The 288,358-nt window shown below is 41.0% G+C and overlaps 2 long non-coding RNA genes across 2 annotated transcripts; one reads left to right on the forward strand and one right to left on the reverse strand.

The window, feature by feature from the left end:
• Nucleotides 1-2,751: 2,751 nt before the first annotated feature.
• Nucleotides 2,752-131,659, forward strand: LOC122446670. The gene is made up of 5 exons (XR_006270969.1): nt 2,752-2,903; nt 73,061-73,120; nt 120,063-120,134; nt 121,934-122,235; nt 131,247-131,659. It is a non-coding gene; the product is annotated as an uncharacterized LOC122446670 (long non-coding RNA).
• Nucleotides 98,071-191,399, reverse strand: LOC122446671. The gene is made up of 3 exons (XR_006270970.1): nt 191,284-191,399; nt 189,408-189,545; nt 98,071-98,246 (listed from the first exon to the last, which is right to left on the reverse strand). It is a non-coding gene; the product is annotated as an uncharacterized LOC122446671 (long non-coding RNA).
• Nucleotides 191,400-288,358: the final 96,959 nt, after the last annotated feature.

Genomic DNA, 288,358 nt, shown 5'->3' on the forward strand with positions numbered 1-288,358 from the left:
GTGTCATGTTCAGGTTTGAATTTCAGAGCAAATGAACAACCATTCATTCCTTCCATCATTCATTCCTCTCTTCCTGCCATCATCTTCACACCCACTGCAAGTGCTTTTTATTCCTCCCACTCCGTTAAAAAGTTTCAAGATCAAGGTCAACCATTTTCTATATGTTGACAAAATTAACAGGCAAGTGTTTGACTTTATCTTACTTGACCTCTAGGCAGCATTACACATGGCTAATCCTGTCCATCTACTTGAAACATGTTCTTTTCTAGACTTCAAGATACCGTTCTTACCTGTGTTTTCCCGTATTTTCACTGTCATCTCTCAGTCTACTTGCTTGGCTACACAGTCTTTGCTGGTTACCAGACGTTTGAATAGCAGTACCCAAGGACTCGCTCTGGCTGTCTTCTCTCTCTGTTTACACCCACTCCCTAGATGATCTCAACTTCTTTTGCAGCTTAAATACCATCTGCTACTGACTCAAAATTCTGCCCAATCCAGTCCTCTCCCTGTGAGCTTGAGCCTTATGGATGCACAAACCTACTTAATTCCTCTGTTTAATACTACAAATAGAATTTTGTTGTCTCTCCATCAAATTTACTACCCTGTTCTGTCTTATAAGCCTTAAGAACTCATTAAGTGCTATTACCATTCATATTATTCCTTATACCAAACAAACAGAAATTCAGCCTTGGATAATCTCCTTCCCTATAATAACATAACATGATTATTGACTTACTTAATTTTAAATCTACCATCTCACTATTCACTTATATTTTTCCCTATCCATTCATTGTACTTGCTCCATCTTTTCTCATTTTATACCTTATTTTGGATCAACTGAATATTTTTTTGTGATTCAGTTTTACCTCTTTTATTGGCTTATTAGTATTAAGTCTAGCCTCTTATATTGCTGGCTGCATTTACAGCATACATCTTTAATTGACTTCCCCAATGGCTCAGTGGGTAAAAAATCTACCTGAAATGCAGGAGACATAAGAGATGCAGGTTTGATCCTTGGTTTAGGAAGATCCCCTGGAGGAGGAAATGGTGACAACCCTCTCCAGTATTCTTGCCTGAAATATCCTATGAACAAAGCAGGCTGGCAGGCTATAGTCCAAAGGGTCTCAAAGAATTGGACAGAACTGAATGACTAAGCACCACCTCTCTTTAACTTATCCTTCTACTCAAGTAATATTGGACCACTTAACCTTTAAGAATTTTATATTAGTCTACTTCCATTTCCCCCTTTCTTGCTTTTATGCTGTTGTTGCCACACATTTTATTCTAACATGTTCTGAACTCCATGATATATTAATATTTCAAGTAAACTATTATTTTTATTTTTAAATAAGAAAAACTGCTATATTTACCCATGTAGTTGCCATTTCTAATGCTTTTTAATCCTTGGGTTTTGTCCAGATTTCCTCTGATACCATTTTCCTTCTGGCTCAAGGACTTTTAAAAATCATTCTTATATACACACCTGCTGGTATTAAATATTTTTATTTTTATGTATGAAAAAAAGCCTTTATTTTGACTTTGATTTTGAAAGAATTTTTGCTGGATGTAGAATTCTAAGTTGGGAGGGGGGTTCAGGATGGGGAACACATGTATACCTATGGCGGATTCAAGTCAATATGGCAAAACCAATACAATGTTGTAAAGTAAAATAAATAAATAATTTTTTTAAAAAAGAATTCTAGATTGACAGAGTGCCCCCTTCCCCATACTTTAAAGATGTCTTTCCACTGTCATTCTAATTATTGCCAAAGGGAAATCTGTCATCATTATCTTCATTCCTCTGCAGGTAACACACATTTTTTTCTTTCTTTTTTTTTTTTTTAAGATTTTCTATTCATTAATAGTTTTGAGCAATGTAATTATGATGTGCCTAAGTGTAATTTTCTTTTGTATTTCTAATCCTTAGGGTTTGTTGCACTTCTTGGATCTGTGAGTTTATTGTTTTCATCAAAATTAGAAAGTTTTCAGCAAATATTCCTTTAAATATTGGACTTTTTTCTTTTGGGGGCATCCAATTGCATGTGCATTTTAGGTTGCCTGAAATTGCCCCACTGCTCACTAATTCTCTTGTTCATTTTTTTTTCCAGCATTTTCCCCTTCTGTGTTTCATTATAAATGATCTTTGTTACTAAGTCTTTAAATTCACTCATCTTTTTTCCCCAACATCTGTGTGTCATTAATTCTATCCAGTGTATTTTTCCCTCAATGTAATATTTATTGTTAGAAATTTATTCCAAGTCTTATATCGTCCATATTTCCACTTAATATATTAAATCTTTTCTGTTGGCTTTTCCAAACATATGAAATGTTTGTGATGTATTGATTTTCCTTCTTATTACGGGTCATATTTTCTGGCTTCTTTGCCTGTTTGGTGTGCTAATGAGTATGAATTTTAAGTTATTTGATGCTGAATATTTTTGTGTTACTCTCAATATTTTTGTACTTGTTTTGGGGTGTACTTAATTTACATAGAAAGTTTAGTCCTTTTGAGTTTCGCTTTACAATTTGCTGTCCATGAAATTCTCCAGGCAAGAATACTGTAGTGGGTAGCCCATTCCCTTCTCCTAAGATTTGCTAGCAGGACAGAAATGAAAGTTGTTTCTATGGCTAATTCATCCTGAACCCTGAGGCAAAATCTTTTTGAGTACTCCACCCTATGATTTCTGGGGTTTTCCAGTTTGGCTGCTGAGAACAAGAGCTATTCCCAGCTCTACGGCAGCATCAGTTACTATTCCTGTTCCCTTATGACGGCTCATTTAATTTAGCACTCGTGATGCTGCCTTTTGGAGTAACAACCCCGTAATAGTTTGATCTACTAGCTCCTAATCCCAGCCCTGAGGACTTCATTTCAACTCTTGTTACCCAGTTTTATTTTATTTGAAGTAAGTTTCTTGTAGCTAGCACATAGATGGGTTGTATTTAATACATTCTGCTTACCTCTGTGTTTTAATCAGTATATTTACATCATTGATTTTTATAATTAAACTTATTTATTTTTAATTGAAGGATAATTGCTCTACAATATTGTGTTTGTTTCTGCCAAACATCATCATACATCATTTATTTTAAGTTATTAATTAATATGCTGGAGCTTAGGCCTGCTATCTTATTATGTGCTTGCTTTATTTGTCATTCCTGTTTATCTTCTCTCATCTTCCTTTGGTTGTTTAAACATCTTCTAGTATTTCATTTTAATTTATGTATAATGTCATAGAGTATATTGTTTCATATCTTTTTAAAATTTATTGCATACATATATATGTAAATATGAATTATCACTGCCTCCTAGTAGCCATGTTATTCTACTTCATACAAACTACAGAAACCTCATTTATACATGTTTCTTTACCTACTTTTTAAGTAAAATTTACTTGAGTATTTTCTCCATGTTTATAATACATCCTGTCAGATGATGTTCTAATTTTTGCTTCAACTATCAGACATTTTAAAATCTCATAGTAAGAAAACTGTTTACCTTTATTTTACTTATTGCGTTATTTTCCCTTCATTTCTAGAGTTCAGAGCCATCTTCTTTTAGCCATTCTTTAAAGATAAGTCTGCTGACACAAGTTCTATCTTCTTTTTCCCTTTCTTTCAGGTTATCTCTCCTGGAGTAGGAAATGGCAACCCACTCCAGTATTCTTGCCTGGAAAATCCAATGGACAAAGGAGCCACGTGGGCTACAGTCCATGCGGTCACAAATTCTATCTTCTTTTTCCCTTTATTTCAGGTTACCTTTATTGCCTTTAATTCATGAAGAATATTTTATTAGCTATAGGGTTCAAGGTTGAAAGTTCTCTTTCAGTCCATTTGGCCTCCTTGATTTTAGATGAGAAATCTGTTGTCATTTGAATTGGTTTTCCAGTGTACAGAAGGTGTCTTTTCTCTCTGACTGTTTTCAGTATTTTTTCTTTACCTAGATTTCAGCAGTTTAATTACAATGTGTACAAGCTTGGGATTTCTTTGGGTTTATTCTGTTTGGTGTTCACTTGGCTTACTGAACCTATAGGTTTATGCCTCATCCTAAATTTGGGAGATTTTTACCTTTTAGTATTTCAAGTGTTTTTCAGCCTCAATTTTGTTATACCCTCTGATGTTCCAATGACATGAAAGTTGGATTTGTATTATTGTTTCACAGATCCATGGAGCAGTGTTTATATTTTTTACAATTTCTTTTCTCTTTGCTGTTCAGGTGAGTGATTTCTATTGTCCTGTTGTATTAGTTTGTTTGGGCTGCCTAACAGCAGACAATGGGTGACTTAAAGAAAAGAAACGTACTGTTTCACATATCTGGTGGCTAGAATTCTGGAAATGAAAGTGTTGATAGGGTTTGTTCCATTTGAGGACTGTGAGTGTTTTCTAGTGCTTTTTTTTTTTTTTTTTTTTTTTGCATGTTAGAGTTGCTGGAGAACAAATGGTTGTAGATTTGCATGATGTTTTAATGAATGGGCTTCCCTCATAGCTCAGATGGTAAAGAATCTGCCTGCAGTGCAGGAGACCCAAGTTTGATCCCTGGGTCAGGAAGATCCCCTGGAGAAGGAAATGATAAAGGAGCCTGGCAGGCTATAGTCCGTGAGGTTGAGAGTTGGACACAACTGAGTGACTAACACTCTCACTCTTTAAGGGATAGTTGTTACTGTTGTAGAGTATAGTGTGTCTTTCCCTTCTTCATGCATGAAATACATTAATCATTTTATTAAAATGTAGAAATTTTTCTTGATTAGACAGTGCTGGTGACAAGGCTATTTCTTTAGTTCAGAGATGTTTAATTTCTTCTAAACCAAATGGAATTATCAACAAGTTCCTGTTCACACTAATCAATGTGAAAAAATTTTTTAAATAAGTCCTAAGGCACTAATTAGGTATAAAATCTCTCCCCTGACAACCCCCAACACAAATGGCTCTTGTTTTTAATTTAAACATCATGGAATTGCCTAATCTGCCACTGTTTGGAATCTGATCAGGGAGAATGGAATTTGTTCCAAAGGTTATTATGAAAATCACGAGTTTGTAAGATAATAGTTACATGGGTTTTATTTGAAAAAGCAACATGCCAATTTCAAGTGGTATACTTTAATTAGCAAAAACAAAATTTTGTATAAAACAATGAACAGACACGTGAGTTCTCTTTCTGTGCCTGCATTCTGGTGATCTGTGTGAAATGTGCATAATGTAAGGTATGTTCCATTGCTCACACCCTGAATTTGGAGATAAAGAACACACACATGAAATGATTAAGAATTCAGGACACTGATCAGCAGTAAAGGATAGTCCAGCTGTGACTACCCTGGCAGTCCAGTGGTTAAGAATCCACTTTCCAATGCAGGAACGTGAGTTCGATCTCTGTTTGCAGAACTAAGATACCACATGCCTCAGGGCGACTAAGCTCATATGCCACCACGAAGACCCCATGTGCCACAACTAAGACCTGGCCCAGCAAAAATCAATCAATCAATCTATATATATATATATATATATATATATTTTTAAGTCCAGAGAAGAAATTGCCAAGCCGGTTGCCTGGAGTGGTTGAGAAAGATTTTTTCTATTACATTTTTATCATTATTGTTTTATATTGGCTGCACTGTGTCTTCTCTGCAGCCCCTGGACTGTCTAGTTGCTGCCCACAGGCTTAGCTGCCCTGTATCATGTGGGATCCTAGTTCCCAGACCAGGCATCAAACTCCTGTCCCTTGCATTAGAAGGTGGACTCCAAACCACTAGACCACCATGGAAGTCCCAAGAAAGACTTTTAAGAGTAAAAGAAATATGAGCTGGAATTTGCTAGAAAATGGAATTTGGAATAGTATGAGGAAGAGAAGAACGCCCAAAGGGAGAGATGACAGGCCAGACCCAGAAGCAAGAAGGAACTTGGTCAGTGTTTACTAAATGGAGAAGACCAACATGCTAGGGAGGGATGGGGGTTTAGGAAAGAAAGGTAGAGCTAGATGACCAGGATAGCACAGGTGGGAAACCTCCTGATGTCCTAAAAGAGACTAATAATCATGCTTGTCAATGGGTATGTGAGTTCTTTCAGGACAAGAATTGACTTTTGGATTCAGTATTCCCACATCTGGCCCTCAAAACTTGTGCTGAATGAAGGGATAAATTTAAAGAACAATGGAAAATTTAAGTTTAGGCATTTCCTCATGATCATCATTGTCCTCTACCACCTCCTCCTTTATCTTTTCTACATGTTCTATTTCTAACTACACGAAGCCAACCTTCCCCACGCTTACATTGTACTGTGTGTGCAAAGTTACTATTAAGTGAGCCAAGCTCATTCATGTGAGGATTTTGAGTCAAAAGTTTTCTTGTACAATTCTAAAATGAGTTAATATTTTTCTTCCCTATGACTCATTTCCATGGTAATTTTCATTTTGTCTCACTGTTTTATGGAAAATCTTTTCTCTGAAAACCCTGTTCTGAAATAGATTTTTTTTTTAAATTATAAGGTTATTACTTAGAGTTTTAGGTTCACAGAAAAGCTGAGTGGAAAGTACAAAGTGTTCACATATCCCCTCCCACACACACTCAAAACTTCCCCCACCATCAGTATCCCATATCTGAGTGGGATATATCTGTCACAACTGATGAATATACATTGACATATCATAAACACCCAGAGTCTACTTTGGGTTCAGTCTTGGTGTTGTATGTTCTCTGTGTTATGAGAAATGAATAATGACATGTAATCTTTATTTTGAAATCATATCAAACAATTTCACTGCCCTAAAACCCCCCTGTGCACCACCAATTCATTCTTCTCTCCCCTCAAGCACCTGGCAACCATTGATCTTTTTACTGCCTCTGTAATTTTGCCTTTTCCAGAATGTCATATAGTTGGAAGCATACAGGATGTAGCCATTTCACTTAGTAATATGCATTTAAGCTTCTTTCATGTCTTTCTGTGGCTTTCTAGCTCATATCTTCTTAACACTAAATAATATTTTGTTATCAGGCTATGCTAAAGTGTATTTATCCATTCACCTTTGAAAAACATTTATTTCCAAGTTTTGATCATTATGAATAAAGCTACTAAAACATAGGTGTAAAGACTTTTGTGTGGACAAGTTTTCAACTCCTCTGGGTAAATAGAGTGTGATTGCTAGATTGCATAGTAAGAGCATGTTCAGTTTTATGAGAAAATGCCAAACTATCTTCCAAAGTAGATGTGCCATATTGCATTCCCACCACCAATAAATGAGAATCCTTTTCATAAAAATATTCTAGTATTAAAAAAAACTGAGGAAGGACAGGGAACCCCTTCTTAAAAAAAAAGTAACTTATAAAAGCTAAAAGTTACTTGAAGTTAAAGACAAGGCATAATTTATCTTCCTGATCTTACAGCCTGCCAAGCACTTGGTGGTTGATTCATGAAGTTTACCTATTTGAATTCTTTTATTTCCTTTGTAGTATTTTTTTTTCCTTAGGCAATATTGCCATATCAGTTGATTGGCTCAGTGGTCAGTGCTGCTAAGTCATAAATGCCTGTTTGTTTTTCCTTGAGCTATGTTACCTCCTTGCTGATTCTACCTATCTGAAATAAGTAGTTGATTCAGTCAGTGTAGTCAACTCCCATTCAAATTAATTAATTGGAATTTGCATCAATAAAACATGTGTTAGGCAGCAATATCCAGAACCAGCCTTTGACAGGAACCTGAGATGAAAGGAATAATGATATTTCTCTTAGTTCAGTGTAGAACTAGCATAATGCTGTGGAAGATGAAAGCCATTATCACACCATTATTGATATCAATCATTGTTTTGGAAGTAAATCTAATATTCACTTTTAATTCAAAATAATTGCTTTTGGCAAGTATATTTTCTACCTAACCACTTAGGCTCAGCTTGTTTCATCTTCTGCCGCCATAGGAGCAAATAGATTAATACAGTTGTCTGGGCATGGTGGAAATAATTTCTTTGATGTATTGTTTTTCACTTGAGAATGGAAAATTTGTCAAATTAAAGGATGAGAATTCTCCCACCAACTTTAAATATTATAATTTTGACACTACACAATCCATCTATCATTATTTTTAGAGATATTTGGAAATTTTAACCTTGATTCATGGACAAGCAGCCAGAGCTGTGCATAAAGCACTTATATTTTATTTTCTTTCCCATGAATCTCATGGTAATCAGATGACTTCTCTAGATAAGATTCATTTTAAGCACTACATATAAGTACAAAAAAAGTAGGAGTTTCTCAGCAAAATCTCAGGGAATCTCCAACATACTGGTAAAGCTTTTCCAATTAACTTAATAGGGTAAATGAATACTTCTCTAAAGTTCAAGTAAAAATTCAAGCCAAAGGACTTGAAAGAACTACTTCTACACATGCGTATGGATTGAGGAGAGTGCCACAATCTGGTCCCTGCTTTGTGAATCTTGTAATTAAGTTGAGTAGCCCAGGGTTGAAAGCAAGATCAATCACCCAAGGGCATGAAAACCCTCATGAACTCTTGACCTGTCTTCAAAGAAATTAACTTGGAGGTAGTGGGGAAGAGCAATGTTAGGGCTATTTTTAGATTATTTAAAAAATCAAATGGACCTACTTATAAAACATCTGCAAGACCAGAAACTATATGTGGAGTGATTAAAAGTACAGAATCAGAGGTTACTCTACCTGAATCTGCAACCCAGATTCACCCTTTGTTACCTGTGAGAATTTGGACAACTTACATAGCCTCTCCAAATCTCAGTTGCCTCTTAAAAAGCGGGATGTTTCCTAGAGTGAGGAGGATTAAGTGAAAGTGAAATGAAATGCACAGAATGTGCTTAGCATGGTGTCTGACTTACAGCAAGTATTCAACCAAGTTAGTGATGACTAGTACTATTTAAACACTGTCACATTTATGTGTTGTTCACTATAATTCCATCAGCTTTGTGTGATAACACTGATAATCCTTTTCTGATCAGCTGTGACTAGCAATTAAAGATGACTTCAATTAAAATGGGAAAATTAACTCATGTCTTAATAAGTGCTGTGTAGTTGATGAGATATGCCAAAATTCAATATTCAAAAATAAAAATGACAGAGGCAAAAAGAAAAAAAGGTGGGGGAGATTCTTGGTGATGAGAAGGTTGAAGATGTCCAAGGCAGAACCTGAGTGCAGGAGGGGTGTGAAAAAAGGACAAGGAGCAAGACAATCATGGTCATGGCCTCACTGCTTGCCATAATCCTTCTCATTCTCTGCCTTCTAGCCACACTGGCCTTGTTTCAGTTCTTCACATCCTCATTCCCCAGTTAGGGCCTTTGCACTTTCTTCCCTCCCCTCCCTGGAACAGTCTCCCTATCACTCTTCATCTAACTAATATTCTATCCTCAGGTATCAATTAAAACATCACTTTCTTCTAGAAACCTTCCTGATGCCCTAAACTAGGTCAGGTCTCATTGCTAAGTTCTGCCAGTTCTGGGCACTGGCTCTGTCATCCCGTGACATTGTGTCCACTTGCTCAGTTGTTAATATCTGCCTTCTCTGCTCTATAAGCTCCCTGAGAATGGAGACGGCGCTGGTGCCTCTGGCAGAGGGCCCAACACATAAGGTGTGCTGTGCTTAGTCGCTTAGTCATGTCTGACTCTTGCAACCCCATGGACTGCAGCCTGCCAGGCTCCTCTGTCCATGGGGACTCTCCAGGCAAGGATACTGGAAGAGTTGCCTTGCCCTCCTCCAAGGGATCTTCCCAACCCAGAGACTGAACCCGGGTCTCCCACATTGCAGGCGGATTCTTTACCACCTGAGTGGTGCTCAACAATTACAGGTTGGCTTATTGGTGAGGACAGAGGAACTCCAGATCTTTCCTCATTCTTCTCTATCCCCCTCTTCCCATCTCCTGTGGTGACAACAGTGCTCAGAACAATCCTTCTGTCTTGTAGGATGGAGAACAAAGGTCAGTGCCCACACAGCAGAGAATGGATGAGATTTTCCCTTTTCATGTTCTCTATGCTGTTCTTGCCTACTCAATTCAGAAGCCTATCAGTGGCTTCCAGATTTCCCATTTGTGGTTCTGAGGCTTTCTCCATTGGGTTCCAGCAGCCCTGGAGGCTGTGGTAAGAGAAGCTCTTGAGAGCTCTATGGTTAAGGCAGGAAACCAGGGACTTGGGAAATCAATCTCTAAGGACGTTCATGCAACAATAATTTAATAATAGTAAAAATAACTGACATCTATTGAGTGCTTGAGTCATATCACTTTATTTTCACTATGAGCTAATGAAGTAGTTACTATTAATACGCTCTCATACAGTTGAGAAAATCGAGGCAGAGTGCAGTGAAGCAACTCTGCCAACGTCATGTATATAGAAAGCTGTGAAGCCGTGGTTTGAACATGAACTCTTAACCAGGCTGATGTTTTGCATCTCATGGGTCTTTGTATAGGCAACCTTGTACCAGACATGAGATGAGATGCTGAGGATTCCAAAACAACCAAGTCTCAAACTCTGGTCTTTCAGAGCCTCTCCTTAGCTCAGCTGGTAAAGAATCTGCCTGCAATGCAGGAGACCTGGGTTCGATCCCTGGGTTGGGAAGATCCCCTCAAGAAGGGAACAGCTACCCACTCCAGTATTATGGCCTGGAGAATTACATGGACTGTATAGACCATGGGGTTGCAAAGAGTCAGACACCACTGAGCAACTTTCACAATTGGGTGGGCAGTTCAGGCAAAAATCTTATCAGGCCCTAAACTGAAGACTGGGATGGGATTTATTGCCTGATAAGATGTACAACAGGCCAGCAGGAGGGTGTATGTCCTGCTATGGGAGAATGTCACCTGGCAGACATTTTAATCCAGTTTGCACCTGTACAGGCATCCAGGTAAGGGCTTGTGGTACTTGGGCAATTTTGTGTTCTTGAGACACCAGGAGGAAAATTAATCCTCAGAACTCCAGGAGTCTGTTTTCCTTTGGCCAGTGGCCAGCTTCTTCTTGGATAAGAGTATATTTCTTGACTTAAAAGGGGGGAAAAAAAATGAACTTCAGCTTTGGAAGCATATGGTGCAATTTTATGTTATTAGACCATTATTAATGTTCACAGGAACAGATCCAAAATGTTTCTCTAGGCCTTTGATTCAAAGAAAAACTATTGTAGTAACCTGTTTTGCATTTTCTACTTAAAATTGAATAATTTGTGCAACTTACAGTTTAACACTTTCAAACACTCAAGAAAAGGAGATATTATTACCCACATTTTGCTAAATACATTAATGCTGTCCTTCTCTGTTCCTTTCGTGAGATTCCAGAAATGTTTTCTACATAACCCTATGGCATATCATGTGATAACAGCAGAATGACTGTGATTCCTTTGCCTCCTCTCAGGGTTCACTAAATACATATGGGTTTATGGATGTCCATGATAACCATAGATTTCATAATTTAGAAATTAAAGTTTTTAGTTAGATATTGATTGACCAATATAGAATAATGAATAGAGCATGAAAAGATACAGGTTTGAGCTCTTGACTGTCACTTACTAGCTACTGAACAAGTATTTATGGAGTATCTGCTATGTACCAAACACTACGCTAAGCTCTACCAACACAAAAGGATAAGGACATGGTCCCTGTCTTTTATGGAACTTGCATTCCGTACTATGGGAAAAAGCTTAATATTTTAGAGGACTAAAAAAATTAAACTGGTTGGAATGGAGTGAAAAGGTTGGGAAATAACACAAGATGACGTTGTAGTAGAAATCCGGAGTGAAATGTGCTTTGGGCATTTGTGTTGTTATTTTTTAATTAAAATAGAGTTGAAAAAATATTATATTAGTTTCAGGTATATATCATAATGATTTGATATTAACATGTTATGAGATGATCCACCAAGATAATTCTTGTTACAGTGTATCACCATTTAAAATGATTACACTATTGATTCTGTCCTAGGGGACAGAATATACAGATTAGGATCTGTATATTATATCCCCATGACTTATTTATTTGATATTGTTAACTGGAAATTTGTGACTGTTAATCCCCTTCATCTATTTTGCCCACCTCAATTCCCCTCTTCTCTTGCAACGACAGTGCCCTCTGAATTTATGAATAGGTTTTGTTTTGTATTTTAATTTCCACATATGAGATCATGCAGTGTTTGTCTCTTTGTCTGACTTATTTCACTTGGTATGACCTCTGGGTTTATCCATGTGGTCACAAATGACAAGATTTCATTCTTTTATATTGGCTCAGTAATATCCCATCATGTGTGTGTATGTATCATATCTTCTCTATTCACTTGACTATTGGAATCTTTGGTTGCTTTCATATCTTGGCTATTGTAAATAAGGCTGTAATGAACATAGGAGTGCATATATCTTTTTCAAATTAGTGCTTTTGATTTTTCTGTGTTATTGCCCAGAAGTACCATTGCTAGATTACATAGCATTTATATTTTCTAATTTTTGAGGAATCTCTATGCTGTTTCCATACTGGCTGCACCAGTTTACATTTCCAATACATCACATAAGATTTCCTTTTTCTCCACATCACTAATGCTTGTTATTTGTTGTTATTTTGATAATAGCCTTGCTGACAGGTATAAGATAGTGTCTCATTCTGGTTTTGATTTGTATTTCCCTTATGACTAGTGATGTTGAACATTTTTTCATGTACTTGTTGGCCATCTGTATGTCATTTGGAAAATGTCTATTGAGATCCTCTGCCTATTTGTTTTTGCTTTTGTTGTACTTGCCTGGGGAGACAGATCCCCAAAATATCTCTAAGACCAACTTTAAAGAGCTAATGTGCTATACTTTCTTCCGGGATTTTTATGGTTTCAGGTTTTATTTCAAGTCTTCAATCTATTTTTGAGTTTATTTTTGTATGTGATATAAGATCATGTTTCAGATTCACTCTTTTGCATGTAGTTATCTAGTTTTCCCAACACTATTTATTAAAGAGACTGTCTTCTGCCCGTTATACATTCTTGTTTCCTTTGCTATGGATTAATTGACCATATAGTCCTGAGTTTGTTTCTGGGCTCTCTGTTCTTTTCCTTTAATCTGTGTGTCTGTTTTTGTGTTGGTGCCACACTGTTTTCCCTCCATAACTTTGTAATATAATTTGAAGTCAGGCAGTATGATATCTCCAGTTTTGTTTTCCTTTCTCAAGATGGCATTGGCTACTTAAGGACTTCTGTGGTTCCATACAAATTTTCAAATTGTTGTTTCAAGGTCTGTGAAAACTGCTATTGGTATGTAATTGGGATTACATTGAATCTGCATATTGCTTTAGAGAGTACAGACATTTTAACAATATTAATTCTTCCAATATGTGAGCATGGTATGTCTTTCCATTTGTTTCTGTCAACTTTAATTTTTTCATCAATGTCTTATAGTTTTCAGAGTACAGATCTATTACTTTCTTGATTAAATTTATTCCTAGATATTTTATTATTTTTGATGCAGCAGTAAATGGGATTTTCTTTACTTTCTCTTTCAGATAATTTATTATTAGTAAACAGAAATGAACAGATTTCTGTATATTAATTTTGCACCCTGCAATTTTATTGAGTCATTTATTAGTTCAAAGTCTTTTGGTGGCATTTTTAGGGTTTCCTATATACAATATCATGCCACTTGCAAATAGTGACAGTTTTAATTCTTCCTTTTCAATTTGGATGCCTTTTACTTCCTGCCTGATTGCTGTGGCTAGGACTTTTAATAGTGTGATAAATAAAGGTGGCAAGAGTGGCTTCCTTATCTTATTCTTAACCTTAGAGGTAACATTTAAAGTTCTCATCATTGAGTATGATGTTGATTATGGATTTGTTATTAATAGCTTTTATTATGTTGAGATATATTTCCTCTATACTCACTTTGTTGCCATTTTTTATCATAAATGTATGTTGAATTTTGTCAAATGCTTTTTCTGCATCTATTGAGATGATCATATGATTTTTGTCCTTCATTTCATTATGTTATCAGGGGTCTCCAGCTTTGAGAATCTAATGCCTGATGATCTGAAGTGGAACTGATATAATAGTAATAGAAATAAAGTACACAATGCATGCAATATGCTTGAATCATTCTCAAACCAACCCTCCAACCCTGGAAAACTGTCTTCCATGAAACTGGTCATTGGTGCCTAAAAGGTTGGGGACCACCGTGGTACATCACAGTGACTGATTTGTGTATGTTGAACCATTCTTATGTCCCTGGAATAAATCCCACTTGATCATTTTGTATGATCCTTTTAATGTACTGTTGAATTTGGTATGATAATATTTTGTTGAGGGTTTTTGCATCTATATTCATCAGGGATATTGACCTGCAACTTTGTTTTTAGTGTCTTTACCTCATTTTTGTATCAGTGTTGTGTGGGCCTTGTAGAATGAGATTAAAAGCTTTCTTCTAGTTTTTTAAAATAGTTTGAGAAAGATAGGTATGAAGTCTCCTTTAAATGTTTGGTAAAATTCACCTGGGAAGCTATGGGGTCATGTACTTCTGTTTGCTGGGAGTTTTTTGATGATTGATTCAATATCATTACTAGCAACTGATTTATTCAAATTTTCTATTTTTTTAATCTGATTCAGTCTGGAAGCTGGTATGTTTCCATGAATTCTGTTTCTTCTAAGTTATACAATTCTTTGACGTATAATTATTTGTAATAGTATCATAAGATCTTTTGTATTTCTGTAGTATTGCATGTAATTTCTCCTCATATCTATGATTTTATTTGGGCCCTTTCTCTCTTTTTATTGATGAGTTTGTGTCAGTTTTGCTTGCTTTTTCAAAGAACCAGTTCTTAGTTTTGCTGATCTTTTCTGTTAATTTATTAGTCTCAATTTCATTTATCTCTACTATTGTCTTTATTATTTGTTTCCTACTGCTAACTTGGATTTATTTGTTCTTTTTCTAGCTCCTTTAGGTGTAATATTAGATTGTTTATTTAATTTTTTTTCTTGATATAGGCCCATATTGCTATAAACTTTCTTCTTATAACAGCTTTTGCTGTGTCTCATCTGTTTTGGAATGTGGTATTTCCATTTTCATTTGTCTCGGGGTATTTTTTATTTCTTCTCTGATTTCTTTGATGCATTGGTTCTTTAGTAGCATGCCATTTAGTCTTCATGTGTTTGTGCTTTTCAGTTTTTTTCTGTGATTTCTAGTTTCACAACAACGTGGCTGAAAAAAGATACTTGATATGATTTCAGTCTTTTTACATTTATTGAGACTTGTTTTGTGACCTATCCTGAAGAATGTCCCATATGCACTTGAAAAGAATGTATGTTCTATTTGGTGATTAAATGCTCTGTATATATCTAAGTCACTCTCACCTAATGTATCACTTAAGTCCAGTGTTTTCTTATTTATTTTCTGTCTAGATAATTATCCATTGCTGCAAGTATAACTAGCCCCAGATGCAACAGTTTGGGGTGTGCTGGTGGGTAAGGTTGGTTCCTTGGGGTAGGAACCACTTGGGGTGGGGTGTGGACAGCAGTTCAGGCCAAGGTCACCCACCTAGTGTAGCAGGACAGGAGACCACTTTGGAGGGGCACCACCACGGGTGGGCAAGTTGGGTTGGGCAGGTCTACAGATAAATGCCTGCCAGGAGGAGCAGCGCTAGCAAGTAGATGGTGAATATCAGAAATGGTGCTCACCAGTGCCAGGCCAGTTGGATAGAGGGAGAGTAAAAATAATGGTACCTGCCAGTGCTTGAGTCTCCAGAGATAGTTCCAATCCCTGCCCCTTCAGTATTCATCCTAAATCTAATCAATGCATCTCTTTGTATGACCAGACACTTTCCAAATTGCTGCCTCTGCCCTGGTACTCCGAGTGAGTCAGTTTGTGTGTAAGCCCTTTAAGAGCAGAGTCCTAGTTTCCCACAGTCCTCTGGCTCTCCTGCATGTAAGCCCCACTGGGATCCAAAGCCAGATGTTATAGGGATTTTTCTTTCTAGTGCAGGTCCGCAGGGCTGAGGTGTCCCCTGTGGGGCTCGAACCATTCACTCCTTAGGAAGGACCTCAACACTTGTGATATCTCTTCTTGCTTAGGGGTCACTATACCAAAGAGTGTGGATCCTGACTGCACCTCTGCACCGCCTACCTGCTATGATGCATTTTCTTCCCCTATATATCCTTAGTTGTGGAAGAGCTATTCTGCTAGTATCGTTGTTCTCAGATAGAGTTGTTCAACGTGTAGTTGTAATTTTGGTGTGTCTGTGGGAGGAGATAAGACCAGGATCTTCCTATCCCCGTCATCTTGATCCTTCTCCAAGATTCTATCGAGAGGTGCTTCAACTATGATAAAAACTTTGGCCTCTGTTCTATGTGCAGTTAGGAAGAAGCTGTCAGTAATATGGATTGTTCCCATTCAGATTCTGCTGGTTTCAAGTAATAGTAATTCATAGGAACTAGATCAAGGAAAGATGAGGCAAAAGAGGTGTCTTTTGCAACTCTGTTAATGATCTTGAATACAACTGGTTAAAGTGATCTTGAATAATTTAATTTCCAAACTCTAGTTATAACTAATTATTTAGATAAACATGTTCCTTTCAAAATCCTGTAACACCATTTGGGACAATACAATAAGAGGAGGAATATCTAAAATCTGATTTAGTAACTAGAATATGCCTTTTCAAAAATGAGGACGAGAAGTCCATGTTAAAAGAATACAGGAACTTTTTCTTTTGTTGGTGAAAGATATCACTCCCAACAAGTGAATGGCAGTAGCCATTATTCTTTTTCGGCAAGTGGTTCTAGGGATTGAACTATCTGTTCAGTGATTCATCACACTCTTTATAAGAACATTTCAGAGATTTGTTTTTTAATGCTCTCATCAAGGCAGAGAAATTGGGAACACAGTTTGTGTAACACAGAACCACTTGGATGTTAAGGGTTCTTGGAAAACTGAGGTAAGTGTAATCCCTGAGGTAATCAACATAGGTATTGCTTACTTTGATTGTTTGCTTGTTTGTTTGAGTCACCCCTTAAGATTCCAGCATAGTCTAATGGAAGAAATATTGTATAGTAATATATATTACATTGTATATATTGCATATATACAATATATGTATATGTAAATAAATATTGTATAGTAAAACTAGGTTCAAATTTCCACAGCCTCTTATCTATGGGACCTTGATGTGATGACTATTAATCTCTTCACTGTAACTCCTGGGAAGTTAAACATAACTTTCCTATTGTCATGACATTTTGACTGAGGTCCAATAGCTGGGACACAAAAAATTTGAAATGCTTATGCATATTAAAAAATAAAGCCCAGACTATATATTTAGAATTTGCTAAGGAATGATTTTTAAAAATTAGTAGTTCATCTGCATTTTCCAAGTCTCCTGTAAATGTGTTATCATACTTTCATAATTAAAAAAAATTAAATTAAAAAAATTAGTAGCTCATCATCTGCTTTAAATGTATATAACAGAATATGCAGGATAAATAGAATTTCTTTGAAAAAAGGGGAGCGGAAGAGTAGTTTTCTCCCCACCTCAAGCCCACCGCTTGTAGAAAAAAATATGTTTCCAAGAGAGAGATTAACCCCTCACCCCACCTAGACATTGTGGAGGCGGGGCCCCAACGTCACTAGGAAACAACGTCACTAGGAAACGGGTGTTTGATGTGGGCAGAGTCTTCGTCCAATATGCCTGTCTCCTTCAGGTGCTCTTGGTGACGCTTCCCTGACTGTCGGACGTTGCAGTGCTCTTTCAGTGATCCCCATTTCCCTCCCCTGCTTCATTTTTCTCCATAGCACCCATCATTGTCTCATATATTCCAAAATTTATTAGTTCTTTAGTTAACTGTCTGTCTCACTATTCAAGAATGCAAATTCCCTGCAGACAGGGGCCCTTATTTCTTTCACTGCTCTGATCTGAGTACTTTGAATAGTGCCTGGAAGAAGGAGGGTCTCCATACATTCTTGAAGTGAATTAAATTGTGAGGACCTCTGAGAATCCCTCTGATTTTGGATGATGAAAGGAGCCTCTCTCAAGGGGACAAGCCAGCGTGAGAGGCTCTGAGGATGGGCAGTGCAGAGGGCAGTCAGGACAGGCATGTAGGCTGTGTGTGTGCAGAAGGCAGTAACTGACTTGGGTGGTCACAGGTGTCCCACCAGGAGGACAGCCTCTGGACTGAGAGTGCAGTCAGAGGGGCCTAGAAGGAGTGGTCAGTGACCAGGAGAAGGGACATCATAGTGCCAGGCTGAGTTACAACTACATTGTCCTGTGAGACCTCCTTCTCCTCCTCTGGCTCCAACCTTGGAGGAAAGGGAGCTGGTTAGTGACCATGAAAGAGGGTGGAAGAGAAGGTGAGGACACAGTGAGGACACTGACCTTCCCACTACCTTCCCACTGTGGGTTCCAAGCTTGAGTCCAATGCAAGGTCAGAGCAGGGAATTTAAATCTATTGAGGGAACTATATTCCATATCCTGTGATAAACCACAACGGGAAAGAATATGAAAAAGAATATATATATATATATATGTATGTATGTATTTGTGTGTGTATATATATATATATATATATATATCACTTTGCTATACAGAAGAAATTAACACAACATTGCAAATCAGCTATCCTCTAATAAAATTATTTGAAAAGAATATCATAACTCTATTGAGAGAACAATAGTTTGATTTTAGAAGACACAGGATTTGTTGAAAGCCTCCTTTACATGAGACTCATTCTATGTGAGGGTAACAAGAGAAGATAAGGAATCCACTTGAGATTTTGCTGAAGCTTAATTCTAATCGGCAGGTTTAAAGGACAATGATGAGGGGACATTTTTTTTTTTTTCTATTTGTACCCTGTTGAGTCAGCCCTCCCATTGAGCCTGGCATGTGTAAAATCACTGAGGTAGGTGTACCTGGCCCAGCACACTGCCAGGCACATAGGAGACCCTCAATACATGTTTGGAGTTAGTTTAATGCCCTTCCATGCAAGAGACATCCTCACTTCAGCTTCCAGCTTCAGCCTCATTTCCCTAACAGTGTATCTATTTTTCTATACTTACTTGTCTTTTCCATGGAAATTTCTCTGGATCTCCATTAATTCACCCCAGGTAGAAACTATAGATTTATCTTCATCTGTAGTCTCACGATTCCTAGTGATGATAATGATGATTTTTAAGATAGCCACAACTACTGAGAACTTATTAAAATACCAGGCACCCTTCCAAACACTTTGCATTCATTATTTTGTGTAATCCTCCCCACAACCCTAAGAGGTCATTAGAGACTGCGAAAATGAGGCTTTTCAGAGTCTCTGAAATCATTCAGCTGGTGTCAGACATGGTATTTGAACACAGCACTAAACAAGCAACGGAATTTAGCCAGGGCTGCCCCGCATCCTGCCAGGTGACCCTAAACCCTGTTGGAACAGGTGTTCATCCCCTACTGCACACCTCATCCAGAGAGTCTTTCTCTATTGTGAGACCAGGAGGGCTAATTCAGTCCCCAGCACTGTGTTCCTTGCACGGAAAGTCTGTTTTGTAATCACATCACATGTCTGCAGGATGAAAAGCAGCTTTCCTGGTTCAGCAGGTAAAATCAATGCTTCCAATAAAAATCTTGAGCCTCAATTATTGAATGCAATGGTCCAAACACAAACGCTGGTTGTCCAGGCAAAGATATTACCAAGAGTCCCTTTGTCTGTTTCTAATTAAGCGTATTTCCAGACGCTCTGCCCTATTTATCCCACTTGGATATGTGTTTATATAATGAATCAGCAGGTACCATCCAGTTGCTTCTGCTTAGTCTTTAACTTCTCCACTATCGTATGCTCCCAGAGGCAGACCAGAACCCTGAGACTGATGGCCACCAGGTTGGTAACTCCTAGAAGTGCAGATTATGTGATTTAGCTGTTGGTAAATGCAGGGCTTGCTGGAACTCTTAACACACCTTAGATATGGTATTGTCATATCGCTCTATCGAAACTGTCACTGAGGTGTCTTCCCAGTTAGTGCCTTTAATGAGGGGCTAGTCAAGAGTGTAATCTCACCCAGAGAATGAGAAAGTACTGCTGGAGAAATATTTTCATGGCTTTACTGGAGTGGTAACACTTTCCTGATTAGAGTGCTGCATTCTACCCAGCTGAAAAAAAGATTCTGTTTTGATTTTCCAGTTGTGGGTATGTGGAATTTTATTTGCTCTTCATTTGCAAGTGATTCCCTGGAACACAGGTGCAGTAATACACGCAATACGCATATCCTCGGGGAGAATATGAATAACAATTCAGATTTTTATCTGCTTATTGTTTGTGGATCTGCTCACATTATTAGGAAGATTCTGGACCAGAGTCTGATTTGGATCTGCCAGTATATGGGACCATATTTTTCAAATTCTTCCTCTGGCCGGGAGCATGGAGATTAGACTGGGTTTCGTGAATTACTGCTACTTATCCCTCCCTGCGTGAAACCAGAATACTCATCAGGTAGCAGAAGAGGCCTGGCGATAGATATCCATAGTTTGGCTGCAAAATGGGGATGGGATGAGTAGCCTTTGCTTTGCTTTGGCTTTTGCGTAGACTGCCATGGTGATTAGGAAGAGAAAACTGCTAATCCTCTGGAAATGACCCATGCTATGTTTTCCTATTAACACCCAAGTGATCATGTTCTGAACACGAGTACATTTTAGGGAAAATACAGGGAATTATTCTCTGGCTTTTGACAAACATCCCATCTTAATCCCTTTGAAAATTCCTTTTGGATCTACTCTTCTGAATATTTCATGGTTGTATATATTTCATTAATTTACACTGCCTTTCTGGCATCATTTGTAATGCATTTGTGATATTTATTCTGCTAGGTAACTTGGTTAATGATATAAGGGGCAGACTCAAGGCCTGCTGGAAGGCTGTATTCGATTTGGCTAATGATGAGAGCTACTCTGTGCTGAGACTCCAATCCCGTGAGACACAGGGCTAGGTAACATCGTGTGTTACATCTGTTCCTTATCACAATCAAACCAAATGTGTATGATCACCCACACTTGTGGAGGAAGAAACTGTGACTCAGATTATGCAAATTATTTAGCAGTCATCCACCGGCAAACTGGCAAAGCTAGAATTCCAGTCCATGTGTGTCCTTCTAAGTCTTACCATGGAGTTGTGTGTGTGTGTATGCTCAGTCATGTCCAACTCTTTGCAACCCCATGGACTAGCCCACCAGACTCCTCTGTCCATGAAATTTTCCAGGCAAGAATTCTAGAGCAGGTTGCCATTTTCTACTCCAGGAGAACCATGGAGTTGCCACCTGTCAAACTCCAGAAAGATTTCTTAATCTCTGAGCCTCAATTTTTCCATCTGTACAAATGGGGAAAGAAGGCTTGTGCTGTTTATGTGTTTTCCTGGGTAAACACAGAAAGCAATTGAAATGAGGAATCACTTTGTAACTCGATGGTACTATAGACTGGGAGGTATTACTAGAATGGAAGTATCAAAGGCGTACATAATCTCCAGGCAGGATAGATTCCAGAATCTTTATAACCACCCAAAGCAGATACCACCAATGGGGTAACTAACCATTGTATCTCCTTCCGCACAGAGTCTTGCTTATACCCTGGTTGAAATGAAATGTTTTTCTTGCATAGCATAGGAATTAAACATTTTAGAGTTAATGTTGCTGACTCTATTGGTGACCTTCTAACTGATTTTCTCCAGGCGTCTTCCTTTCTCCGTATAAAGACAGAGGTCTTTCAGTATTCTACTTGTGCAAATAAACCAATTTCTCCTTTAATTTTTGTAACAAAAGGTAAGATTAATTGAAAATATTATCCATATCTGCAACACAGGTTAGGGACACTTTAACATACCCCCAAGCCAAAAAAAAAATAATAATGTCAAAGCAGCTGGTGATTTGCAGACTATTATCATTCAGAAGAGCACTGTTTCTGCCCATCCCCCACTCCATCAGCATTCATAAAACATGAGCGGGCTGCATAATTCTCTCCTTGACTCCCTCACTTCTCTAATCACATTTCCCTTTAACACATTCATCAGGACACTCCGCAGAGCTCTGGGTATTTCTGTGGCCTTTGATTTGCACATTAAACTTTCCAGCCTTTGCATTTTTGAAATAAGTGGTAATGCTAGAGGGGAGGATGAAGGAGGAAGAGCAGGTATGGCTTCAGCATACACCCCTCACTGGATTTCCATGGCTGTGTGCTGCTGTCTGAAGCCCCTTCAAACTGATAACAGTAAACAACCTCAATGAGAACCGACCACAGGCGTGAGAGATGGCGTGTTTGAGAACAGCTTACTGCCTGGGCCTCCCTGGTGGTTCAGATGGTGAAGAGTCTGCCTGCAGTACAGGAGACTCAGCTTCCATCCCTGGGTCTGGAAGATCCCCTGGAGAAGGGAATGGCAACCCACTCTGATATTCTTGCCTGGAGAATTCCACGGACAGAGGAGCTGGCAGACTACAGTCCACGGGATCAACCTAATGACTAACACGACTGCCTGGGAGAGAATAGGTACCTCCCTGGACCCACTTTCTCCCTCCACTCGTCTTGTTACTTTCAGTCTGTGTTGGCCTTGGGGTGTTGCCCTCACATGGATTATCAAGAAACGACGAATGCAGCAAAGAAAATGGATCGTGAAAAAGGAAGATGTAGTTTTAATGAAGGAGATATTTTAGAATAATATATTTTTTAAATTATACTATTAATTTTAAAAATTAAGATGAAGTGGACAATTTCCTAAAAAAAATGAACTACCAACTAAGTCAGAAAAAAATTAGACAACTTGGTAGACTGATAAATATTAGGAAAATTTATGTGGAGGGTGACTCCAAAGCTCATCTCAAACATTTCTAGTGTTAGTTCCTCAGTCGTGTCTGACTCTTTGCAACCCCGTGAATTGTAGCCCACCAGGCACCGCTGTCTATGGAATTCTCCAGGCAAGAATACTGGAGTGGGTAGCCGTGTCCTTCTCCAGGGGCTCTTCCCAACCCAGTGATCAAACCTGGGTCTCCTGCATTGCAGGGAGTTACATTGCATTACTATCTGAGGCAGTGCCCTATTCAAAGACATCAGGCACAATAAGACATCCATAGTGTGGTCCTTGTACCACAGGGAACTGACATCACAGGAGACAGTAGATGGTATACATGTCCTGACGTGAAAGGTGCAACATTGCCTGAAACCATCTCCATGTAAACCTGGGAGTATCAGCATTGATAATAACAGTAAAATGTTACTGCTAAAACATCATAGCAGTAAAATGACTGTTATGATCATAGTATCAATTATCAGCATCAGTTATTGAGCACTTGGCCATGATTTGGGCACTTTGCATACATTATCTTGTTTCATTTATTACACATACTAAGCCTATGAAAAAGACAGTTTTATAGATGGAGAACTGGTGCTCAAAGAGATGAAGGGATTTGCCTCAGATCTTCATGCTCATGGTTAGAAGATCTGCATCTGGGCCCAGACTTGACCTCAACTTGGAGTTTGGGACTGGATGATCAGATTTAGGAGCTGTGTTCATTCTCTCCAAGACCCAAGAAGGCAGAGTAGAGTACACCACAAAAGCTTTGATTTGGGACAGCTGACAGAAAGTACATTTAATCAGTTTTTGTGACTGAGAAATTTTTCTCTTGATTCCACTGAGGATTGTGATGAATCATATTGCTCTTATACCTGGAATATAATTTCATTTAAATGTGATTACAATGACATTTTGCACAGGGCACTGGGTAAAATTGTGCTTTTCTTCTCCCTCCAGTGTCAGTTAATATAGACTTTATTGCTTTCCTCCAGGTTTCTGTTACTAGACTCTTACAATGCCTCATCACCTGGAGTATGCAAACTTAAAAGCTTGAGAGAGCACCTGATAGTTTTGACTGAATGATACTGTTTCATTATTTCATTACTACTGTGTGTCCCAGAAATATAGGGGCTGTATTTCAGTGCCTGCCACCAAGCCCAGCATACAGTAGGTTCACAATAAATGTGCAATGAGGCATACAGTAGGTGTACAGCGAATGTGGAATGAAAGCATGCAGTGCCTCATATGATGCTGAGCTCAATGAATACAATTGACATGTTTTCTCATGAGTCAGACTGAAGTCCTAAACACAAAAGGGCTGTCTCGGTCCCCGTCACCTCATTTGATTTCTCCAAAGACAGAGTCACCTAAGAGAGTGTAGGTAAGTCCCAGCATTGTGGTTGAAGGTATGGGGAAATTGACTGGGGAGGAATCCTGATAAGAAATGAAGTTCAGTGTTGCCTGTGAAGACTAAAGAGAGCAAGGAGAGAGTGTTGATTGTTTTTTAATATTGTGTAGCTTTTTTTTTTTAATGGGTTAGCCTCCATGGGATTGTGAACTCCTTAAAGATAGGTATCATGCAGCAAGTGCAATGCATTGCCTTAAGGGTGTACTAAGTAAATGTTTGTTCAAATGACATGGGAATATCCACCCAATATTTTCTGAGCACTCACTCTGGACTGGCCTGGTCTTTGCTGTGGTCACTGCCACCAGGGAAGTCATTGCCTACAAGGGAGCTAATTGGTCCTATGTATTAGAATTGATTGCAAATATTGATGGAATAATTTTTAGATGGAGCAGAGATTTGGACCAAATGTTTTTAAATTAAATATGGTTAGGAAGTTTTGGAAAATAAGTCAAATAAAGATGCAAAGACACTTCCTGTGATTTGGAATGAAAAGTCTATCATGGCCTTGAGTCTTTGCCTTCCTCCCCTTGTCCTGTCTGCTTGTCTCCCTTTTTTCCCTCCAGGACATCATGGAGCCTAATGGGTTGTTAAACATTTGAACTTCTTGGAAAAAGAATCTCAGCATTTTTAAATGTCTTTTTTTTTTTTTTTCCGTTCAAAGAACTTGACAGAATTGCAAATGAGCCTATAGAAGCAACAAAATGAGATGCAAGAATGAAATAGGAGAAAAGAATGGAAGGCTCAAGACACAAAGAGCTAGAGACCTTGCCTTCAGCAGACGCACTAGCAAAACTTAAAGGAAACAAGTGTGAAAGACCATTGTTCTGTGGTCCTGAATCCTATATAAAGTTTTTCCTCTTTTCCACTCTGTAGAGTACTCTTCCTCTATAGACTCTCTTTCCATATACACACAGGCACATCACTTTAACCCGGGCCACATGAAGACCTCTAAAGACCCTGAGTACAACAAAGATGGCTGTGCATAGCCATGTGATATAGAAATTAAAAATAGTACTAAGATGACAAAACAGGTTTTAAATGTAATTTTTCAGAATTTCACTAAATGTCTATGTAAGTCAATATTAAAATATCTTTCTATTCTTTCGTTTTCTATTTTTGGTACTCCCGCCTTTCTGAGACCCTAAGCACGTATTTAGTTTGCCTGTTGAGTATTCCTTTTGTTTTCTCTTCTCTGTTCTCCACCCTACTTTCCTACTTTGCTTAATACAAGGCATCCAGGCAAATCACCCCCATCCTCTCTTTACTGATGGGTTCATCTCATTTCTCTATCCCACATTTTATTTCCCTCTATTGCAGAAGACAGATGAATCTGGTGCCCTGTGAGTTAGGTTATGGCTTTGTTTGAAAGCTATGTTTTATGCCTTCTATCTATAAGCCTTCTCAATTACAAAGATAAATCTCTTTCAGAGTTTTTTGTTTATTTTTATTTCTTGGAGACTCCTTGGAGCACACATAGAATCAATTTCCTTTTCTTGAGTTCATGTGCATGCATGTGATTGAAACAGATGTAATTTTAGATAAACACCATCTAATAAAGTTCTATGCTGTTAGGATATTCATGTGAAAGGAAGTTGATAGGGAGCTGGAGAAGATCAAAGAGCCTTCAGACTGCTATAGGAGTATGACCCTTAGGGAAGGAGAGAAGAAGAGGAGGTGGGATACAAGTGTCTTAGACTGCTCTGTAGTCTAAGGAAAGTGTGACAAAGCCGTGGGGGTGTCTTTGAGCCAGCGCTGGCCAACAAAGACATCTCCCTGTCCTGTAAGATGGAGCCTGCCTTAGTATCATCCCCACCTTCGGTCTTTTATAAATGCCACAGTGAGTTTCTTTTTTCTATTTTAATTAATTTATTTATTTTAATTGGAGGCTAACTACCTCATAATACTGTGGTGGTTTTTGCCGTACATTGACAATGAGTTTCAAAGTGAAGCATCCAGAGTGCTCAGAGACTGCACTTCCTGGGTATTAGATATACTTGCTTGATCTCCACAATCTTCCCTTGTCCCTCAAAGCTGTGCTTCTCCATACAGGCTCAGGGAGCAACTCCTCCATGATTTCATGGGCCTTTCTTCCCAAGGGAATCCCAGGAGGTGGTTGGCAGGATGAACTATAGATGCCATGGCTGCTGTGTACCTTGGGGCTGCAGTTGGCACTCATCCTCTCCCTTACCTACTTACTACTCATTCTAAACTCCCATCATCCTGATCTATCGTCCCAGTGGTTGATTGTGGTTTATCTGGTGGTATGATCCAAACCTGAACCACTTGAAAACTTGATAGTCACATCCTTCTTGTCTGGGAACATTGCATATGTTGGTCCACAGTTACCAGGCAACACCAGGAGACACCCACATTGATTACTTGGCTTTCTCATGTATCCTCCCAGCATCCTTTCTATAAAAGCAATGTTCCTTCCTCCTGCTGATCAGTATCTATTACTCCTGTCAGTATGGTGACTCTTCTTTATGTCCTCGTTCCTGAGCACAAAAGTACCCAGGCGACAGCCAGAATTTGTAGTTCACTGAACCCTTCACCCCTTTCTAGAGTGCCCGCCTTATAGGACTTCTCCTCCAATCCTGAGAACCCCTAGTGGCCATTGTGGTGACTTATGTGGGGCCGCTTTTGCTTTCATCTTTTGGTTCCTGAACCTCTGTGTCCTCCCTGTTTTTTGTTTTTTAATAAATGGTCTGTATCCTGAGGGCTTCCCAGGTGGTGCTAGTGGTAAAGAATCTGCCTGCCAATGCAGGAGACAAGAGATATTTGGGTTCGATCCCTGGATCAGGAAGATCCTCTGGAGGAGGGCATCACAACCTACTCCAGTATTCTTGCCTGGAAAATCCCATGAACAGAGGAGCCTGGTGGGCTACAGTTCATAGGGTTACAAAGAGTCATGACTGAAGTGCCTTAGCATGCACACACATACTGTATCCTGGACATTCACCATCCTTTCAGAATATTTCCTCTGAGCTGGCATTTCAGTTGTACCTCCTAAAAATCTGCCCCACTGATTTTTGGTGGTATATGTTCAGTGGATATGATGTGTTGGTGGTATATGATTTGTTCAGTGGATCTGAGGGTCATGAATCCATTCCTGCATCTCCTTCCATGTAAAATGTGTGCTCTGGTCAGATGCTATGCTATTGAGGATTTTACTTCCTAAGCCCTGGATAGCGACTCTACCTGAGGCTGTGTGAGCAGGAAAGGCAAACCCATACCTGGGAAAGATCTCTGTCCCTGTGATGATGAATCAGTGAACCTTCCATCTTCCATACAGGTGATGAGGGACTCTCTAGTACCATAGAAGCTATCTGGTTTCTCACTTCAGCTATTAATGGCTTATCAACAGCTCTCCATCTCTCATTATCTTTTTTCAGGTTACTGATACAATTTAGTAGCAATCAGCCAACTTCTCTATCTTTGAGAGCATTTTTCTCTCCATATTTCAAATGCCTGTGCCATCATACCTGCCGCAGCACTTCCCTCCACTGGGAAATGTTCTCAGCTCATCACAGGTGAAATATTTAGCAGTTGTACCATCCTTGTCCCAAGATATATCCATGCCCCACCTACCAGCCAGGACAGCACCCTCTTGACCTGCTGGGTGGAGGGCGAGCCAGGACCAAATCCCATTTTAACTCTTGGTGCTGTGTGTGTTAGTGTGGGCCCTCTGAGAACCAGATGCCAAGATGGGATTAAACATGCAAGAATGTTCTTAAGGGAAAGAGAGAGAAAAATGAAGGGAGGAGTCAGAGAAGACTGGGAGAGCCCTCAGAACCCTATTCAAAATGTATCTGGATGTAGGTAAGAAGAGACTTCATTCAACAGGAAGAGGTGCCAATCACCAGATCTTTAAGGACTTGTCTTTTGCAGGGAAAAAAACAAGGCTAGAAAGATGGAGTGTAGAGAGTGGGATGAATGAGGGCTTGATGGAATATTGACAGGGGATGTTCCTTCCTGAGGTCAGCAGATTCTTAGGAGGGACAGTTAAGGAGAAGTTGTTCTGTTTCCCAGTGCTCAGTTAGTTAATGTTGGTAGCTCAGTCATGTTCAACTCTTTGTGACCCCCATGGACTGTAGTCCACCAGGCTCCTCTGTCCATGGGATTTCCCAAACAAGAATACTGGAGTGAGTAGCCATTCCATTCTCCAGGGACTCTTCCTGACCCAAGAACTGAACCCAGGTCTTCTGCATTGCAGGCAGATTCTTTACCATCTGAGCCACCAGCATTTGTCCAGGTGGGCCAAATTTCAGGATCCTATGGGAAGGAAAAATGCTTCATAAAAGTTGGGTCAAATTAAGGTAGCAGGCATGACATTCAGATTGGTTAGTAAGGATAAACTGTTCAGCTAACTGTATATGAAACAGGATCCAAGGAGTCTGTGTCTGGTCTTGTCATCACTCGTGAGTCTTGTCTAAGTTATGCTGTTGTTCAGTCACTCAGTTCTGTCCGACTCTTTGTGACCCCATGACACATGCAAGGCTTCCCTGTCTTTCACCATTTCCTGGAGTTTGCTCAAACTCATGTCTATTGAGTTGATGATGCCATCTAACCATCTCATCCTCTGTCGTTCCGTTCTCCTCCTTCCTTCTATAGGGGAAGGGTGAGTCTTTGCAGTAAGTTGTTTCACAGAACACCTAAGGGTAGGGAGTAGATTTCTTAACTATTGCTGGTTTCTAGGAGCACAGGGCTCAGGTGAGGTTCAGCATTGTCACTGTGATGCAAGTCTGACCCTGAGAGAGGGAGAAAGAGTGGGGGGGAAGTATCCTAGATTGCAGGCAGACTAAGGAAGCTTCAGCAAAGCATTCAGGGAGTCCTTGAGTCAAAACTAGCCCACAGTGGAGTTTCTCTGCATGTTTCAGGAATGGATCTGCCCTTGTATTCCACCCACAAACTCTGATATTGGCAGGGAGGAGCCTGTGGGAGGTGTGACACATGGAGATGGATTTCAGAACACAGCAGCTGGGGTCCTTGATCGATTACACTTCCTGTAGAAGAAGGTCTGCCAGGTGAACACTCATGGTTGTAGAGCTGGGATTCTGGATGCTGTTTTATAGGCAGAGATTTACAAGCCTGGCTTTCCTAAGACTTCATTAGTGATGCCTCTTCCTCAAACTGGTCAAATATCTCTGGAAATTGGAAACTGTGAGCTCCTGGACAACAAACACAGACTTCCTTAACACTCATAAAGCTCCTCATCACTAGGAATGATTTGCCATGTGTTCCTGCTTTATCCAAAACAATTGGAGTCACTTAGACAATGTTGGAGAATAATGAATCACTATCAACATAAATACATTACAAATAAATAATGCTTTGCAGCAAAGGTCATTCAACCACTGCTCATAGAAGAACACTTTAAATACCTTACAATTTTATTTGTCAATTATACCTCAATAAAGCTGGAAAAAAAAAATTCCAGGAAGTCCAGTGGGACATCTTGTCCACTGTTCTACTGAAAAATAAACAAAACACACCTACTACTAAATCTGGCTCTTCACCTGCACCTGAAATCTGACTCTTCATCTACATCTGAAAATAATGTTTTTTGGAACACATCGTCATCCATTCACCTTTAGTTGCTTTTGTATTACAGTGGCAGGACTGAGTAAGTGGCATAACTACTGTAAGGCCTGCAGAGCCTAAAATACTTACTGTCTGTCTCTTCATTGGAAATATCTGCCTATCCTTGCTTTAGAGCAAGATCACAAAGAAATAGACCATCTAATATCCCAACCATGCTTTCTTCTTTTTGAAGTATGTTTACGTGTATTATTTGATTCTCGTAATAATTATGGACCACTTAGCATAACTTGACACTTTTGCATGAATTTTTAATGTCGTTGTTTGATCAGTCCCACTTTTCCCTCCAGCTCATCCAGAGCTCTGCCTAAGTCTCAAAGGTTCTTCAGGGAACGGGTGTAAGACTAATGTTTAGGGAGCTTCATCGTGTAAAGTGCTAGCTGCTAGGTTCTGGTTACAGTTCACTATTTTTTCACTATAATTTTTATCTTCATGTTGAGTCCTTCAAAAGTATATCCTAAGACAAGATTTGGGTTTAGACAGCTGAACTGAGAAGTAATCCCAGGAAGCACTGGGAGAGAGTGGGAAAGTGAGTCAGAGACAGTGATCAAGCTTTTGTGACGATGAGCAGTTATCACTTGGTAATAGGGACTCAGTCCAGTTCCTTTGAACACTGTCCCAGTACCTCCCTGACATTCCAGTGGTTATGCACTCCAAATGTAGAGGGCATGGGTTTGATCCCTGGTTGGGGAACTAAGATCCTGCATGCCACAAAATGTGGCCTAAAAACATTTAAAACTTAAAAAATTGAAAAGACTGTCATACTGAGAGTAAAGAGCCTGAGATATTATTTATCCTCTACATTCTGGCCCTTGTCATTTGTGAATGGTCCCTGAGACTTTAATTCCCTTTCTGACTTTTTACAGGTGAAGAAAGCCTTCAGACAGAGTAACACTGGTGCTTGGGTAGGAAGCCGTCAGTCTATACAGGAATGGTCCGTTAAGCTACAGCTGACATTCAGGGTGAACCAACAGGAAAGACACTGCACTGGCTTTTGGCATTACTGCTCAGTTTCTTGAGAATCTGATAAGTTCCAAGCATCTCCCTATAAAAAGAGAAACATTCATGATGTAGCTTCATATTGCTTGCCTTTTAAAATTGATTTTTATTTTTTCAATTGGCATTCTCCTTATAGTCAGTTTCTACTTCTAGATCTCTCTCTCTCATTAGAGCCTTAGAATTGTAGCACCATAGAATTTCAAAGCTAAAATGGACTCCCCCAGTTTTGTTTTTTCATTAGCAGATGCAGCTATCCTTAAGTTTTACAGCTTCTTTTTTTGTCACAGAAACCCCACTTAGAAAGGGAAATTGATTTAAAATTTGAAGTACGTGAAAGTAGAATAGAGTCCACTCTCGAAACAGTGGCTGCATTATGTGGTTACAGATCCTGTCGTCTGCCTTGCGCTGGGTATCGAGCTGTAAGTTATTCAACGCATTTTGCTGATCAGAGGAAAGAGAAGGGGAGAGAGTAGGTATGAAAATATACCTTCCCAGTGATTTTAATATCAGGATCTGGACATTTCTTGACCAATACATACAGAGAGTCCTGGAAACTTCCTCCCACTGAAAGAAGGAATTGGATGTCCAGTGATGTGTAATGATGTATTGGGCATGGCTGGCAGAGCTCATTATTAATCTACATTCTGTCCTGCAAGGCTGCCCAGCTGGTCCCTTTAGCCAGCCCGCACCAACCAGAGTCAGTAGATGGAGGAAAGCACACATCCTTGCAAAGGCAGGGACTCCATTGGCTTGATTTATCTCCCGAAGGAGAAAATGGGTAATTTAAATGGTGGATTTTCTTGTCTTACATGTGTTTCTATAACATCAGTGAATTTAGGTCCCAAGAGGGTTCCTACAGGGTGTAGACTCTGAAGATCTGAGGTTCAATTTTGTCTTATTTAAGAAGCCCAGGATCCACTTAGTAGATGAAATCAATAAAAAGGGAGGTGCTTTCCGCTCTCAGATTGAAAAGTACTGGGGGACGAGATTCATAGTTCCATTTTCAGGAGATTTTTCTTTTTATGTATGTTGAAAAACAGAGCACATATTTTTTCCTGGCTGCAGAAATTGGATCCATGTTCTTTTAGGTAAAAGGAAAATTGTTTCTGTCTTTTTTCCTGCCTGAATTATCAAGTATTGCTCCATAAGCATAGCTTCTGGGTCACCCAGTAACTGAATCACCATTTATAATGGGAAGTTAAATTACTCAAAAGTCACCAGATTCCCTTTTTAAAATTGAATCTGCTTATTTATGTTTTATAAATTATATGCAGTATATGGATAGATTACACTTATGTTACTAAGTAATGGTAGATACATGATAAATAGATAGAACCTATGGACACTATTCTGTTCCCAAGTTATTGATGAAGTGAATAACTGAGACATGGAACAATTCAGTAGTTTGTGTGAGGTCACGTGACAAACTGGTTGAGCAGCTGGGAGGGAAATCAGAGTCTGTACTTCTAACCACTATACCACATGCCCTTTGTTAGAAACTATAAGGCAACACACAAGGCTATACTCCATACCATCAACATTTATAATCTACCTGTCACCCAATCAGAAAAGAAATGATCTACCTTTATAAATCACCAAAGTCAGACTCAAAATGGCTTCAGTTGGCTTCCTAATCCCCTTTGAGCGGTGGTGGCTGCCTGGCAGGCTGCTGGAGAACCGCTTCCAGCTGTTACAGGAAAGGCCGCATTGGCTAATCCTGCCAATTCCTCACCATAGCCCCTCAGCTCTCAACAGCTTGGTGCTTGTAGATGTCAAATGCAGTTGGTTTTCTGTGGCCTCTAGTGCTTGGTCGTTGGTGTGGGCCTGGCAAGAAGGGAAGGCAGAGAGTGCTTGGCCCTTATTACCCCTAGAAACAGAGGAGAATTGGTGGGGAGTTGGTGCAAGTACCCTCATAGAGGAAAACTCTGAAGCCTTCTCCACGTGCCCTCCCAGAGGGTTCAAGCCTGACCTGGCCACTGAGCTAACTTGCTTATGAATGCTCCGTGCCTTGGCTGCCTTTGGGCTTCCCAGGTGGTACAGTGGTATAGAACCTGCTTGCCAATGCGGGAGTTATAGGTTTGATCCCTGGGACAGGATGATCCCCTGGAGTAGGAAATGGCAACCCCCTTCAGTATTCTTGCCTGGAAAATTCCATAGACAGGAGCCTAGTGAGTTACAGTCCATGGGGTCACAAAGAGTTGGACACAACTGAACACTGACTACCTTCACTTCTCTGCCTGGACTGTGGATTTCCTTTCCTACAATGGGATCAATTCTAAATCAATTTCTTGTACTCTTGTCTTCCTCTCAAAGTTTGTTTTTGGGGGAGAAGATATTGTTCTAACCAAAGACAAATATCATTACTGGTGCTTGACATGAACACAAAGCAGAGAAGTAGCTATAGGCCACCAGGTGCCTGCAGTCTTGGTGAATTATCACCAAGAAGAGAAGTCTTAGGTGCATGGCTGTGCATCATGACGCTATTATTCGTAAAATCAGGTGATAATAGCTATGTCACAGGTTTGCTGAAAGATTTACATGACTCTGATACACGGGCTTTCTTGTCAGCAACATCAGATTGTGTTTATAAGTAAAGTTTATAAGTCCAGTCGATCCCTCTGTCCAATGACTGACCTGCAGGAAATTTGTTATTGTTCAGTCACTAAATGGTGTCCAGCTCTTTGCAATTTCATGGTCTGCAACACTGCCAGGCCTTCCTGTCCTTCACTATCTCCCGGAATTTGCTCAAACTCATGTCCATTGAGTCAGCGATGCCATCCAACTATCTCATCCTCTGTTGCCCCCTTCTCCTCCTGCAGGAAGTTGTTCATTCTCAAAAAATGGTCAACAGGTCCAGTCAATCTTGGCGGCTCTAAGTCCTCAGGCCTCCAAGGAAAATTATTGCCATCATGAGATGGTTAGAACAAATGAAGATGGATTAAGTTATAGTGTGTGTTCCAAGTCATCCTAGATGAGAAAATATTAATGATTTTCCAAACTTGAAGGATATAGGAAACTTATTATTGGCAAAGTATCAATATTGAAGTCTCCTGATCAGTCCAGTGACAGAGGGGCAGCAACATACAAAAAGTGCTAAGGGATCCTAGGAGGTGGGGAGACTGCAAAAAGAAGAGAGACAGAGATTAAGATCTGGCCATCTAGGCTCACTGAGCCTCAGTTTGACCATCTGTAAAACTGAGATAGCGTGTGACTCCCAAAGTTGTAGCAAGGAATAAATGCAGTTCCAGACACATGGTATTCACTCCATGTATGCAAGCTGTATTATTAATATTATTACTATTTGGGTTTTTTTTCATATTTTTCATGAGGTTCTCAAGGCAAGAATACTGAAGTGATTGCCTTTCCCTTCTCCAGTGGACCAAGTTTTGTGAGAACACATTGGAAAAGATGCTGATGCTGAGAAAGATAGAGGGTATGAGGAGAAAGATGACAGAGGATGAGGTGGTTGGATGACATCATCAACTCAATGGACATGAATTTGAGCAAATTTCAGGAGATACTGAAGGACAGGGAAGCCTGGCATGCTGCAGTCCATGAGATCACAAAGAGTCGGGCATGACTGAGCGACTGAACACAACTATTTGACTAAACCTACGTAAACTAGCCTTCTATCATCCACAGATTGTACTGTAGTTTGCATAAATACATCAGTTTATTTGCATGGACAACTGGAGTCTCTTATGGTCAGGAGGGCTGGAGCTCACCACCTGCATCTCACTGCTCTGAAGTTTCCTTAGTTACGGCTCCAAGATTTACTCCCTAGTGATCCAGTGTGTTTTCTCCAACAAAGGACTCTTGTGAGAAGTCTATTCATTCCTTACTGCTGCAGGATGACATTGTTTGGAGAGGAGGATGTTTTCAAGGGAATTGGCAGTACCAATTCATCCTCCAGGCCACTGGAAGTCAATTAAATTGGTCTTTGCAGAATCTGAGGAGCACCTGTGGTTAATAGGGCTGCTGTGGGCAGAGTAAAGAGGTGAATGTTTGTACCCCTGCTTCCTAGAATTCATTGACTTAAAATGGTTTTCTTGAAGCAAAGAAGATGAAAGAACCTGAGGAGGAGGCTGGAGCTTTTGATGGTCTGCAGAGGCCAGTCCAGTTCTCTGCTTTTCAGGATGAGGACGGCATAGCTTGTCAGTTGAGCCAGGGAAAGCTTTGCTGCAAAACCATCTGTCACTATGCAGAAGTTACTGCCTCCTGAGAGCTTGCTGTGTGTATCACGGAGGTGTAATATCTCTCACAGCACTGCAATTCACAGGGATTTCTTGCAGGATGGCTCTCAGTGGTTTCATTTTTAAATAACACTTCTATAAATATACTCATTTTTATACATATTTTAAATTACAGTATAACTATTTTCTTTCTGTTCTCTCCCTGTCTCTACACAACCAGACACACGCACACACACACACCTTTTTATAAAATAGAAATATTTGGAAAATAAGAGGAAGAAATGCTCCAAATCCCATGACTCTCATGCTCTAATGCAGTATTTATTTTTCAGGGTTCACCCTGACTCTGTGTGACCCCATGGACTATAGCCTGCCAGGCTCCTCTGCCCATGGGATTTCCCAGGCAAGAATATTGGAGTGGGTTTCCATTTCCTCTTCCAGAGGATCTTCCTGACCCAGGGATTAAACCCACGTATCTTATGTCTCCTGCATTGGCAGGTGGGTTATTTGCTGCTAGTGCCACCTCGGAAGTCCCAATGTTCACCAGATCTTTTTTAAAATAAATTTTTACAGTTATAAGCATGATTTCATGCACCCTAACTTTCAGAGAACATTCCATTGTAAAAAGTTGTCATGCTTCCAGACAGGTGGTGTAGGTCTTATTTTGTTAGCAACATAATAGTCAACGAAGTGGATGTCATCCCAGTTTTCTGCACTGTTCACTAGTATTGGCCATTGAACTTGCTTCCAAATTGCTTGTTATTGTAACTACTGTGGCGATGGGCATCTTTCTCAATGTCATTTTTCTACCCTTTAGGCTCTTTCTTTGGGAGAGATTTCATCAATTGGATGATAAGACAGAATATAGGACTATTTAGAGGATGGAAACCAACATGGAACCAGTGAAGGAGGCTGAAACACAGCAGCTGAAAGCGGGGAGTCGGGGTTAGCCTAAGAGTATGCAAGCCCAGACGTGGAGTTACACAGGGTTCATGTACAGAGTGGTCACTTGTGTCAAATGCTGCTGAGAGGAAAGGGAGCAGGACAGAACTGACCACTGGGAATTTCAGATCCTGCAGTAGGCACCGAGGTGGGCACCAGGGAGCTCAGAGCCACGTTCCTACTTTTCTGGAATAGACTCTCTGGTGGGAGACACAGGAGCCCAAAACTACCCAGTGAGCATTTAATGATGATATGAGACAAATGCCTTGATGGAAAGGCATAGAGTTCTATGAGAGTATATGACAAAAAGAACTGAACCTAGACTTGAAATGCAAAGAACATCCTATGCAAAAGAGACAGCATATGCAAAGGCCCTGAGGATGGAGACAGTGTGACACATTGGAGAACAGAAGGTCAGTGAATCTGGAGCCAGGCAGAGGGGAGAACTGCCCTAGGCAGGACTGGAGGGGCAGGTGGGGGCCAGACTGCGCACAGGCTCACCGACCCTATTAAGGAGTTTGACCTTTACCCTGGAGAGAGCCAGGGTCAGACGTGTACTTTGAAAAGATATTGATTATAGTGTGGTAGGTGACAGGAAGGTGGTCTCAGGACACTGTAGTATTCCGATAGCAATCATGGAAGAACCTGTATAAAGTTAATGCCATGTATACGTCCCAAAGACTAAAGCTAAGGCCACTGGTTGTTCAGTACTATAAGGATCATACAACTGTAGTTACCAGGCAGCATGGGAGAACTGTGTGTAGAGTGGCGTATTGAGAAAGTGCTACATATGCTCACAGTGTTCTTCATTTCATTTCAAACTCTGAAGCAAGCCTTGCAGCTTTTTACCAACAATTTGCAGCATGTTGATTTGAAGACAGTATTTTTTTTTTCTGTCTTTAAGTTTCCATTTAAGTTCAAGAAATTTGGAAACACAAGCCTTATGTAAATTTTTTTCAATTAGGAACTGCTGACTGCAAGGACGTGGTCAGGCTGAAATAATGAAGACTAATGTTAGGGATACCCTGGAGGAGACTGATAGAGATGCTTGACCACGTTGACTTCTCAAATTTCTTTTTACTTAATATTTCACTTTATATTCAGCAAGAGAAAACCCAACTGAAATATAAGTACTTGGGGTGGAATAATAGACAGAACTTCATCTGTTGCAAATAACTTAAGTCAACAGCACAGTCCATAAGCCAAGTAGTTTGACTTTTAGGTGAATTCAGGAACTCAAAAGAGATAGTTGGGTAGCATCCCCACTCAATGGACATGAACTTGGACAAACTCTGGGAAATAGTGAGGGATAGGGAGGCCTGCTGCACTGCAGTCCTTGGGTCAGAAAGAGTCAGGCATTACTTAGCAACAGAACAACAAAAAGGAACATAAAGAATGTTGCATTGAGATATGTGTGTTATTTTTCTCAAAAATGTTGATTTCACATGAGCTGGCAAATGGAACACATAATGACTACTGCGTTCCCATTAAAATCTTCTGTCCAAAGTGTGTCCCCTTTGTTTTTCCATCTTGCTGTTGGTTCTTAGGCTCTCAGACTCATGATTCTGCTTCATTGCTCCTCCTGAGGAATCAGAACTGGGCCCAAGACAGAGAAGGGAGTGGCCTCTGATTTAGGGAAGACCTAAGGTGGTGATGGACAGGGAGGCCTGGCGTGCTGCGATTCACGGGGTCACAAAGAGTTGGACATGACTGAGCGACTGAACTGAACTGAACTGACTAAACCTGTGTGCTTTTTGCTCTGTTGATCTGTGGATGGAGTATTTGTTTAGAGTCACCAACTGGATGGTGCATTTACTAGCAGCATTTCTAGCAGCCTCTTTAGAAAAATCCTCCAAGTCCCTCAAAAGAAACTTATTCCTTCACTGATCACATTAGCTGAAACAGCATTTCCCTGTTCACCACTCACAGATCAAGCCTAACAGAAAGTGATAGATGTCAATTAAGTGGGAGCACCATTACACTGTGGTTTGCTCTTCTTATCTTATCCTTTTTGTGCGCCTGTGTGACCAACTCAGTCATTCTGACCCAAGATAGTTCTGCTGCCAAAACCATTCTTGTTCTGGCTAGTTTGCTGCTACCAAGCAAACTAGAGATTAAATTGAAGGTAATGGAAGAGATGAGAAATAATCATACCCTTGACGTTCCAGCTTTTGTCTGACTTTTCTTAGTAATTTACTTGGCTGAGCTTTTCATCGCTGGTCAAGAGTAAAATTATATTCCAGCTTCTTCTTATCCATTTTCAGGAACATCTGAAGGAAAGCTTTAGTCTTTGCTTTGCTCAAGAAGTGACTTTGTCATCCTGGTGTTTTGCAGACTTGCAAGGCAGTTACTTTAGATGAAGTAAGGTCTGCTCAAAGTTTGAATAGAAAAGGAAAGGGGAATTGATTAATTGGTCCAGGAGTATCTCTGTAGCCAAATAAATGGGATGGACATTTAAAATCAACCGGCTTGCACCCAGTTTCTCATTCCTTGTGGATCCTCGCCCAGAAAACTGTTTTAATTAATGACTGATCTCCCTTTTTCAGATCTTTTCATGTCTTTAGAATACCCTAAGTCCAACTGCTGAATGCTATGGTTCACTATAGAGGCAAGAAAAAAACTTATCCTTTAAAACCATTCTTTACCCAGAATCACAGGAGAGCATGTGTATAGCTTATACATTTCTTCTTATAAACACGCATCGAGAAGAATGGTGGAGACTTTGTTTTGTGGAATGTAGGGTGATATGGTCCTAAACCCACATGAATTTTGGCCAGATCAATCTAGGTTCAAATTCCCATTCTACAGTTAATGTTTGACAAGGGACAAGCTAGTTTCACAGCTATCTACAACACATTTTTTGCTATTGTTTTTTTTTGTTAATAAATAAATAAATCTATAAAATCTAGAATATGATAGCTGCTCAACAAGTGTAGTTATTATACCAGTATCATTTCATTTATAAAGTGTATTTGACTAAAGACACACATAAAAATTCCCAAGTGGCATTACATTATACCCATTATTTTAATGAGGAGGAGTTTCTCTAGTTATCCCATAGACCTCCACTTCCTTAGTGGCTCAGATGGTAAAGAATCTGCCTGCAATGCAGGAGACCTGGCTTTGATCCCTGGATCACGAAGAACCCCTGGAAAAGGAAATGGCAACCCAATCCAGTATTTTTGCCTGGAAAATCCCATGGACAGAGGAACCTGGTGGGTATAGTCCATGGGATAACAAAGAGTCAGACATGACTGACAAACAGTTTCATTTTTCACTTCCATGTCTGGAGTGTAGAATCCCTGGAATTGATTACTTGCTTCCGAGTACCCTCTAAGACTGGGCATAGAAATGAAAATCTCTTCTGCTTATTTACCTAGTGCTGTCCTTTCTTTCCAGCTCCCTAGAAATTTCTTGACCAATTTAAGACCTTAGCATGAAATCATACATGCAGGAAAACTATGAGTAGTCACTAGATTGCCCTGAAATTCCTTGATCATTAGACGCAACCCTTCTCCAGATTACAGCATTCTTCAGTCCGCCTGGTGATTCCCCTGGGAGATGAATGGTAGTTGAGATACTGTTTTCCGTTGGTTTTATTTTAAGCTAGAAGACAAGAGGTTGAATCCTCAGCCCCACAGTCCTTCAGAGTGTCTGTGTTACCAGAACCTAACAATGAATACTGGCCAGCACCATGAATAATCTATCGTAAAATTATGTCTGTCTGCATTTTTGTCATTTGTGTGATCTGTCCAACCAAGGAGCTTTGGGGTGGGAGGGAGGACATGAATCGGTAGCTGTGTTTTCTGAGGGGGGTCACATGACCTTGGGTGGACCTTTGCTCTTGTGAAGACTGTTTTTGTGCCTCAAAGATGGAGGTGATAGTAACTTCCTGTTCTGACCTGTCACCATGACCCTGAAATAATCATAGGTGCTTTAATCTTCTCAAAAACTGCTTGCATGATTCTAGCCATTAGTGTATTTCATGGTAGTTTTTCAGATTCCAATGGACTGCCTATTTTATGGATGAGTTTTTCAAAGGTCTCTATGATGACCAATGGAGAAGACAATAGCAACCCACTCCAGTTCTCTTGCTGGGAGAATCCCATGGACGGATGAGCCTGGTAGGCTGCGGTCCATGGGGTCACTAAGAGTTGGACATGACTGACCATCTTCACTTTCACTTTTCACTTTCATGCATTGGAGAAGGAAATGGCAACTCACTCCAGTGTTCTTGCCTGGAGAATCCCAGGGACGGGGGAGCCTGGTGGGTTGCCGTCTATGGGGTCTCACAGAGTCGGACACGATTGAAGCGACTTAGCAGTAGCAGTAGCAGCATGATGACCAATGAATGCATGTCAAGGGAATTTTCTGGTGATCCAGTGGTTAGGACTCAGTACTTTCATTGCTGTGGGCCCAGGTTGATCACTGGTTAGGGAACTAAGATCTCGCAAGCAGCATGTTGTAGTCAGAAAAAGGCATGTTGAGTTGAAATGAAATCATACAATTTATTGAGACTCATCTTTCCCTAACACATTGTCTTTGATCTCTTGATACTTCAATCATTTCTGTTTCTTTTTTTGAAAGGAAATTTTGCTTTATTTTGGATGCCAGCAAAGATGGGGGAGGACAGTTGTTGTTTTGTCACTCAGTCGTGTCCAACTCTTGTGGCCCCATGGACTGTAGCATTCCAGTCTCCTCTGTCCATGGAATTTCCCAGGCAAGAATACAAGAGTGAGTTGCAATTTCATTTTCCAGGGGATCTTCCCAACCCAGGGATCAAACTTGCATCTCCTGCATTACAGGCAGATTCTTTACCACTGAGCCACCAGGGAAGCCCTGTTCAATCATTTCCTGAAAGTCATTTTTAACCCACATGCATTTCTTCCTTCTTCTGGCATCCTTTTTCCATAAGTGCTTAAAAGTGTACTTTTGTGCCACTTTTAGTAAAAGATAGTACTTATTGCTATGTTAATTTCTATTCATTTACTTAATTTTGCCAATTAGTTGTTAGCTCTCAGAGAGTATTTTACAGATACCACTAGGTGGTCCTGGCTAGGTATGCTGAAGGCTAAAAACTTTCATGATATAAAAAAGGCTTTGAAGGCTTGATTTAATGGTACTTTCTCTTTTTTTCTCTTTTATTTTTTCTTCTCAGTCCAAGATAAAATAGTGAAAGTTTATGTTTTCATGCTATTTATCTTTTATCTCTTACCTTGCTCCAGCTCAAAGACACTCCATGATAATTCTACTGAAAGCTGACAGTCTTTAGAGTCAGGCAGACTTGGTGTGAAATCTCAGCTCTGATATTTTCTTCCTTTGAAATATTGAGCAAGTTGCTCAGCCTCTCAAGAACTAATCATTTCTTCATCTAAGAGCTGTTTTCAAAAAATAAATCAGGCACCAGACATAAAATACATGCATCTTGTAAATGGTCAAGTTATATTGGTTTCTTGTGAAACTTTTCTTGGGGAAAGTTGAAGGTATTTGACTGAATTGATATTCATGGCTTTTGAGGGGTTGCTTAAGACATGAAGATTAAATGACAGAATTTTTTAGTGAGAATTTCTTCAACCTCTAGTTTTACTTAGGATTTATTTTACTTTTTAAAGAGAAGTCTCTTTAGAAAGCTCAAGTATCTTTAGCAGTGATTCTGAAAACTCTGAATTGAATTTTCCTTAAAACATTCATGTGTTTAAAATTTGAAAAGAAGGGGAGGCTCTTTGGCAATAATGTGTTTAGAGATTTGATCAAAACCTCAAATATTTTGGAACCTAATGCAACCCATACCTAGATTATTTTTAGCTCTCCAGAGTCCAGTTATTTAATCTCTTAATCAAACTGCTTGAAGTTTCCATTTCTAAATAAATGAAATGATAATAAATAATGAGCCAAAAAATAAAATGCACCCATTTAAGGGAAAAAATGGAAATTTGATGGAAAATGAATGTGCATTTGAATAACATGAAAATATCGTCTCCTTTGATTTTTCAGCTCCAAGTAAGTGAAGGATTGAAGTAGGAGCCAGCAAAAGTGCCTTTTGTCAGATTCTTTAGTGTAGAGTTCTTCATTTATGTCAAGTAGATTACATTTGTTCAGGGATTAAGGGAGACCTGGAAAATTTAAGTGAGTGAAGTCGCTCAGTCGTGTCCAACTTTAAGGTCTGTTAACCTGACCATGACTGCCTAGATTGGCATAAACTCTACTCCCAAGAGTCATCCCTTTTTATTCCATGCCGCCATTGTTTCTTCCTTACATGGCCTGATAAAATAGAATCTGGATAGAGTGTTGAGTAATTGTGGTTAATTGAATCAGCTAGAGGGTGACTATGGAAAAGCCTAGTGTGAGTGTCAGGCCTGAGTCAGGTTAAGGTGTAATCTTTGATCTGGAGAAGACTGTGGCAGAGTGAAAAATAAAGTTTTAATAGGAGAGAACAGCAAATAGTGGAAATTAACAACAGTTACAAGATCATGGAGAAACCCAGTGCAGTGAAGAGGGCACACACTAGCAGTCACAAGAACTGGGTTTTAGTCTGAGTTACTGTCGTTAATTAGCTCTATGGATTTGATGCATTATCTTCCTTTTTTGCTTCTTCCTTTTGCTTTTGCTCCTCTTTCACCCTATCTCAAAAAATGGATAGCCAGAGAAATGAAACGAAAGACCAGGCAATTGCTAAGAGTTTTCCAAGTGTGTTCTGTCTATTTATCCTCTATATAACTCTTTTATTGATATAAAGAGTCCTGTAGTAGCCTGGAAGAGTGGGTAAAAATGATATTGAAACTTCTCAAAGGATGGAGTAACAAGAAGGGAAAATTGTATAGGTGTGTCCTGCTAAGATACAAACAAGCCTTCTCAAGTGGTCAGTTTTGATCCTAGCCAAGGCAAACAATCACGGCCCTCATAGACATGGTACAAATGAACTGAAACCCATGAAGTAATGCTCCACTAAAGGGAAACACGGTATACTGCCTTCCCTTTCGATCCAGGTACTTAATCCAGTGAACTCACTCACTAATCTTAATACTTAGCAGAATACAAGACTGTAGATGGAGATATAATCTGCCCCTCAAGAGTCTTAATTTGTCTGAGGTAAATGAAAATTTATCCATAGGGTCCTAATACTTTGTGTTTATACCTTTTTATTGAAGTATAATAAACATATTGAAAAGCACACAAATCATAAGTACATACTTCAATGAACTTTCATAAAGTGTGCACATCCACACAACCAGCACATAGATAAAACACAGGATATTGCCAGCACCCCCAGAGTTTTCTCAGGTACCTCCCAATCTCTGGCCTCCACCCAATATCCTGACTTAACATTGGTCTGTTTGGAAAGTTTCATATAAATAGAATCATACAGTATATATTCTCTGTGTCTGTCATCTTCTTATTATTGTGTTCCTGAAATTCATTCACGTTGTTGCCTATGGCAGTAGTTTGTTGCGAGTATATATACAGGTTTCTGTTGGTGTATACCTTGAAATGGAATTGATGGGCCATAAAGTTTAGCCTTAGTAGCTGCTGAACCCCAACCAGTCTCCCAAAGATAGGTATTAGTATATATAGGGAACAATTAGAAATTCTTCATGCCACTGATAGGAGGTAAACTAGTTGCTCCATGTTAACAACTGTCTTTTTCATTTTAGCTATTCAAGTGGGTACGTCATGGTATTGAGTTGTGATGTTAATTTGTATTTCCCTGATGACTAAACAAGATACGTGTATTGGCCTTCAGGAATCCTCCTTATTGAAATATCTTGAGGTATCTTTTATTCATCCCTCCCCCATTGGGTTAACTGTATTCTCCTACTTGATTTGGTGGAGTTTTGTATATACTTTCCTTGGTTGGAAAAATAAATTGCAAATATCTTCTTTCACTTTCTCCTTTGCCTATTTACACTTTTAATGGTATCTTTTGAAGAACAGATTTCTTAATTTTAATGTAATCAGATTAATCTTTCTTTCCTTTATTATTTGTGCTATTTTATCCAACTTAAAAATTGTCTACAAAGTACTATAACCTATCTCTCTTGGCTTCTTGCCCTTCAAGTTTGTGAAGAAAAGAGAAAAAATGTTTTTTCATCTGACTTCTAACTCCTTAGACTTCAGTGAATTCTTGTCTCATTGTGGCCCTATTTCCTTCAGTACAGAACTGAGACTTTTGGCTTTTAATTTCCACTATATTTAAATGACAGATACAAGAATCCCCACCAAGAGAGGAGCCTGCAGGTCCCCTAGGGCTCAATTCTCTAGTACCTATTTACTCCTAGCATCAAATGTCTTCATTCTTCAACTTTACTCACCTGAACAGTGTAAAAATATAAAAGTAAATCATATCTAGAGTGTAGCACATCAGAGTTAAATTGTTTCTTAACTGTTACCAATTTAAGTTTATCACAGGTTCTGATCTGTGCGTGTGCTATGGGGGGGGGGCAACAATATATGTAGTATTCAGTTCAGTCTAGTCATTCAGTTGTGACCGACTCTTTGCAACCCCATGGACTGCAGCACCCAGGCTTCCCTGTCCATCACCAACCCCCAGAGCTTGCTCAAACTCATGTCCATTAGTCAGTGATGTCATCCAACCATCTCATCCTCTGTTGTGCCCTTCTCCTCCTGCCCCCAATCCCTCCCAGCATCAGGGTCTTTTCCAATGAGTCAGTTCTCCAAAACAGGTGGGCAAAGTATTGGAGTTTCAGCTTCAGCATCAGTCCTTCCAATGAGTATTCAGGATTGAGTTCCTTTAGGATTGACTGGTTTGATCTCCCTGCTGTTCAAAGGACTCTCAAGAGTCTTCTCCAACACCACAGTTCAAAAACATCAATTATTTGGTGCTCAGCTTTCTTTATAGTCCAACTCTCACATCCATACGTTTACTACTGGAAAAACCATAGCTTTAACTAGACAGACCTTGGTCAGTAAAGCAATGTCTCTGCTTTTTAATATGCTGTCTAGGTTTGTTATAGCTTTTCTTCCAAGGAGCAAGCATCTTTTAATTTCATGGCTGCAGTCACTATCTGCAGTGATTTTGAGGCCAAGAAAATAAGGTTTCTCACTATTTCCATTGTTTCCCCATCTATTTGCCATGAAGTGATGGGACCGGATGCCATGATCTTCCTTTTTTAAATGTTGAGTTTGAAGCCAGTTTTTTCACTCTCTTCTTTGACTTTCATCAAGAGGCTCTTCAGTTCCCCTTAGCTTTCTGCCATAAGGGTGGTATCATCTGCGTATCTGAGGCTACTGATATTTCTCCCAGCAGTCTTGATTCCAGCTTGTGGTTTATCCAGCCTGGCATTTTGCATGATATGCTCTGCATATAAGTTAAATAGGCAGGGTGATAGTATACAACCTTGATGTACTCTTTTCCAAATTTGGAACTAGTCTATTGTTCCATGTCCAGTTTTAACTGTTGCTTCTTGACCTTTATACAGATTTCTCAGAGGTCAATTAAGGTGCTCTGTTATTCCCATCTCTTTAAGAATTTCCCACAGTTTGTTGTGATCCACATAGTCAAAGGCTTTAGCATCATCAGTGAAGCAGAGATAGATGTTTTTTCTGGAACTCTATGCTTTTTCTGTGATCCAACAGATTTTGGCAATTTGATTTCTGGTTCCTCTGCCTTTTCTAAATCCAGATTGAACATTGGAAGTTCCTGGTTTACATACTATTAAAGCCTGGCTTAGAGGATATTGAGCATTACTTTGCAAGTGTGTGAGATGAACACAATTGTGTCGTAGTTTGAACATTCCTTGGTATTGCCTTTCTTTGGGACTGGAATGAAACTGACCTTTTCCAGTCCTGTGGCCGCTGCTGAGTTTTCCAAATTTGCTGGCATATTGAGTGAAGCACTTTCACAGCATCATCTTTTAGGATTTGAAATAGCTCAGCTGGAATTTCATCACCTCCTCTGGCTTTGTTCATAGTGATGCTGCCTAAGGCCCACTTGACTTCACACTACAGGATGTCTGGCTCTCAGTGAGTGATCACACCATGGTTATCTGGATCATTAAGGTCTTTCTTGTGTAGTTCTTCTGTGTATTCTTGCCACCTTTTGTTAATATCTTCTGTTTCTGTTAGGTCTATATCATTTCTGTCCTTCGTTGTGCCCATCTTGTGTGAAATGTTCCCTTGGTATCTCTAATTTTCTTGAAGAGATCTCCAGTCTTTCCCATTCTGTTATTTTCCTCTGTTTCTTTGCACTGATCACTTAGGAAGGCTTTCTTATCTCTCCTTACTATCCAATGGAACTCTGCATTCAGATGGGTATATCTTTACTTTTCTCTTTGCCTTTAGCTTCTCTTCTTTTCTCAACTATTTGTAAGATCTCCTCAGACAACCATATTGCCTCTTTGCTTTTCTTTTTCTTAGGGATGACTTTGATCACGGCCTCCTGTACAATGTTATGAACCTCCATCCATAGTAGACAGGTACTCTGTCTAGCAGATCTAATCCTTTGAATCTGTTTGTCACTTGCACTGTATAATCATAAGGGACTTGATTTAGGTCATATCTGAATGGTCTAGTGGTTTTCCCTATTTTCTTCAATTATATCTGAACTCTGCAATAAGGAGTTCATGATCTGAGCCATAGTCAGCTCCTGGTCTTGTTTTTGCTGACTGTATAGAGTGTCTCCATTTTAAGTTGCAAAGAATATAATCATCTGATTTGGTATTGACCATCTGGTGATGTCCATGTTTCTTGTGTTGTTGGAAGAGGGTGTTTGCTATGACCAGTGCATTCTTTTGGCAAAACACTGTTAGCCTTTGACCTGCTTCATTTTGTACTCCAAAGCCAAACTTGCCTGTTACTCCAGGTATCTCTTGACTTCCTACTTTTGCATTCCAGTACCCTGTGACGAAAAGGACATCTTTTTATTTTTTGGTGTTAGTTTTAGAAGGTCTTGTAGATCATCATAGAACCATTCAACCTCAGCTTCTTTGGCATTAGTGATTGGGGCATAGACTTGGATTATTGTGATATTGAATGGTTTGTCTTAGAAATGAACAGAGATCATTCTGTCATTTTTGAGATTGCTCCCAAGTACTCCATTTTGGACTCCTTTGTTGCTTATGAGGGCTACTACATTTCTTCTAAGGGATTCTTGCCCACAGTGGTAGATATAATGGTCATCTGAAATAAATTCACCCTTTCTGGTCCATTTTAGTTCACTGATTCCTGAAATTTCAATGTTCACTCTTGCCATCTCCTGTTTGACGACTCCCAATTTACCTTGATTCATGGACCTAACATTTCAGTTTCTTATGCAATATTGTTCTCTACAGTCTCAGACTTTACTTACATCACCAGTCAAATCCACAACTTGGTGTTGTTTTTGCTTTGGCTCAGACTCTTCATTCTTTACAGAGTTATTTCTCCACTCTTCTCCAGTAGCATATTGGGCACCTACTGACCTGGAGAGTTCATCTTTCAGTGTCATATGTTTTCGCCTTTTCATACTGTTTGTGGGGTTCTCAAGGCAAGAATACTGAAGTGGTTTGCCATTCCCTTCCCCAGTGGACCACATTTTGTCAGAACTCTCTTCCATGACTTGTCCATCTTGGGTGGCCCCACACAGCATGGCTCACAGGTTCATTGAGTTAGACAAGGCTGTGATCCAACAGATAAGTTTGGTTTGTTTGTGCTTAGTCACTCTGTCTGACTCTTTGTGACCCCGTGGACTATAGCCCACCAGGCTCCTCTGTCCGTGAGAATTCTCCAGATAAGAATACTAGAGTGGGTTGCCATGCCCTCCTCCAGGGGATCTTCCCAACCCAGAGATTAAACCCAGGTCTCCTACATTGCAGGCAGTTTCTTTACTATCTAAGCTACCAAGGAAGCCTAAGAATACTGGAGTGGGTAGCTTTTCTCTTCTCTAGGGGTTCTTCCTGACCCAGAAATCAAACTGGGATCTCCTTCATTGCAAGTGGATTCTTAACCAGCTGGTTAGTTTTCTGTAAATGTTGGATCCCACCAAAAAGAGATACCCCACATTCAAGGGCAAAGGAGAAGCCCTACAAGACGGTAGCAGGGGCGAAATTGCATTTTGAATCAAACCTCATACCCACAGGAGATGCTTGGAAGGCTCAAATAAAACCTTGTGCACACGAGTACCCAGGGACCCCGCAAGAGCCTGAACCAGACCTGCCAGACATGCCTTTAAGTATTTGAGTGCTTCCTATGATTTCATCCAAATTTGATGCCTACATTCTATACACATGTAAAAATGAATTATACAGACTGTAGAAAATGCCTTAGTGAAAAGAAAAATGGTAACTGAAGTTGAATTTCCTGTCAGAGACCACTTTCTTTGAATAGCAAACATGGGGCTTGTTTTAACCCGTCATAACCTTGACTCATTTTTGCCTGAGTTGTAAGTGAACTTGACCAACTGTCAAGGGCTTTAGATACAATACAACGTTAATGCAGAGTAACTAAGATTTTGCCTTACAATCCAGGTAAGGTAAGAGGTTGCAAATTAACCCTGCTAATGACTAGCACAGGCTAGTCAAATATCACCCCCAATCTAGACAATGACAAATCTGACTATGGATTTCTCAATTCTAGACTTTCCTTTCAACCGAAACACATAATATATGGACTCTTGTGACTGGTTTCTTTCATTTAGCATGTTTTGAAGGTTCATTCCAGTTTAGCATATATCAGTACTTCATTCCTTTCTATTACTTAATAATGTTGCATTATATAGATACTCCATGTTTTGTTTGTCCAAATATCTATCTGGACACAGATAGATATTTGCATTGTTTCCACCTTTGGCTGTTTGAGGAATGCTGTGCTAAACTTTCGAGTACAAGTTTCTGTGTGGACATACGTTTTCATTTCTCTTGGACACATAACTAGGAGTTGGATCAGTGGGTCGTGTGGTGGTGGTGGTGGTTTTTGTTCAGTGGTGTCTGACTCTTTGCAACCCAACAGCAGCCCTCCAGGCTCCTCTGTCCTCCACTATCTCCTGGAGTTTACTCAAACTCATGTCCACAGAGTCAGTGATGCTATCTAACCATCTCTTCCTCTGCCATCCCCTTCTCCCTTTGCCTTCAGTCTTTCCCAGTATCAGGATCTTCTCCAATTGAGTGGGCTCTTCACATCATGTTACTCTGCATTTAATCATTTATGGGATTGATTGCTGGACTGTTTTTCAAAGTCACTACACTATCTTACAATGCCAGAGGTTTACTATTCAAAAGATCTCAGAAAGCAATTTTCTTTCAAAACCTATAAAAAAATAATAAAACCTACAATGTAGCTGAAATATGCTCTGAAGCTTAGAATCAGGCAATCACCATTTAAATATTATACCTATGAGGAAAGATAAACTGAGAGCCAAGGGGCTGACCCCCTGACTTCTGGAATACAGCCTGTCTTTTACTGGGGACTCCCTGTCTAAGAGTGATATACTTTCCCAAAAACACCATCTGAGGAAAGCACTCATGGCTGAAATTAGTTCAGAATGTTCCTGAACAAATGAATTTTAAAACATGAACTCCCCATTTCATATGGGCCTTGGCAGGGGGGAAGCTAACATCTTTTTCAGAGAAATAAACTTTTGAGATGAATTGGGGAAACTCTGGGTAAAATGTTGGCCCCATGCGAAGGGTCCACATCTGCACAGCATTTTTTGAAGTGTGCTTTGGAAGCATTATTTCCTTTGTGTGTAAAGGAAGTAATTAAATGTAAAAAGTGTGCAGTGGAAAGAAGGTCCAATACAGAATATTTCCAGCAGGAGGGACCATTACAGCCCAAATTGAGGCTACAACCCTTTCAAGAATCTATGCTCTTTCTGTCTGACTGAGAGGAGAATAGTGCCTTACTTTTTCAAGACACAAGCAAAGGAAGGTTTTGAGATCAAAGGTATTTATATTGTGCTTATATCTCTTTTTATGCTTTTTTTTTAAGACACAATAATTTGTTCTAGGACATTTTCATGTCCTACAAGAAGATAAATGAATTATTCCTTTTTCTTCTATAAATCACCATCTCCCAAGATAAGAAAATTGGTTTCCCTCCTATTTCTTGTTTGGGTTAGAGATGTAAATGTGGTAAATTATTTGAGTCTTTTTTTTTTTCCTTTTGTGTGAAGAGCAAATTATGCTCCCAATAAACATCTTTTCACTATTACTTCAGACTGATTAGAAGTGAAATGCTGCAAGGGAGAGATATACTTTCATTGCTATATTAAGTATAATTTCACTGTTCTCTAAAGCAATTGTTTCTGTCATATTTCTTAAAGAAGCAAGTTGAAAATTGACTCTGTAAAAAAATATGGAAGCCTTTGCAGATGTCAAGAATTGGATTTCTTCTACCTATTCTAAAAAGATACAATTTAAAGGATATATCGCCTCATTGTCTAAAACCTTCAAGTCATTTAGTGCAGAAATCCGCATTTTCAGACAATGTTGTACTAAGACTAAACTTTTTCTCTTTTTTAACTAAGATATTCAAACACTTTGGTGCTTTGACCAGGATCCCTGGAGGGGAAAAGGAGTTTAAGCTGAACTGTACTTAATGCTGCTCAGAGTCAGCAGGGTGATTTTAATGCCTAGCATATGGAAACAGGCTGGCCTCCTGACAGATTTCCCAGGTGCTTCTAAAGGGCTCATGTGTCAAACTCACTAACCTGAGGTCAGTTTCTGGGTGGTGAGGAGAAAACCAGAATACTGTCTTTCTTTCTTTTTTTCCTACTAATACGTAGCTTATCAAAGAAACCCTGCTCAGGGAAGACCTCTTCTTTCATTCTCTTGTGATAATTCCTTAAAGTTTCTTTTTAAAAAGTCATCCACATATCCAGTAAAATTGCTTAAGCAGTGAAAAACTAACAGAATTTGAAGACAACCATCCTCCCTCCCCACCTTCCTCCTACACTCATCTTAGGCTCTGTATTAAGTAGTGCCCGAAGCATGTTAAACAACAGGCTGCTGCTGCTAAGTCGCTTCAGTTGTGTCTAACTCTCAGTGACCTTATGGACTGCAGCCGACCAGGCTCCTCCGTCCATGGGATTTTCCAGGCAAGAGTACTGGAGTGGGTTTCCAGTGCCTTCTCCATTCAACAACAGGGCTCTTGGCTGTAAGAGTGTGTGTGTGTGTGTGTGCGTGCTCAGTCACATTCGACTCTGAGACCCCATGGACTGTAGCCTGCCAGTCTCCTTTGTCCATGGAATTTTCCAGGCAAGAATAATTGATAGAAATAGAATCAGTCATAACCCCTGATTCTCACACTGGAATCCACTGCTGTGTTACTTTAAACGAGAGCTCTACTACTCTCATCATCTGTTTCATAATCTAGAAGTTGGGGGAAATAAAGAGCTGATATTTTCGATCTATTGTAGGAATTCAATAAGATTATAAACATAGAGCTTAATCACATCACAAATGAAACAAACAATTGCTACTATCACTGACATATTTTTATAAAGGTCCCTAAAGACATAAGGAGGAATTAACTTTTTTAGTGGGCTTCACAGGTGGCACAGTGATAAAGAATCCACCTGTCAATGCAGGAGACACAAGAGACATGGGTTCAATCCCTGGGTCAGAAAGATCCCCTGGAGTAGGAAATGGCAACCCACTCCAGTATTCCTGCCTGGAGAATCCCATGAACAGAGAAACTGGTAGGCTATAGTCCATGGAGTTGCAAAGAGTCAGATACCACTGAGTGATAACACTTTCACCTTCACCTTCAAGGATAGGGCTCATTACAGGGCATGGCTTGCAAGTTTATGTCTTTCTGCCTTTTTTCCTTTATCTTTCACTGTGTTAACTGCATTTTCAGATGAATTCTTCCCTTTCAACACTAGGGTGATGGTAGCAGCTCAAGTTGAAAAACAATGGGAGAAAGAAGTGTGCTTCCCCCAGAAGCACAAATAAAATTCTGGAACTGAGTCTCATGTGCTTATAATCTAAATCAAGTCTTACCTTCTGGAAAACCAGTGGTGAAACACAGAGAGGAAATAGAGCATTTACTAGAAGGCAACCAGGGTTTTTGACTAGAGTTACTTGATAGGATCTGGTCCCATCACTTCATGGGAAATAGATGGGGAAACAGTGGAAACAGTGTCAGATTTTATTTTGGGGGGCTCCAAAATCACTGCAGATGGTGATAGCAGCCACGAAATTAAAAGACCCTTACTCCTTGGAAGGAAAGTTATGACCAACCTAGATAGCATATTAAAAAGCAGAGACATTACTTTGTCAACAAAGGTCCGTCTAGTCAAGGCTATAGTTTTTCCAGTGGTCATGTATGGATGTGAGAGTTGGACTGTGAAGAAAGCTGAGCACTGAAAAATTGATGCTTTTGAACTATGGTGTTGGAGAAGACTCTTGAGAGTCCCTTGGACTGCAAGGAGATCCAACCAGTCCATCCTAAAGGAGATCAGTCCTGGGTGTTCATTGGAAGGACTGATGCTGAAGCTGAAACTCCGATACTTTGGCCACCTCATGTGAAGAGTTGACTCATTTGAAAAGACCCTGATGCTGGGAGGGGTTGGGGGCAGGAAGAGAAGGGGATGACAGAGGATGAGATGGCTGGATGGCATCACCGACTCAATGGACATAAGTTTGTGTAAACTCCGGGAGTTTGTGATGGACAGGGAGGCCTGGCGTGCTGCGATTCATGGAGTCGCAGAGTTGGACACGACTGAGTGACTGAACTGAACTGAAATGAACTTGATAGGAGTAGAGCCAATTAACAGTGCTATGATAGGTGCACAGCGGAATGACTCGGCCACTCATACCCACGTGTCCATGCTCTCCAAACGCCCCTTCCCGTCCAGGCTGCCACATAACATCGAGCACAGTTCCCTGTGCTATGCAGTAGGTCCTTGTTGGTTATCTGTTTTAAACACAGCAGTGTGTACATGTTGATCCCAAACTTCCTAACTATCCCTTCCCTCCTCCTTTCCTTCTGGTAATCGTAAATTCATTCTTTAAGTCTGTGAGTCTGTTTCTGTTTTGTAAGTAAGTTTGTGTGTATCATTTCTTTTTGGATTTCCCATGTAAGCAACATCATATGATATTTCTCTTTCTCTGTCTTACTTCACTCAGTATAATAATCTCTTAGTTCATCTGTGTTGCTGCAAATGGCATTATTTCATTCTTTCTATGGCTGAGTAATATTCCATTATATATATATGTACCACATCTTCTTTATTCATTCCTCTGTTGATGGACATTTAGGTTGCTTCCATGTCTTGGCTAAATAGTGTTGCAATGAATATTGGGGTGCATGCATCCTTTTGAACCATGTTTTTCTCTGGATATATGCCCAGGAGTGGAATTGCAAAATAATTTAAGAAGGGCAAAAGTTAGGCAGAAGTTACAGGTTTTATCATGGGACCATCGGGCCCAAAAGAGGGAAGGGAAGGGCAGCTTGACCCAAAAGGACTTGAAACTAGGGAAAGTTATCAGACCAAATTAGAGACTTTGGACAGAAGTTTGATAAATAAATCCTGGACAGCTTAAAAATAGTAAAAATTCACTAAAAAAAAAAAAACAAAAAAACAAAAAAAACCAGAGGTCAGTATGTACTAGTGACCATGATTAAAACCGACATTGCACTATTATACACTGTCATAAAGGAATTGGGGTTATAAAACACTAGGACTTCATAGTTAGCATAAAGTTTTGTTAACTGAACAGTGATTTTTCATCAAGGATTAACTCATACCCCACCTCTTCTTTTCACCTTTTAACTGAATAGTGTTCTGCATTTTGTCACTACAGGCACTGCCTTTACTATGTAATTTAGTCCTTCACAACATAAAGTCTTTCTCTTCTCTGAGAAGGTGTATTATGTATACCTGTTGGTACAGTCATTCTTGACTTGACCACAGAGCATCATCACCTCTACAGATTATGCCTTCATTTTAAAAACAGTCTCTTCTCTTAACCACCTTGTTCTCCTTATTGTCCTTTATGTTTCTGGATATTTTCTCCCATTCCTTTTCTATACTCCTCTTCATCTGCTTCTCCTTTAAATGTTGCTGTTCCCCGATTACTGTCCTAGCCCCTCTTCCCACCTCGGTTCTCACACTCTCCCTATATAACTACACTGACTCCTCTGTTTTTAATTATCATTCATTTTCTGGGGGGTCCTAAAACTACATTTCTGATCCTACTTAAATCTTTTCCCCAAAGATTAGATTTTTTTTTTTTTTTTTTACCAGATTTCTCTACTTGGATCTTTGGTCACCAGTTCAAACTCCAAATAGCCAAAATTAAATGGACAAATTCTCACCATCTCTGCAAACCCACACCAACCCGTTTCTCTTCATCCTGGTTTTGCTGTTTAAGTAAAGGTCATCACCATCCTGTTGCCCAAGTGAAAACCTAGAAGTCATTCTTACTGCTTCTTTTTCTATAACATCCAATCAGTCACCAAGTTATGTGAATTCTACTTTCTATATTTCACTTCAAGTTATGCAAGTCTGCATTCTACTACCAATACATTAATCCAAGGCCACCATCTTCTCTCTCCTGTTGGCTCTTCAGGAACCTACCACTGTTACTACTTCTTAGGGTTATCATTCCTTCCTGTCCCCAATTCCAACTATACTCTTTGCTGCTTCCAGAAAAAGCTTTCACAAATGCAAGAAGGAAAGTAGACTCCTTCTTGCCCCTGCTTAAAAGTGATTGGTGATATCCCATTTCTTACGAAAAAATAATTATTTATTTATGGCTGTGCTGGTTCTTCACTGTTGTTCAGGGTTTTCTCTGTAGAGAGTGGGGGCTACTCTCTAGCTTTGGTGTGCCTGCTTCTCACTGGAGTGGCTCCTCTCATTGCAGGGCACGGGCTCTAGGTGTGAGGACTCAGTAAAGTTGGGATTCTCAGGTTTTAAAGCTTAGGTTCAGTAGTTGTGATGCTTGGACTTAGTTAATCTGCAGCACGTGGTATCTTCTTAGATCAGGGATCGAACCCGTGTCTCCTGCATTAGCAGGTGGATTCTTTACCACTGAGCCACTTGGAAAGCCCTGATAAAAGTTTATAGCACATTAAAAAACCATGTTTTAATCAAATTTTATTAAACGTTAGCATTTTGAGGACTTTGGTTTCTTAAGTCACAGTCTTATGGCAAGGTACCCTTCTAGACTTGACAATGATTGCCAAAATTTAAGGTATGAAAAAAATTAGAAAGTTTCTAAAAATAAATAAATAAATACAACCCCTAATATCCAGTCCTCTAGATTCTTATTCAATAGGTCTTAGGTAAGGCCTAAGATTCTGCATTTTATTAAGCACCTAAAGAAACTCTGATTCAGGAACTGCAAAGATCCCAGTCTGAGAGTTTAAAAGGAGCCAGTATTGTCCAGCTATTTGCAGATGGGTGCCTGCATCCTGACACTGTAGGGAGTCACTGGAAAAAAAATGTGCTTTAATATTCTCTTCATCCAACCCTTGCATGTGTGTTTTAACCAATTTTCCTGGAGAAGGAGTAAATTTCTTACAAACCTAGCTCTATTCTTGTCTCTCATTCCAGGGTGCTGTTTGATCAATATTTGCTGCCCATGTAAACCATGGCCCCTGTAAACTATGGGTTCATACCCTTCATTTGTTTTCTTTTTTAAGGATGAAGAGGTTTTTATAAAATATATTTATATATGCATATGGGTTTCCCAGGTGGTACTAGTGGTAAAGAACCCACGTGCCAATGCAGGAGACATAAGAGACCCAGGTTCAATAGCTGGGTTGGGAAGATCCTGTCGGTCACTACTGAAGTGACTTAGCACACACACACTATATATGCATATAAAATACATGCACTGTGAATGTGTGTGTGTATATATATATATACACACATATAATTTGTGATATATTAAATTTTCTAATCATATTCTCAACCATTTTTGAAATGGGCTTCTCCTCTATCTTTCCCACTATCTCTTTCCATCAGTCATTCATGTAGCAAACATTTAACCAGGGCCTGGTCTAGTGCTTCCAGCTCTATGATGAGCACAGGAAGACCTGAGAGTGAAGAAATCAAACTTCACCCCCAGTTTGCCCAGAGCTGCTAGTCCATTGGCAGAGGAAAGAAGAGCATTTAACAGCACATGCAATAATTACAGTTATGGAAGTGCTGTGAAGAGGAAAATGTGGTGTTCAATAGCAGCGAATACCAAGGGGGTCATGCACATATAAACACAACCACATGCTGGTACACCCGTCTCCTTCTCCAGTTTCTGTAGCCTTGTAGGGAGAAGAGAATCTCTTTGACCTAAACACTGAATGATGTTAGATTATATAGTTAATCAAGGAATATTGTCAGCTGCATGGGGTTGTCTTGGGTCCTGAAATATCTTCTTTCAGTGTTTAGGGAGAAGTGGAAAATGGTGCTATTATTTTTTTCATATTTGATTTAAAGGAGGTTGTTGTTCAGTTGCTAAGTTGTGTCTGACTCTTTGTACTCCCATGGACTGCATCACACCAGGTTTCCCTGTCCTTCACTATCTCCTGAAGTTTGCTCAAACCCACGTCCATTGATCTGGTGATGCTATCCAGCCATCCCACTCTCTGTTGTCCCCTTTTCCTTCCCTCAGTCTTTCCCAGCATCAGGGTATTTTCCAATTAGTTGGCTGTTTGTATCAAGTGACCAAAGTATTGAAGCTTCAGCTTTAGCATCACTCCTTCCAATGAATATTCAGGACTGATTTCCTTTAGGATCGACTGGTTTGACTTCCTTGCTGTCCAATACCCAATAAAACAAGTTGACTGTTAGAAAAATATGTAAGACAATGAAAAGAACTTAAACCTATGCTAGGTATGTGTGCCATTTGCTCAGCCTAGAAAAGAACATTTGTTATCTGCTGTGAAATCTAACTCTTTACAGTATAAAGTTAGAAAAATGACTCAAAAGGGTAGATGGAGTGAATGTGTTGCACATTTGGAGGGTGCTGTGGATGGTGTGAATCTGCCTGTGATGCAGGAGACCCGGCTTCAATCCTTGGGTTGGGAAGATCCGCTGGAGGAGGGCATGGCAACCCACTCCAGTATTCTTGCCTGGGAATCCCCATGGACAGATTCCTCCCCATGGACAGAGGAGCCTGGCGGGCTACATTGATGTGTGCGACCCCACGCAGTCCATGGGGACGCAAAGAGTCGGACACGACTGAGTGACTAAGCACAGTGGATGGTGTGATGTTTTGATTTCTTTTGGGTGTCTCAGTTTTCAGGTTTCATGATTCATGATGAGGTCTCCTAGAGTTGCCCCTTCTTCTTCTACTACCCCTGGAGGGGAGGGGGGTCTATTTTGGGGGTGGGTGACTTAATATTTGAAACTTTGCAACTGTAAAATAATAACAATGGCGACAGTGATAGGGAAAATGCTATCGCGTCTGAACACTTCTTTTCATGAACATTTTTTACTATGCCGAAGCCTTTGTGCATTCCATACACACATGCTTCCTGCTGAGCTGTGTGGTTCCAGCTGGGTCTGCAGAGAGAGGGCATACCAGCCCTTGTTCTGTGGCCTTGTCCAGAGCAACTGCTCTTTCTTGTCAGCTGGCTGGCTGCCAGACTCAACAAGAGGGCGTGCTGATTTCCCAAATACAATGCTTTGCTGGGGCTGGAATCAAAGCTGTCAGTAGTAAAGAGCTCTTTCATCTTTCTTTTCTCTCTTCTTGTACATTCAGTGGGGATTCAGCTGTGAAAACAGGACCAACAAAAGGCAGAAGCCCTATACCAGTCTTTACAGCTCAGAAAGATGGCTTTCAGGTCTTAATTGTCTGAAGATGTCATGCATTATTGATTTAAATATTAGCTTCAGGGCTGCAAGTTAGTTACAATAACATTCTTACCTATCTGTTAAGTCTGTTGGTCCCTCCCTCTGCAGACGTACAAGTTTAGAGCTGAAAGACTTGTTTCAGCTTGGAGCACAAGAAGAAACCCTGATTTTTCTGTGAAATGTGTTAGTAGTTTCTAGAAGTTATGAGTCAATTGTAAAGAGGTAGCCCTATGAGTTATAAAATGCAAACACTTGAAAACAAAAATCCAGCCAGCAGTATTTTGTTGGTCAGGAATCTGTTGATTGAAAGTGACAGAAAGTCAATAAATGTGGCCTAAACCAAAGTACACGTTTATTGGAACGTCCAGAAGTTGAAGTTTATGTCAGAAATGGCTGGATCCAGGAGTCCAAATCACATAATCGGGGCTTAGTCCTCCTTCTACCATATCTCCACTTGTCTTCGTTTGCTGTTTTTCATTCCTGGTGGCTCAGGTTTGCACATCCTTGCAGTTGATCAGTGGCAGTTGTAGCTTTTCTGGGCTCTAGGGCTCACTCTAATTAGACTAACTTAGGTTCAGCATCACTGATCTCTTAACCAATCACCATAGTCAAGCAGATGGAATATGCTCATTCTCCAGGCCTGGATCATGTGACTACCCTTGACCATGAATATGCGTATGAGTTTGGCTGATCAGCGTCTCTCAAGCCACAAAGCCAGCCTTCAGGAGGTATTGCTTCTCAGAGGAAAACGAAGCTGTCATTTTCAAAAGATAGAAAAATGGACCTGGGACAGAGCAAAACTGTCAGTGTGCATTGCTTGTAGGTAGCAGAGAGGACCCTTCCTTACAGAGTATCCATCCCCTTCTTTCCCTTGCCAGCTGGGCTTGAGCCACTTGGCCTTCTTGTAGGGGCTTCAGTGTGATGAGTTTCATCTCAGCTAAGACCCTCCTCACTTGCACTGTATGGGGCAACTCCACATTTCCTGAACAAGCCCTCGTGTTCATGTCTCCAAACGCATACTATCTGCTCTCTTCTCCTTCCTCCTTGTCCACCTTGGTTGTAGTCCTCTTCCTCTTTCAAGGCCCAGCCTAGCTGTCAGCCTCACTCCTCCCTGCCCCAAATGGGCACACCTCAGTGTTCCTTCTACTCTCTCATAGACTAACTGGAGTAATGGTCAAGTGGTATTCTAGTTAAGTGCTTATGCACTGGTTTCCCTGGCTAGTCTGCCTGTTCTTAGAGACTCTGAGCTATATCTTTTGCATCTTTATATAATTAACTGATAAAGTCATATCAAAATAGCACTTAAAGAGGTTTTCTTATGGAGACAGTTATTTTCAACATTACCTTAATAAACTCACTTGGAATTGGTAAACGGCCTATTTTACATAATTTCATTTGTGCCTCACTAAATCCTCTAAAGTAGGTACAATGTATTATTATACCACTCTACAGATGAGGAAACTTAAGGCTCATTGAAGTTAAGACACTTGCCCATAGTTACCCAGATAGCAAGTGGTAACACTGGAATTTTAACCCAGATCTGCTTGATTCCAGAGTTCGAGATGTATATCACCATACAAACTGTCTCTTAGCCTTACCCTTAAATGGTGTTTGCAAATGGGTGACTGCTCAGATATCAGTGGATGACTCAAAGATTTACCACTCTCCCCCTTACCCCCACCCCACCCCCCCATTCTGTCCCTACTGGCAATAGACTCTGCTTTGGGAAATGGAATTCTCTACAGCAATAGATTAAGTGTTGAAATATCTTCTGTGCCATTTTTTTAAAGCATCCTTATGTCACGCGAGTGTATGCTCCTCGGTTCTTTGTTTCATCACAACAAAAATTTGGAGGGACGGACATTAAAGCCCCTTGGCGGGTCACAGCTCTCAGAGGACAGACCGTGTTATAGCTCTCAGGTCTCGAACGGACCGTGTTATAGCTCTTAAATAAATCAGTGTTACAGCTCAGTGTTACAGCTCTATTTATTTAGATAATAGCAGGAAAATCTATCTTTGAGGCGTGAGGGCACGTCGATCTAAAGACGCGAAGAGAAGATCGCCCCATCGCATGGGGGAGAGAGAGGGCAAAAAGGGGAGAAGAGGGCTTTGGCTCCTCTTTTTATATGTTTCTCTGTCTTATGTAAATTGGGCTTAGGCAAGAGCGTTGTTTGTTTTACCTGAGGTTCTCACTCCAATCCTTGGACCTTCCTTTGTTCTATTTTCGCGGGCTTTCCCTTCCAGGTCTTTTAGCCACCGCCATTTTGGACTCTTTTCCCCTATTTTAACTACCTAACACTTATTTCCTACTTTGCAACTGATCCATCCATGAGAACCCTGTCCTAATGGACTAGAATATTCAGTTCAGTTCAGTCACTCAGTCGTGTCTGACTCTTTGCGACCCCATAAATTGCAGCACGCCAGGCCTCCCTGTCCATCACCAACTCCCGGAGTTTACACAAACTCATGTCCATTGAGTCGGTGATGCCATCCAACCATCTCATCCTCTGTCGGCCCCTTCTCCTCCTGCCCTCAATCCCTCCCAGCATCAGGGTCTTTTCCAATCAGTCAGTTCTTTGCATGAGATGGCCAAAGTATTGGAATTTCAGCTTCAGCATCAGTCCTTCCAATGAACACCCAGGACTGATCTCCTTTAGGATGGACTGGTTGGATCTCCTTGCAGTCCAAGGGACTCTCAAGAGTCTTCTCATATTATTGCTGTAATAAAAGTTCATACCATAATTGACGTTATTTTTCAAAATGCATGTCATTCGTGGAGATCATGTTTGCTCGCTCTTAAGTAAACTTGGCAGTCTGACTTGTATCCAGCAGGTGTCACTAGACTTTCCTCTCCAGGGTGTGGCTGAAAATGACTATGGATTTGTTCTCTTACTAAGTAAGCAGCTGCTGTTCGTTGCTTCCTGAAAGCTAAATCATCCTGGATAGAGCAGGACTCTTCCTTGACTTACGCTCACCTTTCTCCCCTGCCATAGAGTGTGGTCATACAGATGCAGTACCAGTACCTGGGTGCACAAGAGGGAGGCGCCAGCAGTTCCCACAGCCCATCCTCCAGCTGCTGGCTTGCTGGCACTGTGTGCTGTTTAAAGCTGAAGCTGGGGAGGTGAGATACAAGTGCATTTCAAGGCATTAGGAGGAAAATTACCTCAAACTCAGAAAAATCTGGATTGGAGAAGTAGACTATGCCAGGGAATGTTTTTCTCTGCATAGTGAAGGCAGCAAAAGTGCTTGATTAGAGACAGTGTCTAGCCATTCAACCAACATTTCCTGAATCTCTTCTAAGAACCCAAATGATTATAGAAGCTAAACAAGGGATAAATGTGGAAATAACATGGTTCCTGTATTTCAGGAGCTTAGCAGCACTAATACCCATTGATTCAGTTCTGACTGGGTACTTCTGAATAACTGGGAGCAGAGCTCTAGACTACACAGGTATGATTCCCGCCCTGATGGAGCCTACAGCCTAGGAGAGAATACAAACATACAAGTAATGACACAACCCTAGCAGGTACTAGTAGAGCAGAAGATTAACAAAGGTTATGGGAACACATAGCAAGGAACCCCAGTGAATAGTGTGTCGTGCAAGGTCTCCTAGGTGAGGATATTTTAAGTGGGGATCCAAAGACAAGCTGGAGTTGATAGAAAGAATGGAGAAGGGGAGAAGGAAGAGAATCACACAAGATAAGAGTCAGTTGGAAGGTCCAAAGGCAGGATGGATAAGCTGCCTTGAAAGAAAGGAAAGGAGGAAGGAATGTCTTTCAGGGGCTAGAGCTAAGAGGTCAGGGAGAAAAGTGGCAGAAGATGGAGCTGAAAAGATTGATGGTTGGGGCCAGATTGACACGGGACCTTGTGGACCACTTTAAGGAATTTAAAATGTATCCAAGAGCAATGGGAGCCACTTATGAATGTTTTAATTGGTTTATATTATAGTTGATTTACAGTGTTATGCTAGTTTTTACTATACAGCAAAGTGAAAAGGGGGCTTCCCTGGTGGCTCAGTGGTAAAGAATCTGCCTGCAATGCAGGAGACTCAGGTTCAATCCCTGGGTTGGGCAGATCCCCTGGAGAAGGAAATGGCTACACACTCCAGTATTCTTGCCTAGAGAATCCCATGGACCAGAAGAGCCTAGCCGGCTACAGTCCACAGAGTCACAAAGAACTGGACACGACTGAGCAATTGACAACTTAACTTTCAAAAAAAATTAATTAGTGACATGTGTACATATATCCCCTGTTTTCTGGATTTCCTTCCCATTCAGGTCCCCACAGAGCACTGAGTAGGGTTCCCTGTGATCTACAGGAGATCCTCATTTGTTATCTACTTTGTACATAGTAACAATAGTGTATATATGTCAATCCCAATCTCCCAGTTCACCCTGCATCTCCCTTTCCCCCGTGGTATCTATATGTTTATTCTCTATGTCTGTATCTCTATTTCTGCTTTGCATATAAGATCATCTATACCATTTTTCTAGATCCCATATATATGCATTAATATATGATATTTGTTTTTCTCTTTTTGATTTAACTTCATGCTGTATAACACTCTCGAAGTTCATCCATGTCACTGCAAAGGGCACAATTTCTTTCCTTTTTCTGGTTGGGTGATATTTCATTGTATGTATGTTCCACATCTTCTTTATTCATTCCTCTGTTGATGGACATTTAAGTTGTATCCATATCCTGGCTATTGTAAATAGTGCTGCAGTGTACATTGAGGTGCATGTATCTTCCTGAATTATGGTTTTCTCTGCCCAGGAGTGGTATTGCTGAGTCATACGTAGTTCTGTTTTTAGTTTTTTAAGGAACCTCCCTACTGTTATCCAAAGTGAATGGATCAGTTTACAGTCCCACCAATAGTGTAAGAGGGCTCCCTTGTTTCCACACGCTCTCTAGCACTTACTGTTTGTAAATTTTTTTGATGATTGCCATTTTGACTGGTGTGAGGTGATATCTCCTTGTAGCTTTGATTTGCATTTCTCTAATAATTAGTTGGTGATGGACAGGGAAGCCTGGCGTGCTGTGATTCATGGGGTCTCAACGAGTCGGACACGACTGAACTGAACTGAACTGAATAATTAGTTATACTGAGCATCTTTTCATGTGTTTGTTGGTCATCTGTATGTCTTCTTTGAATAAATGTTCCTTTAAGTCTTCCACCCATTTTTTATTGGGTTGTTTGGTTTTTGATATTGAACTGCATATTTTAGAGATTAATCCCTTGTCAGTTGCTTCATCTGCAAATATTTTCTCCCATTCTGTAGGTTGTCTATTCATCTTTTTTATGGTTTCCTTTGCTGTGCAAAAGCTTTTAAGTTTAATTAGGTCCCATTTGTTTATTTTTGTTTTTATTTTCATTAGTCTAGGAGGTGGGTCCAAAAGAGCTTACTATGATTTATGCCAGAGAGTTCTGCCTATGTTCTGCTCTAAGAGTTTTATAGTGTATGTCCTTATATTTAGGCTTTTAATTCATTTTGAGTTTATTTTTATGTATAGTGTTAGGAGTATTCTAATTTCATTCTCTTACATGTGACTGTCCAGTTTTCCATCATTGAATTCAATAAAGCAAATGATGCATTTTTAAAAGAAGAGTGCTATAGTATTATGTAGTCATTTGTTTACTCAGCAGTATTTATTGCATACCTATATGTGCCAGTATGCCAGGTGCCAGAAATTAATAGAGACGTAAATCACAATGAAAAATTAAAAAGTAATTCTGGTTCAGGAAAGAAGGAGATGGGAAAGTCATCTGAGAATTAACAAATCTATTCATGCAATAAAATTTTTTGGGCACCCTGGCCTGCCTTAGAGTCTGTTCTAAACCTTGGAGATTCAGTAGTGAATCAGACTGTCATCATCATAAGGAATATTCATAGTATGCATTGAAGATCAGGGCAGAAGATACAGCAAATCAGAGAAAAAAAACTTTTTTACAGTCAATGGAAAGACATGTTCTAGTAGACAGAGTGTGCCATGGTAGAAGCAAATGTGAACAAGGATTCAGGCACTTGCATAAAAAGTTTTAATTCATAATCCTGTTTTGTAAAAACTGACTGTACCCCATTAAAGGGAACCAGAACTCTGTGGAGGAATGGCTAATACCAAGTCTGGGGAAGGAAATGTACAAGATGAGCCTGGGCCACTTTTTTCATACCAGACAGAAAAAAGCCATCAAAGAGTAATGGAGTCAGAACAAAAGGACCCAGGAACCAGGAACCAGCCTCAATGGTCTCTTGCTGAGACAATCTTAACATCAAACAAATAAACCTCAATAAATTTATAAAAATCTAAAGGTTTTTAAAAATGTATAGCTCTCCCCACCAAAAAAATCCCCAAAGCCTCATTGGCCAACTCTGAAGTAACGCCTCATTCTGAAAATCACCAAGTAAGAGGAAATAATTAAACATTTATTCTGCATTTCTGGATAAGCAGTATTTCAAGATCATTAAGTAGCCTTCATTGAACAAGAAAGTACTTTTGTAGAAGAAAATTCCAGCTAATGAATCTGAAAAGACTGGGAAAAAATGACAGAATTAAGAAATCAACATTCAAAAAATTCTAATGAAATGATTGATTTAGGTAAAGAATATCAGTAAGCAAAACAACATTTTTAAAATATACAGAGAATTTTGCGAAAGAGGTATCAGGCTCTTAACCACTGGAACCCATGATTCATTAAAGCATTACTCCTAGCAGCAAAATAAGACATTCTTACCTCCTGAGGTAGGATGAAATACACAGTACCACCCATGAGATATTAGTTGGAAAAAATGTCAAATCTGAATATAGTTGACCCTTAGAGCTAAATTTTTGTTTACAAAAAATATGAGATTTAGAGAAACAAATGTCACCATGAAGAAACAAGCAGAAAAATTGATACTGTAATAGTTTCTGAATCATTTTCTTCAGTAAGACAGTAGAATTAAAAATTAGAATGATGGAGGGGACAGTGCTTTGGCTAAAAAGATTCTGAGAGACATAACCAAATGCATTGTGTAGATCTTATTTGGCCATTGTTTTGAACAATTCAACTATCAAAAGACATTTTTAATATAATCAGGAATTATGAATATAATGGATCATAAAAGAAATCAAAGAATTATTAATTTTGTTAGGATTGTTAATGTCATTCAAGTGACATAAAAAAATTTTTAATGCATACTGAAGTATATAAAGGGGTGAAATGACTTTGAGTTCTGAGATTTGCTTTAAAATACTTAGTCAAAATAGGAAGGGGTGCTATGTAAAGTTTGGATGGCAAAATCTAAGAAAATGTAACCTGGCTGTAGTTTATGGGTATTTGAAGAAAGCTGAGAACCAAAAAATTGATGCTTTTGAACTATGGTGTTGGAGAAGACTCTTGAGAGTCCCTTGGACTGCAGGGAGATCCAACCAGTCCATCCTAAAGGAGTTCAGTCCTGGGTGTTCATTGGAAGGACTGATGCTGAAGCTGAAACTCCAGTACTTTGGCCACCTCATGCAAAGAATTGACTCGTTGGAAAAGACCCTGATGCTGGAAGGGATTGGGGGCAGGAGGAGAAGGGGACGACAGAGGATGAGATGGGTGGATGGCATCACCAACTCGATGGACATGAGTCTGAGTAAACTCCGGGAGTTGGTGATGGACAGGGAGGCCTGGCGTGCTGTGATTCATGGGGTCGCAAAGAGTCAGACATGACTGAGTGACTGAACTGAACTGATACACTCTTATCTCTTTCATATATGCCTGAAATTATTTATGAAAAAACATGACCATGGCTTTGTGAGTATCCTCAGCACTCAGATGATAGAACTGGAACTCAAGTATTGGTTTGAGGTCATGTAGGTAATAAGGAGGGCTTCCCAGGTGGTGCTAGTTGGTAAAGAACCCACCTCCCAATGCAGAAGATGTGAGAGATGTGAATTCAATCCCTGGGTCAGGAAGAGTCCCTGGAAGAGGGCATGGCAACCCACTCCAGTATTCTTGTCTGGAGAATCCCATGGAGGGAGAAGCCTGATGGGCTATAGTCCATCGGGTTGCAAAGAGTCAGACATGACTGAAATGACTTAGCACAACACAGCTAATAAGGAACAGAGTTATAATTAGAATCCTAATTCCAAATCTAATGTTCTTTCCATAATATCTCCCCCTGTGTTTTTCTAGAATCTGTTCAAGAGCCACTGACTTTGGCTGAGGATTTTATGTTGGAAGCAAACAGCCACCATTTTGTTCATAAATCTTGCCCTTTTCCTTCAAACTGGAAAAGAAAGCTGTGGTTTAACAGTAGGTGTCTAGGGGGAGATGGTTTCCGGCCACCGAGTGAATGAATGATCAAGCATTATTAGTAATGAATTTATGCACTGGTTAAACGTATACAAGACTCTGGTTTCTGGCCTTTCTCAAGTCACAGCCAAATCTCAGGGGTCTCATCAGATGCAAACATGTTTCTACTTGTTCTCAGTTCTGCTTTGAATAACAACTACCTTGTCTCAAGTATGAAAATATTAAATTCTTTAATGTGGGTTAAAAGAAATTCACCTAGTCACATATAAGCAAGTCCATGGGGAAAAGTTCACATTCAGATAGTGTCTACAATTTTCTTTCCCTCCATAATTTGGAGAGGTCCCCTCTGGATCAGCAAAGAGTTGGGAGGACTAACACCGCTGAAACATAAGTATCTCTATTTTCAGTAAAATGACACTAACTGGCATTACTGCCTACTGCATGGGAGGCACCTTGTGAGTGACTTTCCAAAAGTTAATGCATTCAGTTCAACCTAAGTTTTAATTAAAAATAAAATAGTCTAGAGAAATGATTTTAGAAAACTCAAGGTCTAAGAGAACACTGAATGTCTATTGTTTACTTTCTCTTCTCCAGAAACTCAGGGAAAATGGTTGCAGAAACAACATGTACTTGTGATTCTATAACAATACATTAAATTTCTAGGCTGGCACCCAGAGAGTTTGAACATTGTAGAGTAGACATAAGGGCGAAATATCTGTTTGCATTGGATCAGAGGTGTCTATGCATAACTTGTGAGGAAATTTGTTAGGATGTGGTTTTACAAGCGGTACATGTCACCAAGAAAACACAGGATGCGTTAGTTGAAGATGTTGAAAAATTATCAGCGTACTGTAAGCTCAAAGACAAGCCATGTCTATCTTACTTATAATTGTATTAGTAGCACCTAACACAATTTCTGGCCTAGAGTAGATACTCAACAAGTAATGAGCAAATGAATGGGTGCTATAAATTCATTGGTCTTTCCCAAATTTTGGCAAAGGTGGCTAAAATCTATGCATCATTCCTCTCATTCATCCTCTGATTCAATTATTGTACAGGTTTGCCCTTCTTTCAAAATCATTCCATTTCTAATCCAGATGCCTACCTGCTGAGCTTGGGCTTTTGAGATCTCCTCCAGCTTTGGCCTACTCTAGACCTCTGTGTTTTTAGAGTGTCCTGTGGACTGCTCTGCATATTTTTAATCATTTTCTACCCAACCCCAAATTTCCCCAAATTTCTCATTGTCTAGAATTACTCAGAGATGCCAAGTTTGGCAGTCTCTGTCACTGGAATTCTCTCTTCCTATCCAATCAGTCTTCCCAATCTACCCCAACAGATATCTCTGCCCCAACCAAGTAATGATCAATACTTAGCCTTGCTCCTGGTAAGCCACAACGATCAGCAAACACATGCAGAAGGAATGAGGCAGCTGTACTTAGTACCTTCCTTTTCCCAAATGCTTAGGAATTCTGTTTAGCCAGAAACTCCATTTGTGATGAGTCATACTTATACATACTTCATATATAAAGTCTTGACAACTCACATTCTTTGCTAACATATCCATACTCATGTGAATGAGTATGTTCTTAAAAGGAGAATCTGACTTTACTAATCCCTTCATTTCTCCAGCTGCCCTCCTGTATTAATCACCTCAACTGCCATAAATACCATCATACTCTGGGTGGCTTCAACAATAGAGATTTATTTTCTTAAAATTCTGAAGACACTAAGTCTGAGATCAGGGTACCAGCATAGTTGGGTCTCAATGAGGACTCTCTTCCTGCCTTTTCAGACAGGCACATTCTCACTGTGTCCTTACATGGTGAGAAGAGAGCTCTGTTGGATGACAGCACTATGTTTATGACCTCACTTCATCTTAATTATTTCCTAAGTTCCCTACCTCCCAACATGGTCACATTAGGGATGTGAGCATTAAGATATGCATTTCAGGGGACAGCACCTCTCTATTACTTCTACCATCCATCATTCTAGTTATTTGAGTGTCATTTCTGAGCCAAAGCTTAAGCTACTATATGCCTTGTATATTATCATAATTGGTCTAAAATCAGAATGCTCAACATTAGAGACTTTTGATGGCTTTAATTTTTAAGTCTTTTGCATTTGCTTCACAAGGACTCAGAGAGACCTGACGTATCTTTAATTCACAGAAATGTTGTCCTACCAGAGCAGCAATTGAGTCTGGTGATTTGAGAAACCAACTATATCATTAGCATGCATGTTCAGTCATCTTCAACTCTTTGCAACCCCGTTAGACTCAGGTTCACATCATGGCTCATGACTTTGAGGACTTTATTTAGTATCTTTGAAGTCTGCTTTTCTTATCTGAAAGTGGGAATAATAATACCTAACTCACTGGACTGTCATGAGAATTGAAAATAGACATGGTATAAAGTGCTTGGCATGATGCTCAGTACATAAGAAATAATAATAACTTGGTAGATATTAAAAAGTCAGCACTTATTGAGAATTTACTGTAATTGACACTCTGCTAAACTCCTTACTTACATTACCTAATTTAATTCTTATAGTATATGCCTAGGAGGTAAGGTGAGGTATACCCTATATTCTAAAGAGTATATCCCTATTAATTCCATTTTACAGAATAGAATTGAGCCTAATATATATATATATATTTATATTTATCACTCTGTTATTCTACCTCTCAAGGCACAGGGCAATACAATCCTTGAGGACTATGATGTTTGGACTTCATTTGAGGAAATGCATAAACTGTTATTGATCAAGTATTCTTTCTGCCCCTTTCTCTCTCCTGTCTTCTGAGTCTCCCATTATGTATAAGGTGGTACACTTGATGGGTATCCCAAAGATCCCTGAGCATCTGTTAAATTTTTAAAATAATTCCCTTTTTATTTCTGAGAATAGATATTTCAAAGGACCTATCTTCAAGTGTGCCAATTTTTAATCATGCCTGCTCAAATTTGCTGTTGAATCTGTCTAGCAATTTTTAAAATTTCAGTTGTTATACTTTTCAACTTCAGAATTTCTATTTGACTTATTTTCTTCCTACAATTTGCATCACTTACTTGCTGTAAGCAGAATAATTCCTCTTCCCCTCAATGATGTTCACGTCCTATTTTATGGTACTGTATATGGCAAAAGTCAGACTTAAATTGAAGAAAGTGGGGGAAACCACTAGACCATTCAGGTATGATCTAAACCAAATCCCTTATGACTATACAGTGGAAGTAAGAAATAGATTTAAGGGACTAGATCTGATAGAGTACCTGATGAACTATGGACAGAGATTCATGATATTGTACAGGAGATAGGAATCAAGACCATCCCCAAGAAAAAGAAATGCAAAAAAGCAAAATGGTTGTCTGAGGAGGCCTTACTAATAGCTGTGAAAAGAAGAGAAGTGAAAAGGAAAGGAGAAAAGGAGAGATACACCCATTTGAATGCAGAGTTCCAAAGAATAGCAAGGAGAGATAAGAAAGCCTTGCTCAGTGATCAATGGAAAGAAATAGAGGAAAACAACAGAATGGGAAAGACTAGAGATCTCTTCAAGAAAATGAGATACCAAGGGAAAGTTTCATGCAAAGATGGGCCCAATAAAGGACAGAAATGGTATGGAGACCTAACAGAAGCAGAAGATATTAAGAAGAGGTGGCAAGAATACATAGAAGAACTGTACAAAAAAGATCTTCATGACCCAGATAATCACCATGGTGTGATCACTCACACTCACCTAGAGCCAAACATCCTGGAATGTGAAGTCAAGTGGGCCTTAGAAAGCATCACTACGAACAAAGCTAGTGGAAGTGATGGAATTCCAGTTGAGCTATTTGAAATCCTAAAAGATGATGCTGTGAAAGTGCTGCACTCAATATGTCAGCAAATTTGGAAAACTCAGCAGTGGCCACAGGACTGGAAAAGGTCAGTTTCCATTCCAATCCCAAAGAAAAGCAATGCCAAAGAATGCTCAAACTACCGCACAATTGCACTCATCTCACAAACTAGTAAAGTAATGCTCAAAATTCTCAAAGCCAGGCTTCAGCAATATGTGAACCATGAACTTCCAGATGTTCAAGCTGGTTTTAGAAAAGGCAGAGGAACCAGAGATCAAATTGCCAACTGTGCCAAAGCCTTTGACTGTGTGGATCACAATAAACTGTGGAAAATTCTGAAGGAGATGGGAATACCAGATCACCTGACCTGCCTCTTGAGAAACCTGTATGCAGGTCAGGAAGCAACAGTTAGAACTGGACATGGAACAACAGACTGGTTCCAGATAGGAAAAGGAGTACAAGGCTGTATATTGTCACCCTGTTTATTTAACTTATATGCAGAGTATATCATGAGAAATGCTGGGATGGAGAAAGCACAAGATGGAATCAAGATTGCTGGGAGAAATATCAATAACCTCAGAGATGCAGATGACACCTCCCTTAAGGCAGAAAGTGAAGAAGAACTAAAGAGCCTCTTGATGAAAGTGAAAGAGGAGAGTAAAAAAGTTGGTTTAAAGCTCAACATTCAGAAAACTAAGATCATGGCATCCGGTCCCATCACTTCATGGCAAATAGATGGGGAAACAGTGGAAACCGTGGCTGACTTTATTTTTGTGGGCTCCAAATCATTGCAGATGGTGATTGCAACCATGAATTAAAAGACACTTACTCCTTGGAAGGAAAGTTATGACCAACCTAGACAGCATAATAAAAAGCAGAGACATTACTTTGTCAACAAAGGTCCGTCTAGTCAAGCCTATGATTTTTCCAGTAGTCATATATGGATATGAGAGTTGGACTATAAAGAAAGCTGAGCACTGAAGAATTGATGCTTTTGAACTGTGGTGTTGGAGAAGACTCTTGAGAGTCCATTGGACTGCATGGAGATCCAACCAGTCCATCCTAAAGCAGATCAGTCCTGGGTGTTCACTGGAAGGACTGATGTTGAAGCTGAGACTCCAATACTTTGGCCACCTCATGCGAAGAGCTGACTCATTTGAAAAGACCTGATGCTGGGAAAGATTGAGGGCTGGAGGAGAAGGGGACCTCAGAGGATGAGATGGTTGGATGGCATCACCGACTCAACAGACATGGGTTTGGGTAGACTCCGGGAGTTTGTGATGGACAGGGAGGCGTGGCGTGCTGCGGTTCATGGGGTCGCAAACAGTCAGATATGACTGAGTGACTGAACTGAACTGCTATGGCAAAAGAGACTTTGGAAGGTATGATTAAGGATTTGTGATAGGGAGAATATCCTGGATTAATCAAGTAGATCCAATGAAGTCACAAGAGTCCTTTTCAGAAGGAGGTAGGACGTCACAGTCAGAGATGGAGGTGACTATGGAAAGAAAGCTCAGATGCTAGATACAGGGCCATGAGCCAAAGAATGTGGGCTAAAAAAGACAAAGATTCTCCCCTACCACCTTCAGAAGTTCTGTTGACCTGTTTTAGATTTCTGACTTCTAGAGTTGTAAAATGATGTTTTTCCTGTTTTAAGCCACTAAGATTTTGATTATTTGTTACAGAAGCAGTAGGAAACAAATACATTATTGATATTCTCTATTTGGTTGGACATCATCCTTATACTTTGGAGAAGGCACTGGCAACCCACTCTAGTACTCCTGCCTGGAAAATCCCATGGACGGAGGGGCCTGGTGGGCTGCCATCTATGGGGTTGCACAGAGTTGGACACGGCTGAAGCAACTTAGCAGCAGCAGCAGCATCCTTATACTTGATCATTAGAGATAATAAAAATTTGTTCTATGAACATATTTATAATAGGTGGTTTAAAGTCTATGTAAGTCCAGCATCTGACTTTTCTTCAAGGTAGTTTCTATTGACTGCTTTTGTTCCTGTGTTTAAAAATATTTTTCTGTTTCTTTGCACATTTCATAATTGTTGAAAACTTGACATTTTAAATAATGTGCAACCCTAGAAATTATATTTTCCCCCATCTCATTGTTGTTGTTCCCGCTGATGTTTGTTTTGTGTACTTATTTAGTGACATCCTTGGACTAATTCTGGGAAGTCTGTTTTCTTTACCATGTGTGGCCACTGACGTCTCTGCTTGGTTAGTTTAGTGATTGGCTAATGACTGGACAGAGATTTCCTTAAATGCCTTTAACCAATAAGTCTGCCATCTTCTATCCTCTTTTGAGTGTGTGTGTGTGTGTGTGTGTGTGATGTGTTGAGGTGTGTCTTCACCACTCTGGAAGTTTACAACTCTGCCTCAGCCTTCTTTTCTACTTACACTGGGACTGAGAGATTACATCTTTCCTGGGTCTTTCCTGGGCATGCACACAGCCCAGCTCAAGTGCGTAGCCTTCAAGATCCTAAGATTTTTCAGAGCTTTTTCAAATCCCTCCAAGGACATCTCATTCCTCCAATTTTCTTTTTAAGTTTTTTCACCACCTCTTGTTTACCCCAAGCTGATATTGCCACCTCAGGTAGATTTCAGTGTTAAACAATTGACACTGACCATTTTTGACAAACACCCTGAGATTAAAAGGCTTTCCTCACTAAATGACCTCTGATTCAAATCACATAAAAATTAGCCCAGGGCATGGGACTTTCCCGAAGAGCTGCCAGATAAGTCAAATAGTGACAGTGCTGTGAGGATGGGACTTTTTGAGGGGTCCTAAACCTGATACTAAAGAGCAGAGACATTACTTTGCCAACAAAGGTTCGTCTAATCAAGGTTATGGTTTTTCCAGTGGTTATGTATGGATGTGAGAGTTGGACTGTGAAGAAAGCTGAGCACTGAAAAATTGATGCTTTTGAACTATGGTGTTAGAGAAAACTCTTGAGAGTCCCTTGGACTGCAAGGAGATCCAACCAGTTCACCCTAAAGGAGATCAGTCCTGGGTGTTCATTGGAAGGACTGATGCTGAAGCTGAAACTCCAATGCTTTGGCCACCTCATGCGAAAAGTTGACTCATTGGAAAAGACCCTGATGCTGGGAGAGATTGGGGGCAGGAGGAGAAGGGGATGACAGTAGATGAGATGGCTAGATGGCATCACCAACTCGATGGAAGTGAGTTTGAGTAAACTCCTGGAGTTAGTGACAGACAGGGAGGCCTGGCATGCTGCGATTCATGGGGTCGCAAAGAGTCAGACACAACTGAGCGACTGAACTGAACTGAAAACCTGATTTGCCTCCTCCTATGGTTACAGGGCTCTTGGTGTTCAAGGATAACATGGAACTGGGGAGAGAGAGAGAGAGGTGGAAATAAGGTAAGGTAAAATGTCACAAAGCTCATTGTTTTTAAGGAGATCCAGTCATTTTTCTTAGATAAACATTCCTTATATGTTTGAAAGTCCTTCATTAAGTTCTAGAGTTTTGAACATTTTGATCATTTTTGTCAGTGTTCCTATTGCTTTATGGAAGAGCCAATTTCTGGAGTTCCTTACTCTGCCAGATTCCAAAAGTGCTTCTCGTGGCTTTATATTGGTAACAGATTTTCCCTCCCTACTCCTGATGAGAGTTGAATCCCAACCCTTTAATTTCATTGTAAGAAATGCCTCACTTCATATATAAAACTGCATATGATTAGAGATAATCTATTTCCTATCCAAGCTGTTTTTTTTCTTCTCTATAGAACAATGCTGTATGTATTTGATAACCAAATTTGAGACCATAGATGGTTTCACAATCACCTAAGTGAGACCATAGATGATGTTCTATCCCCAAAATAGTTTATTCCTGGGACCTAATATTCTGTTCCTATTTGTTTTGATTAAATATTGTTGAATCTTCCCCTCAATCTAATATAGAAATAAAAACCTCCCTAAAAGGCCACATTTAAAACTGAATAGATTTGGGGGAATGATCTCTGAACTATAAGAAAATACAAATTGGGACTCTAGATGAACAAAGTTGTTGGAAGAACTTAAGAGAGGCTAAGGAACAAAAAACAATGTACTTACTTCACACATTTGATTGGGTATATACTTTGCAATTTTATCTGAGACCAGGGATCTAACAGAAAACATGGTTCTTGGATCCCATTTCTTCTCTCCTGTTTTCCATTTCAATCTGAGACCTTAGTATCTCTTTTGGGGCAACTCAACTTATATTTTAATAAAAAGCAAAATGGCCTGGAGCAATACTTTAGACAATCAAGGTCTAAGAGGGCATTGAAAATTCATCATTCACTTTTCCTTATCCAGAAACCTGCCTTTTTCTCGGAAATTCAGAGAAAATGATCATAGAAATGCCATGTACTTCAGATTCTTTAAATGTAGATGAAACTATCACCTCTCATTTTCCTCCCTGCCCTCCCCACCCCTCATCCACCCGCTCCACCTCCATTTAATAACTCAGTCAACACACTGCTGTCAAGGTAGCCTTCATAAAGAGCACTGCCAACTTTGTGGTCTCCTGCTCCAAAATTTTCAATGACTGTTCATTTATTCTGTCTCGCGATATAAATTCCTCCCATTTATGTCTTTAATAATCTGGCTTCAATGCATCCTTCTCGCCATATTTTGTCTCCTTACCTTATAAACACTGACTTGCAGCCACACCTGTCTACTTCTAGAATGCTATTCTTCTCCCTCTCTACTGAATTGCTTCATAGTATTCAAGGCTCTCCTCTTTTAGGAAGCTTCCCTCAGATTGCCCAAGGTCAGAGGGATCTGAATTGCTTCCAAATTGCCTTGTACTTGTTAACAATATCTTTCTTTGCAAGTATATGTATTATATACATATAATTGGCAGTTAATTCAGGTATTGATTCATGTGGTCATTTAACTGCAGTTCTTAAATCCTTTGTATCCAATTAATGGAAGCTGAGATTTTCTTACACTTACCATACCATAACAGAATCCTGTGCATGGAAGGGGCTTAATAAGATTAACAGATAAAGTGGTTTCTGGTTGTTGATCACAATTCGTGAACAGTGGGAAGGCCCTTGTGACAACTGCCATCAGTTCACCATTCAACTCCAAGTCTAAACCAAGTCTAGCAGCACAGAAGAAGCTTCCCAGACTGTCACAACTTATGCATATCTTGAATCTGTGGACAGAATAGGTATGATGGACTCCGGTCTCTCTTCTGTTATCCCCACCCCCTCCTCACTCCCTCTGTTCCAGGCACACTCACCTCCTTAAGTTAAAAAAGTGAAAGTGTGCTCACTCCTGTCCCAACTCTTGTGACCCCATGGACTGTGGCCCACCAGGCTCCTCTGTCTATGAGATTTCCCAGGCAAGAATACTGAAGTGAGTAGCCACTTCCTTTTTCAGGTGATCTTCCAGACCCAGGGAGCAAACCCGGGTCTCCTGCGTTGCAGGCAGATTGTTTACCTTCTAAGACATTAGGGGACATTCTTAACTCTTCATGTAAAACTGCTTCTGGGTTGATGCTGTTCCTTCTGCCTGGAATGCTCTTCCTCACATATCCATATAGCTCCCTCCCTTTCTTTGTTCAAGTCTTTGATCAAATTTCACCTTCTCCCTGACTGTCCTGTTTAAAATGGTGAGCCTTTCTCCTCCCCTTACCAGCATTTCCAAGCTCTATTTTTAGTTCTCCCAACTCTGTTTTTTCCTATTACTTTTATTGCTTTCTAACATGCAATATAATTGGTATATTTTAAATGTCTTTTTTTTTTTAATATTTATTTCTTTGGCTGTACCAGGTCTTAGCTGCAGCATGCGGGATCTTCAGTGTGAAGTCTTAGTTGTGGCACATGGGATCTGGTTCCCTGAGCAGGGATCAAACCCAGAGCCCCTGCATCGGGAGCTCAGAGTCTTAGCCACTGGGCCACCAGGGAAGTCCGTAAATGTCTTTTTTCTTTCCTGCCCCACTAGAAGGTAAATACGAGCAGCACAAACATCTTTTCAGATTTTATTCACTGATATATCCTCCATAATTAAACAATGCTTGGCACATAGTAGGTACTCAGTAAATTTTTGGTGAATGGAGAAACTTTGAATGAGGGCTCTGTGACAGTTAATTTGACCCATTAACTTGGATACCCAGACATTTGGTGAAACATTCTGGCTGTGTCTATGAGGGTGTTTCTGGGTGAGGTTCACATTTGAATCAGTAGATTGAGTAAAACAGATTTCCCTCCCTAACATGAGTGAGCCCCATCCAATCGATTGAAGTAATGGACTAAGACATTAATTTCCTTTTGTCTCAAAGTCCTCATCTGTAAAATGGAGACAATGAAATCATAGCACCAACTGTTAGGATATTGTGCAGATTAAATGAGTTACTGTAGTATCAATATTAAATGATGTATTATTATACACAGAATGGTATGAATAGGGCTGAGAATAAGTGAGCCCATCATTGTAGCTTCTATTATTCCGTCTCATCACTTCAGTTTCCTGGACCAAATAAAGGGAAAGTTGGACTACATGAGCTCTGGGTGTCCCGCCCACTTTGAACACTCCAGGATTCAATGACTTTCTTGGTATATCTCCCACAGAATTGGGCAGAGCCCTGTCTCCCTAGAAAGCTGTCCATTTCCACCAAGGCAGGCAGCCTTTCTGAGCCCTCTGTTCTCATTTGTATTTCCTTCCCAGGTGCTGACTCACTGCATTGATTAAACAGGCTGCCACAGCTCAGCCCTTCCCTGGGACTGGATGTCCTAGTGGAAGATATCTTTGTTCTCTTGGGCTACAAGCCCCCCTTTCTCTCTTTTCACCAGGAGAGATTTTAATATAAAGTATAATGCATGCTGTTTATGCTTTCATTGATGCGTGCATTTATTCCAAGACGATGCTTCCTTTGGTTAACGGTCGAAAAACTGTGATTTTATAGAAGGTGATTTTTTGACTGTGCCTACTTAAAGGTACAGAAAAGCCACTCTCCATAATTACCTTCAAATTCAGAAGAGAATTCTACCTTATGAAAAACTGAAAAAAGTGAGTGCCTTTATTTATCTCTATCTGGCTTCGAACGGGCTCTATAAAAATTGTATTGGTTCATGTTCTGAACCAAAAGGAACAAAATGGTTCCTCATGGGCTTCCTACTTTTCTTTTTTTTAGAACATGCAATACAGTTCTACCTCTAGATGTACTCCCTTTGTTCAACATTATTGTCTCTGCCACCTGGCTTGAAATGGCCCTTCAAGGGTTTTGATAAATCAGTTGCAAAGGTGTCTGATTTCACTGTAACATCTATAAGTGCCTTTTCTGAAAGCCTCCTTTTATGCCACCTAGAGAAATTCACCTCTGTGAGTCCTAGGAGAACCCTAAAATCAGTTATAATATATCAGAAAGGAAGAGAAAATTATTTTTATCTATGCTTTGGAAAGACATTGAGGGCATTTCCAAGGAAGGAAAGCAAGTAATGAAAGGAAAAATGATCATTTTGAGAGAGACTTCTGCAAATGCCTTTTTCTTTTCTTTTTGATACTATGAAGCTAAGAAATTTACATGTGACCTTGAGGACCTAGCCCAGCATTCATTCTTTCAACCCTGCTGAAGTGTTTCACCTTTTCACTTAAGACAGCTAAGTGAGGAGACTTACAGACACTGACCCCCCGACCCCAGCAACTGATGCTGACATTTCTTCTTTGTCGGTCACCTCCAGGCACACAGGGCAGAGCTGCAGGACAGATGCCCCTGGCAAGGTTGGAAGGAACTAGGGGCACCATCTTACTCTCTAGGGTTCTTGGGGCATAATGGTATGCATAGGTCCACCAGATCATTTAGATCAACTTACAGATTACTGGTGTCCAGCAGAGACCCACAGAACTTTAACCAAGTGGCTTGTGGTTACTGTTCAGTCACTCAGTCACATCAGACTCTTTGTGACCCCATGGACCGCAGGACGCCATGCTTCCCTGTCCCTCACCACCTCCCGGAGCTTGCTCAAACTCATGTCCATTGAGTCAGTGATGCCATCCAACCATCTCGTTCTCTGTCATCCCATTCTCCTGCCCTCAATCTTTCCCAGCATCAGAGTCTTTTCTAATGAGTCGGCTCTTCCCATCAGGTGGCCAAAGTATTGGAGCTTCAGCTTCAGCATCAGCCCTTCCAATGAATGTTCAGGATTGATTTCCAGGATGGACTGGTTTGATCTCCTTTCAGTCCAAGGGACTCTCAAGAGTCTTCTCCAACACCACAGTTCAAAAGCATCAGTTCTTCGGTTCTCAGCCTTCTTTATGGTCCAACTCTCGCATCCATACGTGACCACTGGAAAAACCATAGCTTTGACTAGATGAATGTTGGCAAAGTCATGTCTCTGCTTTTTAATATGCTGTCTAGGTTTGTCATAGCTTTTCTTCCAAGAAACAAGTGTCTTTTTAATTTTATGGCTGCAGTCACTGTCTGTGGTGATTTTGGAGCCCTCCCCGCAAAAAGTTTGTCACTGTTTCTATTGTTTCCCCATCTATTTGCCATGAAGTGATGGGACTAGATGCCATGATCTTCCTTTTTTGAATGTTGAGTTTTAAGCCAGTTTTTTCACTCTCCTCTTTAACTTTCTGCTATAAGGGTGGTTTTATCTGCATATCTGAGGTTATTGATATTTCTCCCGGCAATCTTGATTCCAGCGTACGCTTCATCCGGCCTGGCATTTCGCATGATGTACTCTGCAAGGATTATACCAAGCTATCTAGACATTAAAAAACCAGCCAATCCTGGCTGGTCTGTGATTTTCCAATTGACGAGTCCCTGAGGGTAAGACCAGAAAAATAGGGAGAGATGGCATTTTCTCCCTGAAGGAAACAGAGATCAACTATACTAAAAAGCTAATAATTTAGGGCCAGGAAATTAGGCATTCCATGAGGCTAGAAGATGGAGAGACTATCTTCTTTCTCAGCCCAGGCTTCTGAGGTGGGGAGGAAGCTTGGCCACATAGGCGCATCATGGTCTTCTTGTACTAAAGTAAAACTAGACAGCACCTCAGCACTAAGCTTGTGTTAAGCGTCGTTCATTGATTAACCAAATAGCTAATCTATTTGTCAGGAATTAGCATAGCATTAATGAAGTAAACGTGTGAGATGGTTGTGCACATACATACATATATATATATGTATATACACACACACATATATCAGATTATAATCTGAAAAAATAAATTAATACTTAATGAATCTTAATTTTAATAGTAAAAATTCTAGTGAAAAAAGGCAATAGCCCTTGAGTTAAAGAAGCCACACAGACAAATTAGAAGACAATGGATAAGAATATATAAAAAGGCAAAACTGTAGCTCTATTATGTAGGCTTGACTTAAATAGTTGTGGTAGGAGTTGTACAATCAGGCAGATATCCCCAGGGAATGCTTCCACCACCACCAACCCCCCCCCCACCCCCGCCCCTGCTCTACCTAGCAGAAAGTCACACTCACTCACCTTTACATCTGCCAACACTCTGCATTTCTTCATGGGCCAGAGGATCAAAATTTGGACTCACCACAAAGAATATGTTCAAGTTCTTGAGAAAAATCATAGCTCTTTTCCAAGAAAAAGATACACTCTTTTTCCAGCAAGTTTGTGCTGAAATAAGATGGTCTCTGGACAAGACAACAATTCCACATCTTAACCTCCTACCCCAGAGGGCCAACCCAGCCTCTTTCATGACTGGCCATTCAGAGTACATTTTGGCTAATAGTCTCCACTCTCTGCGTTCCCTGGGATTTGTACTTTCTGAAATTGACTGCAAGTCAATGCCTACCAAAAGCTTGCTTTAAGTAGCTGTAATTTGCTAGAAAGGGTCTAATGGGTGTAAGAAATGTCTTCTTTCTTCCAAGTCCTTTAAGTGAATTCCCTATCATAAAGCAAAGTACGGGGACCACAATACCTCGGCTTCCTACAAAAATGGCATTGTGGATTTCTACAACTCTTAACTTTTGCAGATAGCAGGTCCAAGAAACATTTCTTAAACTACATTTCTGTCTTTCCTTTAACATTTTTACAAACGGCATTGTCCATAAGATAACCAATGTCTCTTATACAAAAATCTACATTATAAATTCCTCTTTCAGTGGGGTTCAAGCAAAAGGTTTGTCTCTGCAGAGTGATTCTGATATTTTTTTGTTATCAGATAATAAGTATCACATGACTCACCACTCCCCTTCTTTCCTCAGTTTCCAGGAAATTCAGGGGCAGAATTCAGTCAATGAATTTGCCTATTGTAAAGTCATTTCTTTCTGAGGGATAAAGAGATTTGTACCCTCTTTTCCCTTTATTGCTTTATTTTGTGCAGTATTTAATTTTTGAAGTGGTCTCAAATGCCTCTGTAATATGTGGGGGATAAACTTTAAACCAAAACAGATACAATTTCTGATCCTTCTTACATTAATTCAAGCTTCTGTAAAGATCCAACATCAGGGGTAATATCTCCTTGAGTGCTTATTCAAACACTATTCGGCATTGGGGAAAAGTAAACTGTGTTTCACTTTCTTGGAGATGCAGCCAATAAAACCATTTGTGCATCAATAATAATTAGATCTTAACTGTAAAGATATGTGCCAAGAAACCTTCTGCTCTCAAAGGACCAGGTTTGGGTAATTTAAGCCTCAGATTCATCTTGTCACTTTCCATGAAAGTCATGCTGAAGTGGATTCTAACAATCAAAGTGATGAGGCAAACGTATAGATCCTGAGCTTATGTCAATCCATTGAAAGCTCTTTCCATTAAGTAAAACCAGACATATAGAACAGAAATGTTATGTGCTTCCTGTTTTATTATATTCTTATTGCATGTAATTATATGTATAATTCAGAATTATGGAATAATAATTTAGTAAGATTAGTCATTTCGTGTAACTCATACAATTTTAGGCCCTTTGCTTACCTCTCTTGACACTTAGAATGAAGTCTGAATGAACTCCCTGTCATGGCTGATAAGCCCGGTGTGACCTAGCCCCTGCCTGGCTCTCCAATGTCAGTTCTCTCCACTACCTTTGACTCACTTGGCTTATTCATACTTCAATCCCTTTCTGTTTCTTTAATTTTGTAATCCCTTTCCCATCTCAGATCCTTATGTGTTTACTGTTCCCTATGTTCTCAGTTGCTTATCATGTCTGACTCTTTGTGACCCCTTGGACTGTAGCCTGCCAGGTTCCTCTGTCTGTGGGATTCTCCAGGCAAGAATACTGGAGTAGGTTGCCATGCCCTCTTCCAGGAGATCTTTCCGAAGCAGAGATCACACCTGGGTCTCCTGCACTGCAGGCAGATTGCTTACCACCTGAGCCACCAGGGAAGCCCTTACTATTCCCTAGTCTTTCCTTTATTCTCCTATCTCTCTCTTCCAATCTCAGCTAAAACAACATTGCTGGTTCTGAGAAGATGCCTGGTCATTACGTATCACAACACTGTCTTATTTCCATCCCAACTCTCACTGCATCTGTTAATTCATCATCTCTCACTCCCAGCAGACAGTAAGCTCCAGAAGACAGTGCCTTATACACATGTATATCCTTGTACCAAGCTCAGAGCCTTGTTCCTCTCCTTTGTTTATTTTGTGGAGTGATACAGTTTGATCTCTCCAACTCTCTAAGACAGAACAACCTACAAATCAGAAATTATATTAGCACTAGAACATCCCTTAGAGGTAATCAGGTCCCTCACCTCATAGGCAGAGAAATTTAGGCATCAAGAGTTAACATCACAATGGTGAAACAAGATCAGGCTCTACTTACCTTTCAATAACTTATCTATTTCCTTACTACATGTCACCTTTGGTCTTTCAATAGGTGAAACTTGGCCCATTTAGGGTGATCCATTTGTGCCAGTTGCCCAGAGCTTTCCTGGTTTTAGCTCTGAAAGCTCTATGTCTCAGGACAACTCTGAGTCCTGGGCAAATTACATGCTTGGCCACCCTAAAGAGGCCAGGATGTTTGTTGATATATCCTCCCTTCTCCCAGGTGTATGTGTTACTACAAGTAGGATAATAAAAAGCCTGGGCCATATGTGCTCAAATTGATTGAGATGGATATGTCCTTGGAAGCCATAACTAGCAACTGATCATTGACAGATAATCAACATGTCCAATGTCAGCAGACAAGCTTTGAATTCAAAAGCATCCCCTTTCTTATCAAGATTCTAGTTTCCAATAGTCCATTCTCCTTGGACAAATATGTCTTAGTCTGCTTAGACTGCTATAACAAAATATCATAGATTCTGTGATTTAAGCAACAGAAATTAGTTTCTTTACCGTTTTGGAGGCTGGAAGTCCAAGATCAACGTTCAGTGGGGTCAGGTTCTGGTGAGCACTCTATTCCTGGCTTGCAGATAGCTGCCTTCTCACTGAGTCCTTGCATACCTTTGCTCAGTGCACATGTGTAGATAGATCCATCTCTCTCTTCCTCTTCTTATAAAGCCACCAGTCCTATCAGATTAAGACCCCACCCTTATGATTTCATTTAATCTTAATTATCTCCTTAAAGATCTTATCTACAGATACAGTTACATGGGGGTGAGTGAGGCTTCAACATATAGCAAAATGCTACCATATTTCTAAGTGGTGATCACATCAAGTCTGTAACCTGTGAAGTTATGTGGCAGTGTTAGATTCTGGCTTCAGGTTCCCCAGCACTCGCAATGGTCGCCCTGCAGCAGTGGGTTGGAGACCACCTCTTACAGGCCAGAGAAGTCAGGTGAGCAGCGTTGGAAGGGAAAACAGGGGACTTCAGTGGAGCCTGCCCCAGAGTGGCATATTTCTGACAATAGCAGCAGTGGCAGCCCTGGGAACCTTTGCCACCTACAGTCCAGACACGGTGTACAACCATAATGGGTACTGTCTACTATTGCTAGTGAAGGGTGAGAGTGAGGTCTGTGACAACCCCAAACCTCGTTCTGTTCTCTGTATCCTTTCCCCTCGACTTTGTCATTCATGAGGGGAATGAAGCCCCAAGTGTAGACTCAAGTCCTGGCAGAATGTTTTCATCCTCCTTAAACATCCATCTGGCTAAGCAAAGCTTTTGTGAAGTGCATGTCGAAATTTCTTGGGCATGGAAATTAGCTGGGGGTCTTGTTAAGATGTAGCTTCTGATTCAGTGAGTCTGGATGTCTGATGAGCTCCCAGGTTTGCTGATGCTGCTGGTCTGAGACCCCACTCTGAGTGGCAGGGCTTCCAAAGATGTTAGCAAATTGCTGCACAGACTCTCCCTAGATTGGTTTCTGGAGCTGGAAGTGGCCTGATAATTGTGCACCTAGATTTCTCTTCCCTAGAACTGCAAGCCTTGCTGCTGTTCTCTCTTTTGTTTCCTCTTAAGATGATCTTCACCTGCAAACCCAACTTCTCTTCCCTAGATAGCCCCTGGCCCTTTCTCCGCCTCCCTGTCTGATTCTCCAGGGAAGAGCATATTTTTGGAATTCAATTGTGACTCATAGGATTTGGGCAGGACTCTGGGAAAAATGTGAGAACAGTTAATCCCAAGTCAATCCCAGATTGCTGCCCAGGCTCCAGGAGGACCCAAGAGCAGTGCCAATCCCAGAATATCAATTTACTTCAAATTGTTTTGCCCAAAACCAATCACACAGCAGCTCTCAGGATCCTACACTGGAATGGCATACCTGAGCACTTGGGGCTTATTTGAACTTCATTTTAACGTCTTCAATGAAACAATACACCCATAATTAAACTGACACAGAATTCTTAGGTCCTGATGAGTCAAGGACTTTAAGGAAATGTATCCCAATTAGAGAGTTTTAATAATTTCCTAAGCACAGTGGTCTGGAGAAAGAAACACATCCAAAAATTAGATTTTCCAGCTTCTATATGTGGCATTGGATATTTTCTGAAAATCAGCTTTTAAGAGGAAATAAATCTTTCACCAGGACTTCAGCCAACCAGGTCTTAAAATTTGGAAAATGTTACCTTCAGCGCCTCAGTTCCCTGCCCCCACCATACACCTCTTCAGAATCCCTTCTTTTACCAATATTCAGTTTCTCATTCTTTCTCCCATTACTTACAGCTTGCTCTCAAGAAAATCATTTACACCTGCATATGAATTTCAACTATTGCTCTTTGTTTTTCTCTTGTGGGTGTGTGTTTAAACCTCACCTCTGACTATAGAAAAGACATGATTCCCAGAGATTATCATACTGAGTGAAGTCAGACAAAGAAAGAGAAATATTGTATGGTGTCCCTTATCTGCAGAATCTAAAAAGAAATGATATAAATGAATTTATTTACAAATCAGAATCAGACTTACAGACTTAGAGAACAAACTTTTGGTTCTGGGGGGAAGAATGGGGGAAAGGGATAGTTAGGGAGTTTGAGGTGGATATTTAAAATAGATAACAAGGACCTACTGTATAGTACAGGGAACTCTTCTCAATGTTGGGGGTGGGGGGAGGTGTGGAATTTAGGGGAGAATGGATACTTGTGTATGTATGCCTGAGTCCTTTTGCTGTCTACCAGAAACTATCACAACACTATTAATAGGCTATATTCCAATACAAAATAAAAAAGGTTTGTTTTAAAAAGGACTTGGTTGCTTAGCAAATAATTTCAGGGAGTAGGTAGCTCATAGCAGGTGACCTCTTGCCCCTGTTTTTGAAAGCGGCAATGAGCATTGATTCTTGTTTGATATATTGTGTTCGTGCCTTGGAGTTGTGTTCTCAGGCTGCCATAACAAAATGCCACAAACCAGGTGGCTTACACAACAGAAGCTTATCTTCTCACAGTTCTGGAGGCTCAAAGTCCAAGACCGAGGTGTGGGCAGGTTTGTTTCTCTCAAGGCATCCCTCCTTGGCTTGCAGATGGCCCCCTTCTGTGTCCTCACATGGCCTTCTCTCTGTGTACAGGCATCCCAAGTACCTCTTCCTTCTCTTATAAAAACACCAGACATATTGGATTAGGGCTTCACACTTATGACCTCACATAGGGAGTTGGAGTTTCAGTATATAAATTCTGGAGACACAGCTCAGCCTGCAGTGTAGTTCTGTTTGTGCCCTCATCACTCATATAACTGGTTAGTGTTTCCTTTCAGAAAATGCCTGAGTCTAGGGCCTGTTGTTTCCCATACTTCTGAACTTGTTGGCTGGTGGACTCCTGGGTGAGTTGGTTGATAGATTCCACCTCAATTAAATCATCAAAAGATAAGCACCAGCTTGTTTCTATTCCTTTGACTCAGATCTCCTTTTCTCTTTAGGATAAAGAGAAGGAACAGAGAAAACGCTGGAAACAGTAATGTGGTATATCACTCCCCTCAGAGAGTCTTCCTGCCAGTTGCCTCTGTTTGTTAGGGACCTGGTGAGTTGACAGTCACAAAACCAAAGAAGTTGGTAAAGATAATTGTATAGGTCGGTGCCTGTCTGTCCTCAAATCCATTCTCTGAGCTTCATCTGCCCGGTGTTTCCAGGAATCATATTTCCCAGGCTCCCTTGCTCCCTGGATCCTAGGTCCAGTTAATGGGATGCACTGGTGGAAGGCTGGATGGTGGGAGCTGAAGAGATGTCAAGGTATCCTCCCCCTTCTGTCTCTCCACTTCCTGTCGGGTCTCTGGAAAGAGCAGTATCTCGTCCAGTATCAGTTCAGAGAGGGCCCCTTCCTCTCAGAGGACCCCACTTTTGAACTCAATGACACCACCTCCTAATGCACCTCCAGCCCTGGAGGGAGTCGAGCAGCAGCTTCCTGCTGTTAATAATCTCTTGAGTTGACTTCCTGCCCCCTTATTACTTTCTTAGCTCTCCCACTGTGATAGAACCAATTTCCCCAGTCAAATTCCTTCTGCTCAGAATCTTAAAGTGGTTCCTGTTTCTTAGCTGATATAATGTTCATTCTACCTACTTTACACTGTAAGAGTTAAATGAAATAGAGAGAGCGCTCAGCATATAAGTGCTTAAAACACAGAAAATGCTAAAAGAAACTGCAGAGCCATTAATGAATTTTGTCATTTTAGAAGAGTAATTTTAAAAATAATGAATTTCATCTATAAAATATTATTCAGAAATAGAACCATTAAATATAATTCTATGTATAATTCACCAATAATTCAAACCACCTCTGAAACGGTTTCATACTTCTGAGTTTTGTCTTTTCTAGAAAGAGAAGGATATAATAGAAAAGACCCTGGATTTTGGGTTTCAGGGTGTATGATTTTGAGTTTCTTGTTTTGTTTAATGGGCCTCAACCGTTACATCTGTAGACTGAAGTGGTTCAGTGTGATAGATTTTAAAGCTCCTAGAGCCGTAACTACTTATGATTCCGTAATTGGTGTGCGTTACTATTCATCTTTGGGGAGAGTAGGGAGTGAAATAACATTTTTCCTTTATAAATAAAATGGCAGAGACTCTGAAGATTCACATGGCTAGCCTGGTAAGAAATCCACATTTTTCCTGAGGATCTACTCATCAAATATTTCTAAGGATGACCCCCCCATTCTCTAGCAGGGTTGGCCAAACAGGTCCATGCATTAATCCAGAACAGCACAAGATGTAAATTGGCAGAGAGGTAAAGGCTGGCCGAGTTGGGGAGAGGCATTCCTGACAAGTGACTGTGCAATGAGGTGAATGAGAAATCAGTACATCTTCTGCTTCAGATGTGAGGATCTCAGCCTGTTAGTCCAACTGATGTATGTGGGGAAGGGAAGGAGTCAAGTTTGAATATGCAATAAAGAATATTAATTCAAGAGTTTAAAGACACCAAATCTAGGCTGATATCTTGACGCTGTCCTTTATCAGCAAAGTACCTTTGGGCTAGTAATTGACTTCTTCCAACCTTGGGCCACTTATCTGTAAATTCTGTCTAATGCAACAGTGTTCAACTGGATGCAATAATGAAGCCCATCCACTCTGGGGACAGTGTCTGAAAACATTTTTGATTGTCATGACTGAGGGTAGAGGGAAGTTACTGGCATCTCTGGGATGCTGCTAACCAGTCTACAAACACACAAGATAGCCCTTCAAATAAAGAACTATCTAGCCCCAAAATGTTAATAATACCAAGGCTAAGGCTAAGAAACCCTAGTCTAATGGTAGCACGTACATTTTTTTAATTGCAGTATAGTTGCCGTACAATATTATAGAGTTTCCAGTATACAACATACTGGTTTGACATTTATATATATTACAAATTGATCACCATGGTAAGTTTGATAACCATGTGTCACCATACAAAGTTATTACAATATTATTGACTCTATTCCCTATGCTACTTATTACATCCTCATGAATTATTCATTTTGTAACTAGAACTTTGCACCTCTTATTCTCCTTCAGCTATTTTTTCCAACCCCATACTCCACACCCCTCTGGCAAACACTAGTTTGTTTTCTGCATGTATGAGTCTATTTCTGTTTTGGTTTTTAGATCCCACATATAGGTGAAATCATAAGGTCTTTTCTTTCTCTGACTTATTTCAATTAGAATAATACCATTTAGGTCCATCCCTTGTTGTCATAAATGGAAAGATTTTCTTCTTTTTATGGCTGAGTAATATTCCATATATAGGGCTTCCTTGGTGCTTGGTGGCTCACTCGGTAAACAATCTGCCTGCAAGGCAAGAGATGCAGGTCCCATCCCTGGGTTGGGAAGAGTCCCTGGAGAAGGAAACAGCAACCCTCTCTAATATAAATATGCGTGTGTGTGTGTGTGCGTGTGTTGAGCTTAGCCACTCAGTCGTGTCAAATTTGCCAGCAATGCTGGAGACCTGGGTTCAATCCATGGGTTGGGAAGATCCCCTAGAGAAAGGAAAGTCTACCCACTCCAGTATTCTGGCCTGGAGAATTCCATGGACTGAGTAGTCCATGGGGTTGCAAAGAGTTAGACACGACTGAGTGACTTTCATTTCACTTCCCATACATATATATATACACATAGATACATGTATATATACATATATATATAGATAAAGAAGATGTGGTATGTGTATATATATAATATATATATATATGTGAATGGATAAAGAAGATACAGTATGGGTGTATATATAATATATACATTATCTATATTATACTATGCATTATATATTATATATACACCCATACCACAACTTCTTCATCCATTTATCTACCAATGGATACTTAAGTTGCTTCCATATCTTGGCTATTAAAAATAATCCTGCAAAGAACATAGGGTGTCCATACTTTTTAAATTAGTGTTTTCATATTATTTGGATAATTACCCAGAAGAGGAATTGCTAGATTATATGGTAGTGCTAATTTTATTTAAAATAGAACCTCCATACTGTTTTCCATAGTGACTCTATCAGTTTACATTACCACCAACATTGAACAAAGGTTCCCTTTTCTCTGTGTCCTCCCCAACACATTATTTGTGATCATTTTGATGACAGCAATTCTGACAGGTGTGAGGTGATACCTCATTGTGGTTTTGGTATGCATATCTCTGATGATTAGTGATGTTGAACATCTTTTCATGTGTCTGACCATCTGTATGTCTTTCTAGGAAAAAATGTTTATTCAAGTCCTCTGCCCATTTTTTAAATTAAATTGTTAAATTGATAATAAGTTGCATGAGTCCTTTATGTATATATTTTAGACATTAGCCTCTTTTAGATATATTATTTGCAAATGTATTCTCCCATTCAGTAGGTTGCCTTTTCATTTTGTTAATGATTTCTTTTACTAGGTAAAAGCGTTTCAGTTTAATGTCATCTAGTTTGCTTATTTTTGCTTTTCTTGCCTTTGGAGACAGATCCAAAAAATATTGTTAAGCCCAATGTCAAAGAGCTCAAAGAACCCAATATCAAAGAACTACCTACTATTTCATGTAGTTGGAGGATTAAATAAGATAATGGGTATAAGCATCAATGCACTCTTGGCAAGAAAGAAATTCATAATATGCCACTAGTAAGTCCTTACCTGACAATAATTACTCTAAATTAACATTTCCAATCAAAAGACGCAGAGTGAATGGATGGGCAAAAAATAAGAAACAACTAAATGCTGCCTATAAGAGACTCACTTCAGCTTTAAAAATACACACAGGCTCAAAATGAAGAAATGGGAAAAGGTATTCCATGCAAGTGGAAACCAAAAGAAAGCGGTAGTAGGTATACTTAAATCTGACAAAAGAGGCTTTAAGCCAAACATGGTAACAAGAAACCATTGTTGTAATAAAGCGGTCAGTTCATCAAGAAGATGTAACAATCATAAATATATACACACCCAACATCAGAGTACCTGAATATATTAAGCCAAACTAATAGATCTGAGGGAGGAGATATACACAAATAAAACAAGAGCAGAGGACTTCAACAGGCTTCCCTGGTAGCTCAGCTGGTAAAGAATTCTCCTGCAATGCAGGAGACCCTGGTCCAATTCCCATTCCTAGGTCAGGAATGCCTCTGGAGAAGGGATAGACAACCCAATCCAGTAGTCTGGGGCTTCCTTGGTGGATCAAATGGTAAAGAATCCACCTGCAATGGGGGAGACCTGGGCTAGATCCCTAGGTTGGGAAGATCTCCTGGAGGAGGGCATGGCAACCCACTCCAGTATTCTTGCATGGAGAATCCCCATGGACAGAGGAGCCTGGTGTGCTGCAGTCCATGGGGTCACAAAGAGTCAGACATGACTAAGTGACTAAGAACAAGCAGAGGACTTCAACACCCACTGTTCAACAGTATATCATTCAGATTGAAAATCTATAGGAAATGTTGGACTTGAACCAGTTTTTTGGACCTAACAGATGTGTATAGAACATTCCACTAAATAGTACCAGAATACACATTCTTCTCAAGTGCACACAGAAGATTCTCCAGGATAGATCACATGAAGGTAACAAAACAAGTCTTAGCAACTTTAAGATTGAAACCCTACCAAGTATCAAAAGGAAAATCAACAAATAAAACAAATGAAAATGAAAGCACAACTTACCAAATCTTATGGGATGCTATAGAACAGTTCTAAAAGGGAAGTTTACAGCAGTAAATGCCTGAATTAAGGGAAAAGATCTCAAATAAACAACCTAACTTTACACTTTAAAAAACTAGAAAAAGAAAAATAAACTGAACCAAAGTTAGTAGAAGGAAGGAAATAATAAAATTTAGAGCAGAAATAAATGCAATAGAAACCAGGAAAAAAATAGAAATGGCCAATGAAACTAAGAGCTGATTATCTGAAAAGATAAGTGAAATTCAGAAATCTTTAGCTAGACTAAGAAATAAAGAGAGAAGACTCAAATAAAATCAAAACTCGAAGAGGATACATTACAACCGATACCATGGAAATACAAAGGATTGTAAAAGACTGTTATAAATGATTATATACCAACAAGTTAAATAACCTAAACGAAGTAGACAAATTCCTTGAAAAAAAAAAATACAACCCACCAAGACTAAATCATTAAATAGAAAATCTGAACACACTGGCAACAAGTAAGGAGACTGAACTGATAATCAAAAACCTCACAGCAAAGAAAGCCCAGGACCAGATAGTTTTGCTGGTGAATTTTACTAAACATTTAAGGGAGAATTAATGCCAGCAGTTACTAAACCATTCCAGAATTCTGAAGATGAAGGAACACTCCTAAACTCATTTTACAAGGCCAGTGTCACACTGATACCAAAACCAAACAGGGACATCACAAGTAAATAAAATTACAAGCCAATACTTCTGATGAACATATATCCATATTTCACGTGAAACTGATTATCTTCAAAAGGATTGCAGTAGAGGTCCAGTTGTTCCCTATCCTCTCCAACACTTGGTACCATCAGTTCTTCTAAATGTAACCATTCTTAAACATATGTAGTGTGTCTCTTTGCCTTAGGAGGAGAAAACTTTTTCCAGAGACCTCCTAGCAGGCTTACTGTATAGACCATGGCTGAGTCTCATGCTTACACCTTAGTAAGTCATGATACTTTCACTTTCTAGAGTGGGAGAGGCTTCTCCAGCCAAAGAGAAAGGGAATGGAATGAGTGTTAGTTGGACAACCAGTAATACTTTCCTGTTGTACTTCGGTTCACTGGGTTAGCTTCTGAATGCAATGATAAGGACTTTATAACTAAGCTCCTTTGAAGAAAATAGGAAAAATCAGAGCAGACCTAAGTTTTGAGCTTGAGTTATTAGAGACAGGTGACATTGGTGGGAAAGGTACGGAGCCAGATTTGTTTCTGCAAACATTCTTTGCAGAACCTGACCTCTTTTGATCCACTGCCTTTTCAGTGTTTCCTAGGATTTTGAAATAGTAATACAATTCAGTCTTCCTGGGTCTTTCAAGAACTTTGCAAGTCATCTGGAGGGAACAAAATGACCCCTACCTTGGAAAAATTGGAGAAAAATGTGTGGACCAGAATTGGTAGTGAAAGTGTTAGTCGTTCAGTCCCATCTGACTCTTTGCGACTCCGTGGACTGTAGCCTGCCAAGATCCTCTGTCCATGGAATTCTCTAGGCAGTACTGGAGTGGATAGTAATTCCCTTCTCCAGGGGATCTTCCTGTCCTAGGGATCGGTCCCAGGTCTCCTGTATTGCAGGCAGATTCTTTACCATCTGAGCCACCAGGGAGTGATCACTGTGTTAATTCAAGCAAGAGAGACACCAAGATTTCATGCCCTCCCTCCCATCCCCTTTGAGTCCTGAGGAACACTATGCCTCTTCCATATAAAAACACTGACATTTGAATGAAAACCTCAGGAAAAGCTAAGGTGAAATTCTTTCAACCATTTCCTGTGTGTCCCCCAAGTTTTAAGCCAAGGATTTGCAGAGAAAGACTGCACCTACCTTGCTACTACATTTCAAGTCAATCATCTTTTCTCTTTTCAGGATGTTTCAAACGACAGTGACAATGCAATGTGAAAAGCAATCATTACAGTTCATGTCACAATAAAAATATGAACATAAGAGTAAATGATCTCTATTAACCAGAGTTTGATCTCTATTTCTATTTATGCAAGTACAAAGGGTTATTTGGATTAGTAATTATGTTTTTGGCATTTCTTGGTGTTTCAGATTACTTACTGGAAACAGCCTGCTGAACTCAGATACTGGATTCTAAATTCTTTATTCTTCTATAAGCCATTGCTCAACATGGATAATAGAAATGCTGTTACCAGTAAGTAGTGACTTGTAATAGAAAGAGGTTCATTGGAATTCAGCATGAATTTTAGGATTTTGGTAATAGCTTCTTGAGAAAACTTAAGTGGACTTCCCCTGTGACTGAGATGGACTTGGAAGTTTTAGTTTATCTGGTTTACTTTTTTCCTTCTTTTTCACTTCTGTTATTATGAAATTATTTCTGGGGAAAATCCAGCATTTTTTTTAAAGTCTTGCCAAGGATATATTTGCTTTATTTAACTTACCACAGTATGCCTCAGTTCAGTTTTCAAGTTTCCCATCATGCATAGTGCCCTGTTGGCTCTGTGTGTGTGCATGTGAGTGCAGAGAGTTTCAAAATGGCCTCGAGAAGATACTTAATATCCAGTCAGAAATAAAGGACGAAAGCCAATTTCTTGACAGGGAAATGGATAATTATGAGCATACCTATAGCACTGTGGGACTCCCTTCTCTCAAATACCCTGGAAACTTGTTCTCAGAGCCCAGAGGGAGATTTTTGTCACCCCACTCAGCATGCCCTCTACTAAGGCAGACTGTGGTATAAGGAAAAATATCCTTCCTCAAGCAGTCTTCTACCTCCTGTTTATGATAATGGAAGCTTGGACTCACTTTAATAATCTACTCTGAGAGGCATGTGTGTGTGACTAGCCTCTGCACAAAATGAAAAAGTATAATGTTACTCTTTTCCTCCCATTACAACTGGATCCAGTTTCCTGGGTGAGAGAGAGGGAGGCTTCTTAATCATTGGAGCATCAGCTCTAGGCAAAATATTAATGTCATTGCGTTTTAATTGTTGTCCTTTTTTCTGCTCCTTTCTCTTCCCTGGTGTTCTGAGCATACACATCCTCATTCTCCTTTCCCCTATTACTAGGGGTCTATTCAAGTACCCTTTCCTGTCATAGGTCCCAGTGATGACATTCCCAGATTAGACACACCCTGCTGAGGATAAGAAGGGCTATACATAATCCCCAGCCCACTAGGTAGTTATATGTCCTCCCTTTTATCTCAGAAGCATAAAAGAAAATCTAAATGAAAGTGAATAAGAGAAAACTATTGCAGGGGAAAGTTGAATCTGCTTCAATTTACAAAAGAAAGTAATTTGCAAACTGCTTTACTTTAAATGATATTAGCGACAAATTACTCCTGACTCAGTCCTCCTGCTGACCATCTCCATCTGCCTTTCCAGATCCTCTGTCCACTCTTCCCTGTCCTGTTCTGTGCCCCAGGAAGGGGCACTTTTAGACTACTTCACCCATGTAACCTTGACCTCTGGCCAATGGAGACATCAGGGTACTGGAGGGCAGGAGAAAAGAGAATGTATTTGTTGTCATTCTTTCTTTGCTGCCTGAGCTCCTCTTCCCAAAGCCACCCACCTTCTGGCAGGGAGTCCTCTTCCGTATCTGCAGCCTGAGTTGCAGCTATAACTCTCTCAGGGATCCAGGCATGGCTTCCTCCCTCCTCATTCCAAGGGAGCAAAGGGAGGACATGGAAAAGAGACCTCCCTCTTACTAAGTCCAGGGTACTTAACCAGCCCTTATCATTCCCTCTTAGCTTTGCTCACACCTTTGTTTGCTCAACTCCCAGTTGAGTGTGCCATCACACTATCACTCTCTGGTCAGGATCCTCACAAACCGTGTGGTTGAGAACTCGTTCAATAAGTTTGTTACTACTCCTAAGATTTCAGGCACTTTATAGGACACTCTTGTTGATAGCATAAAGACTGAAAACCCTTGATGGCCAAATGGAATAGCTTTCAAATGGAGGATGTCTCAGCTTTTTGCAACTAAAAGTGAGCTATTTGGGTGCAAGATACACATTCTTCACCAGTACTGCCTATATGGCACACTTCTTCATAAACTCTCAAGACACTCCAATGAACACATACAAACACATAATGATTATAATTTTCACATTCTAAAAATATAACTATCACTATTTGCCAGACTTTAGGACAGGAACAGTCATGGTCTAAATTTGTATCTTATGTAAACTAGTTTCATAACCCAAAATTTAAAAGCATGATGTGAAAGTCGCTCAGTCGTGTCCAACTCTTTGCGACCAATGGACTATACACAGTCCATGGAATTCTCCAGGCCAGAGTACTGGAGTGAGTAGCCTTTCCCTTCTCCAGGGATTAAACCCATGTCTCTCACACTGGGCACAAGAGAAGCCGAAGAATACTGAAGTGGGTAGCCTATCCCTTCTCTGGTGGATCTTCCAGACCCAGGAATCAAACTGGGGTCTCTTGCATCACAGACAGATTCTTTGCCAACTGGGTTATCAGGGAAGCCCCTGATACTGACCTTTAAGTCACATGGACTTCATTAGAGGTTTAGATCTGCTATTAGCTACTGTATATGTACACACTAGTGTAGAACTTTTCCATACCTTAGTTTCCTGAAAGGAAAATGATACAATGTTCTCATAGAACAGTTGTAAAAACTAAATGAGATATTTGTCCTGCTGTTTAAGCATAGTACCTGTTGCATGTGGTGATGGTTTAGTTGCTAAATCATGTCATAATCTTTGCACCCACAAGGACTATAGCCTGTCAGGCTCCTGCATCCATGGGATTTCCCAGACAAGCCTACTGGAGTGGGTTGCCATTTCCTTCTCCATGAGATCTTCCCAACTTAAGGACTGAACTTAGGTCTCCTGCATTGCATGTGGATTCTTTACCAACCGAGCCACTAGGGAATAGTGCCTGTTGCACAGTTAATGCTAAACACTGGGTTGACCACAAAGTTCATTTGGCTTTTTCTGTTACCTCTTATGGAAAAATCCAAATGAACATTTTGGTCACCCCAATAAGTATCAGCTAAAAGAAATCTGCAAAGACCAGCCTGTGGGGCTTCCATTAAGCTTCTTGAAGGTAACAGCCTGCCTTGACATCTTTGTATTCTCCTCAGTAGATGTCCAGTATATATTGAGATAGAGGGATGATGGATGATGGCTAGATGGATAGGGGATTGATGGATGAATGGTGGATGGATGATGGATGGGTGGATGAAACTGACCTCAAATAAAAGTTTCTTCAGGCTACTTAGACTTTACTTGGCAGGGAGACATTAAGATTTCTAATGAGTCCTTTGGATCTCCGGATGTGAGTTTTCTTTCAGCTTAATTCATTCAAATCATGGATGCACATTGCTGTGTTTGCAGGTTATTTTTTCATTTTTCTTTGAGTGAGAAGTTTAAAATCTTTCCTCCATGTTGTGCAATTCTCATTTTAGTTCTTTGGGAGCTTCCACAGGTATTTGTCCCCCTTGAGGATTATTTTGTGTTCCTTTCAGAACAAGGGGTGCAGTTTCTGCCAAAGCTAACAGCAGGAGGAGATCATTAGTTGACTAAATATTTCCACAACAAAAGTTGGGAAATTTAACCTTGAGGGTATTGGTATTTCCAACCATTCTCTATGGATCAACAATTAGGCCAAGTTCATCTATCAGTTATGAAACAGCCCAGAAAGAATTTGGACTTTTATTTTTGCCAAGCAGCAAAATAAATAGAAAAGTATCAAAAATACCACACAAAAGCCCAGATTATTTATTCCTACGTTTATTACTGTTTTCCCTCTTAACCAGTCAGAAATTACTGAATCCAATTACATTTTTTGTTACCCACAATGTGATAGGCATGCTATATACCTGTTAAAATGAGTCTTTTGCAACAAAATTTGGTTTTAATTAAAACAATTCCTATGACTCATTTGCATTATTTGACATAAGTAATTACTTTTTCCTTTTTTGGCCAGAATGATGTGACTGACAAAGGCTTATTCTCCAAAATATACAAACATCCTATACAACTCAACAATAAAAAAATCCAATCAAAACACTGGCAGAAGACCTTAATAGACATTTCCCCAAAGAAGATATACAGATGGCCAGTAGGAACATGAAAAGATAATCAACATCACTAATTATTAGAGAAATGCAATCAAAACTATGTGAGATAATCACTTCACACAAGTCAAAATGGTTATCATCAAAAAATCCACAAACAATAAATGCTGAAGAGACTATGGAGAGAAGGGAATCCTCCTACATTGTTGGTGAGAATGCAATTTGTTGCAGCCCCTGTGGAGAACAGTGTGGAGGTTCCTCAGAAAACTAAAAATATAGAGTTGCCATGTGACCCAGAAAATCCACTCCTGGGCATATATGTGGAGAAAACTATAATTAAAAAAGATTCATGCACCTCTGTGTTCATAGTGGCACTATTTACAAAAGCCAAGACATAGAAATAACCTAAATATCCATTGACAGATGAATGGATAAAGAAGATGTGGTAAATATATACAATGGAATACTCAGCCATATAATACTACAGCCATAAAGAAAAGAATGAAATAATGCCATTTTCAGCAACATGGATACAAGTAGAGATTATCATACTAAGTGAAGTAAGTCAGAAAGAAAAAGACAAATACCATATGATTTCATTTATATGTAGAATCTAAAATATGACACAAATGAACCTATTTATGAAATAGAATCACAGACATAGAGATCAGACTTGTCCTTAAGGGGAAGTGGGGAGGGAGAGGAATGGACTGTGAGTTTGGGGTTGGTAGACGCAAACTATTGCATTTAGAATGGATAAACAACATAGTCTTATTGTATATCACAAGGAACTATAGCCAATCTCCTGGGATAAACCATAATAGGATATTTTTTTAAAGAAGAATGTATATATGTTTATAACTGAGTCACTTTCACTGCTACACAGAAGAGATTGGCACTACATTGTAAATTAACTACTTCAATAAAAAATGAGATAATAAAATATGGCACAAATGAAACTGTATACAAAACAGAAACAGATTCACAGACACAGAGATCAGATATGTGATTGCAAAGTGAGAGAGGGGTGGTATGTAAGGGATAGATTAGGAGTTTGAGGTTGGAAGATGCAAACTATTGTATTTAGAATGCGTAAACAACAAGGTCTTACTGTGTAGCACAGGGAATTATATTCAATCTCCTGGGATAAATCATAATAGAAAAGAATATTTTAAAAAAGAATGTATATATGTGTATAACTGAGTCACTGCTGGACAGCTGAAATTAGCACAACATTGTAGATCAACTATATTTCCTTTAAAAAAAAAACCACTTATGCACCCATACAGTGGATTTCTATTCAAGAATAAAAAAAAAAAGAGCTATTTTACCTGCTCCAACATGGGTGGGTGAACATTAAGAACATTATTCTAAGTAAAAGAAGTCAGATACAAAATTGCATTTATATGAAATTTTTTAAATGACAAAATTACAAGGGCAGAATTGAAGAAGAGGATACAGGATTGACCACAAAGGTGCACATGGAAATATTTCAGGGTGATGGTAGTTACATAACTGATTGTCAAAGCTTATGTAACTGCACACCCCAAATTTTGAAATTTGCCTTTATAAGTTTCATTTCAATAAATTTTACTTTATGTAAATAAAGTAAAAATAGATAACATGTCCCTAAAAGTGAATAGTTACGAGGCTTAGAGATCATCTATTTAAAGCACTTGGCCACACTCCTGCTCCGCTTGGTCCTCTCTGCTCCTTCTCACTCACAGAAGGAAAGAGAGAAGTCAGGTTAGTTACTCAGGTTCAAAGCAGGAAGTTACAAGAAGCAGTCTGAGTAAAGTCAAAGGTTAGATGTCAATGGTGAAATAAAACATCAGTGTCAAGAAGATAAGGCATGAACTCAAGCAGAGAGGAGGCAGGGATGTGGTATCAGCACAATTTCTGTATTGATGCTAAAGCCATTTAGCCTTGGTGCCACCTGGGAAAGGAGAGGCTAGGAAAAGGATCAAAGGCAAGAGAAATCATTTTTACAGCACACATACTGTGCTCTAAGCTGGATGATTTACCCACATTATTATACTTAAACTATACAACCATCTCATGAGGTAGGGCCACTGTTACCCTCACTGCGTGCAGAGTGAAACTGAGGCACGGAGTGGCAGTGAGTAGATTTCTTCTGACTTCAGTTCCTTTGCTTTCTGGATTAGGTGGCAGAAAATTACTTCATCCATCAGCCCCAGAGTATATACTTCTTTCACTCAAGAAAGCAACTAAGGACTTCCCTGGTGGTCCAGTGTCTAAGACTTCTCACTCTCAATGCAGGGGGCCCGAGTTCCAACCCTAGTTGAGGAGTTAGATCCCACATGCCCCAATTAAAGATCCCACATGACTCAACTAAGACCAGTACAGCCGTATAAATAAAAACAACCAGGCTTGAACAAGAATTACTTACTTCCATTTCAGATTTTGAGTCTGGGTCAGGTGCCAACCATGGTCCAGACGACACAGATGAGGACAGGGAAGCAGAGAATGTGGTCCATCTGAATAAACATAAATGCTCTGCTGAATCCACATAGGTGGTCGAGGGGTGGGGGTGCAGCAGCAAGTTCAGGAGGCCCCATTCGTGCTTTAATTCTGTTAAGAAAAATGAACCAAAAAAAAAGAAAAATGAACCAAAATTATTAATAGATAACTTCATGTGCCCCCAGTGTCACAGTGAGGCATTGTTTCCCTGGCTGTTTAATCATCTGGGTAGGAGTTGGCAAGCTATGGACATCAGCCATATGTACGTGTACATAAAATTTTACTGGAACAACCACATCCACTTGTTTATTATCTAAGGTAGTTTGGGGGCTACAGTGTCCGAGTTAGTAGCTTCAGCAGAGGTTGTATGATCTAGAAAGCCAAAAACACTTGCTATCTAGACCTTTAAAATATTTGCTACACCTGTGACCTGGGAGAATTTGCCTGTGTTTGAATTTGCTGTTTACTAGTATTTGATTAGAACCTAGATGCTCTGAAGTTATATGTGCACTGACTGGTCAATTTCTGCAAGATAGAAAACCAGAAGGCTATAGTTTTGTTGCTCTGTAAGTCATTAACCAGTTTTATAATTTATTAACAAACTCATTTCAGTATCCCCTTGACTGAGTGACTATATAAAATTCCCTTCCTGATTCTCAGTTGAACCAGATTTGCCATCCTAGTGATCTCCTCATGAATTAATAAGCTGAATAGATTTTTGATTCGGATTCATTTTCTTTGGTGGGAGTCATGTTTTTAACTTTTGTAACATTATACTTTGACAACTTCAAGGGACACCACTGAATACAATATGAATGGTGATAATTCTCAATACAGGAATGGTAGCACCTCACAGCCAACCCTATTTGCACCCACTACAATAAGCTGAAGCTCCAATACTTTGACCACCTGATACAAAGAGCTGACTCATTGGAAAAGACTCTGATGCTGGGAAAGACTGAGGGCAAGAGGAGAAGGGGGCGACAGAGGATGAATTGGTTAAATGGCATCACCAACTCAGTGGACATGAGTTTGAGCAAGCTCCAGGAGATAGTGAAAGACAGGAAAGCTTGGTGTGCTGCAGTTCATGGGGTAGCAAAGAGGCAGATATGACTTAACAACTGAACAACAACAATACTGTAGCTCGTTTAATCCACACAACAGTCCAAAAAGTATGTTACCTTACAACATGGAGAAATTAAGGCAAATAGCAAAGAAGAAAGTAATTGGAATAAACATCTTGAGCATACAACATCAAAAGAATAGCTAAGCAACTGATCCCCAGGGCTCTCTCCTGTCCATAGGGACTGAGACTCAGACATAAAAGAGCCTACCCTGTCTAAATATACAAGCAACTTGGTTTTGGAGGACTGTAAACCCCGATCAGGTAGGGAGCTGGCCTCATTTCTTCTACCCTGTAAAGTGAAGCAGAGACTATAATGTCCTCACCTTTGTGTCCCCGTGTTTCTCAGCACAGTGCCTGCTACATAGTATAGGCTCGATTAAAGTTTATTGAGCTAAGTTACCAGCAGGTTGATGGGGATGATAAGGAGATATGACTGGCAAGAAAAAAAGGTCGAGATTGTCTACAGAAATAGTAATATATCTGATCTGGTAGGCCAGTTGGAGGCCAGGTTAGGAGGGAGAGGGCTTCAGCGGTAGCCTAAGGCTACATTTCCTCTTCACAACTATAAAATAAAATGAGGAGAACATTTGCCATAGTCTGAGCATGCAGAAGTCATTTTGTGTTCTCTTCTTTGTCAATGGAATCTTCCTCTGCTTCTGGGAGGAGCTGGGAGATAAGACCAGTTCCCCTAAGCCCCTCGGGGCACAAAGCCGGCCAGCTTTATTGAGTTACAGGAGCTGTCTACCTCCATTGCAGTGACAAGCCGTGCCAGGCCTGTGCACACATCCTGAGCCTTCTAATCCCTTTAGTTCCATCACCTGGACATTTTATTTGAAATTGATTTTTAAATGTCTGAGTAATTGAGGTTTATGTGTAGTTGCCTCTCTGCCACAGAGGTAAGCGGAGGCTGCTTATATCCTCATTAAAGGCTGATTAAAAGTGATTGCATTACTGGAGGCCCCAACTGATGCCACTCCTCAGGGCTCCCACCAGAGAACAGCTTCTGGACTTGGCAGGTAGGACAGTCGGCAGAGCAGAACTTTGCCCCACTGTGTGTCTTCAGCAGATGACCAGCTCTGACAGGTGGAGCTTCCCCAGGAGCTCAGTGGGAAAGAATCTGCCTGCCAATGCAGGAGACCCGGATTCGATCCCTGGGTGGGGAAGATCCCCTGGAGGAAGAAATGGCTGCCCACTCAAGTATTCTTGCCTATAAATTTCCTTGGACAGAGGAGCCTGATGGGCTACAATCCATGGGGTCGCAAAGAGTCGAACATGACTGAGCACGTAGAGAGAGCTCTAATAGGAGGCTATTTTCCAGACCTCCCATGGGTTCCATCTCTGTTGTTTAGTTGCTAAGACATGCCTGCCTCCCCTGCAACCCCATGGACTACAGCCCACCAGGCTCTCCTGTCCATGGGATTATCCAGGCATGAATACTGGAGTGGGTTGCCATTTCCTTCTCCGTCTCTCAGACCTCCCATGGGTTCTATCTCTGGGACACATATAAACCATCAGGTTCTGGGGCTGGCAAAATATCCACTTTTCCCCCAGAAACATGGGACTCTCGCTGAAGTCAGTCTTATAAGCAAATTTTTGAAGTAGGAAATCTAATATCCTTTGATGCTGATCTTTTAACCTTAGGCAAGTCCTGGAGCCTCTCTTTCTCTCTTTCCCTCTTTCCTCTCCCACCCACCCCCACCCCAACCAGTGTCCTACTCACCGTGTGTGTGTGACACTGGACTTGTTCTTTACCAAAAATATTGGCCTTCATTTTTGGTACAGACCAAGGAACAAAAGAGACTAATAGGAAGGGTTGTGATCTTAAAAATGTCCTCTGCCTTCCATGCTCTTGAGAGTAGCTTTGCCATTGACCATTCCACGAGAAGTAGAGTGCTAAGGTGGAAGTGATGACAAGCTCTGATGCTGAAGTCAGAAAGACCTGGATTTGGGACTTCACTGGTATTCTGTTCCAGTGGGTAAGACTCCACACTCTCAATGTAGAGGGTCCAGGTTCGATCCCTATTCAGGGAACTAGATCCCAAATGCTGCAACTACAACCTGGCACAGTCAAATCAATAAATAATATTTTTTAAAATAGAGATACTGGGTTTGAATCTTGGCTCAAACCATTAAAACATAGATTATTGTGTGCAAAATCCTGAATCTCTCTTGGTTCATTTTCTTCATCTGTGAAATGGGTATATCAAAACCTACTTCCTAGAGTAAGCATGAAGACATAATGAAATAAAGTGTACAAAGAAATGGGCATAAGAAAAGAGTTCACTCAATGTGAATTTCTTCTTCCCTGAAGGGATTGTAGAAGTAATCTAAAAAAATAATAACAACCCACCACCTGGCCTTGCAGACTTTTTAAGTCTTGCATTTTCCACTATGGATCATGACCTCTAAATTCTATGAAAGGACATTAACAAAATTCTGAAGGAAAAAGGAGACTGAAAAGGCAGGACTCTGATATCTCCAACCTTTCCTAGAACATACATACACTCTCTGGGGCAGCTCACTCTTTATCCATTTCTATACTGAGGTTCTATGTAACTCTTACTTTGAAAAATTTACACCACTTCGAAAAGAACTAACTATGATTATTCTATTAGAAAATTCATGAAGTCCACAAGATTCAAGTAAAATCCCCATTTCCTATCACACTGCAATGTCCTCTGACCATACCAGTGGGCAGAAGCTCCTCAGCATGTATGTGGGGAAATCTCACAACCTGTCCAGACTAGTGTATTACTAAAGCTTTTGCAATAGAAAAAGGAAGATGCATACAGATCCAGATAATAAGGGTTAAATCTCTAGGACTTGAAGTTCCCCCTCTACTTTTAAGCCAAAACCTAGAGCAGCAGAGTTCTCATCGTGTTTGGTCTTTTCAAAGCTGTCCCTAACACATTGTTTGTGTCTATTCCAGCACTTTGCACTGAGCTAGGCATTTGGTAGGAATTCAAAACGTGTTAGTCAAAAGACCAGTCAATCCTAAAGGAAATCAACCTTGAACATTCACTGGAAAGACTGATGCTGAAGCTCCAATACTTTGGCCACCTGATGCAAAGAGCTGACTCATTGGGAAAGATCCTGATGCTGGGAAAGACTGAGGGCAGGAGGAGAAGGGAGTGACAGAGGATGAGATGGTTGGACGTGTTCACCAACTCAATGGATATGAGTTTGAGCAAACTCCGGGAGATAGTAAAGGACAGGGAAGTCTGGTATGCTGCAGTTCATGGGGTCACAAAGAGCTGGACATGCCTGAGTGACTGAACAACAACAAAAGTCAATAGAAGAATCTCCAGTCCAAGTAGATCAGACCTCTGTCCTCATGGCCTGTGCTGCTCTGCCCTGAAGGATCCAGGAAGTGTATGGTCTGCACTCAATGTATGCCAAGAGAACAAACTAAGTCAGAGAAAGCTGCCAGGGGTAGGAAGTAGCAGGCAGGACCTCACAGAGGGGATGAGACTGAAATGGGCCCTGCCAGAGGGTTAGGTAGGACCTGGGAGGCCAGATAGAAGATAAATGATTCTTGGTTGGATGCAAGTCAGAGCAAAAGTAAGGAGCAGGACTAAGCAGAGTATGTAAGAAAAAGATGACCAGGCTATGAGTGAATGGGATTCAAGAGAAATAGAAATATGTATCTCCCTAAATGATGCTAGAAAATATTGGGTCCCTGTCCTCACTTCTGAGCAGAGAATTCATAGTTACCATTAAGAAGTGCAAATATGGATCTCCTCCTCCAGTATTTAGCCACAATCTGTGCCCCTTCCCCAGTTGAAAAGAAAGAAGTAGGTGCAGAAGTTTAGCCCAATAAATTTTTTCGACCTTTGTATGGAGACACTTAAAAGCGGGCTCATTGAGCCCAAAGAACAATCCTGTTGATCAGTTCAGTTCAGTTCAGTCACTCAGTAGGGTCTGAATCTTTGCGACCCCATGCAACGCCAGGCTGCCCTGTCCATCACCAACTCCCGGAGCCTACTCAAACTCATGTCCATTGAGTTGGTGATGCCAACCAACCATCTCATCCTCTGTCATTCCCTTCTCTCCAGGCCTTCAATCTTTCCCAGAATCAGGGTCTTCTCAAAAGAGTCAGTTCTTCGCATCAGGTGGCCAAAGTATTGGAGTTTCAGCTTCAGCATAAGTCCTTCCAATGAATACTCAGGATTGATCTCCTTTAGGATGGACAGGTTGCAGTCCATGGACTGCAGTCCATGGACTCCTTGCAGTCCAAGGGACTCTCAAGAGTTCTCCAACACCACAGTTCAAAAGCATCAATTCTTTGGTGCTCAGTTTTCTTTATAGTCCAACTCTCACATCCATACATGAATATTGGAAAAACCATAGCTTTGACTAGATGGACCTTTTCTGGAGAAGTCATGTCTCTGCTTTTTAATATGCTGTCTAGGTTTGTCATAGCTTTTCTTTCAAGGAGCAAGCATCTTTTAATTTCATGGCTGCAGTCACCATCTGCAGTGATTTTGGAGTCCAAAAAAATAAAGTCTGTCATTGTTTCCATTGTTTCCCTGTCTATTTGTCATGAAGTGATGGGACCAGATGCCATGACCTTAGTGTTCTGAATGTTGAGTTTTAAGCCAACTTTTTCACTTTCCTTTCTCATTTTCATCAAGTGGCTCTTTAGTTCTTCTTCTCTTTCTGCCATAAGGGGGTGTCATCTGCATATCTGAGATTATTCATATTTCTCCTGGCAATCTTGACTCCAGCTTGTGCTTCATCCAGTCCAGCATTTCTCATGATGTATTCTGCATACAAGTTAAATAAGCAGGGTGACAGAACACAGCCTTGACATATTCCTTTCCCGATTTGGAACCAGTCTGTTGTTCCATGTCCAGGTCTAACTGTTGCTTCTTGGCCTGAATACAGATTTCTCAGGAGGCAGGTCAGGTGGTCTGGTATTCCCATCTCTTTAAGAATTTTCCACAGTTTGTTGTGATAACCCTGTTTATACACTTATTTATTCATTCAACATAACTATAGGCAATGTTAAATTGTTCTGGGCTGTGGTGATACAACACTGCATAAAGCACTCCAAGTCAAAAAAAAAAAAAACAAAAACAGTCCAAGTCCCTGTCCTTGTGGAGCTTATATTTACAAGGGGGAGAACAATAAATAAAACCTCGTAGCACTAAGACTTGCGAGGTCAGCATGTTTCTCCTTTCCTTGGGGAGAGGAGACTGAGGCATGGAGCATTTATACAAAATGCCCAGGGACACCCACCATCCACAGCACACCCAGACATAGATATCTTTCAGTCTTGTACTTTTAAACACATGGCTTCTCGTCACTAGAAAATTTCTAGCCTTCTCCCTCGAAATACTTTCATCCATTAAACCAAAGGAACTAGCCAACATCCACCTAACACCTGTGAGAAACATGTCAGACCCATGCCTGCCCCTAGGATGGTTTTGAGTCTAGAGATTTTACTTCTTCCTGGAGTCCTGAACACGACTTCATTTTCGCACTTTAGATCAGATCACATCAATGCTTTTAACCCATCTCAGCTCAACTCCAGGTATTAATCTACAAAATTGCTGCTTCTGGCCTGCTGTGATGTCACAGTGACTTAATGACCTGATTTCATGGTTCTTCTGGTTCAGTCACTTATTTGAGCCTTTGAGTATTCTACATACACCTGACCCACTTCTTTTTTTTTTTTTTTCCACTTATTTTTATTAGTTGGAGGCTAATTACTTCACAATATTGTAGTGGTTTTTGCCATACATTGACATGAATCAGCCATGGATTTACATGTGTTCCCCATCCTGATCCCCCCTCCCACCTCCCTCCCCATCCCACCCCTCTGGGTCTTCCCAGTGCACCAGCCCTGAGCACTTGTCTCATGCATCCAACCTGGGCTGGTGATATGTTTCACACTTGATAATATACATGTTTCAATGCTATTCTCTCAGATCATCCCACTCTCACCTTCTCCCACAGACTCCAAAAGTCTGTTCTATACATCTGTGTCTCTTTTTCTGTCCTGCATATAGGGTTATTGTCACCATCTTTTTAAATTCCATATATATGCATTAGTATACTGTATTGGTGTTTATTTTTCTGGCTTACTTCACTCTGTATAATGGGCTCCAGTTTCATCCATCTCATTAGAACTGATTCAAATGTATTCTTTTTAATGACTGAGTAGTATTCCATTGTGTATATGTACCGTAGCTTCCTTATCCATTCATCTGCTGATGGGCATCTAGGTTGCTTCCATGTCCTGGCTGTTATAAACAGTGCTGCAATGAACACTGGGGTACACGTGTCTCTTTCAGTTCTGGTTTCCTCGGTGTGTATGCCCAGAAGTGGGATTGCTGGGTCATATGGCAGTTCTATTTCCAGTTTTTTAAGGAATCTCCACACTGTTCTCCATAGTGGCTGTACTAGTTTGCATTCCCACCAACAGTGTAAGAGGGTTCCCTTTTCTCCACACCCTCTCCAGCATTTATTGCTTGTAGACTTTTGGATAGCAGCCATTCTGACTGGCATGTAGTAGTACCTCATTGTGGTTTTGATTTGCATTTCTCCGATAATGAGTGATGTTGAGCATCTTTTCATGTGTTTGTTAGCCATCTGTATTTCTTCTTTGGAGAAATGTCTGTTTAGTTATTTGGCCCATTTTTTGACCCACTTCTTAAAGGAACATGCTCATAGTCCAAAACAGAAATAAACACTTTAGAGTTGTAATCTAGACAATTAGAGATCAAGGGTTCCCCTTTTGCAGGCTCTGTCCTGGGAATGAGTTTTCCAGTCAAGTATCTTTAATGAGAGTTTGATTTGACTGAACTGAACTGAACTTCCAGAAAAGAGATCTTTGAAATAAACAAGAGAGCAAATCTACCCTTCTCCTTCAGTTCAGTTGCTCAGTCATGTCTGACTCTTTGCGACCCCATGGACTGTAGCACACAAGGCTTCCCTGTCCATCACCAACTCCCGGAGCCTGCTCAAACTCATGACCATTGTGTCAGTGATGCCAGCCAACAATCTCATCCTCTATCGTTCCCTTCTCCTCCCGCCTTTAATCTTTCCCAGCATCAGAGTCTTTTCCAATGAGTCAGTTCTTCCCATCAGGTGGCCAAAGTATTGGAGTTTCAGCTTCAACATCAGTCCTTCCAATGAACACCCAAGACTGATCTCCTTTAGTATGGACTGGTTGGATCTCCTTGCAGTCCAAGGGACTCTCAAGAGTCTTCTCCAACACCACAGTTCAAAAGCATCAATTCTTCAGTGGTTAGCTTTTTGTATGGTCTAACTCTCACATCCATATATGACTACTGGAAAAACCATAGCTTTGACTAGACAGACCTTTGTTGGCAAAGTAATGCCTCTGCTTTGTAATATGCTCTCTAGGTTGGTCATAGCTTTTTTTTTTTTTTACAAGGAGCAAGTGTCTTTTAATTTCACAGCTTCAGTCACCATCTGCAGTGATTTTGGAGCCCAAGAAAATAAAGCCTCTTACTATTTCCATTGTTTCCCCATCTATTTGCCATGAAGTGATGGGACCAGATGCCATGATCTTAGTTTTCTGAATGTTGAGCTTTAAGCCAGCCTTTTCAGTCTCTTCTTTCACATTCATCAAGAAGCTCTTTAGTTCTTCTTTGCTTTCTGCCACAAGGTTGGTGTCATCTGCATATCTGAGGTTATTTATATTTCTCCCGGCAATCTTGATTCCAGCTTGTGCTTCTTCCAGGCCAGCGTTTCTCATTATGTACTCTGCATATATGTTAAATAAGCATATTTATGTGACAATATACAGCCTTGATGTACTCCTTTCCTGATTTGGAACCAGTCTGTTGTTCCATGTCCAATTCTAGCTATTGCTTCTTGACCTGCATACAGATTTTTCAGGAAGCAAGTAAGGTAGTCTGATATTCCCATCTCTTGAAGAATTTTCCACAGTTTGTTGTGATCCACACAGTCAAAGGCTTTGGCGTAGTCAGTAAAGCAGAAGTAGATGTTTTTCTGGAACTCTCTGGCTTTTTCAATGATCTGGTGGATTTTGGCAATTTGATCTCTGGTTCCTCTGCCTTTTCAAAATCCAGCTTGAACATGTGGAAGTTCACGGTTCATGTACTGTTGAAGCCTAGCTTGGAGAATTTTGAGCATTACTTTGCTAATGTGTGTGATGAGTGCAATTATGTAGTAGTTTGAACTTTCTTTGTCTTTGCCTTTCTTTGGGATTGGAATGAGAACTGACCTTTTCCAGTCCTGGGGCCACTGTTGAGTTTTCCAAATTTGCTGGCATACTGAGTGCAGCACTCTAACAGCATCATGGTTTTTAGGAGGAAAAAGTGTTTTGTTTTGTTTTTTTTTTAGTTAGGCAAAAATTCACAAATTTTCTAATATATATATATATATATATATATATATATATATATATTATACATGCCAAATATGTGTATTTAAAAGCTTTTGTATTATGCTTGAGAAAGTCTTGAGAAAGAACATAAAAAAAAAGATAAGAGAAATTGGAAAGCATAAGCTAAATGAAATGGGAAAATATCTTGATAAAAGACATTCTAAAGGGGCTTTCCTGATGGCTCAGTGGTAAAGAATCCATCTGCCAATGAAGAAGACACGGGTTCGATCCCTGATCTGGGAAGAAACCACATGTTGTGGGACAACTAAGCCCAAGTACTGTGACTAATGAGCCTGTTTTCTAGAGCCCAGGAGCCACACCTACTGAGCCCATGACTGCTGACACCTGCTCACCCTAGAGCCTATGGCCCACAACAAGAGAAGCCACAATGAGAAGCCCGAGCACTGCAACTCGAGATTAGCCCCTACCCTCCTCAGCTAGAGAAAACCCCATGCAGCAATGACAGCCCAGCACAGCCAAAAATAAAGGAATAAATTAAAAAAAAAAAAAACAAGACATGCTAAGATGTGCAGTATTTTAAGAGAAAAAAACCCTGTGTTAGACTTAATGTAGAACATTCAAAAATCATTGTCTCTGTCTGCAAAGACTGGCCACCTTGCAGACCAGCAAATTCTACAGAAAGTATCAAGGAAGAGTGTTGCATAAAAAAGCTAAAAGCAAAATGAATGAGCACAGCATCTCCCAGCTACTATACACACTTGTCTTAGCATAACTGTAAGGGGTCCTGAAGAGGATATAGTCCCATCAAGACCTACCCCTTCAAGCACCACACAGATGCATCTGGAGAGCCTCCAAAGTGGTCAATTCTGTGCCCTCCAGTCATTCTCAACTGTATATGGAATAAAAGCTCAACTCTTCCTCCCAACCTGTAAAGTTTTCAAGGATGAAATCCTACCTCCCTTCCTCCTTTATAAACTTCTCCTTCCTGAATTGCACCCTCTGTCTGTCCTGTGACTCAGGCTTTAACCACTCCACTCCCTCACCTGCCCCTAGGATATCACTGTCTTGCAGATTCTCTGTATATCTCTTGCTACCTCTGTACTCTACATTATTGCCTCTCATGAAATACTCTCTCTCTTCTACTGTCCCCTTTTGCCACCTATCAAGTTCATACACATTCACCTTGATCCATCATTCAAACTGCCCAGAACTTTAAGTAAAATCTCTCTTATTCCCCCCCTCCCCCCGATCTGACTCTACTGTGAGCTGCCTTTGCAGCATTTAGCAAATTCTGCTCTCTTAGACTCTTATCTCCAGGGTGTGAACCCCCAAAAGACAGTCATATTTCTTACACCTCTTGGCACCCCCCATAGAAACTAGCACATTTCTCACTACCTAAAAACCTAAAATAAATGGACTTCACTGAATTCTGGAGGCCAAGGACAAGCTCAAAAGGATAGCTGTATAATATTAATGATCCAAATGTCCATTATCAGAAGAACAGATGAATAAACATCCTATGAAATATAATACAGCCATGAAAAGAATGGCAATACAGAAGACTGCAGTTTGACACACTTTCTATAAACTTAAAAAACAATCAAATAAAATACATGCTTTTATGCATGCCTAATGACAGAGGATGAGATGGATGGATGGCATCACTGACTCGATGGAAAGGAGTTTGAATAAACTCCGGGAGTTTGGATGGACAGGGAGGCGTGGCGTGCTGCGATTCATGGGATCACTAAGAGTCAGACACGACTGAGCGACTGAACTGAACTGAACTGAAGGATTTAATAGACCGATACAGAAAGGAAAGCAAAAGAAAGGTGAACACAAAATTTGGACTACAGTGAGCCTGGCATGAACCAACCATGAGAGAGTGTCATTAGCCACAGATTCTGATGATTCCAATGAACCCAAGGTCTGTTTAAATAGTGACGACAAAAGAACTCCTGGCTCTTGGCCACGCACGACCATTTGGAATAGACATTTGTATCCACTTGTGGAACATCTTCATATATTCTCAGGAGAAGCAGATGTAGTCTTTCTCAGATTTTCTCCCAAAATGATCTCCACTGATCCTCATGTGGCATACACATACCATCCCTTCATCTACTTCAGATTTGTACTTGTTCTTAAAGAACAAATGGGCACAGGATTCTCAATAAGAGCAAAGAAATCAATTGAGTCACACAGGACAATATTCGTGCATTTTTCCATTCAAAAATATTTATGTATCAGTCACAGAGTTACACACTGCAAGCATATGGTGTTCAGAATGGTTATGAACCCTCTCCTCCCAGAGCTTAGAGACCAACGGAGAAGAAAGGAGATGCACATAGAAACACACAAAATGATGACATAATTACATAATTACAGACTCAAGAGTTAAGTAAAAAAAAAAAAGAGAGAGAGAGAGAGAGAACTGGGAGCCAAGAGAGAACAAGAGCATTGTCTTTTTTGTTCTTTGAAACAATGGCTTTCAGAAAGGATAAAGAGCAAGCCTGATGTTGCTGGGGTAACCTGCAGTTGACGATCTATACCCCTGCATGAATACACACATCTGTCAATTTAAAGAGTGTGTATCAGAAGGGGCTTAGCTGAAGCATCATGATGACCTTGTGAAGTTTTCTCACCACCCTTGCCAGTGCAGTTGATTTTCCTGTTCTCCAATATTCTGATTCCTGCTTAATTTGGCTGGGGATGAGAAAGATAGGATACCAGGATACAAAGGTAGGTCAGAGTAATGAACCTGGATTTATTATGGATTGGATAGAAGAGCCATTATGGGGGGAGTGAGAGGATAAGCAAGAAGATAACATTTTCTCATTTACATCCTTAAGATTTTTACTCCAGCTGTTGTTGGCAAGAGGGAGTGATTGGAGGAAGAAACAGAAGCAGGAAAGCCAATTGGGAATGCAGAAATAAATCTAGAGAAGAAGGGAGGTGCCAGTGCTGGGGTATCTGTGGAAAGAGAAAAAGGAGGGCAGGATTGGGGTATGTTTTGAAATCAATAAATCTTATTAAAGGATTGAAAGTGAGAGTTAAGGAAAAAAGAGAAACCAACAATGATTCCTAAAATTGAGTTTTAAGAAATTGGATAGTTTATGGTAGTATGTACTGTAATTTGAAAGAACTGGGCAAAAGGAGGATTCAAGAGCAGAGAATGTTGGAAAGATGTATTCTGTTTTTGAGAAGTTAAATTGTGAGATACTTGTTAAACATTTAAATGTAAGTTCAGGAAAGAGGGTAAAATTTTAACTTACTAATTTTGAAGAAATTAGGCCTGAAGACATAGATTTGAGAGCTAACTATGCATTTTCATTGTTGTTCAGTCACTGAGCCGTGTCCTACTCTTTGCGATCCAAGGGACTGCAGCATACCAGGCTCCCCTGTCCTTCACTATCTCCCTGAGTATGCATGATATTTAAAACTTGCACCTTGGAGGAAAAGTTATGACAAACCTAGACAGTGTATCAAAAGGCAGAGACATCACTTTTCTGATAAAGTTCCGTCTAGTCTATGATTTTTCCACTAGTCATGTATGGATGTGAAAGTTGGAGCATAAAGAAGGCTGAGCACTGAAGAATTGATGCTTTTGAACTATGGTGTTGGAGAGGACTTGTAAGAGTCCCTTGGACTGCAAGGAGATCCAGCCAGTCCATCCTAAAGGAAATCAGTCCTGAATATTCATTGGAAGGACTGATGCTGAAATTAAAGCTCCAATACGTTGGCCACCTGATACAAAGAGCTGACTCATTGAAAAAGACCCTGATGCTGGGAAGGATTGAAGGCAGGAGGAGAAGGGGGTAACAGAGGATGAGATAGTTGGGTGGTATCACTGACTCAATGGACATGAGTTTGAGCAAGCTCCAGGAGGTGGTGAGAACAGGGAAGCCTGGCATGCTACAGTTCATGGGGTTACAAAGAGCCAGACATGACTGAGAAACTGAACAATAACAAGAGATTAGGTAAGCACACAGGGCAGTAGAAAAGAAGAGACCCAAGCTGAAGCTCTAAATAGTGACCACTCCAATATGTAGAGGTCAGTCATAGCAAAAAAAGAGAGAGAGAGAGACTGAAGAAGAGCTATGCCTGAAGGGGAAGGAAATATAGGAGAATATGGATCCCAGAAGCCAAGAGAAGAGAGGGTTTCAAGAAGCAGGGAAGGTCAGCTGTCAAATTATGCTGAGACACCAAGAAAAGTGAGGAAAGAGACATCCCGGTTTGCGGTGGTAACATGTACATCATGGAGTTATCGTCACAGGATGTGGGAGCAGGAAACCCAACTGGGAGAGTTCAAGGGAAAAAGACAGATGAGGAAGGGGAGTTCTCTTAGGAATTACACTGCGTGGGGCTGGAGAATCCCATGGACAGGGAGGCCTGGCATGCAATAGTCCATAGGGTCACAAAGAGTCAGACCCATCTGAAGAGATTTAGCATGCATGCACGCATGGGGCATTTTACAGGACAACCAACCATGGCATAGAAAAACAATATATGTTCTAGATTGAACTTATTTAAGACTGAATTCTATTTAAACAATAAAAATCCAAGGCAATGTAGGAACCTTGTTTGGATTGTTTTTCAACTACACCAACATAAGATATTTGGGGAATAATTGAGGAAATACGAATCTAAACTGGATATTAGTTGACAGTAAGGAATTTTTGTTCATTGTATTAGGTATGATGATGTAATCATGGTTATGTAAGAAAATGCACTTAGATGCACTAAAATATTTATAAGTGAAATGTCAAAAGGTCTGATGTTTGCTTTAAAGTGTTAAAGCAAAAAATAATGAAGAAAATATGACCAAAAGTTAAAAATTTTTAAATATGTATGGAGAGTACATACAGGTTCATTTTATAGTTCTACTTTTATATATATATTTAAAAGTTTTCATAATACAAGTTACAAAACAGTTGTACTGTGAAAGAAAACAAACAGGACAGTAGCTAGCAGAGAATGTAGGTCCAGGAAGTTTGGGTTTTTTTTAAATGACTTTTTTTTTACAGAGAAATTTTTGGTTCACAATAAAATTGAGAAGAAGGTACAGAGATTTCCCAAATACACCTATCCCCTCACATGCATAGCCTCCCCCATCTTCAACACTCCACACGTCCCCGCACTGCCAGAGTAATGCATTTGTTACAATTGATAAACATACAATGACACATCATAATTGCCCAAAGTCCATAGTTTACCATAGTGTTCAGTTTTGATGTTGTACCTTCTGTAGGTGTCGACAAGTATATGACATGTCTATCACTATATCATACAGAGTTTGCCATAAAAGTCCTACGTGCTCTGCCTATTTGCCCTTCATCCCCCACCACCCCTGCCCAATTATGGAAACCTCTGATCTTTTTACTGCCTCCATAGTTTTGCTTTTCGAAAATATCATATAGTTGGAATAGTATTGTATGTAGCCTTTTAAGGTTGGCTTCTTCCACTTAGTAACAAGATCCCTCCAGGTCTATTCATGGTTTGATAAGCTCACTTCTTTCTAATGTTAAACCCATTTCATTGAATGGATATACCAGTTTTTATTTATCCATTCACCTACTGAAGGGCATCTTGGTTGCTTCCACATTTTTGCCAATTATGAATAAAGCTACTATAAATATCCATGTGTAGGTTTTTTTGTTTGGACATACATTTTCAACCCCTTTAGGTACATACAAGCAGCACAATTTGCTGGATCCTAAGGTAGATGTTTAGTTTTCTTAGAAACCCCACACTATCTTCTACAGTGGCTGTACTAGTTTGCATTTTCACCAGCAGTGAATGAGAGTTCATGCTAATTCCTACCTTGTCAGTATTTGCTGGTGTCAGTGTTTGGATTTTGGCCATTCTAATAGGTATGTAGTGATATATCATTGTTGTTTCCTTTCTTCCTTTGCTTTTTTGTCTTGTCTGATTGCATTAGCAAGGGCTTCCAATATGATTTAGGGGACAAGCTTGCTTTGTACCAGATCTTAATGAGAAATCTTCAAGATTCTCACCATTAAGTATGGTGTTAGCTGTAGATTTTTTGTAGATACTCTTTATCAGTTTGAAGAAGTTTATCCCTATTCCTAATTTATTGAAAGCCTTTTTTAATATTTTAATTTTATTCAAGTATAGTTGATCTGAAAGTCTTTATCATGAATAGGTGTTGGATTTTATTTAAATGCTTTTTCTGCATCTATTGATATGATTGTGTGATTCTTTGTCATTAGTCTGTTGATATGATTGGATACATGAACTGATTTTTCAAAAGTTGAAAGTCTTGTATCCTTGGGATAAATTCCACTTGGTTGTGGTGTAAAATTCTTTTTACACATTATTGGATAGGATTTGCTAATATTTTTTTGAGGATCTTTGCATCTATGTTCTTGAGAGATATTAGACTATAGTTTACTTTCTTTTAATGTCTTTTTCCAGTTTTAATATTAGGGTAATGCTGGCCTTTTAGAATGAGTTACGAAGTGTTCCCTGTGTTCCCTGTCCTACTATCTTCTGAAAGAGAATTAGTATAATTTCTTCCTTTAATATTTAGTAGAAGTCATCAGGAAATCCATCTGGGGCTTTGAAAGAAGTGTTTTTTAAATTGTTCATTAAAGAAGAAACACTAGACTATTTCCATGATGACAATGATCTGAGAGGGAGAAAGAGAAATTGATGATATAGGAAAGACAGGGAACTATTATGGTTCCAAGTGCCTAAGGAGATTAGAGGGGATTCAATCAGGCTGACATGCCAAATTGGCCTCTGAATCTTGAGAATAGAAAAGAGACAGTGTAAGTACAGAGGCAAGTGAAGCAGTGGATTTGGTAGTGGAAAAGAAGATACAATTCCCCCATGTTGATTCTGCTTTCTCAGTGATCCATGAAGTGAAGTCATCAGCTAAGGAATAGTCCATGATGGCAGTGGAGGGTGAGAGGAGAAAAGAGCATGTATGAAATAGATAATTTGGAAACAAGAAAGTGAAGTTAGATTGCCAAGTGGTATTATGGATTCATTAGAGACGTTGAATCATAAACTGCAACTGAATAGAGTCAGCACTCTTGGTGGTTTCCACCAGCAGTCTACCTTGTTCACGTGAAGTCGTAAAGTTGGTGTTTGGTTCTAACCAGCTTGGAGCTTTGCTACATATGTACACATATATATTAGGGATAATAGAACAAAGGGATTAAGGTGTTTGGGAAGAAATAACTATAAAGATTGACACTGCAATTTACACTATTTAAGGAGTAAACTATGGACATACAAGAGAGAGGCTATGGAGAGTGAGAAATATTAGCTACCTCCATGAACTGGAGAACTTGAGGTGGCCTCCACATTTACTGAGCAAAGGACACATGCCTGACACTGTTTGAAGCATTTTATACAAATCAACATATTGAATTATTTCAATAACCCTGAGAGGTAGTTATTATTATTGTTTACCTGGTGAAAGTGAAAGTGAAAGGCGCTCAGTCATGTCCAACACTTTGTGACCTCATGGATAAACAGCCCATGGGATTCTCCAGGCCAGAATACTGGAGTGGGTAACCTTTCCCTTCTCCAAGGGATCTTCCCAACCCAGGGATTGAACCCAGATCTCCCACACTGCAGGCGGATTTTTTACCAACTGAGCCACCAGGGAAGCCCAAGAATACTGAGTGGGTAGCCTATCCCTTCTCCAGCGGATCTTCCCAACCCAGGAATCGAACCAGGGTCTCCTGCATTGCAAGCGGATTCTTCACCAACTGAGCTATCAGGGAGTAAACTGAAGAAAGAGAGATTAAGAACTTGTATACACAACCACCACCGCTGTTCAATGCTGAAATTTGAAGCCTAACAGACCAGGTCTTAAGCCCCCATTGTACTACTAATAATACAGCCTCATTCACAATTTTTGGAGTCAAAGTTCTGAAGCGGGCAAGTTGGAAGGTTAGGAGGTGATAGTCAGAGAACCACATGCTTGAAATAGGGAATCAAAGAGTTTAGACATGAGAAAATGAGGACAAACAGAAAAAAAGATCACTAGATATTGGAGGGTTAAGAAACTAAAGAGCACAGGTGTTAGGTGAACAAGCATCAGAGAGACTGGGGCCTTCAGGAAGGGGTGACAAGAGTTAAGGAAACAGATTTCTCTACGGCAGGACTTCTGAAAGAGAGCCTTCTTGCCAACTTATTTTACGACAGGCCAAAAGAGAGAAGCACGGGTTGGCTTTCTCATATTTATTCACCCTGATAGCCTTCCTCTCAAAACACATAATAATATATTCATAGGAATCTGGTCCAAGAGACAATGTAGAGAAACAAGCTCCAGGGCAAAGCTCAGATCACATCTCCATACACCTAACCTTTATCCCCCTGAAAATTGACCAAGAAAGAGTTATGAAAATATTCATACCCCACTGAGGGATAAGCATGTGCCTTTGAAGAATTATTCATTACAAGACTGCATTTTTTCATCTTCCTTCGTCTGAGCGGCTTCTCTGTCCACGTTCAGCTTTAGTCCAAATGGTCAAATAAACTGCAATTCTGATTGCCAGAAAAATCTCAGCTGCAAGCCAGTCTTCTAAAGCAATCCTGGCCAGCTTTCTGGGCTTCAGAGTTTGAGATGAGGCAAATAATCTGCCAAGTCAACATCTGACCTTCTCCCTTACTGAAGGCAACCTGAATCTGTGCTTTCTGAGATTCACTCAGCACCAGTCATTTACAGCTACAGAACTCTGCACTGGCTTCTACTTGGAGACCTGACCACAGTTCAAATAATAAACAAAAACAACCTGCTTTTTCCTCCCCTTTCCTCTGTGAATGGAAACCTTTCAAACTGAACTTTTATTGGCTATTTGTTACTGTCATTTGCCATTGTCTGTTCCCAAGATGATGCATCTGTCACTAAATCCACATCTCCCTAAGCCTCAGTGGGAATTGAATTGACATTCAAGTGCAAACAGCCCAGCCACTGACCACAGGACAATTTCAGTCACCATGATCCCACGTCCAGATTCATTTCAATCATTTGGAAACAATAGGTGAGTGGTAAAGTTGAAGTCAGTGAACAAAGAGGATAATATTGACACTATCAGGAACTGATCATTCCCTCAAGCCACTTCCAGTCTGCTCCCCTTCCTTGCTACATATCATATCACCAACTAGAATGCATTTTGCCTCCACAGTTTCTTGTGGTATCAAATTAGCTTTGAATGGCCATATTTCATACTGCTGTGCAATAATTACAATCACAGGATAACTGTATGTTATGGCTACATTTTTATTGGAATTTCTAAAACATAATTATCTCTCTTTTATGTTTCCACCAAAGAGGAGCCATAGAAAACCTCTAATAAAAAGTATTGAACTGCATTTCATAGCACTGGGTCAACAGAAATGCCTATCAGTAATTTCTAGCAAATAAATCTTATGCCACTGGTTTCTTCACAATGTTTTTTTCTAATAGCATACTACTGTGAATCAGTCTATCTATCTTCCTATCTATCATTTTGTTAGACAGTGTGTTGGGAAAACTACACTGAACACAGAATTCAGCTCAGTGATCTCAATGAATTCTGCTGTCAATATAGGATGAACTTAGAAGTGTCAAAAAGCTTTGTGGAAAGAATAAAGTCCTCTAATATTCCTCCACAGGAAACATTCTAAATCATATTTTGAAATCAGCATTGAAAGTGTTAAGTCACTCTGTCCTGTCTAACTCTTAGCGACCCCATGGACTGTAGCCCACCAGGCTTCTCTGTCCATGGAATTCTCCAGGCAAAAATTTGGGAGTGGGTAGCCAATCCCTTCTCCTGGGGATCTTCCCAAACCTGGGGTCAAACCCAGGTCTCCTGCACTGAAGGCAGATTCTTTACCATCTGAGCCACCAATCAACACTATTGAGATGCAATTTACAAACAATAAAAAGCCTATATTTGAAATATTCAATTTAGAGAGCTTTGAAAAATATATAAATCTAAGCAACCACCAGCAAAATCAGGATAAAAAATATTTCCCATCATCTCAGAAAATCCTGATGTCCTTTTCCAATCAATTTCTACGCCCAAAGGCAACTGCTACTCTAAATTCTGTCTCCACTGAATATTTAGCCTGTTGTTTTGCCTGTCACCCATTTTATATAAATGAAATCATATAATATATGCTGTCATATATAATGACTCACCATGGTACTTGATTTTGTTGTTTAGCTTTGATTTTAAGTCCATGTTCTATTCTGAATTAATCTTTTTATATGGTGTGAGGGCATGGTTAAGGTTCATTTTCTTCCCATAGGAATAAATAACATTTTCCTTCTGTGTAGAATTATGTTAGTACCTTTGCTGAAAATCCATTAACCACATGTGTGGGTCTATTTCTGGAATATCTATTATGTTCCACTGATCTAAATGTGTATTTTTTTTTTTAGATCATTGCAATAATGGTTTTGTTGACTTTTATAATATAAACCATTCTTTTATATTTTGTTCTGCTTTTAAGGTACTAAAATCACAGTGGAACTTTTTTTCCTTCTTCCTTACCCATCAGTCACTCTTCTAACTTGTCTTTGCTTCATCCCAACCCCAAAAGAGCAATCTTTTATTCCAGTGATTTAACATGGAATGCAAACCCTACATTGTCAGAATTCACAAATTCTAATTATGTTCATGACATATTAGAGGATTTTCTAGATTTCTACTTATGTCTCATGAGTTGCTTATCTATTTTTATACTATTTTTTAAACTATACATTGACATGAATCAACCATGGATTTACATGTGCATCAGTTCTAATGAGATGGATGAAACTGGAGCCCATCATACAGAGTGAAGTAAGCCAGAAAGATAAAGACCAATACAGTATACTAACGCATATATATGGAATTTTAAAAGATGGTAACGATAACCCTATATGCAAAACAGAAAAAGAGACACAGATGTACAGAACAGACTTTTGGACTTTGTGGGAGAAGGCGAGGGTGGGATGTTCTGAGAGAATAGCATTGAAACAAGTATACTATCAAGGGTGAAACAGATCACCAGCCCATATGTATATTACAGAATATCACACTGCCTTGATTACTATAAATCTCTAATGAGTCTTAAAATCAGATAACATAGGTACTCCAACTTCCTTCTCAAGATCATTTTAGCTATTCTAGATCTTTTGCATTGCTATGTAAATTAACCTGTCAATTTTTAAAAAGCTGATAGAATCATGATTGTGATTTTGTTGAATCTACATGTCACTTTGTGGAAAACTGACAATAATATTGTATTGTCCAATCCATGAATATGATATAATCCTCCATTTATTTATTCTTCTTTAATCTCTTTCAGCAATCTATTATATTTTTTAATATAGAGTTTGAAGGAGTCTTTGGGGTCTAGAAAAGAGAACAACAGTCTCAAAGGCCCCTTGCTGAATCATCTAACTTCGGAGAAAACAAAGCATAACTTTTATTCCACCCTGATGCTCCAGGCCGGTTGCATCTATCTGGGACTTATCAACCCCTGTCCTGAAACCTTCCACCCCCTACACCCGCCCAGAAGACTTATCACCCCCTGCCCAACTACAAATGTCATCTCAACAAAAGAATACTCAAAATATCCTGCCTGATTTCCCTTATCGCTTCCACAAACCTCCCTATAAGTATGAAGCCTCTCTGACCCCTCTCGGCGCTCAGCCTGGTCGTTAGGCCGACTGTCGCCCCTCCTTGCCTGAATAAAGGTAACCTACTTCTGTTGAGGTCGTCTTTCCTTTTCTGCCTTGCCTGAACTATGCCTTACAGAGTTTTTGTACATACTGAGATATTTTTATGATATAATGTTTAAATTTAAAAAATTTTATTTTGTTTATTGTGAATATATAGAAATACAGTTGATTTTTGTATATGACTTTATGTCCTGTGGTGTCATTGAATTCCTTCATTCACATAGCTATTATTTTTTTTTAAGGTTATTTAGGAAGATACTGGAATGACAGCCTGAAGAGTACCTTTCAGGTCTGATGATGATCAATTCTCTCAGCCTTTATTTTTGTGAAAATATCTATAGTTCACCCTTGTTTATGAAGGACATTTTCTCTATATATATAATATGTGATGTCAGGTTTTTCTATTTTCACCTTTAAAAAACACGTGATTCATCTTCCTACTTCTATTTTTTCTAACATGATCAGCTTTCATTTATTCTTATCATTCTCCTGTAAGTATTTTGCTTTGTCTCCTTTCAAGATGTTTTGGTTCTTTACTTTTTAATTTCAGCTGTTTGAGTCTGAGAGCCTAAGTGTCATTTTGTCTTTCTCTTGTTGAGTCCATCAAGCATCATAGATCTGTAAGCCAGTGTTTTTCAACAAATATAGGAAATCTTTGGCCACTAATTTTCAAAGTATCTCTGCTGCTGAGATGTTAATTACATGTTTGATAAAGTGTCCAATATTATTCCAAAAGTTCCTAATGTTCTATTAATTTTGTTTTAGTCTCTCCTTTTAGATTCTGTGAAGACAGATCTAGAGTGAACCTTATTTTAAAATATGGCCCTTACTTGTAAGGTAAGACTTTTCTGATGTCTCAATCAGATGCTAGAGTGTTAACAAGACTTCTCCACTCTAACTGGGCTGAAACTCCAATGTTACCCAGCAGTGCTTGAAATCTAGAATCTCTGTTCTCTTCTGAATGCCATTAACATCCAGTTTTACATATGCCCCACCATGTAACCTCACCCTGTCTTCAAGCAAGGATTCATAAGGAATGCCTATGCAAGCAAACTTTCACCCCCACCCCACACACCCCCCAAGGTGTAGCTTTCTTCTCGATGGTGAATACCCTAGAGAATATGGCTCTTTTAGCTGCCCTGAATTCTCACCTTAGCAGTTTCATTTTTCTCAGGGATTGTGGTTTTCCATGCCTGTCATCCAGTGCTTAAAAACAATTGCCTTGTATGTGTTATTCAATTTTTTGTGTGTATCTGTGTGTGTGTGCTGGTTGTTTATGGGGACTAATTTGGTGTCAAGTAGTCCATCATAGCCAAATGTTAAGTTTCATTCTGTGTGTATGTGTGGTTTTAAATCAAACTGCCTAGACAAGAGGTCCCAAATAAAAATCTTTATTCATTTGCTATCTAGTTCTTCAAATCATCTTCATGTAAACTCAAAAGTGTAAGATAAGATGGTCAAAGTGTTCTTATCACGAGAAGAGAAAAGGAAAACCAAGAAATGTTTTTAGCTTATACCCTCAAAATGGCTATGTTTCTATATGTAGTCCCCATCCTCTGCAGCAAAAGAGTCTGTAAGTTTTCCATAAAGTGACTCATTTTTTAAATTTTTGGTTGTCAGTCTTCTCTAGAAATTCTAAGAGTCTATTGGTCGAAGCAGGACAGATTTACTGCTTTTGTAGTTTCTTTTAGATTTTTTTTAGATTCAGTAGCATTTTCACTTTTTGATAGTTCAGGGCCCTCTTCCTTGAGATGTCAGTGCTCCTTCCTAAACCTTATCCAGAATGTTGTAGGAAAAGGAATGAGTGGCTATTTCTTTTGAGCATTTTGTTTGAATTGAAAAAAAAAAATACCAATATTCTTGATGTATCTCTTCAAACTCTAAGAATAAGGACAACATTCTTGACTAATTAGAGTCCTGTCCCTTGTGGTGTTTTGTTTTGACCACGGTGTCATTGGATAGATATCAGGGCATTTCTTTTAAGCAGGTTTCAAGCAGGAGCTAATAATGCTGACAGTCACCTACTCATCAGTAGATAGTGGAGCAAAAGCCAGCAACAGACAAGACACCCTGAGTATCTTCATCAGGCCAGATGGTCAAACCAGAAGGTTGCGCCACCTAAACACACTGTGTTATTTTATTGCCCATTAAGCAAAGTGAAATTTTGCAGTAATATTTAACAACGTGTTTTTTTTTTCCTCCCTCATTTAAAACCACCCGGCCTAAAACGTGTCACATGAAATTTCAGCTCAGTGTAGTCTGTGCTCCAGGAAAGGTCACTAAGGATTTTGAAGCAGCTGTCACTGTCATTGAAGTTTTACGAGAGCAAGATTCTAGAATTCATCAAGGATTCCCTGCCTGATCAGATGAGATGCATATATGTGAAATCTCCAGTGTTGATTTTATTTTTACTTCAGCTCCAAGAAGGAGACCATGAGAGTACCCCCTCAAGTCACCCTTACTAGAAAAAGACACAAACAGAAATTCTAAGACTTTGTATCACTTGAGACTGAAACAGAATCCAAACTTCAGCCATTTCCTTTGTGCAGCTAGGGCGCTCTGCCTGCACCAGAATGACAATCATGGGATTTGTGTTATATATCCCAGACCTCCCTAAAGTCTCTGTCTTTCCCCAGAATAGAGAGTGTTTGTGTCCTTTTCAAGTTGGTGTTGTCAAAAGGATTGTTCCCAGGACGATGCTCAAATTGGCTTCAGAACTACCATGAAATGTCAAGAGAGCTGCTAGGATCTGGATATTCTGTTTCCTGCCACTCTCCAGGCCACGTGTTTTGACCTTTCTTCTTGCACTGCCACTTCTCAGCTTCCCTTCTTCCTCTCTCTGGGATGTCAGGGTCCTCACCAGCTGGTCCTCATGGTCACTTCTATCTTCAGCATGAATCCTTAGTCATCTTTAAGCAGCTTCAGATACTGACTTCAGGTAAATATCTAATGTGTATGAAAGACTGGAAAGTTTTCTGTCTTTATACTTTCAGTTTATTGAGTTGGAAATTTAAATTTCTAGCCAAAGACCAAGAGGCTCAAAGTGTCAAACAATGATATGAAAAAAATAGAAAAAAAAAACTTTTCTGAAGTTTCAGCCAATTCTCCTGCCCAGAGAATGTACCCAGGTTCTGTATTCCTGGGTTTGGATTCTGGCTAGCATCCTAGCTTGGCAGCCCATTCTCAGCGGCTATTTTCTCTCCTACCTCATCCTCATCTGTAGAATTCCAGGCTGAAGAGAGAATAAGGAAATGAATGCCTAAGTATGAATTTTATGTGCCATGTTAAAATGCAGAACCTGATTATTCATACTGATGCTATCTTCACTGACTGCATTAAAGTTTCTGGTGCAATTTCAATAAACATTTTAGCAACAGCCAGACAGTGTGATACTGGTGTTAGGGACACCAAAATGAATGGGATGGAGCCCTTGCCTGTAGAGTGACCACACATAACTCACCTATCCCCTGTTTGACAATAAGAATTCTAAAACTTTTTATTAAGTCTGTTTCAGTGTACGAGATAGGAATCCGCAGAAAGAAAAGCCCTCTGCTGGATCACATTATTTTTATACTGTCAGATGCCTTATGCCTCCCGCCTTCATCCTAAGAGCTTCTAGGTTCAAATTTGATATGCTACATTTGCCCTATCTCAGCTTTCCAGAGTGAAATTGCACTCATCTTTGTCATCAATACTCAGCCAATGTTGTGCTACGCGACCACTCTGCTCCAGAGCAGAAAATTGCTTCTGCTTTCTTAGAAAATAGAGACCAACATGGGATGTTCTGAAACCATCTTAGGATTTCCTAGGCTGTTTGAGTAAGGAAAGCAATGCAACTTAAATGGCTGTGCAATGCCTGTGCCTGGTTAGCCAGATACCAGTGCTGGGCACTAGAGTGAATGAGGGCATGAATTTCCCATGAAGCTCATGAGGTTTACACCCCAGCACCCCTCAATTGAGTAGTCTTGGGAGAAGTCCTAATAATATCTCATGGTCACTATGTAGTTTTCTCTCTAAAATAAGGCCATCCACAAACGTGCTTCTGTTCCCACAAAATCTGTGCCTGTGATTAGGTATGTGTAAAATCAAATCAATAAGAGGTAGTCTCCATTCTTAAGGAGCTTACTTTCAGCAAGTGAAAAACGAAAACATGAATGCAACAAAATAAGGGGACCCCAAGTATAAGGCAATGCTTCCATTTTCCCACTGACAATGTTTGATGAGTTTTAATCTTTAAATGCTTAGAGGGATGGTTGAAATGATCAATATTTCATTTCTAATTTTACTTACAATAGATATTTAAATTCATGTTACCTAATACAGTGATCCAGAAATAGTACTCTTTCTATGCTCAAACTTCATGGAACAATTCTATTCAAACTTTTCATATGCACCTTTGATGTGAGTGTCTTAACCATCATTAGGTCACAGAGAGTTGGACATGACTGAGTGACTGAACTAAACTGAGTACCCCTTTTGAATCACCTAATGACGTTTTCTCACACATCATAGTCACTGCTGCCTAAGATGTTCCAACTATGGCACTTTCTGATTCCATGCATAATTCTGCCACTGGAGATTTATCCTATGCCACCAAAACCATCTAGCATAATATAAGAATGTACTTTTCATTTATCCTGCAGATGTATGTTTGAGATTTGTACAACTTATAATGATATATATCTTATCAAAATGACTTTTTTAAAGGCTTTTTTTTTTTTTTAAAGAAAAAAGTAACGATAGCCACCATTTGCAATGATGGAGACCTTCCCCTCAGGAACACTCACTAAATGTGTGTTGAATCCCTGCTTCCATCACAAGCATTTATAAACATCAAGCTCCAGCACTAAGTTTATTTCAGGCTAACAGTAGTTTTCAGGATTACTGTCACGGAATCACCTGCAGAGCATTTAAAAAACACTAATACCAGTATGAGAAGCGAAAAGCAAAGGAGAAAAGGAAAGATATTCCCATTTGAATGCAGAGTTCCAAAGAATAGCAAGGAGAGATAAGAAAGCCTTCCTCAGCGATCAATGCAAAGAAATAGAGGAAAACAATAGAATGGGAAAGACGAGAGATCTCTTCAGGAAAATTAGAGATACCAAGGGAACATTTCATGCAAAAATGGGCTCAATAAAGGACAGAAATGGTATGGACCTAACAGAAGCAGAAGATATTAAGAAGAGGTGGCAAGAATACACAGAAGAACTATACAAAAAAAGATCTTCATGACCCAGATAATCACCATGGTGTGATCACTCACCTAGAGCTAGACATCCTGGAATGTGAAGTCAAGTGGGCCTTGGGAAGCATCACTACGAACAAAGCTAGTGGATGTGATGGAATTCCGGTTGAGCTATTTGAAATCCTGAAAGATGATGCTGTGAAAGTGTTGCACTCAATATGCCAGCAAATTTGGAAAACTCAGCAGTGGCCACAGGACTGGAAAAGGTCAGTTTTCATTCCAGTCCCAAAGAAAGGCAATCCTAAAGATTGCTCAAACTACTGCACAATTGCACTCATCTCACATATTAGTAAAGTAATGCTTAAAATTCTCCAAGCCAGGCTTCAGCAATACGTGAACCGAGAACTTCCAGATGTTCAAGCTGGTTTTAGAAAAGGCAGAGGAACCAGAGATCAAATTGCCAACTATGCTGAAGCCTTTGACTGTGTGGATCACAATAACCTGTGGAAAATTCTGAAGGAGATGGGAATACCAGATTACCTGACCTGCCTCTTGAGAAACCTGTATGCAGGTCAGGAAGCAACACTTAGAACTGGACATGGAACAACAGACTGATTCCAAATAGGAAAAGGTGTACGTCAAGGCTGTATATTGTCACCCTGCTTGTTTAACTAATATGCAGAGTACATCATGAGAAACACTGGGCTGGAAGAAGCACAAGCTGGAATCAAGACTGCCGGGAGAAATATCAATAACCTCAGATATGCAGATGACACCACCCTTATGGCAGAAAGTGAAGAGGAACTAAAAAACCTCTTGATGAAAGTGAAAGAGGAGAGTAAAAAAGTTGGCTTAAAGCTTAATATTCAGAAAACTAAGATCATGGCATCTGGTCCCATTACCTCATGGGAAATAGATGGGGAGACAGTGGAAACAGTGTCAGACTTTATTGTTTTGGGCTACAAAATCACTGCAGATGGTGATCGCAGCCATGAAATTAAAAGATGCTTACTCCTTGGAAGGAAAGTTATGACCAACCTAGATAGCATATTAAAAAGCAGAGACATTACTTTGCCAACAAAGGTCCATCTAGTCAAGGCTATGGTTTTTCCAGTGGTCAGGTATGGATGTGAGAGTTGGACTGTGAAGAAAGCTGAGCACTGAAGAATTGACGCTTTTGAACTGTGGTGTTGGAGAAGACTCTTGAGAGTCCCTTGAACTGCAAGGAGATCCAACCAGTTCACCCTAAAGGAGATCAGTCCTGGGTGTTCATTGGAAGGACTGATGCTGAAGCTGAAGCTCCAATACTTTGGCCACCTCATGCGAAGAGTTGACTTATTGGATAAGACCCTGATGCTGGGAGGGATTGGGGGCAGGAGGAGAAGGGGACGATAGAGGATGAGATGGCTGGATGGCATCACCGACTCGATGGACATGAGTTTGAGTAAACTCCGGGAGTTTGTGATGGACAGGGAGGCCTGGCATGCTGTGTTTCATGGAGTTGCAAAGAATCGAACACGACTGAGCGGCTGAACTGAACTGAACTGAATACCAGTACCGGGCTTCCCAGGTAGCACAGTGGTAAAGAACCCAACTGCCAATGCAGGAGACATGTGTTTGACCCCTGGGTCAAGAAGATATCCCTGGAGAAGGAAATGGCAACCCGGTCCAGTATTCTTGCCTGGGAAATCACACGGACAGAGGAGCCTGGAAGGCTATCATCCATGGCGTCACAAAAGAGCCGGACATGACTTAGCAAAAAAAAAAAACAATGCCAGAACCATACTGTCTTAATTACTGTAGCCCCAGCATTAGTGTTTTTTTTTATTTTTTTTATTTTTTTGCATTAGTGTTTTTTAAATGCTCTTCAGATGAAAAAACCCTCAAACTGGGAGAAAATATTTGCAAATGAAGCAATTGATGATGGATTAATCTCCAAAATATACAAATAGCTCATGCAGCTCTATTAAAAAGCAAAAATCCAAAAATGGGCAGAAGACCTAAATAGACATTTCTTCAAAGAAGACCTACAGATGGCAAACAAAGCAAACAGAGGAAGAGATGCTCAATATCACTAATTACTATAGAAGTCAAAATCAAAACAACAGTCTGCCTCACACCAGTCAGAATGGCCATCATCACAAAATCTACAAATGATAAATGCTAGAGAAGGTGTGGAGAAAAGGGAACCCTCTTGCACTGAGCGTGGGAGTGTAAATTGGTACAACCACTATAGCGAATAGTATGGGGGTTCCTTAAAAAACTAAAAATAGAACTACCACATGACCCAGCAATCCCACTACTGGGCATATACCCAGAGAATATAATAATAATAATTCAAAAAGACACATGCACCCCAGTGTTCATTGCAGCACTATTTCCAATAGCCTGGACGTGGAAACAACCTAAATGTCCATCAATAGAAGAATGGATAAAGAAGATGTACATATATAAATAATGGAATATTATTCAGCCATAAAAAGAGATGAAATTGGGTCATTTGTAGAGACTTGAATGGATCTAAGATTGTTATACAGAGTGAAGAATGTCAGAGCAAAAAGCAAATATCATATTAATGCATGTATGTGGAATCTGAAAAAAATTAGTGTAGACAATCTTATCTACAAAGCAAAAATAGAGATGCAGATATAAAGAACAAATGTTTGAATACCAAGAAGAGGGAGGTGGGATGAAATTGGGAGATTAGGATTGACATATATACACTATTGATACTATGTATAAAATAGATTGCTAATGACAATCTGTCATATATAGCACACAGGACTCTACTCAATGCTCTGTGGTGATCTAAATGGGAAGAGAATCCAAAACAGAGGGGACATGTGTATATGCATGGCTGATTCACTTCATGTTAGCAGAAACTAACATAACACTATACTCCTATAACAATTCAAAAACAACAACAAAAACCACTAGTGCCAGGACACACTTCCATAAATTCTGATTCAATGGTTTGTGATGCAGCCTGGACACTGGGAGTTTTAAAAGTCCTCTGGGTGATCTGAATATGCAGCCAAGGTTGAGATGCCTTGTCTTCCCCAAGCAACCCTTTCTTATTCAAAATAAAATAACTGGGAGAAGGACAAACATTCTAACATGAGACTTCATAAGGACTCAATATGAAATAGCCATCTCTTTTCTAAGTGATAATTCAAAGAAGTATGTCACATAAAGACAAATATGTACAATATATATAGACATATAAATATATTATGCATATATATGTATATATTATACCTATGCAGTATACACAATACTTCTGTATAATATATTTTTACATTTGTGTATATATATACAGACAGAAATTATTTTTAATATAACAAAATTTTAATCTTTTTTAAATTACACATTTTCTAAATAAAATTTAGAAAAAGTCAGACTGTCTCAGTTGAGGATTCAAAGATGGAGGCAAGTATGATTTCAGTTAAAAGAAACTGACATCAGTAAATTCACCTGGATAAAGCATTAGGATTCATAAAGGCAGAGATATTAAGGGGAGGCAGTTGTACCAGGCAAAGGAAATAAAAATGTAATACTCAAAGTCCCCCAAACTGCAGTAGCTTTGAGGCAGTAATGATAATTCCTTTAAAAGAATAAAGACACGTGTTTTATTGATGAACAAAGTTACGTACCAGCTTATGGAGATGACCATCACTTCCAAATGACTTATTTGGTAGCTTTGAGTGTGGACAAACTAACACAACATCTGGAAATGATCAACCAATCATCAAATGTGCTACTTACTGCTTTACCCATGACATAAATGCAGTTTCCTGCCTGGACAGGTCTGAGTTCATGGGTGATGTCATCCTTTGGTCATTGGAGTATTGGAAATTTGTCTCCTTTCCTGCCTCTTTGCTTAGGTTTGTAAGACCAGTTGACAGCAAATGATAAAAAAGCGAGAACTGATCAGCCTAAATATCTAAATTGAGAAAAGTCACATCAAGCTCAGTCACTCCTAATATGATAGAAGATGTTCCTAGTTTAAATTCACTTATAAAGAGAAAAAGGAGAAAATAATGACAGGAGAAAATAAATGTTATGGGAGATCTATATATTGATTTTCTTTGTAAAGAGTAGAGACAAGGTAAGAAATAAGGATGAAAGGGGTTACAGTTCATGATGAATCTTGGTGTCCAACTCAGTTGGCTTCATCTGCAAGAAGGAGTTAAAAGGGGGAGTTCAAGCTTTAAAAAGGTAAAAACTTGAAACAGAAATGTGTTTGTTCATCACTTTACAGTTTTCAAAGTCTTTATTCAAGCTTACATGATGTACTTATTAGTTAATGAGATGATCTGTCAAATACTGCTCTTGCCATTTCCATGAAGAAACAGAGATCAGAGAAGTTGAGTGACTTTTCCAAGTTCGCAGAGAAGGAGGAGACCCAAATCCCCCAACTCTCAGTTCTGTGCCTTTTCTACCACCCATAACAGATTTCTGCAGTTTTTCTTCTATCAGTAGGACTAATTTAATGAATACCCAGAAAAGTAACCTGTCAAAAGGATGAGAAAATGTAGGAATAATCATTTTCAATAAACTAAATGGTTTGTCTTTATTGTTAAAATTTTGTATACTTATTAAAGAAATATTAATGGACTGAGAGAAAATATCTGCAAATGATGTGATCAACAAGGGCCTAATTTCCAAAATACATGAAGAGTTCCTACAATTCAATAACCAAAAAGCAAATAACCCAATCAAACAATGGACAGAAGACCTGAATAGACATTTACTGAAAGAAAGATACGAAGACATTTCTCTATGAAAAGATGCTTATCATCACTAATTATCAAAGAAACCCAAATCAAAGTACAATAATGTACCACCTATGCCATTCAGGATGGCCATCACTAAAATATCTACAAATAATACATGCTGGACAGGGTGTGGAGAAAAGGGGATCTTCCTACACTGTTAGTGGAAATGTAAATTGGTTCAGTGACTAGGGAAAACAGTATGAAATTTCTCAAATAACTAGAGTTGCCATATGATCCAGCAATCCCACTCCTGGGCATATACCCGGACAAAATTGTAGTTCAAAAAGATACATGCACCCCTATGTTCATAGCAGTAATATTTTAAAAAAACCAAGACATGAAAGCAACTTAATCTGTCAATTTATTGGTAAAGAAGATGTGGTACATCTATACAACAGAATATTACTCAGCCATTAAAAAGAATAAAATAATGCCATTTGCAGCAACATGGATGGACCTAGAGATTATCATACTAACCAAAATAAGTCAAAGACAAATGCCATACGATACCATTTATATGTGGAATCTAAAACATGACACAAATGAGCATATCTATAAAACAAAAACGACTCACAGATACAGAGAACAGACTTGGGACTGCCAAGGGGGGGTGGGGGTGGGGGAGGGAAGAATTGGGAGTTTGGGATTAGCAGATGCAAACTTTATATATAGGATGGATAAACAATAAAGTCCTACTGTATAGGCACCAGGGAAGCCCATTGTATAGCACAGGGAACTATATTCAATATCCTGTAATAAACCATAATAGAAAAGAATAGGAAAAAGAAAAAATATATATATATCTGAGTCACTTTTTTGTACAGTAGAAATTAAACACAGCATTGTAAATCAACTATGGCTCAATAAAATTATAAAATTATTAGATAATATGAGAGACAAATACAAATCACTATAGTTCTATTAATAATACATTTTCACTTTGTACTTTTTACATATCCTTCAGTCCAATTTTCTATTTACAACTATTTTTTTTTAAGTGAAATCCTGGGCTTCCCAGGTGGCTAAGTGTGGTTAAGAATCTGTCTGCCTATGACAAAAAAATAAATAAATAAAAATTAAAAAAAAAAAAAATAAAACTGAAGTGAAAGTGAAAAAAAAAAAAAAGAAGAAGAATCTGCCTGCCAATGCAAGAGACCCAGGTTTGATCTCTGGGTCGGGAAGATCCCCTGGAGAAGGAAATGGCAACCCAAACCAGTATTCTTGCCTGGAGAATTCCATGGACAGAGGAGCCTGGAGAGTTACAGTCCGTGAGGTTGCAAAGAATCAGGCATGACTTAGCGACTAAACAACAACAAAAGTGAAATAAAATATTGTTTCACTTTTAGCATAGCATAAACACTTCTCCTTGCTTTTATACAGATTTCACAAATATTAAGGGCACCATAATAGTAGCACTAATTTTTGAAATGTCCACCATATTTCAGGCACAATGCTATAGCCACAGATAGAAACTACAATGATCTAACTAGGCAACAGTTGTACCATTAAAGAAATAAGACAGTCACCTCCCTGCAGGAGAGGGTGTTGTAGAATTCACCCTCCAGGGTTTTGCTAACCTCACTCTCCTAAATAATATAGAATCATGAGGATATTCTCTGGTCTGTTCAAACATTCCCACAGAGTTAAACATTCAGATTGTTTCTAATATTGCTTATTACAAATGATAGTGAAATAAATGTTTTAGGACTGGTGATATTTTCTCAATACTAATACTAACCAAACATTTCCATAGGATAAATCATAGAAATATAATTCAATGGAGATTAAAGAACATAAAAAATGTAATGTGATTTGCCATTTGCTTCCAAAGCATTAAAATAATACCCATTTATATTCCCAGCTAAGAGTCAGAATGCCCATTTCACAGAACGTGTGTCTACATCAAAGTTTAGGTTAATATTTCCTTTTTCCCATCTTTAAATTATTGATTGTAAAAAAGTAACTTTTTTTTTTTTTCTTTTACAGTGAAGAATTAACTTACTGGATAAGACCATAATGCTGGGAAAGATTGAAAGCAAAAGAGGAGAGCTGCAGAGGGTGAGATGGTTAAATAGCATCATTGACTCAATGGACACGAGTCTGAGCAAAGTCAGGGAGACAGTGAAGGACAGGGAAGCCTGGCATGCTGCAGTCCATGTGATCACAGAGTCAGACATGACTTAGTGACCGAACAACAACAAGAAATAACTGATATACAAAAAATGCACATATTTTATGTATGCAGTTTTATAAATTGGACATACACATAATCCCATGATACCCTCAGTAAAATCAAAGTAATAAACCTATACATCACCTCCAAAAATTTCCTTGCATACCTTTGCTTTTTGCTTCCCTTGTGGCTCAGCTGGTAAAGAATCCACCTGCAATGTGGGAGACCTGGCTTCGATCCATGGGTTGGGAAGATCCCCTGGAAAAGGGAAAGACTACCCACTCCAATATTCTGGCCTGGAGAATTATATGGACTGTACAGTCTATGGGGTCACAAAGAGTCAGACATGACTGAGCAACTTTCACTTTCAAGAATACTTACCCTAAGATCTACTCCCTTAAATTTTTAAGTGCCATACAGTTAACTAGAGGCATGATGTACAGCAAATCTCTAGAACTTTATTCATCTTGCAAAACCATAATTTTATACCCATAGAACAACAGTTCTCCATTTCCTGCTCCCTCCATCCCCTGGCAACCACCATCAGATTTTTTTATTCTATTTGTTTGACTATTTGAACTTCATATAGTGGAATCATGCAGTATTTGTCCTTCTGTGATGGATTATTTCACTTAGCGTATCTCCCAGGTCTGGTCATGTTATTGCAAATGGGAGATTCCCTTCTTTTTTTCAGGCTGAATAATATTCCATTGTGTGACTATACCATATTTTGTTTATCTATTAACTTGTCAATGGAGGAAGAGAATGTAGTATATACATACACCAGAATATTACTTGGATTATTTCTGTATCTTTGAGTATTGTGAATAATGTTATAATTAACCTTGAAGGGCAAGTATCTCTTTGAGATCCTGATTTTGACTCTTTTGATTATGTATCCAGAAGATAACCATATGCAAGACAATAAAATGAGACCCCTTTCTTAAATCACACACAAAAATCAACTGAAAATGGATTAAAGACTTACACACAAGACCCCAATATATAAAATTCCTAGAAGAGAACCTAGGGGGATATCTACATGACATGGGTCTTGGTAATAATTCCATGAAAATGACACCAAAAACACAGGCAACCAGAATGAAAATAGATAAGTAGGACCACATCAAGCTAAAAACTTTCTGCACAGCAAAGGAAACAATCAATAGAGTGAAAAACCAACCTGTGGAATGGGAGAAAATAACTGCAAATCATACTCTGATAAGCGGTTAATTTCCAAAATATATAAGGAACGTCTACAACTCAATAGCAAAAAAAAAAAAAAAAATAATAATAATAATCAAACAACCTCATCTTACAATGGGCAAAGGACTTAAATAGACTTTTCTCTAAAGACACACAAATGTCCAACAGACATATAAAAAGGTGCTCAACATCACAAATTATCAGGGAAGTACAAATCAAAACTGCAAGGAGGACTTCCCTGGTGGTCCAGTAGTTAAGAATCTGCCTGCCAAAGCAGGAGACAAGGATCAGGAAAATTCCACATGTCAGGGGGCAACTAAGCCCATGCGCCTTAATTACTGAGCCTCATGTCTAGAGCAGGTACTCCGCAGCAAGAGACAAGCCACCCCAGTGAGAAGGCCGCACACAGCAACGAAGAGTGGCCTCTGCTTGCACCAACTAGAGAAAGTCTGTGCCCAGCAAGGAAGACCCAGTGTAGCCAAAAAAAGAAAGAAGAAACTACAATGAGATACCACCTCATACTTATTAGGATGGCTATTGTAGGGGAGGAAAATATCTTTTTCCTCTACCCTTCTAAATCCTTGACTGGGACCCCTGTAACAAAAGACAGATTAACAAGAGCAAACTGTACCATTTTATAGTAAGCTTGATGTGATGTGGGAAATTTCATAAGGAAATGAAGACCTAAAGAAATGGTTAAATGTGTTTTTCTGCTTAGGTTTGGTGAAGAGCTGTGGAAACAGATGATAAAAGACAAAAGTAAGCTCAGTATAGTAAACTGGGGAAAATTTAGCAAAGACCGTTCACTCAGATTCCTCTCTGTGTCCCTTTATCTTCGAAGATAAGGATGTTGCTTCTCTGAACATAGGCGGGCAGCTGTCACATGAGGATTTTACAACCTGCTTCAGGGGAAGGTCAGAAAACCCTTCCTGTCCATGCCATTTCTCAAATTCTTTCAGCCTGAAATACTGACTCTGCCAAGATATCATATGTTGGGGTAGTGTGTCCCGAACCCCATCACTATTATAAACAAAAACAAAAGATTCCTGTGACTGATTCCTGTGACTGTTGATGTTGGGCAGAAATCAACACAATTCTGTAAAGCAATTATCCTTCAATTAAAAAATAAATAAACTTTTTAAAAAAGATAGCAAGTATTAGTGAGAATGTGAAGAGAGAACGTTTGTGCACTGTTGGTGGGAATGTAAATTGGTGCAGCCACTGAAGGGAAAAAAGTTATCGAGATTATACAAATAATTAAAAATAGAACAACCGTATCAACCAGCAACCCCACTTCTGGGTATTGCTATTTATTTAAAAAAATATATATTCTGACCTAAGTTGTCAGCATCAGCACTTGCCTTTTCCTCCCACACATACTTTTATCTCTTTTACTTAGGATTTTTTTTTCTCTACTTTTCTTATCATCGTGAACAAAAATCGTTTGCTAATCCACTATTTGCAAGGTTTTATGGATGACGCAATTTGAGGACAGTTCGATATATCATGCAGCCACCAGCTTGGAAGAACTTAATGTTTAGTTGACATAAAAGGAAGAAAGCTGGGGAAACGATTGCCCAGAGAACTCCTAATGCTCCTCACTCCTCCTCTCTCTCTCTCTCCTCTTCTGACAAGGGCAAATTTCCTCCCCTTCCCTCTTCCTTCCAAACTGCTGAGTCACATTCCTAAATAATTATGAAGCAGATGCCAAATCCCAGGATATATATATATATAATTATGTATTTTTCTAATTGGGAGAGGGTGAGTGTGAGAAGGGTGATGGGAGGTTTGCTCATCATCTAGGTGAAGGTTCTGGAAAACTCCTTAGTATAATGGATGCTATTCATAATAAGAGGTTATTAGAATAAGCTCAGAAGCTTTCCCTAGTGAAGTATAGCCCTTAAGAAGTGCAGATTATGACAAATTCAATTGCAAATTGGAAAGTGTCTATAAGGCCACAGGAGAAAAGATGTTGCTGGGGGTAGGGAAAGGTTTTCCTGACTGTCTTCATTACAGAAAGCAAGGACAGTAAGTGGGGCTATTATGATGATTTAGCATCCCAAAGCAGCCTGGGGAAGATAAGCACCCTTGCTTTTACTAGGGCAGGGATTGGCACACAAGAATCAGCCACTGAAAAAGAAATTACCTAAATATGGAGTGATGTCAGTAATTTTGCTGTCATTGGATGGTGATGGGATGTGAAAGGAGGACCAAGTCACTAAGAGTAGAAATGGGGAGACAGCAGAGTCCAGGGTCTGTTGCCGTACTGGACGAGTGAGGGAGGCTCTAGGGAACAGGCGAAGGAGTCAGGGCTGATGGTCAGAGGCCAAGGAGCGAGAGCAGGCTGACCAATTCTAGTCTGAGTGGGGAACAGATGAAGACAGGGATGCAGGCCTTTGTGAGGGCGGGTCTCCCAGGGGCTCATCACAGTGCTGGGCACAAGGTCATCCCCACCATAATCCCTTGTCTCCCTCCCCTATCTCTTGGTTTACAAACTTTTACTCATCCTTCAAGTATCTGGTTGCATGTTTTAATTCTCTCTTCCTTAAAGAAGTCTTTTCTGACCCCAGGAATAGGCTTGTTACCCACTTTAGTCCCGACTAGGATGCTGTATGTCCAGCACCATCACAGCACGTTTCATACAATATCTTCATGCTTTCATTGTCCTTCATCCTCTCTAGACTGTGAACTCATCAGAGTATGAGGGTCTTGTACATGTGTCCCCTTGGGCTTAGCACATTTCCTGACACATAAGGGCTTAAGAAATACTTGTTGACTAAGTGGAGTGGTTTGTGCAGCTCGGTCGTTTTCTCTATAACCCACTTTTGTGACCACAAGGGTGTGAGCAGCCCAAGGGGAAGGTCTCATGGGACTCATATTCACACCCGAGTTCCTGCTGTTCTTCCTGGGACCTGGCAGGTGCTCAGTGTGAACCAAACAGAACTTGTGGCAGCTCAGGTATGTGATGGGGGCAAACTCAGGCAGTTGACTACCTACTTTCCTTTTCCTTTTAAAATTCAAAAGCCAGATTTTCCAAAGATCACAAAGCAAAGTTCTCCGGACAGTTTGCGCCTGGTCTGCCAGGTCTGGTGAAGCCCACAGAAAGGGAATGAGGAGGTGCTTTAAAAGAGACAGCCGTACAAAAGTGCCCTTTCCGCAAATAAGTTTTACCATTATTGATTTTGCACAACATTTTTGTTTTGCAAAGAAAGTGCTGAGCAAAACCAGTTTTTAGGTATGGTCATTCTGGCTTATTTGTTTGATTGCATAATTAAAAGTCCAATTATTTTGGTTAAAGGCTAGATTCTATTCAGTGTGTGATCAATATTAGAGAACTCAGGATAATGTAAAAAATCTGGTGAAAAATTAGTGTGGAATAGTAAATTCAAATCTCTGAAGAGCTGAAATTTTTAGTAATTTTAGGAGACCTAAAAATCTTTTAAAAGATTTTAAAATTGTTTTTTTAATTTAAAAAAAAAAATAAGAAGAACTCTCCTATATCTTCATAAAAATGAATGTGAGTCAGACCTGAGTTAATGATCTACACATTAGCCAAGGTCTGGATGTGAGATGCAACATCTGTTATCCTTTCAAGTAATTGTCTACTCAGAAATGTGCCTAATTAACTAACGGATCAGTCTCTGGCACTGACATTTCCAAGGATAAATCCTAAAAGGGGAATAGGAAGTTTGCTGGAAAGGAGGAATGCACAATTATATAATGTTTAAAAAAATGCTTAGATCAAGCTCTTTGTAGGCATGAGCCATAATCTTGTATACTCGTGTGCTTAGATTTTTTATTTACTTCTTAAGCAATTTATTATTGCTAATCATACAAGTGGGCTTCCTTGGTGGCTCAGACAGTGAAGATTCTGCCTTCAATGTGGGAGACTGGGTCAATTTTCTTACAAAAATTCAAACAAATAATTCTACCAAAAGATCATCTTTGCTACTCCAATCTCAGTCTTCTTCAGAAATAATTTTATGCACTTTGGTATATATATATACATAGGAGAAGGAAATTGCAACCCACTCCAATATTCTTGCCTGGAAAATTCCATGGACAGAAGAGCTTGGCAGGCTACAGTCCATGGGGTCACAAGAGTCAGACACTATTTAGAGACTAAACATCACCACATATATATATATACATATATAGGAACACCTTGTTCTATACATTCATATGTATATATGCTTCTATGTATGTATATAGAATTAGGTATTTTCATTTGCTTTTTATATAAACAGCATTATATTGTGAATTGTTTTATAAATTGCTTTTTATTTCAAATGACTATATGTATTAGGAGATCTTTCAATGATGGTATACATAGATACCCCATTCTTTTTCATTACTGCACAATGCTTCATAGAATGGATGTGTTATATTTCATTTAACTGTACCTACCTGATGGGATATTTAGTCATACACAATTTGTCACTATAATAAGGAATATTGCAATGTATACCTTGCATTGTGTACATGTGGGAATATTTTTCTAAGAAAATCCTTAGATTTAAAATTGTCAAATAAGAGGAAATATATATTAAGTTTTGAAAAACATTGTGAACTTTTTCTCCAAAAGAGGCTATGTCAATCAATACCAGCACCAACAACAATGTATATGAAAATCTTCATGGTCATCTTTTCTCCCTATCTTACTTCTTTTCCTCCTTGTTTTCCAAATTGGTGGGGTAAAACTGACATTTCATTGCTGTGTAATTTGTATTTTTCTAGTGATAAGTGAAGTTTTCTATCCTTTCATGTTTCTGGTCATTTGAATTTCTTTTCCTATGTACAACCTGCTCATATTTCTTTGCCTCTTCATCATTTTTTCTTATTGACTTAATAGAAATTCTTTCTATATTTCAAGTATTTACCCACTACACTGAAAGAAAATGTTTGCAACATATACGGTATTGAATTTTATTTAGTTAATCCACATAAAGTCAAATTAATGAACTTCTGTGTTTACCTTAAAATCTTCCATGCCCCAATATTTATTTTTAACTCTTTCCTATATTTTCTTATAATGATGTTTATAAATTTTTGTTTTCAATTTATCTGGAATTAATTTTGCACACTGTTTTAGATATGGATCTAATTTTCTTTTTTCTCAGATGGCTAGCCAATTGCCCCAAAATCTTTTCTCAGCTATGTGAAGCATTATCTCTAGAATATCTTTATCCCTAGTTTTGAAGAAGGAATTCATAGGGCCTGAACTCCATCTCAGGCCTGTCCGTGCTGGCTGTGCTCGACTGCCTCTCCAGTGGACTCTGAACTCTCTGCTTAGTGCCTGTGAGGACGACAATGGAAGGATAAGACCCCCTCCAGACAGAATCTTGAAGATCACATCCAGGCTACTCATTGCCTAAGAGGAAGAATACCGTAATCACACCTGTCTCCAGACAGGTCATAAACTTTTTTCGTATCTGTCAGGATGTAATCACAGGCTTATCGATTATTAACTGGTTGGAATGTAACTGCGGGCTTATTGACTATTGACTGTTTAAGACACGTACACATGGGGTAGGTGGTGGGTTTAGACACAAACACATGGGGTAGGTGGTGGGTTTAGACACGTACACATGGGGTAGGTGGTGGGTCTGGACACGTACGCATGGGGTATAAAAGATTTTCACAAATGCTGGACGGGGTCCTTGGCTAAGAGGAGACTCTGCCTTGGGCCCGCCGGCGTAATAAACTGCACTCCACTATCTGCATTGTCCTTCTGAGTGAGTCTGTTTCCCGGAAAGCGTGGCTATAACGGTTTAATTTATCTCCGGATTCTTATGTATTCCACTGAACTTTTTATCTTATTCATTATTATACTTTGATAGCATATTTTGATGTCTAACAAGACATATCCCCATCACTGTTTTCCTTTTTCAAAAAAATTAACTCATACATTTTCTATTCCACAAAGATGTTAAAATTAATTACTTGAGTTCTATAGAAATTTGATTGGGAAGGTACTAAATGTTTAAGTTATGAAGAATTTATTTAGTCTTCCTAAGCACAAACATGGCATATTTCTCTTTCATCAAGTCTTCTTTTCCATCCTTCAATAAGATTTATAATTTTCCTCATGTTCGTATTAGAAAAGTATACTTTATAACTATTACCAATGTATAGAAATAGATATTTAGATAGATGATAGATGAATAGTATCCACTGAACTTGCTAAATTTTCCTGAGTTCTAATGGAAGATTCAAAATTACCTAACAACTACTTACTGCTGCTGCTGCTGCCAAGTCGCTTCTGTTGTGTCCGACTCTGTGCGACCCCATAGACGGCAGCCCACAAGGCTCCCCAGTCCTTGGGATTCTCCAGGCAAGAATACTGGAATGGTAGATTTTCACATAAATTCCAGATAGTATTAGTTGTATCTCTTTCTTTTTAGTAATTATTACCTATTTTCCATGTCTTATTGTATTGTCTAGAACTTCCATTATAATGTTGAATAGCAGCAATCATAATAGCCAAACTTCTCTTATTTCTGATTTTAATAAGAATGCTTCTAATATTTCAATATTAAGTGATATTTGTGCTAAAGGTACACTAGTCTTTGTGTAGTTTGTGTCCCACAAATGCTGGGGGGGGCAGAGGGAGAGGGGAAGTTTGGCTTCAGTCTCACAGGCAATATTGGAAAATAATTCATTTCGGAAAGTTTCCCAACCTTCAGCCACATCCTTTCAGCACTTTGTGAAGAGAGCCCTCATTAGCAAATTCTACCACTTCTTAATGTTCCAAATTCTTTTCCCATGAACCCATGGACAAATAAGCATCATTCCCCTTTGATTAAAATCACCAGAATCGACCTCATATGTTGTTCCGTCTATATTTCAGATCTGTTAGCACTTCAACTTAATGCTTTAAAGCACTCTGATGTCATCATTGCAGGAGCCCTCTAGGCACCATTCCCAGTCTCCAAAGAATCCCTCCTCCACCATTGTTGTGACTCTTGAATTTTTTGAAGAACTCTCCTAGTTATATCCGGAAAGACCTGATGGTTATCTCCCTGACTCTGGAGAATCTCTGGTCTTCACATCTCACCATTCTAGGCAGCTAGCTTTGATGTGTACATGACCTATTGTTTCAAGTTATCTGTCAGGGAGATTCATTCTGCATGCATATCGTATCACTCACTGTAAGCCTGATACTACACTAGAATATTTAGTGGATAACAAAGACATAAAAGACATTACCCCTTTTCTACAATTTTTTCTACAATTGCTTAAAAAATGCAACTTAGACCTGTTTCTGTGGCTAGAAAATGCTTCTTGGAGGAGGGGCATTATTGAATTAGGTCCTAAAGAGCCAAACCAACCTAGTTCAGTATAGAAGGTCTAGAAATGTGTTAATTTTTTATCTTCATTAGTGTGTCTTAGCTACAATCTCACTAGGATACACCTTACTACATGCCTGTCCATATTGAAGCCTTCTCTGTAAACCACTTCCACATAATTAGACACTTAGTCCCATACTCTTATCTCCTTCGCATTCATATTCTGACAGGTACCCACCCAGCCTGCTTAGGGCATCCCAATAGAAAGTTTATTTCTATAATAATATTTATCCTCACCTGAAATGTTGCAGTCTCCATCTAAGTGGCCTCTCCACCTCCAATTTCTCATCTCTCCAAGCCATCAAACACAGCTAGCATCTCAATGTTAGAGAGAAGCTACAAGCATCCCAATCCATTCCTCAGAACCTTAATGGTTCCTCACTGTCTTCAGTATCACACTGATTTTTAAAATCTTGGTGGTCTTTCCACCTCCTTACTAAGAGCTAGTTTTCTATGATCCAACCACATGTAACTTTTCAACTAAGTCCTATCTGTTGGAGTAGCCTCCTCTCTTATCATTCTAATGACTAATCTAATATCAAAATATTTTCTCTATTATTTCCATCTCTCAGTAATTCCACCTTTCACTGGATTTTACAGACCATTCTAACTATGTATGGCAATTAAATTATTAACTGCATCATTACTATCTTTTTAGGATGATCACAGTACCTAGAACACAAAGTAATAAATTCCTTCTGAATTGAATTAATCATGCTAAATAGTAACTGAGACGATAAGTAGTCATAAGTCTACCTTGGACTGGGTAAATTTCCATCCACAAGATTTTGTGTTTGTGCTCCAGAAGAGTATGTATAAGCCAGTTTTAGACACTGAGTAATTCAAAATCAGAATTGTCAACTTTTCCTACAATGTGCCTAGACCAATCCTTGTTTATTTCTTTTTCCTTTATTTTTCCCTAGAATATCTACAACATTGTCCTTCCTTCACCTTTAGGGAATGTCACAGCTTCTTTCATTAGCATTCTAATTTTAATTAAAAAAAAACAACTATTCATTTGGAGAATCAGTTGCATTTCTTTTCTTTTCAAATTTTAATAATACTCAGTACAATACACCAGAGAAGGCAATGGCACCCCACTCCAGTACTCTTGCCTGGAAAATCCCATGGATGGAGGAGCCTGGTAGGCTGCAGTCCATGGGGTCACTAAGAGTCGGACATAACTGAGCGACTACACTTTCACTTTTCACTTTTATGCATTGGAGAAGGAAATGGCAACCCACTCCAGTGTTCTTGCCTGGAGAATCCCAGGGATGGGGTCGCACAGGGTCGGACACGACTGAAGTGACTTAGCAGTAGCAGCAGTAGCAGTACAATACACAGTTCTCAGAACAAGACAACATCCTAAACCCACAAGGAGTCAGAAAGAACACCTTGCACCTATTTAAATGTCATTCTGGGTGTTATTCAGACTTGCTACACAGCAGACGGACACACCAGACCATGCCAATGACACTGGCTTTCACCCTCTTCCTTCTAACTGTGCCTCAATCCCAGAGAATCCCATAGCCACACATTTGTGTTGTTCAATACAAATGAGAAGGAAATGGTTAAAAGGGACTTCTGAGTTCATTGCTTTTCTTCAAGTATTTATGAACAAAAAATTGAAAAAAATTCACAGCATAAGTGTGTTTAGAGAAGACTAAGAGCAGCAGAAAACCAGATGACACATTCTGGAATGGTAGCAATCAAGGTTCTATTCAATCCTTTCCCTCCACCTCATGCATCAGAATATTTTCCTCTTTGAAACTTCTTGCACAGTTGCACAGGTGTATTGAATTCACAGTGATCCACCAAAAAAAAGCAATAAAATTTTTCGTATCTCAACAGCATCTAGAAATTTCAGCAAATTCTTTAAAATGCAAAGATTAAAAATAATCCACTAAGGATTATTTCCTACTATCATAACAATGGTGATGCTTTTTAGCTGTGAATAATCTGTTGCTCTAACGGTAAAGTATTTGTAGAGCGGAACAAAAACTATGGCTTTTTCTTCACCAGGTACTGGGAAGGTATATGACTAGGCCAGAAGTCAGCAAACTTTCTATAAAAGGCTACAAGTAAATATTATGGGCTTGGCAAGATATACAATTTCTTTTGCAGCTACCCAACTCTGTCTTGTAGCTTGAAAGCAGTCATAGACACTAGTAAATAAATAGGCATGTCTGTGTGCCAATAAAAGTTTGTTAACAAACAGCCAGACAGCCAACAGTCAAAGTTTGCCTTGGGTTAAACTGTATATTCTTTAACTATAGTGATATCTTTCTTTATGATATGTAACCATTGCATCACCAGTGCCTGGCACATAGCAGGTGCCAAATAAATACTTGTAAATACAAAAATGAATTAATTTTTAAAACATATTTCTTGTCCTCAAAGAGTTTACTATCTAGTTTTTTATGAAGAACAAAAGCAAGAAAATACAGAAGAAAAAATATGATGACTGTAAATTTAAGCTGCTTGACTTACCAATTCTGCCAACTTATAGTTGACGGTTTATATTTTAACTGATCATGTCTTCATATCTTAAGGACTCAGGTTTCCTAACTACTAAGGTTAGGTTTGGGGTTAGGTTATAAAGTGACAGACTTGATAGCTTTTCAGGTTGCTTTTGTAAAGTTCAGTCAGAAACTGAAAAGAAGCCCCATGAAATTCACAAGAGAAAAAGGAAGAGAGAGAGAGACAGAGAGACAGAGACAGAGAGAGAGAGAGAGAGAGAGACTGAGGTTGACCAGATGACCAAATCCCCCATTCTATTCACTTTACCTGTCATTTTTTTATATCATGTACTTCTCCTATAGCATGGAAGATAAATAAGACTCCATTCCAATCATCAACAAATCTCTCTAGCCAGAATCCTAAGAGGGCTAAGTAAGGGAGACACAGCAAGAAAGGAGGCATATTCAGAAAGACAGTGTTATTTTATACAGGATTTTCTTCCTAAGCAACACAGGTTACCTCTAGCTAGATCTTGGTTTGACACAAGGTGATGACCAGTTTATCAGTTAGAGTCCCAAAATTAAGTACATGGCACACTTAGGATAATTCCAAGGATAGTTCATTTACAAAGGCAGTATTTACAAAGATGTGGACAGGATCTAGGAACCCACAAAGGATGTTTTAACCCCAAGGTTAAAAAGAAAAGAGCCCAAATGGGAAAGGGGAGGAAGGGTTATATTGGCTCCACAGGACAGAGTCATCTAGAACAGGTCACCTGTGAGGACCAATGATGTTGTGTTGAGCCACATGGCTAGACGGAGGTGACCTCACATAGAGAGAAACCATTCACTATTCTCACTTTCCTTCTTTTCTCTGATTTCCCCATGGGGCTTCTTGATTGGTTGAACTAAACCATAAGCCAAAGGGCAAGGAAGCCTATTGGTGTGGTCTACACTTCAGCTTCCAGGCCAGAGAGCAGAGTGGGGATGAAAGATACCAGATCTGGAGGGACAAAGAGAAGATGTCCAGCACAAATGGAGCCCAAAGGAGTTGAAAGCTTATTACACTGAGGCTGTCCTCTACGAGGACTCACATCAGGGTGGCACCAGATTGATCACCCACACACTCCCATTTTTCTCCTGAATGACATTTTCACCACTGTCTATGAGGAAATGAATTGAGCAATTTTCTGTTCCCTGCAGTGTAAGTAGAATCTCTTGCCAACCACTCTTATTTAGCAGATGGTAGGTGATACCGTGAGGCCTGTTTGGCTCCTTGTAAGGCAAATGGCCAGGCAGAGAGCACTGGAGATGGGAGAACCAGTTCCCAGCTCTGGCTCTGCTCCTAAGTGACTAAGTGACCATAAGGGGGTTACTTTTCTTGGGGCTTAGTCCCATTTTCCTAATCTAAAACAAATAAGTCATTGGATATAATAACCTGTACTTAAGCATCTTAACCTAGAGTTTTCTTGAAATTAATTAAAACTTTTGAAAAAATTGTGCATATGAACATTTTCCATTAGAAAAACACTATCAACTAGGCACTCAGGTGTTGTGCTTAGTTTGTTCATTCTTTCTCCCACTCTCTCTTTAGAAAAATCTCATTGACCTCACAACAGCCTAGGAAGTTCAAGAGTCTTTTTCTATTGTATCATTGAGCGATTTGCCCAAGACACCTGGTTAGGAAGTGGCAGAGCAGGGATTCTCAGCATGCTAACCACCAAGATCATGCCCCACCCTCTCCCCTGAGGTCAGACGCACATGGGTAAGGATGCCAACATACTCTTTTATTATTAATTGCTCTTACAGGCGGAGAAGGCAATGGCACCCCACTCCAGTACTCTTGCCTGGAAAATCCCATGGACGGAGGAGCCTGGTAGGCTGTGGTCCATGGGGTCGCAGAGTCGGACATGACTGAAATGACTTAGCAGCAGCAGCAGCTCTTACAGGACCAGGGAATCTTGAGAGAGCTTTGTCCTAGAGTGAGAAGGCTTGGGAGTTTGGGTGCTGAGGTTCTCACCTGTGCCTCATAGCGTGGGAGAGGTTAGGGAATGGAAATTTTGGACTAAGGGAGTCAAGTCCTGCTGAGATGAGCTCTGAGGGTAAGAGAGACACCACAGACAGCAGACTCAAAGGCCAAGAAGGCCTTGAAGCTGAGCAGGAGTGTTCCCTCTCTCATGGAACGTGATCACCCCATCCTCTCTGCAGTAGCCTCAGAAGGCTCCAGAGGAGAAGCTCCTCCATCCTGAAGGGAGAACTCATCTAGACTTTCCAGAGAGCAGAGGCAACAGAAGGTTGGCATTCTTGGTGCCCGGTGATCTGGCATGCCCAATCTTCTTGAACCACCAGAGTCCCATTCCTGGAGCACTCCTGGCTTTTTTCCCACCATCTGGAGAGCCTCTCCACTGGGTCTGGCTGCCCTTTGACAGCCAAGCTGCTCCATTGTTTATTCCAAACGGGGCAAATGCTTAAAGAGTAACTGTGGGCCAAGATGTCCCATCTGTGATGTTCCCAAGACACTTTGAGACCAAGAAGGGCTCTTCTGACCTATCCTCTAAGCTCTGAAGTGGGAACAATCCCTCTGTTCAACATGCTAACATGCAGCCTTCTTGCTAGCCTGGTCAGTGAACATCACCTTCTGTGAGACACCAGGGACACAGTTCCCCTGAAGAAATCTCATTCCAGGGAGGAAAGGATTTGCTGGCCTCCCTGAAAGGGCAATGAAGACTTTAGAGTTGATCAGCCCTTCACCTCTGGAGCGGGTACTCCACTGGGCATAGGCAGCCAGCAAGCCAGGCTCATTTCCTCTGTGCTGGCACAGCCAGGACAACAGCGAACCTTGGCAGCCCTGTCTGACCTGGATCGCAGATGTGGAATGCTCTGCATGACCTGGCGAGGCCTCTAGATCCCACTTTGTTCTGCCAGAGGCCTTCTCTGCACAGCTCATCAAGCCCTGTAATCCCTCACTTGTTGCCTGGCTGCATGGATGGCTTCGGTTGCCTCTGAGCTGCCTGAAGCCTGCAATCTGCTGCCAGAACTGGTGCCAGAAGCCTCAGTCTAGTACCCAGGGGATGAGGGACTCTGAGGCTCTCCATCTGCATGCCAGGATGGGAAAGAGATTCCTGGCATTGCCCTTCTTGACCTAGAGAAAAATGAAGATCTTTTTGAATAGCCCAATGGTAAGGAATCAGTTGATATATCAATATATATACTGGCGCCTGATAGCCTGCACTGATATGGAAGCAAGAAAAAGGTTTTCTTTCAGCTCTTTGGCTGATTCCCACAGCTTCCTCCCAACAACAGTGACTTTGAGATATTTGGGGACTTAATTTCATCTTTAAACTTTAGCACCAGGCTACTCAAATTCTAGTTGACCCTTGAACAATTACAGGTTTGAACTACATGGATGCACTTATCCATGTTCTTTAAGCCAACTCTGACCATCCTCTCTGTGAGAGGCAGCAATAAGGACCCAAAGGAAGAGGCTACATCATCTAGATATTTTCAAGTAGCTGAAAAAACACCTAGAATTTCCACTCTGGTAGGAACTCTTACCTGTGGGAAGCAGGAGACAGTTTCAAGAATTGCCAGTACAGTATGAAAGTGGCTTTTAAATGAAACAGCCCAAATATACACCAATAATAGAATGTACACATTCAGGGCAAGAAAACAATACATGTAACATGACCAACAGTGACAGTTGAGTTAACTACAACCCTAGGGATCAGTGAAGATCATCTCTGAAGCCATAATGTAGAATGAAAGGAGTCACAGAAAATATACGGATAATACATCCATATTACATAGAAAATATGGTATTGAAATAAACAACTGAATTAAAATAGGATCAAGTCCAATATGTAGATGGTAAAACTGTAAGGAAAAGCAGACACATGATTAGCATACTGGCTAGGATGACTGGTCCCTCTGGGCTTGGAGGAACTGGAGCAGATATGACTGAGAAGGTACCCTGAGGTCCTTCTAGGCAAAAAACGTTCTATGTCTTCACTTGAGAGGTAGGTACCAAGTTGTCTGTCAAATTCTCTCTCTGTTCATTGAAGTATAGTTGATTTACAGTATGATGTTAGTTTCAGGTGTGCGGCAGTGATTCAGTATTTTTATAAAGTATATTCCAGTAAAAGTTATAAGGTAACAGATATAATTCCCATCACTGTATAATACATTCTTGTTACTGATCCATTTTATGCCTAGTAGTTTGTATCTCTTAATCCTAAACCCCTATCTTGCCCCTCCACACTGCCCTCCCCCTCTGATAACCACTAGTTCATTATCTTTATCTGAATCTGTTTCTATTTTGCTATATACATTAATTTGTACTATGTTTTAGATTCCGCATATAAGTGGTATTGCATTTGTATTTCTCTGTCTGACTTATTTCACTAAACATAATATTCTCTAGGTCCATCCATATTGCTGCAAAAGGCATTATTTCAGTCTTTTGCATGACTAGTAGTCCATTGTATAAACATCCCACATCTTTGTCCATTCGTCTGTTGATGGACACGTGGGTTGCTTCCATATATTGGCTATGGTAAACAGTGCAGGCATAAACAGGGGGGTGCAGGTATCTTTTCAAGTTACTGGTCTGCTTTATTCTTATTCTTTAAACTGCACATCTATTTTTGCACACATTTGTATATGTGTGTACATGCATCTATCTCATCCTCTATAGTGAGTACCATGCAGGCAGTGTTTTACCTGTTACCTGTTTTGTCTACTGCCAGACATCAGCATATATGGAAGTGTGCATATACAGCTGATATTTAAATACATATCTTTGAATAAATGAATAAATTCATTACTTAGTGAAAATTTTCATGATGCAAATTTTAATAATGTTTAAAATAATAAAGCTCATAGACAAGAGCACTTTTGCCATAAGCTCTGCACATGCTGATGAGAAACATAAAGAAAATGGAATGAAGTGAGGGGAGAGGTGTTCACTGTGACCAGGGTCATCCACGGAGGACAAGCCAGGCAAGGAGGATGGGGAGAGGGGAGGGGAGGGGGAGTTCTAAGTCAAAGGACCAACGCAATAATTATTATTATTAACTGAATTTTTACATTGGGCCAAGATCTTATTTGCTATTCATTACAAGCCATTAAGGTAAATGCCATTATTACCTTCATTTCACAGATGAGCTCATGACTGTCAAAGATCTAGGAAGTAGACTCCTGGCCTTGGCTGACTGTCTGACTCTAGGGTAGACACAAGCAGGGGCAGGACGTCACGCAGAGAACTCAGCTGGAGGGTAGGGAGTGGCTCTCCCCAGGCTGGGCTTCAGCATTCAGCTCTAACCCCACTCTAACCTCCCTCCCAGCGAGGCTCCATGCTCAGAGCCCACTGTGTGTGGGATGCCCGGCTCCTCCATAGTGAAAGTGAGTAAGTAGCGGATAATTAGTGGTGAATCACCTTCCTCTCCTCCGGTGGCACTATTATCTCAGCAGAGATCCTCTTCCTGCAAAAGGCAGATGCAGACTGAAGCACTGGGGTTTTGCAGCTCAGATTTCCAGTGATGCATGAGCACCAGCTGAGGTAAATGGAATTGCAAGCCAAGTCCATACTTAGAAATAGTCATGGAAACTTCCACTCTTCGAAGAGAAATCCTCTTATGTATCCCAGGGAAAAATAACAATAATAATAATACTGAAAATAATAATGGCAGCAGTTACCCAATACCAGGCTCTATACTCAGCACTTTATATTCTCAGAAGAATAGTGTGCAGTATTTAAAAGCTCCATTTTACTCACCCAAGCCGATACGACCTGTAATCTATGTATGCAGGACTCAAATCCTGGTTGATGGCCTACATAACCTGAGTTTTAACCACATCCCTGTACTGCCTCTTGCCATGAAAGGGTCAGTAGATCCCTGAGAAATTGTCAAATTAAGGAAGGATGGTATTGCCCATTACATTAAGGACCCTGGATAGGGATTTAGTTTGGTGTCCTTGGGTCACTTTACCGAGAACTATTTCTCCATCTTCATCCCCTCCATCTGCTCCTACCTACTTGCCAGACCTCTAGAAAATGTACCTCTCTAAGTTCACCAGATTAGCAGGGACCAGCCTTGAGGTTGTGCCTCTCCTTGCAGAATTAACAAGGATGCATGTTAAATTCCTCCCGGGGAGCTCACTGTGTTTCCCTTTTGCATTAAGTTAAAATGCAGACACATTTTCATCTTCATTTCACCTTGAGTTTTACTGGCAGTGGTTCCCACTGCCTTAGCTTTCAGTTTCTCTGTTCTTTCCTCCACATCACCCCAACTCCTCTAAGACTTGAGCAGAAAGTTAATGCTCCAAGACAGATACGCAGGGCACCCAGGAGAATTCACAACTTTAAAAGCTACTTTTAAAAATCAAGAGTAAAATGAAGACGCAAATCAACACTTCCTGATTGTATCTTATTTGTAAGTTTGGATTTTCTTAACTCGGGACTCCTTTAGAAATCAGATTACATTTGTGTTCTGAGAAAAATATAATTGGAAAAAGAGATCCTATAGGTAAAGAAAAAGGATCTTCCAGGCTTATAATGCAAAAATCCTAGTCCCGTTCCAGACTGTATCTTTTATGCCTGAAATGCTAAATTTTATTAAATTGCTTCCAATTTATATATTGGAAACAGAGTCCAGACAGACTCAATTATAGTCCTTTCCAAATTAGGATTCATCTAGTCACCCTGGGCTCGGATGAAATTAGGTCTCTTGGCCCTGCCCCGCCTCATGCTCACAGCAATCACACCAGTTCTCTGGTGGGCTTCACGGCTGTGGTCGGAGGATGCTGGACCTGGGCAGTTCTCCCAGTGCCAGCAATTATCTCCAGGCAGTTTACCCCATGCCCGGTCATTGCTAGAGTAACAAACTCCAGGTAAAAAGAAAACAGACTGAACTGGCCTCAACCTGCCTCTCCTCAATGCCAAAGAGGGCTTAAAAAAGATGTTTTTGGTGCCACATAGCAAGAAAATTGCCAAGAGGAGACCTTCAGAAGAGTCTCTGAGAGACTTAACACTGTGATCAGTGGGAAAGCTATAAAAATGGAAGAAGAAAATCAAAAGAGAAGGTCAGACAGTACAAACAGGGAGTCTCAAGGTGGTGTTAGATGAAAATTTAAAATACTTGAAGATGGCTGGTCCAAAAAAGCAGCATCATTGTAAGAATATACTGAAAATATGTAACATGAACTGCATTTCAAAGAGAAGAGAATTCTCTAACAAATAAATGCTTATAATACTTTCTGTCTCATTGACAGGTGCAGGGTTCTGTAATGAAATTTCCACCTTTCTCCACCTCCCCCAGTTCATCACTCTCCTGTATGCCTATGAAATAGAGAGAGACTTGATCTTGTCCACTAAAATTCATTCCTTCCCTTTGCTATCTCTAGAGTTTCCTTTTTATTCTCTTGATTCTCAGATACTTAATGGGTACAATTAGGAATTGGATGATGTTACTACTACTGCTTCCCGTAATAACAACAGAAGCAACTAAGAATATTGAGTGTTTACCGTGCACCAGGCACTGCTTTTTTGTTCCTCATCTTATTGAAGCCTAGTTGCTTTCCAATGCTATGTTTCTGGTGTACAACAAAGTGATTCATATATATAGGTAGATAAATTTTTTCTTCTCAGATTCTTTCCCATTATAGGTTATTACAAGATATCAAATATAGTCCCTTGTGCTATAAAGTAGAACTTTGTTGTTTATCTACTTTATATTTAGTAGTGTGTGTCTGTTAGTCCCAAACTCTCAATTTATCCCTCCCACCTTTTCCCCTTTGGTAACCATAAGGAAGAAAAGAAAAAAGCCAGATGGATTAAACATAAAGAAAGATTTTGGTATAACCAGAGAAATAGCAAGTGGGAAGGAATTAAAGAAAGAAAAGATACTTTCCAGAAACATTGTTATAGATTATGAATTGGATCAAATTTAATGTTCTTTAAGGGACACAAATAAAAATTGAGCTTTCTTTTATAATACTCAGTGCCTTGGACTGGGTTCTCAGATCACAGCTACATAGAGCATAGGACCTACAAGGACTCCACTTTTATAAGGATTACACATCTAAAGTGCTTTATGGTTTCACGTATGGGATCTAACCAGTTAAGCACAATAATCTCATGAGGATAAACTATAGTAATGTATATTTGCAGGAAGAGAAGAGGGAGGAGGAAGGTGCTTCCAATTAGCTTAGAAACAAGATGGTATCTCTGATAATTAAGCTATGACATCAACAAACAATGAATTTATTCATTGAGCAAACATTTATGGAGCACCTATTGTGTAGCAACAACTGTTCTACACAATGGGATAGAGTAGTGAACACTATAAACATTTTCTGGAGTGTACAATCTAGTAAGGAGAGAAAGAAAATAAGCAAATACATTAATAAATATTTACCATAATGTCCATTAGTAGCTGACCTAGTGGTTCTGAGCCAAGATCTGCAAGGTCATCCCATGAAGACTGGATATAAACCAGCTCCACAAACTCATATTTTCACCTATAGGATTTAATGTGTCACCCAACAGGAGGGGAGGAGGTTGGGAAGCTATAGAAGAATGGAAAGTTATAAGAGCCCAATATCAACAGAGCCCACAAAAAAAAAGAAAGAAAGAAAGAAAGAAAGAAAGAAACCTGCAAATGAAACATATTTCAAATCAAGTCCTACCCCCTTCTAGCTATGTGACTTTGGGCCGGTTATTTACCCTCTCTGTATCTCAGCTACCTCAATTATAATCATTCCACCTGTATCTTACAATTTGGGTATGCATTAAGCAAGGACTGTTGGGATTTCCTTGGTGGTCCAGTGGTTAAGAATCTACCTTCCAATGCAGGGGACACAGGTTCAAACCCTGATCAGAGACCTAAGATCCCACATACCAGGGGACAACTAAGCCCACACACCACAACTATAGAAGCCTGCATGCCTCAGCAAAGAAATGGAGACTCAGTGCAGCCAAAAAAAATTTTTTAAGGGGCAGGGTGGTTAAAAAAAAAAGAAAAAGATACTATAAAATATTTACCATGGTAAGCCAATGTTGCTTGCTGTCAGTCTTATTGTGTCCTTACTGATGAGGCTACTGCCTCTAGGAGAGTCATGGAAACTCATTAATTTGATGGCAAAGACTGGCTGACACTTATGACAAAAGTCCAGCTTGGTGACAGTGGTCCTCAGCACTGATCACAAGCCCCAAACACTTAGGTTGAGGGTTGGTATGGAGTTCAGCTTATACAGGCATTGATAGAAAATGTCCTCTAGAGATACCAGAATTGGGTTGTCTGTACGTTTCTCTATATTCAAAATGCTTCTCATTTAATTTTCTTACTAACAGAAAGCATCAGAAGTCATTACTAAACACTAACCGGGTGCCAGCACCAGCCCCATGTTCTAGAGAATGCAAGGACAACAATAACAAAAGGCTAAACTCTGCTTCCTGCTTCAAGATGCTCACTGCCTAGCTAGGAAATGAGATCTATATGAACTCTTAGGTCAGAAATCCCAAAGCAGCACAGAATCAGGGCGAGTCTTGGGTGCCCCTTTAAGCACCACTGGGGGGTTAGTTGCTAAGTCGTGTCCCACTCTTGCAATCCCATGGACTATAACCTACCAGGCTCTTCTGTCCATGGAATCCTCCAGGTGAGAATACTGGAGTGGGTTGCCATTTCCTTCTCCAGGGCATCTTCCCGACCCAGGAATCGAACCTGGGTCTCATGCATTGCAGGCAGATTCTTTACTGACTGAGCTATGAGGGAAGCCCTAAGCATCATGGAGGAGAATAAGAAAGCTGTTTCCTCAACAGAAGACTGGGCCATAGCAAGAAGAAGAGAGGATAGTTTTGCAGAGCACCTCCTAAGTGCCAGCCACCAAAATGCACTGGTCATTTACTCCTCCCAGATGCCCCATTGGGATACTTTCTTCAGTCCCTTTCAGAGATGAGAAAACTAAGTTTCAGAGAAGTTGAACGACTGGATCAAAGTCATAAGATACTCAGAGAATGCCCCAGGATACCAATTCGCATCTGACCTATAACTTTTTGTTTTTCTCCCTTTTACAGGAGGCAATATATGGTAGCATTGAGAGTGTGGAGTGGTCTGCAGACAGAGCTGGGATTTTAATTCATCTAAATGTGTGATTTGTGCAAATTATTTTATCTCCTTATGCCTGTTTTCTCAGATACAAAATATGTCTCCTGACCGAGGCCATTGGTAACATTTCCAGAGCCCTTGTAGTGAAGAAGAGGTATTGAAAATCACATTACAGTGGGTTGAAGGGTGATTTGGAAGTGTGTGGACTGGAGGTTGGCAAACTATGGCCAATTCTGGCCCACTACCTGTTTCTGTAAATAAAGTCTTATTGGAACACACAGACACTAATATGTCTCATGACAACATCTGTCTCATGATGTCTTGAGAATTAAATGACCTAATCCTTGCTTAGCACACAGGTGGCACTCATAAGTGTTGGCCATGATATCGAATACAATGATGCTAGGGTGTCCTCCTCCATGCCAGGGTACTCTCCTCTGCGCTGCCACCTTCAGACAGCTCTGCGACCTGAAGACTAGAACCCTGAGGCCAAAGCAGCACCTGAGAAGGAAGGGGTAGTGGCCTTGGGGGCAGGGGTAAAAGCTTGAATGAACACTTCCCAGGGCCAGCACATCCCACCTCCAGTTACCTAGTTTCCCTGCTCAGAATGGACTCTTAGAAACAATTGTCCTTATAGCCAAGTTCACCATATTCAGCCCCGTCATGCTCTGCCTAAGGGTTTATTCTGGCTGGAGGAGCAGGGGAGGCTCCTACACTGCGGAGCCTGAAGCAGGTAGATGTCGCCTCCAGCTTCCTTGCTTCCTGGAGCAGGGCAGGTCTGAAGCTCGGATGGCCTCTACTAAGCACCAGAGGACTGAATTCCAGATGCCCACAAGCAATCAGCTAACATATCCTTCCAACTTCCCTTTCCTGTCTCACGTCCCCACTTTCCTACTTGTGCTTCCTGAGGTCATGTGAATCCCAGTTTCCAGGTCTGCTTCAGCGGGAACCCAGCTCACTAGCTCAGCATGCAATTCCAGGTTAGGTCACCGCATTATCCCTCTCTCAGTCTTATAATGGCAGCCCTGGGACTTTTGAATTGATCATAAAGAAGGCTGAGTGGTAAACAACTGTTACTTTTGAACTGTGGTGTTGGAGAAGACTCTTGAGAGTCCCTTGGACAGCAAGGAGATCAACCCAGTCAATCCTAAAGGAAATCAACCCTGAATATTCATTGGAAGGACTGGTGCTGAAGCTCCAAAACTTTGGCCACCTAATGCGAAGAGTGGACTTGTTGGAAAAGACCCTGATGATGGGAAAGATTGAGGGCAGAGGGGGTGAATTGAGGAGAATGGGGTGCAGAGGATGAGATGGTTGGATCGCATGAGTGATTCAATGGATGTGACTTGGAGCAAATTCCAGGAGATGGTGAAGGACAGGGAAGCCTGGCGTGCTGCAGTCGATAGAGTTACAAAGGGTTGGACTTGACTTAGCAACTGAGCAGCTTGTTACTCAAACCCCCAGTCTGCTGATAACAGGGACTGGAAGTACATCAGTGTCACCAGCCAGTTTACTGGTTTTTCAGCATCACCTTGTTCTCCACTGGCCCCAGCTCCACCATCAACCTGGCCACCTGCTCAGGACGGGGTCCTCACACCCTCAGTTAGCTGGATGTTCTTCTCAGCGGAAGACTGGATGAGGCAGTCAATTTCTCTAATATCTCTGAACTAAGGAATGTTTAATCTGAGGACGTGAAAAGAAAATGGATTTCCTGAATCAGCAAAGATTTATGCTAAACAACCATTTTATGAAATGATCTACTGAGAAAGGAGTCTCACTGAAGCACTTTAAGAGATTTCTTGGGGGAGGAGAGAGGAGTCATATTCTGTCTCATTAGCTGACTCTAAATACTGAGGAAAGTGTCCCAAGCTGCCAACTGGACTCTAAGTAAAGTGCAAACTAGCTCTTTGTAAAGTCCTATCAGATATCACTGACCCATTTAGAAAATATTTATTGAGCACCTACCACAAGTCTGTCTGGGCTCTGAGCTAGGTAACAGGGAGAGGGTACTGAAAAAATGACCGTAACAACAATAAAACCACAAAGTCTCTGCCCTTATGAAGCTTTACATTCTGTATTGTTTATTGCTTCATAACAAGTGGCACCAAAACTTCATCACTTAAAGCAATAACCATTGTCCTAAATTCTGCAGGTTAGCAATTTGGGTAGGGCTCACTTGGGCTGTTCTGCCTGTCTCATCTGGGGTCACTGATACAACTGTAATCATTAGGGACCTCGATTAGGACTAAGCTGGCTTGACTCCCATCTGGAAGGTGGTGCTAGCTACCAGCTGCTTTGTCGAGAGGGCTTCAACAGGAATGACTTCTGTCTGCTCTACCTGTCCACTCTTCCTCCACCAGGCTAGCCTTTGAAGTTCCACAGTGTGGTGTCTGTAACACCTGTGGATCGAAGTTAGTCACAAGGCCAGCCCAGAGATAAGGATTACTCCATCTCTGGATGGAAGATGCTTCAAAGATACATTGCCAATGGCATGGATACAGTTTAAGGAAGAATGTGTGGTCATTTTATTGCAATCTACTGTGTACTGGAATGAGTGAGACAATGTATAACAATGCTTATCATAATAGACACACTGTGATCATCTCATAATATATACAAATATCAAAACATTACGATGTACACCTGCAGCTAAAATGTCAATTATATCTCAAAATAATAATAACAAGAACCCACAGTGCTGAGAAGTTCTCAATGCTATCTCCACATAAGAATTACCCGGAGAGCATTTCAAAAAAATACCAGACCCTCCAGCAAAGACCCATTAAATCAAGGATTGAAACATGGGATTCCACATGATTAGCCAGCTTCCCAAATGAGAGTTAGACTATAAAGAAGGCTGAGCACTGAAGAATTGGTGCTTTCAAACTGTGGTGCTGGAGAAGACCCTTCAGAGTCCCTTGGACTGCAAGAAGATCAAACCAGTCAATCCCAAAGGAAATCAACACTGAATATTCATTGGGAGGACTGATACTGAAGCTGAAGCTCCAATACTCTGGTCACCTGATGTGAAGAGCCAACTCATTGTAAAAGACTCTGATGCTAGGAAAGGTTGAGGGCAGGGAGAGAAGGGGCTGACAGAGGATGAGATGGTTGGATGGCATCACTGACTCAATGGACATGAATTTGAGTGATCTCTGAGAGAGAATGAAGGACAGGGAAGCCTGGTGTGCTGCAGTTCATGGGGTCTCAAAGAGTCAGACACAACTTAGTGAATGAATAACAAGAGAAACCCAGAGCAGTGAGAGAGTGGTTAAGATGTGGACACTGAGGAAAGACTCTCTCTAAAGAGGAAACCTTCGAGTTAAGACCCAACTGAACCAAGAAAAACCCCTGAACCTTGGTGCCATTGAAACAGGAGTGGGAAGCAAGTGAAAAGACTCTGGGGCCAGAGGCAGAGAGGAGGCTGGGATGGCAGGAGCAGATGTGGAGGAAGACACATTGGAGGAATGGTCCAGACCATGCTGGCAGGGCCTGCAAAGAATGTTCCGTTCACTTTCCCAGAGTCAAGGTCTTATGGTTGATCTGGTTTATCTGTCATCTCGCTTGGGTTTTGTAGAGAGGCAAAGCAATAAATAACTGATTGAATATTCTGCTTACAGAAAGGCACACAGCTTTTAAAAAGTCTTTTTTAAAAAGAACTCACTAATTCTACTGCAGTTTCTAGGAAAATAGGAAACAAAGCTGGAGGGGTAGAGAATGTGGGATGGAAGAAAACAACCACAAAAAAAGCATTGCTTTGGAGAAGACAAGTGTAGGGAATAAAGGAACTCAACACTGAACACTCACTGGCAGCAGGTTCTTCATTTGCAGGAGTAAATGGAAGCCATGGTCCCAAGTCCCACAGCTGACTAACAGCTGAGAGAGATAAGGACACAGGGTCCCAGATCCCGCTTTCCTCCTCCATCCTTCCTTGCCACTTGCCTTCCTCTCAGTCTGTCCTGGCTAGTGCACATTTAGGAACCACCAGAGGGGTCTTCAACCTCTTACCCCCCACCCCACCCTCTTCTCCAACAAGTATGTAAGTAGCTATGAGGTTCTTGGGAGAAACTGGCTTAGTGTGGAGTTGTGACTTCACACACCTCCATGTGCCTATACAGGAGGCAGCTGCATCTGACCGAACTGTGGAGCCACCTTGGGACATAAGGGGGAACTTCCCTGGTGGTCCAGTGGTGAAGAACCCCCCTGCCAATGCACGAGACATGGCCTTGACCCCTGGTCCAGGAAGATCCCAAAGGGCTCGGGGCAACTAAGCCTGTGTGTTACAACTACTGGAGCCCATACACTCTAGAGCCCATGTGTGAGGCTGTCACGGCTAACACCACGACAGGCAGCCTAAATTAGGAGTAGGCCTGGTTTCCCGGAGTAACATAATTATCAGGCCACCTGGAGCCAGCCAATCAACAGGTGCCTAGCAAGAAAAAGGGAACCTATCAGGGGAAAGCTGAAATCCCACAAGGATTGGGCCAACAAAAATTACCTTGCAACTGTGTAACCAATCCACTTGCGCCAACTACCCGATTGTACCTAATAAATACCCGAGAGAACTGGGGCTCAGGGCCATTTCATCCTCACACCTTTGGTGAGGGCGGGAGGCCCTGGCTCGAGTCAGTAATAAATTCCCCTATTGCAAGTTACATTGTCTCGAGGAGTCTTCTTTCCCAGTCCGGGATCCGAACTACGGGCAGAACACATGTTCTGCAGCAATAGAAGCCAACAAGATGAAAAGGCTGTGCACCACGACTAGAAAACGGTCACTCACAGCAACAAAGACCCAGCACAGCCAATAAATAAATAAATGATATGAAAAAAAAAAATGTAAGGGGGATGTGGTGTGGCCAGTGTCAGTGTTTCCAGCAAGAAGGAACAGTCCCAGGGAAAAGGAAACTCAGGTGCAAATAGAATTTTAAACTCACTAAGTGAAAAATGGTCAGTGTTCCTCCACTCCCCAGAAGCTATGTGGCTGGAGATTCCACCAGCCCTTTTTCTGCTCCTACGGGATCCAAGTCAGCCACCAAGTTTTCACTGCACGGAGAGCTGCCAGCCCACAGCCTCCCCCAGGCCAGGCCCTCCCTGAGGCTCTGAAGGAGAATTAAGCAAGAGGAAGATGGCTGTTCAATAGGCAGAATTGCAGAGACCCTCCAAACCCAGTGAATCAGAGTCCATGGAGCCAGGACCTTGGACTGCTTATTTTAAACCAGCTCCCTAGGTAATGCTGTTGCCAGTTAATAGTCACAAGTTTAAATGAAAATTTAAATGGAATTCTCAACTCTCCCAGCAACCAAGTGAATTTCTCTCTCATCAGCCTGATAGGAAACCCCTGACCCCAAACCTTTTCCAAAAACCCCTCCCTTTTCCACTAAATAGGAGGCCCCAGATCAAGACTGTGAGGCTCAACTCTGGCAGAAAGAGGATATTTCCCCAAGGAAGTGCCTTCAATAAGCTTGAAAAACAATTTACTTTGCAGCCCACACAGCCTGCAGCAGTCTCCTAGCTCTCCGTGGATTAAAAGGGTCTTGCGAAACTCAAATAAGGAGCCCCCCATGACCCGGGGTCTTAGCTGGCTCAAACTCACTGCCATCAGTTTGGACGTTGACATTGTTGCTGGAACTCCTAGATCACAGTTCTGGGAGAGGAGAGAAGTAGGGCCCTGGCTTGGCGCATTTCTTGTAGATGAGGAGGTTTGGCCCAAGCTACTTCTGTTGGAGACAGAATTTAATTAAACAAGGTGTAGTGATGAGGGGAAGAAGGGGTGAAGGAAGAGAAGGACATTGAGACAGGCAGCCAACAGGGCTGCCCTGATCCACTTCCTTGGCAACCCAGGAACTCCTCTTTCTCCCATTTTCCTTTGCCCTCTTCTTTTTTTACTTCTTTCTCCTTGTCTCTCTCCCTCCCTCCCACGTCCCCTTTCCTTTTCCTCATTCTCTCTCCCTTTCTCTGTCTCCTCTACCTTTTCTTCTTCTCTTTCTCTCCTCCCCTCCCCTGTCCCTTCAATTTTCAGCAAACATTTGCCAGGTGCCCCCTCTGTGAGCAGCCCTGTGGATAGCCCTGAAGAGATGGAACCACACCATCAGCGGTCTCTAAAAGCTCCCAGCTCACAGGGAAGACTCAAAGAAGAGGCAAATGCAGTTCAGTTACAGTGGTATGGAAGGGACCTAAACCAGGCACCTATCCAGGCTGCAGCGTAAGAAAGTGGTGTCTGAGCAGACACTGAAGTGAAAGTGAAGTCGCTCAATCATGTCTGATTCCTTGCAACCCCGTGGACTGTAGCCTACCACGCTCATCTGTCCGTGGGATTTTCCAGGCAAGAGTACTGGAGTGGGGTGCCATTTCCTTCATGTCTGAGCAGACATTAGGGAGGTGAATGTGGAGCAGGCTAGCAAAGTGCAGGAGGGGGTGGGTGGAGAGTGCTCCAGGCTAGGATAAGCTGCTGATTCAAGAGAAGCAAGGCAGGGACTTCCCTGATGGCCCAGGGGCTAAGACTCCGGGCTCCCAAAGCAGGGGGCCTGGGTTCAATCCCTGGTCAGGGAACTAGATCCCACATGCTGCAACTAAGACCTAACAAGTCAAATAAATAAGTAAATAAATAGCATCTCTGAGGGGCTGTGAGGAGCCAGGGCTGCCAAGCATGGTTGTGCAGGTCGCACCCTGCACTGGACACTGGGTCCCAGAGCCATCTTGGAGCAAGGACCTTCCTTTATCATGGTAAGCTTCCTGTGTTTGTCTCCCATATTGACAGAAATGGCATGGCAGATTCTTCCACTGTTACTCTTCTTCATGATATGTTGGCAAAAGATTGAGGCAAGAACAGTAAAGCAGGAGAATCTAGCATCTTTCTCTGCTTGTTCGGGGAAGTGCATGATATCCTTGGTCTCTACCCAGCCTGAGGCTCACCAGATCTGACCAAATCTGGAATTTCTTCCCCAGCACTTTGTCTCTCCTAGCTATATCTGGTTCCTCCCTTTTCTTCAGATTAGTCTCTCTTTCCTGAAGTCACCCATGCCCTTGGATATGACTGCATGGAAATGTTTTGTTTCCCAATGATTTCCAGCCAACATTTACCTAGTGATGCCTCATTACCATCTAGAGAACAACCTTCATGATGTACATCAGGAACCATCAGTTATTCTCCCCTTCAGGAAAAAAAGGCGTTTAATATATTACAGTCTTTTTCAGAGTTTGGCTCCATCTCTGATCAAAAGCTCTTTAAACAGTTGCACTTAAGAAATGTTTGCATACATTCCTAGTAATTAAGGCTCATTTAACTGGTCAGGGAGTTGACTCTCATCGAGACAAAGATGGCTTCAAGATACCAACAATAACTTCCTTCACCCTCAGAAATAAAATAAAATCCTTTACCTTTCCTTTAGAGGAAAACTAATGGTTGCCTCTCAACATCATTTCCCTTACAATTGAACCCCAGAACAGACTTCATTCTGATTGAAGTAGTATTGACTCCACCTTGCCCATTAGAGTTCTTTGAAGGAAGGGTTACTTGGCCGTAAGCTTCAGAATCTCACTCAGAAATAGGATTCTGAAATATTTAGGAAAATATGTATTGCTATCTTTGGGGAAGATGTTTTGAAATGAGGAGACTTCATCTTCTTTGTATAGAAGAACTTATTTCTTTGCAAAAAGAATAAATGGGAGAAGCTCCTCTAGCTTTTAAAATCTGCACTATCAGAAAAGGGAGAAAAGAAAAGGTGCTTTTGCCCTCCAATGCGGATGACTAAAGAGAGATGCATACTCATGCCAAGAGCCTGTCCCCAAGCATGGAGACATGCTAGAAGTTATCATATTCCCAAAAGCATGGCTAAAGGCCATAGACTGCAAGACGTGGAGGGCTGTTCTGCTCAACTTCTCATTCTAGAGATGAGAAAACTGGGGCTCAGTAAAGCCAAGTCACATAACTACTCAGTGGCAGTGCTGAGATGAGTCCCTCACCTGCTGCAAAGAACCTTCTCAGCATCAGTATGCTCCCTAATTCATTGCATTTTACTTCATTAATTTGTGAGGGCATGGCTTTTTGGGGATCCAGAGAAAGTAAATGGCATTATCCCCACTCACAAATAGCTTTTGATTCTTCTAATCATACTAAAGTAATGTCATTACTGTTTTTGAACTAGGCCACTGACCTGAAGAGAACTCTCTAGATTGTGTTTAGCACAACACCTTTCTTGTCTACAAAGAAATAAAATTAATTCACTACTACTGTTTGCTGAGCATTTACTAGAATTAGTGGGAGATGGTGGACATGGAGGACATGAGCTGACAGAGAAGGGAGGCGCTTTCTTCTCCACACAATAGATCAGACACAGGATGTAGTAATTGTGGGTGCAGACCTGTGTGTGTTGTGTGATTTTAGGCTGGATTTTTATATCAGACAGATTGGGCTCAAATATTAACTCTGGTAAAATTTTACAGTGTGATCTTGGCCAAAGAAAGTAACCTCCCTCAGCATCAACTTCCTCACATCTAAAGTGGGAATAACCTCATCACAGCTGACATGGAACCTTGGTGTGAAGATGAAACAAGGCAGAGAATGTGAAGTCGCTGCATCTGAGGATAAAGGAGAAGCCAGTTCCTCACTTAGGAAGTAATTATGATTAGAGAGCGTGGAGAAAGGAGCTCTCTACTTTCTATTTTTCCATATTCTTTCAATTCTTCAGGATTAAGATGTTTGCAACTGTGAAACAGAAGGGAGAAGAAGGAGACTTTATTAAGGATGAAAAATGGCTGCGATTTTGAAAACAGTCTTGTTGACAGAATGTGAGTACATTTTTAGAATAATTAACAGGAAAGCCAGGACTGAGGAAATTAATTGCTATTGATACAACTGGGGCTTCCTTCCCTGGTGGCTAAACTGGTAAAGAATTTGCCTACAATGCAAGAGACCCGGATTTGATCCATGGGTTGGGAAGATCCCCCAAATAAGGGAATGGCAACCCACTCCAATATCTTTGACTGGAGAATGCCATGGACAGAGAAGCCTGGCGGGCTGCAGGTCATGGGGCTGCAAAGAGTCGGACACAATTGACCAACTAACACACACTGATGCAACTGCCTTCCAAGTGGCAACCTCAAAGCTGACACACAGTGAGGCCTCAATTTCTCAGATTCACAGAAGCACTTTGTGAAATCGGGTCAGGGAAGGTCTCTGTTGATAAGCTGCTCACTGCCTTGGGAGATGGAGGAGGTAGATCTGCCCATCATAACAAACTCTTCCAAAGATGGGAATGAATATTTGTTAAGCCCCTACCATCCATTCGGCCTGTACTAGCTCCCTTTGCATGCACAAATTTAAATATTTTGTCAATTTTATAGATTAGGTATAATTAACTCTTTTTACTAATGTTCAGAGAACTTAACTTGCCTAAGGACACATGTATGGAAATTGACAGTCATTTAGAGCCCAAGTCTGCCTAACCCCAGACCTTATGCTTTTTCCTCTCTATGAGACTGCATTCCATGAAGTGAAGGGGATGTGAAGGGAGGTAGGCTTATGACAGTAGGTGCTGGGGTCACTTTTTTAATGTTATTTCATTTGTGCTAGATTTTAGAACCACTGATTGAGTAGTTCAGTGAATGGCAAGTTACTTAACGTGTCTAATATGTACTTCACTTTCCCCATATGTAACTGTTTTTGTGATTCTGAAAACATCATTTCCATCCTTCAGGGTTGCTGAGAGATTTAGAACCAATAGACCCTACAGAACCACCTATCTTCATCCATGATGCTGCCAGATCTTACCTTCACTGAGTCAAGAATGAGCAGAGATGTCTATAGGATGGTTATGTGTGTGTTGGAACAGACAGTATAAAACTCAAGTTCTATATTATTTCCTCTCCTCAGTGTCAACTCAGTCCTCATCACTAACCTGAGTTAAACCAGTGGAAGCAGTGAAAGATTTTATTTTCTTGGGCTCCAAAATCACTGTAGATGTTAATTGCAGCCATCAAATTAAAAGACACTTGTTCCTTCGAAGAAAAGCTATGACAAACCTAGAAAGCATAGTAAAAAGCAGAGATACCACCCCACTTACAAAGGTCCATATAGTCAAAGCTATGGCAGTTATGTATGGACATGAGAGTTGGACCATAAAGAAGGCCAAGCACCAAAGAACTGATGCTTTTGAATTGTGGTGCTGGGAAGACTCTTGAGAATCCCTTGGACAGCAAGGAGATCAAATCAGTCAATCCTAAAGGAAATCAACCCTGAATATTCATTGGAAGGGCTGATGCTAAAGCTCCAATACTTCAGTCACCTGGTAAGAAGAAATAATTCATTGGAAAAGAACCTGATGTTGTGGAAGATTGAAGTCAGAAAAGGGTGGCAGCAGAGGATGAAGTGATTAGATAGCATCACCGACTCAATGGACATGAATTTGAGCAAACTCAGGGAGATTGTGCAGGACAGTGGAGACTGGCATCCTGCAATCCATGGGGTCACAAAGAGTTGGATAGGGCTTAGCAACTAAACAACATGTTCCTCAATCTTCTTTTTCCAAGTTTTCTATAGTCTCCTGACAGAAGGGGAGCAGAAGAGCTGAATATGTGATGAGAGCTGGTTAAGACACAAGATTCAGGAGTTGTGAACTTGAAAAAAGATACAACCTTGAGTCTAGTTCTATGGAAGCCACAGAAAGAAGCCCCAAATGGCAGGGGACTGCCAGTTCCCACTGGTGGAAGAAAACTTACAGCAGCTATGGTGGAATGAGAACAGCATGCACTCTGGAGACTCCAAGTTAAAATCTCAACTTCAAGATCATTGGCTGCATGGCCTTAGGCAAGGATTCTTCCAATGGGTAACCTTGCTCAGGGACTCCTTAATGGTCTGGCCAGAACCTCACTGTTGGCACTCTTTTGCCTTAATCCTCTTTCCTACCCTCTTCTTTCTCAGATTGAGGTCTGAAGTCTCAGCCTGCTCTCTGCTGCTCCTTCCTTCTTTATCCTTCCCAGTTGTTTCTTCCAACAAATCTCTTGTGTACATCTAATCCCATCTTAGTATCTTATTCTCAGAGAACCTGAACTGACCCAGATGGTGCCAGAAGTGATCTGAGAAAGCTAGGGGATGGGCACAATCACTACCTAGCTGATAATGAGGATCTCATCCTGAGTGGGACATGAGATGGGAATAGTCCCTGGCAGAAGCTGGTGGCCCAGTTGTTGAAGATTCACCATGGCAACCTGAGAACATGTCTTGATGGAGAAGGATGCCCTGACTAGTGTAATAATCCAGGCACTTCAAAGATATGGGGGAACCAATACCTACAAGGACAGCAAAGTTGGCTACACACCAAGATGTTGTACTGATGTCCTGCTGGAGATGAAGAGAAAATAAAAGTGGCCAACAAATAGCTAAGGGTTGAGTGTGAGAATCAGAGGGACTACATGCAGAGGAAAAATAGACAATGATACTCAGAGTTTTGCCCTAAGCCTATATTAACCCTTTCCCTCTGTAATAATACAGTCCAAGGAGAGCTGGACTCTGGGGATATCCTACTGAATGTTACATTGATCTATTACATTGATGGCATCACAGACTGAGCAGTACAAGCAAGAAGTGACAGCAATGCTAGAGGTGGTGGTAAGATATATTGCTAGGGATGATGGGAGATAAAACCCTATGAATTTCAAGGATCTTCCATTTCAGGAAGGTTTCTAGGTGTCTAATGATCAAGAGTATACTTGAGGATTTCCCATCAAAGTAAAAGACAAATGGCTTCATCTTACATCCCTTACCACAAAGAAGCACAGCATCTGGTAGACCTCTTTGATTTCTAGAGAAAGTACATTCCACACCCAAGCATATTGCTCCACCTGTAGACGGGATGACATGGGAAAATGCCAACTTTAAGTAGAACCAGAACAGGAAAGAGCTGTGCAGCACATCCAGGCTGCAATAAAAACATCCCTGTAAATTGAACCATATGGCCCCACAGACCCTGTGGGATTCAGATGTATCTGTGTAGGGGGAAACATGCTGTGTGTATTTTATAGAAGGCACCAGTGGGAAAACCACAATCCAGGCCCTGGGGTTTGGGAACATGACATCCGCAGGGAAACATACACATTAGGATAAACCTCTCTTCTCACATTACTGGGTCCTGGGAGAGATGTAATGCTTGGCCATGGGGAACCAAATGACCATGTGTCCATAACTGTCCACTATGAGCTATATTATGCTAGTCCAATAAGGCATAGAGTCAGATAGACGTAGCAGCAGCCCATCCATAATACAGGAGTGATACATCTTGGACTAAATCAGACAGAGTAGGACAAGGTGTTCAAATAATCTTCATAGGCAGGTAGTCCAAAGTCCTACATTACCTACCACAGTTGGATAAGTGGCACCTCTAGTTGCATATATGGCCACAGAGAAGGTCCTATATAGCCAGCAAAAACCCAAGCTTAGATTCTAAGTGGGTCAACTTGGTATGCGGGTGCATGCTAATAATGGGCAATTGCTACACTACAGGAGTGGCCTTGAAAGACAGCAAAGAGTGAAAATTTTCTCATTGGGTGAAACTGTGATCAATGTACTTGGTTATCCACTTTGTGTGGAAAAAGAAGTAGCTCAAGATTAGGACGTATTTCTTGGATGGCTGCTCAGAAGCACAGAAGAGAAAAAAATTGGAAAGATTGATAACAAGGATATCCATAGTAGAGATAGGTGGATGGACCTCTTGGTGTGGAACCAAAGAAACCTGCATGCCACATTGAAGCCAAATAGAAAGCATACACCATGAAAGAGGCAACAAGCACCCAAGTAGACAAAATGACTCAGCCATTGACATCAGCCAGACTTCCACTTCGACCACCCCAGAGTTGGGATGATGGGCACATGAACAGAGTGGCCTTGAGAGCAGAGATGGAGTCGCACATGGGCCCAATATGAGAGTCTCCCACTAAGGCATCCGTTTTTTTGTAACTTTTGGGGGGGTGCCGGAGCATGCAGGGTCTTAGTTCCCCAGCCAGGGATGGAACCCATGCCCCGCCGCAGCAGAAGCATGGAGTCATAACCCGTGGACCACCAGAGAAGTTCCAATGCACCCCTTTTTAATTCACTCCCATGGCACTTCATATTTCACCTGCGCTGCACTTACCATAGTCATAACTAAACCTTCCCCAAATGGAGACTGGGGTGGAGGATCTTTTTCTGGATTAGACATTTCACAGTGTTTCTTTGTGTAACTGAGAAAGCCTTTATGCAGAGGCATTTGTTATCTTTCTTATTCCAGCAGGCCCCAAAGATTTCCATCTGAAAGGAGGAAAGAATCATAATTGGATTTACTAACTGTGGGAAAGGAAGGGCTGTGCAGCTTACAGGTACTGCAGAAGTTACTTTTTTTCCTTTCATAACTTGAGAATGTACGGTCCTTTAGAACTAATAATGTCCTCAGAGATGTAGGTATGCATGTAGATCCACAGGTATGAAGTTAATTAAGCAGGTGTATCTGCAAACCAGCCTGCCAGGAAAAGCATGAAGGAAGATATCATCTGTCCCCACCCAAGCCTGTGAGACCAAGAGCCTCCAGTTTCCTTCCCTTCCCATTCCATCCTGGAACGCCAGCAGGTATCTCCATTTGTCCCATCAAGTTTCTAGCAAACCATTCCTGACACAAAGACTCAGACTTTGGAAATTCTACCATAAGACAGAGGCAACTGGGTTGACAATCACCTAACATTAAGAGGAGTGGAGTTCCTCATAGGAAAATATAGAGGAAGAGTAGGAATCCAAGGGCAGAGAAACAGAGGGAAGAACTGGAATCCCTTTAGAAAGGGCCTTCCCTGGTGGCTCAGATAGTAAAGAATCTGCCTGCAATGCAGGAGACCTGGTTCAATCCCTGGATCAGGAAGATCCCCTGGAGAAGGGAATGGTGACCCACTCCAGTATTCTTGCCTGGGGAATTCCTTGGACAGAAGAGCCTGTTGGTCCATGGGATCACAAAGGTCCATGGGGCCAACTGAGTGACTAACACTTTCACTTCACTTGCCTTTAAAGCTACTTTTCCATGGAGTTTTGAAAACCTATTCAGCATATAACTTATTTTTACTTCTGTGTGCTTTTTCTTTTTAAATACAGATTTTATTGGAAATATACATGCCAGAACATATTTCCCTGATTACACAACTCAATTAATTTTATTACAATGAATATACCTCTGTAACTCCAACTCCCATGTTAAGTCAGACACTCTTTCCATATCACCTACCAGTCACAACCCATCCCTTCCTTGAAGGTAACCAGTGACCTGGCCTCCTGAAAGGATAGAATTCATACAAGCCCTCAATCCCATGGAAAATAAGAAAAACTTGACAGGCTTGTTGCAAAAGTCATACATTTAAAGGCATTCAAGAACTGTAGAAACCATGAGGACTGGAAGGAGTGAAATTCAAAGGGGTCATACATGGCGGAGGTGAGCTAGGTTTTGCAGCTGCCCCTGAGGACACTGGCAAATTCTGGGTATTGGCCAGAGGCTAATAACTTGGATTTGGCCCAGGAGAGGGCTGATTCTGAGACAAGTGCAGGAAAACTGGTGGGACAGAGCTTGGGGCAGACATACAAGGAGGGAGTGACAGAAATGGAACACTGAGGGGCTTCAAACATATGACATTTTTCTATTGAAACATCTACTGAATTTTGAAGATGCGTAAAGCAGGGGTAGAAAGACCTGAGCCTCAAATCAGAAAAGCACAGTGGAATTTCCCATAGCCTGTCACTGCCTGGGAGACAAAAAGTCACTCTGAGGAAGAGTCCTGAGAAATATGGAGGAGTAGAAAGTCCTTGTTATGGGCTGAATTACTTTCAGCCGTTCAGTCATGTCTGATTCTTAGTGATCCCATGGACTATAGCCCGTCAGGCTCCTCTGTCCATGGGATTCTTCAGGCAAGAATACTGGACTGAGTTGCCACTTCCTGCTCCATGGGATCTTCCCAACCCTGTGATCGAACATGTGTCTCTTTCATCTCCTGCATTGGCAGATGGATTCTTTACCACTAGTGTAATCTGGGAAACCCCATGGGCTGAATTACACCCTCCTAAAATTTACATGTTTAGGTCCTAGCCTCTAGTACCATAGAATGTGACTGTATTTAGATATGGGGTCTTTAAATAGGTAATTAAGTTAAAATAAGGTCATTTGGAGAGCACTAATTGAATGTGAATGGTGTTTAATTTTTTTGTTTGTTTGTTTTGGCCATGCCTTGAAGCAAGGGGGATCTTCATTCCCCAACCAGGGATCGAACCCATGCCCCCTGCATTGGAAGTGTGGAATCTTAACCACTGGACCACCAGGGAAGTCCTGTGACTGGTGTTTTGATAAGTAGAGGAAATTAGGAGACAGACACATTCAGAGGGAAGACCATGTGAAGAAACAGTGAGAAAGCAGCCATTTATGTGTCAAGGAGAGTGGCCTCAGAAACCAACACTGTTGACACGTTCATCAGAGACTCACAGCCTCCAGAATTGTGACCAAAAAAAAAAAAAAAAGATTTCTTATTTAAATCACCCAGTCTGCGGTACTTTGTTATGGCAGCCTTGGTGAGGCAACACTGATTATCTGCAACTGCTTTTCCCAGGGTACTTACTGATCTGGACACCTCTACAGTCTACAAATCCAGCCTTGGTGTCTGGCAGAGGGACATTTCTGTAGGACAGATAAACTAGCAGAATAAGTCTTGGTGGTTATTATTAGGCCAAAGTGACAAAGTCTTAAGACTCAAGGAGCCTCAAACTACTACCAGTCTACTTATCAGTAGACATGCCAAGTCTGAAGCTTCAAAGGTGGGGAATCAAAATGCCAAGCCACAAATATCCAGAGAGTGGAGTAAAATTTTCTGTCATTAATGAGTTGAAGGAAAGTTGAGCTCTTGATTGAAATTCCTGATAGGAAGAAATCAGACTGAGGCTTAGACTTAACAAAACTAACCTAACTTGAACTATGTGACCTGTGGCTAGATTAAGTAGATTAGTACCCCACTATTTGCCTATCAAAGGAAAGGGTAAATTTACCTGTCAAAGATAACGTCATCTGGAACTCTACAGTATTTTAAGATATTTAATAAAAATTTACTATGCATGTAGAAATAGAATCATGTAACCAATAGCCAAGGGGAAAATTAAATTATAAAAGTAGATCCATAGATGATTCAGAAACACTCAGTTCTCATTATTTGTCATAGTTCTGTTCTATAAAGCTGCCATGAACACTGAGTGCTGAATACTGAACTGTTTCCCCAAGTGAAAACATGCAGATAGGTTCTTTTCCAGCCTCTGGTAATTTTTTTCAATCATAAATGCCTTTTATATTATATAGGTTTGATGGACAATAGCCTTATAAAATGAGCCAGCCTCAGGGGCATTGAAAACTTGCTCTTCCATGGAACTCTTTTCCAGTATAAGATTTAGCAAGTATCTTAAAATTCTTTCACAGCTTCCTTATCTACAGAACTTCTTTGCCTACAAATTTGACATTTTTCATGCCACATTGCCTTTTGAAAGGTGTGAGCCACCAGAAGTAGCTAAGTGTTTCATATCTAGCTAATTGTTACACCCTGAGTAACATGATGATAAATTTCATTGGTATCCAGCATCACAATAGTGCTATACTTTTTCACTATACTTTTGAATACACAATTTTAGCTGCTTTTCCATCCCATACTACACATATTATGCCCAAAGTTTGTATCACACACCCATTTTTTCCATGAGGTACATCACAGCCTTTTCTCACTTAGAAACACTAGACAGCACCTTAACATTATGCTTGGGGATCATTTGAAACTGCTAAGTCACCAAATAAAGCACAAAAAATGTAGCAAGTAGATCGCAAAAAGTACACTTGCTGACAGTATGAGAGGTAAAACAAAAAGTCAGAGCACTACCTTTTTCTACTTTATCTGGGAGTATGTGCACCAAATGAATCAAACCTTTCACCCCTCTGCACATATCCACAAATGACTATGAAAGTGCTGTGAGTATTGATTGGTGGGTTACAAATACATTTTAGAAAGTAAGCAGATTCACAGAAGAAATCCACAAATAATGAGATGTACTTTCTGGGTGTGAGCAAAGACTTCAAAATATCTATCATTAATATGTTCAAAAATATAAAGAAAAAAAAACAGAAAAGGTAGATAATTTCATCAGAGACTTGGAATCTATTTAAAAAAAAGAACCAAATGGACATAAAATTGGAAACTTAAGGACTAGATTTAATAGAATACTGGATCCAGAGAAGATAGAATTATTTAACTGGAAGAAAGAAAAACAGGACAAGCTAAGGGATTTCTGAGCTTTATGGACATGTGAGGAACATCAAAGTCAGATTGACAAAAGTGAAAGACAAAGAGAAAATCTTAAAAGTAGAAAAAGAAAAAAGCATTACCTCCAAAGGAGTATTAAATTTTGCAGCTGCCTATGTAATGGCAACTATGGAAATCATGGTTCAGTTGAATAATATGTTTAAAGTTCTGAAACACAATGATAATAATCCTGAATTCTACCACCATAGTTTTTTTTTTTTTTCTTTTCTGTTTTTGAACATTGTTTAAGTAGAATTATACAATATGTTTTCTTTTGGGTCTGGCTTCCTTTGTTGAAATTTTTATTTGTGAGATTCACCTATATTGTTGCATGTAACAGTAGTTCACTCTGTAGTAGTTATATATATAGTAGTTCACTATATAATTACTGTATAGGATACCATTGTAGCAAGTGACCACAAATAATTTAATGACACTATTATTTATGCACTATTTGGTTGCTTCCAGCTTGTGGTTAATATGCAAACTACTGCTATGAACATACTTAACTGTGTCTTTTGATGCCATATTTACACTGGGTATGTTTGAGCAGTGGAATTGCTACATCATGAAATAGACTAATGCTGTGAACTAAAATGCGTGCCCCTCAAATTCATGTGTTGAAGCTATAAACCCCATGTTACTGTACTGAAGATGCAGCCCTTAAAGAGCTAATTAAGGTTAAGTGAGTTTATAAGATGTGTTCTTATAGATGCCATTATATGAAGAGCAAGAGATAGAGCAAGAGCAAGAGATAGGCAAGTTCTCTCTCCACCCTGTGAGGACACAGCAAGAAGGCAGCCGTCAATAAGCCAGGAAGACCTATCATCAAAACTGAAAACAGAGTGGCCCTCACAAACTCCGGCTTTGAATCTACCTAATTTCTGACTGAATTAAGATGATCTGCTCTCCTGTTAACTATCAGCCTGAGGAAAATCAAATTCTTTCTGGAGGAAGATATCTAGAGTCTCAGAATATCCCCACAATTTTTCACACAAAATGTCTGACAAAAAAAAAAATTACTAACACCAAGAGACCAAACCAAATGACAAAAAAAAAAAAAACCCAAATGACCAAAATCTAAGAGAAAAAAAAAATAATAGAAGCTTACCATGAGATCTAAATATTAGAATTACCATGGTATTTGAACCAATTCTGATTAATATGTTCAAAACTTAGGTGAAAAGATTAAATTTTATAATTTCTAATGTATAAAGAATTAGAAATTTTTTAAAGAATCAGATGGAAATTCTGAAGCTGGAAAATACAATAATTGAAATTAAGAACTCAGTAGATACAGTGAGCATGTAAATTAGCACAGTCACTACGGAAAACAGTATGGAAGTACCTCAAAAAATTAAAAGTAGAACTATTATGTCACTCAGTAATTCTACTTCTAGCTATTTATCTGAAGAAAACAAAAACTCTATCATGATCAGATATCTGCACCACCATGATCACTGCAGCCTTGTTTACAATACTAAGACATGAAAACAACCTAAATGTCCATCAACAGATGAATGGGTAAAGAAAATCTGGCATTTATATACAATTGAATATTATTGAGCCATTAAAAAGAAAAGGAATTCTGCCATTTGAGACAATATGGATGGACCTTGACAGCTTTATGCTAAGTGAATAAGTCACAGAAAGCCAAACACTGTATGATCTCACTTACATGCAAACTCTAAAAAAAAAAGTTACATGATATAGTAAGTATATAATTACTGATATTTCTGGATTTATATTTATCTTTCCCACCTATTTCAAGTCTCTTTTCCTTTCCTATCTTACATTCTTTAGGATTAACCAAGCATTTATTCATAATTCTGTTTCCCTTCTTTATTAGCTTCTTAGTTGTGCCTTCTTTTGTCAATTTTGAGTGGTTATTCTGTCTAGATATTCTAATTATCCTTGGCTTCTTACATTCCAAGTTGTTTTTACCACTTTCTAGGTGATGATGTATATGTGTGTGTGTGTGTAAAATTTCCACAATATATTATTATTGTATTGTGGAGCTAGCATTTATTTAGATTTACTACTTTCCTGATAGCTCAGTTGGTAAAGAATCTGCCTACAATGCAGGAGACCCCGAATCAATTCCTGGGTTGGGAAGATCCACTGGAAAAGGGATAGGCTACCCACTCCAGTATTCTCAGGCTTCCTTTGTGACTCAGCTGGTAAAGAATCTGCCTGCAGTGTGGGAGACCTGGGTTCAATCCCTGAGTTGGGAAGATCCCCTGGAGAAAGGAAAGGCTACCCACTCCAGTATTCTGGCCTGGAGAATTCCATGGACAGTATAGTCCATGGGGTCACAGAGAGTCGGACACAACTGAGCAAATTTCACTTCACGTCACCAATCATTTTTAGGGATATTTTTTCTGGTTGTTGAATTTTAGGTTGGCAGTTATTATCCCTTTGCACTGTGAAAATATGATTCTGGTCTCAATGAGGCAGGAAACAGCACAGACCGAAGACCACTTCCTCATACACAGACTTTATGCAAAAGGCAAAGCCACCTCCCTGTTTTGCACTTAATGAGATCATGAACATGGAGAAAAGGCATCAGCAACAAGAACATAAATTAAACTCTGCTTAAACTTGGTGACACCTGAGAAGGGGAACCATACCCATTCAACCCCCGCAGAGCATGGCAGAGCATGGCAGAGCATGGCAATAGAAACAACCAGGCTGCTAATGACTGCTAAACAACTTCCGCATCTGGTGCTTGACTAGTAGAGGAAAACTGAAGGGAAAATGATTTTAGAGCACATGGACTATGGTTTCAGGAGCCCAATGCTCAAGAAAGAGGCTGATATAAACAGGTGAAATCATAGTCCTGCCTCCAACTTCCAATTAAGGAATATTCTACCCCTAATCTAAGAAAGCCCCACCCAATCAAGGAACTGAAATAAAAAGGGGCTCAGAAAACACTTAAGGATGTGTCTCACTGAGAAAGATTCTCACTCTTCTCTGAGTACATGCTTTGAGAAGCTTTGGCCTTTTAATAAACTGCTTGTTTCTTTCTATGCCTTCCTCTTTGTATGTTATTCCTTTGTGTAGAGCAAGAACCTTGACCTTTAATTTAGATTTAGCCTGCCCAGCCTCACTGGGTCCCTCAGGCAGGCTCCCCCACTATCCCCGCCACGGGCACACACCCACGTGTTGCTCCTGCCCCTTGCTCTCATCCTCTGCCTTTCATTTCCCAGCTTCCCAGCTGCCTGGAAGCTTGGCAGCCCAGCAAAGAAGGGAAATCCATTGAGAACTGTCTGTAGAGTGTCAAACAATATCCAGATTACCTGTGAAACAGGACAGAAGCAGGCAGGGCACAACCTTTAAAAGGCTGGCATAGCATTGAGGATATGACATAATGGGTTAGAATGAATTAGGCTCAAAATGGTGAAAGATTCACCTTCCAGCAGACCTTAATTTCAGCCTCATTATGCTCTGTACTCAGTCACTCAGTCATGCCCAACTCTCTGTGGTTCCAAGGACTGTAGCCCACCAGACTCCACTGCCCATGGAATTTTCCAGGCAAACATACTGGAGTGGGGTTCCATTTCCTATTCCAGGGAATCTTCTTGACCCAGGCTCAAACCTGCCTCTCTTGCATCTCCTGTATTGGCAAGCAGATTCTTAACCACCAACGTCACCTGGGAAGTCCAAGCCTCATTATACACTCATTGTAATACATTAGCATGCTAAACAACACACTCACAGGTGCCATGATAGCTTCAAGGCTAACCAAAAAAGGCCAAGAAGCAGGCAGTAGCCCAATTCCTGGAAATCCCCTTCCCTTCCCCAAGGGAGTTGGAATAATCCTCCCCCTCATTAACCTATGAAATTACCCAGCCTACAAAAACTAACCACCCTGTATTTTGAGGACTCTCACATTTTGAGACAGCCCACACTTTGTCTGTGGAGTGTGTTCCTCTCCAAGCCCTCTCGTCTTTTGAGACAGACTGCATTCTCTCTCTGGAGAGTATATCACTCTAAATAAATCCACTTCTTACCCGTTACTTTTTTTCTTACAGACTTCTTTCTGCAATAAGACATACAGAACCTGAGCGTCATTAAGTCCTGGATTCAGGTGTGTGATTTCAATTAAAAGACAGTGAGTTCAAGTCCCAATCTGAGCTGTGCTGTTTCACATGCACTCTGCCTATCCCTTGCCTTAACCTCAGGTTCTTCCATAGGGATGAGATGGCAAAGTAGAAGGCTTGAGCTCACTTCTCATGAGCACACCAAAAGCACAAGTAATTGCTGAACAACCATCAATAAAAACACCAGAACCTACCAAAAGTATATTCTACACCCAAAGACATAAAGAAGAAACCCAATGAGATGGTAAGAGGAACGCACGCAGGATATAATCAAACCTCGTGCCCCCCAGGTGGGCAACCCACATCCTGGAAAACAATTACATCACAGAAGTTCTCCCGCAGGAGAGTTCTGAACCTCACAGCAGGTTCGCCAACCTGGAGGGTCTGATACCAGGGAGAGGAGCCCCCAGAACATGTGACTCTGAAGCCAATGGGGCTTGAGCATAGGAGCTCCTCTGGACTAGGGGAAACAGACTACTCTTGGAGAGTGCACGCAAGGTCTTGGGTGCACTGAGACCCATGGCAAAAGCACTGACCTCAGGGAAACCTGAGCCAGACCTACCTGCTGGCCTTGGAGAGTCTTCTGGAAGGGCGGGGTGGCTGTGGCTTACTGTGGGGACAATGACGCTGGCAGCAGAGATTCTGGGTGACAGTCATCAGCTTGAGCTTTCCAGGAGGCTCGGGTGCTGGGACACCTTGCGCCAAACAACCAACAAGACAGGAACACAGCCTCACCCAGCAGCCTGCCCAAAGACTCTCTGAGATAGCCCTCTAGAAATGCCCCTTGACCTGGCTCGCCCTGCTCACCAGACAGCCAAGATGCTGCTCCACCCACCAGTGGGTGGCACTGGCCACTCCCACCAGGAAGCCCACACAAGCCTCTAGACCAGCCTTCCCAACCAGGGGGCCTACATCAGCAGGAAGGAAATTACAATCTGGGCAGCCCAGTGAACCGTGTCCACAAAAGCAGACCAGAACCTTCCTGGGGCGTGTACAGCTGGGACACATAGGACACCCCCCACAGAGAGCCAGTTCTCCAAGGTCAAGAAACATAACTAACCTTCTATGTACATAAAAATATAGAAATTTAGGAAAAAATAACACAGCAGAAGAATATGTTTCAGATGGATGATCAAGATGAAAATATTATTCTGTTTTGGGGGGACTTTCATTGTTTCAGTAGAGACATTTGCTGTCATGCTTTGTTGATCCTAAAAGGTGGCTTTTTCCTGATCACATTTAATATTTTCTGTTTCCTTTTGTCTTCAGCGTTTTTTCACTGTCTTGTATCTATAATATGTGGTTTCACTTAATTTTATCCTGTTTGGGTTAGTAGAGATTCTTGAAACTATGGCTTGCTGTCTTTCATCAACTTTGATCAATTGTCCTTCATTCTCTCTTTAAATATTGCTTCTGCCCCCATTTTCTCCTTTCTGCCCTTTGGTGCATTGAGTTATATGAATGTTAGACTATATGCCATGCCATTTATGTCTCTTATTCCATTTTTATGCTCTATGTTTTATTTTTCTATGGCCTGAATGGATGCTTTCTATTAAAATTCCTTCCAGCTCACTAATTACTATATATTCACCCTTTCCTCTTGGCAGGTAACTGGAGCAGTGGCATAATACCTCAATCCAGTGAGGAGAATTTATTAACACTTCTGTGAGGCTCAGTTTTAGACTTTGTAAGGCTCGGTCTAGCTTTAAGTAAATGCTACTTTTACCTTGCAGTTCTTGAAGAGTCCTACCTAAAGACCTTAGGTACTTTGCATGATGTCTCACCTTTAGAGGATCCTGAACTTCACTTTTTAAAATCTCTTTTGTAGTGTTAGATAGCTGAAAGTGCCACTTCGCTTTTCAACCGCACTGTGCTGTGTTCCTTAAGAACTCTCTCTCCAGCTTTAAAAAAATAAAAAGGGAAGTGCCTCAGAGGAAAAATGGTCGGATTCACATTCCTACATCTTGACCTCTCAAGTTCTTATAAACTTAGAATACCCCCAGTGTTTTCAAATAGATTATATTTTAAAATATTATACAACTTTCCCCACCATTCTTGGTGAGAGTATTGATCTGTCACAAGTCATTCAAATAGCCATCACACCACATTTTTTTAATCATCTAAAAAGTAGATGTTCAGCAAAATCTTCAGTAAAAATTCCATACCAATGTAAACTGGAAGATTGAAAAAACTGAGCAACAAAACGAAAGGGTAGTACATTTGAAGAGGGCATAGCCACCTATTGAGGAGGTATTTCTCCAAAGTTCTAAGGAAGGGCTATAAATTGAACAGGGTCACACAATAGACAAGGGAGAAATCAAGCATGATTTCTTATGTTAAAAAGAACAGCAACTTTCATGTACACCACACAGAAGAGATGTAAGATCAAAACCTCTCTGGGAAATCCCTCGTGGTCCAGTGGTTAAGACTCCTCACTTTCACTGCCGAGGGCTCAGGGGACATCCCACAGGCTGTGTGGCACAGTGAAATGGTTCTCACTATATCCTGAGGCTCTGATTTCTGATGGTCAGAAAAGTAGATGTTTGGCATAAAGGGCTTCCCAAGTGGCACTAGTGGTAAAGAACCCACCTGCCAATGCAGGAGACATAAGAGAAAGGGGTTCGATCCCTGGGTTGGGAAGATCCCCTGGGGGAGGAAATGGCAACCCACTCCAGTATCTTTGCCTGGAGAATCCCATGCACGGAGGAGCCTGGAGAGCTACACTTCACGGGATCACACCGAGTCGGACATGACTGAAACCACTTAGAGTGCAGCACACTAGCACAATTAATTAAATGTGTGATTCTTCCTTGCTATCAATGTGTCTGACAATAATATAACCTCCCTGAGGGCTGGGACAAGGCTGCCTTTTGCACTACTGTAATCTGCTTAAATATTAATAGTTCAGTGCTTAGCATAAAGTAGGCATTCAGTAAATTTTAGCTAGTTTTTTGCAAACAAAGGAAAGAAGAGAAGAGGCACCTTTTAGAGAAAGCACCCCTTAGAGAAGCAACAATGAAAAACAAACCACAATTATCAAATATTCTGGAAGCTGAATGTGCTAGACTTCTGTGTCACTGTCAGACTGCCCTGGAGCAGGAATCAAGGCTTTCTGAAACTTATCAGGTTGTTCATTCTCCACCTTCCATATCCTTCTCTCTGTCCCAGTGGAAAGAGGAAGGTAAATTTTCTCATATTAGAGGCTCCTGGCCTCGATGAGTTCCATGTGGTACTGAGTGGGTTGTTAAAATAAAAACCCAGAGAGACCAAAGTAATGGTTTATGTGAAGTAACTGCAATATTCAAATGAAAGCTATAAATCAACTATGCAAATGAGCCTATGCCCAGGGCAGAATTGCAATCAAACAGCCTGCGGAAGGAAACTTAATAAGCCCTGCCTCTCCCTCTATTACCTTGTGAGTAAGTTTCCTGAGAGTCCGGGTCTTATGGGGACATGGAGAGTGTAGCTTCAGGCAGTCCGGTAGTTCTCACAGCAACTGTACTGGGACCTGGCAGCATTCGAAAGCTCCAGGAAGGGTTGAGCAGTTTGCATCTGTGTCTCCATCACAACACATTAAATATGCATCTGATCAAGACAGTAGTTAGGAATATGAAGTGCCTATGGGGGAAATTGCTGGAAATGATGGCCATATGTACATGCTTTCCCTCTGAAATGACTTTGGGACTAAAATTCTCACAGGAGAGTTGGTTAGAGAACTAGAGATTATTCCAAAGAGATTGATAGTCAACACTTTTGGAGAGGGGTAGACCAAAAGTCAAGGTTAGTCACCAAAGATAGGATCCATCTTACCCATGGAATTTAATGTGCACCATTTTCTGGTGGCCATAGAATCATAGAAGCCAAGACAGACCATCCATCCGGGTCTGTCCAAGAGTTCCATTGAAAACTATTGTCCAGCATAATTCACTCTTAACATTTCCTGGTAGGGATGATAAACTATACGGTCAACAAAATAAGGATCTTTAAAATTGGTCACCTTTCAGGTAAGCCAAGCACTCAGTCCAGTAACACAGGAAGTCTCATGTCTTATAGACCAGATTTATGTTCACTAATGATGAGGCTGGTAAATTTCCTGTCTCTAGAATTTTTCAGGCACAAGCCAGATAAGGAGATGAGCTAAAGGAGATTCAGATGGCAAGCAGGAGCCTAAGATAATGCTTAAGGGTTTCTTTCTTTGCCTGAAATTCAGCAAGAATCAGAGGTTTAGCAAGAAATATGCTCAGAGGGAAAATGGTTTCTCAGGTTTCTGCAAGGAGATGGCAGCTGAGGAAGGATTCTAAGCACAAGTTCCTCACTTACTTTATTACACCCTGATCAGGGGAGAAGTGAGACAGAGGAAAAAATCGGGGTGGTTATGGGTACTACACGCCTTCCCTCGCTGCCAACTGAAACCTGGACTCAGACTCTAGTTTGGACTCAAGGACAGAAAAAGTCTTGCTCTATGTGTCAGCACCTAGAGATTTGTCTCAATCAGGGTAAGGTAGGTTTTGCTGGAGTATTAAAACTGTCATGGCTTAAAACAACAAAGTTGTTTTTTTTTACTCTGCCACGCTTTACATCATATATTGGCTGGGAGCTCACACATGTCATACTTACTCTAGAACTCCATATTCCCAGGATCATTGAAGCAGGAAAAAGGGGATATGGTGACTCACTCACTAGCTCTGAAAGTTTCTTCCTGCTCTGACATTCATTACTTCTACTTACATTTCATTGGCCACAGAAAATCACATTCACATGGCTCCACCTGATTTCTTATGAATACACCTAATTTCTTCCCTTGCTCATGGAAGGCAGGGAACAAGAACTATCTGGAGAATAGCAGCAACTACAGGTTTCTGGAGGGGAGCCCATAGCTGGCATGTCCAAGTGCTTGGTACATAGCAGAAGCCTTGCATATGCCAGCTCCCTCTGGAGAAATGTCACCTTCTTTTGAAGTCCTTCCCTCCCAGCTCCATTGTTCTTTCCTTTCCAGAAGACTCCAGCACTGGAGACTGTTTAGCCTGGGGACTCAGGAGGGGAAGAAACTTGAACAGTAGTCCTCAAACAGGTGAAGAGTTAAAACATGAATCATGGGCAAGGACTTGCTTGTTACATTCTGGCCCCAGTACATCAAATGTCAGCAGTGGCAGATGAAGTAGCTGCAGTGGAACTAGTATTTATTTATATGACATTTACTAAGGGCCAGGTACTGTTGAAAGGCCTTCATGATGTATTTAATCCTCACAACAGTTATTTAAGGTATACTTTGAATGTCCTCTTTTTTATGATGAGCAAACTGTGGCTAAAATGGTAAAGTCACACCCCCAAGGTCAGTGGCGGTTGTATGTCAGTTGCTCAGTCATCTCCAACTCTTTATGACCCCATGGATTGTAGCCCACCCAGCTCCTCTGTCCATGGAATTCTCCAGGCAAGAATGCTGGAGTGGGTTGCCATTTCCTTCTCCAGGAAAACTTCCCAACCCAGATATTAAACCCGGGTCTCCCACATTGCAGGCAGATGTTTTACCATCTGAGCTACTAGGGAAGCCTGAAGGATACAAAACCAGGCAGTTTGCTCTGGAGTCCATGGTCCTTTACTTGTATCTAGACTAACTGACTGGGGAATCAAGACATAGCTCTCTTGATGCCATTGGATGCTACTGGATAACAAGAGATGCTATTGGGTCACTGTTGTCACTCAGTCATGTCCGACTCTTTGCAACTCCATGGACTGTAGCCCAGCAGGCTCCTCTGTCCATGGGATTTTTCAGGCAAGAATACTGGAGGGGGTTGACATGGCCTCCTCCAGGGGATCTTCCTGACCCAGGGATCGAACCCACATCCCTTGTATTGGCAGCAAATTATTTACCACTGAGCCACCTGGACTTCCCTTGCTATTGGGTAACCATAGCATCTAATGGCATAGCATGTAATAAAATGGTGTTTCCCAGGTAATGGAACTCCTAGGGGCCTATGAAATGATTTACTGATACCTTGAGAGCATTAAAATGCACTGAATCACCTGGTTATAAGTGCATTTCTTTTTCATGGCTTTGTTCTTTGTTTCCCAATCCTCCTAATTATGTCAAAAAGCAGACTCAGATGTCGAGGACATGCTGACACTAACCATCATTTGTTAATCTCACTTTGGAGGAAAACAGCAAAGGTCTCCCTCGGGCAGTCTTCTGCGAGCAACAACATCTGCCTAGAATTAAAGAACACTGCTTTGTTTGCCTTGTATGTATTATTATTATTTTCTATGATTGAAAGGGCTTACCTGATAGCTCAATTGGTAAAGAATCTGCCTGCAATGCAGGAGACCCCGGTTCGATTACTGAGTTGGAAAGATCACTGGATAAAGGATAGGCTACCCACTCCAGTATTCTTGGGTTTCCCTTACAGCTCAGCTGGTAACAAATCCACCTGAAATGTCGGAGACCTGGGTTTGATCCCTGGTTTGAGAAGATCCCCCAGAGAAGGGAAAGTCTACCCACTCCAGTATTCTGCCCTGGAGAATTCCACAGACTGTATAGTCAAAGTAATGCTATATTTCTGTTGTTTTATTTTTAAAATACATTCAAGTAAAAAAGTGAGTTGATGTGGTAAAATAGAAAATAAATAGCCTGGGTGGTATTCAGATGGGTGCAAGGAGTGGGTCAAAGACTAGAATTTGGAAAACAATAGTCTATACAGATAAGTTTTCAGGGTAGCAAGTGGGACATGGGTTGATGATAAAAAATTCTTTTTCTTAAAGATTTGGAGTTTCCCTGGTAGCTCAGCCAGTAAAGAATCTGCCCGCAATGTGGGAGACCTGGGTTTGATCCCTGGATCAGGAAGATCCCCTGGAGAAGGAAATGGCAACTCACTCCAGTATTCTTGCCTGGAGAATTCCATGGACAAGGAGCCTGGCGGGATAGAGTCCTTGAGAGGAGGCTCGTGGGCTACAGTTCATCCAGTCGCAGAGTCAGACACAACTGAGTGACTTTCACTTTCCTTAAAGAATTAAGAGGAACAAGTGGCCTAAGATGATAACTAGCTGTGTGATCCTGGACAAATTTCCTTCCATCCCTGAGTCTCCATCACCCACAAGCTGGGAGAAATAAAACTTGGCTCTCAGAGTTCTTGTGATTATTAAGGCATATCCTGGGGAAAATATTGCTTGGCTCACCTTGCTAGGTGTTGTGAAGATCAAACTTTCCTTCTGTTTTAAGAAATCTACCACTGCTGGTAAGAAACTGTTTAAGAAATCTACCACTGCTGGTAAGAAACTGCTGGGAAGTTAGAAGAAAACCTCAGCTTTTGCCCTTGCAGAGTTTGGTCTTGTGAGAATTTACACAAAAAATAGCAGCAAGAGAAACAAAACCACGAGCTGCCATTTATCAAGGATTCACCCAAGGCCAGGTGTTGAGCTAAGTGCAGCATAGGCATTATCCAATTTCATCCTAACAATAATTCCAAGAGGAAGAAGATAGTTATCATCATTCCCATTATAGACAAGAATCTGGAAACTTAGTGGGATGAGGAGCTTACAAAAGGTTATAAAGTTGGTGAATGGTAGAGCTGGGATTCAAACCCGCAACTGTTTTCTTCTTAAAACAGATGTAATCCAGGAAAATAGAGGTGGAATGGATTTTAGCAAGGAGGATGGAGCTGCAATAGAAGCATGTAACAGAGTCTGCCCTGCTTCCACCCAAGCGCTTTTTGGATTGCAAAGCATTAACACGGGAAATGCGTTGGTCCTCATTATTCCTACTGCATTATTTTTAGAGTCAAATCTTCCCCAAGGGACATTTGAAGTTCTCTGAATTCCGCAGGCAAGCGTGTGGGGGGCTTCCATTATTAGAACATTGCTTCTCCATGCTTCCCAAGCTTTCCCGCACACAGGAATCACCCCAGGGATCTTCTTAAATGCAAATTCTAAGTCTGGAGGGGTACCCAAGATTCTGCATTTTTAATAAGCACCCCCCAGGGATCAAACCCAGGTCTCCTGCATTGCAGGCAATTCTTTACCAGCTGAGCCACAAGGGAAGCCCTGCTAACTCACAGACCACAGTTTTTCTAGCAAGGTATTAAAGCTCTCAGAGCTCACCCAGGGGGAGACCTTTCCCCAATCCCCCCATGTGAAGTGCCCTATTAGGCTCCAAATCAAGGTGTGGTCCACGCAGCAGGGTGGGCAGCCTCCCCGCCTCAGGGGAAAGGGGCAGGACCACATAGGGCTGGACACCCCCGTGTGGCAGCTTCAGCTCTGCCCTAATAGGAGGGTGGGGAGCCTGCTGGCTCATCCATCCCCACCAGCAATTAGCCAGAGGCAAGCTGGTCAGAGGAGCCATTAACATTTACAAGTCGCTCCAATGGCCCTCCCCACACTCACTCAAGGGCACCACAAAGTGGGTGTTATTGAGGGTAATGAAAAAGCCTATAAAATGAGCAGTTAAGTGGCACTTACTCAGGGTCTGGGAGCTCATTTGGGCGTGGGAGTCTCCCTCCCCTTGGCTTAGTTCTTTGGTTGTTTTCCTGTCTGGCAGTCCTGGCGCTGGGCTGGCGCACTCTGAGCTGCTAAGGCACATGTTCTCGGGGGTTCTCTCCTTTCATCCTCGCTTCTACCCGGATTGATAGAGGAGGTTGCTGCACCTCAGACAAGTTAAGCAGGCAATAACTCAGATTCAACCACAGGCCTGTGTCCAAATCTGGAAATGGTCTGGGGAATGTGGGGAGAGAGGATATCTGTGAATTTCCTGAAATTGTATACAAAGCTGTGCATGGGTGTGTGCGTATAGCCTTTTTGTGTGTGGAGAGAATAACTATGTTTCCTCAGCTTCTCAAAGGCCCCTGTGACTCTCCCAAAAGGTAACAGCTCCCCAGCTAGATTCTTCACCTGAAAAAGAAGTGCCCTAGGCAGTGGTTCTCAGTCTTTTTTAGTGAGAGGGCCTGGTTTTTAATGTCAAAATTTTCAACCATCCCCTCATGAGATAGTTGGGGTTTCAGAGTCTATTACTAGAAAAACACATAACAACAAAAGGAACTCTGAATTCAGGCCTGTTTTCATATGAATCTGTATTTTAATCATTATACAGTTTTCCCTCGATAGCCACAGGGGACAGGTCCCAGGATCCAGCCCAGACACCAAAATCTGCTGATGTTCAAGTCCCTTATATAAAATGGTCTAGCATTTGCATATAACCTACAATATACTTTATCTCTTGATTACTTATAATACCTAATACAATGTAAATGCTATGTAAATAATTGTAAATATAATGTAAATACTATGTAAATAGTTGCCGGAGTGCAGTAAATTCAAGTTCAGCTTTTGGGAACTTTCTGGACTTCTGTTTTTTAATATTTTCAATCCACGGTTCATTAAATGCATGGATTCAGAACCCTGCAGATACGATAGACCAACTGCACCAGCATCAGCATGCTTTTGGTAAATAGGAGTAAGTGAATGTGGCAAATATTGCTCTTTTCCTTTACCCTCTATTCCCAACCAGTATACTTTAATGGGGCAGGAATGAGGCTCAATGTCAAAGATCCCTCTCTCTAGCCCAACCCTCGCCACAGTGTTGTACACCTACAACAAGCACAAGAGGACAGCCCCTGCCTTAATCACAAGAAGCCAGTAACAGCCCCAGTTGTGTTTGGAGGCAAAATGCAGTTGCACAACCATTGGCAATCAATTCAGCTCATCAGTCTATAAAGTGGAGATGAGAAGAGTGTCTACCACATAAAGAGTACTGTAAGGATGAAAGAGATGATGTACGTAAAACATTGCTACCATAAATTAAGCACTTTCAAGGTACAGGCCACTTTACATTATCTCATTTAACAGTAAGGTTTTGAATGTTTAAGTAGCTTGTTCAAAGTTCCCAGAAGAGCTGTCATTTGAGTCAGGTCTGTCCAGAATCTAAATTCATAGGTGATATGCATTCTACTCTCTGAAGCCTGAATGCCTCTATATAGCCAGGGTAGACACACATAAGGCACTTAGATATTTGTTCATTTAAATTGGTCTAGGTTTCTAACCTGGAGAAGGCAATGGCAACCCACTCCAGTACTCTTGCCTGGGAAATCCCATGGACGGAGGAGCATGGTGGGCTGCAGTCCACGGGGTCACTAAGAGTCGGACGAGACTGAGCATCTTCACTTTCACTTTGCACTTTCATGCATTGGAGAAGGAAATGGCAACCCACTCCAGTGTTCTTGCCTGGAGAATCTCAGGGACGGGAGCCTGGTGGGCTGCCGTCTATGGGGTCGCACAGAGTCCCACACTACTGAAGCGACTTAGCAGCAGCAGCAGCAGGTTTCTAACCTAATCTAAACACGAAGAATTAGCTGGAGGCCGCCTATGAATGTTGGCTTGAGGCACACACGCTGTGGGCAGCTACAAAACAATGTGCTATTTTCAAACCAAGGTGTTGACCAGCATAGTAGTAAAAAATCTGGGGATGGCATCAGATCATTCAAACCCTGTCTTAAACTAGATGATACGGCTGTGATTTCACCTCTCTGAGCTCAGCTGCAATAGAAGAGTGTCAATAGCTGCCTTGTGTGCCTTTCAGAGCTGGCTATGAGGAGTGAATGAGATCACTTACATGAACCTGTCTGACATTGTAGTTGTGGTACATACCCAGGTTTTCTCATCATTGGTATCACAGTCATAGTGACAGGTAGAAAAGACCCAAGAGAACTCCAAATAATTCTGCTTTGGAGGAAGGAGCATGGGACAAGAAGGAGCTGAGGCTATGGAATAACTTTTTGTCTTCAGTGAAAATCTAAAATTAAATGATTTTAGGTCTTTAAGGCTACTATGAGTGAAAGAAAAAAGAAGTGACTAAAATATTGGCCTTTCCAAATTCATCTTGTAGGAGGAATTAAAAGTGATTTAAATAATATATTTACCAACATTTACCTTTAACCATCAAACTGACCTAGTTTTCCTTACAGTATTTGTAGTCTAGCATAGAGAACAGACTTTTAGACACAATGGGGGAAGGAGAGGGAGAGACAAATTGAAAAAGTAACATTACATACATACACTATCATATGTAAAATAGATAACCAGTGGGAATTTGCTGTATGATGCAGGAAGCTCAAACCTGGTGCTGCTCTGACAACCTAGAGAGGTGGGATGGGGTGGAAGGTGGGAGGGAGGCTCAAGAGAGAGGAGACATGTATTCTGATGGCTAATTCATGTTGGGCAGAAACTAATGCAATATTGTAAAGCAATTATCCTCCAATTAAAAATTTTGAAAATAAATTAAAAAAAAACTCTGAATTGGATTTATACAGTTCAAGAGGTAACGGAGATAAGTAAGTGATTTCCAACAGAAAACATCAGAGTCTGCCTTTTCAAGCTGACTGAGCAAAGTCCTCCTAAAATGTCCATGACAGCTGGGTAAATGTTCCCAGAGAGAAGAGACAGGAGGCTGAACCCAGGCCAGAAGTCAGCTTCCTGGAACACCCACGTGCGTCCCCAGGGTTGGCCAGGCCACCAACTTTAGTAATCAGACTGCAAAGATTGCAAAGCCCCTCCCTTGGGAGGCTTCCCCAGCAGGCAGTTACAAAGCAGTGTCTTATGAGGAGCTAATGGAATGAACCGCTGACTTGCCTGGTAATTCATTTTCCAAGCCATGCTTAGGTATCAGAGCAAGCAGATCTGCATCCAATTTGTCCCTCTGTTTTCCAAGCGGAGCTCTCCTTGGAATTAAAGAGGCTATAATTAAAGTACCTTATTTGGGCATGCTGTAATTAGTCACCAATTCAGCGTGCCATCAAATGTAATCCAAATACAAACACCAGGACTGAGGGTGCCAATCCCCTGGTGAGTTCAGGGAACTAGGGAGTTCAGCCTGCCTTTCTCATTAGACCTCATCACCCCAGAGTGACTCACCTGGTGGGGCCAGTGAGAATGAGCCCCAAGGCAGGCTGTCCTTCCAAAGTTTCCTAAGACTTGTGCATTGGATTTCTAGAGAGCAGATTTTATCTGATCGCCACAGAGAGGAACTTGGGGTGAAGGCAGCTTTTCGATCTACACTTCAAGGGGAACAGTGTGGCTTTGTGATTAAACACCAGCTTTGGGGCCACTATTTATCCAATCAACAAATGTTCACTGAGCCCCTGCTGTGTGCAAGCCAGTGGGGATTCAATAAAGAAGGAGACAGGATGATCTGCTGTAAACTCCATGAGAGCAGAAACCATGCATTCAAGCTATGTGACCTTGGATAAATGAGTTGACCTCTCTGAGGCTTGGAGTGCTTATTAATAAAATGGGAATAACAATCTCACAGTGCTGTAGTGAAGATTAAACGTGAGAAAAGACATAAACATCTAGTACTTTGCCCAGCACAGAGCTGAGCTGGGACTTCTGGAAAGTCAATCTCTCCAGATGAGTCCAGCCCCTGATTCTAATCTGCCCCCACTGACAGCTCTGCTGCTGCTGCTGCTGCTGCTAAGTCGCTTCAGTCGTGTCCGACTCTGTGCGGCCCCATGGATGGCAGCCCACCAGGCTCCGCCGTCCCTGGGATTCTCCAGGCAAGAACACTGGGGTGGGTTGCCATTTCCCTCTCCAATGCATGAAAGTGAAAAGTGAAAGTGAAGTCACTCAGTCATGTCCAACTCTTGGCGACCCCACGGACTGCAGCCTACCAGACTCCTCTGTCCATGGGATTTCCCAGGCAAGAATACTGGAGTGGGTTGCCATTGCCTTCTCCCACTGACAGCTCTACTGCACCTCAAAGCAGGGTAAAGATGAAAAAAGGACCTAGAACTATGAGCCAGAGTCATGTGACTGCTATCTTCCATTTGGAACTCAGCATTTTTCTGTCCCCACTCAAAGGGTGTGGAGTTGGCCGTACAGGTGCAGATGTCTGCTTTGTACTGGAAAAACCTCTACCTGACATTATTTATGTGCATAGCTATGTTCCACTGGACCCTAAGCTCCAGAAATCCCCCTGCCTGTCCTGCCTTTCACTGATTAGGGCATCTCCCTATTCCCCATAGAATTTTGCCCTTTGTCCTGTGCTGTAGGGAATCAAGCCAGGCTGTGGAAATAAGTAGACATCTTCAGCTAGCCGAAGGCGGCATCTCTACATGTATTTTCATGTAGGACCGCTTTTACGTACATTATTTCGGTTCCTCCTCAACACATGGCATCATAAACTATCGATTGTTTAAGCTGAAAGGAAACCTCAGATTCCATCTTTGATTTCTCTGCCTTCAGCCATTACATGCAATCCATCATCATGTCTTGGGGACTTCACCATCAAAACGTGATCTGTCCATCTGTCTTCACAATCACAACCAACCCACCATGCAGTCACCTCCCAGCTTGGCTCTCTATAGTTTCTTCTGATCTGTTCTCCACACAGTGGTCAGAGAGATCTTTTTAAAAATGCAAATCAGATCAGGTTACTTTCCTAGTCAAGACACTCGAACAGCTCCCCTCACATTTAGAATCTAGTCCAAACCCCCTGCTCTGATCTCATGCTCCAATGTCCTGCTTGTGCCACCCCCTGTCCCCCATCCCCCACCCCCTTCTGAAGCCCCAGGGCTTTTGCATTAGCTGTTGACTCTGCCGAGCACCTACTTCATAGCTCTCAGCATGACTAGAAGCTTTCTTAATGTCAGCTCTGCAGAAAAGCCTTTCTTGACCAGTATAACCCAAGCTCCTCTCAGCCGTTCTCTATCATATCAGCTTTTTAACTTTAGTATCCCATCAAAGTCTGATAATTTTCTGTGTTTCTTTAGTCTGTCTCTCCTGCCTAGAATAGAAGCTCTCTGAAGGAGGTATCTTCTCTTCGTATTTCACTTCTTGGAGCAGAATTTGGCACATTATGGAAGCTCAGTGTATTTGTTGAGTGAATGAATATTCATAACAATTATCTATAAAACAAGAAGAAACCAACAAAGGTCAGGTGACTTGTTTTTGTTATTGTTGTTCAGTTGCTGAGTCGTTTCCGACACTTTGTGACCCCATGGACTGCAGCACACTAGGCTTGCCTTCATTATCTCCCAGAGCTTGCCCAAAGTCATGTTCATTGAGTCAGTGATGCCATCTAACCATCACAGCCTCTGTCACCTCCTTCTCCACTGCCCTCAGTCTTTCCCAGCATTAGGGTCTTTTCCAATGAGTCAGCTGTTTGCATCAGGGGACCAAAATATTGGAGCATCAGCTTCAACATCAGCTCTTTCGAATCTTTTTTTTCAGGTGACTTGTATGATATCCAATACGCCACAGAGCCTCAACTGAAACTTTAGTCTCTGCTACTCTAAAGCGAATGCTTTTTCTACCCTCATAGTCTTATGATTCATTGCTTTTTCCCTCCCTCTACCCTCAGCAGTTAATGCAGTCTTACTTGACATTTCATGTTTGTGATAAATGCCTGAACATGACCTCAAGCCTTAGCCTCCTTTTTTCTTCAGTGGTTTATTGCTCACACCCCAAATGTTTGCATTTTCAGCTCCTGCTGCTTTTTTTTTTCTTTTACTTTTTAAAAAGTATTTATTTATTTATTGAATCTGTGCCAGGTCTTAGTTGCAGCATAGGATCTCAATTTTTGTTGCAGCATGTGAGGCCTTTAGTTGCAACAATATGAGCTCAGTTGTAGCATGTGGGCTCTAGTTCCCTGACTAGGGCTGGAACCCTGGGCCTTGCATTAGGAGTGCAGAGTCTCAGCCACTGGACCACCAGGGGAATCCCTGCTCACTTCTGCTTTTCTAAACTAACACTCATGCGTGCTTAGTCATTCAGTCATGTCCAACATTTTGCAACCCCATGGACTGCAACCCGCCAGGCTTCTCTGTCCATGAGTTTCTCCAGGCAAGAGTACTGGAGTGGGTTCCCATTTCCTCCTCCAGGGGATCTTCCCAAGCCAGGGATTGGACCTGCATCTCCTGCATTGGCAGGTGGATTCTTTACCACTAAGCCACCTCGGAAGTCTCTTCTAAATCAATAGGAAACACTTATTCAAAGCAGATCATCTCAGCCATCATCCTTTATCTTTTATAAGAAATGCCCATCACTCATCAAGCACCTGGCATTTCTGTCCACCATCCCTGCAGAAAAGTGGTGTCTGATGCACTGTGGATTAGAACATGGGTGGGGAATTTCTTTCCAGGAGGAAGATTCAATGACGATTGCCACCCGGGACTGGTTGACCAAACTATCTGGAATGGAGGCACCAAAACAGCTTCAAAGTCCAAGAGTGGGGCTGGGAGCTAGAAACGGGGGACTGATTTGGGGTGAGAGCCTGGTGCCCTTTGCACAGAGAACTCACAAAGGGGAGATGAGCATGCCTGTGAGGAGTGCCGGTGTTTCTGTGGCACAGACTGAGTGTGTGACTTGAGATAATTGGTACCTGTATACAAACCGTACTCACCTTTTTAAAGTAGATATGAATAGCACTGAACTGGGAGTTAGAGTACTTACCTTTGAGCCTTGTCTGCGGTTTGCTTGCTGAAAGGTCCTGAGCAAGTCCTGTCCCTCAGAATCTTCATCTCATGTGGTTGTGGACTCAGCACCCCAACCCTGCTCACCCCAGAGCTTTTGTGGTTGATAGAACAGGATCTGTGCAAGAGAAAGCAATTGTTATTGTGATTCTTAAAGTATACCGCACATTGCAGTTCAACCCACAGGATGCAGAGAACAGGTAGGCAGAGGTGGGGCAGGCAAAGATGCAGACTTTGGATTTTCAACACCATCTCTCTGTTCATGACTTTCTGTCACTCATCCCACCCCCTCTAAAGGCCCTGGGCCGTACCTTCTGCCCCACCCATTCTACAAACTTTCCTCAGACTCTTCATTCACCTGGAATCTGGCTAATTACAGTACTGTTACTCAGGGGAGAAGACTTCCTTGGGCTGCTGAAATCACAGAGGCCTCTAAGGGAAAGAAATCAATCCAGTATAGAAGAAATGAAAATGGCTTTTCTGCAAAAAACAAAAAGCATCTACCCAGAAAGGCCACACAAATCAGGTGCATTTTTCTCAATGACCAAAAAGCTAACCCATCCCATGTGAGACCAAGGCTGACATCTGTGGAGGCAAATGGGAAAGGACCACCATCATCACAAATCTCATCGCCTTAGGAGTTGGGCTAATGATGGACATAAATCCAGCCTCGCATCTGGGTGATTTTCTTGGCATTATACTTCACAGCCCTTGAGTGATTTGTTTGAGAAAGGTCAAGGACTTACATTATTCATATAGTTATAAAACTAGTAACAGTAACACTTCTGCCCTGACTAACATGTTCAAACCTCTGTGGGAGGTCTGGGCATCCAGCCCTCTGGACCACCTGCACCTGAGTTTGTGAAATCATTTGAGCAACTGGTATTCACGGGGCCAACACCATATTCTCTGCAAAGAAATACCCAGCTTCTCTGCAAAGAAAACACCCAGTGAAGGACTGTTAAAGCACTCTTTTATGTCAATCTCAGCCTGATGCCAAAAGGTGACTCATTGGAAAAGAACTTGATGCTGGGAAAGATTGAAGGCAAAAGAAGAAGAGGGAGGCAGAGGATGAGATGGTTAGGTAGCATCACTGACTCGATGGACATGAACTTGAGCAAACTCTGGGAGATAGTGGAGGGGGACAAAGGAGCCTAGTGTGCTGCAGCCCATGGAGTTGCGAAGAGTCAGACAACGACTTAGCAATTGAACAACTATAACAGTCTATTGATAAGTGATGCAATCAGCTAGAAATGCCTGTGGGTACTCACCAGGGCTCCATACTACTTGAGGGAGCCCTTAAAGACCCTTCTCCAGCCAGAGCCGGCAAATTGTGGCTAGACCAGCCTTTGTGGATCTTATTATGATTGCAAGATACAGCTCAGCAATAACCATCAGGAAACTTGAAAAGATAAGGTTTTCTAGGTCTGGAGGGTACATGACATGCCAAGGGCCACACAGTGAGGTTGTAGGTAGAGAGAGAAAAAGTGCGGACCTGGGGTTCTACCTTTATTGAAGTCAAAGGTGGGGTGCCTAGGGTTTTGTGTGTTCACTCTATCGATGAATTTAAAATGTGAGAGTGGGAATTGAAGCACAGGAAGGGAAAAGCAAGTGGTCAAAAGGTCACTTATCTAGGTCTCTAAAAGGGGAACTTCAGAGATGGGGCAGCTTGGCTTTTTATCTAGTTGTATAGATGCAAATATATTTTTCCAGATGGATGCCTTTGGAGTGGTTGCTTAGCAATCAAAGGCTTGATATCAGGCACTTACATTACAATAGAAAAAGCTAATTATTAGGTGTACACCACAAGTACACTATATTCAATGCAATTCAACTTGTATTTATTGAGCACCTACTAGATGCAGGCTTGATGCCAGGAGGATGATGTTACAGATCTGAGGTCAAGACTTCGTTCTGTTGCCTATTATAATACCACGGGATCACAATCATGTATGTGACTTAACTTCTCCAAGCCTCAGCTTCTTCATCTGTAAAATTAAGAAAATGGTAACATTTAATTCATAGGATTTAGATGGCATTCCAAGAAAAATGTGTATGAAAGTGACTAAATAAAAATGCATTAGTTTGTTAAATAACCCCATATATGTCAGCAGCAGGAGCTGGAAGAGTATATTGATAGGGGAGAAGACAGTCTCTTCCTCAGCTGGCCAGAATGACGGAGTGTCTTGAGAAACCTCCATGATATCAGTAAAATTAAATGCTTCCAATTTCATTCTTTTACATGTAGCTGTCTAGTTTTCCCAGCACCACTAATTAAAGAGACTATCTTTTTATCCATTGTATATTCTTGCCTCCTTTGTTATAGATTAATTGATGATAAATGTGTTACTCTATTTCTAGGCTTTCTATTTTGTTCCATTGATCTGCATGTCTCTTTTTTGCTGGTATCATAGTTTTGCTTACTGTAGCTCTGTAGGAGTCTGAAATCAGGGAGTCTGATACCTCCAGCTCTGTTTTTTTTCCTCAAGATTGTTTTGCCTATTTGCAGTCATTTGTTTTTCCACATGGGCTTCCCTGAAGACTCAGTGATAATGAATCCACCTGCAAAGCAGGAGTTGGAGGTTCGATCCCTGGGTAAGGAAGATTCCCCAGGAGGAAGGCATGGCAACCCACACCAGTATTCTCGCCTGGAGGATCCCATGGACAGAGGAGCCTGGTGGGCTACTGTCCGCAGGGTTAGAAAGAGTCAAACATGACTGAAGCAACACTGTGTTCAATTCTTTATGACGCTATGGACTGTAGCCCACCAGGCTCCTCTGTCCATGGGATTCTCCAGGCAAGAATACTGGAGTGGGTTGACATGGCCTCCTCCAGGGGATCTTCCTGATCCAGGGATCAAACCTGAGTCTCTTATGTCCCTGTATTGCAGGTGGATTCTTTACCACTAATGCCACATAGGAAGCCCCAGGCATGCACGTATTTCCAAATATATTTTGAAATTATTTGTTCTAATTCTGTGAAAAATACCATTGGTATTATGATAGAGATTGCATTGAATCTGTAAAATGCCTTGGGTAATATGGCTATTTTAACAGGATGAATTCTTCCAGTACAAGAGTACAGTATATCTTTCCATCTCTTTGTGTCATCTTCAGTTTCTTTCATCAGTGTCTTATAGTTTTCCAAGTATAGGTATTTTACCTCCTTAGGCAGGTTAATCCCTAAAATGTTTCCTAATACCCATATAAAAATAAATTCAAAATGGATTAAAGGCCTAAATATAAGCACAGAAAACATAAATACCTTAAAAGAAAACATAGGCAGAACACTCCTTGACATAAATCATAGCATTATATTTTTTGGATCTGTCTCCTAAGGCAAAAAAGAAACAAAAGCAAAAATAAGCAAGGTGGACCTAATTAAACTTAAAGCTCTTGCACAACCAAGGAAATGATTGACAAAGCAAAAAGACTACCTACTGAAGGGAAAAAATATTCACAAATGATATGACTGATAAATATAAAAAATACATAAACAGCTCATACAACTCAACATCCAAAAAACAAACACCAGATTAAAAAATGGGCAGAAGGCCTGCACAGACATTTTTGTGAAGAAGACTCACAAATGACCTACAAGTATATGAAAAAAGTTTGACATCACTAATCATCAGAGAATAGGGCTTCTCTGATGGCTCAGTGGGTAAAGAATCTGCCGGCAATGCAGGAGACACAGGAGATGTGGGTTCAACCCTTGGGTCTGGAAGATGCCCTGGAAGAGGAAAATGGCAAGCTGCTCCAGTATTCTTGCCTGAAAAATCCCATGGACAGAGGAGCTTGAAGGGCTACAGTCCAAAAAATCACAGAGAGTCATATATGACTGAGTGACTACACACTCAAAAAAAAAAAAAAAAAAAGGCATCAGAGACATGCAAATAAAAACCACAATGAGATAATATCTCACATTTGTCAGGATGGCCATCATCAAAAAGACCAAAATTGTCAGTGAGAATGTGAAAGAAAGGGATGATTTCTGGTGGTGGGAATGTAAATTGGTACAACCACTATGGAAAACAGTATGGAGGTTCCTCAGAAACCTAAAAGTAAAACTATCAAAAGATCTACCAATACTACTCCTGAGTATATATCCAAAGAAAAAGAAAACACTAATTTTTAAATGATCCATGCACCCCATGTTCATAGGAACATTATTTGCAATAGCCAAGATATAGAAGTGTCCAGCAACAGATGAATGGATATATGACATATATATGAATGACCTATATATGAACTTTAAGGCTATTAGGCCTAGTGAAGTAAGTCAGACAGAGAAAGACAAATACTGTGTGACATCACTTACATGTGGAACCTAAAAAATAAAACACACTAGTGAATATAGCAAAAAGGAATCAGATTCACAAATTAATGGTTACCTGTGGGGAGAGCAGAAAGCGGATGGAAGGTTGGTGGTAGCAGATAAAGTACAATCTATTATGTATGAAATAAACAAGTTATAAGGGTGCACTGTACTGCACAGGGACTATAGCCAATATTTTATAGTAAGTATATATAGAGTTTAAAAATAGTGAATCACTATGTTTGCATACCTGAAACTTATATAACACCATTAATCAACTATACTAAAAAAATTTTCAGAGAGAATAGCATTATAGCTAAATTGTCACAAAAAGAAAGAAAGACATGCTTTCAACGGTGGACTTACTAAAGTGATTTTGGGTGAGTTGTTTACCCTGTCTGTTCCTCAGTTTTCTTATCTGTTAAATGGTGTTGTGAAAATTAGCTAAGGTAATAATATGTAAAGTACCTAGAGCAGTGCCTGACACAAGTAAATTTGATATCTGGTTTGCTATTTGTTATTGTCACATAGACATTTAAAATGCAAGTTGCTCCCAATTTGAAAAGGTCTTGGAAGACAGACTTTCCCAGACCATCCTATTTCATGTTGTACTCACTCAGTACCCACTCCGTGGGTTGTCAGATAAAATACAAGATGCTTAGTTAAATTTAAATTTCAGATAAATAATGAAACATTTTTAGTGCAAGAATATCCCATGCAATATTTGGGATATACTTATACTGAAAAAATTTTTCTGTTTATCTGAAATTCAAATTTGACTGTTATCCTGTATTTTTATTTGCTGAATCTAATAAGCCTACCCACCCCTTATCTTGCTAAATAATTCCAGGCAGTGAAAACTGTTTTAAAAGTGTCATTTTAAACTTGTTTATCCTAATGTCTTTCTCATTAGGATGTAAGCTCCAGGAGAGCAGAATCTTGTCTATCTTTTATCTATCTGCATTGCCAGGGCTCAGCAGAGTACATGGCCCATGGTAGGAATGGAACGTAACGGAAAGATGTTTTTATAATAACTGAATAAGGGATCCTTGCAGAGCAAGGGAGAGGCCGTTGGAAGCATCCAACTTTCTGCTTTTCTGGTCTTTCTCAAATGCTACTTTTGAAAAAATTCTTCTGAAGCAACATTCCAGTCCACGTACCTCAGTCTGAGCGCTCCGTGTTCACAGCCTGGGGATCACGAACCTTCTTAGAACTCGGACTTCAATGTAGGCTTCGGCATGGAGTTAGGAAACACAGTACATTTTTTCTTTGAACTGTGAACAATCAATTCTCTGCATTCCAATTCTGTCACAGTCCTGGGCTCCACAGACTACAAGAAATGGACTTGCCTTATGCTAATGGCATTTCATTTATCATTATGGTGCCGAATGAGGGGAGACCATTAAGCAGAGTATGATGTTTTATTAGTGTGTTTTTCTGAGGTCTGTGACTCTGCATAGCACAATGAATAAAAATGACCTAAATTGTGTTTCATGAGACATTTTCAGGCTACTCTTGCTCAGCTGCCCAAGTCTGGTGATGTCTTTGGTAAATAGCATCAGACTCCATCTTGCCTTTTAAGGCATAATTGCAGGTGTGGCTGAAATTTAATTTAAATTGAATTTTTTTGCATTTGTAATGACTCTCATTTCCCATAAAAAATGGCAACCGTTGAACTCTTTTTGACGTTTAGTTTAAAACAATACAGACTTTAAGGACTTATCTACCCTGGGCCTAAAATTGACAACACTTGCCACAGTGTTAAAAATGGTGTTTCTAAATGTGGTTGAAATTGTTCATAGTCCTTTCTGATTTTGAGAGTCGTATTTGCTGCCTGATGTTCTGCATTTAAACAGAAATGGCGCTCTCTTTGCTTTGCAATTGAGTTTTAAATTGAATGGGTGGTTATTCAAGCAGCACTATTATAGGAAAACACTGCTCTGTAAAGGATTGATGTGGCAAAGGTGGGGGGGTCACTCTATCTTGCCTTCAGGATCTGGCATCATAAGGACCTAATTATATAAAAGCTAGCTACTTTGCCCTCAGAGTCCTGTGACACAATGTTTAAAAGAAAATAAAGAGGAATGCTAATATATGGGCTTGCCCAAGTGCCACTGCGCACAGAGGATGAGATGGTTGGATGGCATCACTGACTCAGTGGACATTTTGAGCAAACTGTGGGAGATAGTGAAGGATAAGGAAGCCTGGTGCTGCAGTTCATGGGGTCATGAAGAGTCGGACACGACTTAGCAACAAACAGCAACAAGCGCCACTGGACAGTTTTCACAGGTCTCTTCAAAAGGGACAGCAGATAAGAACTGGGTCCCAAGCCTTCCTTTCTAGCTGGAAACCAGAGAGAACTCGGCAGCTTACACACAGTCATATTTCAAAGGATGTAAATATTGTTCCATGGACGCCAGCAGTCAGTTTCAAAATATATGACAGCTTCTTTTCCTCCCTAAAGACTCAATAACTCATTGTGCGGAGGCGGGGGGGTGCCACGGACAGCAGTATGCATAAGCATGTTAATTAACAACATTATCAATACCAGCAAGAAGAAATTGGAAGCAATCTCTATGTGCAGCACTCTGGAAATTGTTAAGTAAATTATGGTGTATGGACTATGATGAAAGATAATGCATTCACTGAAATGATAATTAGAAAGATTTGGATACATGGAAGATGTTTAAACTAAAGTATAAAGTGAGAAAATAACATGGGAATTGTGATTGCAACCATATCAGCATGACTATGTAGATGAATACAAATTGGAAGAGGAGGCAAAAATGAAAATAATATTTGCATAGAGTTAGTTAGATTAAAGGTAATTAATTACCATTTTAAGAAATAATTTGGAAAGCTATAAATTCTTTTTAAAATAATGATTTTTTAAAAGAGCAATGGCAGAAATGTGCAATCAGCTTCAATCTTTAAATGCAGAGTCTACGTCTTCTTAGTTCACGAGACCACTGACCTAATTAGTGGCAGGCCCTGGTTTAAAAACCAGGTTGGTCCAATTGTAAAGCCCATATTCTCTTTTAAAAAATTTTAATTGAAGGGTAATTGCTTTACATTGTGTTAGTTCCTGTTGTGCAGCAACGTGAATCAGCTCTAACTGTGCGTATGTCCCTTCCCTTTTGAGCCTCCTTCCCATACCCCCTACCTCTAGGTCATCACAGAGCGCCCAGCTGAGCTCCCTTTTACGTAACAGCTTCTCGCTAGCTATTTAATTTTACACATGGTAGTGTATACATGTCAGCGCTACTCTCTCAATTCATCCCACCCTCTCCTTCCCCAGCTGTGTCCACAGTCCATTCTCTATGTCTGTGTCTCTATTCCTGCCCTGCAAATAGGTTCATCAGTACTGTTTTTCTGGATTTCATATATATATATATATATATATGTTAATATATGATACTTATTTTTCTCTTTCTGATTTACTGCACTCTGTATAACAGGCTCTAGGATCATCCACCTCACTATAATCAACTCAAATTCATTCCTTTTTATGACTGAGTAATATTCCATTATATATATGTACCACAACTCCTTTACACATTCATCTGTCTACAGGTGGACAGCTAAGTTGCTTCCATTATCCTGGCTATTGTAAATGGTGCTAAAGCCTATATTCTTAACCACTAATCTATAATACCTTTTTGCTATCAGTAGAATACTCAGTCCTGCCATACATTATTTAAAAATGTGTCAGCTATGCAAAATGTGTTTAATTCAGTGTAACAAAAATTTAGGTTTCTATTATGTGGGGTTTTCTTGTTTCTTGTTTGTTTGGTTGGTTGGTTTGCTTTGCTTTGCTGTACCTCTTTATCTTGAAATAGAGCATGCATGCAAGTATCTGTGGCTGGACAGAGATGGGAATGGCCTAGGAGATGGGGGAGTTTCCAGATGATAGAAGGCCCTGGTTATTTAGATCTTCTGTGGCTGATGATTACTACAGATTCTGTAATCAAGATTTCTGGGACCAGGGAGCCTGTGGCTACCTGCCTCCTTTGAGGAAAGATTTGGTATTAAAGGATCCTTGCAAGGCTATTTGACAGGTTGTTTTGCCCTAGAGGGACAAAGACCATGATGACGTTAAACTCTTCTTCCCCTAAGCCTGTTCAGAAGAATTATCATCCCTCTAAATCAGATTCAGACCCTGTCAGTCATTCTGGATTCAGCTTTGGAGATCTTATTAATGCAAATTTTATTTTAGGAATTGGAACAGAGGAAAATAACATATGCTTGTATTAATGGGAGAAAACAATAGCAATTGCTTCTGCATATTATGGTTGGGTCTCAGATTCAATGAACTCTGGAATGAGATGGAAAATATAATAAGCATGATTCTGAAAATTGAATAATCGGCATTCCACAGGGATCCAATTGTAATGGATGGCAAGACAAAAGTAAAATAAAAGGATTGTTTGCTCTTAAACTTTTCTGAGACTGCCACCATAAAAGTGGGCTTCTCTTCTCCAAAGAACTGCCAGTTGAGCTGTGGAATAAGGAACACAACTCCCAAATTTGAAGTATCACATTTTAAGTCAAGTTTTGAAAAAAAAAAACACATCCAGACACTTTTAAATTTATAAGATTAAGCTTCGATCTTTCCTCTAATGACAAGTAAATTGAATCTGCAAAATTATGTCCAGTATATGATTTTCAACTGTGTAATTACTGTTTAAAGATACATGTCTTCAATTTCTTCTGTTCTCTTTTGAAACTCAAGTCCATTTCAAATCTTTTAATAAGCAATTTGGTTCTCAGAAAATAGTTTCTTTGTGTTGATAATTAAGTGTTATATTTACACAAAGGAAATAGTGAAATACAAGCTCTTCCAAAAAGAACATTCTAAAACATTCCAGTGAGTACAAAAGCATGACCCTGCAGTGTTAGAATTTCTTCTGGTAATGCCAACAAAAACTCCTTGAGCTATTTTACAAAGAACTAAAGAGAAAGTCTAATTCCTCTGAATGACATGCCCTGCCCCTTTAAAGTGTGATCCTTGAGGAAATATTCAAACAGCTCAACAACAATTGTGATAGTGAATATACAGCAAGTATAATTTTTAGTACTTTATACTTTAACATGAGATCTTGCCACCATGGCATGAGTTTGTTTCTCAGGCAACAAATACCTGCAGGAAAAGTGTCTTTTCTGATAGAGTTACACATGTAAAGTCTTTCCCAAGGTGAAAAGTGGACATTAGTTAATAAACCAACAAACATGCATCGGTCACCCCTTGACCAGGTGACAGGCACTTGGCCAAATGCTGCAGGAGACACAAGTCTGAAACACAAGCCCCACCCTCACTAGTGTCCAGTCTGATCAGGGAAATGAGATGAATAAGACTTAGACAAGCAAAAGCAGGGGGAATAAGAGATTCCAGTGGAGGACAATGGGACTATAGAGGGAAGGAGGGGACTGTCAACTACAGATTGGCAGTTACCAAGAGCATTGCCAATGACTGAACAACAAAGGCATTTGCCATCTGCCTCTACAGAGACTGAACCCCATGCTGCCGTACCTGTTGACCTTCAACAACCCTTGAGCGAGCTCAGGGTGGAGTGAGGCACTCTGTGCTCCAGGGAATCTGCTGGGACAGGTCTTCAGATAGTTGGATGTTTTTAGGAACAGATTTTATGATCTCAACCCTTGCATCTCCTCATATTTAGAGAAGCAGTAAATCCCTTCATGGTGACATCAGATCCTTATGACTAACAAAAAGCCTTTTGTAAAATGAGTGCTTCATGGTATTGAACTCCCCCTTCACCAAAACCTGATATATTGTCTCTCCCCCACTGCTACTTTGCAGCAGCCTCTCAGAGCTCTCTGAGATGCTGCCTCCCGGGCTGCAGTCCTCATTTTGCCCCAAATAAAACTTAACTCACAACTCTCAAGTTGTACATCTTTTTTTCAGTCAATAGGACAAAGGCTTGGAGAGTGGGAATATAGGCATGTTTAGAAAAGAAGTGAAAGTGAAAGTCTCTGTCATGTCTGACTCTTTACAACCCCATGGACCACATAGTCCATGGAATTCTCCAGGCCAGAATTGTGGAGTGGTTGGGTAGCCTTTCCCTTCTCCAGGGGATCTTCCCAACCCAGGGATCAAACCGGGGTCTCCTGTATTGCAGCAGGATTCTTTACCAACTGAGCCACAAGGGAAGCCCTAGAAAAGAAGAGGTAAATATAAATAATGATTGCTAGCATCACATTTATTAAGTGCCAAATGTGGTGCTAAAGGTTTCATGTGCAATGCATTGTGTAGAATGACCAACTCATCCTAGTAGGGTGGGGGGCATTGTCCTTTCCTGTCTGAGCCCTGAGTCCTGCATACTAGGATGCCTCTCAGTCCTAGACAGACTGGGCCTATTGGTAACCTGCATACATTCCTTGCAATGACTTTATGAGATCCACCTTACTATCACTCTCAGTTTCCAGAGGAGAGGATGGATGGTCAGGAGGCAGAGGAACTTATCCAAGATGGCATAGTTGCTGTTATATGGGGATCTGAGATTTGACAAGAGGTGCTCTTAATTATTAGTGCAAGACATGAATTGTTGCTGTTCAGTTCACTAAGTCATGTCAAGTCCAACACTTCGCCACCCGATGGACTGCAGCACATCAGGCCTCCCTGGACATGAATCCTTAAGCTAAAATGGAACATTTTCATGGCATAGGTCTAGGTGACCAAAACCAAAAAAGGAAGTTGGTACATAATTGTGGTGGGATCCAAATTCAAAGATTTTTCCCATTGGTACTAAAGAATCATGGAAGGCTTCTGAGAAGCAGAACATGGTAGATGCTTTCATGATTAATTTTATATTTATGGTACCAAAGCAATAGTTAATAAACTGATGATAGAAAAACAAACATACAAACAAAAATCAATGATCTGTTCAACCACTCTTCCTATCTCTAGAAATCTACAACCTCATTCCCCTTAAGGCTACTTCTTCCAAATCATAAACAAACCAAAGAAAGCTTTTTGAAGATTAAAAAAAACAAGAGAGAGAGAGACAGAGACAGAGAGTCCTCTTATCCCCAATTCATTTCAAGATGTTTTTTCCTTTATTGGTTAGCATTTCCTCCACGTTTATCTACATAGCAGAAGCTAGACATACTTGAAAAGTTGTAAGTAGTTTTGCTTAAACATCCTTTTTTTATAGCCCATTATGCCTCAGAAATCTCATTTCCTTAAAGAAATAACAGGTAGAACAGGTGCTGCATCTAGGCTTCTTCCTGAGAGATAAGAGCTGAAGTCAGGCAAAGATATGTATCATGTGTCATGATTTAAAGTCTCTCTGTGTGTGCATCTTTTGTCATTTTACCAATTTCCTGTGAGTCTGTTTATTCCCTTTCATTGTGTTTTATTCTGAACTGATATGTGGTTATTTGAGAGGGGGTGAGGCAGGGGTATACTCTTCCTATCTATTGAGATGTATGCCATCTGAGATCAACATCATTCCACGGTCTACTGCAAGACAGCCAAGCAGAGGAAAGTCCATTCAGAGCGAAGGTGGTAATTTTCATAAGGTACTTCTCCCTGTCTGATTCAAGGAGATGCATTATGCAGAAACCCGAAACAGGGAGCCTCTGTGCCGGGAACATTCATTTAACTGCATTCCATAATGTTTCCTGCCACATCACCAGGTCCATACATTCTCAAGCTTCTGCTTTTTCAAGATTGAAATCATTCCCTTAGCAGAAACAACCTATCCTTCTCTGTGAGGTCCCATCCGGTTGGTCAGAACTCCTTTCCAGGAGTTAATTTGGTGATAAATTGTATAAAGAAATTAAACAGAAACCCCATTAGTAATGTTGACAATGTTCCCCACATACATGAAATATTTAATGAAAATCAAAAGCTAGGGAGTTGACTTAGCACACAAAGAACCTGTGTAAGATGGATATTCTCTGAATGCTAATGCAAGTGTGTTGCTATTTTTTTTAAAGGCCTTCTCTTTTTAAAAGGTGACTTTCCATTTACAGTTATTACAAAATATTGGCTATAATCCCCATGTTGTACAGTATGTTCTTGTAGCTTACTTTATACTTAATAGTTTGTACTTCTTACTGCCCACCCCGATAATGCCCCCCCACTGGTAACCACTAGTTTGTTCTCTGTATCTGTGACTCTGCTTCTTTTCTGTAATCTTCACTAGTTTGTTTTATTTTTTTATTTTTTATTCCACATGTAAGTGATATCACATGGCATTTCACTTTAACTGTCTGACTTATTTCCCTTAGCATAATGCCCTCTAAGTCCATCCATGTTGCTGCAAATGGCAAAATTTCTTTCCTTTTTATGACCAAGTAGTACACACAACACATCTTCTGTATTCATTCATCTATCAATGAATACTTAGTTGTTTAGTCACTAAGTCATGGCTGACACTTTTGGAACACTTTGGACTGTAGCCTTCCAGGCTCCTCTGTCCATGGGATTTCCCAGACAAGAATACTGGAGTGGGTTACCATTTCTTTCATCAGGGGATATCTTTCCTGATCCAGGAATCGAACCCACAGTCCTAATTGCGTCTCCTACGTTGCAGGCTGGGTCTTTACTGCTGAGCCACTGGGAAAGCCCGATGACTACTTAGGCTGCATCCATATTTATCAATTGTAAATAATGCTGCTGTGAACATTGGAAACTTTGCAAATACCCAAGAGCTGTCCCTTGTTTTACTTCTAGTGAAAGAGAACTATCCATTTAGTAATGTTCCACCTCAGTTGGGAATCGGATATCCAGAGCTATTTTGAAAGTCTGGGGACATTCTAAATATGGAAACCAAAGGGTGGAATCAGCCCAAAATTGTAGGCATCACCTGTTAAGGAGTTGGAAGCATGCTTTGGATGCTCTATCAGTTGGCTCATTCCATAAAAAAGCTCTAGAATAGTGGTTCTCTACTCTGACCATCCATTAAAATCATCTGTAGACTTTTTAAGGTGCCCTGTGTCCTATCTCAGTGGACCAATTAAATCAAAACTTGGTTATGGGAGAATCCAGACAGCTGTATAGTTCTTACTTCAAATCTACCCACTTATGGGATTTCCCTGGTGGCTCAGATGGCAAAGAATCTGCTTGCAATTCAGGAGACCCTGGACTTTCATGTCCATGGAGTCTTTTTCTGCTCATAATTCAGGGACCATATTTCCCTGGAATCAGCTAGCTCTGGTGGTCCATTACCACTTTGCATTAATGGTCAGGCCCGACAATGGTCTGTGCCCTTGGCATTGATGAGAACCCAAATAGAAAATGCCAGTTGTCCTGTGTACTGTAACTGGGTGAAACCTCAGCTTTCATGCCTCTGCTTTTGTTCTCTAGAGAGCTTGACTGAGTTCTTTCAGTTAGTTGTGGGATTCATTACTTAAAAAACATCCAATCAGTTGGTTCAGAAGAGAAATAAAGCTAGTCCCTCCCATCCTGAGGACCTCCCACATATATGGAGACATGACAAATCCTCATTCGAATCACTGGAATGAGTGGCAGTAGCTTCTAATCATTGATTTAGCACATGTAAACCCTGTATCTACTACGATCTGGGTCAAGGTCCAGGCACTAGAGATATAGCAGTGAACAAAGCAAAGTGATTGTCCTTATTTAGGTCACAGTCTACAGAGGACCACAGCTTGTCTAACTCAATGAAACTATGAGCCATGCCGTGTAGGGCCACCCAAGATGGATGGGACATGGTGGAGAGTTCTGATGAAATGTGGTCCACTGGAGGGGGGAATAGCAAGTCACTTCAGTATTCTTGCCTTGAGAACCCCATGAACAGTATGAAAAGGCAACAAGATAGGACACTGAAAGATGAACTCCCCAGGTTGGTAGGTACCCAATATGCTACTGGAGATCAGTGGAGAGATAACTCCAGAAAGAGTAAAGAGATGGAGCCAAAGCAAAAACAACACCCAGTTCTGGAAGTGATTGGTGATGGAAGTAAAGTCTGATGCTGTAAACAGCAATATTGCATAGGAACCTGGAATGTTATGTCCATGAATCAAGGCAAATTGGAAGTGGTCAAACAAGAGATGGCAAGAGTGATCATCAACATTTAGGAAGCAGTGAACATAGGACTGGAATGGGTGAATTTAACTCAGATGACCATTATATCTACTATTGTAGGCAAGAATCCCTTAGAAGAAATGGAGTAGCCATCATGGTCAACAAAAGAGTCTGAAATGTAGTACTTGGATGCAATCTCAAAAATTACAGAAGGATCTCTGTTCATTTCAAAGGCAAACCATTCAATAGCACAGTAATCCAAGTCTATGCCTGACCAGTAATGCTGAAGAAGTTGAAGTTGATGTGTTCTATGAAGACCTACAAGACCTTCTAGAACTAACACCCAAAAAAGATGCCCATTTCATTACAGGGGACTGGAATGCAAAGGTAGGAAGACAAGAGACACCTGGAGGAACAGGCAAATTTGGCCTTGGAGTACAGAATGAAGCAGGGCAAAGACTAATAGAGTTTTGCCAAGACAACGCACTGGTCATAGCAAACACCCTCTTCCAACAGCACAAGAGAAGACTCTACATATGGACATCACCAGATGGTCAATAGCAAAATCAGATTGATTATATTCTTTCCAGCCAAAGATGGAGAAGCTCTATACTGTCAGCAAAAACAAGACCGGGAGCTGACTATGGCTCAGAAAATGAACTCCTTATTGCCAAAGTATAAAGTGAAGTCATTCAGTCATGTCCTACTCTTTGCGACCCCATGGACTGTAGCCTATGAGTCTTCTCCATCCATGGGATTTTCCAGGCAAGAGTACCACAGTGGGTTGCCATTTCCTTCTCCAGAGGATCTTCCCAACCCAGGGATCGAACCTGGGTGTCTCGCATTGCAGGCAGATGCTTTACCCTCTGAGCCACCAGGGAAGCCCCCTTACTGCCAAATTCAGACTTAAATTGAAGAAAGTAGAGAAAGCACTAGACCATTCATGTATGACCTAAGTCAAATCCCTTATGATTATACAGTGGAAGTGAGAAATAGATTCAAGGGATTAGATCTGATAGACAGAGTGCCTGAAGAACTATGGATGGAGGTTTGTGACATTGTACAGGAAGCAGGGATCAAGACCATCTCCAAGAAAAAGAAATGCAGAAAGGCAAAATGGCTGTCTGAGGAGGTCTTACAAACACCTGTGAAAAGAAGAGAAGTGAGAGGCAAAGGGGAAAAGGAAAGCTATATACATGAATACAAAGTTCCAAAGAATAGCAAGGAGAGATAAGAAAGTCTTCCTCAGTGATCAATGCAAAGAAATAGAGGAAAGCAACAGAATGGGAAAGACTAGAGATCTCTTCAAGAAAATTAGAGATACGAAGGGAACATTTCATGCAAAGATGGGCACAATAAAGGACAGAAATGATATGGACCTAACAGAAGCAGAAGATATTAAGAAGAGGTGGCAAGAATACACAGAAGAACTATACAAACAAAATCTTCATGACCCAGATAACCACGATGGTATGATCGCTCACCGGAAGCCAGACATCCTGGAATGTGATGTGAAGTGGGCCTTAGAAAGCATCACTATGAACAAAGCTAGTGGAGGTGATGGAATTCTAGTTGAGCTATTTCAAATCCTAAAAAATGATGCTGTGAAAGTGCTGCACTCAATATGCCAGCAAACTTGGAAACCTCAGCAGTGGCCACAGGACTGGAAAAGGTCAGTTTTCAGTCCAATCCCCAAAATGGCAATGCCAAAGAATGTTCAAACTACTCCCCATTGCACTCATCTCACACGCTACCAAAGTAATGCTCAAAATTCTCCAAGCCAGGCTTCAACAGTACGTGAACCGTGAGTTTCCAGATGGTCGAGCTGGATTTAGAAAAGGCCGAGGAACTAGAGATCAAATTGCCAACATCCATTGCATCATCAAAAAAGCGAGAGTTCCAGAAAAACATCTACTTCTGCTTTATTGACTATGCCAAAGCCTTTGACTGTGTGGATCACAACAAACTCTGGAAAATTCTTAAAGAGATGGGAATGCCAGACCACCTGACCTGCTTCCTGAGAAACCTGTATGCAGGTCAGGAAGCAACAATTAGAACTGGATATGGAACAATAGACTGGTTCCAAATTGGGTAAGGAGTACATCAAGGCTGAATATTGTCACCCGGCTTATTTAACTTATGTGCAGAGTACATCATGAGAAATGATGGACTGGATGAAGCACAAACTGGAATCAAGATTTCTGGGAGAAATATCAAAAACCTCAGATATGCAGATGACACTACTGTTATGGCAGAAAGCAAAGAACTAAAGAGCCTCTTGATGAAAGTGAAAGAGGAGAGTGAAAAAGTTGGCTTAAAACTCAGCATTCAGAAAACGAAGATCGTGGCATCTGGTCCCATCACTTCCTGTCAAATAGAAAGAGAAACAATGGAAACAGTGACAGACTTTATTGTTTTGGCCTCCAAAATTACTGCAGATGGTGACTGCAGCCATGAAATTAAGATGCTTGCTCCTTGGAAGAAAAATTATGACCAACCTAGACAGCATATTAAAATGCAGAGACGTTATTTTGCCAACAAAGGTCCATCTAGTCAAAGCTATGGTTTTTCAAGTAGTCATGTATGGATGTGAGAGTTGGACTATAAAGAAAGCTGAGCGCTGAAGAACTGATGCTTTTGAATTGTGGTGTCAGAGAAGACTCTTGAGAGTCCCTTGGACTGCAAGGAGATCCAACTAGTCCATCTTAAAAGAAATCAGTCCTGAATATTCATTGGAAGGACTGATGCTGAAGCTGAAACTCCAATACTTTGGCCACCTGATGCAAAGAATTGACTCTTTTGAAAAGATCCTGATGCTAGGAAAGATTGAAGGTGGGAGGAGAAGAGGATGATAGAGGATGAGATGGTTGGATGGCATCACTGACTCAATGGCCATGAGTGTGAGTAAACTCCGGGAGTCGGTGATGGACAGGGAGGCCTGGCGTGCTGCAGTCCACGGGATCTCAAAGAGTCAGACATGACTCAGCAACTGAACTGAACTAATTGAACCGAACTACAGAGGAAGAGAGACAAGTAAATAAGTCAACTTGTACTATAAGTAAACTTATAATAGTATATCAATCAGATATTTCTGTGTAACAAATTGCCTCAAATTCAGTACCTCAAAAACCAATGTTATATTATCTCACAGCTTCTGATATTTAGGAGTCTGTTGGGTGGTGGTGGCTTAGGGTCACTCATGAGGTTGTAGTCAAGTTATCCTGAAGGTTAATCTGAAGATGTGTCTAGCTTTGTGGGATCTGCTTTCAAGTTCATTCATGTGGCATTATCAGGAGGCTATTTTTCTTACCATGTGGACCTCTTAGGAGAGCTACTCACTCCTGGCAGCTAGCTTCCCCCAGAGAAACAGTGGTCAAGATGGAAGCCATGGAATCCTTTACAATTTAATCTTGGAAGTGGCATATCTTTGCCTCTGACATGTTCTGTTATTCTTAACCCTGACTGGGGCTTCCCCAGTGGCTCATCAGTAAAGAATCTACCTGCAATGCAGAAGATACAGGAGATTCAGGTTCAATCCCTGGGTCGGGAAGATCCCCTGGAGAAGGAAATGGCAACCCGCTCCAGTATTCTTGCCTGGAAATCCCATGGACAGAGGAGCCTGGCAGGCTACAGTCCGTAGGGTTGTGAAGAGTTGGACACGACTAGGCACACGCATGTAACCCTGATCAAATATGAGAGGGGACAGCATGAGGGCTTAGATAACAAGATGCAGAGGTCTTCGGGGCTGTCTTGGAGACTGGCTTATACGGGCGGTGATGAATGCTATGGAGGATACAAGGCAGTGGAAAAAGGTTCAAGGGCAGAGTTTGGAGTGACTGTTGTTCTTGATACAGATGGTCAGAAGGGCTTTACTTATACAGAGCAGAGACCTGAAGGAATTGAGGGAGCAGCTTTGTGGATTCGACCTTAGGGTCACGTTTTCAGGGAAGACGTCCCTCACCTCCTGCCCCACCATCAGTATCACTCAGAACCCTACTCTGTGCTCCGAGTACCCACATACACTCCCATCACCCTTTGGTGTCTTCCTTCTTTCTCTTCCACTAGAGGGTGAGTTCTTCAGTGCCGTGGACAATGTTTCATTCATCTTTGAATCTCCCCAAAAGGTCAGTAAATTTGATGAATGAATAAAGTGAATGAATGAATTTACTTCCTCTGCAGTCCTTTTTTTTTGAAGTTAGTTTGAACTCCCCTTTAATATTATGCTTTTTTTTAAATTAAACATCACAGATTTTTGTCTAAAAAAAAAATCCCTGGACATGAATTCATATACCCACTTTAAATGTAGAAGCCTACTTCTCTGATGCTCTGTCAATTGCATTGCCTACAGACACTGTCAGCTTAAGCACCATATGGAACAAAAATATGCAGCAACTTATTGAATGGGAACATTTTGTGAGAAAAATATTTTTGTTCCCATGCAGCAACATTTCTATTAAATGTCTTCTAAATATGTAAGGGGAAAAAAAAAAACACAAAAAAACAGAAAACAAACCCAGAGTGGCCATAGAATGCCCTAAGGAATCTAGAAATTGTGCAAACCAGCAATATTATCTTATAATGAGAAACAGATACGGGTGATATTATTTCTTCACACCCTCCTTTGTTTTGGCAATCGTTTACTTTCTAAATATATGTCTGATAAATCACATGCTCTGATTCACCCACAGCCCTGGGCCAGAGGCAGCCACTTATACAAAAGGACAGATGGTCACTCACAGAATTCTGTCTCTCATTGTGTTTGGGAACTAAACTGTCACTCTGAACATTAGCAATCTGGCTCCTTAGGACTCAAGCAGGCTAGCCTGGCATCTAGTTTAGGATTGCTACCAAAGTTCAGCACTGAGAACTGAAAGTACCAAAACCAAGGAAACAGTAATGTTCCTAAGAGTCCCTTAGGTATCTTGCTAAATGCAGCTTCTGGTCCAGAAGGTCTGGGGTGGAGCCAAAGATTTCAGCATCTCTAACAAACTCCTGGGTGATTCTTTGGGGCTGGTCCTCCTATCCTGCTTTGAATAGTAAGAGGGTTCAGAAAGTCTAAAACTGACCTGTCTGCTTGCATCTGTAAGTGGTTTGAGACTTCTTTTTTTTCTTTTCCCTTTTCCCTTTTCTTTTTTTTTTACCATCTGATGAATAATCCCTAATAATCAAGAATCAAGTTTATTTTATTAATTTTCAAAGCTGTTAAGCCATTTATTCTCCACAAGATACATTACATTTCAGGTCTCTGTTCTTTCAAAAACTCACTTTGAAAAACATGTTCTGCCATGCATTTTCATCTGAACAAGAGCCAGGATGCCAAAGATTCTACAATGTAGGTTTTGAATATAACAAAATCCTTACCTATTACCTCCCCATCAAATGTACTATCTTTCAAGCATTTCCATATGGAAGCCAGCCCAGAAAAATATAGCCATTAAAAGTAAAATTTTAAAGGTTACGTTGATTACCTCATATAAAATTCCAGATCAACACCTTTCTCCTATAACCTAGCTGCCAATTTAATGTTGCTAGACCCTACATAATGTAAGGTTGTGCTTGTAAGTACCTGCAACTCAGCCACTTCAAAGGACATAAGTGGCCATAACAATAGCACATAACACACACATATATATAACTAACATTTTTCAAAGTTTTCACATGCCATTTCTTATGATCTTCACCATGTCCCTGTGAGGTCAAGGGCTTCCCTGGTGGCTCAGAGAGTAAAGAACCTGCCTGCAATGTGGGAGACCTGGGTTGGATCCCTGGGTTGGGAAGAACCCCTGGAGAAGGGAATGGCTACCCACTCCAGTATTCCTGCTTGGAGACCCCATGGACAAAGGAGCGTGGAGGGATATAGTCCTTGGGGTTGCAAAGAGTTGCACACAACTGAGCAGTTACCCCCCGCCCCTGACACACACATACACAACTGAATCACCTTGCTATACAGAAGACATTACATAACATTATAAATAAAATATGTGAGTGTGAAGCCACTTCATTTGTGTCCGACTCTTTGTGACCCCATGGACTGTAACCCACCAGGCACTTCTGTCCATGAGATTCTCCAGGCAAGAATACTGGAGTGGATTGTCATTTCTTTTTCTGGGGGATCTTCCCGACCCAGGGATCAAACACACATCTCCTGCATCTCCTGTGTTATTTACATGAATTCTGATTCATGACACTGAGCCACCTGGGAAGTCTGAGGTGATGGTTAGAGGGGAGGGAAAACCAGGCAAGAATTCTCTGCAGCCTAGAGCGTGACAGAACCTGCAGGGAAATTCCTATAACTTTCCCAGAGATCATCCTGCCCTGGGAAAGGGCTTGAATGGTCTTGCAGAGAAACTGGACCCTTTTCCTGTCCCCCATTAGGAAAGTTGGCGTCATCCAGAGAAGGGAAGTCTTTAGGGAAAGGAAGAGTGTCTTTCCCAGCACGCCGATGAGAAGACCATCTCAGAATGTACCTCTTGGGAATAGACCACACAGCATTTCCTGAACTGATAGCCTGGGAGCAGGCAGGACATCAAAAGCTGGCTCAAGTGAATCCTTGTAACTGGAATCACATCATTTGACTGGGAGACTTTTTTTTTCTTCTCATCAGCATAATGTCAACCTGAGGAGGGAACATGGAGAAACAGAAATAGGACAAGGAGTTGGGGTCGACTCTGGGTTTTAACTCTGCTTTAATCCCTGCTCTGACATTTATAAACTGCATGAATTCTATTTCCTCCTGTGTAAAATAGGACTATGTCAGGATTAGAACAGGTCAATAAATAATGTTTTCTCCTCCTCTAAATAAGAATCTGGATAAAATTAAAAAGTAGCCATGAGTCAAACTGGAGGCTAAACATCACCATGGTGGTTTAGTTTGCTAAGTCGTGTCCAACTCTTAGAACCCCATGGACTGTAGCCTGCCAGAATCCTCTGTCCATGGGATTCTCCAGGCAAGAATACTGGAGTAGGTTGCCATTTACTTCTCCAGGGGATCTTCCTGACCCAGGGATGGAACCTGGGTCTCCTGCATTACAGGCAAATTCTTTACCAACTGAGCCACAAGGGAAGTAAACATCACCATAATACCTGAATTCAATACATCTGGATTCAAGAGTGCAGCCTGGATCCACAGCCAGTAATCCTTAGTATTTCTAATATTTCCACTTTTCCAAAAACTGAACCAAATTCCGGCAAAATAGATAGCCATAACCATCCACCTTCCCCAAAGGTGACTCTTGGCAACAGAGCAGAGGATAGTGGGGATCGGACAGAAAATCAGATCACTTCCAGAACCAGAAGAGGAAACGGCATGCTATGGTCTCAAATTACCCAGAAAGGGACTTCCCTGGGGGTTCAGTGGTTAGGAATCTGCCTTGCAATGCAGGGGACGTGGGTTCAATGTCTGGTCTGGGACCTAAAATCCCACATACTGTGGGGGCAACGAAGCCCACACAGAGCAAGAGATCCGGCAGGCTGCAACTAAGACCAGACACAGACAAATAACAAATAAATTTAAAAATTTACCTGGAAAAGAATAATGGGTCAATGGGTTTGCGGACCCTTGGCACCCAACTAATTGGAAAAAGGGAGCACTTTCTTGGGGTTGGGAGTGTGAGAGAGAAACATAAGGATGAGGAAGGGGTTCCCCACCTCCATCTCTTTTGTTGTTATTTAGTTGGTAAGCCATCTTTTGCAACCCTATGGACTCTAGCCCATGGGATTCTCCAGGCAAGAATACTAGAGGGGGTTGCTTTTTCCTACTCCAGAGGATCTCCCCCACCCAGGGATTGAACCCACATCTCCTGCATTGGCAGGTGGATTCTTTTTCACTGAGCCACCTGAGAAGCCCCCATCTCCCTTGTAGGATTGGTGTAGTCATTATAGGAGCTGAAGTAAGTGGAGCCCCAGACAGCCAGGGACCATCCAAGGTTCTTTTCTTTCCTTCTTTCATCTTTCCCTCCGATCTGCTTTAGAAAATGAGAATAGATCAAGTTGCATAGGAGCTCCCTGAGACACTTTCCCCAGGGCAACACTGTCTACCTCAGTCTGCTGTTGTCAAGCTAGGATGACCATGCATCTTGGGTTCCCTGGGGCAGGCTGAGGACCCTGTGTCTTGTCCAGTTTAGCATTTGCTGCAAAAATAGTTCTAGCTGGACTATACTGACCATCTTTCTAGTAGGAAATTTCCAAGCAGAGAAACAACAAATTCTACACCCTTTGTTTCCAAATCACTGCTTTCTCTTGCCTCTTCTCCCCTTCTTAGGCTCCATCGAAGGTCAGAATTTCCCAGGTGTAGGTCATTCCTATTTCCTTATTTCCTCTGCCTATCCTCTCTAGATGTTCCACCTACTCCTTTACCTCCACAAACTGTATTTGCATCAACTTCCAAATCTCTGTCCTCTGCTCTTACTTGCCCACTCCCATCTCTAACTGCCACACTTTTACCTGGATTCCCTTCAAACATCCCAAAGGCAACTCACTTTCTTATCCTTCTTTGCTCAAACTGCTTCTCTTCCTCACGTCTTCCAGCTCTACTTTTCCCACTCACTTTCCCTAACTGAAGCCTTAAAATTATCCTCAGTAGCCAATTCTTTTTTAGTCCCTGCATTTAATTAAAAGATTGAAGGCGAAAGGAGAAGGGGGCAGCAGACGATGAGACAGTCAGAAAGCATCACCAACCCGATGGGCATGGATTTGAGCAAACTCTGGGAGAGGGCAGAGGATAGAGGAGCCTGGAATGCTGCAGTCCATGGGGTCACAAAGAGTGAGACACAATTTAGTGACTGAACGACAATGATTTAATTACAGCTCGATTCTGTCAATATCTCTTACATGTGGCCTCTTCTCTCCAGCCTGGCTATCTCCACCTTAGCTGGATCCTCATCCTTCACCTGCCTCCTTACAACGGCCCCTTAAACAATCTCCCATCTGCAAGTGTCAGCCCCTCCAGGAGACTGTCACTTGAATTCACAGTTAAGGGCACAAACGTCTACTGCACTCTGTCTGTCTGTCTCCCTCGCCTACCCACCACCCACCACACCACGTAACTTGCAAGACACTCCTGACTCCCTTCACCCAGTGCCCAGTCCTCTGCGTCCAAGCTTACCACAATAACCTTTCATGTCCTCTACTGCCCAGTGGTGACTCCTGCCATTCATTCACCCTCCAAGACTTAGGACCCAATGGCACTGAACTGATATCACCATTCCCAGAGGAGTCTACGTCCTTTACTCTGCCTAGGCTCCTCCTGCACGCTCCACTTTGAATCAAAGTGTTAGCCGCTGAGTCATGTCCGACTCTCTGTGACCCCATGGACTGTAGCCTACCAGGCTTTTCTGTCCATCGGATTTCCCAGGCAAGAATACTGCAATGCTTTGCCATTTCCTCCTCCAGGGGATCTTCCCAACGCAGGGATCAAACATCGAATGTCCTGCCTCAATACAACATCTAATCCCTGACTTGTAAGCTTTTGTTGTTGTTGTTCAGTCGCTAAGTTGTGTTCAACTCTTTGCGACTCCACTGGCTGCAGCATGCCACGCTTCCCAGTCCTTCACTGTCTCCTGGAGTTTGCTCAAATTCATGGCCACTGAGTCAGTGATGCTATCCAGCCAACTCATCCTCTGCCGCCCCCTTCTCCACTTGCCCTCAGTCTTTCCCAGCATCAGGATAGTCTTCCTTTAAGGATGATTTCAGATGCCCTTGCTTTGGTGAAGCCTTCCCAGACTTCCTTGCTTCTTAGTTCCGCCCCTTCTGTGTGCCTTCAATATTTAACTGCTGTAACAGAGTTGTACATAATCAAATTGCAGGTAATCTATTGGCATTTATGATCCTCCCATTATAATGGTAGCTTCTTGAGAACGGAGAATCATTTTTTAATCACTTTATTTCCAGCATCTAGATATTGACTCCCTCTTAGGTACAATCATTATGCCATTTGTTGCATTCAGAGATAAATGGAGGGATGAAGACTGATTTATGTTAGTGTGATAAAGCATTCCCATTAACTACAGGTCTGGAGATCAGGAAACACAGCCCTAAGCATCAGTGTTGCCTCTACTTAGCCTGGTGAACTAAAACAAGTCCCTCCTCCGAGCTGTGTTTTGCTTCTTCATGTTGAACAATGGTCAAATATTAGCCACACAACTCTCCTGATAGGTGCAGCAGCAACATGAAAAATTTTCAGAATCTTTTCATGTCTGACATTAAGTTGAATATAATGAAATATATCACTGTTACTACCATGAATTACATTTCCTGGCTAAATATTCAGGTTATGCTTTCAACTCAGACTTTGTAATGAATGAATAAAAAGATGATACATGTGCAGAAAAAGCTTTAAAGAATTAAAAACACCGAACTCCATTTATAGTTTTTCTATTAAACCATGCTTGTGCTCAGTTGCTCCGTTGTGTTCAACTCTTTGCGACCCCACGGACTACAGCCCACCAGGCTCGTCTGTCTAAGGAATTTTCCAGGCAAGAATACTGGAGTGGATTGCCATTTCCTACTCCAGGGGATCTTCCCGACCCAGGGATTAAACCCATGTCTCCTGTGTCTCCTGCATTATCAGGCGGATTCTTTACCACTGTGCCACATTTTAAATCCCATAAACATGACCAATTAGTAGTTGGTAGCATTCTAATCTTCTAGCTAGATTTGCATAGATTTTTTTTTCTTTTCATAAATATTTATTTTGAGATCAGACCCCTCCAAGGAAGTAACTTCATACCAGATTGTTTTCAAAAGCTCCTTTTAGCATTTTGAAAAAAATAAAGAAAAACTGAGGACAATTTACACTGCTGTGGTACCAGAACTCAATCTATATAAGAATCTCTCCTAAGGGAATAATTCTAAATACAGAAAATTTTTTATGCACTGAGTGTTCTTCACACACAAGGGGAAAAAAATAGAACTAATCAAAACGTTCAATAAAAAGATAATGGCTAAATGAATTAGAGTGTACTTGTGTGATGGAAAACAATGCAATCTTATATATTATCTTATAGGGATTTGTATAATAGCAGCTTAAGACCCTGTGTTATAATGTCATGTAGAAAAGTATGGTAAAAAGCCTGTATACAATATAAGCACAAGTATCTAGAAAATAAGCCAGAGAAACTAAGTATATCTGTATGTGCTCAGTTGTGGTCGACTCTCTGTGACCCCATGGGCAGTAGCCCACCAGGCTCCTCTGTTTGTAGAATTTTCCAGGCAAGAATAATGGAGTGGGTTGCCATTTCCTACTCCAGGGAAGTACATCTGTATACTTTCTGCTTATTTCTATTGCCTCTCCCACTGATGGTTGTGAAAACTGGGGAAGGACAACCACACTGGTGTCAGAAGTGGGAACCACCACCAAAATTTTTTCATAATCAGAACGTCCTCTGCCAGTTTGCCTACGGGGGAGGATTTCAATACTCTCAGATGCCCAACACTGCTTCATTTCTCTGAACCTTTTTTTTTTTAATAACGTATGTTTGATTACTAAAGTAATTTATGTTCACTTGAAAATCTTCCTAATTTTAAAGTTTCTTATCCATGTCTGGTTTGAAGTTAAATTGGAAAATAATTGTTCTTTTAGCAACCAAAACTCTTGGCAGCTCGCCTCCAAACAGAGCTTGGAATTATGTAACTCTCCGTTTAGCAGAAAAACTTTTCTAAAAGGGCCAACTTCTCTTCTAGAACCCATCACTTCAAAACAGCTTTTAAGCAGACTGTAAATGGATTTTTACCACTGTTAGTGGTATTTCCAGCATATACACTTAAAAGCATGATACAATTTATGGTTTTCTTAATGGCTTGTAATACAGAATGAATTGTAGATAAATAAATGGATTCCTCCCCTCTCCCCAAGAGAGCTGTTAGTAAGTAATTACCAAGTAGAGGTGAGTAAAAAGAGAATAGTAAAACCAAGGCAAGAAGAAAATGTAGACCGGGGCTGGCCATCTTCTCAGGGAGGCAGGCAGAAAGCTGGGTGTGTATGCCTGACACCACCTGGTACGTAGGGTTGACTTCTTCGTCTCTTTCATATGTTCAGGGGCCTCTCTGTGGTCCTCGCTGATGTAAGTAAATCTCTTCAGGGCCCTGGTATAGATAGACTTTCGCACCAAAATCACCAGGCATGAGAATTACAAACACAGATCCCAAAGTCTCACCCCAAAACTACTGAAGAGCAATCTCTGGGGTGAGATGCAAGACCCTGCATCTTAACAAAGTGCCCTAGTGAGACTTGCGCCCTTTATAGGACAGGAATCTGAGATTGAACTGAACTGAAATGAACTGAACTGAATCTGAGGTCCAAGGTGGGAACCTGATTTGCCTAATGTCATACCACAGGGGGTAGGAGAGTCCTCTGACCTCCAGATCAGCCCTCTCCTGGAGATTGCCTTTGAAGGACAGATTTGTGTAGCAACAGGCTTCCCAGGTGGTGCTAGTGGTGACGAACCTGCCTGTCAATGCAGAGACGTGGGTTCCATCCCTGGGTCAGGAAGATCCCCTGGAGGAGGGCATGGTAACCCACTCCAGTATTCTTACCTGGAAAATCCCATGGACAAAGGTTCCTGGCAGGCTACAGTCCATGGGGTCACAAAGAGTCAGACACAGCTGAAGTGACTTAGCATGCACACACATGTGACAGCAAAGCACTGGATGTGAAGGTCACCTTCACACAGTGGAAACAGATTTGCTACTAATCACTGGGCTACCATTACCGAGTCTTCCTTGCTTCATCCAGGTGTCTCTCAGATTTTTAGAGGGAACTAAATAAGAAAATTACAAATCAAAGCAGGGTTTCTATAAGCATGTTTCTTAGAAAACTTGTCCTTACAAGGTTATCCATGAAGAAAGCATTCCACAGTGGAAGTCATTGTATATTTTCTCCCTGTCTTAGTCTCAAGGAGTCCCTTGTTAAGTGGGCCTATAAAGGCACTGAGAAGTCCTGCAGCAATGAAGCCCATTTTCCTTTCCTCATTCTAGCTTCTGCTGACTCATTTGACAGAATGCTTGTGTGTGTGTGTGTGAGAGAGACAGAGAGAGAGACCTTTAACACTGCTGAGGAACTAATGTTCCAGAGAAACCATCTACTTATTCAGAAGTTTCTTTGCTCAAGTCTATACCACAAGCAGTGAGCTGGCTGGTACAATGGGAAAGGCACTAAACTTGGAGCCTAGAGACCTGGGTTTTGACTCCTCTCTGACGCTTGCTGGTTTTCGGACTTCTTTAGGGAAGTCTCTTGCCTGATTTTACAACTGAAGAAACTGAAGTGAAAAAGTGAAAGCAAAAGTCACATCCAACTCTTTACGACCCCATGGACTGTATAGTCCATGGAATTCTCCAGGCCAGAATACTGGAGTGGGTAGCCTTTCCCTTCTCCAGGGGATCTTCCCAACCCAGGGATCGAACCCAGGTCTCCCACATTGCTGGCAGATTCTTTACCAGCTGAGCCACAGGGAAGCCCAAGAATACTGGAGTGGGTAGCCTATCCCTTCTCCAGTGGATCTTCCTGACCTAGAAATAGAATCAGGAGAAGAAACTGAAACTAGGAGATGAATACCTTTCCTGTCCACTCTGCTGGGTTGTTTGGAGGACCACATATAACAGCCCTCAGAATAGACAGTGCTGTGAAAGTAAAGTGTCATCATTGTCCTCCTCTTCCTCCTTCTTCACATGATCATCACTCCGGAAGTCATCTCCATCCAGGAGACCTCATCGTGTCAAGGGTGACTCTGGAGTCGGTGGTGAAACAAATACAGCATCTAAGGATGACTAGCTAACCCTCAGGAGAAGGCAATGGCAACCCACCCCAGTACTCTTGCCTGGAAAATCCCATGGACGGAGGAGCCTGGTAGGCTGCAGTCCATGGGGTCATGAAGAGTCAGACACGACTGAGCGACTTCACTTTCACTTTTCACTTTCATGCATTGGAGAAGGAAATGGCAACCCACCCCAGTGTTCTTGCCTGGAGAATGCCAGGGACGGCGGAGCCTGGTGGGCTGCCATCTACAGGGTTGCACAGATTCAGACACGACTAAAGTGACTTAGTAGCAGCAGCAGCAGCTAATCCTCAAACGGCTGCAATATCAACATTTTCTTGTCATCAAGACAAACTCTCAAAGTATCGGCTGTAGAAGGTATTGACTCAGGGGTGGAACCTTTCTCACGGAATTACAGGTCAGTTATTCACATGACTGATTTTCTTCTCTGGAGACACCGACGTCGCCAATGCTGTTCCTAGTCAGACGGTGGAGGACAGAACAGTTTTCTCTGGTCTCCCTTGTTCTGTGATCCAGTGGGTGGTTCTCTGCCCTCACACACTTCCATCAGTTGCAGCCCATCCCCTGATCCCATTACCAAGGAAGGGGATGAAACCTGGAAAGGGAGGCGTGAGATTCCTCACAATGACCTTAGACAGATAGCCACCCGTGTGTGTCGTCGACTCCAGTAAAGTATGACCAGGCACCGTGCTTCATTCATCTCTGTGCCACTCACACTGTTTGGGAAAGTTCCAGCCACCTCCTAGGTGCTGGGGAAATATTTCTGAATGAATGGATGAATAAATGAACAATCTCTGTCCCCCAAAATCTTGTAATATTTTCTTTGGTTTAATAGGGGCTTCTCTGAGCCATCCTTTTCACCCGTGATAGGACACAACCTATCATGAGGTTGAAGATTTAATACAAGAGACTCACTAATACACTCAGAAAAGTAGGCCGTGGAGGCTCAAAGATGAATAGTGTTCTGTGGACTCCCAGTGACCCCCCCTCCCCAGGAAATATGAGACATTTACTGGGCTGCAAGTATCCCAGGGTTATGCCATGGCAACACAGGGATCCATTTTATTTCCCCCAACAGATGTTAAGCTCCTGGAGGGCAGGAACCATCTTCTGTGTATTCATCATCATTATCATCATCGTTTTATCATGTAAGCTCCCTGAGGACAGCGATTTTTGTTTTGTTCCCTGATGTATTCTAAGCACTCAAAACAGCTCCTGGCACACACCAGGGGCTTTTCAATCTTCAGTGAACACTGAATAATGATTATCAACCTGAGAATTTACTGCCTATTTCTTCTCTTCCAGGCACTAAGCCGAGTACTTTATATTCGTTATTTCAATGATATGAGGAACCTGGGACCCTGGAGCATACATAGGTGCAGAATGTCCTCAGCTGATGAAGCCACACTTCCTATCCAGGCAATCTGAATCCAGGGACCACATTTATCCAAATACCACCACCACCACCACCCCCCCGCCATGACACTATTCCAGCAACCTCTAATACTTTATGTCTCTCACAGTTTCTTGCAGGAGGGGTGGTGAATGTTCATCAAATTAAGGAGGAGATAAGATTCCAAACCAATGGCCCTGGACGGTTGACTCTACCTGAGAACTCTGAACTTGAAGGAGCCAGGATTCCTACTGTTCAACACTGAACCAGGGTTAATGACAGAAAGAGGATTGACCAAATGAGCATGCCAGCGTTAAACCCTGCTCAGCCAGGCAGTTAACACGATTTTTATTGACAGGAAAATAAAGACTTCACAAAGAAATATGGTTCCTTCTGCCTTGTCTTAAAGTGAAAAGTGAGTAGGACCAGAAAGAGAAGGGATCACTTGCCTTTTTGAAGATGCTCTGTCTAGTTTCTCTCCAATGATATGAATACAACCAAACAAGCAGCAGGACCACTGGCTCAGCTACCACCTGGAAGGGGGTGAGAAGCTTGATGGGTGGGGAAAAAGAGGGACGGAGCTGCAGTTTCCCAGGCACAGAGAACATATCCTGAGCCACTGGTAGACACAAACTTGCATGTGCCAGGAAGTATGTTGAGAACTTCCCACCTGAAATGCAAATACCGGAGGATATATCTGGTGCCAAACAATCAGAAAAGCCTCCTGTTCTTTAGTTCATTTCAGTAAGTATCTACTAGTCACCAAACCTGCATTAGAGGTTTATTTCTTTTATATCTACATGACTCAGATGGTAAAGAATCCATCTGCAATGAGGGAGAACCAGGTTCCATCCCTGGGTCAGGAAGCTCCCCTGGAGAAGGGAATGGCAACCCAGTCCAGGATTCTTGCCTGGAGAATCCCATGAACCGAGGAGCTTGGTGGACTACAGTCCATGGGGTCATAAAGAGTCGGATAGGACTGAGCGACTAACACAATAATAGCAGAAACACACTAATAGTATGTAACATTTTGCAATGTGTTTTTAACTTCGGCTCATTTTTAAAAATTGGGGTGTAGTTGACAATGTTGTTGCACCAGTTTCTGCTGTAGAGCAAAGTGAATCCACTATATAGGTCAATGGAATGAGACAGAAAGCCCAGAGATAAACCTACACACCCCTGATCACCTAGTCTATGGCAAAGAAGGCAAGAATATACAAGGGACAAAAGACAGTCTCTTCAATAAGTAGTGCTGGGAAAACTGGACAGCTACATGTAAAAGAATAAAATTAGAACACTCCCTAACACCATACACAAAAATAAACTCAAGATGGATCAAAGACCTAAATGTAAGACCGGATACTATAAAACTCTTGGAGGAAAACATACGCATAATACTCTTTGACATAAACCACAGCAAGATCTTTTTAACCCACTTCCTAGAATGATGAAAATAAAAATGAAAATAAACAAACAGGATATAATTGAACTCAAAAGCTTTTGCAGGGCATAACTTCTGCTCATTTTGATATAGTACCCAAACAATATCCTAGGATAAAGCATGGCCAGATTCATTATGCCAGTTTTATAGTTGAGGAAACCAGGGTTCTAAGACCAGCCACTAAATGTCCACACTTACAGAGTGCTTAAACAGTGTCAGGCGCCAAGCAAGAAGTCTGCACACATTATTTTTACAACAAATCTATAAGGCAGATACTTTATTATCTCCATCATAAAGATGAGAAACCTGAGATTTAAGAGAGTAAGTTTCCCAAAGTTGCACATACAGTGGGTGAAAGAGTTGGTATGTAAACAAAGGAAATTCTGTTCCCTTGTTTTGAAATTCAATGTTATCCTGTCATCAGAGGTTAAATAATTAGCCCAAGATCATGCTACTTGCTGGAGATAAAGCTCCACTCATACCCAGAGTACTTTCCTTTAACCCAGCTGCTTGAGGAAGTTATTTATTAACATTGGAAAGTGCTCCTGTTTTAAAGTCATTTATCTTCTGGTGAGGAAAGTGAGACAAACATAATACAGAGCTAATATCAAGGCAAGGCCAAAGTCTGGCCTTCAGTCAATTAATAAGATCTCCAGGCATAAAACATCATTTGTGTTCAGAATAGAAAGAAAATCAATTAACACTGCATCCCATGATGAGCAGACAGGTATTGAGAATTTAGCATGCACTCATGTTTTCCTTGCTTTGGCAGAAGCATTTACCACTTATGGACTATCTAGACACTGCCTATTTACCTCCTTGCCTGTTTGCATTTAAGAATATCTAAATGCTGCCTATACCTCCTTGCCTGTTTGCAGTTAAGAACTATGTGACTCTTTTTGTACAACACGTTGAGAGTGGAAGTTATGTGCATCACTTCTGGACCAAAACAAGAAGAGCACATCAACTTTCTACATGTTCTCTTTTTCCAGAAGCAGTCCAGGTTATGGAGACTTTGGCAGCTTTTGTCAGTTCCTAGGTTTCTTTGAGAAGAAAAACCCCCCTCCGAACTGCACTGGATATATATCCTGGAGGAGAAATAAACCTTTGTTGTGTGTTAATACACTACAATTTGAGGTACATTTGTTACTGAAGCATAACTTAGCCATGCAGAGGCCAGAGGTCATGTAAAAGAAGGAATGAATCAAGGATTTATTTGAATGAATCCTTGGTAATTCTGCCAGGGAAAAGAGGAACATGGGAAGTTGTGGGGCCAGAAGAGAGAAGAGCTATCGCCCAGCACCCTCCCTGCCCTCCCAGCAGTAGGTGTATTTTGGGATCCAGTGTTGGCTGCAGTTGGATTGCAGAAAAGGAATGAGACCAGAAAGAGCCCTCAATGCCACAGCCAGGGGTCAGAATTATAACATTATGAGGCTGGGAAGTACCTTAAAGATCAGTGTATATTTGAGGATATTTTAGATGAAGATTCACTTGTTCTTATTTGTACCACTTGGGCTACATACATCCTATAGGTGGAGGGTGTTGGGTTTTGTTCAACAGAATGAAGACGGGAGGTTCTGCTTGAGGAGAATGAAAATTGCAGTGGAGTCAGGACAGGTGGTATTTGGAGAAACTTAAGCCAAGAAAACAAGGTAGAAGGACATTTTCTAAGGCAGAGTCTAGGACGTTTCTAATACTGAAAGTTGGACCTAACTCTCTCAGACTTTATTGATGTGAAGATCTGAGAAGAGAGCTTAGTCTGAGACAGGACACACACAATCCAGGTCCCAGTGTCTAGGGAGGGCTTTGTTCCCAAAGGAAGACCCCCACACCTCCCAAACTGGAGTCAGTCCCTTGTCCAGTGTTTGATATGTACATATTCTTTGCAGTAGTGACATTTTGCTGGTCAGGAGAGCTCTAGAGAAAAGAAAACAAATCAGAGACCAGCCTTACTATTAGACTTACAAAGAAGCCTTCTCCTAGGGACTAGCTGCTTCTGGTCCTTACTTATAGCCAGGTTCATTTGCTTATTAAGAAGTGAAAGTGAAAGTCACTCGGTCGTGTCCAACTCTTTGCGACCCCATGGACTCTACAGTTCATGGAACTCTCCAGGACAGAATACTGGAGTGGGTAGCCTTTCCCTTCTCCAGGGGATCTTCCCAACCCAGGGATCAAACCCAGTCTCCCGCCTTGCAGATGGATTCTTTACCAGCTGAGACACAAGGGAAGCCCTCATTTGCTTATTAATTTATCAACAAATCCATTCATTCACAATAAATGTGCTTTGAACACCACTAGGTGCTCAGAACTATGCCATATCCCAGCAATACAATAATGAAAAATCAGCCATGGTGTATCTTCAATTCCCAAGGAAGTTTCTGTCTAGTAGAAAAGGTATATTTTTGTCACTGCTTGATATCTCATTATAAACAGCGATAAGAGTGCTGAGCGAGAAGCACAGGTACTTCAGAAGCCATCAGAGAAGGATACGGTCCAGTTTGTGGAATACAGGACGACCTCCCTGAGGAAATGACAGTTAAGCTGAAAACTAAGTGAAGCTAAAACAAAAACAGGAAGGATGTACATCTTTGGCAGAGAGAAAGGCAATCTGCGAATGCTGTGAGGAGAGGTCATCACATCTGAAGTTCAGAGACACAAGGACAGAGTCAGGGAAGATGAGACTGAAGAGGTGAAATGGTTTCAAATTCCCTGCCATGACCGACCCAGGCTACATGATTGGATCCCACGTGACAGCAACAGAAGCCCCTGGCTGGCAGGGAGCAATGACTGGAAGAAGCGGCTATAGATTTGCTGTCAAACTAGCTGATGCATGCATGGGAATGGACATTAGGGAGGTCAGACAGCATGGGAGTAAAGAGTCAGGAGCTACTGCAATTACCCAGGAGAGGGGTGATGATGGCTTGGTTAGGGCACAGTAGAAAAAGGTAGAAGGAAAGACATGAAGTGAAATGATGTACATAAAATCACTAGACTTGATGGTAGGCTGGAAATGGAAGATGAGGAGAAGAGGTAGAGGATGTTTTCTGACTTTTTGAACTATGCTGCTATGTGGATGGGGTTGCTGTTGGAATCCAGAGAGGAAGCCAGGTTTGGGGAGAAGGAAGGTAGTTCGTTTGGTTGGGAGGAAGTTGGAAGAACCCAGGCTGGGGCCATATATGCTGTGCCTTCTAACCGATGGATAGAGACCCCTGAGGGTGTCTTGAATTCCGGGTGGAGGTGCTGCCTGTTCTCAATGCCTGCCTGGAGGATCCCGGGGTTTAGAACTCGCTGGCCCCTTCCCAGACCCCGATCAAAGGAACTGGAATAATACTGTCATGCTCTCACCCTGTTGGCCACATTTTTGATGAGTTGATTGGATTCAAAGTTCAGAGCTACAGCACTTGACCCTTTAGTCTCCTCTGTTTTAGACAGTTTATGCTTATTAAGCCCAGTCTGACAACTGACTTCAGATCTATATTAAGAACTTCTTACAGGAATAGACACACAGAGACCATACAGAATTGGGAGTGGGGGCACGACTAGTCATTTGGGATTTTCCACTGTTGGCAGGAGAGTCCCAGTAACATCTCAGAGGAACACGGGACCCTAAGGTTCCAGAGACAGAACAGTTGCTTCTAGCTGGGGACAGGAAGGAGGAACTTCCTGTGAAGTGTGCATTTGAGCTGTATCTTGGAGGATGAGTCTGAATTTAGACAAATCGTGATGGGAAAGGAGGAAGCATTCAGATAAAGGAAATAACTTGGGCAAAGACAGCAGGGAGGCAGGTAGAGACAGGTTTCTTCCCTGAGGCATCCTCCAGAACCTTCTACTTTGATGTTCTGCCTGAGCACAGAGCCCTTTCAGATGCCTGGTGAGAGTGACCGCTCCCTGCAAAAGGGGTTTTAGGTCAACAATCTGGGGCGTGATCCCACTGGACTGAAGAAGACATGGTAAAGACAGGGATCACAGAGAACACAGAAAAGATATTTTCTTTTCCATCCTCTTTCTTCTACATCCACAAGTGTGCCTCGTGCCCTAGAGCAGCCTGACGGTTATCGCCAAATGTGTCCCCCACTTCCCCCTCTCTCCGTCTTTAACAATGCTCTTCTCTCTGCCAGAAATGCCCTCCCTCCTTCACCACCTTCAGTCCAAATCTTACATCTCCTCCATGACATGACTTAAGGACAAGGCCGGTATCCTCCCATCCTTTTCTTGCTGAAAGTAATGCCCCTCTTGCAGCAATTTCCCTCTGTGCCTCTCACTTGGTCTCTCTTACCTACTAGGCTTGTGTTCAGTCTACTTGGGGTCATGCTTTGATGTTCCTTGAGCAAGGACTATAGGTGATTCCAACTCAGAGACCCAGGACAACCTTGTTCATAAGGGAGAGCTTCACAAATGTTAGACAGGAAAGAGCCTGAATCTAAATTCTTGATTCCTCTTTCCAATTCTGACCTAGATCTGCAAAATAGCTGGGAGTAATTCAAAGCCAACTATACCCATGGGACACTTTTATTCCATAGCCTAAGACCACAAGTAGTGAAGCTCTGAGCACCTAAGGGGTTTATAGCTGAATTTCCTTTTACCTCATCTGAATTTCATAGCTTTATATTGTGGGACAAATTGCTTCCTGCCAGTATATTGGTAGTTCCTTTAGGGTTCCACGTGCTCTGCATCTGGGTGGAAGAAAAATGACTGTGGCAGGAAGTGTCACTCTTCTGCCCACCAAGCTGCCCAAACTGAAATCCAAATTCCACTGTGTGTGTCTGCCTGTGCACACATGCACTGTGTGTGCAAATAAGGGCAAGTGTGTACCCACGGATACATGGGATGATGTAGACATAGACAAATCTCAGACTCTTGCCAGCTCAATCTTCTATTTTGGAAAATTTGGTGCTTTGGCTCATTCACAAGCTGAGAAGATGAGAGACACGGAAAGAGGGAAAGAGATCTATCCCCCTGCAGTAATCGTGTTACTGAAAACCACCAGCAGTCATTGTGTTTATCTTTCTCATTTATCCGAACCCCAAACAGCCCTCTGCAGCAAATCACATTTCAGCAGGGCAGATTATTCTGTCTGTAGCATAAACTCCTCACTGCATCTCTCTCCAGAGCTACCTCTCTAGGTAAATATAAATCTCATTCTAATAGCAACATTTGGAGAAGTAATGTTATTTTCCCTGATTTAGAGAAAACACAACATAGGCTCTGGCAAAGCTGATCTCTTTCCTTAGAAATTAATCAAAAGCACATAATTCAGCAGCTACGCAGATGCTCCTCTGGCAGAAGGGAGCTCTGGGAGTGTGTGTGTGTGGGAGGGGTGTGGGTGTGGGTGTGTGTGTGTGATGGGTTGGGGGCCTTGATGAATTATTCCAGCCTCCTAACCCCTCCTCTGGAGAGAGAAGGAATGGGCTCCCTTTTATTTATTTCCTGTCATATGAGCAGTTTCCAGAGACCAGTTCGCAAGATTCATATAGAATTGAGAGAGATCAAATGGCTATCTTTCAGTGCACAAGTGAGAACCTGCAAATTTTACCCGAAGGGAATATGAAAACTCAATTCAGTATTGACCTCCCCTGCCTTTGCCAGCAAGCATCTAAGAGCGCAGGGCTGGGGCAGGCGACTTCCTCTGGTTATAGGGGTTGAGAGCTGGGATGGGATGTCGGGGAGGGAAATCACTGCCTTTCTAAGCCCACTCCATCTCTAGCTCCTGAGGACAGGGAGAGAGAATTTCTAATCAATGATTTAAAAAGCAGGACTTCCCTGGTGGTTCAGTGGTTGAGAGTCCATCTGCTAGTCCAGGAGAAATGGGCTTGACCCCTAGTCTGAGAAGATTCCCACATGCTACAGAGCAACTAAGCCCAAGTGCCTGAGCTCTGGAGTCCACCAGCTATACTGCTGAGTCCGTGCCTAGAGTCTGTGTTCTGCAACAAGACAAGCCATCACAATGAAAAGCTCAAGCACCGTAACTAGAGTAGCTCCCTCAGAGCGCAGTAATGAAGATGCAGTGCAGCCAAAAATATATACGTGTAAGTAAATAAATAATAATGACAGTGCAGCCATGTTCTAAAGTGGACTTTGCTGCTCCTGGGACAGTAAAGAATAGTGGGAGAAAGCAGGGGCTCAGGGTTCAGCCTGGCTAATTTCACATCTGGGCTCTATAGATGGTCAGCCGAGTGACTGTGGGCTAATTACTTCCTGTGCCTCAGTTTCCTTCTTTATAAACTGATTGGACAGGATTGTTGTCAGGATTAAATGAGTTAATATGTACAAACAACAGAACAGCATCTGGTGCTGTGAACACAGCATGCTAACTACAAATTATTATCATTATTTCTAGTATTAATTAAACCCTCTGTGTCAGCCTCTTTCTGGCCTATGTTCCTGTGAAATCCACATGACAGGAGATGAACAAATATGTGGGTTCACAGACCTCACAGTTCATAGAAAAGCTGCAAAGCCCTGAGGATGGGAAGACGGTAAGAGGAAATATACCCATCCCTCATGACCCAGGATCTCTCTGGATCCAGGCCAGAGACATGCTGAAGCCTTCTGGTTTTTTTGGGGGTTGGTTGTAAAAAAATCAGCCTTGATGGTCAGAGGCCATCTTCTGTCTTCCAGATCAGAAGTGGGCTTCTGACTACATGCAGGACTAGAAACAGCATATGATGGAGAATCAGATTGAAATTTAACATCCATGGGCCATGTGACGGTACAAGTCCTCTCTCCTCTGTGGGCCTCAGTTTCCTCCTCTGTACGAAGAGGAGGTGGTGTCAGTGATCTCTAAAGAATCACCCAGCCTCAGTGCTTTATCCTCCACCTTCATACTCCACTTGGCTTCATGCAATTGGACTTTGGCAGTGGGTGGTACCCTGGCAGTCATTGCAGGCCCAGGACCCAGGCTGGAGAGGTGAGCAAAGAGTAAATGACTTTTTGGCCAGTGGCATCTCAGTAGTTTTATCTGTGACTTGGGGAAGACAGCAGAATTAGAACAACCATGAGTCTCCTGCCTGATCCTTACTGAAACATTCTCATGATGAGGCCAGCAACAAAGGCCAACCAAAGTGAAGAAACTGGCTTCTGTGGATTGAATCAGCCACATGCCCTCCAGAGGGCTGGTGGTTTTCAGGCTTCATCATCACATGACCCTCTGTGGGCTCCTGGTGACCTTGCTTTCCAGAGGATGCTGCTCCAGTGCAGACCTTGCCACCCACAACAGCCTCTGGCAAGTCTGCACTTCATCTCCATCTTGTCCTGTCTTCTTCAAGCTCACTCAGTCGTGTCCAATTTTTAGAGACCCCATGGACTGTAGCCTGCCAGGCTCCTCTGTCCATAGAACTTTCCAAGTAAGAATACTGGAGTGAGTTTGCCATTTCCTCTTCCGGGTGATCTTCTCCACGTAGGGATCAAACCCATATCTCTTGCGTTGCAGGCCGATTCTTTACCACTGAGCCACCTGGGAAGCCCCTTCTTGTTCTATAGCTCTTGTCAATCCAGGAGCTGGTGACCACTCTTAGAGAGCAGAGGCTGGCCCAATGTTGCCTGGGTTTCCATTCCTGAAACCACTGCCTTCTCCTCCATAACAAGTTCAGAGCAGGGTTTGAGAACCTCCATGTTTCAAATACAGTAAGAGCATCACTGTCCAGATAAGGTGAGAGAGTCAAGTCTGTTCTGTTATCAGATCCCCAAACAGGGATTGAGCACTTCCACATCCTATAACAGGTGAGTAACCTCTGAGTGAAAACTGGTATTAGATATTGTAGGAGACACTTTACATTTTGTTTTCTCTTTAATAGTTACAATAACCCTATGAAGGAGCTACCAGTGCAGTGAGCATTTTCCAACTAGAGAAGCTGAGGCTTGAAAAGCTTTAAGAATATACTAGTTTGTACCACAGGGAACTCTGTTCGATGTTATGTGGCAGCCTGGATGGGCGGAGACTTTGAGGGAGAATGGATACATGTATATGTGTGGCTGAATCACTTTGCTGTGCGATTTCAGGTGAAACCATCACAGTATTATTAATCAGCTCTACTCCAATATAATATAAAGAGAAAAAAAGAAAATATATTAGCATATGACATCACCAGGACTCGACCCAGAGATGTATGAAAAAGCAGAAGGTGTGGCCTCTGCCTGGTAGAGTGCACATTCTGTTGGGGAAGCAGGATGTGGGCTCTGCCAGCCTTTGTCCTGTGCTGCCACTTGATGTTTTAATGGCTGTGATAGATAAGAAATATATTATGCAGATTACGAGATGTGTGAGTCAGCTCACTGTGGGCTAAGGCAATGGGGAAAGCTTTACAGGCTTCTGGTCAGGCTTTGCAGGGTAGAGAGGGATGCTCTGAGCACAGGCAGACCAAATTAGTGAGAACAATTAGGTGAGAACAGAATCTAACCCAAATTAGGTGAGAACAATTGCACCAGCGAAGGCCACCCAGCTGTGCCATTCAAGATCCTATTTCCTTCTCGTTCTCCGGGATGAAGAATGCTAATGTGGCTCACAGAAAAGCTTGCAACTGGCCTGGAGAACTGGGGACCTTCCATGTATTATAGAAACATGTTCCAGGAAAGAGGATTAAGGAAAGGTCTTAACAATAGGTTGTAAGGCTCAAATGAAAGTCCAGTTGGATATTCCTAGGCAAAAGCTCCTTAAACATTTTCAAAGTCATTCGTGATTAAAAAAATATAAAGACACACTCTTGGTATATTTATGTTTGGATTTTAGAAATTCATGCCACACTTGTGCAATTCTAAAATGTATCCATGTTTATTTCTTTTAAAAAAATATTTATTTATTTGGCTGTGCTGGGTCTTAGTTACAGTATGTGGGATCTAGTTCCCTAACCAGAGATGGAATCCAGGCCACCTACTTCGCTCAGAATCTTAGCCACTGGATTATTACAATTCACTTCATTATTAATTTCAAGGATATTTGTTCAGTCCCTATGTTGTATATTGTCATCCTTCTTATTTAACTTTTATCTAGAGTCAGTTCAGTCAGTTCAGTTCAGTCGCTCAGTCATGTCCGACTCTTTGCGACCCCATGAATCGCAGAACGCCAGGCCTCCCTGTCCATCACAAACTCCCAGAGTTTACTCAAACTCACGTCCATCGAGTCGGTGATGCCATCCAGCCGTCTCATCCTCTGTCGTCCCCTTCTCCTCCTGCCTCCAATCCCTCCCAGCATCAGGGTCTTTTCCAATGAGTCAACTCTTCGCATGAGGTGGCCAAAGTATTGGAGTTTCAGCTTCAGCATCAGTCCTTCCAATGAACACCCAGGACTGATCTCCTTTAGGATGGACTGGTTGGATCTCCATGCAGGCCAAGGGACTCTCAAGAGTCTTCTCCAATACCACAGTTCAAAAGCATCAATTTTTCAGCGTTCAGCTTTTTTCACAGTCCAATTCTCACATCCATACATGACCACTGGAAAAACCATAGCCTTGACTAGATGAACTTTTGTTGACAAAGTAATGTCTCTGCTTTTTAATATGCTGTCTAGTTGGTCACAACTTTCCTTCCAAGGAGTAAGGGTCTTTTAATTTCATGGCTGCAATCACCATCTGCAGTGATTTTGGAGCCCAAAAAAATAACTCAGCTACTGTTTCCCCATCTATTTGCCATGAAGTGATGGGACCAGATGCCATGATCTTAGTTTTCTGAATGTTGAGTTTTAAGCTAACTTTTTCACTCTCCTCTTTCACTTTCAGCAAGAGGCTTTTTAGTTCTTCTTCACTTTCTGCCATAAGGGTGGTGTCATCTACATATCTGAGGTTATTGATATTTCTCCCAGCAATCTTGATTCCAGCTTGATTCAGTCCAGAGTGACTGCACTGAACTGATGCTGTGTTGGGAATCATCGTGGGCATTGGGGGAAAAGCAGTGAGTATACTAGGATCCGAATCTTCATAAAGGTCCATTCTGGAGTTTCTTCCCACTTATTGCGAGAAAGTGGTAGTTTCTTAAAAATGTAGCACATCCCCTCTGGGCTTCCTGTTCAGCACCTTGCCTGTGGGGATTCCCAGGAGGAGGTACCCCCACACTTGAGGACCAGTGTCCCCAAGAGACATGGAATCAGGAAAGACTTCCCTACTTAATTTCAGGATGGTTTTGCTAAATCTGGGGTTGGATCTTCCAAAGCTGCATGTCAATAACAGAGTCGAACTCTCTTCCTCTCCTTTGTCACCACACTAGTCCTTAGGAAGAACCAAAAGCCTATTCCTAAGACCCTGCATTGTCACCATGCCATGCCTCTATCAGGCAGCCCTGGCTGTCAATTACCAAAAATCAAGCCCCAAATGCCCTAAACAGTAAGTACCATGTTATTAACTGACTTAAGAAGGAATGTGTGATGGGATGACTCCCAGGCAACAGATTCAGTGCCCCAACAAGCATAATAAACCCATATTCTTTCCCCCTTCTTCTCTGCTACATTCAACACCCTGGCTTGCCTTCTCGGCCAGCTCCTTCACAGCCTCAGGAAGTCTACTGCATTTTCAATGTTCACTTGCAAGCATCAGCAAGAGAGAGCATAGGTTGTTTGCTCTACGTGCTTTTTGTTTGGCAATCATTTTTAGAGCAAGGAGCCTTTCCCAGAAGCCCTCATATCTCAGCCAGACCCAAGTCATGTGATTCCCCTTAAACCAGTCCCTGGCAAAGTGAGGGAGGTTACCATGTTTGGCTGTGATTCTTCCCTAATGCTGGAAGATCAATCTTGGATTAAGTAGAGGTCAGTAAGCAAGGATGAAAGGAGAAATACCTGCTGAATGAGCAGCAAAGAGTATTTGACACCATGGGTTCCCCTCATATGTTGAATTCCAACAGAGTTCCACCTGTTATTATGTAGAATGAAAGCTCCCATGTACTGATTGCTTCCTACTAGACATAAACTGTCCTTGGCACAGTCAAAACCATTAACTACACTCCCTCCCCCCAACCATGTGTTTTCTTGAAAACCCTTCTGGTAACCTGAAACTATTTTGTCTGCTTATTTATTATTTTGCCTCCCCAGTTAGCAGGAAAGCTCCAGGAGAGCAGCCCTCAGGTTTCTTTTGCTTATTGTTCCAGCACCTAGCCCAAAACATGGCACATCATTGGTACTCAGTGAATATTTCTGAAAAAAATATAAATAAAGGAATTCTTTACAAAGCACACAACTCTTCCTATTCTTCTATAGTCCTTCTTCCTATCTTGCATTTGGGAAAACTGAAATAGAAGCTCAGCTAACAGCAGTTTTTGCTCAGAGTCCCTTGAGGATCATGTGGCATAACCACAATTTAAACCTACTTGTGGTTGAGTAATACTCCACTATATATATACACATGTACCACAGCTTCTTTACTGGGTCATTTGTAGACAGGTGGACAGACCTGGAGAGTGTCATACAAAGTGAAAGAATCAGAAACAGAAAATCAAGTATCGTACAGAAACACGTATATGTGGAATCTAGAAGGATGGTACAGATGATCTTATTTGCAAAGTGGAAGGAGAGACACAGACGTAGAGAACAAATATATGGCTATTAAGGGGAAAATGGGTAGGGGGAGGTTGGGAGGAATTGGAAGATTGGGATTGACATATATACACTATTGATAAAATGTACAAAATAGATAACTAATGAGAACATGGGCTTCCCAGGTGTTGCAGTGGTAAAGAATCCACCTGCCAAGGCAGGAGACATGAGACTCATGTTCCATCCCTGAGTCAAGAAGATCCCCTGGACTAGGAAATGGCAACCCACTCCAGTATTCTTGCCTGGAGCATTCCAGTAACAGAGGAACCTGGCAGGCCCAAGTCCACGGGATCACAAAGAGTCAGACACGACCGAGGCCTCACATGCAATGAGAATGTACTGTATAGCACAAGGAACTCTACTCAATGCTCTGTGGTGACTTGAATGAGTGGGAAGTCCAAAAGGGAGGGAATGTATGTATAAGTGTGGCTGATTCATTTTGCTGTACAGTAGAAACTAACACAATGTTATAAAACAACTATACTGCAATAAAAGTTAGTTTTAAAAAATGTAAGCCGTTATCTGTCAGATTTCAAGTCTTTGCTCCATCCCCAGTGCCCAGCGCTATAACTCTGTCCATGTGAAGAGACAGCCTTTGGTTTAATGATTCCTCTCCCTCGGGCAGATGCAAACCCTTTAGCCACTAATGGCAGCGACGCTCTCAGTCACTCTGCTCCTGCTCCAGAACCTTCTCTGCTTCTCTGCGCAGAGCCTCCCCCATGCATATGCAGCCATGTCCAAAGGTCACTCCAGACTCTTCCCCTTCCTGGAGTCATCACTCTCTATTGCTGTGTCCATTGTTCCATCCTCTACCTCTAGCTTAACTATTTCACAGACCCAGGCCTCACGGCCCCAGGGAAAATAAAAACCCTCAAGAGTGGGGAATACCCTTTTCCTTGGCAGGCAACAGAGAACAGTGGTTAAAACCTCAGATTATAGGGTCAGAATATTGGTGTGCAAATCCCAGTTCCTCCACTTGCTGATTGCGTGCTCTTTCTTCACTTCCTTGGGCCTCAGTTTCCTCATCTGTAAAATGGGGATAGTAATGGTATACACATCATAGGGCTGTTGTGAAGACTGAGTTAATATGTGTAAAACACTTAATGCAAAGCCTGCGGTAAGAGCCACGTAAATGTCAACTATCAGTATTCATTTTCCTTCTCTTCTTTCTCCAAGAGAGCTAGGCACCTAGAAAATGTTAAAGAAATCTCTGCTAACATGGCTGCTTTTTCAGTGTGTGCTATGTCTCCCCTTGTTTGATCGCTAAGTCATATCTCTGACTCTTTTGTGACCCCATGGACTATAGCCTGCCAGGCTTCTCTGTCTGGGATTTCCTAGGCAAGAATAATGGAGTAGGTCATCATTTCCTCCTCCAGGGGATTTTCCCAACCCAGGGATCAAACCTGTGTCTCCTCCTTTGGCAGGCGGGTTCTTTACCACTGAGCCACCAGGGAAGCCCCATGTGTCCCCTACTAGGCTACAAATTCCAACAATAGGCCTTGCTAGTGTTTTCTCCTTCCTCTCTACCCTTTCAGAGTTGACCATCGTAGGAAGAACTCGACAGATACTTAATCCTAATGGAAAGGAATAAACCAGAAAGGCCTTGGGCTTTGGAGAAGATTCTTATTTGAATTTCTTTTCTGCCTTTTCTCTCTCCTTTAATTGTACATCTCTTCCATCTTTCCAAAATCAGATTAAGCCCCACTGAGCCCAAACTGGTAGTGTTTCAAGTAATTTTCTTTTCTTTCTTAAGCATTTATTTCTTTGGCTGCGCCAGGTTGTCTGGCGCATATGAGATCTAGCTCCCTGACCAGGGATCAAACCCAGTCCCCCTGCTTTGGGAGTGCAGAGTCTTAGCCACTGGACTACCATAGAAGTCTCTCAAGTCATTTTCTTAATGGATATGAATTGATTGTAATCCTTTTGTAATCAACAGCTACTGGTCGTTCACCAGGCAGGTGACTGAGATGATTTTAATCACTCCAAAAATACGGTATTGACTTATAAAACATCAGCCCTCCATTGTACTGGAGAGTCATTTGTGATGACATTGCAGCTGAGGAAAAAGGCCCCAAGAAACCTTAATTGGCCTTCGGCTGATTTCAGGAACTAGACCATCCTTGTAATTTGCTACAAAACTCATACACTTCCCTGAAATAAGATCGGTCATGGGACACTGCAGTGAGAACATTACAGAAAATGGCTCCGGGCCAGATCTCTGCACCACAGATTTGTTAAGGACGCTTGCTCCAGACTCAGCTTCCAACACTCTTGTCTTTGAGAGGACTCATGTCTTTCAGGACTGACTTTTAAAGACCAGGGGAAGAGGTGTTCCCAACAAGGTTTAGAGCTGCCCTTTCATCCACACTCAAGAGAGCCCAGAGAGAAATGCTGGTGAGAAGGAAGAACAGGAAGGCTGATTCACTTTGGGCAGGAGACTGTGTCTCCAAAACAAAATGAGTCTGAAATTGAAATTAAAAACATGAGAATGTTTCAGTTGAGGCCATCCCAGGTGGCACCAGGGCTCACATGTACAGTAGACCTCATTAACTTAGGACAGGGATGGCAATTGAAGTTTCATTTTGCGTGACATTACTGATTGATTATAGTGGCTACTGAGAACACTGTGTTCAGAAAGATTCTCCCACTGTGTTTCATTTCAACCAGAAAGAATGCTGTGATTATCCAGTAATGTCTGCCATGGCAGACGAGGTAAAACCCACATACCAACAGCTTACCATCCTCATCAGAGAATACAGAGCTGGGATAGACTTCTGTCTGAAACATCCACATAGCTATAAAATTCTGTTGCATTATTATTTTCAATGACTTTCCTACTGCACACGGTTACATAAACCATCAGTGTGACTATCCAAGGTCAAGCACTCATTTCGAAGTTTCTAATCAGTGGACTTATCTGTTCCTTGGTTCATTCTCATGAGAGCCCTTTTCACTGGGTTTGCCAGTGAGAGAAACGGGTCTATGTTGAGGAGCTGGTAAGAAAAGAAAGAAACTTAAATCCCAGCACTACTCATACTTACTGCTGTCTGAGTAAGACTGGCTTGAAGCAGACTTCATACACCTGCCCCCTCCTTCCGGAAGTGGGTTCAGGAATCCCTAAAGAGAAAGCTCTCGCTCATTCTCACCAATTACTAGAAGAACCAGCTGATGAGTAACTTAACTGTTTCTCAGGCTTGAGATCTGAGTCATTGGTTCCGAACAGTCAAAGGGAACCTGAGGGGATGCGCAGGAGAAAAGATCACATCACCAAAGGCAACTCAGGCTCCCTGCTGATGCTGCCCTCCGTCAGCTCTGACAGTCATTTGTCAAATGCACTCCTCTGGTCCTATTCTCAGTGACAGCTTGAGAGAGGGCTGGGGAAGTTTCTCTTCCCGAGAAAAGACAACAGAGCAAGAGTCAACTTCTTCGCACACTTTGTGGGGATCTCCCATCTAATGGAAAAGGCACATTGATTCAGGAGAAGGGAAGGTTTCCCTGTGAATCTGAGCCTTGGGTGCCAGAGACTGGCAGTAACCCTGGAATAAAGACAGTGCAGAGATTTTTAAAGACATTTCACTTTTTTCAAAACCTGGCTCTGTAGGTCTCAGTGGAAGTCTTAGATGTAAGATGAGTTTTCTGTGGAACAGCTGCCTGCAGTTCCACATTCTGGCTGATGAAAGCGAGAAGACCCCTTCACATCACCTAGAAAGACATTTAGAAAAAGTTGACAGAGTTGGGCTAGATATGGGCTCAGAAAAGTCATTATCCTCCTCTCTCCCTCACTTCCCACCCTTACATCAATACCTATAGAACCAGTCCTGGTTTCTAACAAGCCTCTTGATGAAAATCTGAACAATTATTCTGTTTCACCTTCCTCAGAAAGTGGAAAATTCCCAAACGGGGAAAAAGGGACTACAGTCTAGTTGGAAATTAAGTTAAACTTAATTAATTTATGTAAATGCATTGGGTTACTTTAGTATTGTAATTAATTCTCGATTTGTAAAGTAGAGTTTGTCCCTGCAGATTGTACCAGGACGTGCCATGTGGAAGTGCTCTAATGGGGCTGGCAGCCTGGCTTGAAGGGCACCAACAGATCGATTATAAGCCCTATGAGGACAGAAACAAGGCTGATAGCGCTCTGCTGGGCAAACACATGTTCACTTGATAAATGAGCATCCACGGTAGTTGTACACCAGCATACCCATGGTGCCTAAGAGTGAATCAAGCAGAAGAATGCCTGACTTCATGGATCTTATGCTCTAACTAGGGAGAGATGGATTATAAACAAGTAACCCAATCAATAAATAAGATCCTTTCAGATGATGACAAATGCTATAAAGAAATAAAACAAGGTGCCAAAAAAAAAAAAAAAAAAAGGCAACAAGAGGGAAAGACTTCCAAGAGCTGATAACTAAGTGATAAGGAATCAGGCATCTTTCCTAGTGGAGGAAATGATTAGGACAAAGGTGCCATGGGTAGACAGTGTTGGTGTGTTCACTGAACAGAAGGCTGTGCTGGGCTTAGTCGCTCAGTCATATCCAACTCTTTGTGACCCTGTGGACTGTAGCCCACCAGGCTCCTCTATCCATGGGGAGTCTCCAGGCAAGAATACTGGAGTGGGTTGCAATACCCTCCTCCAGGAGATCATCCCAACCTAGGGATTGATCCCAGGTCTTCCGCACTGCAGGCAGTTTCTTTTACCATCTGAGCCATCAGGGAAGCCCAGACAGAAAGCAGGCCAGAGTAATAGAACCTGGTAGTGATGGAGCAAAGACCTAAGACAGGTGAAGTAGAAAGGGACAAGGCACATAGTCCAGGCTTTATTCTCAGACCAAAGAGAAAACATAGGAAGGCTTTAAGTGAAAGAATGACATGACCCAACAGAGGAACACTGGCATCTGTTTGGCAAATGAATTACAGAGGATAAGAACAGATGCATCTTGTGTGTATATTCTTCTTCTAAACCTGGGGTGGGGATAGGTGAGAAAGTGCTGAAGAGGAGTAAACACACATGAGGCATGCAGTGGACTTCCCTGGTGGTCCAGTGGTTAAAAATTAGCCTGTCAGTGCAGGGGACATGGGTTCCCTTCCAGATGCCACAGAGCAACTAAGCCAGTGTGCCACAACTACTGAGCCAGAGCTCTAGAGCCCACGAGCCGCAACTGCTGAGCCCATGCGCTGCACGTGCACCTTAGAGCCCACGCTCTGCAACAGGAGAAGACACCACAATGGGGAGTCCATGCGTGGCAACTAGGGAAAGCCTGTGCAGAGCAAGAGACTCGGCGCAAAGAAAAATGAACAAATAAACATTTTTAAAAAGAAGTAAGCAGGTTGTATTAAATGCATATAAGACAAGCTACTAAAACAAGATCCCACGATATGGTAGCTCAGAAAAGAAACAAGTTTGTCTCTCTATCTCATGTAAGATAGAGAGACAAAGCTCTCAGCTGAGCAGTGTATTTCCATGATGGCCCTTGCCCTACAAAGTGATCATGGACATGAACTATTGAGTTGACCCCAGCTGTGCCCTACCTAGGGCTTCCTTCTCCAGATCCCAGGAAAATGCTATAGTTGCACCATTTCCCAGCCATGAAGAAAGGACAATTGGAGAACTCCAGAAAGTGATGTGCCGGCAAGTGTATAATGACTCACTGTCTTGGGGGAGAAGGAAGTTCTTCGGTTGTATTCACTGATTTCCAGGCTCTACCCTGGCTGACTGGATACTCTCAACTTGATCTCACTGAACTCAAGAGTTGGAAAGGCATGTATACAATGGAGTCTCGCAGGTCAGGGGAGCTGCCTCTGTCTCCAGGGCAAAAGCTTCTGCTCTGAGCAAATTTGGGACCTTAACAAGGTATGGCACAGCCAAGGACACTAGACCCTAGGGCTTGGTGGCAAGTCACTTAGTGATGAAACAGTAACAGCACACAATGATTAGTGCAAAAGGGTCTGAAATTTTCATAAAATTCACAGAAAATGGTATGTTTAAATGATAGGGGTAGGGCACAGGGGATTTTTATGGTAGCAAACCTATTTTGAGTAATTGTAATGGTGGATACATGTCATTATACATTTGTAAAAAATGGACAGAATGTATAGCACAAAGAGTGAATCAATGTAAATTTTTGACTTTAGACAATAAAGCTATATCAATATTGGCTCATCAGTTTTAACAAATATGCCACAAGTAAGAATTTGTTAATATGGAAAGCAAGGGGGGGAGATGAAAGAATATTTTGGAACTCTGTACTTTCTACTAGATTTTCCCTAAATCTAAAACTGCTCAAAAAATAGTCTGTTAATTAAAAAACCATAGAGAAAGAATCACCATGTTTATATATGTAAATGTGAATGTGTATACAGTTTAATGTTATGTGGCAGCCTGGATGGGAGGGGAGTGTGAGGGAGAATGGATACTTGTCTCTGTATGGCTGAGTCCCTTCAAAGTTTCCCTGAAACTATCACAACATCGTTAATCAGCTATGTGTGCGTGTTCAGTCCCTCAGTTCTGTCTGACTCTTTGTGACCCTATGGACTGTAGCCCACCAGTCTCCTCTGTCCAGGGGACAATCCTGGCAAGAAATACTGGAGTGGGTTGCCATTTCTGCCTCCAGGGGATCTTCCTGACCCAAGGATCGAAACCATGTCTCTGGCAGCTCCTGCATTGGCAGATGGATTCTTTACCATTGAGTCACCTGGGAAGCCCATTAATCCACTACAGCCCAAAACAAAATAAAAAGTTTTAAAATTGTGAATGTGTATACATGGGTGTGTATGTGTGTGTGCCTGTATGTGCATATGCATTTGTGTGTATGTGTGTGAACATGTGGTGTGATGGGAGCAACCTCATAGATCAAATGGCAAGAGGCCTAATTGACTCATTTCCAGGTGGCATTAAGTGGTAAAACCTCCACCTGCTAATGCAAGAGACACAAGAGATGCGGGTTCTATCCTGGGTTGGGAAGATCTGTATTACAAGAATACTCCTGTATTCTTGCTTGGGAAATCCCATGGACAGAGGAGCCTGGCGGGCTCCACCCACAGGGTGGCAAAGAGTCAGATATGACTGAGCATCTGAGCACACCCACCCCTGGTGCCTCAGGCCTGGTGAGTAAGACCAAAAGGCAGGACTGTGAAGAAAAGGCCCATCCTTCTCCAGTCACCATGAGGCCCTCTTCTACAGGGCCATTCATTTGGAGCTTGTTAAGGGGGCCCTGCCTGAAACTGTAATTTCATTGACTGAAGATATTTGCAATGAGAAGAATTATAGATCAAGGGTTCTCCCTGTCTTTCATCTCTTCACTTGTAATTCTTTCTAAAATCTTATTGGAAATAACCAAAATGCGTGTTCTCTCCTGGGGCCCAGGAGTGGCAGGGGGAGAGGAGGTTGGGAGGAAGGACACCAAGATGAACAGTGAGAGGAGTCATTACCTCTCCCTGTCCCTACCCCTAAACAAACAACTGCAAAGGCTGATCTACAGTGCATCTGCAAATATTCAGTTCCCTTGCTATCATATTAGGGTAAGCTAAGTGATGCCCCTAGAGATGCCTATGCCCTAATCCTCAGAATGTGTGGGTATGTGTCTCAAATGGCAAAAGGGACTTTGCCAATGGGATTAAGGATCTTGAGAGATGATCCTCGATTATCCAGGTGGATTCTGAGCAACCACAGGGGTCTTTATAAAACAGAGAACAGTGTAACATGGGAAGAAGAGGACAAATAGAGAGACTGGAAGATACTATGCTGCTGGTTTTGAAGGTAGATGATGGGCCATGAGCCAAGAAATGCAGGTGGACTCTAAAAACCGGATAAGAGAAAGAGACAGATTCTCCCCGAGACCTTCACAAGGAATGTAGCCTTGTGAACTCCTTTTAGGACTTCTGACCTCCAGAACTGTAAGAGAATATATTTCTGTTGTTTTTAAACTGCTAAGTTTGTGACAATTTGCAGCAGCAACAATTGATGACACAATAGGAAACTAACATATGTATGTTCTCTCTGGGACTATGCCCTCCCTCACCATCAAACTAATCAGGTCTCCCTTCTCCTGCTTATTCTTTTTTTTAACATTTATCTTAAATCTGTGATTCCTGGGCTGAGTCCAAACAGAACACATGAGACCATCTTACCGCCTTTTCTTAGTGTCTGGCCAATCGCTGACTGGCATTTGAGGGCATCAATAGGCATTTGTTGAATAAATGAAAGAATGAAAGAGTGAGTAAATTTTGTTTCACACATTCTTTCCATGCTTTAGAGGATATCTTAGAAATTTTTGGTTTTCAGTATTTTGCTTTTCAGTTGTGTTATTTGCTTTATCCTTTATCCCATAAGAAACCACCCAGGCACATGGTGGCTTCTAGCTTTTAATATAAGTACAAACAAATTCCTTTTCTTGTTTTTGACTTGGCTCTGTGGTCTGAGCTCTTTAGGGGGTTCTAGTCTCCAGGACTTCCTGCTGTTAGATGAACATCTCAACTTCTTTTCATCTATAGCAGCAATCCAAACTAGAATCAGATGGGAAACTCTGTAGAGGCCCCAGATATACAGCTCTGGTTTGGGCTGAAAAAAAGACAGTAACTGTAACTGGGATAGCATGATGGTTAGCATGTGTAACTAATGAAGAAAACCTGGGAGCTGGTCTTTGCAAAAGCCCGTTGGCTTCATAAAGAGAAAAACTGCTCCCAAGTCACGTATTATACCCCTAATTCAGCCCTCCATCTTGGTTATGCAATGACCTAGGTCACAAGTAGAGGAGGCAACACATTACAAGGAGATGAGATCCTAAGATGCAAAAACAATTCAAAGGATGCCTCTTTCTGAGGGCATTTCAGAGAGTCTAAGAGTATATAAAAATGCTTTGCAAAGAAATCTACAGACCAACAGTTCAACTTCTCTTTCAGTTCAGTTCAGTCACTCAGTTGTGTCTGACTCTTTGCGACTCCATGGACTGCAGCACGTCAGGCCTCCCTTTCCATCACCAACTGCCAGAGCCTACTCAAACTCATGTCCATTGAGTTGGTGATGCCATCCAACCATCTCATCCTCTGTTGTCCCCTTCTCTTCCTGCCTTCAATCTTTCCTAGCATCAGGGTCTTTTCAAGAGAGTCAGTTCTCCACATCAGGTGGCCAAAGTATTGGAGTTTCAGCTTCAACATCAGTTCTTCCAATGAATATTCAGGACTGATTTCCTTTTGGATGGACTGGTTGGATCTCCTTGCAGTCCAAGGGACTCTCGAAAGTCTTCTCCAACCCCACAGTTCAAAAGCATCAATTCTTCAGCACTCAGCTTTCTTTAGTCCAACTCTTACATCCATACATGACTACTGGAAAAACCATAGCTTTAACTAGATGGACCTTTGTTGGCAAAATCATGTCTCTGCTTTTTAATATGCTGTCTAGGTTAGTCATAACTTTTCTTCCAAGGAGCAAGCGTCTTTTAATTTCATGGCTGCAGTCACCATCTGCAGTGACTTCTCTTTAGGAATGGGCAAATTCCTTGTCTTCCCAGGTCTCAGGTGTCTCAAGACAGGGAGGACAGTAGACAGCTGGGTCAGGTCTTGGCAGCATAGGTACAAGGAAACACAGCTGCTTTTAACCCAGGATGGGTCAGAATGCAATGAGATGATGACATGACTGCATGAACTTTCAAGATTTTAATATTGAGGGCTCCTCTGGTGATCCAGTGGTTAAGAATCTGTTCAATCCCTGGGCCAGGAAGATCCCACATTCCACAGGGCAAGTGAACCTCTGTGCCACAGTTACTGAAGCACACACCATAGAGCCCATGCTCCACAACAAGAGAAGCCCATGCATCACCACCAGAGAGTAGTCACCACTTGTCGCAACTAGAGAAAGACAATGCACAGCAACCAAGGCCCAGCACAGCCATAAATAAATAAAAATAAATAAATAAAGTTTTTATGGAAAGAATAAAAAAGTTTAACAAGATTTTAATATTGAATAATTTCATTTTGGGGGTCTAAAATGTTTGAATTCATTCAACCAAGAAACACACATAAACACACAGGGTTGGAAAGAGTGGCTGTTCCCATGAGGTGATGAGGGCTGTGGTAAAAATGAGCACTTCTCACCCCCATCTCTCTTTGATTCCTTTTCATGAAGCTGGAAAATGCCAAGTGTCAAATATCTCCAGTCACTTAAGCCCTGCAAGATGGAGCTTTTATTTCTCAGAGAGAACCCTGAGCAGGATTCCTCAGAGAAGCTACCATCTAAATGTCCCCAGTTGACTTGTCTTTCGACAGGAGCAGAGGAGGAGAAGGAAGTTACCAATTAAACTGAACCCTCAGGCACAGACATCTCATTACAGGCTTATGCTGCGTGGAAGATGCCCAGGACCACCTCCACCGTGCTACACCTCATCTCGAGTGCTCGTCCACTTAGAACGACCCCCGGGCTGATGACAGACATTAGTTCAGTTATTATAAATGAGCCCCAACTGCTGGCAACCAACAGGTGGCATTTCTGTAGGGCTCCATTTAAAACTCATTCCCCAAGTCATACGCAGAATAATTTACATCATCTTAAATACAAGGAAATGCCCCCAAGCTCAAGCATCTCTAAAGAAGACCAACAGAGTCCACTTGATGTGAAGAAAGCCATTCGTGGCTTTGTTGTTCTGTTATGTTTTCAACAGACAAGCCTTGGATAAAGGCATTCTCATGGTACTCAGCTTCAGTCTTAAACTACAACTATGACTCATGAAAAGACTGGGAGAGTTTACAGAAAAAGAAATAGTTATTAATAGTTAAAACCACATGGAAAAAAAATATGATCTCTCTTATAATCAAAGATGTTTAAACTTACATAATAATAAGAAACCACACTTGTCTATAAGATACATATGTATAAGATATAAATATAGGATATGTATGTATTAAAGAGGCTGAAGTTAGGATATAATAACATTCTCATAATGTGCTAGAGAGTGTGTCAATTGGTTAGACTATTTTAGATGGAAAACCAGTCATTTGTATCAAGAACCTTAAAAAAAAAACAAAAAACCTTTGGACTAGTAATGCCCCTTCTGATAAAGTGTATGCTTGCATGCTCAGTCGCTTCAGTTGTGTCTAACTCTTTGTGACCCTCTGGACTTTAGCCCGCAAGGTTCCTCTATCCATGGGATTCTCCAGGCAAGAATACTGGAGTGGGTTGCCAGGGGATCTTCTCCAGGGGATCTTCCCAACCCTGGGATCACACCCAAGTCTCCTGTGTCTCTGGCATTGCAAGTGGATTCTTTACCCACTGAGTCACCTGGGAAACCCTCTGAAAGTATTTAAGGGCAATTACTCAACATTTAATGCACAAAGATCTTCAAAGCAGTGTCATTTACAGCATCAAAGACATAAAAATAATAAGAGGAAACACTTTAAGTAGCTCTTGGATAACTACGATGCAGCTATGTGATGAAATATAATGCAACCCTTAAAAACAGTATATAATCACCATCTTAAAGTTTCTGAAAACATTGTAAAATGCAAATATGGTCATGTTCAATTTAAAGAAAAGGATAAAATTGAATACAGAGTCTGCTGACAACTTCTAGTGGAAAAGCCTGTCCTAATGTAGGCGCATCAAAATGTAACTGAGTGATAAGGTTGCAGAAGATATTTTTGTTTTTATTATTATTTTGCATTTTCCCATTTCACAACAAGCACATACTATTTTTATAATCAGGAAAAGATAAATAAAATTAAACTACGCCTTAAAACATAAGTGAAAAATAAAAGTGCAAGGAAAACATGGCCTATTTTTACCTCTACTGTAGGGCAGGGGTCCCCAACCTCTGGGGTCTAATACTTGATGATCTGAGGTGGAGCTGATGTAATAATAATAGAAATAAAGTGCACAATAAATATAATGCACTTGAATCATCCTGAAACCATCTCTCCCACATCTGGTCCATGGAAAAATTGTCTTCCATGACATTAGTCCCTGGCCAAAAAGGTTGGGGACAGCTGATTTAGGGAACATAGGTTATAGGAAAAGCTACATCATGTTTTAATCCATATGCAAATAGACCCTTAGTTTCTATATGCAGATATTCATGAATATGGAGACTCTGGCAGCTGAAACTAGTACTTTGATGCATGCCAATGCATGCGGAGCTATTAGAAATAGGATTTGTGATAGTCCTGTTGACACAACCCAGACATTCTTACCTATTCCAGAGCTCAACTGGAGCACAAAAATATCAGAGAGACAAACAGCATGGGGTAATTAAGCAATTAAGGAAATTGCAGCAAGCACATTGGAAAGAAGTCTCATTTATCTTCGATTCCAAAGTTTGAATAATAGACTTTAGCAGGTAAGTGAGAATAAAGCACTGCAAGCTAATATTTGCCTTGCATACATGCATGCACCCATGCACGCTCAGTCGTGTCCGATTCTTTGCAACCCCATGGGCCATAGCCCACCAAGCTCCTCTGTACATGGAATCTTCCAGGCAAGAATACTGGAGCAGGTTGCCATTTCTTTCTCCAGGGGATCTTCCAGACCCAGGGATTGAACCCACATCTCTGTGTTTCCTGCATTGGCAGGAAGGTACTTTACCAGCTGAGCCACCAGGGAAGCTATTATATTTGCTTTGAGGAGCACTTAAGTGCAGGAAATATCTCTTTTGCCATTTTGGAAAGGTTAAGGCAATGAAATGCTACAAAGGCTCCAGAATCCCACAGTTTCATGTATCATGGGACACACTGTGGCCTTGGCCATGCAAGGATTTCCTGAGCGTTGCTAAGATGAGACCTCATGGTACCAAAGTTTTGCTCATGGCCAACTGCAAGCAATTCTGCTTGCAGGAGATTCAGGGAGGTTCACTCCAGAAGGTTTGTTTGCAAGAGGCAGTTTGACTTCCCTGAAAGGCTATTGCCCCACTGAATCTGCTTTGACTTGAGACATTTGATAATACCTTTTACTGTAAAGTATATAGAGTGATCAAAAGGAATATATTTTAGGAAATTGCTAAAGAAAACATTTTTATAAAGATGGTATTTTGTTTTCAAGGCTCAATAAAAAAGTAATATTAAGAATTACCCTGGGCTTAGGGCAGAACTGAGTTTCAGTACAAATTTGCACACTTCTTGAGCCCATCACTTTTCCTCTCTAAGACTGTTTCGATAACTATAAAATGGAAGTAGAATCAGCAGATAGGGTGGGTGGCCATGGATTTGCATTAGATGAGTTCTATGTCCCATCACAGGTTAACATTTGCTGACCCAAAGAAGATGGGAAATCTTGCTTATGGGGATTTATCTTGCCAAGAAAAAGATTATGCAAATGACTGGGCCCATCAGCATTGTCCCCATGGTTGATTATTAAGATTGATGATGTTGCATATCTCCACTATAAACCATGCCTAGAACTCAGTTGCCTAATGTGAAGCTCTTGCCTAGGAAATCAGAATCAATTGCTCCATCTCCCAGCAAACCTTAAACTGCACATCACTCAAGGAACCATCCCTGAACTCTTGTCATTGGTGGTCAGGCTGTCAGTGCACTGATGACCTTGTTTCACATTTAATCTTGGATGCCTGCTCCTTCTGCTGTGGCCAGGAGGCAGATCAGACCCTTTATGCCACATAAGCCTGCTGAGGTACTTGGAAATCCCCCCTAGTGGTTAAGTCTTTGGCTGGGTATCAGGCCTTTTCTCATCTTAACGGAGCATGCACTTTTGAACAAAGCCTGGAGGTGACAGTGAAAATCAATTGACTCATCAGATCAGTATTCCCAAGCTATAGTGGTTGGTCAATATTTTGATTATCACCTCTGGCTACATGTCTCTAGAAAAAAAAGTCACTAAAATTCAGAGGTAGCAATATTTACTAACTTAAAGTCTAGTCCCGGTTGTGTCACATATTTAGTAAAATAGACCCAAATGAACGTGTTATTGTCTGGACCTCTGTTTTCTTTCCTAGAGAGTGTTTGGGTCTGTTCAGAAAGATTTTCTGTTTTGTTTTGCTTTGTTTTCTTTTAACTGGTTTCAGGGATAAAGTAAACCCCGTGAAACTGTCTATCAAATGTAGATCTGTGCACTTTTTCTAGCAGAGGATCCACAGCTTTCATTAGAATCTCAAAGGGAGCCATAATCCAAAAGTCAATTAAAAGCCACTTCCTTAAGCAGATCCAGAATCTGTACACAAGAGGGGCTTGGTGGTGGCATGCTGGTTGGCAAATAATTGTCTGGAAGCTTGTTTGCACGGCAAGCACAATCATGTTACCCACAGCATAGGATACAGATCAAAATGGCAACATTTTCTAAGGAGACTTTACATCAGACTAATGAAATGCTACTTGGCCATGTCATTGCTGTCATTTTCTCACCAATAGAACTGTTAGTATTTGAGAATGACTTTGGAGATAAGGAGGAGCCAAGCACTCCAAAATCACCTGTTGACTCCATCATTGGCTCCAAGGTCTCAAAATGCTCCATAATTTCCGTTTGAGATTACAAAGTATAGAAAAAATCCAAACAGTGAAGTACTTTTCCACAGAAGGCAACTCCAGGAAATCAGAAAAGCATTAAAGGACAGAGGGATGCTGCCAGCAAAGCCCAAAAACAAGGCTGATGGGCACCTCAACTGAACCTGGCCCCTCTCATAGCTGTCTCCGTAAACAATCTCCTTCTTACCTCTTCACCCTGTCTCAATCTCATTTTAAAAAAATACTGCAGTAGCTTTACCAGCCTACTCTATTGGGATGGTGAAAGTAAGGATAAGGCGTTGAATGAATTTAAAAGGATGGGAACAAACTTTGCCAGAGAGGAAAGTTTGAATAAATTCACATAATCAAGATATTTTCAATAATGACAGTCAATCTTCACTTCGGGCTTGGAATTCAACTCTCCTGGAGATGTTAACATCATTATTCCACAGGAATAATCCATAGGAAAACACACAATAGCAGGAGAATATTATCTCCAAACCTCTGCTGCCTGATGCAGAAATCAGCATCAAGTGAGCTGACGGCACATCATTAAATAAGAGATCATGTTTCCCCATAGGCTTCCCTGGAGAACTTTATTAGTTCAGAAAATTAAGTTGGGGGAGTGCAGTTCTTTCCCGGAAAGCATAAATGCACCAAAGACTATGCTTAAGGTCCTCATGGTCCATTGTTCAGTCCTAATGACCTCCTGGGGGAGTTTCCCATGTGCTCACATGGTATCTTTACACAACAAATGCATGGAAATTTGTCCGTGTATTTCAAAACCCCAAATACAAGGAATGGCTATTCAAGATGGCTTTAAGATGATTAACACACTTAGGCCTCCCAGTGGAAAACAAAACCACCAACACAACTACCAGGCAAAGAGCGAAACATAACACCGGGAAGAATTTAAATGTCTAAATTAGAAATAAGGTAGCAAATTATGATATGTCCATAAAGTAATGATGGTGCTGTCAATGAAAATTAGGCTCATGAAGAGCATTTAAGGACATGAGAAGAAAGCAAATGATGTGTGACATGAATAAATCAAGATTAAAAATTATATATAAATAAAGCATGTTTAAAAAAGGATAATCTCTCTAAGCAATAACAACCAATAACATTGAGAAGATATTAAGAAGAGGTGGCAAGAATACAAAGAAATATACAAAGTGTCTTAATGACCCAGATAACCAGAATAGTGTGGTCACTCACCTAGAGCCAGATATCCTGAACGGTGAAGTTAAGTGGACATCAGGAAGCATTACTATGAACAAAGCCAGTGGAGGTAATCAAATTTCAGGTGAGCTGTTTCAAATCCTAAAAGATAATGCTGTGAAGGTGCTGCACTCAACATGCCAGCAACTTTGGAAAACTCAACAGTGGCCACAGGACTGGAAAAAGTCAGTTTTCATTCCAATCCCAAAGAAGGGCAATGCCAAAGAATGTTCAAACTACTGCACAATTGCGCTCATTTCACAATGTAGCAAGGTACTGCTCAAAATCCTTCAAGCTAGGCTTCAACAGGACATGAACCAAGAACTTCTAGATGTACAAGCTGGGTGTAGAAAAGGCAAACAAACCAGAGATCAAATTGCCAACATTCATTGGATCATAGAAAAAGCAAGAGAATTCCAGAAACACATCTACTTCTGCTTCATTGACTACGCTAAAGCCTTTGACTGGGTGGATCACAACAAACTGTAGAAAATTCTTCAAGAGATGGGAATACAAAATCACCTTATCTGCCTTCTGAGAAACCTGTATGCAGGTCAAGAAGCAACAGTTAGAACCGGACATGGAACAACAGATTGGTTCCAAATCAGGAAAGGAGTATGTCAAGGCTGTACACTGTTATGCTGCTTATTTAACTTATATTCAGAGGACATCATGCAAAATGCCTGGCTGGATGAAACTCAAGCTGGAATCAGGATTGCCAGGAAAAATATCAATAACCTCAGATATGCAGATGATACCACCCTCATGGCAGAAAGCAACGAGAAACTAAAGAGCCTCTTGGTGAAAGTGAAAGAGGAAAGTGAAAAAGCTAGCTTAAAACTCAACATTCAGAAAATGAAGATCATGGCATCTGGTCCCATCACTCCATGGCAAATAGATGGCAGGGGGTGGGGCAGTGGGGGGCGAGAATGGAAAGAATGACAGCCTTTATTTTCTTGGGCTCCAAAATCACTGTAGATGGTGACTGCAGCCATGAAATTAAAAGACGCTTGCTCCTTGGAAGAAAAGCTTTGACAAACCTAGACAGCATATTAAAAGCAGAGATATCCCTTTGCTGACAAAGGTCTATATAGTCAAAGTTATGGTTTTTCTAGTAGTCATATACAGTTGTAAGAGTTGAACCATAAAGAAGGCTGAGTGCCAAAGATATGATGCTTCCAAACTGTGGTGCTGCAGAAGACTCTTGAGTCCCTTGGACAGAAAGGAGATCAAATCAGTCAATCCTAAAGGAAATCAGTACTGAATATTCAATGGAAGGACTAATGCTGAAGCTGAAGATCCAATACAACGTGAAGAGCTGACTCATTGGGAAAAAAATGTCATGCTGGGAAAGACTGAGGGCAAGAGGGGAAGGGGGCAACAGAGGATGAGATGGTTCGATGGCATCACCAATTCAATGGACTAGAACTTGGGTGAATTTCGGGAGATCATAAGGGAAAGGTAGGGTTGGAGTGCTGCAGTCCATGGGGTTGTAAAGAGTCGGACACAATGGAGGGACTGAATAATATTTATTGTGTCTAGCTTCTTTCTGTACCAATGACTTTTATTTTCTTCCTTACAGTTCTGCATTTAGAAAGATAAATAACTTAAAAATAAATACCATGGTGTCATTCTGATCAAGAAAGAACCTTTAAATGTAAGTAGCTAGAAATAAAGAACTCTTCCTGAAAGTGGGAGGACATATATCTTTCCCCGCCCCCCCCAGGATTCTAATCTGCACTTGATGACCTCAAGGGAAGGGACATTCAACTTCTTGCCAGCCTCCTTTCGCTGTTTCTTCCTCCAGCAGGTCTGAGTCTCAAGGCAAAACACAGCAGAGCACAACTGTGTTGCCCTGTTCCTATTCAGTGATTTCTGGCACAATTATGAGGACCCGGAGTTCCCCTACTCGAGACCTCAAAATGGGCCCTGAGTTGGAGCCTCTGTTGCTGGCACTTGGGCACACAAGCATGGATGAAGGGAGCAGCACAGACTATTTGTAGGGCGGGAGTAGGACTGTGATGGCAAAAGCACAGAGCGTGCACAAGCATCACATATTACACGGTGCAGAATTCCCCTCCTTACATTTCATCTTCCCAGTTAGACTTGGGTGAACGTGACAAACTGCTGTGGCTGCTCACAAAAGCAGCTGATGAGAAGACTTCTCAGAGAGAGGGTGGTATTTGCCCTGGATTTTAAAGGATGAGTTGGAATTCTCCAGGCTGAGAAGAGCAGAGCCTTCTGGCAAAGGAAATAGCTTAATACTTAAGACTTGAAGTAAGGGAGTATTTCAGGGAGAATGGAGAGGTTGCTACACACAAGGGGTGGGTGGAGAGCACATCCAAGGAGACTTGGATACTTCCTAAGTCACTGAGCCTTAAATCAGTTGGTGTGAGGGACCTTGCAAGGATGCTAAGCTATGGTGTGACATGGCCAGATGACTGCATTAGAAAGACTGTAATGGGTGCCGGCTGAAGACAAGGAGACCCAACCAATCAAGAGGATGGATGAGGACTGACTATGTTTTTGCCAGAGAACACTCAATGTTCCCAGCCTAGAAGACCTTACCTGATGGGGTGGCTTGATGAATTATATATAAAAGACCACGGTAGAAGTTCAAGCAAGATGGCAAAATCATGGTCACCTGGCTTTGTTTCCAGGGAACCTTCTTCAGAGCTGACATGTACTCATTGATGTTATAATTCACCTCTCATTCAACAACACCAAGTATCTCCTGTGATCCAGGGGCAGGACTTTGCACTGGGCATATGGAGCATCAAACTCGCCCTGCCTGTACTTTTTTTTTTTTTTTTAAGGATAATTTTATGTATTTATTCTTGTCTGTGCTGGGTCTTTGTTGCTGTGAGCGCATTTCTTTGCTCATAGCAAGCTCTAGGTGTAGTGCACAGGCTTCTCATTTCGGGGGCTTCTCTTGTTATGGAGCATGGCTCTAGGCTCTCAGGCTTCAGCAGTTGCATTTCCCAGGCTCTAGAGCACAGGCTCAATAGTTGTGACAACAGGACTTAGTTGCTCCATGACATGTAGGATCTTCCCACACCAGGGATGGACTCTGTGTCTTCTGCATTGGCAGGTGGACTCTTTACCACTGAGCTACCAGGGAAACCCAAGGAGCCTTTGATCTTGAGAAGGAGGCCAAGTCCTAAACAGATAATGATCTTGTTGTGACTTTTATGAAGGAAGCACAGAGAAAAGACAGCCACTCTGGTCTGAGAAAATCTTCCCAGAGGAGGTGATGTCTGAGTAGACACCTAAAAGATGAGAGGGAACTGGCCAGGTGAGAAGCAGGAAGGATGCTCCAGGTGGAGATGAAGGTACAATTTGGGGGGTGCTTCAGGGAGTCACTGTGTCTAAAGTGTGGGCTTCAGTGCAAGGAGGGGTAGAAGAAAGGCTCAGCAAAGTAGTTAAAGGACATGTTCTAAATATCTGTGAAAGAAGCAAAGGGAGAAAGGAGAGAATTCAGGTTTATGATGGAAAGTTCATTGCGCATTTTCCTAAAATTCTGCATCTCCTGCTGCCTGCCCCTGGGCAAGGTTACCACCATGTGACAAGGAGCAAATGAGAGCCTTCTTTTTCTTTCTTTCTTCTTTTTTTTTTTTTTTTTAATACCACAGTGATGGATCAATATGTCTGCTTTCTAGTACAGGCTCTCTGTTTTCTTTCCAGCGCGTCTGTTTTACAGCTCAGAGTCTGTGACTGGGGCATCTTACTATTCTCCCATTTGGAGCCCCTCCGCTTCAAGGCTGGCTGTTGCTCAACCAGGCAGGACTAGTTTCTCAGGGGAAATTAAACTGATAGACTCTCTCATGTCCTGCGATTTCACCTGCCATAAATTCCAAGCAGCAAAAAGCACTTCCATCACTACCAGAGGAGCTCTGTCAGGGTTTGGAGAATTCACCAAAACAGGGCCAGCTACTGAGCCAATGAGAGCCTCCAAGAATTTGCACCTGGTGGTGAGAATGGACGAGTATTGATTACCTGCCCCTCCTGGCCTAGGGCATTGTGTTAAATTGTCAATTTATCTCTCTGTCTGAAATCACTTATAGAAGCTTACCTAAGACAGGAAGCCACAGGCATCTGGATCATTTAAAGTAGCCTTGGCCTCCCCTCAACCCCATGAACAGCATCCCTTCTGAAGACCAAGAGTTGAGACTGGAATCACTGCTCTGCTTCAAGTATTTTTATAAGCTTTTGTCTCTGAACTGCCTGTGCAACTTGTGGTAATCATGGCAAAGAGGGAAAAAACAAAACCCCACAAGAATCAACCTGCTCATTGTACTTAATTATTCTCTGTCTCCAAGCATCTGGCATAGGACCAGGCATATAGGAGCTGATTGTTTTCTTTACTGAGGGTCTTTCTGAATGATGACAAGCCCCATGAATGAGTAGGTGTGTCTCGGGGGTTGAGAGATAAACTGGGTCAATGGATTTTAATTATTTTTAGCCATAAAATCATTTCTCAAAATAAAGATAAATACTAGGAACTGCTGGATAAGGGAGGAGTGGGAGCCTGAGTCACACAAGCATTGCTCCCCTTCTATAAATGTCTCGTTGATTGATGGCTTAAGTCACAAGCACATGGCCAGGCTGGTTGCTCAGCTGCTGCTCTCTGCCTCCCTACTTTCACTGTTACCCACCTTTCCTCTCCCTCTACCCAAAGAAGGCACAAAGAGAAGGTTATCAACTGCACTAAGCAGATTTCCAACCAGGAAATATGATGTTTGTCTCTATCTTCCTAGAAGTACCACCCTCCTACAAGGGATGCGTTCTTTGGAACACAGCCGCCCCCTAACCTGGCATGACTCTGGGTGTGACTGCAACCCTCTTCGCCCCCACTAAGGGGAGAAAGGCTGACAGCTTACTCCTCCAACAGTGTTCCTGAGTCCTTCTGCTCATCCCACACCTACACCCGGTTGTCAGAGCCCCATAAGTTCATCTGAAATAGAGGGAGGTGATGAGGCGATAGATGTAGTAGCAGAGCTATGAATATTAAATTAAAGTAATTTAATTAACATCGATAGTTATTAATTATTAATATTGACAGTATTAATAGCAATTAATTATTAACAGCTTAATTTTATTAGCATTAATATTATTAAGCTATTACTATTAAAGTCCCCAAGAGGCATTTGCCTTCCAAATATTTTGACTCACTGCAGAACTTGGGGGGCAGACATTTTCCCTTTTTTTAAGCCCAGGTGGCTCCCTGGTAAAGCATCTGCCTGCCAATGTAGGAGACGCGGGTTTGATCCCTGGTCTGGGAAGATCCCCTGGAGGAGAAAATGGCAACCCACTCCAGCATTCCAGCCTGGAAAATCCCATGGACAGAGGAGCCTGGTGGGCCACAGCCCATGAGGTCACAAAGAGTCAAACACGACTGAACAATTGACCACACACACATACACACACACACTTGTAATTTCTAGACAATAAGTCTCATTTATCATCCTGTTATACAATGAACATAGTATTACTGATTCCAGGAATTTTTAAAAGATGCATGATACACAGCCCCTGACCTAAGAGAGCTTCTAAGTTATCTGAAAGTCAAGACAATCATATGTGCATACACACACACACACACACACACACACATGCATACATGAAATGTTAGCAGGACAAATCTCTAGGCTATGAGTTCTTAGGGAATCCTAGGAGCAAGGAATATGTTGTGGCTAAGAGGAAAACAAATCCCTAGGGGTTGGGTGGTCGGGAAAGGATGGAACTGAAATGGCATTCTGAAGGATCACTGCCAAGGTTAAGGTGGGTGGTATAAGAAAATGTGAACAGAGTGTGTTCAGGAGACAGACCTGCCATCTGGCTGCCCCACAAAGATCATCCAGGGGAATCAAGAACCATCAAGATGGGAAAGTCTCGGTGCCTGACTGTAGGTCTGGACTGTCCTCTGGGCAGCTGGAGGGTCATATGGGTTCCTGAGTCAAGACAGGACAAGAGGAAGGTATGCAAGAGGAGAGAAGAAGAAAGGCAGCAAGTCCAGTCTTTCTGTTAGTTCTGTCTATATCAGAGTTAGGGACGGGATTTCAGCAGTCATGTAAAGACCATCCCTGATGCAAAGTCTGAACAGAATGACTACCTGGAGCCAGGCCAGAAAACAGGAGACCTCACAGTACATAGGAAACTGTGCCCACATCTGGACATTGGCAGACACCCAGCATGCACTTGTGGGAGGAGCTGGCCCAGCCTCATGGACCAGATGGGCCAAACCTCAGCCCAGAAAGGAAACTCCTTTCTTTTTGCACCTAATCCACCTATTCTTCCTCTTGTTTTCTATTATGTGCTCTAGTTGACAGATGTCATGGCTCAAAACAGGTTCTGTTAATCACACCTGGTGTTTTCCTCAGCACTGCCTAGGTGTTGGATGCTGGAGCCACACAGCAGAAAACTCTACAGGGCTTTTCAGGGCCTGCCAGAGCGATGCAAAGACAGAAAAGTGACAGACATGGGGGGATGCAGGGAGATGGGTGCTGCTGAGAGATCCAGAAACATGGTCCATACAGTGGTTCACAGTTCATAAGGTCCACAATTCTCCACTGGATTTTAAAGTCCTTTCCTCACACGTGATTCTGACTTCCTCCTCCCCAGAGGCTCAGGTGACCAGTAACTGTGACCAGGCCTTGGATTCTGGAGTCTCATCCACTTCAGCACAACTGTCAACCTCTTAGAGACCATAACCAAGACAGTGAGACAGGAGATGATGGTGGCATAGACCTTCGCCTGGAGCTGTCTGGCCACTTAATGCAGGAGGCAGTTTCTCGACTCTGGTCCCTGAAGTATGTCTTGGGCATCATGGCAGGCACCGGTTGAGTATGAGGCATGGGTCTTTATTTAGACCCTAGCAGAGGGTCTTTATTTCCAAGGGCAGATTTGCTCCAAACGAATAGATAAGTAAAGAATGTCTCCTCATCTTTTGATACAAGGAACTTCTTAATTTCTTGAGTTGGGCTTCTGTTGTCAACCAAAGAGAAGGGCAAAGCTGTCACACCACTGAAGTATACTTCTTTAGACTCTTTATGTGGGAAATAATTCATTACGTGTGAAATAACCATAGTTGAAGACTGGGGCTTCAACCTGGCTCAAGACCAACTTAAGCTTCTCTGGTTCATTACTACATCAATAGAAGTTCCTAAATTTCAAATGGACACAGCCACATGTGTAACATTTTCTGTTAAGGATTTTTATAACACACATTCCCTTGTACAAAAAAATGAACCAGGTACCTTTTATAAGGCCATATGTGTAACAAACTTTTTCTGGTAAGGATCTTTCATAACACACATTCTGTTATACATACACACACACAAAAGTACCCAGGTACTTTTTATAAGGTATACCCCTTGTGGTATAAACCCTTAAGACAAAAGTAAATGCTAAAAAACAAAAATCCAAATTTTAATCTTTTTACATTACACCATTTTTAGTGATGAAGAGATTGTTAGTTTGAGGTTTTTATGTGTATTGTAGGATAAAGCAAACAAGTATCATGCAGTAATCTAATTCTATTATCTCAAGTATCCTTGAGAACTGGGAAATTCTCAGAGTGGGAGAAAGAGATATAGGTGTGAGACATAAGAAAGATAGTACTAGTTTAAAGAAGTATCAGTATGAACTTAAGATGTATTTTATTAAAAACAAATAAACAAAACAATTTATTTCCTATTCTGTTCACTACAAAGACCAAAAGACCTAGACATATTGAGCTATTCCTAAAAGCAGAGCCTGAGAAAGGAGTCTGGGTTCAGGTAGTTTTTGAGGGGAGGTGATCCCAGAATACATGAATGAGGCATGTGGGAGAGTAAGACAGAGAAAGAGAAAAAGCCAATCAAATGTAGGCATTCAAGGTCACAGCTGTGGGCCATGAGGCTTTGCATCTATGCAGACCTCTGAGAAGGATACAGAAAGCCCTCGAGAATTGTCCATCTGCCCAGGGGAGGACAAGACAACATCTCCCACTCCCAGTCTTCCCTGGATAAGTTGAAAACCCCAGCGATGCTAACTCCCCACATTTCAGAAATGTGGAAACCCAGAGAGCACATGCTGGAGGAGTAACAGAAATTTTTACTATTGGTGACAGCCTAAGCTCCCCCGGGGACTTTTGCTGCAGCGGCAGCTGAAATCAGAGGTGGAAAGGAGCTGTGACACTGGGCGCCAAGAGCTTCTACGAGAACGCATGTTGTAACATTTACAGATGAAATGCTATGTGCCTGTGCATGATTGGCTTCTAGGTACAGGGAAGTGGGTACATGAGGCTCTCAGTGAAACTCACAAGTGTTTCAGCTGGGCTAAAAGCACACGTGCCGCGCGCAGTTGCTCAGTTGTGCCCAACTCTGCGACCCTTCGGACTGTAGCCCAACAAGGTTCCTCTGTCCATGGGATTTTTCAGACAAGAATGCTAGAGTGGGTTGCCATTTCCTCTTTCAGGGAATCTTCCCAACCCAGGGATCAAACCCCTGTCTTCTGCATTGGTAGGCAGATTATTTACCACTGAGCCATCGGAGAAACCCAGAAGAGCACATGAGTGCTTGTTAAACTCTTCTGCCTACTTTTGTAAATGCTTAGCATTTGCTATAACAGAAAAAGAGAAAGAAAAAGAAAAAGAAGGAAGAGACAGAGGTAGAGAGAGAGGGAGAAAGAGGGGAAAGGCAGAAGGAATATGAATGTGAAAGAATTTCAAAAAGAACAGGGACTTTTTAAAAGTGATCCAGTGGCTAAGACTCTGTGCTCCCAATGTAGAAGCCCAGGTTCAATCCCTGGTCAGGGAACTAGATATCATATGCTTCCACTAAGACCTACAACAAATAAAAAAATATTTCTTAAAAATAAAAACAGCAAAGATTCTCAAGTCAGAAATCCTGGCTCCATTTAATTGGGCAAGTCAGATAACCTCTGAGGGTCCTGGCTTTCTCATCTAAAATAGTAAAAGGAATCTACTTCTAAATTAAACATGAAAGTGAAAGTCGCTCAGTTGTGTCCGACTCTTTGCAAACCCATGGACTGTAGCCCTCCAGGCTCCTCTATCCATGGCATTCTCCAGGCAGGATTACTGGAGCGGGTTTCCATTTCCTTCTCCAGAGGATCTTCCTGACCCAGGGATCAAACCAGAGTATCTGTCATCACAGGCAGATTCTTTACTGTCTGAGCCACCAGGGAAGCCCAAAAGTAAATACAGATGTAATGAAAGTGCATTCACTTCATCAGACAACATCATGCATACAGTAGGTACTCAATCGATGTTAGTGACTACATTATTATTGTGAAAATGTCATGTCCAGAGAGAGAAGGAAAGGACAAGCAGGCCAATTCTAGTAGACCAGGGAGCACGTCAGGGGCAAAATGACCTCACAGTACTGCTGTGATTCTACTCAATTAACCTATCCTGAAATGCTCAGATGAGGGACTTCGCTGGTCGTCCAGAGGCTGACTCTGCGCTCCCAGTGCAGGGGGCCTGGGTTCCATCTCTGGTCAGTTCAATCAACTTAAAAAAAAAAATACCTGCATGTTGCAATGAAGATCAAAGATCCCACGTGCTGCAGCCAAATAAACATAAAACGTAAAAAAAAGCCTTAGAAATACTCAGAAGACAAACCCCAGAAAACTTGGTATTGTGTGTGCCTCTGAGGGGAAAACTTATCATTGAAATACAAGACCCCAATTGGGAAGCCCACTGGAAAGATGGGGATGAAAAATGTGGGATGACCCCCTTGTCTCCCTTCTCAGAAAGAGACGCTACCTGAGCTCCTTTACCTCACTGAGGGGCTGAAGGAGAAGGGCTCAGCAGCGTCTGGCATGAAGTGCTCTGGAAATGGTGGTCGGCCCTGTTGGGATAATTATTCTTGAGTTGGTGGCTGCTGCTGCTACTGCTAGGAACCACTTCCTCCTCTCTTAACATTGAGACCACCATGAAGGATTCCCCTCAAGTTCTTGAATGAGATCACCCCTTCCTCACTGAATGCCTTCCATTCTTAAAGGGTCAACATGAGAACTAGAAAAGGTCAGTGAAGAGCCCAGTGAAATATCAAGTGCTACACAAATAAATCTTCTTACTGTGAAAACTTCTCCAGCTAATGCTGTTCAGGAAACGAAAGACTCAGCTTTCTCATTCTTTGAGAGTTAACCAGAATCCACCTTTTATTTCCACCTTGTTGAAATCTTTCTAACCTGCATTAGCCCAACTTGCTGCCTACGAAGCAAAATTTAATTTTTGAAGACTTTGATCACATTACGCCTCAGGGTCTTCTTTCTGACCACAGGTAGTTCTGTGCAAGAGGATCAATAACTCAGAAGTCACCTGACTTCTGAACACTCCAAAGGCATTGTTTCGATTAATCAATAATAATTTTCTTTCTGTCAGTTTCTTTCGATGTATGAAAAATTGAGTGCCAGGAAACAACTTGGCTATTCAAATATTTTAATTAATTAAATTTTACTGCATTTTATGGCTTATACAAATCTGGTGTTAACTTGATACAAAAACCACTATCAGTCAAGTTTTTCCGACCATTTTAGAGTTCCAAATGGGTATAAGTGGTACCTGAATCACATTTATTAACTAAAAATATAGCCCCATTATTGACTCATTTGGAATAGTCTATCTATAATTCATGTAAAAGTTCTTAAATTGGGTCACAGCCTCCTTTAACAAGTTGATAAAAACCATGGACCTTCAACCCTGAGACATCTATACATATATATGCCTAAAGCTTATCCATAAACTCCTAGGGGGTTCAGGTACTCCTAGCTAATAACTATTGGTTTAGATTTTCTTTCATTGCCAAATGAGTAAACCCTTCACAAAAGCAGGGGTCTTGGATGAGGTCTATAAGCTTCACATAGAAACCCCTCTTATTGAATTTAGTCTAATTGAATTTTCCAGGCTATTGAATTTTGCCATAAGGTCATACTTTAATTAACTAGAGACAAGATTTCCCTTCCTATAAATGGAATCACATTGGAAAACGCCCATATCTCTTTCCCTAAAAAATCATGACATGACACCCTGGTATCTGTCATCTCTGCCCACACACAGCTGTCCCTCCAGTCTGGTGAAATCTTCCTGGGGTCTCCTGGATGGAAGGCATTTCACATCAGATTTGACTTGAAGCTTTATAATAGAGAAGAAAACTGGCCCCTGGATGAAGAAGCAAGAAAAAAATTAGAGCTTCTGGGAGGGGAAGGATGCTGCAGACACACGGAGTCCCTTCTTTTGCTTTATGAGGGCATTCATCTCTAGCTGGATCTTTGTAAATCAAGACACTTAATATTTAATTTTAAAAATGGATAAAAAGCACATTTCATAACTCTTTCAGATGGTCCCTGAACATTTGGGATTTGTGAAACAGATGGGGGGGCTTTAAGGCCAAGTCTCCTTAGCTAAGATGCTACACATAGTCATTTCCCCTTTAGTAACCTATAAACCCATCCAGGTGAAAAATAGTAGAAGTTCATCATTCTCCTTTGCCCAAATTTAAGTTCTAGATATATGTCAAAGTGGTTGATTGATCCTGAGAAAACTAAGTAATTCTAAGTTTCAATTTCTTCATTGTTTAGATGGGGATATGACAAGGAGTTTGTGGGCAGTTTGTAAAGTACTAGACTGCATTTGTAAAGTATTCATCACTTTACTAACAGGAAGTAGTAAAATATCAGTTGAGGGTACTTCCATGATGGTCCAACTGGCTAAGACTGCACACTCCCAATGCAGGATCCAGGTTCAGTCTCTGGTGGGGGAACTAGATCCCACATGCCTGTAACTAAGAGTTTGCAAGCTTCAAGGATGACTGAAGATCTGGCATACCACAGCTAAGACCAGGAACAGTCAAATAAATAAATAAATATATTTTTTAAAAATATCAGTTGAAGGTAGACAGTGGTCAATTAAAAGGATATACTCTAACCTAAAGCCACCACTAAAATGACAACAACAAAATATTACAGCCAATCAGTCAATAAAGGAGATTTTTTAAAACAATAATATTTAATTAAATAAAGAGAAGAAACAGAGCAAAAAGATAATGAAGAATAGATGGATAAATAGAAAACAAATGGCAAGATGGTAGATTTAAACCTAGTCATAATAATAATTACATTAAGTGGAAATACACTAAATATCACACTTCAGAGGTAGAGATTGTCAGATTTAATTTTTTAAAAAAGCAAGACCCAACTATACTCTGCCTTCAAGAAATGAACTTCAAGTATACATACACAAATAGTTTTTATGACATAGTGAAAATAGATGGGAGATGATACACCATCAAAAGAAAGCTGATATATCCTCATTAATATCAGACAAAGTAGATTTTAGAGCAAAGTATACTACCAGGGGTAAATAAGGTCATTTCATGATTAAAAGATCAGTTAATCAAGAGTACACTATTATTCTGAACACTTATGAACCCAATAACAGAGCTTCAAAACCTATGAAGCAAAAACTGATAGACTGTAAAATAAAATTAACAAATCTACAATTTTAGTTGATATAGTTAAATACAGGGACTTTTTTCAATAGCCTGTCTCAGTAATGGATAGGTAGATGTATCAGACAAAATCAGTAAATGTATAGATTTGAGCAACACTATTGATTAACCTGACTTAACTGACACAAAATTTTCCACCCAATAACAGCAGAGTACTCATCCTTCTTAAGTGTATATGAAACATTTACCAACAAAGACCACATTCTGGATTACAAAAAAGTCTCTAACAATATAAAATACTGTTGTCCTATCAAGGATATCTTTTGAAAACAATTGAATTAAAGATTGAAAAATTAATGATCTCTGAAAAACTTCAAATATTCAGAAACTAAATAATATACTTCTAGAGAACCCATAGACTAAATAAGAAATCAAAATAGAAAGTAAAAATTATTTTAAACTGAGGGAAAATAAAACAACACATAGAAATGTGTGGAATACTGCTAAAGCAGTACTTAGAGGGAAGTTTATAGCAAACAACCTTTGAAAAAGAAGAAGAAAATAGAAGTAATACTACCTGGCACAGATATATTAAAGACAGGGTGGAATTAGTGTAAAGTGGACAAATACTGGTGATCTTCACTTTTCACAGATTTTGTATTTGCAGATTCACCTCCTTACGAAAATTTTATCAAGGGCCATTAGAAAATGCTTGAAATAAAAGATGTGATTATTATCTTGATTGTGGTGGTAGTTTCACAGATGCATACACACTGTAAAAACTTATTAAATTCTACACTTTAAATAGGTGCAGTTTACTGCATGCCAACAAAACTGTTAAAGAAAAATTGGAGACTCACTTAATATTTACACCTGCTCTCTACCATGCTGGACTGACATTTTCGCATGTCCCCTGAGAGCTTACTAAATTTGTAGATAAATTGAAAACAACGATATAAGGTAAAAATTCCACTGAACAGAGTACAGATTTTTCTGTGATGTTTTAAAGGACATATTGGACTCCATTAGTACCTCCAATTATCAATACGTCTGTGGATTATCATTTTCCTATGGAGCCAGAAACTTAGGATAAACCTGTGGTGGCTTTGCTTTGAATTTCCTTGTTAATACTCAGATATACACAGGAGAATCAAAACTCGTCCATTCACAAATAATTAGAGGTATAACAGCTATCAAAATCTTTCTCTGAGCTATGTTTCTTATTGTCAGAGAAAAACAATACAAATAAGTAAGAGGGAAAGGACAGAATGAACTTTCTAGTACTTGACTGGTCAGACTCCACTATGAACTCACCTGTAGCTTTATATATATATACACACATACACACACACACACACACACAGATGGACACACACAGAAACAATTGTGGATATAGGGCTTCCCTGGTGGCTCAGATGGTAAAGCATCTGCCTGCAACACAGGAGACCTGGGTTCAATCCCTGGGTCGGGAAGATCCCCTGGAGAAGGAAATGGCAACCCACTCCAGTACTCTTGCCTGGAAAATTCCATAGACGAAGGAGCCTGGTAGGCTACAGTCCATGGGGTCGCAAAGAGTCGGACACGACTGAGCGACTTCACTAAGTCACTAAGTCACTACGTACACACTGGTGTGTACACATACCTAAGTTTCCTAGCTCTGTCCTTGAGAGGGTCTAGAAGCAGTACCATTCCAAGAGCAACAAGAACACCTGTGTCTGAATCTTGGTTTCTAGCACCATTCTCCACTAAAAGGAACTGGGGCTTCTTGCAGAACTGACTGATTCTAGGGTTGGGACAGAAAAAGTACAACATGAGCCTGGGGCATCTTATGATGCCGAAAATCAAGGAAGTGTTAAAAAAAATAAACTAAAAAAGGACGGTAGCATGTCAAAGGAACATAGGAGCAATTTAATCAACAAAATACAACCCAATAAATAAATGACTCAAAATAAATATACACGACTCCATGCTAATATAAATAAATAATTGAATAAATAAATAAGGGGCATATCCTGTTTATCTAATTCCATGTAGAAACTCCCCTATTCAGAAATTGAAGTTTAATTTCCTCCACAACCTTAAATATGGACTGGATTTAGTCATTCACTTATAAAGAACAGACTACAGAAAGAGGAAAAAAAAAAAAACTTTCCAATGCTGCAGCCTGGAAAATCTCATCCTAAGTAAGTGTTCAAAGTTGCCACCTCACTGATAAGTCATGCTACTGGCAGGTACCCCCTGACATGATGTAATGAGAAGGGCTCTTCACCTCAGTGATAGTCTTCCTGCAAAATTCCTAATCCTAGTGTATACGGGAGGACAACATTAGAGAAATGCAAGTGAAGAGCCATCCTATAAAACATCCAACAACAATTTTTCAAAAATGTCAAAGTCCTTAAAAAAAAACAAGGAAAGATTGAGAAGCGGTTAAGAACCAGAAGAGATTGGGAGACATGCGACATAAATGCAGTGTGGTATCCTGGGTGGGATCCCAAAACAGAAAAAGAGCATCAGTAGAAAAACAAGTGAAATCCAAATAAAGTCTGGAGTTTAGTTAACAATATTATATGTCAATAATTATCTCTTGGGGGTGTGTGTTCAGTTCCTCAGTTGTGTCCAACTCTTTGAGACCTCATGGACTGTAGCCCGCCAGGCTCCTCTGTCCATGGGATTCTCCAGGTAAGAATACTGGCGTGGGTTGCCATTCCCTTCTCCAGGGGATCTTCCCAACCCAGGGTTTGAACCCATGCCTCTTATGTCTTCGGCACTGGCAGACAGATTCTTTACCACTAATGCAACCTGGGAAGCCCTATTATCTCTTAGTTTTGACAAATGAACCCCAGCCATGTAAGAGATTACATTAGAAAAATCTGGGTGAATGATATGCAGGAATTCTGTGTTATCATTGCAGTTTTTCTATAAATCTAAAATGATTGCAAAACAAAAGTTTATTTTAAAAACTTCCATCCTCTCATTAAATTGGTTAAAAGCCTTCAAGAGTGACAGAAGGTTGTCATCATGAAACTGCTCAACTGGACAAATGGATGCTGAGAACTGATTCTGGCCTGTGGCATTCTGAGTGGGAAATGGCAGTTTAGTTATTCTTTTCACCCTTGTCCCAGGAACACCAAAAATTGCATCTGCCCTTGTAGTGGACCTGCCCCTTTAGAGAAGAGAAAAGTCTAGAACAGCTGTGGACTGCCTGTGTTACAATCTATCGTGAGACTGGGTAGCCAAGAGCTGGGGTGCCTGGTGGGTCTTAGCACAAAGCAATCTGAGCAGCCCAGCCAGTTTGATATTTTAAATGCACTGAGGATTTTAAAAAACAAGTCTTAGATGTATAAAAATGTATGTCATCTTTCCCAAGAGGCAGAAATCACACACTTATCCAATTTGCCAAATGACAATTTAGCCATCACACTGTCTGCGTCTCAAAACCAATTCAAACAGACACATTGCTCTTCCTGAGACATGTGAGATGGACGTGTCAGCAGCCAGACTGTTTTGCCACTCTCGCTGGGTAAGTTCCTGTGTGTTTTATTTTTTAACATTTTAAGAACAAAGCCTATCTTCAAAGGATGTGAGAGACCCAATCAACTTCAAATTATGCTCTTTGGAAATGTCACCAATCACAGTAGCTCCAAGAATTAATTCATGACAAGCTTTAAAGAATGCCCAGCACTCACCCCTGTAATTCATCACTGTACCCACCAGTGATCTTTTCCCTGACTCCTTTAAACATCTTTTCTTCATCACAGTGACCCACTCTTCATGTAAAAGACCTCAAAGATTCATGAAACATCATTTGATCAAATGAACTTAATTCTGCAAAAAGAAACCAGCCTGCTCAAGAGTGAATTCCAATTCCTAAAGCCTAGAGCCGAGGAGGTATCCAGGACTGAATTTCCTAGAAGGTCAAGTTTTATAAAAGAATGCTTACTGGGACTTCCCTGGTGGTCCAGTGGTTAAGACTCTGTGATCCCAGTGCAAGGGGCACAGGTTCAATCCCTGTTCGGGGAACTAGATCCCACATGCCACAACTAAGAGCCAACACAACCGAGTAGATAAACAGATATATATATTAAAAAAGCTTACTTTCTATACCCCTGCTGATTCCACCTGCCTGTCCCCAGATTACCCCTCCTATCTTCCCCTTTTCCTCTGCTACCAGTTCCAATGTTTTGTTGTGACTTTACTCTTTTGGTGACCAGATGGCCCCACATTCTGTGCTAACCCACCAGACCAGCCTCTGCACTCAGGTCTACCAGACAAAAAGAGAAGGAAAACTGAGAAAATAGGAAGAGACTCTCACCCTTGACTTGGGTTTACTGATCTCTGACCACCAGAAGGGTGTCCAGGAAGATGCTCAGTTCTGGCATTTGGGGGGATTTTCTCTTGTTTTAGGCAATATGAATGCATTTTATTTACCATGTTGCTATGTGGCTTCTGATTGATTGAGCGTAATATAGGCTTTACTATAGCGGGCATTGACATGGTTTACAAGAATTTCATGTCCTCAGCAAACAAGACTGTTGTCCCTCAAGACTGGAGGATGAGGGATGGTGATAAGGCCAGACAGTGCCACAGGAAGAAGTAGAAGAAGAAGAACCTTGCCCTAGAATCCCCAACAAAGCAGGGCAGGTGATGAATACCTGCTTTCCTGGCATCAAGTACCGAGAGTGGTGCCCATTCGGGGGCAAGCACAGGTCAAACGCATCTCATGTCAAGTCTGGGCAAAAAGTCACCAGAAAGGGCTGTAAATCTAAGACAATGTATTAAGGGTATCAGGTAGGGAATGGGGAACAGAGACTGGTATCCAGGGCTGGCTGCACCCAGAAGTCCAGGCAGTCAATTGCCATGGAGAGGGTGCAGCAGACATGTGGTTATTAAGAGCTCTTCTTACACTAGAGACAGGCTGCAGACTGTCATCCATCCTGCTGATTCTGTTTTGGTTAGCGTGTCACTCCATGTGTTGTCTTTATACTCTGTGACTTTACTCTGTGACTATCTGGTGATTTTAACCTGCGAGCTTATCTTCTGAGCAAGAACTGTAGTCTCTGGTAATGTACATAGGGAAGAACTGAAGTCCTAACCCTAGTCTATGAAGTTAGGGAGAGAAGATATAGAGAGCTCCAAGCACTGGAGAGTCACCGCATCACTACTGGCTGAATTTCCAAAATCAAGCTTTTCCGAACTTAGGTTCTCTTTTAAACTCAATAAAGACAAATAGTATGGGGAAAAGTTTATCCTTGGGCTTTAACCCCATAGTCCAGGGGGCCAAGAAAAGGAGGAAGTAAAGGAGAGACTGGTCAAGGGAAGACCGTTCACAACTTTTCTCCATCTCCTCAACTTAGCAAGACTTTCTGATTGCCTCATCATTACTCAGTGTTGACAACAGTGATGTTGATGTCATCAGCTGGTGGCTGTTCAGGATTCCTGTTGGCTTCGGTATAATCCTGGAGTGAGGCAATAAGAGCAAGAGTCAAACTCAAAAGCTTTCTTCCAACCTATCTTCCTTCTGCCTCTAGCTGATGTCTGCCCTGCATCTCTCAATACCCTCCCACCAACAAACCAACACACACACACACACACACACACACACACACACACACACATAGTATTGCTTGTTACTTCCTTTAGTTCTTTTTAATATCCTTTCCTTTGCTGCTATAATTTTGTCAAAGTTGTGTTCCTTTGGGGTCTGTCCTATCATTATGTAAATTCAAGTTTTATTTCAAGGAAGACTTTTAGAATTGTATCTTTAGATATTTGTTCTGGCAATTATTTCCTTTTTATTCCTTGGAGGGAATGACAATTGTACGTATGTTGGACTTAATTTGCCTGTCCACCATCTATCATTTTCTCTCTAAATTGCTTTACTCCTCTCTCTACTTCAACTTAATGTTGTTTATTTTTGTTATTCCTACTGTCTGTGTCCTTGATCATGTTTTTGGCAGTCTATTCTCTCTTGTGGTTTTTTTTTGCAGATTTCTTCATTTCTAACATGATTTATGTCTCCTCTCCCTGATGTATAATATACACATGCATATTTCTTTCCTGAGTTTTGATAGCACATATTTTTCTCTCTCTCTTTTAAAAATCATGGTTACAATGTATGGCAAAAACCACTACAATATTGTAAAGTAATTAGCCTCCAACTAATAAAAATAAATGGAAAAAAATAAAATAAAATAAAAATCATGGTTAAAGTTTTGGTCACAGTTTTTATCAGCTCTGTGGTGATGCTTCTGGTATCTGTTAATGTTTGTCCTATTTTTCTTTCCTTTTTTATTATTTTTTAAATTTATTTTTAATGGAGGATAATTCTTTATAATATCATGTTGGCTCCCGCCATAAAACAATGTGAATCTGCCATAAGTATACATATGTCTGCTCCCTGTGGAGTCTCCCTCCCACCTCCCACCCTATCCCACTCCTCTAGGTTATCACAAAGCACTAGGTTGAACATCCTATGTCACTCAGCAAGTTCTCACAAGCTATCTATTAAATATGTGGTAATGTACATGTCTCAATGCTACTCTTTCAATTTGTCCCGTCCTCTCCTTCCCCCACTGTATCCACAAGTTTTCTCTCTATACATCTCTATTGCTACCCTGCAAATAGGTTCATCAGTACCAGTTTTCTGGATTTCATATATATGTGTTAACAATAAAAAAATAAAAATAAAAATTTGTTTTTCTCTTTCTGACCTACTTCACTCCATATAACAGGCTCTAGCTTCATTCACCTCATAGAACTGACTCAAATATGTTCCTTTGTATGGCTGAGTAATATTCCATTGTATATATGTACCACAATTTCTTTGTTTTTGTCTTTTTGCTATCTTTGTATGGATATTATACTTATTTTTTTTTGTTGTTGTTATCTATCTCCAAATAAGGAAGATTTTCCTGGACAAGCTTATGGGCTGGAAGTTTGTGTGAGGGCATAGTTGGGGCCATACCCCTGGTTAAGCATAGCATCTTTTTTTGTCTCCAAGTGCGTATGTAGGCCTTTATAGGTATAATTTCTCCTCAACTAATAGAGAAAAGCAGCTGTGATGTTCCTTAGAATAGAACATTTTAGCTATCTCCTAGCTTCACCTGAAATAAAGTTGTCATGTTTTACTCTCCATTGCTTATCAATTCTTTCCAGGAAGAAAAAGGGGGAAATACTGACTTTATGCTGTCATCTTTAAACCAGAATTTCATCTGATTTCTCTGAACCTGAGTCTTATCCTCTGTAAAATGGATATACAGTGAGTACGTTAGTGCACAAAGAATCCTTGTCACAGTGTCCGGCACATCATCAACAATTATCGAGTGCTTACTATTACTACTGCAACAGGGACACAGCCATAAGGCCATAGGTTAGGGACAGACTAGGGTCTCAGAGACAAGAAATGGCAAGAAGAAGACAGAATTCAAGGCCTCGATGAGGAACACCTCCCACAGTACTTGAAGATGGTGGCTCAGATGGTAAAAGAATCTGGCTACAACGCAGGAGACCTGGGTTCAATCCCTGGGTCATAAAGATCCCTTGGAGAAGGGAATGGTAATGCATTCCAGTACTCTTTCCTGGGAAATCCCATGGACAGAGGAGCCTGGCAAACTACAGTCCACGGGGTTGCAAAGAGCTCCACATGACTGCAAATATGAAACCTACTAAAAAGAAGACCCCCATCTTTAGGGAAAATCTTGCATTTACTGTGGCCAATTGTGCATTTAATGTTAATATGTGCCAAATAACATACTAAGCAGTTTATTTGCATTATCTCGTTTAATCTCCCCAATAACCTTATGAGATGGATGCTGCAGTAGCTATTTTACAAAGGAGATAACTGAAGGACAAAGAGACTAATTTCTATGCTCAAGGCCATGCCTAAATGAGGACCTGGACTGGACCTGATGAGTATTTATTTAATCGAATACTTGCATCCAATGAACCTCCAGAAGTATTTCTCAAAGCCTGTCTTTTGGGGTTAGAGTAAATAGAATTGATTTGCCTGACTCTCCCCATGCTTAGGGTAAGTCTCTGCCACTTCTAAGTTTAGCCCCTGAGTTAAGGGTATGAAAAATAGAAGGTCATTCAAGCCTCATATTACTGCAGTGGTTAAAGGAGGTTCTGCATTTAGCAGTCAACTAGAGCAAGCTAGAAATAGAAAACATGACAATACCACAGAGAAGTCTAAAAGGAAGTAAAAACCAACACAACTGCTTTCTTCTCAAACATGAAGGTTCCTCATCAAGGAAGAAAGTCAACATTTTCTCATGAGGCTTGCAAGCATAAGATATCAGAAAATAAACTATGGACTTCCCTGGTGGTCCAGTGGTTGAGAATCTGCCTGTGAATGAAGGGAACATGGGTTCAATCCTTGGTTCATGAAGATTCTACTTGCAGCATGGCCATTAAGCCCATGAGCTGCAACTACTGAAGCCCATATGCCCAGATCCCACGCTCCACAACAAGAGAAGCCACTGTCTTCTTTTTGCCAGTTTCTATGCACCTCAACTAGAAAAAGCCCAAGTGCAGCAATGAAGAGCTAGCATAGGCAAAAATAAATAATAAACAATAACATTTAAAAGAAGATAAACTAGATTTATAAATGCTGATGAATGGCAAAGCAGAGAATTCTATGTGTCCACCACAGTCTGCTTTCTTCCTCCTCCATAACCAGCTAGATTGCAGCCTCTTCATTTCAGGTAGGCAGGGCCACACAACTGAGCTTTGACCTTTGAAATATGGCCAGAATCAAGCCATGCCACTTCTAAGACTAACCCCTAAAATCCTTCTGAGTTTCCTCCACACACTATCTCCCCTGAAAAAAGAGACCCCAAGGACCAAAAGAGGTGGGGCCATAAGAAAGACAGACTCTAGGTCCCTAATTTGTCTCTCAAAAGGAAGTTATCCACAAGAGTGCTCTAACAAGGAATACTTCTGTTGGAATACCACAGGAATGGGAAATAAGCTTTTACTGTGTTGAATAATTGAAATCAGGCAGCTATTTGTTATAGTGGTTCAGTTGAGTTCAGTCGCTCAGTGGTGTCTGACTCTGCGACCCCATGGACTGCAGCATGTCAGACCTCCCTGTCTATCACCAACTCCCAGAGTTTATTCAAACTCATGTCCATTGAGTCGGTGATGCCATCCAACCATTTCATCCTCTGTCATCCCCTTCTCCTCCTGCCTTCAATCTTTCCCAGCATCAGGATCTTTTCAAATGAGTCAGCTCTTTACATCAGGGGGCCAAAGTGTTGGAGTTTAGCTTCAGCATCAGTCCTTCCAATGAATATTCGGGACTGATTTCCTCCAGGATGAACTGGTTGGATCTCCTTGCAGTCCAAGGGACTCTCAAGAGTCTTCTCCAACACCACACTTCAAAAGCATCAATTCTTTGGCACTCAGCTTTCTTTATAGTCCAACTCTCACATCCATACATGATCACTGGAAAAACCATAGCTTTGACTAGACGAACCTTTGTTGGCAAAGTCATGTCTATGCTTTTTAATATGCTGTCTAGGTTGGTAATAGCTTTTCTTCCAAGGAGTAAGAGTCTTTTAATATCATGGCTGCAATCACCATCTGCAGTGATTTTGGAGCCCAAAATTAAAGGCAGCCACTATTTCCACTGCTTCCCCATCTATTTGCCATGAAGTAATGGGACCGGATGCCATGATCTTCTTAACTTTCTGAATGTTGAGCTTTAAGCCAACTTTTCCACTCTCCTCTTTCACTTTCATCAAGAGGCTCTTTATTTCTTCTTCACTTTCTGCCATAAGATGGTGTCATCTGCATGTCTGAGGTTATTGATATTTCTCCCAGCAATCTTGATTCCAGCTTATGTTTCATCCAGCCCAGTGTTTCTCATGATGTACTCTGCATGGCGCTGGAGCAGCGAGCGGCAGCTGCGTGGCGCTGGAACAGCTGTGAGAAGATACCCCATATCCAAGGTCAGGAGCAGAGGCGGCGAGAGGCGGCTGTGTGGTGCCGAAGTCAGCGGCCATGAGGAGATACCCCATGTCCAAGGTCAGAAAAACCCCACAGCACTGGAGCAGGTATGAGGAGACACCCCACGCCCAAGGGCAAAGGAGAAGCCCCAGCAAGATGGGAGGAGGGGCAAATTCACATTTAGAATCAAACCCCATTCCCACCGGAGGCACTCAGAGGGCTCAAACAAACCTTGTGCGCACCAGGACCCAGGGATCCCACAGAGACTGAGACAGAACTGTGTTTGAGCATCTCCTGTGGAGGTACCGGTCAGCAGTGAGCTGCCACAGGGACAGGGGCTCTGGGTGCAGCGGGCTTGGGTATGGAAACAGTAATTGATCATAGACTTTTTGCTTTGCTGAGACTATAAAAGTCTCAGACTGAACTTTTAAAATAAAACCTTTCAGGGCTAGGAAAGTCATGCCAAAGGTTTATCACAGATTCTGCCTAACAGATCTAAGTGAATTCCTCCCTTCTCAAGGTCTCCACTATAGTGGTTAGTCCACCTTAACTGATACAGATACCTTCTGTCTGAATTATAGCTTTAGGGGAAGGAGGATGGTTCCCTTCTCTTAACTCTAAGGACCTTTGACCCAGATATGCAAAGTTCAAAATGAACTTAAAGCTCTAGGAACTCTTACTTTTGGAAGCCGCACTTCACAAAATATCAAAAACATTAAAATATTCTACCATCCTACATTAAGTATGATTTTGTATACAAAGAAGTATACAAGAGTTGAGTGGAGTTAAGAGTTGACCTGAAAAGAAAGTGAAAGTGAAAGTCGCTCAGTGGTGTCCAACTCTTTGTGACCCCATGGACTATACAGTCCATGGAATTCTCCAGGCCAGAATACTGGAGTGGGTAGCTGCTCCCTTCTCCGGTGGATATTCCCAATTCAGGGACTGAACTCAGGATTCCTGCATTGCAGGTGGATTCTTTACCAGCTGAGCTACCAGGGAAGCCCAACAATACTGCAATGGGTAGCCTGTGTGGATCCCTTCTCCAGGAATCTAACCAGGGTCTCCTGTATTGCAGGTGGATTCTTTACTGACTGAACTATCAGGGAAGCAGAATTATACAAATGTGGGTATGTATAACTTGATTTGTTATTTATATTTTTCTACCTACCCATTGTTACTCTTTCTCCTGGATCTAGATACCAAATTCACAAAAAGGACCCACAAAAGTAGACTGGAGGAAACTCTAGTGTATTCAGGACAAATATAATGATATCTTTATGTCAGATACAGGGGCTTGATCTGCTTTATGGTACATACTATCTTCTGCTCTGAATTAGGTCACCAAAAAGTACTCCACGCAACATAGGTTTTCATGAGATTTGAATAGACTTTTCACCAAAGAAGACTTACTGATGGCAAATCAGCACATAAAAAATGTTCAATGTTATCAGCCATTAAAGAAATGCAAATTAAGGCCACAACAAGACACTACTAGTCACCTATGAGAAGGGCTTAAAAAAACAAAATTGACAATACCAAGTGCTGGAAAGGACGCAGAGTAACTAAAACACTCAATTGCTCTACCAGAAGTTGTGTAGCCACTCTGATGCATCATTTGGCAATTTCTTATCAAGTAAAGCATGCTCCTACCATATGAACTAGGAATCCCCATACCTTGTTTGTTCCCCTAGAGAAATGAAAACTTATATTGATACAAAAACCTATGCATGAATGTTTACAGCAGTTGTATTTATGATTGCCAAACCAACCAAATGTCCTTCAATGGGTGAATGGATAAACTAACTCTAGTATATCCATAAATGTGTATTACTCAGAAAAAATATGCAAATACAACAATATGGATGAATGTTCAAAGTACTTTGCTGAGTGGAAGAAGCCAGTCTCAAAAGTGACATATTGTATGATATACTCATCTGCTATTTTATTTCATTTCTTTAAAATATTTACTTATTTTATTTATTTATTTAGCTGTGCTGGGTCTTATTTGTGGCACTTGGTATATTCAGTCTTCATTGTGGCATGCAGAATCTTTAGTTGTAGCTTGAGAACTCTTAGTTGTGGCATGTGGGATCTAATTCCTTGACCAGGGATTGAACCAGGGTCCCCTGCATTGGGAGTATAGAGTCTTAGCCACCGAACCACCAGGGAAGTCCCACTTATGTGATATTTTAGGAAAGCAAAACTCTAGGGACAGAGGCTGGAGAGTGGTTGCCAGGGTTGGGGGAGGAATGTGTCTATAAAGGGGCAGCAGGAGGGTGCCGACCATGAAATGCCACTTGTCATGGGTGCTTGCCAGACAGCATATTAAAAAGCAGAGACATTACTTTGCAAACAAAGGTACGTCTAGTCAAAGCTATCAAAGTTTTTCCAGTAGTTATGTATGGATGTGAGAGTTGGACTATAAAGAAAGCTGAGCGTGGAAGAAGTGATGCTTTTGAACTGTGGTGTTGGAGAAGATTCTTGAGAGTCCCTTGGACAGCAAGGAGATCAAACCGGTCCATCCTAAAGGAAATTAGTCCTAAATATTCATTGGAAGGACTGATGCTGAAGCTGAAGCTCCAATACCTTGGCCATCTGATGCGAAGAACAGATCCATTTGAAAAGACCCTGATGCTGGGAAAAATTGAGGGCAGAATGAGAAGGGGATACCAGGATGAGATGGTTGGATGGCATCACCGTCTCGATGGACATGAGTTTGAATAAACTCCGGGAGTTGGTGATGGACAGAAGGGCCTGACATGCTGCAGTCCATGGGATGGCAAAGAGTTGGACATGACTGAGCGACTGAACTGATGGGTGCTTGCCATCTACCTCTACAAGGATTAAATCACGTGCGGCTGCAGCTGCTGACCTCCAACACTGCCTAAAGAAATTCAGGGTGGAGAGCAGAAACGAGGCACTCCGTGTTCAGGGAAAACCTGGCAGGATAGGTCTTCAGATAGTTAGACAATCTCGAGAGCTGATTTTATGAGCCCAATTCTTGTATCTCCTCATATCTGAGAAAGCACTCAAATCTTTCTTGCTACTGATTATTTCTCATGACTAGCAGAAGCTTCACAAGACCAGTAAAAACTTTCTACAAAAACTATGTGCTTGATTGCACATACTCTCCCTTTACCAAAATCACACATATGCTGTCTCTTCCCTTTCTCTTGGGAATAGTTTCTTAGAGTTATCTGAGGTGCTGTCTCCTGGACTGCAGTCCTCATATTGCCTCAAATAAAGTAATTATCTTCCAATTCAATATAAAATAAAAGTTAAACTCGCAAGTCTCACGTTGTGCGTTTTCTTTTTAAATTGACAAGGGAATTTTTTAGGGGTAATGAAACTCTTCTGTATCTTGACAGCGATGATGGTTAGATGAGTCCATCCCTGTGATAACATTCACAGAGTGTGAGAGTGAAAGTGTTAGTTGCTCAGTCGTGTCCACCTCTTTGCAAGGTGGACTGTAGCCCGCCAGGCTCCTCTCTCCATGGAATTCTCCAGGCAAGAATACTGGAGTGGGTTGCCATTCCCTCCTCCAGGGGATCTTCCCGATGGAGGGATCGAACCCAGGTCTTCTGCACTGCAGGCAGATTCTTTACCATCTGAGCCCTTAGGGAAGCCCCAGCATTCATAGAACTCTATACCAAAATAAAATTAACTTTTTGTATGTTAACTTGAAAAAGAAAAACCAGTCAGAGAAAATGGCAGTTAGATGTTGTCTTTTGTGACATTTTTATGCTTTTGCACATGTAATCTTAAACATATGCACATACCTTTGTTTTATTTTTAACAGAAGAGCAATATTATATTTTGAGGTCTTTATAGGAGCCCCTTCTCCCTGAACTAGAAGGTCTTATGTACACTGGATCAGGATGCTTTCCTGGAAAGATCTTTTCTGATACATACATTATATTCTACTTGGAGTTAGGTAAGTATATTGAAGCCAGACAAAGTCAAGAGCCCCCCTGGGTGGGAACAGTATGAGAAGCTCTACAGTGATGTACCTTGAGCTTCTCTAGGAGATGTATGCAGTGGACATACTGACAGCATATTCAACATTCTTCCCTCACTTTTTGCTCCTCAGAATCTCAGTTTTGTTTAGGCTACTGTTCCAAATGCTTTCCAAATGCTTTCCAAATGCTACTAGATGTTGTGTAAGCAAAAAACTTCACACATTTAAGATGACTTCTAAACTTTGTCATTATCTGTTTAAATCGTAAAAAAGAATGCATTTTCCAGCATGTTGCAAATATTAATATTTTCAAGTGAAATCACTGGATTGCTTTTTAAAATCCATTTGTTAGGATTTAATACCATGGTGATCTGGGGCCTCAACATCATCTAAAAAGTACCTGAACAATCTCTGTTTTTAATATCCAGAAATTTTTATCATTGATTTATTTCCTTGAAATCATATTTCTATTGAGCTTCCACCACAGTACTTTAACCTAATGTATTGGCTTAGAAATCTTTTTTTAATGCTTATACGATTGACATTTTCCTAGGATGTGGACTTATAAATGACTCCCAGTCACCCAGAATTTGATTTTAGGCTTCATCATCCTAAGTTTACAGTAGACACAAATAAAATGTTTACTGATCATGCTTTCATCACTCATAATGGTGCTTACCAAAACAGAAACTCTTTCCAATTTTCAGGGTGAGGAGCAGGGCTTGTCAACCAGTCTCAAAGCAGGTATATTTAAGCATCTCATCAGTACCTGGAAAGCATGATTGAAACCCAGTACACAGAGATGCGTACATGCTAAGTTGCTTCAGTCATGTTTGACTCTTTGTGACCATATGGACTTATAGCCTGCCAGGCTCCTCTGTCCATGGGATTCTCCAGGCAAGCACACTGGAGTGGGTTGCCGTGCCCTCCTCCAGGAAATCTTCCTGGCCCAGGGCTTGAACCTGCATTTCTTACATCTCCTGCATTGGCAATCAAATTCTTTACCATTAGCACCACCTGGAAAACCCAAGTGATACACAGAGGTATCTCTTACAAAATGGAAACTCATAGGGTTTTGTGGTGATAAACAATGTAAATCCAAACATTTAAGGAAGAAATCTTAACAAACACAAACTTTAAAAAGAGAGAGAGAGACTCTTCCCAACTTGTTTCCTGAGGCCAGTAAAACCCTGATAACAGAAACTGTCAAAGACTCAACAAGAAAGGAGCATTATATTTCTCATAAACATAGGTGCAGAAATTCTAAACATGGTATGAGTAAATTGAATCCAGCAATTTACAAAAGCATAATATGTAGGAGAGAAAATACTTTCTGACAGAAAGCAGATTTACAAGAGAAAGGCATACACATTTTATTTGATATTCAATGCTTTGAGTGGCAACAAGATTGAGGGTTTGGGGGTGGGAGCTTCCTGGGAGGAATCAAGAAGCCCCAAAGAAGCCACTAGACTTGCAGGGATTCATACTGTTCTGACAGAGGACAATAAATTTGTGGACCAGTGACAAGACAAGGGAAAGGGGCTTCTGGACTTTTTAGGGTGTAAATTGTGGGACGGTAAATATATGGGGAATACTAACAGTAGGTAAAGATGATTTAGTAAAATTTGTTCATGTAGGTCCTTTTTTTTTTTTTTTTTTTTTTTTTTTTTAGCTGTTGTTTTCTCGTTGCTTTTGGCCTCTGTGAGCACAACTTGTGAAATTTAGTTCCCCACCAGGGACTGAACTCAAGCCACAGCAGTGAGAGCACTGAGTTCTAACCACGAGACCACCAGGGAACTCCCCCTTGTATCTTCTTGAAGCCATCTCATCTCAGGTGATAAGCTTGTTCTTCCCTTTCTGGGACAGGAAAGGGTGGGGAGGAACTGGCACAAGGGGAATTTATGCCCCGTTTATCAGGCAGATAAGGGCAGGGAGATGCTGCTCTATCTGCTTTTTCCTCTATTGGCTTCAGCTCAAAATGATCTTTATGCAGAGTGACACATGCTGGAGTAGCATATCTAATCCCCTACAAATACATTAGCATGAAGTGGAGTCATCCCAGAAATGCAAAGCTACTTTAATATTTGATAATCAGTCAATGTAAATCACCATATTAGCATAATAAAGGAGACAAAATTTAAGATCCTCTCAACAGAAGCAGAAAAGGCATTTGATAAAATTCAACACCTGCTTGAGATGGAGAAAAGCTTATAGCAAATTAGAGAAAGAAAAAAATTCTTTAATCTGTTAAAGGATATCTATAAAATATTTATAGCTAACACTACATGGTGAAATGTGAAAGTATTAATATCTCTCTCTGAGGTCAAGAACAAGAAAAGGATGTCAATTATTATTATTACCACATCTTTTGATATTGCACAAGAGGTTCCTAGCAGCATTATGAAATAAGGAAAATAACATAAAGATGTCAAGATTAGAAATTTAAAAGAAGTATTTTCATCATTCACATATGATTGCACATATTAAAAATTCAAACTATACACCAGTTATTATTATTAAAAAGGGAACTTATAAATGGTTGCTGGATTCAAGATCAATAGCAAAATCAATTATATAAATATATTTATATAGGATAGTTAGAAAATAAAATTTTTAAATATTCTTTACAATAGTATTTAAAAATTAAGTACAAAGGAATAGATCAAATTATAGATGTAAAAGACCTCTAGAGTGAAAATCATCAAATTATGTTGAGAGAAACATTAAAAGATCTAAATAAGTGGGAAAATATTCCCTATTTATTGATTTGAATTCTCAATATGGATTGAAAGATGTCAGTTCTTCCCATGTTGATGTGTAGGTTCAATGCAATCCCAATAAAAAGCCCATCAAGATGTGTGTGTGTGTGTGTGTGTGTGCCTGAATACACACAAACTCAGAAGTTGGTTCTAAAATGTTACTGTTGAAAGGCAAAGGCTATAGTATAGAAAACAATCTTGAAGTAGAACAAAGTTGGAGGACTTCCATTAACAAATGTTGAGACTACTATAGAGCAATGGTAATTAAGACAGTGTCATATCGGTGCAAGGTTAGAAGAGAAAATTCAGAATCAGATCCGCATGTATGTAGTCATATATACTTGGTCTGACTTCAGACCAAGGCAGCACTGCATGTATTATGATTCCATTTATAAAAATGAAAGAACAGGAAAAGCTAATCTTTGATGAAAGAAGTCAAAATAGAGGTTATTTCTTGGGGAAAAGGTATGACTGGAAAAGAGTATAGAGAATCCATCTGCATGCTAAAAACATCCTATCTCTCTTCTGGATTGTGGTTACATACATCTACGTGTATAGTGAAGAACAGAGGAGCCTGCCATGCTGCAGTCCATGGGGTTGCAAAGAGTCAGACACGATATAGCAGCTGAACAACAACAAGCTATATACTTGAAATTTATGCACTTACTATGTGCTGACTGTACTACAATAAAAATTTTTTAAGAAAGTAAGCCAAAGTTTGACTCCATTTATTAATGTTTGACTGCTGACAGCTTTTAAGCCTCATCCCTTTCTCTTCACCTTCTGCCCACATCTAGGCAAGCTGATAAGAAAGCCTGGGTATTTCCAACTGATGGGTGCTGATGGAAGGTTCAAATTATGCAAGCCCCTTATTCTAGCATGGGAATCTTTATCCTAGCCCTAGCCCCTAACCACCATAAGGAACCCAAGCCAGTCTTCTTTCTTGGTTCTCTCAAGCCATTCTTGGACCTCTTTGAAATCTTTCCTGATATTCCCAGTGTCTCATGATGTAAATAAGAAATCTTCATAACCTCTTGTCCTATGTATGGCACTATCACCTTCGACATCCAAATCAAAATTTGACTTGGGAGTCCATTCTCTTGCAAAAGACAATAGCATCAATAACAAAAGACAATAACATCATTTTGCTTTTGTTTTTTTCTGTTCAGGTTTCTGCTGCATCCGCAGCACCTACAGCAATGCCTTGCACATAGTAGTTACTCAATAAATATATGTTGAATAAATGGAGAGCTATTCAGTAAGTTCAAGGTTAGAAAATAAATAAGTCAAACTGGTACAAGGATAGATTGGAGGAGGTCAGTGGAAATTTCAAGGCACATGTCTAATCCCAAAAAATTAAGGCTCCCAAATCAAGTGTGTGCAATAGGAGGTGTCCACTACCGTGGGACTACATCCATGGTAGAATGAATCTACTTAAGAGTTATGAAAAAAGAAGCCATCTGATAAATGAATAAAAATTGCATGAGTTCTGGGGTAAAGATGTCAGGAATTTCACTTCTCATTACATGAAGCACCAGGCAAACAGGTCTCTATGGAAATATTTCACCTTACAGTGCAGTGTGTCTCTTGTTCAAAACATTTTTAATAAAAACAAAAAAACCCCTGCCGCTCTATAGCCATTATCATGGCCCTAAACACAGGATGTTCTGTTCAGGGTCAGCTTAGTGATATTTCATGACAGAGGACTGGAACTCAAGAGGGAGGAACTTGAAGAGTGACAGGGCAACCGCGGCTGAATCAGTGGGCAAAAACCTCTCTGATTGGAAATAACTTCCATCAGAATTGGGGGATTCCTCTGGGATCCCCTCTGAAGCACCACCATTTTAGAATCAAACTTCTCCAGAGAAAATTCTTCTCTGGTGGGTTCCAGGATTCAGCCATAGAGCCTTGCCTGTGTTCCCCTGCTTTTCCTTATTTATGAATGGAGCCCCATTGTAAACTGTCTTGGAAGAGGTCAGCCTTCCCTTACATGTGTGGTGGCATCTCTGTAATGTTAAATGCATGTCTGATCTGACATTTGTGCTGGTTACAGGGGAACATCCAGACTCCTTAGGGTCTGGCTGGCTGTGAGCAGAGGGGGAGGTCTGGGGCTTATCATCTGGCTTCATGTATGAGTCTTTGTCTCTCTACATAGGAAGTAAATAAAGTCTGTGTCTATGGAATGAAAATGCTCAGATTCACTGGGAAGTGTTCTTAGGATGTTCACTAAATGAAGTCCATGATGATGGTTTGAAATAGCATTATTTGACACATAATTTGACCAAGTCCATAAGTACAAACTCTTTTTTTGCAGGCAAGAAATTAGGGTAAGGATTTTTAGAATCACAAGAAGGAAGAGATTCTACTCTGGGTCCCCATCTCAAGCTAAAAGAAAAAGTAGGAAGAACTTAGAACTGTGGAGGATTATCCAGGCAGCAGACCACCCAGAATTCCAAAATATAAGTCACTTACCTTTCAGTTTTGCATTTTTACCATTTTATGTTTTAGGGTATGACAAAAATCTACAGATGCTAGTCTTGAATATGACTAAGATGCCGGATCCGCAGGAGTTATACAAATAAGCCTTTACCAGAAGTTTGCTTTCCAAAAATAAAACAAAACCATTTCCAAGGTTCCTGCCAATCAATAGCCACTAGTGAAAGCTCAGAGCACAGAGGGGCTTTGGAGTGGGGCTTCTGGGGTACAGGATCATTAATAGTGCCAGAACTCTTTGGGGGAGCAATGATCTGAGCTAATATTTTCTTCATTAACTCCTAACTATCCTACCAGAAAACAAGGGCTGGATATTAATTGCAAGCATTTAATAAGCACTTCAGTTCAGTTCAATTCAGTCACTCAGTCATGTCTGACTCTTTGCGACCCCATGGACTGCAGCACGCCAGGCCTCGCTTCTTATCACCAACTCCTGGAGTTAACTCAAACACATGCCTATTGAGTCAGTGATGCCTTCCAACCATCTCATCCTCTGCCATCCCCTTCTCCTCCTGCCTTCAATCTTTCCCAGCATCAGGGTCTTTTCCAATGAGTCAGCTCTTCTCATCAGGTGGCCAACGTATTGGAGTTTCAGCTTCAACATCAGTCCTTCCAATGAATATTCAGGACTGATTTCCTTTAGGATGGACTGGTTGGATCTCCTTGCAGTCCAAGGGACTCTCAAGAGTCTTCTCCAACAGCACAGTTCAAAAGCATCAATTCTTCAGTGCTCTGCTCTCTTTATAGTCCAACTCTCACATCCATACAAGACTACTAGAAAAACCATAGCCTTGACTAGACGAACCTTTGTTGACAAAGTAATGTCTCTGCTTTTTAACATGCTGTCTAGGTTGGTCATAACTTTCCTTCCAAGGAGTAAGAGTCTTTTTATTTCATGGCTGAAGTCACCATCTGTAGTGATTTTAGAGCCCCCCAAAATAAAGTCAGCCACTGTTTCCACTGTTTCCCCATCTATTTGCCATGAAGTGATGGGACCAGATGCCATGATCTTAGTTTTCTGAATGTTGAGCTTTAAGCCAACTTTTTCACTCTCCTCTTTCACTTTCATCAAGAGGCTCTTTAGTTCTTCTTCACTTTCTGCCATAAAGGTGGTGTCATCTGCATATCTGAGGTTATTGATATTTCTCCCAGCATTCTTGATTCCAGTTTGTGCTTCATTCAGCCTGGGATTTTTCATGATGTACTTGGCATATAAGTTAAATAAGCAGGGTGACCGTATACAGCCTTGACATATTCCTTTCCCGATTTGGAACCAATCTGTTGTTCCATGTCCAGTTCTAACTGTTGCTTCTTGACCTGCATACAGATTCCTCATGAGGCAGGTCAGGTGGTCTGGTATTCCCATTTCTTTTAGAATTTTCCACAGTTTGTTGTGAACCACACAGTCAAAAGCTTTGGCATAGTCAATAAAGCAGAAGTAGATGTTTTTCTGGAACTCTCTCACTTTTTCAATGATCCAACGGATGTTGGCAATTTGATCTCTGTTTCCTGTGTCTTTTCTAAATCTAGCTTGAACATCTGGAAGTTCACAGTTCATGTATTATTGAAGCCTGGCTTAGAGAATTTTGAGCATTACTTTGCTAGCATGAGAGATGAGTGCAATTGTCCTGTAGTCTGAGCATTCTTTGGCATTGCCTTTCTTAGGGATTGGAATGAAATAAGCACTTAGGGATATTGAAATAACTGTGTTATATGTTTTCAGGCCTTACCTGAGCAAAACCTCACAATCATCCTATGAAGCAGAAACCAAGGCACAGAGAGGTTACGTGAGCCAGCTAATGTAAAGTGTGAAGCCAGGATTTGAACACAGAATCCACCCTCTCGACCACTCCTCATTCTGGCTCTGGTGGCATAATGCACATTGAAATTCAATTGTGAAGGTGGAAAGTTTCAACCCATAATTACTGAGCATGTAGTCAACTGCATTCTACGTCTCACGTCAGCATCTCATGTAACCTTTCTTTTTATTTATTTATTTATTTAGCTGCCTTGGGTCTCAGCTGCTGCCCGAGGGCTCTTCATTGCATCATGTGAGATCTTTTGTTGTGGTGCATGGACTCAGCACCACAACTGGACTCAGGTTCAATTGCTCTGAGGCATATGGGATCTTAGTTCTTTGACCAGGGATCCAACTTGCGTCCCCTGAATTGTAAGGCAGATTCGTAACCCCTGGATCATCAGGGAAGTGCCTCATGTAACCTTTCTTGATCCCATTACACATGCCTATATGGTGGGTTGGTATTGTGGTTGACCTATGGAAAGAGATGATATTGATCTGAAGCCTCTAACACTCAGCCTGAGATTTTGCCTTGACCAATCAGCAATGAAAAGTGAAAGTGTCAGTCACTCAGTCAGGTCTGACGCTGTGACCACATAGACTGTAGCTTGCCAGGCTCCTCTGTCCATGGAATATCCCAGGCAAGAATACTGGAGTGAGTAGCATTTGCTTCTCCAGGGGATCTTTCTGACCCAGGGATCAAACCTGGGTCTCTGCACTGCAGGCAGATTCTTTACCATCTGAGTCACCAGGTAAGCCACTTGATGAGGATAAAAGAGGAGAGTAAAAAGCTGACTTGAAACTCAACATTCAAAAAACCAAGATCATGGCATCTTGTCCCATCACTTCAGGACAAATAGATGGGAAAAAGTGGAGACAGTGACAGATTTTATTTTCTTGGGCTCCCAAATCACTGTGGATGATGACTGTAGCCATGAAATTAAAAGACTCTTGTTCCTTGGAAGGAAAATTATGACCAACCTAGACAGCATATTAAAAAGCAGAGACATCACTTTGCCAACAAAAATCCGTACAGTCAAAGCTATGGTTTTCCAGTAGTCATGTACAGATATGAGAATTGGACCATAAAGAAGGCTAAGTGCCAAAGAACTCACATTTTTGAACTGTGGTGCTGGAGAAGACTCTAGAGAGTCTCCTGGCCAGCAAGGAGACCGAATCAGTCAATACTAAAGGCAATCAACCCTGAATATTCATTGGAAGGACTGATGCTGAAGATGAAGCTCCAATACTTTGGCCATCTGCTGTGAAGAGGCAACTCATTGAAAAGACCCTGATCCTGGGAAAGACTTAGGGCAAGAGGGAAAGGGGGCAAAAGAATTAGGGCAAGAGTGAAAGGAGGGGACAGAGGATGAGATGGTTGGATGTCATCACCAACTCAATGGACATGAGTTTGAGCAAACTCCAAGAGATAGTGAAGGGCAGGGCACCCTGGCATGCTGCAATTCATGAATTTGTGAAGAGTCAGAGACCACTTAGGGACTAAACAACAGCAACAATCAGCAATGTCTGTTACAGGTACAGGTTGAGATGAAGGCAGCATACTTGCTAGGAATGTGCCATCCCTGATCTAATCCAATCCCACTGTTTTACAAACAATAGAATTGAGGCCCAAAGACAGAAAATGAACTGCTTAAGGCCAATGAATAAGAAATAGCCAAGCCCAATTAGAGTTCAGGTTTTCTTGATTCTAAATTTGCAGCTCCTCCCATGAAGTCCTGTAACCCTCTGCCTGAAAAGCAACATCCTCACCCCCACTTCCTCCTTGACAGTACTGTGAATAACCATACTGTGTTAATGCTCACAAAACATCTTTGAAAGCCAGAAAGCCTGGTTTCCCAGCAGGGCATTATAAAGATCAGAAGCAGTAGCAAGTCATTCCATACCTACAGGTTTTATCTTTTGGAAAGTTTCATTTTCAAGAGAATTATAGAGTCAGGATATTTCTTTCAGTTAAACTTCCTAAGCCTTTATCACCACAAAGATATGTGCTAATTATTCTTACTGGGGCACCACTTTACGGTCATGTGAACACGTCAGGGCCCACTTAATAATGGCTGTCTAGAAGCCAAAAGTAGTTAATGCAGCTTCCCAAGGTGCCCAAAATTACCCCCAGGGAACAGTTTTAACACTAGGAAAATCCTCCTCACTCATATAACTGTCTAGCAATTTGAGGTAGGGAATCCATCAACTCTTCAGGGCCCCATGATCATCTTTGTAATTTACCATTTGGGGCAGGAGTGAGCACTTAAATGCACCCCAAAAATGAGCCTAATTTTGTCTGGTGCCCCATATCTCACTCTAGCATCTATTACAAGCCCAATTTTGCTAAAAGCATCATCCTAATGCAAGCATCACCAGAAAAGAACAGACAGACATAAAGAAGACAGAGACAGATGTACCTTTGGATGGGAGTTAGGTGTGGAATTTCACACCCCCAGAAATAAACAGTAATTCTGACACCAAAATTAGTCATTTGGAAGGGCATCCAAGAAATATTCAATGAATTCAAAACTTTCGCAGATGTTTCAGAAATTGCTCACATAGAATGCTCTTCGTTCACGAATTTTGCTTGAATTTGTTATAAATATTAAAGAACTTTTATTTGGCTTTCTGGTTCCCTAGCTGAGCAGGTCAAAAGTAGCACCAAAAGCCTTATTTTGTTTTTTGAGATAGACTGTGATACCTCAGAGTGGTAAGTTTTGCACCTAACACAAGGTCCTACATAGAGCAGGCATTTACTAATTACTTGCTTATCATAAATAGACACTGAGTCTGTGCTTAGTACCAGGTGCTTGCCCATACTATCTTACTCATCAACAGTATCTACGCCACTGTGGTTATGAACGTTGTCTTCATATTATAGGAGAGCAAAGTGAGAGCACTCAACCCGGATCACACTGCTGATAAGTTGGTGAAGCTGGGACTCCAGACAAGCCCTTCTGGTTCCAGGACATCCTAAGCACCACGCTGTATTTTATGAGACTGATAAAATCAGGCATCCCAGCTGTTGAATACTTGGGGAAGACTCCATGTGATGGCCTGATGTATTGTGGCCAGCGTACAATGTGTTTTAGCTTTGACCTTTGAAACCAGCTTTACAAAAGATGACACTGTTTTTGAAATGCCATTTCTGGCCAGTTATTTACGTTTCACATAAGGGTTTGTGCTTCTCATATCATTCTGCCCTACTGGATTGGTTGCTATCGGATTTACAAAATGGAAAATAGATCAGTGACGGGAAGGCAAGATGAAATAAGAGATAACATCAAATACAGAAGTTTGGTAAGTGGAAGTGATACAATATCCCCACCCTGTGACCACCAAACCATGCCCTACTCTGTAGTATGGAAGGAAAAAACCTCTAAATCAGCTTTCCCTCATTAGTTTTCTCATCATTAAAATGAAGACAAAGACAAATACTAAAGGAGTCTTCCTTTTGAAAATCTGTTCCCTGGGTAACATCAGTTTATCTCCCACTCTTTGCTTTATCTGCAAGTCCTGACTTCAATCCGCTTCCTAGAGCAGAACTCAGCACCATCCTATCATCCTATTGTGGACAGATTAAAGCCTCCCTGAAAAATAACCATGGAGATGAGAGGAAGTTTCCTTGGTACCTGTTCTAGCTTTTAGGCTCCTCATCAGAGTACAGTTCATGCTCTGCCAAGAGAGACAATAAAAGAGGCATTAAGCTGGCTTGAGAAAGTTGTGTCTTTGGAATGAAAGAGTTTCCTATACGCACTGGGCTTCCTTCCGTCCCGGTGTTTGCTAGCCTTCTGCTGTGACCACGTGATCTGGTGAGAACAGGCTGGGAAGGACACAGCACAGCATGGTGGTCTGAGCAGCCACTCTTCAGATCTACTAATCCCTACCAAGGCAGTGGGTTTTCTCTATTTCATCAAAGCTCAGTAGACTAACTTGATATGAGATAATTTTCCTAGTTGGAAACAGTGAAGGAAAAGCCATGTATTTCCCAATCATGCTCAGATCGAGTCAACCGGTGAATATGTTGACCAGGGACTATAAGGGATAGAACAGCAGTGTCAATCACTCAGCAGCAAACTCATAATACTAAGATTTTTATATCCTTCAAATTAATAGGTGTCAAGGATGTTTAGTGCACTAGCAGAGCCAGGAATGAAGCTTCCATTGATCAATTCGCTACCAGAGGCACCTGACTCAAGATATCTTAACAGGAGTCCATCAGAATTATCAATGTCATATTCTCCAAACACTGTTGAGTGATACAAATCCTGAAGAATGGGTTGACAGCACTCTCAGGGATGGTGGAAGAGGTGATTTTGTCTCCAGAGGACTTTGCCATGGCCTCTGTTTAGCAATAAAAATTAAAAACAAACAAACAAAAAAAAACTCATCTTGCATATTTGAGTTCCCAGACCTCTAAATCTCCCCAAAGCATGAATGGAATTCCTTGGTCAAGCTAAAGCAGATTAGAGCAGAAATCTCAAGTCACCCCTCAAGTTCTTAGACCTTGTTACCAAGCTTGTGCTGTTGACCAAAACAGGCTTCAACCATGTAGCTAGAAATGGATACAACTTAAAGCTAAGATTGAATATTTATGTTAGCAGGTGACCCTGAGCCCCGCATTTGCAACACTTCCCCCTAAACTTACTCAAGCTTCAAAGACACTCATAAATACTCATTTCAGAGTCAAGTGCTATTCAACCTCCATTCAAGACCAATCCTAAGGGGGAACACCCACTCATCTCCTCCACCACCTTTAGGAACCACTTGCCTTGGGTCTCTCTTTAACTTTTCTTATCAAGCCTTGGGAAGAGGTCACCATGGCCAATGAGTGCCCAGATGGGATGCTGAAATCTATCACACAACTGATAAAAGCCCCAGAGAGAGAATACAAGGGAGTTGCCACTATTTGGTAGTTCTGTAACTTGCTACAAGTAAACAAAAGGGTTTGAAAAGGTATGGCTCTCAGATAATTGAAGCATCTGTTCAAGGGGAGACCCACTGGTCTGTAAAATCAGAAAAGTATGGCATAACTTTTCTGACAGAGAGGGACTCCCATTGTATAAAACATTATGAAATTGTTGGAATTACTACATTTACAGTAAGTCAAGTTTCCCTCTGAAATTCCTCATTATTATTTTTTTTTTTGGAGTATAGTTGCTTTACAATGTTGTTAGTTTCTACTGTACAGCAAAGTAAATCAGCTATGCATATACATATATCCTCTGTTTTTTGAATTTCCTTCCCATTTAAGTCACCACAGAGCATTGAGTAGAGTTCCCTGTACTATACAGTAGGTTCCCATTAGTTATCTACTTTATACAAAGCATCAATAGTGTATATATGTCAATATCAATCTCCAAGTTCATCCCACACCCCCTATTCCCCTTGGTATCCATAGGTTTGTTTTCTACATCTGTGTTTCTATTTCTGCTTTATAAATAAGGTCATACGGCCATACACCCTGAAAACACCTGATCTCATCTGAAGTTCCTTTTAACGGAATCTGACTTGTCTCCACCTTTGGTCTTAGAATAGTTGGGCCTTCGGACTTCCCTGGTGGCCCAGTGTTTAAGGCCTCGAGCTTTCAATGAAGGGGGTGCAGATTTGATCCCTGGTCAGGGAACTAAAGGGGCTCCCCAGATGGCTCGGTAGTAGAGAATCCAGCTGCCAATGCAGGAGACATAGGAGACACGTGTGTGATCCCTGGGTTGGGAAGATCCCCTGGAGAAGGGAGTGGCTACTCACTCCAGGACTCTTGCCTGGGAAGTCCCATGGACAGAGGAGCCTGGTGGGCTACGGCCCCTGGGGTCGCAGAGTCAACACAGCTGCAGACCCTGAGCAGCAGCATCAGTAGCAGGGCACCGCGATCCCAGGGGTGCAGACAGAAAACTTAAAAAGCAGCGGTTGGGCCTCCTCCATGCTGTCTCACCAGAATAGAGGGAAATAAGCACATAGGACACAGAATTTTTTTCAAGCTCATCTCTTTGTTTTCCCTTTTTGCATAGTATCTACATAGATATGAAGAAAAGGGCTAGAAGCTTCTCTTGGCCTCAGAGTCCCTCTTTTTGTTTTTTCTGCTTCACGTCCTACTCCACTAAAACATCTCCAAGCAAAATTTCTACCTTTCAAGCTTTGCTGGAAATCAGAACCGAATGTCATTGGGGGATATCAAATGCTGCGATTTGGCAAAATCCTTCCCATATCTGGTCAATTTATTTTGTGTTGGAAGGACATTTAATCTATATCTCTGATTCGCTTACACATGTATCATCCAAAAGTCATTTTGAAAGAACCATTTTACTCCCCGGAAACTTTTATACATCTGTTTGTATAAGAGATACTAAATTTTTTTTTTTTTTTTGCACCAAGAGAATGACCATTCAAATGCCCCACACATCCCAAACTTTAGGAAATGCAATATTTAGGGCAACTCTAAACATATAGCATCTATAGATTCTTCCATTGCTCTAAGTACATGCATAATCCCATCTTTTTATTTCTGTATACAACCAAAGGCAGTTATTAGCAGAAGAAAGTGAGGGAACAGAACACTTCCCAACCAACCAGCTTGAATATTATAAAAATCCAAATCCCTTGAATAGTATAAAATTTTGCATGTTCTCTACATTCTCAAGAAAGGATGAGTTCAGATTTTAAATAGATAGAAATAATCTCATTGTATTTCTCAAGGAAACTATATTTTCAAAACTCTACAACTCTGGCAAAACATTGGGGACCTATATTAATCTACAAATATATCTCTATCATGAAAAGTGCACTGAAACATGTTTCAAATGAGAAGTGTTAAAACTTAGAGCAGGAAAAACTCTTAGAGATCATTTAATTCACCAAATTTTTCGCTTTGCTTTCAATCATTGTGGTCCAACAATACATTAAAACAGCTCATAAAAATAGTAATAAATATTCATTAATAGACTTCAATCAGTCAAGCACTGTATAAGAACTGATCCTCTATGACTTTAGCTAATCTCCACATCTACCTTATGAAATAGATCCAATTATCACATTTACAATCACATTGCTCGTAAGTGACAACTATGGGATTCAAATCTACTCTGTCTGACACCATGGTCTGTTCTTATTTTGCCTCCAAGTAAAACAGTAACATAAACATATTTCAAAACTTCAGAAAACAACTCACCCTACCACAATACTTTGGAGCACTTGATTCTTTTCTTCTATGAAGCTCTTTCCTTACCTATATGGTAATAATGAATATTTTCTACTTTTCAATTAATGTTATATCAAATATTTTCTGTGTTACTATAGAAATCCCATGATAATCACTTCCCTTATTGGCTGCCTAACATTTCATACTGTGGATAAACTATCATCTATTTAACTATTATCCATTAGATTTAGCAGTTGGGTTTTTCCCTGTTTTATGTAATA

This window comes from Cervus canadensis, chromosome 8 (genome assembly GCF_019320065.1).
Source record: "Cervus canadensis isolate Bull #8, Minnesota chromosome 8, ASM1932006v1, whole genome shotgun sequence".
Classification (NCBI taxonomy): Eukaryota; Metazoa; Chordata; class Mammalia; order Artiodactyla; family Cervidae; genus Cervus; species Cervus canadensis.